The sequence below is a fragment of the Pelophylax lessonae genome (genome assembly GCF_965119305.1).
Source record: "Pelophylax lessonae genome assembly, chromosome: 4".
NCBI classification, from domain to species: domain Eukaryota; kingdom Metazoa; phylum Chordata; class Amphibia; order Anura; family Ranidae; genus Pelophylax; species Pelophylax lessonae.
In genome coordinates, this window is record NC_138771.1 from 316,377,729 (window position 1) to 316,666,086 (window position 288,358).

The 288,358-nt window shown below is 43.9% G+C and overlaps 1 protein-coding gene across 3 annotated transcripts; it reads left to right on the top strand.

The window, feature by feature from the left end:
- Positions 1-14,965: 14,965 nt before the first annotated feature.
- On the top strand, positions 14,966-196,787 carry DBN1 (drebrin 1). 3 transcript variants are annotated; one of them, XM_082254789.1, is made up of 13 exons: positions 14,966-15,149; positions 137,060-137,115; positions 139,024-139,136; positions 143,523-143,597; positions 145,374-145,514; positions 145,598-145,675; positions 149,380-149,531; positions 153,788-153,851; positions 153,927-154,010; positions 181,596-181,719; positions 183,964-184,601; positions 194,348-194,450; positions 195,757-196,787. In XM_082254789.1, the coding sequence occupies exons 1-13, from the start codon at positions 15,064-15,066 to the stop codon at positions 195,840-195,842; spliced, it is 1,800 nt and encodes a 599-aa protein (XP_082110915.1). In that variant the 5' UTR covers positions 14,966-15,063; the 3' UTR covers positions 195,843-196,787. The 3 variants fall into 3 exon arrangements, with proteins under 3 accessions (XP_082110915.1, XP_082110916.1, XP_082110917.1); XM_082254790.1 differs by having other exon boundaries at positions 14,967-15,149; positions 181,611-181,719; XM_082254791.1 differs by having other exon boundaries at positions 14,967-15,149; positions 153,951-154,010; positions 181,611-181,719.
- Positions 196,788-288,358: the final 91,571 nt, after the last annotated feature.

The window sequence follows — 288,358 nt, forward strand, 5'->3', positions numbered from 1 at the left end:
GATTCCCAAACCTCAAAGAATTTTTACTTTTACTTTACATAAGGGGACTCCACCCATTCCATCCAGAAAACATAGGATAACTTGTCTACAAACAAAGAAGTGGTAGAGGGTTCTTGATAAATCCACTTGTGAAGATTGGCTTTCTGTGCTACAAGAGATTTAACAATAAAAAGTTGTTTACAGCCTCTTGAAATGGTGATAGCTGAGATATTGGTTAGGTTATTGCCCATTCAGGGTTTAGAGGTAGATAGTTTACTAAGTGTGTGGTGGCATAGCACACTACTGAGTTTCAAAAGCGTTTAAACTTGGGACATGGCCAGAAAGCATGGAACAAGTCCACATCTAGATGGCCACATTTCTGGCAGCAGGAGGACAAGCTTAGGCCTATAAGATAGGAGTAATGTGGATATACGTTAGAAGCCGAAGCATCATTTTGCGGTACATTGTGGCTTTGATTGTGCCCCAACATAAATGTAGTTATTGTAGAAAAGCGTAAAATGGAAGGTGGGGAAAATTTGTGGGTCATTTGTTAAAGTGATACTAAACATGCACTTTCATTTACATTGACCCTTCTATTTCTGAATGTGGATGATGGCACTGTAATTATTAAAAAAAACAAACATCTAAGCACCTTTTTCCTAATCGATATACAGCCGTCACTTGACCCAATACTTTCCCAGCCTGTCTGCAGGTAAACATTAACAGGGGGAGCTCCTAGGCCTCTGCTGCAGGTCATATGTCAAACAAAAAAAAAAAAAAACAGCCTTTGGAATACAGAGTCAAATTAAAAAAATAAATAAATAAAATCAATAAACTGTTTTATTTTGGCATACAATATATATATTTGAAATCAAATATTTCTTATTTTGTGGAAATAACATGGCGTGGGTGGATTTCTGCTAGTCACAGGCTCTGTCACACCCCACCAGCCTGTTTCTTAGAATAAGAGGGAGGTGACGCCTCCATTAATCTACATGTAACATTTCACCCCATTGTGTTTAGGTGGTTAATGGGTATGGAGGAGGAGGGAGGAGTGGGCTGTCATTTACTACTGTGTATACACCCACATGTGTGACTCTATAGTCGCATGGGCTGCTCAGATGTGATAGGGAGGAAATGCTCAGCATAGGATCACACTTAAAACTGAGCATGTGCAGAGTTGCCACTACAGCTGCAATATCCCTAGCTGAATTGGAGATGTGAACAGAAGGTGGAGATAGAGAGCAGCAGAATCAACCAAGTTTTCTGCAGAATACAGGAAATGAATTTCACAGTGACTATGAACAGCATGTAATACAACATTTATTCATAGTGTTTTATGATGTAGGTTTAGTGAGACTTTAAGACAGGCAAGTCCAACCTGCGGCCCGAAACCGCAGGCAATGCGGCCCACTGCCCCCTGAAAACTTTTTTTTTTGCTGGGGAGGAAGGAAGTCGGGTCGGGGGCACGGCCACAGCAGCTTCCAACTAACGATAGGCAGAGGCTGCCTCAGAGGGGAGGGGAGCATGTGCAGTGTTTCTGACTCCTACCACTTCAAACCACTGAAGTGGTCGTGGTGGTTAGAGTGTTCCTTTATTATCTCTCAAAAGAAGTAAAGCTCCGTATACTGATTCCATTTCATTTGATCATCCTCTAGTTGTGTTAAATTAGTGCAGGGGGCGCGGTGGCGCGGGAAGGGCACGGCGGCAATTTATTACTTATACACCTTAACTATAGTATATATTTTATATGCGGCCCGAGAAAATTTCTTTACAATCAATGTGGCCCAGAGAAGCCAAAAGGTTGGACACCCATGCTTTAAGACAAGTCATTGGAGAGGTGTAATTTTGAGGCTGCTAAAAAAGTGATATAGGGTAGTAATTGCTTTTATACTCGTGCTAGGATATCTTAAAAGTGTGTCCAATGAGTTTCCCCCTCCTGTCAAGTATCTGACTATGGAGCCAAAGATGAAGAGGGTGGCCTCTTGCAAAATTCAGCAGAATGAATTAAGGTGGCATAGCATGAGACCGAGTGAGTTGTGGTGGAAGGTGGCATAGTGTAAGACAGAGTGAGTTGTGGTGGAAGGTGACATAGTGTGAGACAGAGTGAGCTGTGGAGGAAGGTGACAGTGTGAAGCAGAATAAGTTGTGGTGGAAGGTTACATTTTATGAGACAAAGTGAGTTGTGGTGTAAGGTGGCCTCAACCCAAGATGACAATGTGGGAGTAATTGATATGGTAAATCATAACACCAATTTGTCCAGTATGGACGGGGTACCTCCACAACTGAGAAATGGGTAAGCAAATAAAACAGAGGGGAACTGGCAGGTCGCCCTAAGAAAGAAGTTGTATATGGAGAACCAAAACCAGTATATTTATCAAAAAATAGCTTTATTGAAAAATGCCCAATCAAAAACAGTGTAGATCTAAAACCCCCAGAAACCTCAAAAACAATCAAGCAAACAACGTTGTCACACTTTACACAGCAATTACAGGCCCCACATACACACATGCATCACAAGCACACAGCCAAAACAGCCCATGTAAGGACAAGGCAGTCTAGCCTGGGAGCATTAAGTTGGGGGTTCCGAGTCAGGACAATCTCCCTGACACAGTATAATGGATTATCCCCGGCTTAACAGGACTGCTCGCAGTAGCCCAGTATCTTAATTCAATGAGCTAAAGCTGAATGACTTAATATTGCTGCCAGGATGCCAGGAAACACGACCGCACGGGAATGCAGGTAAAATGAAGCAGTTTATTGGAGCAAACCACAATAAATGCACAGCAAGAGTGGGAAGCAAGATGAGGAACAAGCCAAGGTCAAGTCCAGAAGTGAGTAGTAATCCAAGGCGGGGTTGAGTCCAGAAGCAGGTAGTCTACCAATTCGGGGTCGTCTGCCGATGTGGGGTCGTCTGCCGACGCGTGGTCGAGGGCCAGCAGAGTCTCCAGCCAAGCCAGGTCATACACGGAGGAACACGGAGAACAGAGACTGCTAGCAGAGATGCACCTTGGAGCACAAACGCAAAGGCGAGGATTGCAACCCATCAGGTGATTGATATAATTAGTTGTGCAGCATCATCACTGTGCAACACCCAGGGAGCAGGCAAGTGATGATGCAATCAGAGTTTATTTGAAGCAGCAGTCTGCACATGTCCAAGATGGCTGCCAACAGGAAAGCAAGGTAAGACCTTGACAGTACCCTCCCGTCAATGGCCCCTCCTCTGCAGAGCAAAAAATGGTTTCTGAGGAAAGCGAGCATGGAAAGCGCGGAGAAGGGCAGAAGCATGAACATCAATGGAGGGAACCCTGGAGCACTCCTCAGGACCATAACCCTTCCAATGCACCAGGTATTGAACCTGACCTCGGAACAGATGAGAATCCACAATGCTGCTAACCTTATACTCCTCATGATTGCCCACAGGAATGGGACGAGGATGAGGAAGTGAAGAAGTATAACAATTGCAAACCAGTGACTTCAAAAGTGACACGTGAAAGGCATTGGAGATTCGCATGCCAGGGGAACAACCAAGGGCATAGGCCACCCTGTACACCTTATGCAAAAAGGCCCAACTGGGGTGCCAGTTTTGGAGTGGGCACCCTGAGGTTGAGATTACGGGTCAACAACCACACCCTCTTCCCGACCTGGTACTGTCAGGGTAATGGCCGTGGAAGAACTGGCATTGCTGCCAATACTAGAGAAGGGTGCATCAGGCACACTCCCGTACGCATGCATAGTGGCAGAAGAAAGGTGAATTGGCGCACACAGGGGCACGGCGGCACAAATCAGCGAATGTGTGTGGGCAATGGCGCACACACAACGTGACAGATAAGGCCATTTGCTGCCTTTATAAGACCGCAGCTGATTCCATCAAATTGCTGGATTGTCGTCAGCCTTCCTGTGTTCCTGAGCCTCTGTGTACTTACTTTAGATTTCCTGCTGTGACCCGGCTTGTTCCTGACCTGTCTGATCTCTTCTCCTGGCGTTGACCATCTGGCTTGCTCTACCAACCTTGCTCCTGTTTGTTCACCTGTGTATGATCTCGGCTTGCTTTATGGACTTTGCTATAACTACCTGCCTGCCTTCCTGTTGTGACCTTGGCCAAGTTCCTGTTTCTGCTACCTGCCTTTGCCCCCAGACGGATTACCTGTGTTTTGACCCTCAGCCTGGCTTCCACTACTGTTTCCTGTGTGCACAGGTCTGCCAAGTACAGTGGGTACGGAAAGTATTCAGACCCCCTTACATTTTTCACTCTTTGTTATATTGCAGCCATTTGCTAAAATCATTTAGGTTCATTCTTCTTCCTCATGAATGTACACATAGCACCCCATACTGACAGAAAAACACAGAATTGTTGACATTGTTGCAGATTTATTAAAAAAGAAAAACTGAAATATCACATGGTCCTAAGTATTCAGACCCTTTGCTGTGACACTCATATATTTAACTCAGGTGCTTTCCATTTCTTCTGATCATCCTTGAGATGGTTCTACACCTTCATTTGAGTCCAGCTGTGTTTGATTATACTGATTTGACTTGATTAGGAAAGCCACACACCTGTCTATATAAGACCTTCCAGATCACAATGAATGTCAGAGCAAATGAGAATCATGAGGTCAAAGGAACTGCCTGAAGAGCTCAGAGACAGAATTGTGGCAAGACACAGATCTGGCCAAGGTTACAAAAAGATTTCTGCTGCACTTAAGGTTCCTAAGAGCACAGTGGCCTCCATAATCCTCAAATGGAAGACGTTTGGGACGACCAGAACCCTTCCTAGAGCTGGCCGTCCGGCCAAACTGAGCTATCGGGGGAGAAGAGCCTTGGTGAGAGAGGTAAAGAAGAACCCAAAGATCACGGTGGCTGAGCTCCAGAGATGCAGTCAGGAGATGGGAGAAAGTTGTAGAAAGTCAACCATCACTGCAGCCCTCCACCAGTCGGGGCTTTATGGCAGAGGAAGCCTCTCCTCAGTGTAAGACACATGAAAGCCCGCATGGAGTTTGCTAAAAAAACACCTGAAGGACTCCAAGATGGTGAGAAATAAGATTCTCTGGTCTGATGAGACCAAAATATAACTTTTTGGCCTTAATTCTAAGCGGTCTGTGTGGAGAAAACCAGGCACTGCTCATCACCTGTCCAATACAGTCCCAACAGTGAAGCATGGTGGTGGCAGTATCATGCTGTGGGGTGTTTTTCAGCTGCAGGGACTGGACGACTGGTTGCAATCGAGGGAAAGATGAATGCGGCCAAGTACAGGGATATCCTGGACAAAAACCTTCTCCAGAGTGCTCTGGACCTCAGATTGGGCCGAAGGTTTACCTTCCAACAAGACAATGACCCTAAGCACACAGCTAAAATAACGAAGGAGTGGCTTCACAACAACTCCGTGACTGTTCTTGAATGGCCCAGCCAGAGCCCTGACTTAAACCCAATTGAGCATCTCTGGAGAGACCTAAAAATGGCTGTCCACCAACGTTTACCATCCAACCTGACAGAACTGGAGAGGATCTGCAAGGAGGAATGGCAGAGGATCCCCAAATCCAGGTGTGAAAGACTTGTTGCATCTTTCCCAAAAAGACTCCTGGCTGTATTAGCTCAAAAGGGGGCTTCTACTAAATACTGAGCAAAGGGTCTAAATACTTAGGACCATGTAATATTTCAGTTTTTCTTTTTTAATAAATCTGCAACAATGTCAACAATTCTGTCTTTTTCTGTCAATATGGGGAGCTATGTGTACATTCACGAGGAAGAAGAATGAACCTAAATGATTTTAGCAACTGGCTGCAATATAACAAAGAGTGAAAAATTTAAGGGGGTCTGAATACTTTCCGTACCCACTGTACATCTGGAGTTTCCAGAGAGACTTCTTTCTTGCTGTGCATCCGGTCATCTCCAGCATCCACCAGGTGATTATAGGCCCAGCACTTCAGCAGGGTTTGGTCATGTAACATAAACAAAGTAATAAGTTATAGTTACTAGTTACTTCTCCCAAAAAGTAACTGAGTTAGTGACTGAGTTACATCAGTAAAAAGGTAAACTAATTACCAGGGAAAGTAACTATTGCGTTACTTTAAAAAAATAATCAAATATGTCAAATAACTTATATGCCCCTTGTATGCGTGGTATTTGGTTAGTGGTACCTGTGTGGTAATTGCTGAGTAGTACCTGAGTGGTATTTGCTGAGAGTGGCACTGTGGTACCTGCGTGGTACACTGCCGGTGTATAGGGTGGGTAGGTGTATTTGGGGGTCAGTGGGTGTATAGGATGGGTGGGTAGGTGTATATAGGGGTCAGTGGGTGTATAGGGTGGGTGGGTAGGTGTATATAGGGGTCAGTGGGTGTATAGGGTGGGTAGGTGGTGGTGGTGGCTGGTGGTGGTGTGGCGCACTGTGGGGGTCTGAGTCCTCCTGTCTTGACTGTCTGTGACTGTTTGTTTTTTTGTTTTTTTTTGTTTTTGTTTTTTGGTACCTGTTGTGCTGCTGCAGTGCTGCCTGGCTGCTGGTGGTGGTGGCTGGCTTGGCTGCTGGTGGTGGTGGTGGCTGGCTGGTGGTGGTGGTGTGTGGCCTGCCCAGGCACACTGGGGTCCTCCAGGCCTGTGCTGCTGCCTCTCTCATCGACTGAGGCCAGTGCTGCGGACAGCGCCGGCCTCGGTCATAGAGGAGAGGAGGAGTTACACTACTGCCATCTAGTGGCGGTAGATGTAATTGCGGTAACACGGCCGAAGTAATTTAAATGGCATTACCTTGAGGGGACGAGTAATCAGTTAGATTACTCGTTACCCTCTAAAGCAGGGATCCTCAAACTACAGCCCTCCAGCTGTTGCGGAACTACACATCCCATGAAGCATTTTAAAACTGACATTCACAGGCATGACTAGGCATGATGGGAATTGTAGTTCCTAAACAACTGGAGGGCCATAGTTTGAAGACCCCTGTTCTAAAGTAACTGCGTTAAGTAACGCCGTTTACTTAAACGCAGTTACTTCCATCACTGCTCTTCAGTACCCTGTTGGCAACCTGTGCTTCTTTGGATGCTACACCTCCTGTACCACCTTCCGGGGTGTACCTCACTTAGCCCCAAGAGGAGCCCTCTCAGCACCTTAATCTCGGATCAAATACGGGACAGGTAAGAAGGAGCAGGTAAGCATCTCCGGCCAGCCTGGAGCCTCTGTCACTGTGCAGAGACCCATAAAGACTCGTGAATCTGCACCAAGAGGAATGGAGGGCACAAAAGATGATCCTCCAAAGCCGGGATGTCCTGTGGCAAAATTAACTTGGGCAACACAGCGGGTTGGAACCCATAATTGGCCATGAATGGAGACATTCCGGAAGATGAGTTGATGGCAGTGTTCCTGGCAAACTCCACCCAGGATAGCAGATCAACCCAATTGTCCTGATGGCCAGATATATAGCAGTGGAGAAATTGCTCCATAGCTTGGTTGGAACACTCAGTGACACCATTGGACTGCGTATGGTATGCCAAGGAGAAGAAGAGTCGAATACCCAACTGGGAGCAAAAGATACGCCAGAGCCCAGAGACAAACTGGCTCCCACGGTCCGAGACAATCTCCTTAGGCAACTTGGGTAAACGTAAGATATCCCTGGCAAACACAGAGGCAAGCTCCTGAGCGTTAGGCAGCCTCTTAACCACTTTACCCCCGCTCACTTTGCTGCTACTGCAGCAAAGTGGCTCGTTCCCGTCCAGCAACGTAGACCTACGTGGGGGGCGCGCGCGCGCCGCCGGAGGCTCGCTCCCGCTGTTTTCAGTCACAGCGGGAATCAGGCCAGGGGAGGAGCAGCGGCGATCGCCGCTGCTCTTACCCGATCGTCGGGGATCGAGTCTGGAGATCCGCCCGCTGTGTGTAAACACAGCGGGCGGATCTCTGAAGTGACAGGCAGGGTCAGATTGACGGGTTCAGCATAGCTGAACCCTGGATCTGTCCTTGTGTCACTCTGTCACCTCCCCCCCCACACGTCAGTAAGCACCAGGCATACATTAACCCCTGCCTCTCCAATAAAATCAACCCCTTCCCTGCCAGTGTCATTTTTACAGTAACAGTGCATATATATAGCACTTATTACTGCAGTAACGTCACTGGTAACCCCAAAAGTGTCAAAAATGTCAGTCAAGGGTCCGATCTGTCCGCCGCAATGTCGCAGTCCCGCAAAAAAATCGCAGATCGCCGCCATTACGCGTTAAAAAAAAAACACCACAAATGACAGAAATCTTTCCCTTTGTTAGTAAACACAATAACTTTTGCGCAAACCAATAAAAATACGCTTATTGTGATTTTTTTTACCAAAAATATGTAGCAAAAAACAAATTGGCCAAAAATTAAAAAAAGTTTGATTTTTACATTTTTTTTGGGGGGGAATTTCATATAAAAAAATGTGAAAAATATTGTTATTTTTTCAAAATAAACGCTCTTTTTTTGTTTATAGCGCAACAAGTAAAAATCGCACAGGTGATCAAATACCACCAAAAGAAAGCTCTGTTTGTGGGAAAAAAAGGACGTAAATTTTGTTTGGGTACAGCGTCGCACGACCACGCAATTGTCAGTTAAATTCGCACAGCGCCGAATCGCAAAAAGTGGCCTGGACGGAAGACAGCAAAATCCTCCGGTGGTAAAGTGGTTAAACGGAACACAATGGCACATTTTGGAGAACCGGTCGACAACCATGAGGATAACTGTGTAACCATGAGACGCAGGAAGTTTAACAATAAAATCCATGGCCAGGTGAGACCAGGGCCACTCCCCATTGGGAATGGGATGCAGTAGGTCCAAGGGAAGGTGCCGAGATTTGTTCTGGGGACAGACCGAACAAGCAGCCACATATGCAGCATCATCAGTGCAGAGAGATGGCCACCAGAACTGAGGGGAAATAGCCCAGGATATCTGGTTCTTACCGGAATGACTGGCAGTGTTGAAATTGCGGTACGTGCGCAACAGTCTGATGTGCAACCCCTCAGGTACAAAACATTTGCCAGTGGGTCTCTCTGTGGGAACATCAGGTTGGGCAGCCAAAATCTGTTCCCCAAGAGGAGAGGTTAAGTTGGTGCGGATGTCAGTCAGCATATGATCTGAAGGTATGACCCGTGTCTGGCCTGACAGGGTGTGAGCCTCTTGGCCTCCGAGAGATACGTCAGATTCTTATAATCGGTGTGAATGAGAACTGGAACCACAGAACCTTCGAACAAGTGTCTCCAGTCCTTGAGGGCCAAGATAATGGCCAATAGCTCTCTGTCTCCAATCTCATAATTGCATTCAGCTGGAGACAGCTTCTTGGAGTAGAACCCACAAGGAAGTAAGGGTCCATCAGGTGTCCAACGCTGAAATAGGAGGGCGCCTATTCCCGCCTCAGAGGCATCCACCTCTAGGACAAAGGGCAAACCAGGATTGGAATGAGACAGAATGGGAGCAGAAGCGAAAGCAGACTTGAGGGCCTTGAAAGCTTGGATGGCAGCAGGCGTCCAATTGTGGGAAACGCTGCCCTTCTTGGTCAGATCTAAGATAGGTTTGGCCAAAGAGGAAAATCTTCTGATAAATTTCCAATAGAAGTTGGCAAACCCAAGGAAACGCTGAATGGAATGGAGACCACTGGGGCGAGGCTACTGTAGAACAGCCAAAACCTTCTGAGGGTCCATGGAGAACCCTTCAGCAGAAATTATGTAGCCCAAGAAGGCAACCTGAGACAGGTGGAATTCACATTTCTCAAGCTTACAGAAAAGCCCATTCTCACGTAACTGTTGCAACACCAGTCTGACATCCAGGTAGTGTGATTCAATGGAGTCCAAGGAAATCAAGATATCGTCCAAATAGACTACCAGCATTGCTGCAACATATCACGAAAGACATCATTGATGAACTCCTGGAAGATAGCGGGCGCATTGCACAGGGTTGAAGACAGACTGTGCAGTCACAGTTAAACAGAAATGTAGGTAATAAATCATATGCATGGGAAATGGAATTACGAAGGTGCCTGGTGGCTCTCACCACTCCGTTCTACCAGATGATATGGACGTCCTTCTCCTCCCTAGATATCCATGGATTGTGCAGATAGCTGCTTTTTCTGGTCAGGCCTTGCTTGTGTTGGTCACAGAGCCGGGGTTGCATGCTCTCACTGTCCGTAACCTCATTACTGTTCACTTCAAGCGGATAGCAGAACTGGCGCCATTCAACTGGTAAAGAGCATGTTGAACCACAGAGCCCTCTGTGCAGCTTACGTCAACGCATTTCGCATATGTCAAGTATGCTCCCTCCTGACGAAGCATACGTGATGTATGCGAAACGCAGAGGGCTCTGCTATTCAAAATGCACTTCACCAGTTGTATGACACCAGTTCTGCTACTCGCTTGGAGTGGACGGTAACGGAGTTACAGACAGTGAGAGCATGCTACCACGGCTCAGTGCCCAACACGAGTAACGCCTGACCAGAAAAAGCATTTAGCCGCAATATCAGCTATCTGCACATTCCATGGATATCTAGGGAGGAGAAGGAGGTCCATATCATTTGGTGTAATGGAGTGGTGAGAGCCTCTGGCCCACCTTCGTAACTCCATTCCCAATGCATATGACTTATTGGCTGCTTTTCGGTTTAACTGTGACTGCACAGCGGGTCAGGTGCCTGTGTTCAACCCTGCTGATCCCATAAGAACTTGGACTGCATACTCTAACAGGCTGGTTAGCCTTTATATTATCAGGAGGTCTTCCTTGATTTACCAATGTTTTACATATGGGCTGCCTATTTATCATCCTAGTACAGTTGTGTGGGTCATAGCACTAGCTCATGGGCACCAAGAGACTTACACCTCCATTGGAGGCTAGGTGCTCTCATGCCATTTTAGATCTGGACTTCCGTTGCCGTTGCCGTTTCCGCAGCTACATATGATGCACGGCGCATCCCCTCACTAGGAATAAATGCTGCATACACTTGGAGACAGGAGCAGGAGGCGGTGATTGGAAGACCAGGCTATTGTGATCCTTTCAGAGTGTGCTTTGACTCTTAGGATTCTCTCCTTGAGGTGAGCTGCTAGTCTGTCACTAGTCACTTGGAGCACTTGGAGTGGAGCATGCAGCACCTTTAGGCCTCTTTCACACGGTCCGCCTCCGTAGGCGGATCCGTGTTGCTCAGCGGGGATCGATCCGCGATCCCCGCTGAGCCGGCGGATGACAGCTCCGTCTCCGCTTGCAGAGCGGAGAGGGAGGTGTCTCAGCCCCCGCTGCCCTCTATGGGGGATCGGATGAGAGCGGACCGCCTGTCCGCTCTCATCCGATCCGATTACTGAACGGATGGAAAAATAGGGTTTCCATCCGTCCAGATTTCACGGACAGGATCGGATACGGATGGCAGCGGGTGTCAGCGGAGGTGTCTCCGCTGACATCCGCTGCCCCATAGAGCTGCATGGAGTATCCGATCAGATCCGCCTAAAAAAACTGACAGGCGGATCTGATCGGACCGCCCGTGTGAAAGAGCCCTTAATCACGTTTATGGATGAAGATTTAGTCACGATTTTTGACACGATTTCTCATTTGTGATTTGGGACAATTTATTTATAGTGATTCTTATATCACCTGATTGGAACAATTTATATTGATTTTATATCACTTGATTATTTTAACTTGATATTTAATTTTCACTTGATATTTCAACACCGAATTATTTTATCTTTATTGATTGATGTTCACTTGACGCAGCAATATTATTATTTTCATTGTATGAGGCATGTGTTGTGGTGGAAGGAGGTAACATTGTATGAAGCAGAGTGTGTTGTGGTGGAAGGAGGTAACATTGTATGAGGCATGTGTTGTTGTGGAAGGAGGTAACATTGTATGAAGCAGAGTGTGTTGTGGTGGAATGAGGTAACATTGTATGAAGGCAGGCATGTGTTGTGTTGGAAGGAGGTAACATTGTATGAGGCAGAGTGTGTTGTGGTGGAAGGAGGTAAGATTGTATGAGGCAGGCATGTGTTGTGGTGGAAGGAGGTAACATTGTATGAGGCAGGCATGTGTTGTGGTGGAAGGAGGTAAGATTGTATGAGGCATGTGTTGGAAGGAGGTAACATTGTATGAGGCATGTGTTGTGTTGGAAGGAGGTAACATTGCATGAGGCATGTGTTGTTGTGGAAGGAGGTAACATTGTATGAGGTATGTGTTGTGGTGGAAGGAGGTAACATTGTATGAGGCATGTGTTGTGGTGGAAGGAGGTAACATTGTATGAGGCATGTGTTGTGTTGGAAGGAGGTAACATTGTATGAAGCAGAGTGTGTTGTGGTGGAAGGAGGTAACATTGTATGAGGCAGGCATGTGTTGTGGTGGAAGGAGGTAACATTGTATGAGGCTTGTGTTGTGGTGGAAGGAGGTAACATTGTATGAGGCAGGCATGTGTTGTGGTGGAAGGAGGTAACATTGTATGAGGCAGGCATGTGTTGTGGTGGAAGGAGGTAACATTGTATGAGGCATGTGTTGTGGTGGAAGGAGGTAACATTGTATGAGGCTTGTGTTGTGGTGGAAGGAGGTAACATTGTATGAGGCTTGTGTTGTGGTGGAAGGAGGTAACATTGTATGAGGCATGTGTTGTGGTAGAAGGAGGTAACATTGTATGAGGCATGTGTTGTGGTGGAAGGAGGTAACATTGTATGAGGCATGTGTTGTGGTGGAAGGAGGTAACATTGTATGAGGCTTGTGTTGTGGTGGAAGGAGGTAACATTGTATGAGGCAGGCATGTGTTGTGGTAGAAGGTAACATTGTATGAGGCATGTGTTGTGGTGGAAGGAGGTAACATTGTATGAGGCATGTGTTGTGGTGGAAGGAGGTAACATTGTATGAGGCTTGTGTTGTGGTGGAAGGAGGTAACATTGTATGAGGCAGGCATGTGTTGTGGTAGAAGGTAACATTGTATGAGGCATGTGTTGTGGTGGAAGGAGGTAACATTGTATGAGGCAGGCATGTGTTGTGGTGGAAGGAGGTAACATTGTATGAGGCAGGCATGTGTTGTGGTGGAAGGAGGTAACATTGTATGAGGCAGGCATGTGTTGTTGTGGAAGGAGGTAACATTGTATGAGGCATGTGTTGTGGTGGAAGGAGGTAACATTGTATGAGGCATGTGTTGTTGTGGAAGGAGGTAACATTGTATGAAGCAGAGTGTGTTGTGGTAGAAGGAGGTAACATTGTATGAGGCAGGCATATGTTGTGGTGGAAGGAGGTAACATTGTATGAGGCAGGCATGTGTTGTGGTGGAAGGAGGTAACATTGTATGAGGCATGTGTTGTGGTGGAAGGAGGTAACATTGTATGAGGCATGTGTTGTGGTAGAAGGAGGTAACATTGTATGAGGCAGGCATGTGTTGTGGTGGAAGGAGGTAACATTGTATGAAGCAGAGTGTGTTGTGGTGGAAGGAGGTAACATTGTATGAGGCAGGCATGTGTTGTGGTGGAAGGAGGTAACATTGTATGAGGCATGTGTTGTGGTAGAAGGAGGTAACATTGTATGAGGCAGGCATGTGTTGTGGTGGAAGGAGGTAACATTGTTTGACGCAGATGTGTTGTGGTGGAAGGAGGTAACATTGTATGAAGCAGAGTGTGTTGTGGTGGAAGGAGGTAACATTGTATGAGGCAGGCATGTGTTGTGGTGGAAGGAGGTAACATTGTATGAGGCATGTGTTGTGGTGGAAGGAGGTAACATTGTATGAGGCATGTGTTGTGGTGGAAGGAGGTAACATTGTATGAGGCATGTGTTGTGGTAGAAGGAGGTAACATTGTATGAGGTATGTGTTGTGGTGGAAGGAGGTAACATTGTATGAGGCATGTGTTGTTGTGGAAGGAGGTAACATTGTATTAGGCAGGCATATGTTGTGGTGGAAGGAGGTAACATTGTATTAGGCAGGCATGTGTTGTGGTGGAAGGAGGTAACATTGTATTAGGCAGGCATGTGTTGTGGTGGAAGGAGGTAACATTGTATGAGGCAGGCATATGTTGTGGTGGAAGGAGGTAACATTGTATGAGGCATGTGTTGTGGTAGAAGGAGGTAACATTGTATGAGGTATGTGTTGTGGTGGAAGGAGGTAACATTGTATGAGGCATGTGTTGTTGTGGAAGGAGGTAACATTGTATTAGGCAGGCATATGTTGTGGTGGAAGGAGGTAACATTGTATTAGGCAGGCATGTGTTGTGGTGGAAGGAGGTAACATTGTATTAGGCAGGCATGTGTTGTGGTGGAAGGAGGTAACATTGTATGAGGCAGGCATATGTTGTGGTGGAAGGAGGTAACATTGTATGAGGCATGTGTTGTGGTGGAAGGAGGTAACATTGTATGAGGCATGTGTTGTGGTAGAAGGAGGTAACATTGTATGAGGCAGGCATGTGTTGTGGTGGAAGGAGGTAACATTGTATGAGGCATGTGTTGTGGTGGAAGGAGGTAACATTGTATGAGGCATGTGTTGTGGTAGAAGGAGGTAACATTGTATGAGGCAGGCATGTGTTGTGGTGGAAGGAGGTAACATTGTATTAGGCAGGCATGTGTTGTGGTGGAAGGAGGTAACATTGTATGAGGCAGGCATATGTTGTGGTGGAAGGAGGTAACATTGTATGAGGCATGTGTTGTGGTGGAAGGAGGTAACATTGTATGAGGCATGTGTTGTGGTAGAAGGAGGTAACATTGTATGAGGCAGGCATGTGTTGTGGTGGAAGGAGGTAACATTGTATGAGGCATGTGTTGTGGTGGAAGGAGGTAACATTGTATGAGGCATGTGTTGTGGTAGAAGGAGGTAACATTGTATGAGGCAGGCATGTGTTGTGGTGGAAGGAGGTAACATTGTATGAGGCATGTGTTGTTGTGGAAGGAGGTAACATTGTATGAGGCAGGCATGTGTTGTGGTGGAAGGAGGTAACATTGTATGAGGCATGTGTTAGAAGGAGGTTAGAAGGCAGAGTGATGTGATTTGTGGTGAAGGGTGTGCACTAGGACCCCGCATCTCTGACACTCCCCGCCCCTCCCCAGCTGCAGTCCCAGCCCCCTCCATCTCTCTCCTTCTCATCCCAGTCCGCTGCCTTGTCTCTCCATCCCCCGGCACACAGTCAGCCTGCAGCCGGTATGTCTACCGTTAGCTTCAAATCCCACCGTCTGGAGCTGCTGGCTGCCTATCAGGATGTCATCCAAGATCAGAACTCCATAGACTGGTGAGTAGGAGGCTGGCACAGAGTGCAGGTCCATGTCAGTGTACTGGGGGGTGCACGTGTGTGGACGCTGCATTATGGTGCAGAATTGGGGTGTAGGACACATGTGCTGGAGGGCGGATGGGCAGAGCAGAGGGGGGATCACCTTGCAGTAAAGCCTTCATTACAATGCATTGTGTGGGGTTATTAGGAGGAATAGGATGCTGGTGAATGGGGGTGCATATGATTAGATGGTGCATTAGATCAGGTAATGTGGAGGAGCAGGGCAGAGTTGTGGTAGGAGGGGCCAGAAGCAGAGCAGTGCAGGGATTGGGGTGTATGGAATATAGGGCACCGCTTGGTGACAGTGCAGTGCAGGGGTGTGTTATCATAATGGAGGGGATGCACAGAATCCAGAACATGACTGCTGATTGCATGGCTGACCCCACAATACTGGACAACATATGCACTAAACATGACAGTTATCTGGGCCATTGTTCTTTTCCATCAATCAGCCAGGCTCTGTGCTGCAGTAGGCAAGATGGGGTCTGATAATAGACCAGCACATCCTAAACCAACCCATCACACATTTTAGTGGCAGTGCGGGCATTTCTCCATCTATTATTCTCATTGTCCTTTTTCATTCCTGTATGGCAGACGTCAATAAGATCAGGAGGGTGTTGCATTGACAGGCGCATGGGATGATGCACAATGCCCAGACTGGCAGGGATGCTGAGCTGTGCAGAGGGGCCGAATGGGGGCTGCTGGGTTAGATCAGATCCTTTGTGTCTGATGAGCTGCAAAAAAGGGGAATTGGAGGACATTACTGGCTTACAAGGGAGGGTGGGTCACAGGATAGGAGAGAGCCCAGTCTTTTTTTTTTTTTTTTTTTTGTGTTATCTGAGATGATTTAGGGGGGATTGGTGTGGGAGGAGACCTTGGGGAGACATTGAGAACTTCCATTTGGGTGGGTCTGTCCAGGATCTAGGAGGTTGGTGGGGGTGAGATCAGACAAGGCGATTACAGCATGAGAAAAAAATGGTTGAGATCAGCCTTTTGGGTTTGCTTGAACTTCCTATGGAATGTTAGGACTCGTGGGCTTCATTCACCTTTTTTGGAGGTGAGCTGGGAATGGGGGAGCGAGACATGAAATAGATGAGTTCTCTGGAAGAAATCAGTGGGTGTTAGCTGATGGGATGATGCAGCTCTGGTTACCAAAGCATACGACCAGCTCTGTCCGGGTGAATTGTGCTCTTGGCTCACATTCCTCACTCAGACTGTGTATTACCTCATTCCCCCCCCCCCCTTTTTTTTGTAGCAACCCCTTTCTTTACTTGTTCTTTGTTTCTGGTCCACTGTACAGCATTTCTCCTGCTCCTCCCACTTTATCCATCTCCTTCCACCTTTATTAGAAATCCTCAGCTATTCTGTAACCCTGTCCAGTGTCAAAGAACGTCCCAGAGGATGTAACCCTAATGACGTACCGTCGCCTTGTGCAACTCTACGTTTTTCTGAAACTGTAGCTGATTAATCATAGAAACTGGACCAGGAGGATCATAATTCTAACGTTTATGTGCTTCAGGTTCTTGTATACATATTATTGTTCGTCTCCACACTGCTCCACGTGCTGTTGCCTTTGTCTGGTGCTATGTGAACACTATTTACAGTATCATATTTTTGTCTTCTCCCTTAGCCAGTTACCCTCTGCTCTTGGAAATGGTTTTTGGAGCCTGGAGCAACCAGTTTATCTGTCCTACTGTAGGTTTGAAAATTAATGGAGCAGTCATCATACTATGGGAAACAAGGACGCCTCCTGACTTTACCAGATAGCAGGCACTTGTTGGAAGGTTCCCCCAGCTGTGCCTCAGAGTGATATGGCAAAATGAACACCTTTACCAATCACAGTGTCTTGGTATAGCGGTCCTATTGTTTGTTACAGCAGAATACCCATCTTTGCCAACCACAGTGTCTTGGTACAGAGGTCCTATTGTGTGTTATGGTGGCATGACCTTCTTTGCTAACCACAATGTCATGGTACATAGGTCCCATTGTGTGTTATGGTGAAATGATCACCTTTGCCAATCAGTGTCTTGGTACAAAGGTCCCAATGTTTGTTATGGGGGAACGACCACCTTTGCCAACCACAGTGTGTTGGTACAGAGGTTCTATTGTGTGTTATGGCAGAATGATCACCTTTGCCAATCAGTGTCTTGGTACAGAGGTCCCATTATTTATGGCAGAATGGTCACCTTTGTCAACCACAGTGTCTTGGTACAGAGGTCCCATTATGTGTTATGGCAGAATGATCACCTTTGCCAATCAGTGTCTTGGTACAGAGGTCCCATTATTTGTTATGGCAAAATGGCCACCTTTGCCAACCACAGTGTCTTGGTACAGATGTCCTATTGTGTGTTATGGCAGAATGATCACCTTTGCCAATCACAGTGTCTTGGTACAGAGGTTCCATTATTTGTTATTGCAGAATGAACACCTTTGCCAATCACAGTGTCTTGGTACAGAGGTCCCATTATGTGTTATGGCAGAATGATCACCTTTGCCAACCACAGTGTCTTGGTACAGAGGTCCCATTGTGTGTTATGGCAGAATGATCACCTTTGCCAATCAGTGTCTTGGTACAGAGGCCCCATTATTTGTTATGGCAGAATGATCACCTTTGCCAATCACAGTGTCTTGGTACAGAGGTTCCATTATTTGTTATTGCAGAATGAACACCTTTGCCAATCACAGTGTCTTGGTACAGAGGTCCCATTGTGTGTTATGGCAGAATGATCACCTTTGCCAATCAGTGTCTTGGTACAGAGGTCCCATTATTTGTTATGGCAGAATGGCCACCTTTGCCAACCACAGTGTCTTGGTACAGAGGTCCCATTGTGTGCTATGACAGAATGACCTTCTTTGCCAATCAGTGTCCTGGTACACAGGTCCTATTGCCAATAAGAGACTGGTATATGCCTAAAATGTCACCAGCTCTGGTGACTTTTCTGGTCTGCATTGTGATGGTTCTCCTCTACAAATGTCCTTGTGTGGCTTAGAGTAGAATAATCAATTTACAGAATTAAAAGCACATTTAACCTAAAAGCAAACATATGCTCTATTGCAGGTTACAAATTCTTAGATACATTTTCTTTTCCTTTTTTCTCACCTTGTGATCTGGCCAGTAAGTCTGTTTTTTCACAAGATAAAACACAGCGTAAAGACCTTGAGAGTATATATGGTGTCCTACTAAACAGCCCAGATGATGGTGCTGATGTGTTTATAAACTATTTGGCTGCGAGAGCCAATTGTGGATTAATTCCAGTGCCACACCTAATGCTCAACTACATGTCCAAGCAGTAAACACTCTTGCGGTGGTGTTGAATTAATGTGCCAATCTCCTAAAGTCAAAGAGGTTTAAACCAAAGTCCACAGTGAATGGCATGCACATAAAAGCAGCAAACGTAAATGGTGCTTACACTAGATTCCGCGGCAGTAGATGAAAAGTATAACTAAACCACGGTAGGACTGTTGTCTGGGGTGCACCCCTACAAACTACCTGACCAGCGGGTATAATGTGGCAAGATCCGTGCTTCCTAGAAGGTGAGATTGGAGGAAGCTGCAGCATTCAAGGCAGTGGGGATCCTAGAGCTGCTCTGTCAGGCTGGAAGTGCATCACTGCTGATAGGAAGTCCTCAGGCAGCCATATTTCCGGAGTCTGTAGTGCCAGTAAGCATTCAGGGTCTCCAAGATGACCTGTTTCCAGGTCTTGCCTCTTTGTCAAAATCTCTCGTTTTTCACGAGAACAAGCTTTCTTCCAGATATCAGTTTACAAGAATGAGACAAACCATTCATGTATATCCTGTATCCCAAAAGGGGAAAAAAAACACAGTTTTGGCTTTCATTTGTTAGTCTATTAATATCTGAAATTTGCTAGTCCATTTAACACTACCCCCTCCAGACTGGCAATGCTTCTATCTGCTGTGCCTCCCATTCTCCTTTATCCAGAGTGGTGCCTCTCTAATACAGGAGGTGTGTTACTGGCCTAATTACCAGGTAAACATTTGGAGAAAAAAAAAAACGAATACAGCCATCACATATAAGGATAGGTAAACTGCAATATACAGAATTACTTTTATGGTTTTGGGTTTAATACCTCAAGTGAAAAAAGTCTATTCAAGTATGTATTCTTAGCCCTGGTGGCTATGTTTGTCCTCCATAGTCCCACTTTATGTTGGAACATAGTCACCCCTTCTTGCTGACACCTGAGATGGACTAGGGCCCAATGGGAGTTGTAGTGTGCATAGAGCAGTGCACATGACCGCAACTAATAGGCACTGCTCATTCCAAACAAACAGAAGTATGGGGGGGGGGGGAGATGCTTGAGAGCTCATGGAGAATGTTATGAGTAGGCTGAAAGACACAATGAGAAATAGTTTTATTGAAAATAGATTACAGTGTAGTGAATGTGTACGGATTATTGTTGGATTATGAGCATATAGTTTACTTAGAGGTGCACTGAATAGAAATTTTAGTACCGAAAATCCAGGATGCACTTGGCCGAAAATGAGTTTTTTTAAAAAAAATCTATATATTTTTATATATAATTGTATTCTATTCAACTTTTTAATTAATATGAATATGAATTTGTCAGCCATTATTGGCACCTTTTTAGCTCAAGAAAAGCTCAAGAAAAAAAATCCCTTTTTATATTTAATGTATGTCTTCAGGATGGTTTGTTGCGCTTCCATTGTGGTGTTAAAAATCCTGCTTGCTGCATTTTTTGTTCAGTTAAAAAAAAATAAAACGCACCAAAAACGCACCTCCCCATTGAAATGCATTTAAAACGCAGCAAGGACGCATCAAAACACACCCTGTTATGTTTTTGATGTGGTTTTTGAATCACGTGACCTGTGAAAAACACAACATAAGCACAGAAAAATCACGGCAAAATCGCACTCGTTTTTGGCACCATTATTGGCATCGCCAAATGCTAACACCATTTTTGGCTGATATGTTTCGGTGCATCTCTTACTGTCACTTTAACCACTTGCCGACCGCCGCACGACTATATACTGCGGCGGTCAGCCCCTCACAGGCAGAGTGACGTACCGGTACGTCACTAGCCTGGGAGGGTCTGGGGAGCGAGCGCGCGCCGCCGGGGGCGTGCTCCCGCTCCCCCCCCCGCGCGTGTGACCGGCGGACCCGATGTCCGCCGCTCACTCTGCGATCGGCGGGGGAGAGGGAGAAAGGCAGGCAGCTTGTGTAAACAAGCTGCCTGTCAGTTCTCCCTGTGTAGAGACACTGATCATACAGATCTACTATGTAGATCTGTTGATCAGTATAACTACACCTCAAGCCACAGCCAATCACAGTTAGAATCACGCCCCTAGGGACACACACAGCCCCTCCCTCTCAAATAAAGTTAACTCCTTCACTGCCAGTGTATTTTTACAGTAACAGTGCATATATATAGCACTGATTACTGTAGAAATGTCACTGGTAACCCCAAAAGTGTCAAAAATGTCAGTCAAGGGTCCGATCTGTCCGCCGCAATGTCGCAGTCCCGCAAAAGAAATCGCAGATCGCCGCCATTACGCGTTAAAAAAAAAACAACAAAAATGACAAAAATCTTTCCCTTTGTTAGTAAACGCGATAACTTTTGGAGCAAACCAATCAAAATACGCTTTTTGCAATTTTTTTTTTTACCAAACATAGGTAGCATAAAACAAATTGGCCGAAAATGTTAAAAAATTTAGATTTTTTACTTTTTTTTTTTTTTTTTGGGGAATTTCATATAAAAAATGTGAAAAATATTATTTTTGCAAAATTGACGCACTTTTTTTGTTTATAGCCCATGATCAAAAAATCGCACAGGTGATCAAATACCACCAAAAGAAAGTTCTGTTTGGTGGAAAAAAAGGACGTCAAATTGGTTTAGGTACAACGTCGCACGACCGCACAATTGTCCGTTAAATTCACGCAGTGCTGAATCGCAAAATACCCCCTGGTCAGGAAGGGGGTAAAATATTCCGGGGCTTAAGTGGTTAACATGACATTAGTGTAGTATTGCATTCTGGGAATTGCCCTGTGTTAGGATTATCTGTGTTTTTTTTTTTGCTTGATACTCTTCTTTGGGGTGTGACCTATAATCACTTACTGTAATTTGTGTCCACCTAATATTGGTTCATTCCTGCAGATCCCAGATCTCTGCCACACCCTTTTTTCTTCTTTGCACTTTGCCATGTAGTCTTTGTGCTCCACATCTTTACTCCTCTTTAGGCCTCTATATAAAATCTGTACTGAGAGAAATATGTAGGCATTTTGCTGAATTCTCTTTTGAAGCAACTTTCCTTGCTCAGGTTATTATGCTGATCCACAGGCCTTAATGCTTCGAATCACTGGTCCAAGACTAGATCAAGAGTTCTCACTTTGCTCTTACCTTTTTTGCCTGCAGGGGTTCCAGGTCAGTTACCTGGACCAAGTAGCTTAATGTGATTGTAAAGGTTCGTTGCTGTTTTTTTTTTTTTTTTTTCTTTCTTTCTTGTGTTATTTTAAAATAACAAACACGTTCTGCTTACCTGCTCTGTGCAGCCCCAATCCTCCTATTCTGGGGTGCCCTTGTGTCGCTTCTGGCTCCTCCTCTTCATCGGGTGTCCCCAAGGAGTACCACTTTCCACGGGGGCACCCGTGCGGGCGCTCTCACGAGTCCTGCTGCTGCATCCATTGACACAGACAGCAGGACCCGGACCCCCTCCCCCGCTCTCGTGTCACTGGATTTGATTTACAGCTGCGGGAGCCAATTGCTACTGCTGCTTTCAGTCTATCCAATGAGGTCCAGAGACACCGGCTGTAGCTGCTGGGCTTGTGCTCGTCACTGGAACGTTTGGATTTAGGTAAGAATAATGGGGGATCTGGGGGGCAGCTGGAATCAAGAAGGTTTTTCACCTTCATGCATAGAATGCATTAGTGTGAAAAACCTTAAGACTTTACTACTCCTTTTTAAGGTTTTGATAAGGAGAGGTCAGCAGTGGCTGCCTTTGTACACGAATGGTAAAATGACATTGCCCCAAGCCCATTAAGGGCTCATTCAAACATGCAATAGCCTTTGTCATCCCTCTGAAAAGCAGCCCTTGTCTATCACTTTTCAGAAGGTGGTTGAAAGGCAACTTGGAAGGAATATGTTGCCTCCTCACTGCTTGTTTTAACCCTTAAATGGACAAACAACCATAATGCAACAGCAGGGCTCCTCTAATATGAACAGGTCAGGTTCAGCAGTGGTAGCAATATTAGCGAATGAGCCCTAACAGCCCCACACACGGATGCCAGTTACCGACCCCACCAACTAGATTATTTTTGTCTTCCTGCAGCAACAACAACAATGTGGCAAATCCCCATACAGCTTTATCAGGTGTAGATTAAACCATTTGCTTGTAAAATTATCTCCAAAGGCAGCCTCAGTCCCTATCTCTTACATAGACCTCCCCTATGCGTTTGTCACTCTTATGGTGCCCATACACTAGACAAAAAAATAATTTGATCAGATTCTGTCATTTGTACCATTCGTCTGTTTTTCGTACAATGAATGGGGCACAAATTGAAAATACAGTTTAGTGTTTGACTTTTCAGAGCTAAAAAAATCGAAGGAACAGATTGGAAAATGTCTGCCAAATGAAGAGTGACTTGAAAGGTTAATGTGTTTCTCGCCTGTTAAAAATTGAAGTGTTCTTAATGCCCATGTGACAATGGACGAAAGACTGATTCATTTATGTCCATTGTACAATTTATCATTCAAAATTTGGCCATTTCATGATGACGCTATCGTTTTTTCTCTCACGACCAAGTTTTTGTTATTCACAACTGAGTTTGAATTATTTTTCATATAGTGTATGGCTAGCGTTCCCTTCTGCAAGAAAGAGTTCCCTAGTTTTTTTTTTTTTTTTAATTTTCCTTCTTTCAGTCTACCACTTCTTCTAGACATCAGGCCTTGTATTGATCTTTCCACTTTATTAATGTGTTACTATAGCCAAACCTTTTGTCATTATATTTGAGTAGGGTATGATGGTTAGTAGGAGTCTACAGTGAAGGGAAGTCCTCTTTTTTTAAACTGTCCATTCATGCAGAGATTTATTTTGTTCAGCCTGCATGTTAAACAAAAGCAACACATCAGATTCCTCCATTCACGATAAACCACATGGATGAACGAATCTCCCCTGCCAACTGTTGTATTCTGACAGCCAGCACTTGCACCTGCCAGAATACCTGAACAGTGATTGGCTGCAGTTACTCTTCAGCCAGGACTTTTCAACCTGGCTCCTTTAATCTTCGGATGAAAGTTTGTCGGACTAGGAAGGGTTGACAGGGTCACCCACAGGATGGATTTCCACCTATTCAGCAGGAAATGTCCAAAATTTGATCGGTCTATGGCCATCTTTAGATAGTTGTCTTAAGGCCCGTACACACGTGCAGATTGTCGGCCGAAAAGATTCGGCCGACGACCGATCGGCCGATTTTCGGCTTGTTAGTATGATGCTTCCGACAGCCGACAGCGCACTTTCGGCCGAAAAGAATCTGTCGTGCAAGCATTAAAATTTTTGTATGCCGACACCAGAGCGGCCGATTGTTAGCCAGTCAATACAGAAATGGGGCCGACCGACAGCAGATTTGCAAGACTGGGCATGCTCAGAAAAGAAAAAACACAGGGAAAGTTAGCCATCACATGACATCACTTCTGCAGTCGGCGGACAAAATTCTTGTGCAGTCTTTTGCACTTTTCAACAGACACGACAGCCCGGAAACAAAAGACGGCCGATCGTTCGGCCAACGATCTGCACGTGTGTACGGGGCATAAATTTAAGGATATCCTCTTAACACTTGTGACCTCTATAAAATGTTGGATTCCCCAGCACTTTGTCATTGTGACAATGGCTTGTATATACTTGCAGCCACCATTGCCACCCCTCTGTAAAGCAATTAGTGGTAGATCACTTTTCAGAGGCATTCAACAGGCGGCTTGGAGATATTTCGCCTCCTGAATGCCTGTTTTAAGTCTTGAAAGTCGGAAACACCACATGGCAACCACATGCATTAAACACGACTGCAGGGCGACCTCAATCACTTAAATGGTTGGCATCTGGTGGCGGTTCATCCGGCTGAATGAGACGGGTAGTAAGATAACCGGTAGTGGCTCAACCACTTATTTTTACCAACACACACATGCACACACACACACACACCTGTTCTTGTAAATCTATAAATCCTGTTTAATAATATTAAGAACATAGAACAGTGAATCTCCCGAGCGGAGACACAGACAGTAATAAAAACTTGACCTGCCCTTCTAATCTTTTCCCTTAGCAATCCAAATAAAACATTTTAGGCTGCATTCACACCTGGGCATTTTGAATTCGAATTTCAGATGCCAATCATTTTAATGGCACCTGAAAACAGTGCGGGTGGGCCGTGATTGTCACGCTAAGCTTGTTGCCCAAAAAAGGATCGGGAGCTTCTTTTGAATGTGGGTTTTCCGTGATTGCTGCGTGATTTATTCCGCCAGAACTGTACCACATTTTTAGGTGCCATCAAAATGAATGGCATCTGAATTGCAATGGCATCTGAACGATTTGTAATTTTAGCAGAACGTTTAAAAATTTACAGACAGAATCGTTGAAAATCTGCCCACAATTCAAAAACGCCAAGGTGTGAATACAGTCTAACGCCTGGGTCACACGCATGCAGGTTGCTGTTGATGCGTTTTTTCCAGTGTGTTTCCGATGCATTTTTAATGCATTTGTTTTTTGTAGGTGTCTGTTGTCATTGCAGGAGAAATCATCAAAAGCACAGCAGAAACTAATAAACACAAGCCCTGCATTTGTGACTAGATTCCGCTGTGTTTTTATTGAACTCTATTGTGTTGTGGGGAAAAAAGTCCTTGACCCTTTCCAAAAGACGCACCGGTGGAAAACACGGAGATGTGAATGTGACCCATAGGAAGATCATGTTAAATGGACTGTGGTGCGCTTCTGCAAAACTGATACGCACTGAAAAACGCATGGGTATGAAGAAGGCCTTAGTGATGCACTTTAGAAGAATCTTTGTTATCCCAAGTGTCTTCGCTTTGACCGCTACCTTGCATTTTTCTGGTATCATTTCTTTTTTACCCCCATTTCCACTTTTTCATTCTCTAATCTAGAGGTCGAAATTGTGTGGGATGAGTGACCTTAAGCGTGATCCCAGAGTGTTTGATTATCCTCAGACATGTAATACATCTAGGCAGACACTTTTGGGTTTGACATATTTTGTCCTGGAAATAAGACCCTTGGGATCCCGACTATGAAAGGTTGAATACCACTGAATAGCAATTTTCTTCCTTACTTTCAATCACAAGTTCCATTTCTTAGCATGCTTTAGCTACGGTGTTTTTATTTTTTAAACCCCCCTTCATTGGGCTATTGTTACTTTCTATTTTCTTTATGTACTTGTTACATGTTTGCCATCTCAACGTGTTAGTGTTATAAAGCCATTAGTACAGAAATCCATTAGCTGGCATTGTTTCTTTTTGTTCTGCTTCACTTCTGAAATATGAGCACTCTCCAGTTGGTGCTGAGATTGGCTCGGAGTGTCATTCCACTGCATTACACATTCTGCTTATACCAAGGGGGGTGTACAGCTGTGTCCTGTACCTCTGCATTGTCTATATACCTGATCAGTGGCAGCAACAGCTGGTGTCTACTCATGAATGCTGCATGGTATATTGCCTCAGCATTAAAGCCTTGAATTTATCTTTTTTTTTTTTTTTTTTTTTTGCCTGTTTGAGAAAATTACATTTATTTTGCTCAGAGGTACTTAAATATCAGATCTAAGCAGCATAGCCTGAGGTAGAGGTACAAAGTGCCGCATTAATAAGGCAAGTGCTGTAAATAAAAATATTTCAGTAATTTTTTATTGTAAAATCCTCAGGTCATTGGAAAGATAGTATCCTAATTGTACTGGACAAGGGCTGGATATTCATAGGCCTGGGATATAGGCTGTTGCCTTCAGTTAATTGAACACTTGCAATGCTTTTTTGCATACCCCTGTAACTAGCATTGCACCAATACCGATACTGGTATCCCTGCCGATACTAAGCATTCGCACGAGTACTTGTACTCATGCAAATGCTCCGATACCTTCAGCTTTGGTTCATAAATGTTCGGGCTGGATTGCAGTGCGATTTCAAAGCTCGGTTCTGTGCGATTATTTCATTCAGTGGTTCAAGTGCGATTCCAATACGAATTGTAGTGTATGAGATTAGCAATCGCACCTGATTTTTTTCAAATCGCACTGCGGCTGGCCTGCACGGATGTGAACCAGCTGTAAAAACTCACTGAAACGCACATGAAAACTGATGTCTGTGCAAGTGAAATCTGTGCAGTTTTCATGCCTGAATGGTGTGAACGAGCTCTAAAAAAAAAAACTGACACATGACACGGAGTTCCACCCATTTTTATTGGTTGGATTACATAGATGTATGTAATCCCCTTTAAAACGGCTTTTACCAATGGAAACTTTATTATTTTTTTTTTTGCTAGTAAATACCTTAATTTCTGCTTTTTCTCCTCTCCTCACTTCCGGGTCCGATCGGCGATGAGGTCATTTGGCGATTCGCAGTGTGTGCTGGGATTTATTCCATGCCAGAAATCTCGCAGGAGCTGAGCTGTACTGAGCCGTGCCTGCCCCGCCTCCGCCCCGCCTCCGCCCCGCCTCTTCTCAGTGAGTTGTAGTGTATGCATTGTATTCAGGCCGTTCTCTGCCCCGCCTCCTCTCAGTGAGTTGTACTGTATGCATTGTATTCAGGCCGTTTTCTGCCCCGCCTCCGCCCCGCCTCCTCTCAGTGAGCGAGGACTGAAAGCATTATATCCTTACTGAGCTCACTGAGAGGAGGCGGGGCGGAGGCGGGGCAGAGCACGTTCTGAATACAATGCATATAGTACAACTCACTGAGAGGAGGCAGGGCGGAGGCGGGGCGGAGGCGGGGCAGGCACGGCTCAGTACAGCTCAGCTCCTGCGAGATTTCTGGCATGGAATACATCCCAGCACACACTGCGAATCGCTGAATGACATCATCGCCGATCGGACCCGGAAGTGAGGAGAGGAGGAATAAAGCAGAAATTTAAGGTATTTACTAGCAAAAAAAAAAGTTTCCATTGGTAAAAGTCGTTTTAAAGGAGATTACATAGATCTAAAGTTACGAAAATGGGTGGAACTCCACTTTAAAGGAGATGTAGAGCTGAGGCTCATTTGGCTTTACATCTCCTATTGATCACCTGCAGTGCAGTTCGTTCTGCACTCCTGAGACCTGGTTTCATCTTGAAGTCCGCTCTCTGCTGACGTCACAGATGTTGGCCCAGGCACCCGCGTCATCACGACCATGGAGTTGGGATCCACCAGGTGCCTAGACCGACACTCGGCTCAGCCTCTCAGCAAGCCACTAAGAGCCTGAGGTGGCTGTTCCCCACCCCTCCACAGCCCAGCGCTCCAAATGAGCAAGGAGAGGGCAGAGCTGAGAGCTGCTGATTGACAGCCAGCAGCTCTCTGCTCAGGGAGCTGTCAGAACCGACCAATCGGCGGTATTTGATCGCTCCGTTCTCAGTGTAGAGGTGCTGGGGGACAGATGCAGCATCGGACCAATGCTGCATCTACCTAGGTAAGTATAAATAGGGGAGGGAGGGGGGAAGGAATCCTATACTTCACTTTTAAAATAGGGAGTACTTGGAAAAAAATATCAGTACTTGATCCTAAAAAACTGGCATTGGTGCATCCCTACCTGTACCTTACGCCACTCTAAGACCTTTGTTTTTTGCTAGCGTCCTTGGGTGGTGGACCTGTTCTCCCTTGTGGAAAAGTTTTCTATTCATAAATCATTCCAATTTACTTTGAATTCTGCAATCAACTCTTTACTGTCTCCTACTGTAAAATTAGAAGCAGTGTATCCTGATCAGTGCAACCCCGGTTATGCTGTGTGAGCTATGCTCAGACCCCATGCCAAGATTTCAGGCATTGAAACAGCTTGGCCACTCCAGTGCAATGCATGTAGTTAGCAGGGTGCTATTACAAGTCAAGGGCTTTGGGCCATTCCTAGTTTCAAGACACTGAAGCCCCCACAAGTGGTAAGACCACTATGATGAGTGAATCCTGGACCCATACAGGGACCAGCGACATAGAAAGGGAAGACACATTCATCCTGTTATGATAGCTGATTACTTTGGCCTTATGGCAAATATAAGACTTAATATCTCCACTACTTGCAGTATAATTATTAGTGTCTCCTGAAAAGTAATCTATATTTCATTTATTTTTAAATATTTAACTAATTTTATATTATTTGATTAAAGGATCAGTCCACAAAAACATATTTTTTTAGTTATGGGAAAACCTGCTGGGCTAGGTCATCCCCTGCCTTCTTAAATGGTATTTCAACACAAGATCTCCCTCCTGTGACCAAGACCCTGATAAGTGGGGCGAAACCCGTCAGGGCGCGGCCCTAGTAGCACTGGCTGGCTGAGGCCACAAAATGTAGCATTTACTATGGGCACTGGGTTCGGTCTCTCTCTCTTGGAATAGTAAATGGATGCCTGTTATAATCCTGGATACTGATAGTGAAACATTACAGCCCCTACTTGGAGTTTCAAGCTCAAGCTTTTCATATCATGAGATCTCCCTGTCATAATTCACACCTCTGTGTCTGTCTACCTTGGAGATTCGGAAGTTCCCAACCAACTTTGCCGGTTCCAGAACCTCCAGTTGTGTTCCCCAGAATAATAAATGAATAACAAATCCAGCAGAGGAAGAGTATGACCCTCATAAAGCAAGTGTGCAGACGTAGGAGTACAAGTGCATATATCTCACCAATAGGGTCTCCCAAGATATAGAAATGTCAGGTGGTGAAATTTTATCATGAAAAAATATTTACCAAAAACGGAAATCAGTTTTGGGCAGACTGACCATTCGCCCCTCGTTCACATTGAATGCGGCTTTGAAATCGCGCCATTTCAAAGTTGCATGTCACGTTGACTTCAGGTGCAACTTTGAAGACATTTATGAACAAATGTCTATTCAAGTCCCACTCCAAATTGCCATAAGTAGTGCAGGAGCTACATTTTAAATCAATGTAGCACCCCAAAGTTGGCATCGCACCGATTTGAACATGGCCATTGCTGTTGATAGGGTGTGTGTGATTTGTCATACTTTTTGACAAATCGCTCCAATGTGAATGAAGGTTGAAAAAGGTCAAATTAGTGGACTTTAGTGCACTGTTACCTTGACTTTTGTCTGAACTAATGAGCAGAGCATAAATATGTTCCAAGTATAAAAGGACTAATGGTTTTTATATTTTTTTTATTTTGTTTTTACTTTTATTCAAAGCTTGGAATTCTGCGATGTGCCAGAAGGTCTGCAGTGAACCCTTGCATTCTCTTAAATATTTGGGGTTGTACAGACAGCTGGGTACTTGGTGACTTTCCCCAAGTCATGAGTAAACCGACACAGCACTTTCACTTGATAAGAAACGGGACATTTGTTTAAAAAAAAAAATTATATATACATACATACATTTTAAAGGCAAGAGTGCAATTGGGAGCCAGCTAGTCTGGTTTAAGACTAGCAATGGAGGGTTGCAACTAATCATATAACGTGTGATTGGCTGCTGGCCTTGGCTGCTTTCATGGTACACAGATTGCTTCCTATTTGCAGAAAAAAATGAACTAATGGGATTCATCAACAAGAGCTTATTCTTGTAGAGCTAAATTAGGGCAGACTTGCAGCACTAGGGTTGTTGGTCCTCCCTGTGCTTGTGTGAGTATCCTCTGGGCACTTCATTTTCTTCCCACAAGCCATAGACATGCTGGTTAGTTAATTGGCTTCTGACTAAATTGGCATTAGTATGTATGAATTCCTTAGACTATAAAGGCAGGGACTGAAGTGAGGGCTCATTCGCACCAGAACGTGGTATGGAAAACCTGCGTTCTGTGTGCATTTTCTGCACTTTGTTCAAAACCCTGGGTGTGCGATCTTCTGCAGGTATTAGTATTTTCCTAAAGACACCCCAAACGCAGTGCATTTGCATGCACCAGCATGGTTTCCCCGGTACCATGTGTTTTGGTGCAGTGTGTTTTGAAAAGTGGCGCATGCACTACTTTATGTGCAATTTTTAAACCCGCTCAAATAAATGGGCTGAGAATTGCACAGGATGGAGTCGCAAAGGAATCGCACAGAAATGCCCCCTGTGTGTGAAGCTGCCCTGAATGTGCAGTATATGTAAATTGCTGCATAAAAATATGAACCCTGTATAACAAAGGTTTTAATACTTACTGTCCATACCACTGATTGAATAACTGCACTAATGTTAAAGCAGTCTGTAATCCTTGTGCCTTTCGCTAAATAAAGAATTAAAAAACAAAAAAGCCGAAGGAAAAAAAAAAAAGTCTTGAAGAGCAAATTGCATAAAAATTCCGCACTATGATAAACGTAATAGGCTGCAGCCTACCTCATACATTTATCCCAAAATAGGGATATATAATTGTAAGTAGAAAAAGGAGGATGAGTGGCGCTGCCTGATACCATGAGAGTTATGAGGCCATGGGAGAAATTGAGTCTGACAAGTGTCGGTCATCCAAAAAATTACGTTGAATAGTGCTATAGTGCAACAAAAGCTATGTATACAAAAACAACAATGCCAATGGCAGTATAATGGCTAAAAAAAATGGATAAATAAACTAAATACCCCCCCCCCCCCAAAAAAAAAAAAAAAGGGGGGGGGGGAAACATCAATAAAGTGATAAGTGCAAAAAGTCCAAAAAAAGTAAGTCCATAGAAAATTGGTATAATTAATCGATCTTCAGTGCCGGGTCACACTTGGGCGATGCGGGAAGGCTGCGAATTTGCAGCCTGTTCCCGCATCGCAAATGCACATCTGGCAGTTCACACTGCCATATACGATACGCAGGGGGTGTCAATTAAATGTTAACGACACCCCCAGTTTGATTGCATATCGCAGTGCGATCTGACAGTTTGCACAGGATCGGATCGCACAAGTGTGAACCACTGTGTGATCCGATCCTGATGCGGCTGAAAAAAATGGTCATGTGCGAGTTTTGTGCGGGTGCAGTGCGAATTTAGTCATACAAAGTGTATGGCTGAATTCGCACTGCACATCCGATCGCATGTAATGAAGGAGCAGTGCGCTCCGATATTACATTTATCGCCGCACACGCTATAGTGTGAACCGGCACTCAATGGTGATTCGTGACTGTGAAGGCACACTTGCTCCCCCTCTCTCCCAGGACCGCCCTCACCAGAGAGACAAACCCCTACAGGGGTAACTAACATCAATTGCAGTTAGAATGGCTGTTGTATATATGCTCAGTATTGGAGACCTTTAAAGTACAGACCACGAATGCCAGTATACTTGAAAGTCCGTCTTAGTGACCACAGCTATGTAGAAATGAAAAACTTCATAGTGGGATTCCGTAAACATGAATGGTTTATTTAAATGGTAAATGTATACTCCCAAACGAGCTGTAAAAACGAGCTGTAAACAGACAATGTTTCCGAACGCTGTGCGTTCCACGGACCAGAAGTGTGCAGAGCGGAAGTGACGTAATGACACTACGCGTTTCAGTGGCTGGTGGGAGAATGTTGATGATTCCTCAGCAAACTTGGCTTTTCAATAGAGTAAAGATTGGCAGCAAGACAGGTACACTTTTTTTCTGTAAGAATGCACTTTAAATTAAAAAAAAAAAAAATTTTTCTTTTTTAGCACTTTTCAATTGCCATTTATTAGTAGAAAAGGCTCCCCGATTTAATCTCGAGCAGTAATGTTCTTTTAAACAAGCACTGGCTGTCTGGCTAATTGGATTTATCTTTGTTAAGGCCTCAGGGTGGGTTGCGTGTATGTGCTGAAACATTGTTAATGAAATATAAGGTATATGTTTTTTTGAAGTTGGAATATGCTCATTATGCCTTTTTTTTCAGAATGTTACTGTAGGGAAGTCAAATCTCCATGCCTGATCTATAACCCTAAAGAAAAGAGAACATCTTGAAATGATAACTTATTTATTTTTTCGGTTCTACTAGAAGTCTGTTCAGCCCATCCTGGCCTTGTGTCCTATTAGGTGTGGACATTTTCTCACACAACGCTGATAAAATATTATGGGAAATTCAACCGATTCTAAGGAGTGGCCGCCTTTGTAAGAATTGCTATTTATTCTGCCTAGAATTCTTTATTTGTAATGGTCCATTAGTTATTAGGAATGTGCTGTGGGAGATTTGTATTAACTATTGAAAACCCAAGCAGTTTTATGTTTTCTTATATAGTTAATCTGGTTGAAAAAAGACTCAAGTCCATCCAGTTTTTAACCAATAGAAAGCAGAAACCCTGTAGAATAAAATAATGGCGAGGTGGGGGTGATTCAGAGTGGAGTAAAAGTGTTCGGGGAAGCTCTACAGTTGGTTGTGGTCTGGAAAAAAAAAATAATACCAAGTTTATTGTAACCGCTTGCTCGCCTTTTTTTCTGGCACAGTTGTACAGGCTCCTCTCCTGTACTGAAATTGCCTACTTGGATTTCACTTCACACTGAGAGATTCTCACAATGTGCATTAGAAACTGCAGAGCCTGCCTCATTTTCTGGCTGGTGGACTTCAGCATAATCTGGTCCTTTTCTCGCCAGCCCTTCATAGAGGCTTAGCGTCACATATATTGGCACTTTTCCACTGCAAGTACCGGCTCGGCTCTACTCGGCCCTGCTTGGCCCGGTTTTGCTTTTCCACTGCTGGTACCGCATGATACAGTGTTGGAACGGTTCGGTACGGTACGGTATGGTTTGCTTTTCCACTAAAGTAGTACTAAAGTTAAGTGGGTGGGATAACAATGGGGTGGGTGGGATTATCTGACCAATCAGTGGCTAGTAGTGACTGTATGCAAAGGATTGTGGGATATGGTACCGGGTATGGTACCTCTTGGAACCACAATCGAGTAGGGGTACTGTTTTTGAGAGCTGTACCGTTCGGTTCTATGCAGTGGAAAAGCGCCGCCGTACCGAACCGTTCCTACACCATACCATGCAGTACCAGCAGTGGAAAAGCACAAAAGCGAGCCGAACCGTTCGGTTCCATGCAGTGGAAAAGCGCCATATGTGTTATGTAGGGTAGTCTGCATGGAAATGCAGCCTACCTATGAATTGTAGGGAAACGAAGCCTGCCTAGGAATTGCAACACCTTCAGACTGATAACCACCTCCTCCCAAGAACCATCCCACTGCCCTTGAGAGGATTACTGAGGCAGGGTGCTGTGATGTTTTCAGGAAGCTATACAGAGCACCTTGTCAGCCCTCCCACCATCAATGATCTAACTGCATTGCATGGAGATAGACAGAGACCCCAGTGATAAAGGTATTAAAAACACTTCTAAAAATGTATAAAAAAAAGCAAGCATTCAGTTGTCTCCGCTCACCACTACAATGCATTATGTGCCATGATTGGGCTTCCTCAGTAGGTCCCATTTTGTGGTGTGGATTATTGGATGGAACTTTTTTTTTTTTTTGAGATATGTGATAGATATTTAATCACACGAACTGTCTGTCTGAGTCACCATTTGTGTTGTCATAAGTATTTGGGAAGTTTTATTTATTTTTATTTTTTTGCATTTATTATGATATAAGTTCAGCTGCACTTATTTCATGCGTTATGACCCCGTTCACACTGGAGCGACCTGGTCGCCTGACAGGTCGCCTGCCCATAGATTAGCACAGGACCCGTTCTAATAGGAGCGACTTGTGTCGCCAATAAAAAAATCAAAGTTTTTTTTTTTTTTTTTTCATCAATTTAGGCCAATATGTATTCTGCTACATATTTTTGTTAAGAAAAAATCCCAATAAGTGTATATTGATTGGTTTGCCAAAAGTTATTGTGTCTACAAACTAGGGGAAACCTTTTGTCATGTTTATGTATTCATTTTTTTACTAGTAATGGTGGCGATCAGCGATTTTTAGCGGGACTGCGACATTGCGGCGGACAGATCGGACACCTAACTGGCAATTTTGAGGGGACCAATGACACTAATACAGTAATTTGTGCTAAACATATGCACTGTTACTGTACTAATGACACTGGCTGGGAAGGGGTTGACACCAGGGGTGATCAAAGGGTTAAATGTGTGCCTAGGGGATGCTTTTTAACTGTGTGGGGGATGGACTTACTGGGTGAACCTGTGTTCCTGATTAGGAGGAACACCGGATCCCTGTGTTCAGCAGTGTGCCATGTTTACTTCAGCAGACCACTGCTCTGTCTCCATGGGGAGCAATCGTGGGTGCCCGGCAGACACCCTGTCCACTGCACCCGCTGATTGGCTCTAGCTAATTGGCACGTCCCCACTAACTGCTACACGAAATACGCAAAACGGCGTACCTGTTTGTGAACAGAGCCGACCTGCCGCAGTATAACTACGGCAGCTGGTCGGCAAGTGGTTAAACTGTCCATACGTATGTAGCGTTCTCTCATTCAGCATTGGATGCAGACTTCCAGTCTCATACCCGGAACACAGTAGAGTCTTCATAGCGGCATTCAAAGAAAGTGATGTATTCTATCAATGAATAGAAAGCTACCTTTTGATTGGCTGAGTCAGAGAGGCAGAATGATGACGTCACAACCTCTGACTCAGCCAATGAGAGGAAGCTTTGTATTTATGGATAGAATACATCCCTTACTCTGAATGGCTGAATGCCCCTGTGATAGACTGTACTATGTTTTGGGTATGAGACTGGAGGTCTTGGCTCGAAACCGGAACACAGTGCGATATGCTGTATGTAGCCGGGGCTATGTACAGTTTATACCGCACATCCAGTGGCCTCACATGTTAGTGAGGGACATAGTTTGTTTGGGCCAAGCTGGCCCAAACGAACTATGTAAAGTGTATTAAAAGATGGGAGTTCAGCTTTAAACTGCAATAATGCATCAAGGAGGCTGAAGGCAAGGTAAGTATTCTGCTATTGTTAGGGGAAATTTAAGACGAAAGGTAAATCTTTCAGTACTGCTTTGGCAAAATGTATGTTTTTGGTGATATTACCTATAAAGCCTGGTACACACTAACAGTTTTTTTTTTTTTTTCTTGCACCAAAAAAAAAAAAAAACTGTCAACTCTGGTCTGAGCCGCTGTACTAACCATCTGACTTTAGTACAGCGACCTCCCCTGTTGAGCTCTTCTGACAGGGGGATGGCCGATCAGCCTTCTCTGCCATTGGCTAAGAGCACTGATCGGGACTGGGTCAGCTGCTTTTTTTCCAGTATGCTTGTCTTGACAGAAGCCAGGTAAACTGACATATACAGTGGGTACGGAAAGTATTCAGACCCCCTTAAATTTTTCACTCTGTTATATTGCAGCCATTTGCTAAAATCATTTAGGTTCATTCTTCTTCCTCATGAATGTACACATAGCACCCCATACTGACAGAAAAACACAGAATTGTTGACATTGTTGCAGATTTATTAAAAAAGAAAAACTGAAATATCACATGGTCCTAAGTATTCAGACCCTTTGCTCAGTATTTAGTAGAAGCCCCCTTTTGATCGAATACAGCCAGGAGTCTTTTTGGGAAAGATGCAACAAGTCTTTCACACCTGGATTTGGGGATCCTCTGCCATTCCTCCTTGCAGATCCTCTCCAGTTCTGTCAGGTTGGATGGTAAACGTTGGTGGACAGCCATTTTTAGGTCTCTCCAGAGATGCTCAATTGGGTTTAAGTCAGGGCTCTGGCTGGGCCATTCAAGAACAGTCACGGAGTTGTGAAGCCACTCCTTCGTTATTTTAGCTGTGTGCTTAGGGTCATTGTCTTGTTGGAAGGTAAACCTTCGGCCCAGTCTGATGTCCAGAGCACTCTGGAGAAGGTTTTTGTCCAGGATATTCCTGTACTTGGCCGCATTCATCTTTCCCTCGATTGCAACCAGTCGTCCTATCCCTGCAGCTGAAAAACGCCCCCACAGCATGATGCTGCCACCACCATGCTTCACTGTTGGGACTGTATTGGACAGGTGATGAGCAGTGCCTGGTTTTCTCCACACATACCGCTTAGAATTAAGGCCAAAAAGTTCTATTTTGGTCTCATCAGACCAGAGAATCTTATTTCTCACCATCTTGGAGTCCTTCAGGTGTTTTTTTAGCAAACTCCATGCAGGCTTTCATGTGTCTTACACTGAGGAGAGGCTTCCGTCGGGCCACTCTGCCATAAAGCCCCGACTGGTGGAGGGCTGCAGTGATGGTTGACTTTCTACAACTTTCTCCCATCTCCTGACTGCATCTCTGGAGCTCAGCCACAGTGATCTTTGGGTTCTTCTTTACCTCTCTCACCAAGGCTCTTCTCCCCCGATAGCTCAGTTTGGCCGGACGGCCAGCTCTAGGAAGGGTTCTGGTCGTCCCAAACGTCTTCCATTTGAGGATTATGGAGGCCACTGTGCTCTTAGGAACCTTAAGTGCAGCAGAAATATTTTTGTAACCTTGGCCAGATCTGTGCCTTGCACACAATTCTGTCTCTGAGCTCTTCAGGCAGTTCCTTTGACCTCATGATTCTCATTTGCTCTGACATGCATTGTGATCTGGAAGGTCTTATATAGACAGGTGTGTGGCTTTCCTAATCAAGTCCAATCAGTATAATCAAACACAGCTGGACTCAAATGAAGGTGTAGAACCATCTCAAGGATGATCAGAAGAAATGGAAAGCACCTGAGTTAAATATATGAGTGTCACAGCAAAGGGTCTGAATACTTAGGACCATGTGATATTTCAGTTTTTCTTTTTTTAATAAATCTGCAACAATGTCAACAATTCTGTGTTTTTCTGTCAGTCTGGGGTGCTATGTGTACATTCATGAGGAAGAAGAATGAACCTAAATGATTTTAGCAAATGGCTGCAATATAACAAAGAGTGAAAAATTTAAGGGGGTCTGAATATTTTCCATACCCACTGTACACAGGCTGAATGTTGGCCAGGTTTTTTTTTTTTTGAACTGGCAAATGTCTCCTGACATTTGGCCCATGTTTACCCAACAATTTAGTTTTTGAATTCAGGTCCACCTTTAAAGCTTGTAAAAGATTTTAGTGATTTGGGTTTATATATAAATTTAAGGTTTTCTTTTGGCTCATTTACACTAGAAGTTGGAAGGCGGTAAAACCACACAGCTGAGTCATGCATTTACTGGCCCTCAACTACTCCCCTTTTAGCTACATAGGCAGCAGCCAGTGTTCAAGTGAATGGTGCTGTGCTGCAGTTGTGTGCAATGTTTGCGGTTGCACACCGTAGTGCAACATTTAGGGGGTTAAAACAGGCAGTGAGGATGTGACATATCGCCTCCTCTGTGAATTCTAAACTAAGTGTGGATGGCTTTTCAGAAGAGTGGCATTTCATACTAGTGTATATGAGCCCTTTATCATTTTCATCCATTAATGGATCATGGGTACAATGCACAGGCTTCTTGCAGGCTATTCCTGCTTTAATGTTGACCTTCACTTATGGGGCTGGAGGAAATATCAATGGACTAGTCCAGAGTGATGTCACCTCACTTGTGCTGTATTAAGTACTAGCAGTCCCTCTGCTGCAGTGGCAGATGGGACTTATAGTTTTTTTTCATTCACAAATTCAATAATGACAGGATGCTGCATGAAGAACCTTCACCAGCTAACCATATAAGGTTCAGGGTGACTTTACAAAAAACGTTTGAATTTAGATTGTAGAGTTGAAATATAAAGTGTATGGTGAGCGTTATGAATAACTGATCAATACTACTTTGGCTGTTTACATTTTATTACATTTACAGTATATGCAACGCTGGATTGATTTCGACCTTGGTGTTTTAATACTCATTTAAACATGTTCACATCTGACAAATTTTGCGTTTCATTTTTCACTCTTGAAGAGAAACATGATTGCAAGGCTGAAAAGCACTGATCATGTTCCAATACTTCTTTTGATATCTCCTAACATCTGTTTAGCCATTGACTTCAGGCTGTGGGGTAGTTTTTAGTTGAAAGAACAGGAGGATGTACATTTCCTTTTACAGTCCGTTGTCCTTTTACGCCATCTGTTTAATTAAAATCAATTGATGGGTCCCCTCTACATCCTTAAAGAAAACAAAGCAACTCCCAAAGGGTGCATTGTAGAGGACTCGGCCAAATTGGGAATACAAAAAAAAAAGGGAACTGCCTTTTGTTTTTCCTTTTCAGAGCCTGAATATTGTTCAGTCTGTCAGAGGCCTGATTTTCTCACTGGTGCAAAAGATCTTTACATACAATGTTGACAGTTCAGTTCATGGATAATATACAGAATCCAGAAGTAGTATTATAATCAGTTGTCTTTCTCTTTTTTTATTTATTTTTTTATTTTTTATAGTACGGGTAGATTTGAAAGCAGATCTGTGGTAGTTAATAAGAACATCCGTGGCAATCCATTGACTCCAGTTTTTGTAAATGAGTTGTAACTGTCATATAAGGTTAAAGGAAGTGTAATAACTCAAATCATACACAATACTTTCCCTTTTTAAAGGGTCCATGTCATTAAGCCCCCATTCACACTTGAGCGTTTTTCAGCTCCAAGCTCAACAAGCAAAATCCCATTCAGTTCAATGGGCCCTGTTCACATTTGAGCATTTTTTTCACCTGTAGCAAAATGCCTGTCACTTTAAAAAATGCACGAGCTACATTTCAGGCAGATTTGAGCAATTTTGTCCAAATAGACTTCAATGGAAAACACCTGAACATCGAGAATTTTTTTTTTCAGGTGATTTCAGCTTAAACAGCCGCTCCCCCCTCCCCTCCCCTTTTCTAGCATCACTCCACACCTTACACGGGTTTCTATTGGCCACAGCAAAAAATGCCTAAATTAAAAATGCTTAAAAAACCGTCTATAATATTTGCAAATCTGCTCAAAGAAAAATGCTCAAACGCCTGAAAAAAATGCCTAAAAATGTTCAGCTCAGAGAAGATGTAGTGTTAGGCCCCTTTCAAACTTGTGCGACTTGTCCTGCAACTTGGGACTGCAAAGTCGCATGACAAGTCATACTCCATGATTTCCAATGAGTACCCTTCATACCTCGACTTCAAGTCGCAACAACTTCAAAGTAGTCCCTGCGCTACTTTGGTCTGACTTTGATAAGTTTTGAGGTTCATAGACCTCGATTACACAGGCATTGCTTTAAGTCCGGTCAAAATCGAGCGACTTTTAGGTCGCACAAATGTGAAAGGGGCCTTTAAAGAAATATGTTGGCTGCCATTGCTGACCTCTTTCTAAAATATTGCCAGACTGGTATGCTTGACAGTTTTGGCTTCACCACCTTCCGAGGGACAGTTCCAGAACAAATATGTCACCACCACGAAGGACTCCTTTTTTCTGCTCTACTTTATTGACCCCTCAGCAGGACTAGAAGCCCATTCACACTATTGCACTACATTAACACACATGCGTTTTAACACAAGTTGCATTAGGGTGCGCACTAAAAGGTGCATGTTGTGTTGCCTGTGGCGCAACATATTGCATTGCCATGGGTTGTTCCGCAATGCAATTGCCGGCAAGGTGCATTGGAATGCAGAAACCCAAGACTTTTTTCCAAACCATTCTGGATTACTTTTTTTTTTACATTAGCAGGTGAATATTCAAGCAGCAGTACAATTTATAAAATGAATGTGACTGCAATGATGTGGGTGATATTTAATTGCTTATTGTATTAATTTGCATTTCTTGTTCTCTGAAGAAGAATGAATGTAAGATATATGATCTTGGATTCACTGGTAGATTTATACTTTGCAACAAATTAGTAAGAATGTAACTATACCAATAAATAATGTTACAGAGTTTCAGAGGCTCATTCAGTGAGGCAACTGCTGTGATGATATGCAGAATGCAGTAATTCAATATAAGCAATCAGGACCCATCTCATTACCGTTAATCAGCACGTGTGCATAAAACTCCTGGTGAGAGTCTAAGTCCCGGTCAGGGCTGTCTTTAAGGCAGGGCAAAAGGGGCAGCTGCCCTGGGCCCAGTCATTATTGTGGGGCCCAAAGTTAGCTGTGCCTTGAGCCCACACTGCCTGCAAATAGTTGATAAGTGGATTTGGGAGGGCCCAAGAACATGTTTGCCCAGGGTCAAATCGATATTAAAGATGGCCCTGGTTCAGTGTAGGTATGTATGTGCCATACCTAGCTGGTCCCCAATAAAGCTGGAAATCACTGTAGTAGACACTGCTTCTACCCTGATCGTTGCTAGCATCCAGGTCTGTGCTGAGCAGCTGCCCTGCTGCATAGTGAACACCATCCAGAGAACTTTGCGTTTTTTCAATGCATTCAAAGCAGGTAATTTATTAAAACTAGAGCAGACAGATTCTGGAACGGCTGTGCATAGCAACCAAGTCCGCTTCAGCTTGAAAAATGGTTTGTTGCCAGGTCCAACTGCTCCAGATTTTGTAAATTCCCCACAGAGTGGATTGGACAAGGTAGAGATTGTGGCATCACTGCCTAGCCACTCCACCTTGTCCAATCAGTTAAAGCTTTGCATTCATAGAAAAAAAAAATGCCAAGTCTACTCTGAATGGAGCCCATGCCGAGTGATCAACTTCCTGTGAGCACAGCATGGAACCTGGAAGCTAGTGGCGATCACTGTAGTAGTGGCGTTTAGTACAGTGATTTCCTGCTTCTACGGGGATCAGCCAGACATGGAACATCCTTACATTGATCCAAGTTAGACCAATGTAACTATGCAAAAATATCCATCATAAACTTCAGCTTTAGTCTAGGTTTACACATATGCGGAGCGGGAAAGGCAGCGATCCTTGCATGTGTCCCGCACTGCATGTGTTGTGATCTGCTGTGGATGTCCATACAAAGTAAACGATACCCCAAACACATTGCAAACGCAATGTGGTGCCTGCACTGGATCGCAAGGTACAAAATGAATGGGCTCAAATCGCACTGTACTGAATCATAGGTACATAGTTAGGTTGTAAAAAGACCATCTAGTTCAACCATTAAAACAAAATCATACAATCCCACATACACAATCCTATACCCACAGTTTATTCCAGAGGAAGGCGAAAAACACCAGCAAAGCATGATCCAATTTGCTACAGCAGAGAGGAAATTGGATATTCCCTGGATCAGCTTTACCTATAAATGTTAGTACCCAGTTATATTATGTAATGTAATGCAGTGCAATTTCTGTGCGATTCACATGTGGGTTATAGTTTGAATCTGGCCGTAATGAATACAAAGATGCAATCACATCCATTTTTTTTTTTTTTATACCTGCCTGCAGTTTACCTTTGAAGCAATTAAATGGTTTGTTACCCTAAAAAATAAATAAAATTAAAATAAAGATCCTGTTCCTTTTTTAAAGCATGAATAACAACTCCCAAGCACAATAAGTGCTTGGGCTGTGTAATTTGGCCCTTTCTCCCACCTGAAATACTTGGCTGATCCTGCCTGGTTCTTGCCCCCTGTAAACTGACCAGGGTTTATCATGGCTGCTGAGCCCTAAAACCATAGTCAGTTTATGTGCCTCCTTCATCTGCTCTCTCCTCTGTCGTCCTCTTCCCCCTCCCTCCCTGCCTGCAGGGCCATCTTACTGAATGGGCACGCTGGGCAGTTGCCTGGGGGGCCCCACCTGCCCAGCGAACCAGCCCCAGCCAAGCATTAGTCCCGATTCCCGTGTGCATCCCGCCACTGAACTTAGCAGGTGGCAAGTGCCTGTCGGCCCTGCGCTGCAGGAATGCCTGTCCACCTCCACGGGAACAGGCGCAAACAGGACAGTCGACTGACTCCCGTCCGTGTGTGTGTGCACGGGACCCAGCTGCCGAACTTAGAAACTGTCATTAGCCTGGCACTGATGTACCAATAAATGTCGCCTTATCGATAATTTGCATTTTTATTCTCGTGGGTGATTGTGTGGGCAGGGCCCCAGGGCACTGAATTGCCCAGGGCCCTTTAATGCTCTTAAGATGGCACTGCCTGCCTGTCATCTCGTCTCAGGGCCCACCACTTCTCTTCACTGCTAAAATGACTATTTTGTCAGGCAATCCTGTGTTTCCTAGTAAGTGCCCCTGTGCGTTCTCTACATAAAAAAAAATGCTGTCTATACTTTAATTTCAGAGCATCGCGTAGTGCTCATGTGACTGGCCGCCTCTCTCCTCCCCTCCTCCTGACTGAAATCGGTGGGGATTCTGGGCCCCTCCCGCTGTACCTGTCAGATTGAGAGAGGGGAGAGGCGGCCAGTCACGTGAGCACCGAATGGCGCTCTGAAATAAGGTATAGATGGCATTTTTTTTTTAAAAGTGTGCACACATGACATGTCAAATCGGACCATTGTGAACGTGGGCTTAGGGCTAAATGTCCCCCCATGTGACTGTGCTTGTATTGGGTACCTGGGCACAGAGCACGAAGTCTAATTAAGTGGTAGGTGTGTGTGTGTGGTAATCAGGTGAAGTTGTGCTCACTTTAATTAACCAATCATGCCCTAGCAAAAACCCAGGTCTCCCCCCATACAGGTTCACATTTAGGATATTTCGCTTTGCCAACTAAATAGCCCCTATTCGTATAGTAAATGAACCCTGATGAGTGTAGAATATGAAGGAGTTGAAACACCTGTTGCTTTGATTAAATAATGGGAAATCTGGACTTTCTCAGACAGCAGGTCACATGGATCAGTGGGGAAACTGATGTTTGGGCAGAGCTGGCTAATCTGCTGCTCTGGCTAAACAATCTGTCATTCCTCCAATGCCCTCCTCACTAGCAGAGGCTACACAACCAATTCAATAGTAAGCGCTCTTTCACATATGGAGTCCGTCGGACAGACTAAGTTTTTCTCTGCAGAGGATCGATCTGCCGATCCCCTGCTGAGCAGGCTGCAGAGACACAGCTGTCGGGTCCCCATGCATCTCGAAGGATGGGAACGGACCGTCTGTCCGTTTTCATCCCATCCGATCCGCTGGATGGATGGAAAATAGGATATGCCTATAAAGGTGCATAAAGAAACAAAACGCTCACAAATATGCACACACATGTGTACAAATACAATACTCAACATCAGAGGCATTATTTTTTTTTTTTTCTGACAGAATTGCAGCAAAAAATGAATGCCGTGTGCATGAGGCAAATTTTTCAGCACAGTACCACTTATAAGAGCAACATTCAACAAGATGAAATCCTGAAACCCCTAACAGCCTGTCAGAGCCCTCTTTTCATTTTCCGGTTCTTAAATGGGAGGAAAAAAAGGGAGAGTCAGGTTGCTGTGGGTGACGGGAACGTTCTGCACTGCTAAAAAAAAATTAAAGGAATACTTTTTAATCAGAGCATAGCATTAAGTCAATTAAACTCCTGGGATATTGATCTTCTCAGTTAAGTAGCAGAGGGGTTTGTTGTTCAGTTTCAGGTGCTTTTGTAATAATGAAATGAACAAAAGGGGCACTAGATGGGCAACAATGAGACGACTTTCAAAACGGGAATGGTTTTGCAGCTTGAGGACACTAAACTTTTTTTCCCTACTCCTCTTTTCTGACTGTTTTTTCACCAGTTTTCCATTTGGCTAGGGTCAGTGTCACTACTGGTAGCATGAGGCGATACCTGGACCCTATAGAGCAGGGATATGCAAATTGTGACCCTCCAGCTGTTGCAGAACTAAAAGTCTCATGAGGCATAGCAAGACTCTGACAGCCACAAGCATCACACCCAGAGGCAGAGGCATGATGGGACTTGTAGTTTTGCAACAGCTGGAGGGCCACAGTTTGCAATTTAATGTCCCTACTATAGAGGTTGCAAAGGTAGTACAACTCTTCCAGGATGACACATCAATACGTGCTATTGCCAGAAGGTTTGCTGTGTCTCCCAGCACATTCTCAAGAGCATGGAGGAGATTCCAGAAGACCGGCAGTTACTCAAGGAGAGCTGGACAGGGCTGTAGAAGGTCCTTAACCCATCAGCAGGACTGGTATCTGCTCCTTTTGTGCAAGGAGGAACAGGATGAGCACTGCCAGAGCCCTACAAAATGACCTCCAGCAGGCTGCTGGTGTGAATGTCTCTGACCAAACAATCATAAACAGTCTTCATGATTGTGGCCTGAGGGCCCGACATCATCTAGTGGGCCCTGTGCTCACTGCCTGGCACCATGGAGCTTGATTGACATTTGCCATTAAACACCAGAATTTGCAGGTCCGCCACTGGCATCCTGTGATTTTCACAGATGAGAGCAGGTTCACCCGGAACACACACACGTGACAGACCTGAAAGGGTCCGGAGAAGCCATGGGGAATGCTATGCTGCCTATGACATCATTCAACATGACCGGTTTGGTGGTGGGTCAGTGATGGTCTGGGGAGGCATCTCCATGGAGGAAAGCAGAGGCCTCTAGGCTAGACCATATCACCCGACTGCCATTAAGTATCAGGAGGACATCTTTGGACCCACTGTCAGACCTTATGCTGGTGCAGTGGGTCCTGGGTTTTTTCCTGGTGCACAAAATCCCCGGCCTTGTATGGTGAGAGTATGCAGTCAGTTCCTTGAAGATGAAGGAATTGATACCATTGAATGGCCCCCAAGCTTGCCTGACCTAAATCCTAAATAGAACACCTCTAGGACATTGTTTTGGTCCATTCTACGCCGCCAGGTTGGGCCTCAGTCTGTTCAGGAGCTCAGTTAATACCCCAGGACACCATCTGTGGTCTCAGGAGCATGCCCCAATGTTGTCAGGCATGCATACAAGCACATCGGGGACATACAAAATACTGAGTACTATTTTGAGTTGCTGCAATGAAGTTTCAGCAAAATGGACTAGCCTGCTGCATCATTTTTTTACTTTGCTTTCGGGGTGTCTTTGAATTCATTCCTCTGTAGGTTGATCATTGTTATTTCCATCAAACGATGTCTCATCCTTTCATTCCTAGCACATTACCCAGTCCATACCAGTATAGATATCCAGCATGATAATTTTCCCCATTGAGATCTGATGTGTTTTTAAAGTGTTCCTTTAATTTTTTTGAGCAGTGTGTTAGATGCTGAAGACCATTTATAATTGACTGAAATTATAAACTTTATTGCCCTTCAGCAACCAGTTAGCTACTGTGATTTTACCAGTTCACGCTTTAAAATGGAATAGAGAAGCTGTTCAAAGCTTCTTTAACCATCTGTGAACCAGCTGGTAATACCTCTAAAATGAAAGGCCATTTTCTGTTTCAGTGCTGCGATACTTTAATAATTACTTGCTCATGCAACACTGCATGTCCTATTCCTTGAGATAGAGCTTTCTTTTTGGGGATAGTTTATTAATCCCCAGGATTTTTTTTTTTTTTTTTAATAAGGAAAAAAAGACCAAAATTTTTGAAAAAAAACCAAAAAAAAAAAACCGGTTTCCTTGTCTATTCTAAAACATTTAAAAAAAAATGCCAAAGAGGATCCACAATTGTTTGTAAATGATGAAACATGCTAATATTGAAATGGTTAAAATCTGGAGTTTGGTACAGTAGATACAATGCATCGGAAATGTAAAGGTCATATACAGAGGAAGGCGGTGGTGAAGGTGTTAATGTACTTGTCACATACAGTGGGAGGATGTTGATGCGGGGGTTGGTGTTCAGAATAAAGGAGGTGAAGGATTAAAATACAGGTCTAATATGGGATAGGATGGAGATAAGTAGTAAAGGGTATAAGGGATCTAACATCCTCTACCTTAAATTGTTGCTACTAATTTGGAACTAACAAATGATCTTTAATTCAATAGTTCATCCTTCCTTCATTGTAAGAGGAGGGAGAGGACTCAGATGTAAACACTACAGTATTTACATTTATGATTGTAGTGATCGGTCACAGCAATCATGAGGTACAGTGCTGCTTGGCTTGGCTCTGTACATGGTGTAGATAAAATCCACATAAAGTGCAAATATCAGAAATCACTCTAGCAGCCCTTAACCTAATCTGGAAGTTTAAAAGCGCCACCATCTGCCAGTGACAGAAGTGCATATTATACAGCTAAAACGCAATCAACTTTCATTCGGCACTGGTAAGTCCAAAAATATTGTCGTAGTCCAGTTTAAGTAAACAACAAGAAATATTTTTATGTACTTTTTATCAGTGCTAGGGTGATTTCTGATATTTGCTCTATATTTGGATTTTATGTTTTGAATTAAGTAGAAGCTGCCCATGATAATGCTGATTTGAACTTCACCGCTTCCCGGGAGTGCAAAGAATTGTGCATAACACTGCGTAGGTGGTCAAAGAAATGCCACTCCTATTTCTTTGAGTCCCGATTGGTTAAAATTGATGTGGGGTATACTTCTGTTGAAAATATTAACCATGTCAAGTCCTGTTCTTTTTCTTGAGGCTCCATTCACACCTGAGCGAATCGTTTGCAGGCATTTTTTCGGGCTTTTTTTTTTTTTCTTTCTTTTGGGGCTTTTTTCATGCATTTTTTTGCAGGTGTTTGGAGGCAGGCATTCACATCTAACAAAATGCTTGTAATCTGCCAAAAAAAGGAAGCTCATGTACTTTTTTGAGCTCCAGGAATTTTGCTTTAGGTGTTAAAACACTGAGATGTGAACAGTGGCTATTGAAATGAATGGGATTTTGTGGGTGTTTTGAGACTTCAGGGTTAAGCATTTTACGAGCTGCAGTACCCTCAGGTGTGAACAGTGCCTTTAAAGACCTTCATGGATCACGCATTGATATTTTGGGGGTCTTTAGGGAATGAGGCTTTTGCTCAGATGATAGATGGAGTTTCCTATAGAAGTGCTAATGCTCCCTTTTTAATTGACTTTTGGACATCTGCTAATCTCCAAACATCTGTCATCACATCCCCGATGCTGGCAGTAAACACCTGTAGGTAGACTTTTTTTTCCTGTAAGGGCTCTTTCACACGGAGCGGACCGCATTGCGATCCGCTCCGGCACTTTTTTTTTTTTTTTTCCGCTCCGTATGTCCGCATTTCATCCCATCCGTTTACGGAGGATATACGGACATAATGTATGTCTATGGGCATTGCAGATGTCAGCGGACATCCGATTTTGCATCTGTTCCGTTTTTTAAAGAATAGGGTTCTGTTCCGTTCCAAAAAAACGGAACAGAACTAAAAGGAGGATGAAAATCGGATGTCATCAGGTGGTCATCTGCTGACATCCGCAATGCCATTGACATACATTATGTCCGTATATCATCCGAAAAAAAATGATGATTTGCGGACACACGGAACGCCCGTGTGAAAGGGCCCTAAGGATGTTTTCTTTGAAATCACCTATTTTATAGACCTTATTTATGTTGTGTTGTACAAGTGATTGTTTGTTTTGTTTGTCCTCATTATTATTTCTTTCTGATGCTGCAAAAACTGATGTAGAAGAAATTCTCTTATTTTCCTGCCAGTTTCAGCTCCCCAGCCACTCATTATAATGACTTGTATACAAACCCCAAGGTTGTTCTATGCAGCAACTGCTGAGCAATTTTGCCTGATTATCTGGAGGAGTAGGGGAATCGTAAATGGAATCCTCACTTATTAAGTCTATACATTAAAAGCAACCTGTTTTACAACCCCCTGCAGTCCTATAACCTAAACCAACGAAAGCCATGTGATACTTGCCGATTGGTACCTCTAAACACTCTGGCTGATGGCACCCAGGCACAACTCCTGCAAAGGATTGTATACGTGCTGACAAAGGCTGACATTCAGATGGAACCAGCCAGTCAGTGGCATTGCCGGAATGCAGATACCACCGTTTGATAGGCAAGGTGTATTATGTTCGACCTTGTTCCCCCAGCAGTAGTATTTGGGTGCTCGCAGGTGGTTGGAATCTATATATGCTAATAGATAAACATTAGGCAGCTTTTACTAACCATTTAGGTTGAAGGACATAGCTTGGGTTTCTCAAAACCTTTGGTCTGTATAAACATGTAGCTTAGCAAATTGCATAAATGTTTACTATTATGTTTGTGTTAACACTCAACTTTTGCAAAATGTGCATTTGATGTTCAGGCACTAAGGCATACTGTGCCATTTGAGGTAAGAAACACTTATGTTGCTGTGTATATTTGTAAATGTTTTAAAATCATCTTTATTATATTCATTAAGGCACACTCCAATCAAAATGGAAAATTAAGTGCTGCAGTGCATACAGAAAACTCCAGTTTAGGGTTGTGTGGGCAGTGCGGTATGTGCGGTATGTGAGGTTCTATCACTGAGATCTCAGTGCTCTTTCACCTGGATGCTAGGCACTGACTGGTGGCAGTTAGGATACTGACTGGTGGCAGTTAGGATACTGACTGGTGGCAGTTAGAAACTTTATATTGCTTGCACTTTTATACAGTGTATCAAGCTTTCTGTATGTAATAGACAGGGTTGCCAACTTTCAGTAAATTTACCAACGGTTTGTAAAATTCCTAAATCTTGCATCTGTCTGTTAGTCAATTACGGACTTTCAGACTGATTTTACAAACTGTTTGTAAATTTACTGGAAGTTGGCAACACTGTCTATTACATACAGAAAGCTTGATTCACTTTATAAAAGTGCAAGCGATCTAAAGTTTCCAACTGCCACCAGTCAGAATCGGGCTTGTCATGGAATTTTATGTGATTGGTACTACGTATAAGGGACTCTCCGAAATCTTCAGTATAGAGAACTCCGCTTAAAGCGGAACTTTATCTTTTAACAACGTGATAAAAAAAAAAAATGTTCTTTAGCAAGGAACATACATTCTATATTAATAGTTATGCTACCAAATATAGTATGTAAATTGCCTCCAGCATTTCTCCTCTGTCTGGGACTTGCCATTTTACTGAGGCCCAGAGTCCCTGCACAGCAGTAAATCATAAAGCAGGACTAAGCCCATCGATGTAACGGTTCAAAAAAAAGTTACATTTGTCTAATTCAGAGACTAAAGCCTCGTACACACGCAACGATTGTTGGCCGTGAATTTTCGGCCAACGTCCGATCAGCCGATTGTCGGCTTGTTAGTATGATGCTTCCGACAACTGACAGCGACTTTTCGGCCGAACAAAATCTGGTGTGCATGCTATAAAATTTTTTTTGGCCGTCAACAGAACGGCTGATTGTTTTTCAGTCAGTACAGATTTCGGCAGACAAAAATGTGATGAGCAAGACTGGGCATGCTCAGAGAAGAAAAAACACACGGAAAGTAAACCAGCACATGACATCACTTCTGAAATTGGTTTTTGTTGGCCGATAAAATTTGTGTGCAGTCTAGAGTACATTTCAACCAACACAACAACACTGGACAAAAGACGGCCGATCGGTCGGCCGATAATCGTTGCGTGTGTACGAGGCTTTACTCACATTTGCTTGTGTCCTCGGCCAAACTGTCAAACCATCAAATGGCTGGTGTCATAACTGATCACGTGTGCAGCACCATGGCATTTGCAAATAAAAAAGAAGCAGCTTCATTGGCTGTAAAGGATAGGAGGGTTTAATTCCGCTTTAAGGCTGCCAGCAGATTTGCCTCTACAAATTCTTCAGTGTCTAAAAATGGAGAGCAACTGAGCATGTGCAGAGCAGGATGAAACAGTGTATTACTGGATTTTAAACCGTAAAGGCACATATTTTTAATGATTTACATAGCTATACCTGCAAAAGAGGACAGCCTGAAGTGATCAAGCCGTTCATAATCTTCTGACTAAAGTTCCACTTTAAATACACTTTAAGCTGAACTAAACCCATGCTTTAACAGTCTCAAAAAAACAGTTACATGTCAGGAATGTTGTGCTCTCACCCAAACTGTCAGACCATGAAATGGCTGGTGTAATAACTGATCACATGTGCAGCATCATGGCAGATGAAGATCAAACCTAGGCCAAGATGGCAGCTTCCTTGGCTGAAAACCATAGGTGGTTTTAGTTCCGCTTCATTATTTAAGCACCAGCAAGAGTGCCTATAACAGTGACTGTCCAGCTGGGAGTCACAGGAGGAAATGGGCAAGCTCAGAACTTAAGCAGAAAGTGCTGACATTTTTCATAAGGTGCCTGCTCTTCCATCTAACGCACCACCTATGTCCCCACTCCACAGCTGTACTGGCATGATTATCCCTGTGCAAAAACTGATTATTAGGAAGAAAAGCCAGGGAACAAGCGTTCTCAAAAGGGTCAGCAATTGTAGCCTATATGATTCCTTTGGGCATGAGCACTTAGGGCAGGGTGTTTTTCAACCCTAGTAGACTTCAATGGGAATGCCATAACACCACACATGGTATGGAATTGTAGGCCACACTCCCGCATAATCTAACTTAACTAACTAAAGTAATGACAATGACTCAGTTCTTTGGCAAAGAAAAGGCCACGGCACTCTTTATTGGTTTAATATAAATGAAATCATGAACATTAAGGCTCCGTTCACATCTAGGCGTTTTGGGGCGTTTTTGGGGCGTTTTTCTGCTCTAGGATCAGCTCTCAAAACGCCCAACAAGACAAATCCTATTCATTTCAATGGCCCCTGTTCACATCTGAGCATTTTGACGCTGTATACAAAACGCCCAACGCTCAAAAAAGTACATGAGCTTCTTTTTGGGCAGATTACAGGCGTTTTCCATTGATCTCTATTCAATCTAAAAACGCCTGCACAAAAATCGTGGTAAAAAACGCCGCAAAAATCGCGGTAAAAACGCGCGAAAAACGCTACGCTCAGGTGTGAATGTAGCCTTAATTGCTTGTATAAAACCACTCAAATACCAAAATAACTTGTAATTGCTCAGTTTAACAACTCGAGCAACAATAAACATAAATTACCATATAAAATACAACGTCCCCGCTAGGATACCAGGGTGACCCAACCACACAAAGGTGCTTGCGACAAAGGGAAGGGGGTGGGGAACTTTTCTTTGTGCTCTTCGGTGCAAAGAGAAGAACTCCAGACCGAACCAGTCTTTTATATAACCTCTGCTACAGCTACTAGAATGTTCCTTGACACCTGATTGGCTGATACCTGTTACCTATGCCCAGGTAAAATTAACCTCTTAATGGCCTAATGCTGACACCTCAGAGACCCTTTGACTCCTCTTAAACAGGACTGCTAAAAATGGGTGGCCACAATCCCACACAAGTGGCCACATACTGTGCCCCCTTTTTTATTTTTAATGCAATTTTGCACCAAACAACTATCTATTCCTCCTAATGAATAGATTCCCATTGGTTAGGTTAAGTGTTTTTTTTTATTTGCATGTTTACAACTCTTAATATTTATGTAGCACCTAACTTGTTCTAAGTAGGCTGCTAAGTAAACTTTTAGTGTGGCTTCTCTGTAAATGGCAGAGCAGAGGTTGATTGCTTAGGACATTTCAGTGTTTTGCAGGCTGCTGTTCTGCTACTTCCCCCTGTCTTCTAGAGACTTCTAGAAGTATAGTGGGAGGGAGAGCAGGACAGGCAGCCTGAATATTTATGACATTCTAACCAATCCCTGGGAGGGTGTGCCTGGAAGTTGGAGGGAGAGCTCATAAATATTCAGGGGCCTTGCAGCCAGTGTGCAGAGTGCCTCAATCAGATCTTTCAGAAGAAGACGACCCCTGGGGGAGAGAGAGAGTGTGGAAGCTAGAGGAGCCTTTATCCACTTAAGCCCCGGAAGGTTTTACCCCCTTCCTGACCAGGGTTTTTTTTTTTTTTTTTTATTTTTTTTATTTATTTATTTTTTTTACTGTGTGACTTTAACAGACAATTGCGCGGTCATGCGACGCTGTAACTAAACGAATTTCACGTCCTTTTTTTCCCACAAACAGAGCTTTCTTTTGGTGGTATTTGATCACCTGTGCGATTTTTTTTTTTTTTTTTTTGTTTTTTTTTTTTTTTTTTTTTTGATCATGCGCTATAAACAAAAAAAGAGCGTAAATTTTGCAAAAATAACAATATTTTTCACTTTTTTTTTTTTTATATGAAATTCCCCCCAAAAAAATTTAAAAATCAAAATTTTTTAACATTTTCGGCCAAATTGTTTTCTGCTACATATGTTTGGTAAAAAAAAATCGCACAAAGCGTATTTTGATTGGTTTACGCAAAAGTTATCGCGTTTACTAACAAAGGGAAAGATTTTTTGTCATTTTTGGTGTGTTTTTTTTTTTTTTGATCATGCGCTATAAACAAAAAAAGAGCGTAAGGCCCCTTTCACACACGCTGTCAGTTTGTCAGTTTTTCATCCATCCGTTGACGGATGAAAAACGGACATCAATGCATCTCTATGTAAAAACGGATGACAACGGATGAAAGACGGATAACAACTGACGAAAAATGGATGACAACTGACGTAGTGTGAAAGGGGCCTTAATTTTGCAAAAATAACAATATTTTTCACTTTTTTTTTTTATATGAAATTCCCCCCAAAAAAATTTAAAAATCAAAATTTTTTAACATTTTTGGCCAAATTGTTTTCTGCTACATATGTTTGGTAAAAAAAAATCGCACAAAGCGTATTTTGATTGGTTTACGCAAAAGTTATCGCGTTTACTAACAAAGGGAAAGATTTTTTGTCATTTTTGGTGTGTTTTTTTTTTTTTTTTTTTTAACGCGTAATGGCGGCGATCTGCAATTTTTTTTTTTTTTGCGGTACTGCGACATTGCGGCGGACAGATCGGACCCTTGACTGACATTTTTGACACTTTTGGGGGTACCAGTGACATTACTGCAGTAATCAGTGCTATATATATGCACTGTTACTGCAAAAATGACACTGGTAGGGAAGGGGTTAACTGTATTGGAGAGGGAGGGGTTAAGTGTGTTCTAGGGGCGTGATTCTAACTGTAGTGGGACAGGTCTCCTAGTGTAAAAACAGAGATCAACGGTTCTACATATATATACATAGTAGAACTGTCTAATCTGCATTTTTACACAGGGGAGAATGACAGGCAGCTTGTTTACATAAGCCGCCCGCCTTTCTCCCGCTCTACTGACGATCGTAGTGTGACCGGCGGACACCAGGTCCGCCGGTCACACGCCCGCACTCCTCTGTGAACAAGCCGAGGCGGGCGCGCGCTCGCCCGCTATTGGCTCCAATTCCAGTGACAGGCGAGCGACGTAAATCTACGTCACTCTGCCTGGCCGGGGCTGACTGCCGCAGTAAATATACTGTGCGCAGTCGGCAACCGGTTAAAGATGTTGAGGTCCCAGATAGGCTTAGCTGGGGGGCCTACTGAAGAGAGCTTTGTCTAGAGACTGAGCAGAGCCAGAAGGGAGCTGGTGGGAGGAAGCCCATCCATTCTGGGACCGAGTGAGTAATTTATCCTGATATACAAAAGAGAAGTGACTGTGGGATGGTTTATTCTTCCAAGCAAGTGCAGTGCAGCCAGGAGTTTTGCAAAACAGGCAAGCGTGTGCAACACTTCTAAAAGTTTGCCCAGTACAGCCAGGTGTGGAAGAAGACACCCAGAAGAGTGCAGTGCAGCCAGAGGCTGTGCAATACAGCCTGTATTTTTTGCACAGAGCAGCCAGAAGCCTAGCATTTCTCAAGTTGTGTATTTCTATATTTCTGAAGCGTTCCGTGCTCCCCATTCCTATCCGAATTACTGTCCCAAAAAAACTCCCAAAAACAAACCCCTAGACTGATCTTTGAGCCAAAGGAAGATTGCTGAAAATGTTGTGTACCTGGCTGTGTATGCTGTGAGTGGGGGAAATAGGCCCAAATTACCAGCAGCCCCTTTGGGGGGTAGCACTAAATTTACATGCAACATTTTTCCATTACCTGACTGCTAGGGGCTCGTATGACAAGTCTCCAATTGAGCAACCTGTTTACGTGACTTTTCCATTTGGGAGAGTCACTCATTTTCTATGCTGAACAGTTGGAAAATCTTGTAAAGTATTTTGCCTGTGTATATACATTATTAGAGATTGATTGCCAAATGCGTCATAGTATACAGTGCATAGAAATGAAATTTCTAATATATACACTCCTTAAGGTTGATTAGACACAGAACACAGAGGTGAAATGTTCAGAAGAAACTGTGTGTTGTACAGCTGTCAAAGGAAATGTATAACTGCTGATGAGCAAGGTACTGTTTACTTCATGGGCTCATGTACATGGCTGTACAGCATGCATTACTTTCCAGGCACCTGCAACCTCTGCAGACAGCCAGCTGCCCATTGAGATGCACTGGACGATGTGGCTATAAGCGATTGTGCAAAGTACCTGCACGTTGCACAGACATACAGTACAGCATACATCCGTGATGGTGCTTTACGCAGCCTGTACAGCCATGTGCTTGAACCCTGTTGACAGTATACACAATTAGTGTTTTCTTTCACACTCCTACTTTGCAGGAATTCACTAATTGAGTGGAACTGATATTCATGGTTGAGATTGTCTCTGTCTGTCTGTCTGTCTGTCTGTCTGTCTGTCTGTCTGTCTGTCTGTCTGTCTGTCTGTCTGTCTGTCTGTCTGTCTGGGAGCAGGTAGTTATGGATGGTGTAATATGTTCCTGCTTCACTAGACATTTTTTTCCCAGAAACTCCAGAAGCTCTTTCAGCAGGGACCCATAAAAACAAGTTTACATGGCTGGCTATAAATGTAACTTGTTTTATGTCTTGTCATTTCATGGATTTTCATGCCATGTAGTTATTATGAAGTGTCTAAGGGAAAACTTTCTTCCTGTCCAATCAAATACACTCAAAATGCCAGCTGTCATTTTTGCTTCTACAATTCTATTCCTGATATGTCCCTGTTGAACAATGTACAGTACTTGTGTTTAAAAAGTTTCCTGTTCTCTTTGTATGGCTTCCTTTGCGTGAAATTCCTTATGATCCTGCTCTCCCATTTCAAACTGACCATGCTAGACATAGAAGCACATCCTTCCCAGCATAGTTCCTTTTCTGGTTGCGCTGGGAGAACAAGCCTGCCTGTCCTCCAGTGATCAGACTTGTGCTGACACAATTGTCAGCCAAACAGCAGCTGCATCCAATCTGGAAGCAGACAGTGTTGGCTGTAGGAAAACAATAGCTAGCACTGCAGATTTATCCATTTGCACTGTATAGTGTGGATGGTGGAGTCTGTTTTTTTTTTTTCCCTGCAGGTTGAACAAATAAAATTCAGTAAATATAAAAACAAAAATAATTCTTCCCCAGCACAGATTTTAACATCTAAAAGCAGCCTATACCATATTTGTGTATAAAGAAATCAAATAGTGTGGAGCTAAATTAATGCAACATTACAGAAAATATACCGTACTTAATGTGTAGAAAACGCTAATATAAATACATGATAAAAAAAAATGTAAATTTAGAATGTGCAAAAATGTGAAATAAATGCAAATTTACATTTCATAAAAAAAATCCCCAACACAATAAATTTAGTATCCAAGTCCTATAAACAAATAAGCCTCAATTCATGAATTAAAAAAAATATAAAAAATGAATAATTTATGTGCAACATCCAAAAAAAATAAGGTGTATAGTCCCATATCCAAGTGCAAGTGAATGCTGCTCTTATCCAATAAATAAATATAAGCAATCCAAGAAATGGATGTTTATAGTATAGTGGTTACATCTAATGCAAACCACTACAGTATTATCACCCGTGATATACAGTGCCTTGCAAAAGTATTCGGCCCCCTCGAACTTTGCGACCTTTTGCCACATTTCAGGCTTCAAACATAAAGATATAAAACTGTAATTTTTTGTGAAGAATCAACAACAAGTGGGACACAATCATGAAGTGGAACGAAATTTATTGGATATTTCAAAATTTAACAAATAAAAAACTGAAAAATTGGGCGTGCAAAATTATTCAGCCCCTTTACTTTCAGTGCAGCAAACTCTCTCCAGAAGTTCAGTGAGGATCTCTGAATGATCCAGTGTTGACCTAAATGACTAATGATGATAAATAGAATCCACCTGTGTGTAATCAAGTCTCCGTATAAATGCACCTGCACTGTGATAGTCTCAGAGGTTTAAAGCAGAGAGAGCATCATGAAGAACAAGTTACACACCAGGCAGGTCCGAGATACTGTTGTGGAGAAGTTTAAAGCCGGATTTGGATACAAAAAGATTTCCCAAGCTTTAAACATCCCAAGGAGCACTGTGCAAGCGATAATATTGAAATGGAAGGAGTATCAGACCACTGCAAATCTACGAAGACCTGGCAGTCCCTCTAAACTTTCAGCTCATACAAGGAGAAGACTTATCAGAGATGCAGCCAAGTGGCCCATGATCACTCTGGATGAAATGCAGAGATCTACAGCTGAGGTGGGAGACTCTGTCCATAGGACAACAATCAGTCGTATACTGCACAAATCTGACCTTTATGGAAGAGTGGCAAGAAGAAAGCCATTTCTTAAAGATATCCATAAAAAGTGTTGTTTTAAAGTTTGCCACAAGCCACCTGGGAGACACCCCAAACATGTGGAAGAAGGTGCTCTGGTCAGATGAAACCAAAATCAAACTTTTTGGCAACAATGCAAAACGTTATGTTTGACGTAAAAGCAACACAGCTCATCACCCTGAACACACCATCCCCATTGTCAAACATGGTGGTGGCAGCATCATGGTTTGGGCCTGCTTTTCTTCAGCAGGGACAGGGAAGATGGTTAAAATTGATGGGAAAATGGATGGAGCCAAATACAGGACCATTCTGGAAGAAAACCTGATGGAGTCTGCAAAAGACCTCAGACTGGGACGGAGATTTGTCTTCCAACAAGACAATGATCCAAAACATAAAGCAAAATCTACAATGGAATGGTTCACAAATAAACATATCCAGGTGTTAGAATGGCCAAGTCAAAGTCCAGACCTGAATCCAATCGAGAATCTGTGGAAAGAACTGAAAACTGCTGTTCACAAACGCTCTCCATCCAACCTCACTGAGCTTGAGCTGTTCAAGGGGGCCGAATACTTTCGCAAGGCACTGTAAGATGAGGTTGACTCCTTACCAGATAGTGTGGACCGTATTAAATTGTCAGCAGTGCAATTAAGTGCCGGTTCACATATATGCCATGAGGGAACCCTGCGTATCAGCTACAGATTCCCGCATCACATTCAACTTGCAGGCAGTTCACGCTGCCATATGCGAATTGCTGGGGGTGTCAATACAAAGTTAACGACACCCCCAGTTAGGTTCGCATATTGCAGTGTGAACTGTCAGTTCGGACATGAATCAGATTGCATAGGAGTGGACACCCATGCGATCTGATTCTGGTGTGGACCCAAAAAAGGTTCTGTGCGAGTTGTCTGAATGCGATGCAAATTCAGCCATACGATCTGTATGGCTGAATTTGCATCGCGCAGGCATTGCATGTGATTTGCAGAGCTGTGCGCTTTGAATCACCTGCGATGTCTGACATTGCATATATGTGAACCAGGAGTAAAATAACCAGGATGTTTTCCTGTCACTCCTTATCCCCTTGCTACAAACCCTCCCAGCAATGTAATTCAAAGCAAGAAAATGACCTCTTATAGCACAGTAAGTATAAAAAAAAATCTGTATCTTTAATAATGGAAGTGCACGTACATATTTTCCACAGTAAAATCGCATTAAAAGAGGCTCAGAGCGGTTTCCCGTGCAGGCAATCGCCAAACACCGGTGTTCCAGCAGTCAGATAGCGTAAAGGCGCCATGTTTAGGCCCTGCCTGATGCACGTTTTATTTTACATTTTTGCACTTCAGTGTATGGTCAGCTTTAGGTTCTGTTCATAGTTCCATAGAAGCTAGAAGTACAAGTCCTGCCTAATAGAAAACCTCAGTTTGCTTTAACTTTTGTAGCTGGGAAACTTTCCTAAAATATGCCTGCAAGAAATTAGTTTCTTTTTGTGGTTGTGGTCTGACTTTTTAGCTAAGCTTTATTCCGTGACATCCCTCAGTCCAATCTTGGCGACCAATTAGAATGGTATAAGGTGGGCATGGCAGTTGGTGGGCCTTGGTTTTTAAAATAAGAGATATCAAGCCCCTAATAACAAGGGGATAGTTTCAAAGAGGGGTGTTTTTTTAGCTAAAAGCAGGCATTACTTGTGGGGGGGGGGGGGGACTAATCCTATACAAAAGAGGAAACCGTGTGAAACAGTCTGGTTAAACTATATTTCACAGTGTTGTTTATCACTGCAAACTTGTGGACAGGAGCAGAGAGCAGAGTAGGCAAAGTGATGGCTTTTTCAGTGTGCTGATGCTCCATCCATGCTCAGATTTCAGGTCAACAGCCTGGGTGCTTGGTTTGCAACTCTGCATTCTATTTTAACTGTAGTGATCATGCTGCCTGGTAGGGTTGGCTGAATTATAGAACAGGCTGAATTAAGTTAGAAATGTTTTTTGGCAGGTAAGACGGCACTAGGGAAGTATGTGCTTTAGCTTTGTATTTAATTATCTGATGTTCAGATTTAAATATCCTGATAACAAAAATACATTACGTAGGCAACAGAGCAGCAGAAACACCTGACTGTATGAGTACAACAAATAGTAAATGCTTTGCCTAATATTTGTTAATAAATAACTTATTATGTTGCTTTAGCTTTGGAAAATACAATTGGTGGTGTAATGGCTAACAATTAATATCAGCTGGTACAGCAGAGGACTTGCAGAGGTTACAATGTTAACTCCTTGTATATTCACATAGTAAATGGAGACTTGGGCAAAAAAAAAACTTTTTTTTAAATAAAAAAAAATAACATATATATATATTGGTTGCACTTTTTTTATAATTTGGAAGTCAAGTGTAATGCCCCCCACCAGAGTGGCACAGGTAGAGTACTCACAAATACTTGCAGTCACCTTGATAGCATTGATTTATCCCAGGGTCCCAGAGCTGCCAAATTGCTATCTACGCCACCACTTTGGTTTTGAAATAAGAAATTTAAATCTATGAAATGTATCGTTACTACTGTATACCATTTAGGTCCATTCAGATTTGTACATTTGCTTAGGATAGTTGTGGGCAGGGCTTACTGCGCCCAATCGGAGACCCTCACTAGTGCCCCTAAAGGCAGGCTGAAGCTGCCGAGCAACACTAGGCAGGTGTTTAAGGCAGGACTCCCAACTTAAAAAGTAATGCTCCTCCACAAGTATACATATTTGACTCCTTGTAATCCATGGCCCAACCTCTGAACTGTTTACATTTGTTTATTCCAAATATCGGTTCCTTATTACACTCTTTGCACTCCAGATAACAGTTCTTTAATATTTTATTAAGGAAAAGCACATGAAGAGCATCCGGAAAGTATTCACAGCGCTTAACTTTTTTTTTTTTTTTTTACATTTTGTTATTTTGCAGCCTTATTCCAAAATGGATTATAATCTTAATTTTCCTACAAATTCTACAAACAATGCCCCATAATGACAACGTGAAAAAAGTTTGAAATCTTTGCAAATGTATTAAAGAAAAGGAAAACAATCATATAAAATGTGGGCAAAAATGAAGCACTGTAAATACTTTCAGATGCACTGTACAAAGAATAAAGTAAAGACCCAGGATAATTATCCCCATAAAGAGAGGGGGGGGGATGCACAATAATGCATCAAAATGACAGGGTCGCAGCCCAAAAGTGCATATAGATAACAGTGGTGTTAAACATTTGACAACTTTTAATATAATATTGTATAGAATATTGGGAGCTATCATTAGTGCCCATCGAGATCTTATTGCAAACCCTCTTAGCAGCCGACCGAGTTGTTGGTACCATATAATACAGGTCATGAGGTGTAAAAGTTATCCTATAACATGGGAAAGGGACACTAAACATATTTGTTAATGCAGAAGAGAGAAGGTAGATAAACTCCATTCCAAGTGTTGGGTCCTGAGATAGCAGGGTTCTTAATTGCTCTTCATAACTCCTCTCACTTTAGTTGTGCAGATAACAGATCTTTAATATACTTCATAACCGCTTAGTGTTTGAGCCGGTTCTGGTAAGCATGTACCGGATTCCACCAGCCCAGTAACCAGTCACCTTACTCCCAGTGACATATATTTGTATGTTTCTCATGAATGCTAGGAAGCTGAACTCTTGTACTGTACCCATGCTTCTTCTTCTGAGGCCTTATGCTGGCCATACACGCACAGAATTTTAGCCAAAAATGGTAGTTTTAGGAAAGATCGTTCGAAAATCGAGCCATTAGTGAACACAAGTTTACCGACTATTTTGATCGTGTGCCCGGGTAATGTCGTTGGATCCATAGCGAAAACTTTTATCGTTTCAACGAACGTTTATATATGTATGGTAAAATCGAAACAAAAATAATATTCTGACTCGTATCGCGCATGTCTTTGGAATATCAGTTATGATCATGAAAACGATTATGTAATAGAGTTTATTCTGTCCGTTAGTGGCCAATTCGCTTTTGACCGACAAATAATAGTTCAGTCTGCAAACGGCCGAAATGGCCAGCATTATCCATCTCCTGTGCCTTCCAAGCTGGGTCCCTAGAACGCGTGTGCCGCAATGTCAGGTCCAGTAATGGTGTTCTGATCACTAGTAAAGAAGCCTAAGATCCTTCGCTACCAGGGCCTTCTGTCACCTTTGCCAAGTCACTGCTTTCTGACTGGCTGGGTGGTTATGCACATAGACACAAGTACGGTAGTCATTAGCAATGGCATTATAGCCTTCTCCGAATAGCTTCACTGCACATTAGACCTTTGTACTTCTTTCTTATTTGGACTCTTAGCATTGTAGATATACTCATGTTGGAATATTCAGTTACACAAAGAAACAAGAAAAATAAGCAACCAAAACTACAATAATTAAACATATGCAATAAACACGCAATACCGAAAAATCGCTTGGAAAGGGATTACATATGGGCACCCGATGCTTTGAAAGGGGTTTTAAATAAAAAAGAAAGTTTAAGATCCCTTAAATAGGAGTCCATGCAGATTTTATTGCATGTACTCCTAGCAGCATTTGTAAAATTGGCTAAATATTGCAGGGTTAATGTTTAGCGGTTGTATGGTAAATCTGCTTTAAATGCACACCGGAAAAAACAAAAGTGCAAGTTTATCTGGGGATCTGCATAAGTAAGGCCTCATGGACGTCTAAAGGCTGCAAAGGCAAAATCCCCAGCACTTTCCAATGCCCAAAGAGCCGAAGGTGGTGTGTACAACCACCCATACAAGTGAATGGTATGCATCCATTCTGTAATTCGATAACTGGTAAATATTTGCGTTTTATTTACACAGTCAAGCCACAATTACATGTTACAGACTCCAACATATATAATTAAAATAGGGCAGCATCCAGGAGAAGCGGTAGGCCCCGGTCACACCTGAGCGATTTTCTACTTGAAACATGTACCTCTAAAATGCTGAACAAGCAAAATCCTATTCATTTCAATGGCCCCTGTTTTACATCTGAGCATTCTGTAGCCTGAAGAAAAGCGCCTGTCACTCAGAAAAGTACATGGGCTTCTTTTTGGCAGATTAGATTCCAATAGAAACGTCTGACTTGAGCAAAAAAATGCTTGTAAAACGCTTTTACAAGCGCTTTGTCGCTCACTCTCTGTTCAAACAGTAGCTCTCCGCCCTTGATTTCCTCTCCCTCTCCCTCTCCTCCTATTTGCTAAACAAAAACGCCTGAAGCTGTAAACGCTTGTAGTATGCTTCTAAAACGCTTAAACAGTTTTCAAAACACTTAAGAAAAAACGCCAGTAAATCGCTACGCACAGGTGTGAATAGAGCTTTAGTTCTGTCAACATGCCAATCTTGAATCTGTCCTCACCCAATGTAAACAGAAGCCTAGGTTTCCAGTTGAGATTTGTTCTTCTCAAAGGTAGGTAACCTCTGGAAAGCTACTGCAGTGTATTAGTGTAGAGACCCATCTATTCAGTGTTTCCTAGTGGAAGCCATGTTAATTAGCAACTCCTTGTTCTTTCTATTGCTTCTTTGTCTGTACAGTGAATGTGTTTAATTTGTCAGCCTTTAACATAAAAAGTAATCAGCGCATCCAAATAAAGAACATCATAATTATCTTGAAGTGTCTCAGATGTGAACTGGTCACAAGAGCATTTTTTTTTTTCTATGTCCTTTTTATTGAGGTTTTTTTTAGACCCGTTAAAAGGAACCAAAAATCCCTTCACTAAGCCAACGTGAAGCACAGCAGAGTCTTCCTGAAACCATTATCTGTATATCTCGCATCTATCACAAAGAGTGGGTTTCCTGATGCAAGTGAGACTACCAATGAGCTATCTTGTATTTTTGGGAAGGTGCTGCTATTCTTTGCATTGATATTTTACAAAATATACAGTCAGCTTGGTGAAGATATCAGTCTCATGTCTGCAGGGAAACACCCTCCCGGATTAAAGGTTTTTGTAATTATGTATGTTAGGCCCCGACCTTTCATGTTTATATATCATCCGTTGGACTAAAGATGGGAGAATTGTCTTAAAATGTAAGACATGTTGGTATCTCTCCATTAGGATGGCTCTGATGTTAAGAACGTGTCCCGCTCCACCCTCTGCTCACTCTTTGGATGTGCTAATTGCATGGGTGGCTGATGACAGGGAGGTGGGGGGGGGGGGGGCAGCATGTGCTACTGTACTGATTCATCACACAGAGCCCTGAATGCTTGCCCGCCAATTGTTTTCTGTGGCTCTCAATAGCTTGTAACAATGAAGTCCACAGATAGGCTTCATTTAGCTGTAGGTACAGTTTAGAAATGTTATTCATTTTCTGCGTTAGTATTGTAATTTAGCATTTATGCCATCCATGAAGAATGTATAGGGAGAGCTGAGTAAGCCTCCCACCTTTCCTTTGGCAGTGTTTTGATGCTGACAGTCTGTCCGATTTATCAAGGTTTGTGCCAAGCGCACTGGTGATAATAGGATTGCTGGCAATGCAGAATTTCTCTGTAGAGAGCCAATGTGGGCTGTCACAGCCAGGATCACATGCAAGGTAAAGGAACGAAATGGTGGCAGCAATTTTTCCTTGTGTAAAGCAACAATCTAACCCACCTCCATAGAATAATTATTCCCTATATTAACACTTGTCTATAAAGCACTCAAGCAGATTCTTTGTGACAAATATAGCCTAGCTCTTTTTTTTCTACTGTATAAATACTGCACCCCCATCAGAAAATAACTCAACTGCAAAATGGAATGTTTAATATTAACATTTTCTTTGTATAATAATGTGTAGCTTTCTTTAATTGTCCATTTTATCCAGTAGCCCACTTTTATCAGTCATATGAGGGCTTGATTTTCCTGTGCAGGTTGGTTCTTTCCAGGTGATGGATTTTATTTTTATGCTCCTGATGTGTTTATTTATGATCATGAAAACTGAGCTTTTTAAGTGTGATTTTTAGGTCCTCATATCTACCTAAAAATGTATTCTGCAGGAAAAAGGCAGCTCAATTGATGCAGTTGGAGAGTTTCCTGCTCTGCTCCAGCATTAGCATAGTAGTCAGCCATATTTATATATATATATATATTTATAAAATGTATGTGGGAGTGTGCACAGACACATTTTATAAGTTTCAAATCCTGCACTACATTTTAAATGCACCCCCATTGCGAGGCATGTTAGTAAAATGTATATAGTTTGAAATGTGGTCACTTTTTAAACATGTTACCATTTTATCAAGTTTAGCTTGACTGCAGAAGATCAGATTTACATATCTGAAAGGAATTGCCTTACATGCCTTAAATGTGGCCGCTACGGTGTCTTTTTAGGAAGTCAGACTCGCTATTTGTGCTCGCAGATGGGCATTGGAAAGGGTTGTCCTCTTCCTCTGCGACCATTTCCAGATGGATCAGATGGTTATTCCAGGCTATTCCATCAGGGGCCAGGTTCCTCCTTTCCCAGTCAAGACGCACTCTACTCAGGCGCTTAGTGCCTCCTGGGCCTTCCGTCATCAGGGGTCAGTGACGCAGGTTTGCAAGGGAATTTGGTTTGCTGTTCCCACCCCTCATGTTACTGCTTTGGGACGTCCCAATGGTTATGAAGATCAGGAGCTGTCCGTCAATAAACAAAATAGAAAATGGGATTTTTTTACCGTAAAATCCATTTCTCTGATCACTAATGGACACAGCACCCACCCCTCTGTGGAGTTGTAATTCTTCTGACACTGCTTGTAACTAAACTGAGTACCTATAGCAGAGAGAGGGAATATATACCCCCTGGGACTGCACATAGGCTTAGCCCGATTATTTTTCTGCTTGGTGTCCTACTCCTGTAGGGGGCAGTATAACCAAATGGTTATGAAGATCAGGAGCTGTGTTCGTCAATGAACATCAGAGAAATGGATTTTATGGTAAGTCAAAAATCCCATTTCTCTTACGTCCTCCGACAGTCGCCGCCTCTTCATATTCGTCACATATGGGGTATTAGACTTTGCTCCGAAGGAGTAGCTAGGCAACAGAATATGTTAATAAAGCTTTTAACATATCCCACCCTCAAGGGGTGGTCCCCTCAGTCAATACCCTCCTACTTCCTGCAACCATATCTCAGTTTTAATGTCTAGCTTGTCAGGAGTGGCTGGCTCTCTCTGTGCTGGGACTTTCTGTCCCAGACTCTTTCTTCTTTTTAATATTTTGTTTGAGTTTTTTCTCTCTACCTTTATTTAGCTGTTATTTTGTCAGCGTTAGTTAGTTCTTCGGATGAAGAGGATCATGCGGACTGGGTCTCGGGCTGATCCCCCTGGTCGCAGGTCGTGGGTCAGTGGCTTCCCAGTCTGCCATCGAGCGTTCAACCAGGTAACGCTCCTGGCATAGTGAACGACCCATCCCTGTTCGGTGCAGGGATGATTGGTGAGGTGGCTACCTCACTGGACGCTGTGCGGTTTCTTAACCCCCATTTTGTGCGTCTTGAATTGCGACTCTCCCTGCCTCATGTGCAGCGGCTTGTTCGCCTGTGCGGGTCCCCCACGCCATGTGAGGTAAGTGTATTTATGTGGGGACCTGTCTGTCTGGGGGGGTGTCAGTCTGGGACTGTGTAACCTGCCTCTATTCACACTGCTTGTCTCCCTATCTCTCGGCTGCATGCTGTGGGCTGCAAGGGGGGGGGGGGGGGGTAGCTGTATGACACTGTGTGTGTCAGACTGGTCAGTGTGAGAAGCTGTGTGCTGTGGGGCATGTTTTTTTGGCATGTTTGGGCATATACAGCGATCGCTGCGGCGATCTGACATGTATTCTGATATTGGAATGTAATGTGTGTTTTAACCACTTGCCGACCGCCGCACGACTATCTACGTCGGCGGTCAGCCCCTCACAGGCAAAGTGACGTAGGGCTACGTCGCTCGCCTGTGAGGGTTTAGGGAGCGAGCGAGCGCGCGCCGCCGGAGGCGCGCTCCCGCGTGGTCACGGACCCCCCCCCCCCGCGCGTGTGACCGGCGGACCCGATCGCCGCCGGCCACTCTGCGATCGGCGGGGGAGAGGGAGAAAGTCAGGCAGCTTGTGTAAACAAGCTGCCTGTCATTCTCCTCTCTGTATGAGAGATGATCACATGGATCTACTATGTAGATCCATTGATCACTCTGCATACAGTTGAAGCCCCAGCCAATCACAGTTAGAATCACGCCCCTAGGGACACACACAGCCCCTCCCTCTCAAATAAAGTTAACCCCTTCACTACCAGTGTATTTTTACAGTAACAGTGCATATATATAGCACTGATTACTGTAGAAATGTCACTGGTAACCCCAAAAGTGTCAAAAATGTCAGTCAAGGGTCCGATCTGTCCGCCGCATTGTCGCAGTACCGCAAAAAAAATCGCAGATCGCCGCCATTACGCGTTAAAAAAAAAACAACAAAAATGACAAAAATCTTTCCCTTTGTTAGTAAACGCAATAACTTTTGCGCAAACCAATCAAAATACGCTTTTTGCGATTTTTTTTTTTACCAAACATAGGTAGCATAAAACAAATTGGCCGAAAATATTAAAAAATTTTGATTTTTACATTTATTTTTGGGGGAATTTCATATAAAAAAAAGGGAAAAATATTGCTATTTTTGCAAAATTTACGCTCTTTTTTTGTTTATAGCGCGTGATCAAAAAATCGCACAGGTGATCAAATACCGCCAAAAGAAAGCTCTGTTTGTGGGAAAAAAAGGACGCCAAATTCGTTTAGGTACAGCGTCGCACGACCGCGCAATTGTCCGTTAAAGTCACGCAGTGCCGAATCGCAAAATACCCCCTGGTCAGGAAGGGGGTAAAATCTTCCGGGGCTTAAGTGGTTAATGCACTGTGGAGCGGCGGTTTCGGCGCCAAACGACGCCATTTTGCCTACACCCGCTCCGGCCGCATGGTTTACATGCATGGCAGCCATTTTCTTGTAGCCTCCATAGGCTTACATAGAGCGCCCTGGCAGCATCACTTCCTCTTTCCAGGAACACCGATCGAGGCAGCAGCAGCGGCGAGGGTCTCCTCAGGTTTTATCCTTCTGTTCTTGCTATCCATTGCCTGTGTTCAGTTTGCATATTCCCTGTGGGGGTCTCATTGTGCTTGAGTGTGGTGCGGTGGGCTGCGCTTGCCGCGCTTGCTTAAAAGGGGCAGTTAACCCTTGGTTGTCTGGCATTACAGGGGCAATGGATTCTCAGGAGGGCAAATTTCCTACAGTATTGGTGGAAAGCCAGGGGACCGCTGTTTCCCCCCCAGGGGGGGATTTAGCCACTATTGTGGCTGGCCTTGCTGCTCAGGTGCAAATGCTGGTGGCTGCTCAATCTACTAAAAGGCCCAGAGTTGCTCTTTCCTCTGATTCTGAGGGTGAAGGTGATGGGGCTGTTCTGGCGGGGGCCTCCTTATCGGTGTCCCGCTCCTCTCTTGATCTAGTGGGGTCTGAGGTGGAGGCTGAAGTTGAGGGGGTTGATAATTCTCCCCCTGGCTCGCCTGAAGAGCTTGCAATCATGGATGAGTTGATTGCTTCCATTAAGCAAACGCTGCGTTTGCAGGACGAAGTGTGTCCCCCCGCTGCCTTGGCGGCTTATGGGACGCAGAGGAAACGCAGGACGCCGCAGGTTTTTCCCTGCAATGCTGATTTTCAGCGCGCTGTTAAGGATCAATGGCGCGATCTGCGCAAACCTTTTGCGGTGCCAAGTAAATTCAAGCTGCGTTATCCTTTTTCGCCTGCCACTGATGAAAGGTGGTGTGTGCCTCCACCAGTGGATCATGCAATTGCGGTTTTGAACAAAGCCACTGCGATTCCTGCAGAGGGTTCCCCTGTTTTCCGTGGTGCCACGGATAGGAGACTGGAGTCTCTTGCCCGTCATACTTATTCTGTTACGGGTTCTATGCTTCAGGCTCTGTTTGCTTCTCTCATGGCGGCCCAGGCGATCGCAAGTTGGACGCAGATGCTTAGGCGCGTCCTAGTGGCCGACTCGGCCTCGCCGGCGACCCTGGATATGGTGGATCAGATCCACCAGGGTGTCATGTATCTGTGTGATGCGGACCTGGACCTGATTCCGTTGGCTGCACGTGTGCACAGCGTGGCGGTGTTGTCTCGCCGCCTGGTTTGGTTAAAATGTTGGTCGGTGGACCAATCTTCACGTAAGACCTTAGCCAATCTGCCTTATGATGGGTCTCGCCTTTTTGGGGAGTCCCTGGATGTGTTGATTAAGGGGATCACCGGGGGTAAGAGCACTCTCTTGCCCCATTTCCCCAAGGCTAAGGGGGCTTCTGGGAAGAAGCATGCTAATTTTCGGCCCCCTCAGGGGTCCTTTCGTGCCTTTCGGCCGCACTACAAGGGCAAACCGTTCAAAGGTCAAGGCTCTCAGAAGAAGCCCTGGTCTGGTAAACAGAAGTCCGGCCAATCCGGACCTGCAGCCCATAACAGTTCGGCCTGAAGGGGCGCCCTCACCCAGTTTTGGGGTGGGGGGACGCTTGCTCGGTTTTCTTCAGCCCTGGTTGGCCCGTGTGCGGGACAGATGGGTTCTGGAAATCGTTCGATCTGGTTACAAGATCGAGTTTCTCTCTCGGCCGGAGAGCAGATTTTTTCCCTCAAATCTTCAACTGTCTCCAGAGCGCTTGCGGGACCTGCACCTGGCGGTGCGGGACCTGAGGGCTCAGGGAGTGGTGGTTCCGGTGCCTCATCGGGACAGGTTTCGGGGGTTTTATTCCAATCTGTTCACCGTGCCCAGAAAGGAGGGCAAGGTTCGTCCGATTCTGGACTTGAAGGCTCTGAACCGCTCTGTGCGGGTTCGCAAGTTCCGCATGGAATCCCTGCGGTCGGTGGTGGCTGCCCTGGTTCCGGGGGAATTCATGGCCTCCATCGATTTGAAGGATGCGTACCTTCACATCCCCATATTCGAGGGTCATCAGAGGTACCTTCGATTTGCCATTGCGGAGGATCACTACCAGTTCGTGGCGTTGCCCTTTGGTCTCGCCTCGGCTCCGCGGGTCTTCACCAAGGTGCTTGCACCGGTTCTGGCATTATTGAGGGCCCAGGGCGTTTCTGTCCTGGGGTATCTGGACGACATTCTGGTTCGGTCTGCGACCAGCCAGGGTCTGGAGGAGGACCTGTCTGTCACGATGCAAACTCTGCAGGAGTTTGGTTGGACGATAAATTTTCCAAAGTCGACACTGAGTCCGTCGGTTCGTCTCCCCTATCTGGGAATGATACTGGACTCGGTGCAGGCGAAGGTCTTCCTGCCGGAAGACAAACTCAGGACTCTCCGGGAGGAAGTCAGGTCCCTCAGGGACGTTCCGAACTCGTCTCTGCGGACGTGTATGAGATGTCTGGGATTGATGGTCTCGGCCTTCGAGGCGATTCCTTTCGCACAGTTTCACACGCGGGGTCTCCAAGCGGAGATCCTGTCCAGGTGGGACGGGCGACCTCAATCCCTGGATCTTCAAATCTCGTTGAGTCTTCGCACCAGGGAAAACCTTCTGTGGTGGCTCCAGTCCCTGTTGGTGTCCGGGGGCAAGTCGTTTCGTCCGATCTCGTGGACGGTAATCACCACGGATGCCAGCCTGTCGGGCTGGGGTGGAGTTCTGGGCGTTCTGTCCGCTCAGGGGACTTGGTCGGAGGGGGAGTCTTCCCTTCCGATCAACATTCTGGTTTGCGTGCGATAAGTCTCTGTCTTCATCGCTGGACGGACCGGCTGCAGGGTTGCCCGGTTCGGGTGCAGACGGACAACGCCACGGCGGTGGCCTACATCAACCACCAAGGGTGCACCAGGAGTGCCCGAGCGGCTCGAGAAGTGGCCGACATTCTGTCTTGGGCCGAGACTCATGTCCCGGCGATAACGGCGGTTCACATTCCGGGAGTGGAGAACTGGCAGGCGGACTATCTGAGTCGCCAGACCCTGGATCAGGGGGAATGGTCTCTCCATCCGGCTGTCTTCCAGATGTTGTGCGCGAAGTGGGGTCTTCCAGATGTGGACCTGTTCGCGTCTCGCCTCAACAACAAGGTGAAGAGGTTCGTGGCAAGGACGCGCGACCCTCGGGCAGACGCGTCGGACGCGTTAGTGGCCCCGTGGCATCAGTACAGGCTGATGTACGCGTTTCCACCGATTCAGTTGCTGTCCAGGTTCCTTCGCAGGTTACACTCGGAATGCAACACGGTGATTCTTGTGGCACCGGACTGGCCTCGCCGGTCCTGGTACGCAGACCTCGTGAATCTGGCGGTCGACGCCCCGTGGCGTCTGCCTCTTCGAGACGATCTACTGTCTCAAGGACCGATATACCATCCTGCTTTACAGTCGCTGGCTTTGACGGCCTGGCTGTTGAGACCGAGGTCCTGAAGGAGAGGGGTCTCTCTCCGGAGGTCGTTCATACTTTAATCAACGCGAGGAAGTCTTCCTCGGGGAAGGTTTATTACCGTACTTGGAAGGCCTATTTTGCCTGGTGTGAGTCCAGGGGGTTTTCACCCCGCACGTACTCGGTGTGCTGTCTTTCCTTCAAACGGGTGTTGATCAGCGTTTGGCGCTGGCTACGATATAGGGTCAGGTGTCTGCTCTGGCCGTTCTGTTTCAACGTCCCGTGGCTTCCAACCCATTGGTTGGCACCTTTGTTCAGGGTGTGCGGCATCTGGTTCCCCCGAGGCGGGATCCTCTGCCCCCTTGGGACTTGAATCTCGTTCTATCTGTGTTACAACGTGCTCCTTTTGAACAGATCAGGGAGATCTCGTTGTCTATGTTGTCCAAAAAGGTCGCCTTTTTGGTGGCGATCACTTCGGCTCGCAGAGTGTCGGAGCTGGCGGCTTTGTCCTGCAAGTCTCCGTACCTGGTTTTTCATTTGGATAAGGTGGTCTTGCGACCTAATCCTTCTTTTCTTCCGAAACGAGTTTCGGAATTCCATCTTAATGAGGATATTGTCTTGCCTTCGTTGTGCACGAAGCCTAAACATCCAAAGGAGGTGAGATTGCACTCTCTGGATGTTGTTCGGGCGATAAGGGTTTACCTTAAATCGACTGAGTCTTTTCGAAAGACGGACTCCTTGTTTGTTCTTCCAGAGGGTCCTCGGAAGGGCATGGCGGCTTCGGCCTCGACCATCGCCAAATGGATCAGGCAGACCATTGAACAGGCCTATGCTTTGCAGGGGAAGGTTCCCCCTGTGCCTGTGAAGGCGCACTCTACTAGATCTCTGAGTACGTCTTGGGCCTGTCGTCATGGGGCTTCTGTAGCCCAGGTGTGTAAGGCGGCGACTTGGTCGACCGTGCACACTTTCACAAAATTCTACAAAGTAGATGTTCAGGCATCGGCGGATGCTTCCTTTGGCCGCAAGGTTCTTAGTGCGGCTGTTCCCTAGGGTCCCTTGTTGGGGACTCCTGGCTGTTGGGATAAGTTTTGTATCCCCTGGTTTTTTGTCTTTTCCTGGGTTGTTGCTCCTGTTGAGCACTTGTTTTTTGCTGTTGCCCAGCTGGTTTCCTTCCTTTGGTAAGGTTCCTTCTTTGATGCGGAGACTGCGTTGCCTTTCGGCGCGGATGCGTTTCCCACCCCTCATGTTTGCACTGCTTTGGGACGTCCCCATATGTGACGAATATGAAGAGGCGGCGACTGTCGGAGGACGTAAGAGAAAACGGAATTTTTGTAAAATCTTACCTGTAAAATTCCTTTCTCTGAGTCCTCCGACAGTCGCCGCCCCCGCCCCTCTTTTGGGGTTTGATTGTATACTCTACTGCTATTCCACTAAAACTGAGATATGGTTGCAGGAAGTAGGAGGGTATTGACTGAGGGGACCACCCCTTGAGGGTGGGATATGTTAAAAGCTTTATTGTTAACATATTCTGTTGCCTAGCTACTCCTTCGGAGCAAAGTCTAATACCCCATATGTGACGAATATGAAGAGGCGGCGACTGTCGGAGGACTCGGAGAAAGGAATTTTACAGGTAAGATTTTACAAAAATTCCGTTTTTTTTTTTTGTTTTTTTTACCCCAGATCTCACATTAAAGAAGACCTGTCCTGCTTATTTCTAATACAAGGGATGTTTACATTCCTTGTAATGGGAATAAAAGTGATAAAAAAAAAATACTTTTTTTAAAGGGACACTGTAAAAATAAAAGGTACAATAAATAAGAAAAAAAAAATATTTAAAGCGCCCCGTCCCTCCGAGCTCATGCCCAGAAGCGAAAGCATACGCAAGATATGCGCCCACATAGGTAAATGGTGTTCAAACCACACGTGAGGCATCACCATGATTGTTAGTGTGAAAGCAATAATTCTAGCCCTAGACCTCCTCTGTAACTCTAAACTGGTAACCTGAAGACATTTTTAAAGCATCGCCTATGGAGATTTTTAAGTACCAATGTTTGTCGCCATTCCACGAGCGAGCACAATTTTGAAGCATGATATGTTGGGTATCTATTTACTCAGCGTAACATCTTTCACATTATAGAAAAAATTGGGCTAACTTTGTTTTCCTATTTTTACATTTTAAAAAAATGTCTTCTTTCCAAAAAATTGCATTTGTAAGACCACTGCGCAAATATGGTGTGACCTAAAGTATTGCAAGGATCTCCATTTTATTCTCTAGTGTCTCTGCTAAAATAAAAATATTTAATGTTTGGAGGTTCAAAGTAATTTTCTAGCAAAAAATACTGATTTTAATTCGTAAAAAACAAGTGTCAGAATTAGGCCTGATCCTTAACCACTTGCCGACCGCCGCAAGTAAATATACTGCGGCGGTCAGCCCCTCACAGGCAAAGTGACGTATATATACGTCACTAGCCTGGGAGGGTCTGGGGAGCGAGCACGCGCCGCGCGGTTACGGACCCCCCCCCCCCGCGCGTGTGACCGGCGGACCCGATGTCCGCCGGTCACTCTGCGATCGTCGGGGGAGAGGGAGAAAGGCAGGCAGCTTGTGTAAACAAGCTGTCTGTCAGTTCTCCCTGTGTAGAGACACTGATCATACGGTTCTACTATGTAGGACCGTTGATCAGTGTCCCTACACCTCAAGCCACAGCCAATCACAGTTAGAATCACACCCCTAGGGACACACAGCCCCTCCCTCTCAAATAAAGTTAACCCCTTCACTGCCAGTGTAATTTTACAGTAACAGTGCATATATATAGCACTGATTACTGTAGAAATGTCACTGGTAACCCCAAAAATGTCAGTCAGGGGTCCGATCGTTTCGCCGCAATGTCGCAGCACCGCAAAAAAAATCGCAGATCGCCGCCATTACGCGTTAAAAAAAAAAAACAACAAAAATGACAAAACTCTTTCCCTTTGTTAGTAAATGTGATAACTTTTGCGCAAACCAATCAAAATACGCTTTTTGCGATTTTTTTTTTTTCCAAACATATGTAGCATAAAACAAATTGGCCGAAAATGTTAAAAAATTTAGATTTTTTTTTTTTTTTTTTTGGGAATTTCATATAAAAAAAATGTGAAAAATATTGTTATTTTTGCAAAATTGACGCTCTTTTTTTTGTTTATAGCGCGTGATCAAAAAATCGCACAGGTGATCAAATACCACCAAAAGAAAGTTCTGTTTGTGGGAAAAAAAGGACGTCAAATTCGTTTAGGTACAGCGTCGCACGACCGCGCAATTGTCTGTTAAAGTCACGCAGTGCCGAATCGCAAAATACCCCCTGGTCTTTTAGCAGCCAAATCCTCCGGGGCTTAAGTGGTTACTTCATCCTGTGCATTAAAGTAGAACTATAAGCAAAACATTTTTTTTCTTTTTGGATCGAGTAATGGAGGAAGAATAGAAGCTCTGGTCAGCAGTGTTAATTTCGTTGACTAAATTACCACTATTTTAGTCTACTAAAATAGGACTAAAACAATTCAGATGACTAAAATACAAGTAAAACAAAAATGGCATTTTAGTCATAAGACTAAAATATGACTGAAATTACATTTTAGTAAAAAGACTATAACTAAAACTAAGTTGAAAATCGACATCAAAATGAACACTACTCTGCTAGCCATTTATAAATCGGCAACACAATTCTATCCAGAGCCTGTAATAATAGCACATAAAGTTTAAACATGTATTGCACTACTGCATAAGTAAGGGGCATCTACTAAGCTGCTGGAAAAAAAAATAAGAAAAAGGCTTTCCTTATATTTTTTCTTAATACTTAATGTTGGTAATATGTGCAATGACAATTCTAGCCAATAAAGTTTACAATTGTTTGTCAAAAAGCAATAGCTTTTGTTTATGCAACTTTTATTTAATTTCTAAAGACATTATTTATCACAATGGCTAAATCTGTGTCTGTAGTGCGTGTTCAAACCTTAATACCATAAATAATATATTATTAGATATTTTTTGCTCCAGGAGTATATAATTCCTCTGGAAATTTTAGAGAAATGTTTAAATAATGCATTTCAATTTACCTAAACCCATTCAATTTGTAGTTTACTAAAATGTATGAGATTTTAGTAGACTAAAATAACTAAAACTAAAACAATACAGATGATTTAAATATGACTAAAATGGCATTTTAGTCAAAGGTCTATGAGTAAAACTAAATCAAAATTTGCTGCCAAAATTAACACTGCCTGTCAGTTTAATTTTTGCCATCTGCTTCCCATTGGGGAGTTTTAACTTCACTTCCTGTCTCATAGCCAGAACAGGACGTTAGCTAAAATCCCTGCAAATTAAGGGATTTCCTTGGGGACCCCAAGGTCACCAGAACTAGTGTCCCCATTGGAAAATTTCCAGTCTATTACTTTTCTGGGGAAAACCCAAAATTAAGGTTTTCTTTACTTTTGATGATACTGGTAAACAGGGCAAATAGAGAGGATGAATCCCCTAACTGAGACAGAGGTAGCAGTAAGAAAAAAATAGGTGTTCTAATCCCTCTCCACTTTATCCAAAACAAAAGAAAAGTTTTTAGCATTTAGTTATACTTTTACAGTAAAAAACTTCTACGTCCAGCAGCCCCTCTGTCCCCTCTAATACTCACCTGAGCCCCATCGCTATCAATCGATGTTATTGCCTCAGCCGTACAGGACTCTTTCTCATGATTGGCTGAGGCACAAAAGCGGCGCCATTGGCTCCCGCTGCTGTCAATCAAACTCAGCCAATGAGAAGAGAGAGGGGGTGGGGCTGAATGGCGGTTGTGTGTCGGAATGGACACCTAGAGCTGTGGCTCAGCTCGGGTGCCCCCATAGCGAGCTGCTTGCTGTGGGGGCACTCGGCAGGAGGGAGGGGACAGGAACTCAAGTCAGGGACCCGAGAAGAGGAGGATCCAGGTCCAAAACCATCGCACAGGGCAGATAAGTATTAACATGTTTGGTTTTTTTAAATGGGGGGAAAAAAACTAAGACTTTAGAATCACCATATTCATATCTGTATTGTTTATTTTCTTGGCTGTGTCAACTAAGTTGTCTCACACAGATCACGGCTTGTTGCCTTTGACCCAGTGAGCTGTCAGGACATTACAGTATCAAACAATCCCATTGCGTGATCAGGAAGAAAAGGGTTCATCCTGTGTGCAGTATACAGATGAGGTCATACTTTCAAGGTACACTCACTCTTAAATGTGAGTGTAAAACAATAAAATGTTATCATTAGTTTAAAGCAAATGGGATATAACGCAATGATGGCTTTTGTTTAATTACATGAGTGCATGAGAGGGGAGCCAATTGACCCAAATAAGAAACCAGTGGATAGACCTGGGATCGCTATATAGGTCCCTCTCAAAAAATGTGCATATTATGATAAAGTTCATTATTTTCTGTAATGTACTGATAAACATTAGACTTTCATATATTTTAGATTCATTACACACAACTGAAGTAGTGCAAGCCTTTTATTGTTTTAATATTGATGATTTTGGTATACAGCTCATGAAAAACCAAAATTCCTATCTCAAAAAATTAGCATAATTCATCCGACCAATAAAAAAAAAAAAAGTGGTTTTTAATACAAAAAAAGTCAACCTTCAAATAATTATGTTCAGTTATGCACTCAATACTTGGTCGGGAATCCTTTTGCATAAATGACTGCTTCAATGCGGCGTGGCATGGAGGCAATCAGCCTGTGGCACTGCTGAGGTGTTATGGAGGCCCAGGATGCTTCGATAGCGGCCTTGAGCTCATCCAGAGTGTTGGGTCTTGCGTCTCTCAACTTTCTCTTCACAACATCCCACAGATGCTCTATGGGGTTCAGGTCAGGAGAGTTGGCAGGCCAATTGAGCACAGTAATACCATGGTCAGTAAACCATTTACCAGTGGTTTTGGCACTCTGAGCAGGTGCCAGGTCGTGCTGAAAAATGAAATCTTCATCTCCATAAAGCTTTTCAGCAGATGGAAGCATGAAGTGCTCCAAAATCTCCTGATAGCTAGCTGCATTGACCCTGCCCTTGATAAAACACCAGCACCAGCAGCTGACATGGCACCCCAGACCATCACTGACTGGGGGTACTTGACACTGGACTTCAGGCATTTTGACACTGGACTTCAGGCAACTTTATCACAATATGCTCATTTTCTGAGAGGGACCTGTATAACACCGGAATTGTGTCAGTGGAATGTCGTGGCATATATCTGGGAGATGTTTATATTGATCAGGCACATATTGTACTGCCATCTGGTGAGTGTGAAGTTTGGAAGGTGGTGGATAATGGCACACACACCGGATGGGTGTATCACCGTATGAGCAACTTTACACATTTGGTACAGAATGGATTAATGGACATTTTTTGTATTTTTATTTTTTGATGTTTATTTTAATAGACACACATTTTTTTTTCATCACAATTTGGTGGGTAACAGTGTTGGAACACGTATGTTGTATAATTTTTACTTGTGGATGTTGACTTTAATAAATATTCACAGATTGGTTAGCGCAGCTACTATGCAATTCTGTTCATTTGTACACACTCTTTTTTAAGGAGTCATTTTAGTTGCAGAAAACCACATATTGGCTATCAACTATAGGTTTAGCCTGCGCCGATGACACACATACACAATATACTTTCAAGGTACTCTTGTCCAGGTTGAAGAGGCTCTTCACCCTAGGAACGGAAAATTTTAAAAATCAGCGGGTACAAATCTTGTAGCTTCTGACATTTAATAAACAGACACTTCACTTTCCAAGGATCCAGCTCCATGCTAACCTGAACTAGCTCTTCACTAGTTTTTAGGGGACCGGCATCTTTAGAGTGGGAAGCCGGGTGTGACTCCTTGCAGCTTTCTTCTGTATATCCATGAGCCACGCTGCACTTTGTGAATGGTCCTGCAGCCTTCTGCGACCTGTGATGGGCTGGGGGTTTGATGGGCTGCTGCACTTCGGAAGTATGAGCGGCGGGTACTTATCAAAACCAGGAACTTCCTTTTTTTGGGGAAAGTTCTGCTTTAAACAAAGTATTTTGCCTGGAACTTGATTACTTTAGTAATAGATGTAGATGGTGCTGTTTTTTTTTTTTTTTTTATATTGAGGTTTTGCATTCTGATTCATTTAGCCCTGGTTCACACTAATGCAATGCGTAAAAGCACAAGTCGCTGAGTTTCCACACATTGCACTTCAAAGCAATCGCACAGTGCTCATGTGATCTGCTGCAGATGTCAATGTTATTTTAACGACACCCCAAGACAGATCAAACCAATGCGATACGATTCTGGCAATTGCACTGCGTTTTGCGAACACCCATGTAATGCATTTCAGGTCCAGGAGAGTGGGAGAAAGGGTCCTACATCATTTTTGTGTGGATGCAATGCGATTGTATGGCTGAAATTGCACCCCACAGGCATTGCATGTGATGTGCACAGGAATGCGGGGCGATTTCTGTGCGAATCACATAGGCTTAGGGAGATTTTATTTTTACATACTTGTAAAAATAACCTGTTTAATTTTAGGCACCCTCCGCTCCAGACTGGGAGTGCCTCATACTGATTTTCTTTAGAGTGTTGCCTGTAGCTTTAAAAATTTAAGCAGGCTTCCGCATGCCTTTAGCAAGCTTTAGGCCTGTTTATCACCAACAAATGCCCATGTGTTTAGTGCTTTAAAGTCAACCTAAGCATATGATGAAAAAGTACTAAAGTTAATGTTTAGTGATAACCATTTGTCAGAATCATTGTTGCTAGAAAAAGGCTACCTTCGAGCAATCTTTTTCACTATTCCCCACACTGCTAGTGTTTAACAACCATAACAACTGCATACAGAGTCCTTTTTTTTTCAGGGGGGGGGGGGGGCAATATAGTCTATAGGAGCACAGGGTCAATGTCTGGGCTGATTTATAATGTAGAACTCCCAGCTTGGAGGCAAATGTATGTTGCATGTTGCTTGCACCCGTACCTCCATATGTTGTGGCTTTGAAATAGTTCCTGTGGTAGCCATGGGGCAAAGCTGAAGGAGGACTATGAAGGACTGTTCAGAGGAACCCAAACTTGCAGGTTCTTGGTTCATGTACATTCCTGTCCTCCTCCTGTGGTTGTTGGTTATGAAAATGCAGCAGAAAAGATGGTGTTTGCAAATGGCAGACATAACCACCTGCTGTATGCTATTAGCCCCCTGTGTTTTGTGAGGACAGGAACAGCAAATTTGAATGCCTTGAATCCTACCACTGTATTCTATCTATCTTCCCTGCAATCGCATACAGCGCATGAACATTCAGTACTAGCTGCCAGTTCCCAGCTGTGTGTTCACGTCTTGTTGCCAAGTATCCTTTCTTTTCCCCTAAAGCATTGCTTCCCCCCTCTGTCTGCTACCAGATTCTGCTAGCTTGTGAAGTGCAGCTTTCTTGCCTCCTCCTTTTTGTGAAAGTGAAAGGATTGTATGGATGTAAGCACTTCCCTCAATGATAACTGTGCAACTTGTCCTCAAAGAAAATTCCCAGACTACATGAATTAGAACTACAAAGAATGGGTATGCTTTTAAGAGAGTAAATGAGTGGCATCCCATAGGAGAAAAAAATGATGCCCATCCCATTGAGATAATACCTACTGACAGATTCTGGTGAGATTCGTATGATTTTTTTTGTTTAGGACTAAAATATACAATGTGTATCATCCACGATTGATAGTAGCAGTTTTAAGTTTATATCACCTAAACAATATATGCATTGTGCAAGCTATTCAATGGCACTTGGCAATGGTGCTCTCCGTTACCGTTAACTGTAATCCTCACTTCTTATCATTTGTCTAAAGCAGTGATGGCAAACCTTGGCACCCCAGATGTTTTGGAACTACATTTCCCATGATGCTTCTGCACTTTGTGGTGCAGCTGAGCATCATGGGAAATGTAGTTCCAAAACATCTGGGCTGCCAAGGTTCGCCATCACTGGTCTAAAGCCTATTACACACCATTCGTTTTTCTTGGGGTGAATGAAAAAACAACTGACAGCTCTGCTCGGAGCCGTTGTACTAACAATCCGATGTTAGTATAGCGATCTCCCCTGCTGAGCTATTGTGTTCTGACAGGGAGACTGCCTTCTTGCGTGAATACATCGGTAAGGGCTCTCAGACATTGGTTGAGAGTGCTGATCAGGAGATGGTTGGGTGCTGGTTCCAGCATGCACATCTGACAGAAGCCAGCTGAACCGGCTGCCATACACTCGGGCCGAATGTCGGCCTGTTTTTATTGAACCGGACGATGTTGCCGGACATTTAGCCCGTGTATACTAGGCTTAAATGTATTCTAGCATGTACTGTATAGTGGATATGCTCCTGTTATGCCCTTTTGGATATTAGTGTTGAATGCCTCTCCATCTCCTCCCTTCTATTTACGCAATTGTGATACCTATTTTATAAAATATGTTTTAAATGATTGTCTAATTAAATTGATTTTTTTGAAAAATTACTGCCATGTGTCTCATGTTGTGCTCATAAAGTCCACACAGAAACAGAGGTTTCATGTGAACACCTGTCCATTGTTTTTTCTTGACTAAATAGGATGTTCAGGAAAGCTCCCCTCCTTCTTTTCTTATATTTATAATGTGTGTATTTTATTTTTATTTTTTTATACAGTATCTATACAAAAATGTTTTGCATTTCATTTCTCTATTTTAACCGGTTGCTCACCGCCGCAAGTACATATACTGCGGCGGCCAGCCCCGGCCAGGCAAAGTGACGTATATATACGTCACTTGCCTGTCACTTGCTTGTGAGCCAATAGCGGGCGAGCGCGCGCCCGCGGAGGTGCGCGCCCGCCCCGGCTCGTTCCCTAGGAAGTCCGTGCGTGTGACCGGCGGACCCGATGTCCGCCGGTCACTCGGCGATCGTCGGTGGAGAGGGAGAAAGGCAGGCGGCTGATGTAAACAAGCCGCCTGTCATTCTCCCCTGTGTAGGAATGGTGATCATACGGTTCTACTATGTAGGACCGTTGATCATTGTTCATACACCAGTAGCCATGTCCAATCACAGTTAGAAGCACGCCCCTAGGGACACACTTAACCCCTCCTTCCCCAATAAAGTTAACCCCTTCCCTGCCAGTGTCATTTTGCAGTAACAGTGCATATGTATAGCACTGATTACTGCAGTAATGTCACTTTTAACCCCAAAAGTGTCAAAAATGTCAGTCAAGGGTCCGATCCGTCCACCGCAATGTCGCAGTACAGCAAAAAAAATTGCAGATCACCGCCATTACGCGTTAAAAAAAAAAACACCAAAAATTACAAAAATCTTTCCCTTAGTTAGTAAACGCAATAACTTTTGCGCAAACCAATCAAAATACGCTTTTTGCGTTTTTTTTTTTACCAAACATATGTAGCATAAAACAAATTGGCCTAAAATGTTAAAAAATGTTTGATTTTTACATTTTATTTGGGGGGAATTTCATATAAAAAAAATGTGAAAAATATTATTTTTGCAAAATTGAGGCTTTTTGTTTATAGCGCAAAAAGTTAAAATCGTACAGGTGATCAAATACCACCAAAAGAAAGCTCAGTTTGTGGTAAAAAAAAGGACGTCAAATTCGTTTAGGTACAGCGTCGCACGACCGCGCAATTGTCCGTTAAAGTCACGCAGTGCCGAATCGCAAAAAAAACCCTGGTCGGAATGGGGGTAAAATCTTCCGGGGCTTAAGTGGTTAAACTGAATGGGTTGTTTTACAAGGTGATCGTTTACAATCGCTTTAACCAGTTTACAATTCCCTTGATTATTTATTGCCAGTTATATACCAAAGCTCACATTGGTCATGCTAACAAAATGACCAGCATAAGAAGGTCTAAATGGTTCTTCTTTACCAGGTAGTAAAGATATTTTGAAGACATTCTTAGCTTATTTCTGCCTCTGCTTGAATTGGAAGCTCTTTGTTCTTTTTAGCAATCAAGGTCGCATTTCACTATATTCCCAAGTCAGGAAATGACCTCATTGGTCCATCACTCATTTCATGTCTGCTCCCCCCTTCCTGAGCATTGCCTTGCTTGTCCCAATCCAACATCAATTGTCATATCTGCTTCCCTTCTGAGTGTCTGATGACACATTAGGGCTGCTGCAGGAGATAGATGTATTTCACATCAGACTCTGTTCAGACAATAGACTGCTCCCTCCTCCTATCCCCAGCTGCTCTGGGTAGTCTGTAATTATTGGGGGGAGGAAAGGGTGTCTTCAAGGCTTGAATTTCTTGCAAGGAGAATGATGGGTCGAGGCGTTTTGTTCCTTCCATACTAAAATCTGTCAGCTGCCCAGCTTAGCAGCCGCAGTATCGCCATGGTAACAGGGGGATGCCGCTTGCCTCAGTATGCTGCAATTTATACATTTTACAAAAACACATTTGAGTACCTAGCTAGAAGACTAGTGCCTGTAACACTGGTGCTAATACTGTATGCAAGGTTGCAAGGGGGCAATCCCCAGTTGTACAAAGGAAATTTTGGCTGGGATGTTAAGGATGCAAATTCATCTGCTGATGTTTTTGTTATATTAGTTGTCACAAGCCTGGGCAAATAAAAGAAAGCACATGATGGAGATAATGTATAAACAAAGAATACTTGCAGGAAGAAAGCTAGTATCAAAATAAGATCTAGATATTAATATTCAAATCTTGACTTCATTGAGCTTGGCCCCTTATTTGTCCATATCCTGAGATTGCCCAAAAAAATTAAGCTGGGAATCTGGAAACCAGGAGTGGGACCAAGCTTGGGTTTTGCAGGAAAGATGGAAATTTGTGTATACATTTTAGCTATCCAAATTGCTGGATTGACAGTAATCTCTGTTTTATGTAATTTTCATCATATGCTCCATTTGCATTGCCCAGGTTTTTGAGAGGTTTACTTAAATGAATCCCAGCTTTTTTTCAGAAAGGGTTTATGAAACCAGCACCAATTTTGGCGTACTATATTCCCACCTGTGCGCCATTTTTTTAACACATTTTTTTGGCGTGTCTTTAGTGCAACAGCATAGGCCAGCCCATTCAAGTACATGCGACAAACAGGCCAAAGTAGCCCTTGTACCTTTTTTGGCAGTGAGCTAAGAGCAGTTTGTGATGTGCGTTTTTTTTTTTTTTTTTGCGTGACGCACATTTGGCATGTCATTAAGAAATAATGGCACCATGCGCGTGATGCTGTGTTTTCCCACGTGGTTCTGTAAATGCAAGCAGAAATGTGCGGTTCTACCCAGTTTTCCATTTTTAGGTGTCAATGTCTGATCACTCCTTGATATACAAAGACTATTGAGCACACACATTACTTGCAAGAACAGCAGATCCCATATGGTAATACCAACAACAAAGAGTTGCAAGAAATCTGTGTGTGAGGTGCAGCATATAGACCATTTTAGTAGTCTATTCACGCTTCTAAAATTGCTAGTAATTAGTAATGTGAGCAGACACACAGATGGAACAACTAGCTTCCGATGATGTGAGCTACACAAGTAGCATCTAGCAGTGATTAATCACCCTACTACATACTAGTTAAACCTCTGTGTGGATTTGGTAGACTAAAATGTTTGCTGCTGCTGCTGCATTAACCTTTTCTGCTCCAATTTAACCCCTATATGACCAGAACATTTTTTGCTATTCGGCACTGCTCTACTTTAGCTGGCAATTGCGTGGTCATGCAATGATGTACCCAAACAAAATTTATATTATTTTTTTTTTTTTTTTCACAGAAATCAAGCCTTTTTTTGGTGGTACTTGATTACTATTGGGTTTTTTATTTATTGCAATCTAAACCAAAAAAGCTTGACAATTTTGAAAAAAAAAAAAAAAACTATTTTTATTTTCTGCTATAAAACATATATCAAATAAAAAAATGAAACTTATTTCTACATAAATCCGTTTTGCGTCTGTTCCGTTTTTTTAAATGGAAGAAAAATAGGGTTCTCTTCCGTTCGAAAAAACGGAACTGATCGGAAAGGACGCAAATCGGATGTCAGCAGATGGTCATCTGCTGACATCCGCAATCCCATTGACATGCATTATGTCCGTTTTTCATCCACAAAAAAATGGGATGAAAAACGGACATACAGATCACCCGTGTGAAAGGACCCTAATGCCTCGTACACATGTAACGATTATCGGCCCACCGATCGGCCGTCTTTTGTCCAAGTTGTGTTTTGTTGGTTGGAATGTGCCTAGACTGCACACAAATTTTCTCGGCCAACAAAAATCTACTTCAGAAGTGATGTCATGTGCTGGTTTACTTTCCGTGTGTTTTTTTCTTCTCTGAGCATGCCCAGTCTTGCTCATCAGATTTTTGTCTCCCGAAATCTGTACTGACTGACCGAAAATCGGCCGTTGTGTTGACGGCCAACAAAAATTTTATAGCCTGCACACCAGATTTTATTCGGCCGAAAAGTCGGAGTCGTTTGTCGAAAGCATCATACTAACAAGCCGAAAATCGGCCGATCGGACGTTGGCCGAAAATTCACGGCCAATAATCGATGCGTGTGTACGAGGCATTAGTTTCCCATCCCTGCTCGTACAGAATTTCAACACACAGCCCTGGGCTATGAATGTACACAGCCAATCAGCATGTCCCAGTCGTGAATCAATGGGCTCTCCCAAACCTGGAAGTAGGCAGCGACATACAGGAACGTCGCTTTGCCTATAGTGGCCACTCATCCCACAGTACATTAAATCCCCAAGTGGTTAAAGGAGAAGTTTGTGGTTAAAAAAATAAAAACAACAAATCTACTTGTCAAACATCAAGGCTCCGTTCACATCTTGGCGTATTTGAGTGATTTTCTGCTCTAAGCCTCAGCTCTACAAAAAAAAGGCCCCCAAAAAAAAATCCCATTCATTTTAATGGCCCCTGTTCACATTTGAGCGTTTTGTCGCCTTAAGCAAAACACCCGTCACTCAAAAGTACATGAGCTTCTTTTTTGGCAGATTACATGCATTTTACTTTTTTTCAATGATCACTTGTCAACCTAAAAATACCTGCACAAAACCACTAAAAAAACGCCTGTAAAAATAGCACCGCCTAGATGTGAACGTAGCCTTAGTGTGCTACACGTTACATGTTGCCGCATGGATTGAGCGCAATAATTCTAGGCCCATTATTTACGGTTTACTCTCTAAACAAGCCTTTCTCAACCTTTTCAACACAGAGGAACCCTTGAAATAAATTTCTGGTCTTGCGGAACCCCTGCTAAAAATTAAAAATCTACAACTCATGACACATTAGTGTGACAGTCAGTGGGAAGAATGCTCCTTACTCTTGTCATCATTGGGAAGAATTACCCCCTTACAGATAGCTAAAAGGAACAATGGTGTCATTGGGAACTTATCTGAGAGGCAGAAATTACCTATTGCTCAAGGAACCCCTAGCAAACTCAGGAGGAACGCTAGTTGAGAATCCCTGCTCTAAACTGATGACTGTAGGGGCTTTTAAAGCCTCACCTTTGGAAGATTTTTGGGTACTGAAGTTTATCACGGTTTCACGGGCGCACACACTTTTAAGGCTTGAAATTAGGGGTTCACCGATTTGACTTTTCTTGTCCCGATACCGATATCTGGCATTGTGTATCTGCCGATACCGATCCGGAACTACACACAATATGCATGCGGCTGCAGTACAGAGCAAAGCCGCTGCATCATGTGTATGGCTCCTCCATTCACAGGCGGAGTGCATCTGATATCACTCCGCCTGTGAGCCGGACTTATACAGGAAGTAGCGGCTCCCATCCCATACTACTACACCAAGTAAGGGACTGCTGAGCCGGGACTCGGCAAAACCGTATCGGCCCGTGGATCGGCGGCTCCGTGCAAGTAAGGGACCGCGGAGCCTGGACTCAGCAAAACCGGATCGGCCCGTGGATCGGTTAATTTTACAGATCCCCCGATCCAGCTATTGTGGCAGTATCGGCGCCGATATCCGATCCTAATATCGGATCGGTGCATCCCTACTTGAAATGTTGGGTATCTATATATACTCGGCGCAACCTCATCTTTTATATTTTATGTATTGTGTTTATGCGCCCTAAAATTAACATTAGTGTATTTTTACTGAAATGTTGTATTTTGTAGACTGTGGCGCTGTTATAGTGTCACAAAAATTGTCACTCCCGCTATTTTATTCCGTAGGGGGAAGTTTTTTTTTTTTTTTCCGGTCAAGGCACCCTTTAGAACTGCGCACAATCCTGGCGATCATCAGTCTGGGGGCTTGTGCATGCATGTTGCGTTTTTTATTAGGTTGCTCTATGCGTGTGAAACACGCAAAAAGGTGCTGGCATGATTTTTATATTGAGCCCCACCAAAATGCATTGCACTGCGGTACCCTGCGTTTTAGATGCAAACATATATGCAATTGGTGCCTGTGGGTGGGGCTGCCTTTAGGAATTAATGGCCTCCACACACATTTGCAAAAGGCAGCGCATTTTTGTGTGGTGCGGGAAAATGCATAATTTCACACACCTAATCGCACTGCACCTGGTGTGAAAAAGCCCTTAAAACATAGTTTGCAAGGCAGATTTAGGTGGTCTTTGGGTTCTAAATTCCCCAAACCCCCCCTGCTAGCACAAAGCACTACCTCAAATCCCCCCCTTCAATCCTAAAGTGCCCCTCTCTTCCCTTGCCACAGCTAAATTACACACAGCCCGGTACTGACTGATCGTTATAAATTTCCACTGTTGACTTTTGTGTACAAAGGAGCAGGAGAGATTGGAGGATGTCAGATGTGATCTCTCCCGCTCCTTTTTACACAGAGGTGGAAATCTATAATCAGTCAGTACCGGGCTGTGTGTAATTTTGCAGCAGCACCCCAGTTGAAAAACCCTGCTCTACGGAGTCTGCCTTCAGGAAATACATATATATATATTAGGTTTGGGAATTTGTCATCTTGCATTTTTTTGCACACGTTTATTTTAGACCTAAAGAATAACTCTGGCAATGAAACTGGAGAAAACGCAGTTGCCCCTAGAGAAAATTTAAGTTACTCTTGCAGTGTGGCTCCCCCTGCATTGGGAACACACAAACATTTTGACATATCCCTCGCTTCTACGGGCTTCCTTACAGCTGTACGACTGGTTCCCTAAAGCCTCTTCCTATCGCCTCTTCATTGGTTGCAGGTTGGTTTATCATCGCATTCAAATTCAAACATTCAATGCAGGACCAGCAGTCTTGCATTGAAAGTGAGGACACAGGGCGCCTGTTTACAAATTAGAGATTTTTTTGTGAGGAGTCCCCCCCCTACATTTCTTTGGAGTTCAACTTTAAAATCGGGTATTAAATCTCCAGGTCATTGAGGTTTGGCAGATCTGGTAGCTGGAAGTCAAAATGCATACCATGTATGACTAGTATCAATTAGTGGGTCTCAGATGTTTTCATGGAATACATTACCTGCTAAATGTAATGCAGCAGGAATCTTCTTTATAGGAATCTGCTAAAGGATGCATCACAATCAAAACACTCTAATTCTTAGTACAGCCAAAGAAATAAAGCAAAATATGACCTTTTTTTTTTTTTACTTTATTTCCTGTATTGTCACCAGTCAGTTTAGTTTTCCTTTTATTTAAAGTATATGTTGCCCCAACAGTTCATATTCCTTCTATGTGCCTGTTGTAGCATGTACCTGTGTTTAAAAAGTATCCTGTTCTCTTTGTATTGCTTCTTTTGTATGAACTTCCTGGTGATCCTGCCAGTTGGCCTGCTTTCCTGTTTCAGACTGGCCACACTAGGAATGAGAGCACATCCATCCTAGTGTGGTCAGTCTTCTGGCTGTGCTGGGATAACAGCATGACTGTCCTCCAATAGTCAGACTTGTGCTGACTGGGCCCCTGCACAGCCATTCATAGGGAAGATCAGTGTAATGCTGTGTCTACACCCCCAGCTCTCCAAGTCCCTTATGCTGTTGAAAACAGAGGGAATGTGATCACAAAAAGTGGGAAGAAAAGGGATTTATATCTTTTTATATCTATACACAAATGTTTTGCTGTGCATTTTTAGTTTAAACTGAATAAGTTGTTTTACAAGTTGAGGGTTCACATATACTTTAACCACCCGGCCGCACTATAGCCAAATGATGGCTACAGTGGGGCTGGCTAGTTCTGGGAGGCGCACTCTGTGATCAGTGTGCGAATAACACTGCTGATCACAGATTGAGGTAAAGAGCCAATCAGCAGCTCTTTACCACGTGATCAGCTGTGTACAATCACAGCTGATCACTGATGTAAATTGAAGCCAGCTTCTCTAAAAGGGACATGTACACTGATAATCAGGGCACTGATTACCAGTGTCCTTATTATCCGTGCAGTCCCAACAGTGCTGCCAATAAGTGCCCATCAGTGCTGCCAATAAGTGCCCATCAGTTCAGCCTCATCAGTGCATATTAGTGAAGCAGAAAAATTTCTTATTTGCAAAATTTTAATAATTTTATAATTTTCAGCATTTTATTCCTTTTTAGCAAAAAAAAAACAGTAGTTAGTAAATAGTACCAAAAGAAAGCACTATTGGTGTAAAAAAAAAAAAAAATGATAAAAATTTCATTTAAAGCGGAGTTCCAGCCATTTCACTCACCTGTCCAACGGTCCAGCGATGCGGCCGCCCGAAGCCTCGATCCTCTCCCTCTGGTCTCGGCGGCGCCGGCATCACTGCTGTGGGCACCTGGCTGTGACAGTCTGCGGCTTCACAGCCGGGTACCCACTGCGCATGCGCGAGTCGCGCTGCGCATCTTGATTGGCCGGCAATCTTCTGGGACCTCTGACATGTCCCAGAAGATTGCAGGGAGGGGGAGAAGAGAACTTCCGTTCAGGGCGCCGCGGCGCTCCGAGCGGAAGTAGGAGCGGGTACCTCTCAAAACTAGGTACCCGCTCCCCCCCCCCCCCCCCCCCCAAAAAAATGACATGCCAAAATAGGCATGTCAGGGGGTTAAATTACCTAAAGCGGAAGTTCCACTTTTGGGTGGAACTCCACTTTAAGTACAGCGTTGCATGACCATGCAATTGTCCTTCAAAGTGCGACGGCGCTGAAAGCTGAAGATTGGCCTGGGCAGGAAGGGGGTAATAGTGCCAAAGTAGGCAAGTGGTTAATCCAGTACACCATTTTCCAAATAGCTTTCTAGGCACTCTGTGTAAGAAATTGTATCCTAAGATATTGAAGTATACCTATTAGATGTGTTTTTCAATTGTTTCAGGTTCTGTGCACACTTTGTGGCGCTCCACCCTAGGCATTTGCTGTAGATGGCTGATCATTGTATTGTTCCTAGCATGGAAGGCTTTAAATTAACTAAATAAGAGGTGAAATATAACATTTCATTTTTATCACAAAGAATACTGTGGTGAAAAGCTTGAAAAATGTTTATAATTTACATTCATAAATAATTTGATCACTACTCTGCCGTGACACAGTTGCTATGTGAACAGTGGTCTATGGACCTGTAGATGGTTTGAAATAACTGCTTTTCATCAGTAGTTTTTTGTTCTGTTATTCAAATACATATTTAATACTGTATCCCTGTAAAATTTATTTTACAGACATTCTCTGGTAATTGAATGCATCTATAATATGCATCCTTTTCCTTTTGTTTACTTCTCCTTAAATGACTTGTTATACAGACATATGGAATGAATTATTGTACTCTCTGCATATTTGAGTTGTTGGTGACCAGACACGTGAGTCCTAAAACAAATGTTATTATTAATTTAAAGCGGTATTAAATCCCACCAAAAATGTAATAAACTGCAGTTTGCAAATCCTTAAAGTGATACTAAAGCCTTGTGTTTTTTTTTTTTGTTTAAAAATACTAAACATGTTATACTTACCTGCTATGTGCAGTGGTTTTGCACAGTGCAGCCCAGATCCTCCTCTTCATGGGTCACTCGCCTGCGCTCCTGGCCCGTGCGCCCACAGCAAGTAGCTTCCTACGGGGCACCCGAGCCAGGCTGCTTCTGTTTGTCCGTTCAGACAGGAAGCCATTGCTCGGCCCCGCCCCCTCTCTCCTAATTGGCTTTCACCGCAGCGGGAGCCAATGCCATGTCTCAACCAATCAGGAGGGAGAGTCCCAGATAGCCGAGTCTCTCGTGCAACATCGCTGGATCAAGATGGGACTCAGGTAAATATTGGGGGGGGGGGGGGGGCTGTTGAACACAGAAGTTTTTTTGTCTTAGTACATAGAATGCATTAAGATTTTTTTTTTTTAAAAAAACCTTCTTTATTTAAAACCACTTTAAATGTAGTCATTGTTTTAATTTTTTTTTATTTTCACCTGGTGATCCAGCCAGTAAGACACTTCTTGTCTTTGGGTGGATCCACCCTGGATGGTGGAGCAATGAAGCCACCCCTAAACAGCATTGTCAATCTGGGTTAGAGCAGCAGATTTACACAGACTTGGCTAACAAATTAGACCTTAGTTGTGCTTTTTGGTCTCATGCACACTTGATGTTTTTAACATGACTGTACATGGGACGTTTTAAAAAGTCCTTTGAACGCTGGAATTTAACAGCTCTGTAAAGGACGTTTAAAACGTCCGTTGTGTCGCGTTTGCAGCCGCATTCAGCGACATTTAGCGGGCGTTTGTGCTCAGATCCGTTTTTAGAGGTCAAAAAATCATTCCCCTTTAAACAGGAAAAACGCAAACACTGAACGCGGGTGATCGCGTTCGGTCGCGTTTTGCGTGTGAAATGCCGGTAAACACACGTTCTGAACATCCTAAACGCAAATAATTGCTTTCCAAAAAACGACACTGAACTCGACTGCCTCTAAATGACTGTAAACGACTCGGTGTACATGGACAGATAAGATAACATAGAGGAGGGTTCGGGGGCTTCTGAAAAAAACACATAACTGCTCCTAAACGTCCGTTTACAAGTAGCAGTGTACATAGGGTGCTGGGGGCGTTTGGCATTTTTTTTTTCTTTCTGCCTCAAAATGCCCCTGCATGTTAGCCTATGTGTCCATGCCAGACTTGTATAAAGTACTCGAATTTTCTACTTGAGTAAAAGTACAAGTGCTCGATCAAAAAGTACTAAAGTATTCAACATTTTTTTTACTTAAGTATTGCAAGTAGTTTTTTCAAAAAATTTGCTACTTAAGTACTAAAAGTAAAAAGTACCAGTAGTTTTGAAAAAAAATTTCTACTCAAGTACTGAAAGTAGAAGTACAAGTACTGTGTTATGTAGTTATTAAAGAAAGAAGTCAAAAGTTTGAACATCATATTGGTTTTTATTATTTCAAATGATTTATTCAAATGATTAACCTGTGTTTGTTAGTAGTTTCTTGATGCACTTTAAGCGCTGTAGCACCATTTATTTGTTTGTTTCATATTTTCTTTTTATTGGAAAGATTTGGTATAGCAGCTTTTATTATACACAGCCTTTATTTTCGTATGCGCTGATTTACAAATGACATTATACACATTTTTTTGAGCTTTATGCAACCTGCCATCTACTGTTCTGGCAGTGGTAATTTTTTTAAAAGTAACGAGTAACTATGCAGCACAAAAAAAAAATACTTGAGTAGAAGTATCGAAATCATCGAAAAAATGTAGTGAAGTAAAAGTAGAAGTAGGAGAAAAAAATTCTTCTCTAGGAAAGTACAGATACCGCATTTCGGTACTTAAGTACAGTACTTAAGTAGTTCTACTTCGTTACTATACATCTCTGGTCCATGCACACATGGCCATTTAGAGGCAGAAAAAACCCACAGCCAGTGTGTTCAGGAACAGCAGCATTTTGGCAGAAAGAAAAACCTTGATGCGTGTAAATGTGCGTTAACGTTGGGCGCGTTTAGCGCTTAAACGTTAATTAATTTCCATGGCCAGAAAAAAAATTATTCTGGCCAATACAGTGATTGAATGCCCAAGCCCAAAACGTTGCTGCCTGGAGGAAACATGTCCAGAAGCGGTAGCAAAACATCCAGTGTCCATGAGGCCTAAAGCGGAACTCCACTGCATCTGAGCATCACAAACTAAAAATGCTGTTTATTTAATTTTTTTTTTTTTTTTTATTCAAAGCAAACTCACCTATCCATCTGTCCATCCATGCCATCGTGCTTTATTATGCTGAGAAACCTTTGAAAAATATCCCCCTAGCATTTCTAGTCCTGGGCTATCTTGAGTAAGGGAAGATGATTCATGTAGCAGATGGAATCCATCTGTCCTTAGCTCAGGCATGCAGGCAGGAGGGTGTGCTTGGCAAAGAAATCTCCACCCTCCCCTTCTCCAGATGAGAGGAAAAAAAAGACCCATGGAGACTTTCTGGGATGTACAACATCATTTGGCCTAGGCCAGAAACTGGGAAGCTACTGAAAAAAAATATAAAGGAACAAAAAAAAAAAAATGATAAAACCAGAAAATATATCATTATTTATTTCCTAAGGCTAGCAGCAAAAGGATTAAAAATATTGCTATTGCTGGTATTGCTGATTGAGAGAGTTTAGTTCCGTTTTAAGGATTGGTGTGCTGCAATATATTAAATATTTGTTTTGGGTTTATTACTGCTTCTAAAAAGAGCAAAACTATCTCACAAATGAACCTGCCCTTGGTCGCTTTACTTGCTTTCAATTGCTCCAAAATAAACAACGTTCAGTTTATCTCCATAGAATATGTCTGCACACAGTAGACCTTGGATGAGGTTTCTGATGAGATTCACTCAGCACTAAACCGTACAGAGCCTGTGATTTATCTCTGATGGTCTACTCTAGAGAAAACAAAGGGGTATTGACTGCAAAGCTCCTTTTGACCCCTAGCTTCCCAAGGTTAGGTTATTTTTGAAATGGTGTTCCTGTAAATGCTGGCCTCTTACAGTTCAGTGTAGCGTAGGGCTTGCTGTATGACTTGTTGGGCCTCCTCCGATTACCAGCACACAGTCACTTAGGGAAAAGTTCACACATCCCTCCTTACTCCTGATGGCTCGTCACACAATAAACAGTCCAGAGTTATTGGTTTTTTAGTGTTTATTTTGAAACTTGGATGGGAGAAGGGAAAAGTGGGATACTCCAACTGTAACTGTTCACAATGGACAAGGACAACTCTCACTTGGCCTCACCAGGTTGCACGTGGAAGCAGCTGTACTACCTAATCCATACTGCCACATGTATAGAAAGGATTAAGCCTCCTTGCTCTTTTCTCTCCAGCAATAGACTTGGTGAATTTACATTACCTTCGGGACACTCACTAGCACCCCCGTCCACTGACTCTTCTAGCTGCAGGGGTGGCCCCCCTCAGGTCAGGCCCCTTGACACAGATCTGTACCCGCTGTACTGCAGAATCAGATCCTCCAGTGTCTCCCCTTTCAGTCAGCTTCACTGGACCTCTGGGTTCCGTTCCTCACTAGCACTCTCCAGGCCCTCAGATCGACTACCCTCCAGGGACTCCGCTATCCAGCCGAAAGACCCCCAGAACATTTGCTGCTAGCTTTTATACAGTATCACAGCATGCACCAAGGCACTTTACCTCTGCCAAATCACCAAGGCTGTATCAAACGCTTGTGCACTCATTTGTCAGGTTTTCTCCCACTGTCCAGTACGCCTCCCTATTGGACCAGTGTGAAACAGTCTGCAGACAGAAGGCGTTGCACCTGAGCACAATGAGCAGACCTCACTAACAGATCCTGCTCTCTGGTAAGCAGAGAACAATCTAGATTTACCTGCAGTCCTGCTGGTAAGTAGACAGAGCTCCAAACTATACTTTCTCACTAGCACCTACCAAGGATGCTGCTACAACAGTAAAAAGGAATGTGTTTTTAATTGTGGAAATATGAAAAATTGCTTATGATATTTTTGTATTCTCATTTTTATAGCTCTGTTTGCATTATTGATGGTATATATTCCTGGAATGGCATCATTACTATAGTTTTAGATAAAATCTTTTTTTTTGGGTCAGTGCTAATATATCCAGCAGGGTGGAAGAGTTGAAGCGGCTATGCATTGAGTGACCTACTCCAGATATCACAAAGTAGTAATAAAGGTTCTGTTTATTTCTGTAATAATTTGGTATCAAAGCCGAACTCTAGGTGAATAAAAATTGTCTAGAGCAGTGGTCGCCAAACTGCGGCCCTTTGCTTGCTTTTATCTGGCCCTTAGGGGCAATATTTCATCCACTTACACCAACAGTGGGGCACAGTTCCGCCAAATGACACCAACAATGGGGCCCAATAACATCAAGGATGGGCATTAATTACTCGTACTGATTCTGGGATTTCTACTCCCAATGGCCACAGTCTTGCCTCCCTACAGTCTGAAGGACAGTAAACTGGCCCTTTGTTTAGAAAGTTTGGTGACCCCTGGTCTATAGGAACAATAAGAGTAGATATACAGTGGGTGTAAAAAGTCTACACACCCCTGTTTTAAAATGTCAGGTTTCTGTGATGTAAAAAAATGAGACAAAGATAAATAATTTCAGAACTTTTTCCATTTTTAATGTGAGCTAAAAAACTGTACAACCCAATTGTAAAACAAACTGAAATCTTCGGGGGGGGGGGGGGGAATAAAAAACTATAATAATGTGGTTGCATAAGTGTGAATATCCTCTTATAACTGGGGATGTAGCGGTGTACAAAATTAAGCAATCACATTCAAACTCATGTTAAATAGGAGTCAGTACACACCTGCCATCATTTAAAGTGCCTGTGATTTACCCCATATAAAGGTCAGGAAAAACCTACTGGAACAGCTGAAATTTTCTTAGTCGAATTCTACAGCAAAAGCCATGGTCCTCAGAGAGCTTCTAAAGCATCAGAGGGATCTCATTGTTAAAAGGTATCAGTCAGGAGAATGGTACAAAAGAATTTCCAAGGCATTGGATATACCATGGAACACAGAGAAGACAGTCATCATCAAGTGGAGAAAATATGGCACAACAGTGACATTACCAAGAACTGGACGTCCCTCCAAAATTGATGAAAAGACGAGAAGAGAACTGGTCAGGGAGGCTGCCAAATGGCCTACAGCAACATTAAAGGAACTGCAGGAATATCTGGCAAGTACTGGCTGAGTGGTACATGTGACAACAAACTCCTGTATTCTTCATATGTCTGGGCTATGGGGTAGAGTGGCAAGACGGAAGCCTTTTTGTTATGAAGAAAAACATCCAAGCCTGGCTAAATTTTGCAAAAACATCTGAAGTCTCCCAAAAGCATGTGGGAAAATGTGTTCTGGTCTGATGAAAACAAGGTTGAACTTTTTTGCCATAATTCCAAAAGATATGTTTGGCGCAAAAACAACACTGCACATCACCAAAAGAACACCATACCCACAGTGAAGCATGGTGGTGGCAGCGTCATGCTTTGGGGCTGTTTTTCTTCAGCTGGAACGGGCCTTGGCCAAGGTAGAGGGAATTATGAACAGTTTCAAATACCAGTCAATATTTGCACAAAACCTTCAGGCTTCTGCTAGAAAGCTGAACATAAAGAGGAACTTCATCTTTCAGCATGACAACAACCCAAAGCATACATCCAAATCAACAAAGGAATGGCTTCACCAGAAGAATAAAAATTTAGAATGGCCAAGCCAGAGCCCAGACCTGAATCCAAATGAAAATCTGTGGGGTGATCTGAAGAGGGCTGTGCACACTTATGCAGCCATATTATTTTGTTTATTTTTACTTCCCTCCACCTAAAAGATTTCAGTTAGTTGTTCAACTGGATTGCACAGTTTATAAGTCACATTAAAGGTGGAAAAACTTCTGAAATGATTTATCTTTGTGTCTTTTTTTTTTTTTTTACATCACAGAAACCTGACATTTTAACAGGGGTGTGTAGACTTTTTTTCTATCCACTGTACTGTACAAATCAAAAACTAAAACTAAAATCATAATAAAAAAAAAAAAAAATGTAAAGTGTCCCCGCGTGCTCACTTGCGGAAGCGAACGCATGCATTCATCGCGGCCACATATGTAAATGGCGTTCAATCCATACGTGTGCGATATTGCCGCGAACGTTGGCACAAGAACAGAAATTCTAGCCCAAGACCTCCACTGTAACTCTAAACTGGTAACCTGTGAAATATTTTAAAGCATTGCCTATAGAGATTTTTAAGTACGAAATTTTGGCGTCATTCCAAGAGTGTGCGCAATTTTAAAGCGTGACTTGTTTGGTATCTATTTAATCGGCGTAACATTATCTTTCATATTCTACAAAAAAAATTAGGCTAACAGTTTTTTTTTTTTTTAAACGGGTTTGAAAAATTTCTGTACAAATACCATGTGACATAAAGTTGCAATGACCGCCATTTTATTCCCTAGGGTCTCTGCTAAAAAAATATATATTGTTTGGTGGTTCCGAGTAATTTTCTGGCAAAAAAAAAAATGATGATTTTTACATGTAGGAGCGGAGTGCCAGAAATTGCGCGGTATGGAATTGGTTAAAAACATCCTGGAACACTTACTATTACTTGGATATCCCATCTGCAGCCTTGGTTCCTTTGTGCAGCTTCCCTGAACGTCCTGTCAGGGGCTGCGCTCCTATTACTTCTTTACAACACTCTGATCCCCCCCAAATCCCATAATTCATAGTGCCATCGCACATATGTGGTGTGCACAAGCTGCTTTACATAGGTTGCCTGGACTTGTCTTTGGGTCGCCCTGTAGTTTCTCTTGGGAGTGCAAACCAAGTGGTTCCATAGGACCCTTCAAATAAAGAAGCCACCCTTACATAGTAAAGTGGGGCCAGCGCAGTGGGCACCACGTGACTCAGTTAAAGAAGGACTTCACATTGAGAAGTAGCCCAGAAGGTAAGTGTTCGCATCAGCTGTAGAAATGGCAAAAAAATAAATAAATAAAATGTAGACCATATTATCGCTTTAATGCTATTTGTAAATCATGTGCACTGTATTTGGCATTCTCAGTGTCATACTAGCTCAGTAAACATCAGCAGTATTTGACATGTTTATTAACAGGTAGCTTTCTGTTAATCACCGAGCTTCACAAATTTGTTCCATCACTAGGTTCCTCCGTCTGCTTCCATGGCAACATCCTTGAGCCCCCTGTTTATATCTGCAAGCTGTGGGGTCTGCTTTTGTCTGTGTGCTGTATGAGAGAGTAGGAGATGCAAGGCATTCTGGGCACTGCCCCAAAATCTCCTGCACCTCCTTTCTCTATGTATTTATTTCTCACACAGCATTGCTTCCAGCCTCCCATCCCCCAGCCTTCTAACTGCTATGTATGTAGCAGAAGGATTACGGATCTTTGAGGGAAGGTGGCTGTGAATGTTCCTGTGTTCACCATAGAAATAACACTGGGGGCTACATATCCTCTGCGTACTACTACGTATCTATCACTCTGGTATGACTCATTAACGGAAGCAGATTGTATAAAATAAAATGTAAATTTTCCACCCTATATAGATTCAGTACGTCTTTCCCTTAGATGTGAAGCCTTCTGAGCATGCTTAGACCAGTATGTTGAGCGGAGGTTTGCATATGTAGGGGGGTTGCGAATAACGCACCAGACTCTACACTGTGTGTAGCATAAAGAGGATCACTATCCTCCATAATCTGCACTGTACATTGTGTACTGGGCCTGCACAATCTGATCGTTGTGCTGTACATTGCATATACTCCACAGGCTGCACTGTTTATTTCAAGCTCACTCTGTTATAGTTCAGTGATGCAAAAATATCCACGCTCGGACTGGATGAATGATGTGGAAAGCTGCTATCACATTTGAAAATGCAGCGCTTTTCCTTAATAAACAAAAGTGTACTTAAGGTCCTTTTTCCTTTTGTAGAAAAGACACTCATCCCTTAAAGCGGAGTTCCAGTCCCCCCAAGTCAAAGGTTTTTTATTTTTTATAATACTCCGCTGTAATTTGTTCCACTTTATCTGCAACATTTAGAAAGTGTCTATAGTGTATTCCTTTTAATATATGTTTAAATAAAGAAAAACTACCCTGATCTCTGAAGCTGGCAGGGTCCATGTCTACTGTGGGCATCTGAAGCCCTCTGGTATCTATTCATGGAATTAGGTGTAGCTGGCTACGCCTGCAGAATGGAGCCACTGAGCGTCTTTTTCTCTTCCCAAAAGGTTGCAATGGCTGCGCCGACGGAAGTTCCCGCCTCATTGCTGTAGCAACCTGTCAATCATGACATCCTGGTCCTCCATTTGTGGTCTGGAAAGGGCGTGAGATTTCGTCACTAGGCAATTGCAAGAACTCCTGGGATACATGACGTTAACTATCCCTTGTAAATTGCCTAGTGGCGTAATCACCTAGGCAGCCGCAGCCGGAAGTGCTGTCGACAAATGAAGAAAAAAGGTATTTAATTACCATTAAAAAAAATAGCCATTGTTAAAAGCGCTCACAATGCTTTTAACAGACATTACAAGAAGAACAAATGGGTGGAACTCCGCTTTTGACCAGGTGAACAGGAACAGAAATCCTGAGTAGAAACCGCCACCTCCACCCCCACCATCAACACACTGTCTCCTACCAGAAGCAGTTGATCACCCTTTTACAGAGGGTCAAGCACAGTAGTAGTCTCCAAGTGGCTCCAACCACGATCCCCTTCCTCAGCTAGCCCATCAAGTATAATTCCTTCCATATTCAGATAATCATGGAGAGAAGTCTCAACGCTCAGTCCCGTCCCGATCCTCCAAAGTATAGATCTCAAAAAACCAGATACAGCCTCTTCATAGCATAAGTTACTTAAACAGCTTTGAGAATTTTCATAGGAAAGTTTCCAACCCGAAAAAAAGATGGCCGCAGATGGCCTTTGTTATACACCAAGAACTGCACTGTGGTACGTGTTTAAGATCACCATAATCTATGCTGTGTTATATGTTGCATATGTTACCTACACTGGACAGCTATTCCATATGGTGTGCTGCAGAAGGACATACTCTGGTCCCCAATTCTTCATATGCCCTGCTGCATTAACTTTGAACCGCAATGTTCCATACATTGCACTGTACACGGCATGCTGTGGACCGCTGCCCTGTACATTGCCACAATATGTTATATACTCTATACCCCTCCTTTCTGTATCTTATCTACCATACCACTTTACTCTTTTTACCCTAAGCTGTGCGTAACATTCTTCATACCAAAAAAATCATCATATAGTTATTCTGTAAATACAGATAATTTTTTGGGGACTTCCGCTCAGGCACACTTTTGCTAGTCATGGTGTAAAAATTGGATTTTTGTCAGAACTTACCGTAAAATCCTTTTCTCTGAGTCCTCTGACAGACGCAGCTTTCAGTGCTTCTTCACTAATGGGTTATGCGCCATCTACAGGAGTAGACTAGGCAGTGAAAAGTTTTCACTCGACACACCTATAGGGGCTGTCCTTTACACATAACCCCAGACACACTGTGCTCTAAAATCAGTTTCATAGCAAGCAGTGAAAGACACAACCAACCCCAAAAATAGAGAGGCGGGAGCTGCGTCTGTCAGAGGACTCAGATAAAAGGATTTTATGGTAAGTTCTTACAAAAATCCAATTTTCTCTTTCGTCCTCTGATAGACGCAGCTCTCAATGTTTCTTCACAAATTGGACATCCCAAAGCAGTGTAGGCATGAGGGGTGGAAAAACACAACCAAAAACTGTTAACGCATTTCCAAGGCTAAAAACGTAGCCAACAGGGCAACGAAAAGCTCACCAAGAGGAGCTTACCCCAAAGCAAAAATTCACCCCCAAAAGAGAAAACCACGTCTCTTCGTCAAACAGCAGTCTGCAAAACTTTGCAGCCAAAGGAAGCATCTAAGGATGCCATCAAATCAATCTTTTAAAAATAAAAACTGAGACCGAAGTCCCAGCAGGGAACCTAGGTCCTACTCCTAAACTAGGCAGCAAGAAACTGATTTTAGAGCACAGTGTGTCTGGGGTAATGACGTGAGGGACAGCCCCTATAGACGTGTTGAGTTAAAACTTTTCGCTGCTTAGTCTACTCCTGTAAATGGCGCGTAACCAATTAGTGAAGAAGCATTGAGAGCTGCGTCTGTCAGAGGACGTAAGAGAAAGCAGGGATTCGTAACTGGGAGTATCCTTTTGTGGATATGAACCAAATAAAGGTGAATAGAGCTGGATCTCTGAATATGTTTTTTAAAAATGTTAGAATGTAACAATTTATTCTTATTATTTATATACCACTAAAATTTTTTCACAGTGATTTACAAAATAAAGGGAAACAGCACAGTTACAATACAATGCAAGACGAGAGGGTTAGGAAAGCCTTGTTTGTGAGAATTTACAATCTGATTAGTATTTTCTATGATTAACTTGATGTGTCAGATGACATGCAAGTAACAATGTTTGTACCTGCACAAAACCATGAAATAACTAAACCAACATAAACATTTTGCTAGTTCTAGCTAACCTGTGGATTTGTGATTTGCTGTTTTTATATACTGTAAATAAATATAATGCAATTCCTTTGATTTTCTTTCAGCTGTTCTGTTTCTAGTTATCCATCAAGTTATTGACATCTTTTGAATGAATACTGGTACTCCATAGGACTGCTTATGATGAGGATTTGTGCAGTTTAATGAAGAGGGTATTGAGGACAAATTGGGCTAATCATTTGGGACTCAGGGAGCTGTAATTGTGAAAAGATTAAAATGTTTGCTCACCTTTTTAATTTTTTTCTGTAAAGGTGAGCTAACAGCATACACTGTCCCTGCTGTACTTACCTGCAGGTTTTGTGGAGCTGTCAGCATCCCACAACCGCTCCAGTGCTCTGGGGATTTGAAATCCTTGCATTTCTACCTCTTCTGTCAGCGCTTCCAGGACAAACCAGATTGATTCTGATTGGTCGGACTCGGCGCTGTCAAGGTGACAGCACTGACCAATTGAAATTCATCTTGTCTGTCCTCAAAGCGCTGATGGAGGAGAGCTGTGGGAATGCTGACAGTGAAAAATATATGGACCTGTGTAACAATCCGGTGGGTCCTCTCAAACACCCCATAACCCATTGGCAGCACATGTCTCCATGTAATGTTCTAATAGGAGGTTGAGATCTACTTGGACAACATTAAGGAAAGCAAAGATCCCTGGGGGGAATAAGGGTATTAGGCGGCGCCCTTAAAAAAAAATATATACAAAAACGATCAAGGTCCAAAAAAGAACAGGTAGATGTAGTGTTCTTCACCCCCCAACGCTGAGTCCTCTACCCCCTTTACTTCGACCCCCTCCACTACTGTAGTGTCCTATGCGCAACCCCCCTCCCCCCACTGCCGTGTCCTCTGCCCCCTTTGCATCACCCCCCTTTCCCACAGTCGTGTACTCACCCAATGCAGTGTCCTCTGCCCCATTTACATCACTCCCCCACTTTAGTGTCCTCTGCCCCCCCAACAGTATTGTACCCCCCTAAAACAGTGTCCACTGCCCCCATTAACATAACCACACACACACTCACTTTGTAGTGTCCTCTACACCCCCATAGCAGTGTCCTCTGTCAATTTTCTCATCACAATCCTTGCAAATCCTCATAATAAAAAAGTGTTTTCAAAACAGTTCACAAGTTTCCCATGCGCCACAGTACATAAATAAACTGTTCCAAAAACAATGCTTTTAATGTCAATATGTTGCCAATCTTCTATATCCAACCGCTGTGCACACCTCCAATGTGGCCACCACTGTGTTCACTCTAAGAACTCACCAGAGGAATTCTAACATCAGCCTTTAATCTCTCATCATTAGATCCAATCTACTCCAACCTCCAATAGATCTCTTCCTCTTCAAAGAAATCCCTCAATAATTAATCAATGCCCCAGTGGAAAACCCAAATGAAGAAGCGGAAAGAAAAAATGTAAAAGCCTCCACTTTATTGTTAAAAACATAAAAAATTGCACTTGCATATCAATGTGTCACAACCAACCCTAAAAAGCAGGCTAGTTTGTATGTCACTTTAAACCGAGCTGGCTCCAACCGCAATACTCTGGCTGAGAACTCGGACACGAGCGTGTGTGATGACGTCACGTCCAATGGACCCTGCCCAACACATTTAGTCTAATTGATGTCTTCAGGGGACAGATTGGACTCTGCATATTTCTTCCTACTTATAAACTCACTAAAATCTAAACCAGCATATTAAAACAACTTTAATAGCAGCATTAATGGCAGAAATAACATCCTAAAACGCAAAAAAATATACTTTACAAATCTTGATCTTTTAAAAAGTGATGTACACCAACTTAAGGCGGCACTCCTCACCACTTTTAAAAGCATCTTCCACCACATTGGTATCATATCCAACACTAACCTATTCATAAAGACCTTCAAAGCTGTACACTAAAAGTATAAACCAGAAAAAATTGAGTTTCATAAAAGATTTTTTTTTTTTTTTTTAATTCCTCAGAAAACAGTTTAAATCTGTCTCTATATTCATTAAAGTCAGAAACTGGTCAGACGTAAGAGTTCTTCCTTAGGGAGTGACATTGTGGCTCATTCAAGAGAAAAAGAAAGAGCGATTGGGCTAAGGCTGGGTTCACATTGGTGTGATGCAGGAAAACCCTGCGAATCCTGTGCGGGTTCCTGGATTGCAGACAGTTCACACTGACATCTGCAAACCACTATAGGTGTCAATGCAAAGTTAATGACCTCCCCAGATCTGATCGCAGTGCGAACTGTGAAATGGTACAGGAATCGGATTGCATGGGTGTGAAAAACCAAGCAATCCGATGACAGTGCAGACCACAAAAATGGGTCCTGTACCATTTTGGTTAAAATGCGATGCAAATTCAGCCATACAAACTGTATGGCTAAATTTGCATTACACAGACATCGCATGTGATCTGCACAGCAATGCAATGTGAATCACATGCAACGTCTGGGTTCGCACCAATGTGAACCCAGCCTTATAGAGGAGCAAGTAAAAGTAGAATCCTCATTAAATAACTTTCATATGAATTCTTAGGAAACATGTTCACATTACAAAAAAAAAAAAAGTTAATGGCTGAAAAAAACACCGCTTTCATAACTTGGCAAAGCTGACTTGGTCCCCTGCTAACTATGCATTGTGGGTGTTTGACATTATTAGAGACTGTAGAGAGTCAGATGTTTTCAGTCAGGCCTTATTATTGATCAGAGGATCAGGATGATGCAGAACCGGTTTATGTAATGAAAATACATGATTACTACCATGTAAATGTATATAATTATAAACTCCCTTTATCACTTTCATTTCTAAAAATTTGTGTCCCCTTTGACAAGTACATTTATACACACGCTGCGTTGACAGCCCATTCATTTTAGCAACACAGAGGTTTGTGAGAGATGAGAGCAGTTTAAAGGTTTAGAAACCTATGCTGCAAGTGACATTTGAAAACCGGAATGACGCACAACATTGAAGTACGTCCTCTAGTTCTTTTGTGTAAACAATTGACTGTATTCTTGGGGTTTTTGAATTCTCTTCTGGAACATAGCCCCATGTAAGGCTTCATTCACATTGGCAACATAGTGCATATAAATACATGTAATAATTTTTTATTGCTATAATTCATACTGCACATTTTTAGGTGCATTCAGTTAGCGGCATTTAGAGAAAGTAGAAATATGTGCGTCCAGGGGCAAATGAAGTACCCTGAATGTATCCTAACCCATGTAAATGCAAGCTCTCTGTAGAAGAACTGGATCTTGGAACATAAAGTAAGTTTACATTTCCCATACAATTTCTCTGCATTTTAAAAAACAAAAAAAAAAGCCCAACCCACAAGTCTAGTGTGAATGTAGCCTAATGCTATCCATACTTGCATTGATTAAATCGAATATCTGCCAGCTATTGTATTTAAACAGCCACTGCACCCACAGATTTCTGGATACCTGAACAGTAACTGCATCTGATTAGGATGAAATGGTTACATAAATTGGAGTGCCGCATGTGGAGGTGCACTGAAGCTGGTGTGTTCATTTGAACAATTCGTTCCAAGGGCTGGTTCATACCAGCTACGTAGCGGCTGGTGTGGAATGCAGTCTGGCTGAGATCTGCGCAGTGATGATGCACGGAGCTCATCAGATCGCAATTTCCTTTTTTTTTTTTTCAAACAAATTTTATTGAGATATCACACAGACATCTTATAAAGTCCAATTGTCTGTTGCGCGGTGAGAGGCAGTGGACTGCCTCTAAGCCCTCGTTCACGTTGAACGTGGCTTTGAAATCGTGCAACTTCTTCTGAACTTGCATGATTTCAAAGCCGCATTTCAGGCTGAATTCTGGGACAGCTTGAAAGAACTCTGTGTGGGTGTGTGCCCCCAAAAGTAGCGCACTAACTACTTTTGGAAATCAGTGTAGCGCCGCAAAGTCAGTGCCGCAGTGATTGGTGCAGTGCCATTGCTGGCAATAGACTGCGATATTACATGCGATTTGACCTGTCAAATGGCGCCAATGTGAACTGGAGGTGCATTGCACTTTGCTGAAAAAAGTATTGCATGCAGTACTCGTTTTCAGCCCATCGTGCCCACACACCACTGCGATGTAGTGGTGTGAACCAGGCACATGGGAGACGAGACATTTTGCATTGTCCATATAGTGGGACTGCGCTAGAATAGCCACCCAAAGCAGTCCCACTGCATCTCTGTGCAGCTGAGCTCCCTCCCCGCCGCTGCAGGTCTCACACAGACAGCACAATGACCAAGAAGTTTTGTACCTTGATGAGCAGACCCTGATGGGTACTTAGAGACACTAGTTCCCCATCAGGTCTGATCCTTGTGTGATTATTAGCAGGGGGTGGGCAGATTTATAGCCAATAGAAAGCCTGTCATTAGTTATAGAACCCACACACTGCCTGCTTTCAGTTACAAAGAGCGAATGAACCGGATAGGAAACTAGTCCCCCCAGCTTCCACATCATGCTGCAGCCACTGGCAGCGTCACTGCTAGGAGTGTGTCAGCTGTGAAGCCGACAGTTGCCTTTTACAATCAGTTTCAGTCAGGGTGGAGGTAGCAGCAGCAAACATGTCATTCTACTGTACAGAGACAGGCTCTCTGCCTGTTTCTGTAAGCCATAGTTAAAGTGATACTAAAGCATAATATAAATATATTTTTTAAATAAAGAACAGGTTATACTTACCTGCTCTGTGCAATGGTTTGCATACAGAAGATCCAAAACTCTTCTTTTCGGGCCCCCCGCCGGAGGTCCTGGCTCCTCCACCTCGAGCAGTGCCCTGGGTGCACCGTTGTGTGCTCGCTTCTGAGCCGCTGCACTATGCGTACATAAGACACACAGAGCCACGGATCGGCCACGTCCCCCGCTCTCTCCTCATTGGCTCACTGGCTGTGATTGACAGCAGTGGGAGCCAATGGGCTCCTGCTATGGTTTGTCAATGAGGAGGGAGAGTCTCGGGACAGCCAAGGCTATCGTGAACCTTACTGGATGAGAGGGAGCTCAAGTAAGGATTGGGGGGGGGGGGGCTGTTGCATGCATAAGGTTTTTAACCTTCATGCATAAAAAATATTTGATCCATTCAATTATTCTATCACCTTACAGGATATCCCGTGTACTGGTTTTGTGATAATTTCCTTGCACTGATTCCTTATCCTGTATTCTCTTTGCAATAAGTCAATAAAAATAAAATAAAAATATTTAGCCTTTACAACCACTTTAAGACTGCCCATACATGGAGTGAATTTCTTTCCTGCAATAGACGGTGTTGATGCAGGAATCTCTCCTGCTGGGCCATTGTCTTCTCCCAGCAGGGTGAGGTAAGGGGAAGTTGTCCCCGCCGAGAGAAGACAGTGAATATTGCTAGCGGCTATAGCAGCCGCTAGCAATAATCACAGATAAAACCTGGCATTCTGATTGTACCCAAGTTGATCGATCAATCATTCAACTTGGTATGTTCAGCGTGCCCATACATGGTTCGAATTTTGGCCGGTTCCTGCTGAACCAGCTGAGACTCGAACCATCTATTATGGCCTGCCTAAGTTGGTCCTAATTAACTCCAGTTTCCTTATCTACAAACTGGACATAATTTCTTTTGAATTCAGTTTAGACATCTCACCACGTTGTAAAAGTTATCCAAATCTGCTGCACCTGTCAGTAAGGCTACCAAACTGGCGTCAGGGAATTTTAAATCTGGCACAGAGCCATACCACTAAAAAAGTGTCATAAGAACTTTATTGAATTTCCCCCACAGTTTCTAAATGAGCACTGTTTTTTATTTTTTTTGCAGAGAAATGTATGTCAGAAATGGCATAGCTGCTGTCTTTTGGCATAGTGGATTTAGCTTGTAGTCCTTCAAACACTGATAGGCTTTGCAAAAATGAAAAGCATGCCTGCATTTACTGGTATGATAAACAGAACCTTGTAGGAATGAATGATGTTTTTCTCTGCTGAAATAATCTACTGCTGTGAGTTTCTTTGTATCTTCATTTGCAGCGTGTTGCTGGGAGGTCGTGCTCTCATTCCAGTACAGCTGATGTGATGCATTGACAGCAAACTTATGTCCCGCATGCTGGCTGGTGCTGCTAATGCCCTTGGGCATCTGTGATGGTAAAGCGATCTGCTAGTCCAGTGCTGCGTGTTAAGTGGCTGCGCTGCTGCAGAGAGAGCTTTGTGTCAACAAATGTACTTGTGTGTCTGGCATTGGATTATAGTTCATAGCTAGAGGGTCTGCCAGAATAATTGCACAGGAAGGCTGCTGAGCTCCGTTACCATAGTTGTGTAGCAAATGGAAAATAAAATTAAATAATTATTAGCAATCAAATAACATAGCATGGAATTGTGTGATGTGTTTTGCAGGAATTAGAGTAATATTTAGCTTGCTTAAAAAAAAAAAACCTGGTAAACCTAAGGCTCCGTTCACATGTAGGCGTTTTGGGGAGTTTTTCTGCTCTAGGATCAGCTCTCAAAACGCCCAACAAGACAAATCCTATTCATTTCAATGGCCCCTGGTCACATCTGAGCGTTTTGACGCTGTGAGCAAAACGCCCAACGCTCAAAAAAGTACATGAGCTTCTTTTTGGGCAGATTACAGGCGTTTTCCATTGGTCTCTATTCAATCTAAAAACGCCTGCACAAAAAACACCTGTAAAAACGCCTGTTAATTAGCGGTAAAATCTTGGTAAAAAAACGCTACGCTCAGGTGTGAATGTAGCCTTAATTGATCAGATAACAATCTTACTCTAGCTTTAAGAGTGCTGGCAATCTTTCTGTATGTACTTGTCAATATATACTTCCCTATTGACATGAATGGGACTGCCTGCACGTGTACGCACGGAACACCAGTACATCCCATGAGGGCAAACATGGCCCTTATGCAGATGTATGTTTAAGTATGCCCATGTGAATGAGGCCTTTCACTCCAAGCCTGTGGTGATTGTTTTTTTTTAAATGCAGCAATGCATTGTACGGAAGCTTCCATTGGGCAGGATCAGGGCCACTGATGAGGCAGTACAGCCTGCCTTCCTGTACTAGGCCCAGGCCCCATCGATTCAAAAGGGGGGGGCAAAACACCTATTGAGCAGGGAGGCTGACTGTACTGTCTTATTGCAGACAATGATTTTCTCCTGTCTCTCACTGCAGCACTGCCAGCTTCTCCTCCCCTCCCTCCCTCCTGCTACACTGCAAGGGGATTTCTTCTAGCACATGCTGCTGTCTGAGCCCCCATATGTGCCCCTTTCCTCCACAGTGCCAACAGATTCCATCCTCTCCTATCAGCAGCTGCTGCGTGTACACAGGGATGTCCGTTACTGGCCCCTTCTTTTACTGACTGAACATAGTGAGCGATCGGTACCAAACACTGTGTCCATTCATCAATAAAGCATAGTAAACTGTGAATAAGCAGCAAACTCAGAGTGCTTCCTATTCATATATCTTTACAGCTGAGGCTGGAGAGAAAGGGACTGATAAATCTATGTCCTCAGTCACTTTCGGCCAGGAGGGGCCCTGTAAGGTAGGCTGTATGGGGCCCCATGATTTCTAGCAGAAGCCCTGGGCTGGATTGTGCATACCATATTAGATAGATAGACTTTTATTATGGGAGTGCCTGCAAAACTAGCATAACAAGCATTTTAGCATCTTTTCTCAGATGCTCCTTTTTAAATCCATAATACTGTCTGGAAAAAAAGCTCCGGTATTCTTGTGAAAATGCACTATTCAAAACCATGGGATTTGAAAGTTTTATCGCGTTAGCCTTAGTCCCGGTTCACATTGCCGCGACTTCGGAGCCGAATCCCGGCGCGACTTCGGAGCCGGATCCCGGCGCTACAGCACACAGTTAACCTGCTCACTTTGTTGGGGGGTAAAAAGTGAAAGGATGTTAAAAATTTCATTTTTATATGTTGACCACCTATTTAACCACTTGCCGAATGCCCATAGCAGTTGTACTGCAAGCAGATGGCAGCTCCAGGCTCTACCTGTATGTCACAGCCTTTCTTCTGGGTTTTGATTGAATAAAGCACAAGATTGGCTGCTGACTTTAGCCAAAATTATTGGCTGAAGTCAGCAGCCAAAGTCAGCTGATCGGCTGTAGTCAATCACACACAGTGTTTTGTGTTTGCAAAAACACGGAACTCTTTGTACAGGGAACAGTGATCTGTGTGTTTTAAAAAACACAGATAGTAAAGTAATTGCAGCACACATTACACATTGTTAGGCACACAGTTAACCCTTTGATTGCCCCTAGATTTGAATCCCTTCCTAGTCAGTGTCATTAGTACAATGACAGTGTACAGTATTTGCACTGGACACTATATTAGTGTCATGGTTGATGTCAGTTGCTGTACCTCTAACTTCAGTGCAGCCAGCCTGCCCATAGATGGATTGAAAATAATCTGGTTCCTGCTGAACTGGCTGAATGTCAATCCCTCTATGGCAGGCCTTAATCCTTTACCCTAATTGGAGTGCTACTCGGAAGTTAAAGTGTACATTTTGTTTAGGTTTGCTGCTATTTGCTATTACGAGCAACCACTATTCTTCTTCAGCATGTTAACAAAAGGGTTCTAAAGCCAGCCATACATAGATCGAAATTCAGCCGGTTCAGCAGTGTGGGTACCCTGATTTGTACACAGGTCGATCCATAAATTGAATTGTGTATGTAGCACCCTACAAATAGGTGCAAGGTAAAACTATAGTGGGCCTTGTCTGCCTAACAGCAGGGCTGTGATTTATCTAGTCAGGGTGTCAAGGCTTCCAGATGTGCCTGCTGAGGGGAGAAGTATCCCCACTGGCTCCTGTGAGAGGCGTCTCATAGGGCAGTGTGGGAAGCCCAATCAGGGGACACATCCCAGCTTGTAACTACCCCAGAAGGCAGATTATGCTGCAAGAGATTCTGAGAGTGGGTATACGTTTGGGGGGAAGTGCGTGGCACGGTGTCTTTGGCGGGAGCAGAGTCCCAGGAAGGAGAGTGTGGCTGTCTCTCCTCCTGTCTGAGGAAGGTGGATCTCTCGGGGTGTTGTCTGAGTGTCCAGAGAGTGCTGAGTTGAGCTGAGGGGATCCGGTGTGCCCAGAGCCTGCGTAGAGAAAGAGGGGTCCAGTCCCAGGAAAGCCTACACAGGGGTCTGCCTAGTGTCAGAGGGGACCACTCCAGGAGAGGTTCTGGGATCCAGTGTCAGCTAGCTGTAAAGGGGGTATCTAGGTTGAGGACCCTGAAGTTGAAAAGGGGGTACATAGTCAGTGGACCCTGAAGAGTTCAAGTAGTAAAGGGGGCACCTGCAGTCTGGGCCCTGAAATGTATTGCGTGTGCCAGTTACAGTGTTAGGCTATTTGGAGTTCTACAAAATACTACCTCAAGCTGTGCCAGGTGGGGAAGAGTATTCAGAGACTTACACAGTGAAACAGTGTCAGGAGTACTACAGTTCTCAGTCTTGGATCTACTGGACTACAGGTCGGAGATTCAACACTTCATCTGTTATTCAGAGTGGTCTCAGAGTCAGTGAGTGTTGGCTGGCGCCGGCTGGCGTCAAGGAAGCGCCAACGGGAATTTCAGGATCGAAGTCCCAATTGTAATTAGTTCAAGCCGAAAGGAGTATCCCACTCATTCCCTTCTCCCATCCTCTTAATTTATAATAAAACCACAAACAAAGATGCTGGAGTTCTCACTGCTTCAGTTGTCACACCTGGGGACTCAGCTCACAGAGGCTGGAGAGGATTCCGGTACTAATGGCAGACCCACATCAGGCCATAGGCCTAGAAACCTTTCTACATGTACAACCGGCCTGTCGGGTTTTTCCCGAACGGTTAGTGCCACCTATATAAGCCGGCAACACTAATTGTGTTCTGCGGCAGGGAAGGCTCCCCGACGTCAGAACACAATAGCACTGTGGGACGGATTCCTCCATCAACACTGACTGTGGTGATGGAGAAATTGAGCAATTTTCTTTCCTTCCCACACAGGTTGCATAATGTATGGCTTGCTTTTGCTAGGAAAAAAAGGTTCTGCTCCCAAGATGCACTGGGAGCTTTCCGTGGTCTGTTCTAGCACAAGCTACAACCACATAAGATCTCACAACTACCTTTTCTGATTGACATTTAGTTATGAATTGTGTAACCGCATGAAAGAACCGTCTTGTTGAGATGTCGTAAGTCAGCAGGACCTTGAAAATAGGATGGTACAGACAAACTCATTATGAGGCTACGGGGCACTAGGGAGCTGTTGTTATATTAGTTCCTCTAATAATCAAAGTAAGATAAGTAGCTTAAAGTGCTACTTGGTAGTATTGATTGATTTTAACTGCTTCTCGTTTTTAAATGATATTACACTTTTTATTAGCTCAGGTTTAGATCCGTGACTGCCTAAAGTGCTTTTCTGCTAAATGGAGTACATTTCACCTGTTATTTCACCATAATGAAACAATCATTTTTGCCTTATATTACAAACACTAGTTCATGTGTACCATAAGAGAAAAAGAAAAATCTCTTAGAGAAAAAAAAAAATCTGAGCTGAGAATCCAATAGTCTTTCCTGTAATAACACCATCTGTCACGGCAATTGCTCTTGTGCCCAAACTATGAAAGGATCAGATTGTTTATATTGCTCCTTTTATTTTGCTACTCTTGGAAGTGCCCTCATTTGCAACCTTGCAACTGATGTTTGTGTGCAAGCGAGGCCATGTGAGCATGGAGAAGATGGCCTCTGCTGTTTCTGGGGAAAATGGCCAGTACTTATGTTTTATTTAAACTAGTGATGCATCAGGAGATCTAGGTACTTAACTCAGTGGCAGCTCGTTCATATTTCTGTGCATAACATTCTGTAGTTCAGGACCAAAGCTGAATGTTTAAATTACACAGGGATAGAAAGAAGTGCTAACTTGGACACACAAAAACTGTACAGTCATTCTCCATTTGCATCCAACACAATTGCTGAGTCCATATAGCTTGCGGACTAGGATAATTTGTTTCCCTATATGGAGAGATTTATTGTTGTTTGGTCTATTAGGTGGCCATACATGTATTGGCATATTTCAAAGGATCATGCAATGTGACAAAAATGACCAAAGTAATCAATTGCAAACAAAATAACTTATTTTTAATTGATTTAGGGAGCTCTTCAAGCGTAACTCCACTTTTGTTGAGAGAAAAACATTCCCCTCTGAGTGATCTATGTACATTACAAGGATTTTAACAAACTGTTGCAGGTTCCCACCTTTTGTTATTCTGAAGGATTCATTGTTTGTATCTCTGTGCTGAGTGGGTCAAATGGGAGTGGTTGCATAATTATCTTATCCGATGTGGCAGCTGCAGAGCACTGAGGAAATCTGCTGGACCTGCATCCCTTTAGATGTGTTCCTATTGGGAGTACCTTACCAAAAATGATATTTCTCTATCGCTCATTGACAGACGTAGTCCTCGGTGATACAGCACCTTCGGGTTATGTTGCCTCCACAGGAGTAGGACTAGACAGGAAATAAAATGCTCTGGCCACACCCTAGGGGCAGTCCCAGAGGGTATATCCTCTCTCTCTCTCTGCCTCAGCAAATCAGTTTTTTTCTGTCTAGTCAGGAGTAAGGACCTAGATACCTTGCTGGGATCTTCGGTCCTGGCAGGATTTTTTTCTTAGAAAAGAATTTTTTAAGACCGCTTTTTTTCCTCCAGTGTTCCTGTGAGATCTTCAAGCAAGAAAGCTGAACTGGGCGACGGGCGGGATGTTGAGATCCAGTGGTCACCCCAGTTCAGCCTACGAGCGCGTGCAGGCCATAGCTCCGCGCTGGGTCGGCCGCGACATAGTCCCACTGGACGGGGACTGACCCTGCGAGTTAAACGTCTCGCTGAAACGCCAAAGACCATGAGTCACGGCACCCGTATTGGTCGACAGCCCTCCTACCTCGGTGGAGAGGGGTACTGTCAGGAGTTGGCACCCGCCTGGTTCCGGTATGGTGAGTAGTATGTTCCCTCTTTCCCCCTGACGGGTCTTGTGGTGAACGCGGGCCCCTCTCTGTAATGGTAAGGATGGGTCTCCCCTCTATCCTACAACATGTCACAGATCCCCCTAAGAAGCCAGGAGGCTTGGTTTGGGAGCTGACAATCTAATTGTAAAAATGTGAAAATGATTGTAGTCAGTGGCAGTACTAGAACTTTACTGTGATAGTATAAGGTATCCTACCTGTCAGTAGCCACAGGGCGATGTCTATACATGTATACTGCATTCCAGATCATTCCTCCAGCTAAGCAGATGCCTCCCGACGGCCACGGACCGCATACGGCCCGCTAGGGTCCGGTACCTCCGACCACGCTGACCACCATGAGGGTGAAGGGTTGTGAGGCTGAGATCCTTCTGCAGACATGCCGCTATTCTGTGCAGGCCGCCGCCATTGTCTGGTAGATCGCACGAGGCCGCCATTTTGGTGTAGCCTCGTGTCTCCAGCATGGGGGCGGCCATGTTTGAGGTGACTCAAACACCTCATGGAGCCAGGGGGAGGAGCCGACAGGCGTGTTAAGGGGCGGACCCGCCTCTTTTACCCAGGAAATAGGGCCAAAGACTTCCTGTCTGTAACAAGACAAGCACTGAGCAAGCTGATGAAAACTTCTGTGCATCAGGGATGAGCCTTGGGGTCTGTCTCTCTCTCTGTGGGGTCCAAAAAGGCAGGTAACACTGAGGGGCGCTGTTGCGACTGGGGGACACAAAAAAAAAAAAAGTTTTTTTTTTTTTACTTTGTCATTTTTTGTCGCTGGCAAGTGTCTTGTATAATCATTGACCCTGCCGCATAGGTATCCCCACCTGATCCCCTCAAGGTGGCCGCAGGACCCTCCAGTACCCCACTTGTTTTTAATTCATTATCGGCAGTTTTGGAGTCTTTGGTATCCCGGGTGGAGGTGGCCTGTCAGGGACGGGGGTCAAGTAGCGACCCCCGCCTACCCCTATTGTTTATCAGATACTTCAGATACGGATTCGGAGCTGGTCAATGCAGTTGCAGGTCCCTCTTAGGGGCTGTTGTCTCAGGTAATATCTCCTCAGCAGTGAGGAGCACGTTTCTGCCTCCGCCATAGCACAAGAGTGGTGGATGCACTAGTTGTGTCCGTCTGGGAAACCTTTAGTCTTGAGGTTACACCGGCAGAGGTAGCTGAGACTGAGATTCCTTTTTGGTACTTGTTAGCCTACCAAAAGGGCGAAGGTTTTTCCTTTACCCAAATGGGGTCGTTTTGAAACGAACCCCTGTTATTTCCAAACGCATGGCTAGGTGCTATCCGTTTAAGGAATTCCTCTTTATAGGATAGACGGTACCACCTGCTGTCTTGCCACAGACTGTTAGGATAAAAAGACCTCGTAACTAACGAGGACCTTCCTTTTCTGCTCATATAGAGTTGTTCGTTCCGCGAGGGCGGGCGATAAGGCGAAACCCTCCAAAGCCCCTTTAGAGGGGTTTCAAAGGGCGCTGGTCGGGTAAACAAAGAGTCCGGCTCAGCCAAGCCTGAAGAATATAGCCTGATGCACCCCTACCCATCTCTGGGGTGGGGGGGGGGGATGTTTTCACCGGTTTCTGGAGGACACAGGATCGAGTTTCGATCACTTCCACCGGTGCGATTCTTCCCTTCTAACATTGAACGGTTTCAGGGGTTCTATTCAAACCTATTCACAATGCCCAGGAAAGAGGGCAAGGTGTGTCCAAATCTGGACTTGGGAAGAAATAGAGTCCATCCGTACAGTGGTGGCCTCCCTGCATCAAAGAGATTTCCTGGTGTCCATAGACATATAGGATGCCTATCTTTATATCCCCATCATCGCAGGACATCAGCGTTTTTTCGCTTTCCCAAAGATCATCCCTGGTTCCCACCAGGAGACTGAACTATCTGGGCCTAAGGTTGGATACATCCTGGGCAAGATAGTTTCTCCTTGCTGGGAAACTCCAGAAGGTTCAGTCAACGATTCGGATGTTGCTGTCCGTCAATTGGCTGGGACTGATGGTGGCCTTCTTAGAGGCAGTACCGTATACCCAGTCTCATACCCGAATTCTCCTGAAGGAGATTCTTTTTTAATGGAATCAGAATTCCGATTCCCTGGACAATCGGATCCGGTTGAGCGAGCGGACCAGGAAGTCTCCGATGCTCAACCAGGGGAAGTCATTTCTTCCGATAGTATCCAGATTACCAATAAGGGTATCGGAACCGAGAGCGATCAGATTTTGTCTGATTTATTGGATCGAGCAGCTCTAGAGCAGCCCGATTCGGATCCAATCGCATATGGCCTCTTCATCCAGAGGTTTTTCCCTAGCTGTCCCTTCATTGGGACATCCCGGATGTGGATCTGTTGGCACCTTGGCCTAACAGGAAGGTGCGGAGGTTTGTAGCTCGCGCCACGATCCTCTAGCGGACGCAGCAGAAACGCTGATCGCCCCGTGGGGGCAGTATCAGCTACGGCATGCCTTCCATCCTCTCAAGTTGCTGCGGGAACTTCTTCGCAGGATAGAGGTGGAGGGAATTCCAGTTATTCTGGAAATTCCGGATTGACCTCGTCGAGCCTGGTACGCCAACTTGGCAAGGCTAGTCGCGGACGCTCCTTGGAGACTTCCTCTCAGGGAGGATTTGCGGTCTCAGGGACCGATCTTCCATCTTGCTTTACAGTCGCTGGCTTAATGGCCTGGCCATTGAGACCCAGGTACTGAAGGACAAGGGAGTGTCAGCTTCAGTTATTCCTACCTCCAGTTAAAGCAAGGAAAGCGACTTCCAGCACATGGAAGTCTTATATTGCATGGTGTGAATCTATTGGGTTTCCCCCACATACCTATTCGGTGACCCGAATTTTGGTCTGGCTGCAACAAGGGGTTGAGCAGAAACTATCCTTGAGCACGATCAAGGGTCAGGTTTTCGGCGTTAGCAATCTTCTTTCAAGAAACCTTTGGCTAATCATTCCTTGGTGCGGAATTTCATCCAGGGGGTGCCACATCTGGCTCCACCAGTGCGCGCACCCTTACCGCCTGGTATCTTAATTTAGTGTGGTCGGTTCTTCAGAAACTTCTCTTTGAAGATATTAGGGAGATTCCCTTGCTTACATTCCCAGAAGGTGGCCTTCTTGATGGCCATTACTTCTGTACGCAGGGTGTCAGAACTGGCCGCATTATCCTGTCGTTCCCCAGATCTGGTGGTTCATAGGGATAAGGTGGTTCTTCTTCCGAATCCATCCTTCCTTCCTAAAGTGGTTTTCGTAAGACGGACTCACTTTTTGTGATCACGGATAGCCCTTGAAGGGGGTTGCCTGTGTCTGCCGCGACCATATCTACATGGATCAGTCAGACGGTGGTACAGGCTTATTCTATTAAGGGTCGGAATCCTCCGTTTCCTGTTAGGGCGCACTTCACTCGAGCGCTCAGTACTTCCTGGGCCTATCGCCATCAGGCGTCAGTGGTCCAGGTATGTAAGGCGGCCACCTGGTCGTCGGTACATACCTTTACAAAATTTTATAAAATTGATGTGATGGCATCGGCGGATGCCTCATTTGGCCGCAAGGTTTTGCAGGCCGCAATTTGAGGAGACCGGTGGTCTACCTCGAGGGTTTTTTTCTGTTTGAAAATTTTTTTGTTGAGTCTCATCATTAAGGATGAGCATTGTAAACTTCTAGTTTCTAGTTGGCACCGGTTGGGCCTTCTAGATTTGGATTTGATTTCCATTTTCCCACCCCTCATTTGTGATACTGCTCTGGGACTTCCCGAAGGTACTGTATCACCGAGGACTACGTCTGTCAATGAGCGATAGAGAAAAATGGATTTTTGTAAAATCTTACCGTAAAATCCTTTTCTCTTAGCTCATTGACAGACGTAGTACCCGCCCCTCTGTTTTTTTGAGTTGGGTTGGGTTAAATTCTCTAAAGACTGCTTTTATGACATAACTGATTTGCTGAGGCAGAGAGAGAGAGGATATACCCTCTGGGACTGCCCCTAGGGTGTGGCCAGAGCATTTTATTTCCTGTCTAGTCCTACTCCTGTGGAGGCAACATAACCCGAAGGTGCTGTATCACCGAGGACTACGTCTGTCAATGAGCTAAGAGAAAAGGATTTTACGGTAAGATTTTACAAAAATCCATTTTTTTGTTGCAGGGGATGCCAGAAATCTGACTTGTATCTTAGGCAGACTTTTGGGAAAATTGGTGAGCCAATCACACAAGCAGGAAATGATGTTTCTCTGTCGCTCATTGACAGACGTAATCCTCCTTGATTAATATCAACTCGGGTTATACTGCCCTCTACAGGAGTAGGACTAGACAGGAAAGAAAACGTTCTGGCCACACCCTAGGGGCAGTCCCAGAGGGTATATCCTCTCACTTCCTGCTACAGCAAATCAGTTTTTTTCTGTCTAGTTAGGAGTAAGGACCTAGATTCCTTGCTAGGATCTTCGGTCCTGGCAGGATTTTTTTTTTTTTTAGAAATACTTTTTTAGACAGCTTTTTTTTTCTCCAGTGTTCCTGTGAGATCTTCAAGCAAGTACGCTGAAACTGGGCGACGGGCTGGATGTTGAGATCCAGTGGTCACCCCAGTTCAGCCTACGAGCGCGTGCAGGCCATAGCTCCGCGCTGGGTCGGCCGCGACATAGTCCCACTGGACGGGGACCGACCCTGCGAGTTAAACGTCTCGCCTGGACGCCAATGACCAGCAGAGTCACGGCGTCCGTATTGGTCGACAGCCCCCCCACCCCGGTGGAGAGGGGTTCTGTCAGGAGTTGGCGCCCGCCTGGTTCCGGTATGGTGAGTAGAATGTTCCCCCTCTCCTCCCGGTTTGTTGGTGGACGCGGGCCCCTCTCTGGGATGGTCGGACACTCAGTTTCTGGGTCTCCCCTCTATCCTATAACAGGTCGCAGATCCCCCAATTTTGAGTGTGATTTTGTGAACAGAAACCAGGAGGCTTGGTTTGGGAGCTGACTATCTAAAGTCACTATATGACTGTAAGGGTGACTGAAGTCAGTGGCAGACTATTAAAAGGCTTTACCATGAGGATAGAGGTATCCTACCTGTCATAGTGTGTACACAGGCCGATGCCTATGCCTGAGTTACTGCAGCCACAGATCGCTATCCCTCCAGAAAGCCGGTCACTTCCACAGGCTGCACAGCCTCCCGCAGGCCGAGGACACCTCCCGCAGGCCGAGGCATTCCCGTAGGCCGCACAGGCCGAATGCACACCTCCCGCAGGCCGCTGCTAGCTTGCAAGCCGCCGCTATCCTATACAGACCGCCGCCATTTTTTCTTGCAGATCGCACAAGGCCGCCATATTTGCGTAGCCTCGTGTCTCCAGCATGGGGGCGGCCATGTTTGAGGTGACCAAACACCTCGTGGAGTAATTGGGAGGCGCCGGAAGGCGTGTAAAGGGGCGGAGCCGCCTCCTTGGCCCAGGGAAAGCAAGCCAAAGACTTCCTGTCTGTAACAGACAGTGCTGGAAGCAAGTGGATAAGAAACTTCTGTGCATCAGGTGAACCTTGGGGTCTCTCTCTCTCTCTCTCTCTCTCTCTCTCTCTCTCTCTCTGAGGGGTCCAAGCAGGTAGACTGAGGGGCGCTATTGCGCTGGGGGACTAAGTTAAAAAAAAAAACATTTTTTTTTTTTTTTTTCCTTACAATATTTTTGTGTTTGCTGGCAAGTGTCTTGTTACATGAACCCTGCCACACATGTATCCCCACCTGATCCCCTCGGGGTGGCCGCAGGACCCTCCAGTACCCCATTTGTGATGATGCATTATCAGCAGTTTTGGAGTCTTTGGTATCCCGAGTGGAGGTAGCCTGTCAAGGGCGGGGGTCAAGAAGAGCGACCCCCGCCTACCCCTATGTCATCTGATACTTCAGATACGGATTCTGAGCTGGTCATTGCAGCCCCTTTTCTGGGGTTGTTGTCTCAGGTACGGTCTCCTCAGACAGTGAGGAGGACTCTTCTGCCTCCGCCATAGCACAAGAAGCGTTGTTGGACGCACTAGTTGTGTCTGTCCGGGAAACCTTAAATCTTGAGGTTACACCGGCAGAGGTAGCGGAGACTCGTATTCCTTTTTTGGGACTAGCAAGCCTACCAAAATGATGAAGGGTTTCCCTTGCTCAAATGGGGTCGTCCATAAACGAGCCCCTGCTATTTCCAAACGCATTGCTAGGCGCTATCATTTTGAGGAATCCCTCATTACAAAGATGGACGGTACCACCAATAGTGGACTCACCGATTTCCAGACTAAATAAAGCCACTGTTATCCCGTTGGATTGACAGAATGGGCCCCACCCATCTCTAGGGTGGGGGGACGTCTTCACTGGTTCCCGGATCCAGGGCTTTCCAGAATCCCGGATAAAGGGGTTCGCAAGGTCATATGGTCGGGATACAAGATCGAGTTTCGATCACTTCCACCGGTGCGATTCTTCCCTTCCAATATTCGACATCTCCGGGTCGCTTAAAAAGCTTTGCGGGGGACAGCTTGATGCAACAAGCAGTGGTAGTTCTTATTCCTTGGAGGAGTTCTAGTCGAACCTGTTCACAATGCCCAGGAAAAAGGGCTAGGTGCATCCAATTCTGGTCTTGGAAGAGATGGAGTCCATCCATACAGTGGTGGCCTCCCTGCATCAGGGGGATTTCCTGGCGTCCATAGACATTTAGGATGCCTATCTTCATATCCCCATCTTCGCAGGACATCAGCGTTTTCATTGCTTTTCCCAAAGATCATCCCTGGTTCCCACCAGGAGACTGAACTATCTGGGCCTAATTTTGGATACATCCTTGGCAAGAGTGTTTCTCCATGCGGAGAAACTCCAGAAGATTTAGTCAATGATTCGGATGTTGCTGTCCGTCAACTGGCTGGGATTGATGGTCGCCTTTAGAGGCAGTACCGTTTGCCCAGTCTCATACCCGAATTCTCCAAAGAGGAGATTCTTCTCATATGGAATCGGAATCCTGATTCCCTGGACAATCGGATCCGATTGAGCGAGCGGACCAGGGAGGCTCTGGTCTGGTGGCTTCGGTCTCCAATGCTCAGCCAGGGGAAGTAATTTCTTCTGCTAAATTTCCAGGTTACCGATAAATGTGTTGGAACTGAGAGCGATCAGACTTTGTCTGATTTACTGGACCGAGCAGCTCCAGGGCAGCCCGGTTCGGATCCAATCGGACTATGCCTCGGTCATGACTTATGTCGATCACCAAGGGGCACCAAGAGTGCCCTGGCGGCCATAGAAGTGGCCAACGTTCCTATTAGGGGAACAGTTGTTCCAGTTCTCTCTGCGATATTTATCACGGGGGTGGACAGGCAGATTATTTCAGCCGTCAAATTCTGGATCAAGAGGAATAGTCTCTTCATCCAGAGGTATTTCACCAGCTGTCCCTTCATTGGGGCACCCCGGAGATGGATCTGTTGGCAGGTTGGCTCAACAGGGCTCGCGCCCGCGATCCTCTAGCGGACACAGCAGATGCGCTGAGCGCCCCGTAGGGGAAGTATCAGCTACTGTATGTCTTCCCCCTTCTCAAGTTACTGCTGAGATTTCTCCGCAGGATAGAGGTGGAGGGAACTCCAGTTATCCCGGTAATTCCGGGCTAGCCTCGTCAAGCCGGGTACGCCGACTTGGGCAAGACTAGTCGCGGACGCTCCTTGGAGACTTCTTCTCAGGGAGGATCTGCGGTCTCAAGGACCGATCTTCCATCTTGCTTTACAGTCGCTGGCTTTAATGGCCTGGCCATTGAGACCCAGGTACTGAAGGACAAGGAATTGTCAGCTTCAGTTATTCCTACTCTAATTAAAGCAAGAAAAGCGACTTCCAACAAAGTCTATTATCGCACATGGAAGGCTTATATTGCATGGTGTGAATCGTAGGAGATTTCCCCCACGTACCTATTCGGTGACCCGAATCTTGTTTTTTTTTCTGCAAAAGGGGGTTGAGCAGAAACTATCCTTGAGCACTATCAAGGGTCAGGTTTCAGCATTAGCAATCTTCTTCCAGAAGCCTCTGGCTACTCATTCCTTGGTGCGGAATTTCATCCAGGAGGTGCAGCACTTGGCTTCGCCAGTGCGCGCGCCCTTACCACCCTGGGATCTTAATTTGGTGTTGTCGGTTCTTCAGAAACCTCCCTTTGAAAATATCAGGGAGATCCCCTTGCTTACATTATCCCAGAAGGTGGCCTTCTTGGTGGCTATCACTTCTGCACGCAGGGTGTCAGAACTGGCTGCATTATTGTGTCATTCCCCATATCTGGGGATTCATAGGGATAAGGTAGTTCTTCATCCGAAGCCATCCTTTCTTCCTAAGGTGGTTTCAGACTTTCATCTGAATGAAGATATTGTGCTACCTTCCTTGTGTCCTAAGCCCAGTCATCCTCGGGAATGTGCGTTGCATTCCTTGGATGTGGTGCGGGCAATCAGGGAATACCTGAAGACTACGGAATCGTTCCGTAAGACGGATTCACTTTTTGTGATCACGGATGGCCCCAGAAAGGGGTTGCCTGCATCTGCCGCGACTATCTCCAGATGGATTAGACAGACGGTGGTACAGGCTTATTCTATTAAGGGTCGGAATCCACCGTTCCCTGTTAAGGCGCACTCCACTCGAGCGCTCAGTACTTCCTGGGCCTACCGCCATCAGGCGTCAGTGGTCCAGGTGTGTAGTCGGTGCATACCTTTACAAAATTTTATAACGTTAATGTGATGGCATCGGTGGATGCCTCATTTGGCCGCAAGGTTTTGAAGACCGCAATTTGAGGAGACCAGTGGTCTACCTCAAGGGTTTTTTTCCGTTGGAATTTCTGTTGAGTCTCATCTTTTGATTGATGAGCCTTTTAAGCTTCTAGTTGGCACCGGTTGGGCCTTCTAGATTGGATTTTGATTTCCATTTTCCCACCCCTCATTTGTGGCACTGCTTTGGGACATCCCAGGTTGATATTAATCAAGGAGGACTACGTCTGTCAATGAGCGACAGAGAAAAATTGATTTTTGTAAAATCTTACCGTAAAATCCTTTTCTCTTAAGCTCATTGACAGATGTAGTACCCGCCCCTCTGTTTTTGAGTTGGGTTGGGTTAAATTCTCTAAACACTGCTTTGTGACATAACTGATTTGCTGTAGCAGGACGTGAGAGGATATACCCTCTGGGACTGCCCCTAGGGTGTGGCCAGAACGTTTTCTTTCCTGTCTAGTCCTACTCCTGTAGAGGGCAGTATAACCAGAGTTGATATTAATCAAGGAGGACTACGTCTGTCAATGAGCTTAAGAGAAAAGGATTTTACGGTAAGATTTTACAAAAATCCATTTTTCTAGGGTGTGGTCAGTACACATTCTGTGCACAGAACAGCTCCAGGTAGCCATATTGCATTACAATTTTTAATAACATTCAATTACAATATTTATTTGTGTCGCAATTGTATACGCCATATTGTTTTTTCTTTATTTGCTATTTCCCCCCCCCCCCCCACCCCCCACAAAAGTGGAGTTACCCTTTTAAATTAACTTTGATTGCCAAGTCAATCAGGCATGCCATATATCAAGCAGTTTTCTTCCCTTCAACCAGCGGTTGAAGGAAAGAAATGTGCTAAATTCCCCATTCCATCCCCGTGGAACTATTGTACTCTGACAGTGGGAGGTTTCCTGGCTGCCAGAATACAAGGATCTCTAAATGCAGCTATAGCCGCTGGCGGTGATCGAATGTAAAACAAAAATGAACAGGTTGGTTGTACTGAAGTTGATTGATAGTATTATTGCCTCATCGCTGGTGTTAGTGGCAGGAATAGCGCCCCATCGTCGGTGTCCATGGGAGGAATAGCGCCCCCATCGTCGGTGTCCATGGCAGGAATAGCGCCCCATCGTTGGTGTCCATGGGAGGAAAAGCGCCCCATCGTCGGTGTCCATGGGAGGAAAAGCGCCCCATCGTCGGTGTCCATGGGAGGAAAAGCGCCCCATCGTCGGTGTCCATGGGAGGAAAAGCGCCCCATCGTCGGTGTCCATGGAAGGAAAAGCGCCCCATCGTCGGTGTCCATGGGAGGAAAAGCGCCCCATCGTCGGTGTCCATGGGAGGAAAAGCGCCCCATCGTCGGTGTCCTTGGGAGGAATAGCGCCCCATCGTTGATATCCATGGGAGGAATAGTACCCCATTGTTTTCAGTGGAAGGAAGAGTGATCTGTTGTTGGTGTCAGTGGAAGAGTGATCCATTGTTGGGGTCAGTGGGAGGAAGAACGATCCGTTGTTGGCGTCAGTAAGCAGAATAGTACCTCAAGGGCTGGGTAAAGGCATACTCTCTTATTTGAGCTCTGATGGAGTTCATCCTGGAAACCGGTCAGAGATGATGCATGCTAGAGAAAGCAGCTGCATGCTCTCTAACAGGATCTACTACAAGGGTTTCTCCTGTGCCGTGAGTGTTGAGCATGTCTCTTCTTGGATATTATTTTGTACAGCAAAGCAAGTTTTTAAAAAACGTTCCATTTTTTTATTATTTTCAATAAAGACTTTATGAAAGTGTCACTTGATACTTGTGCATTTTGTTTGTTCTATACATTACGGGAAAGGAAACTCCTAATGTTTATTGCGGTCTGTGCCTTCCTGTCCAGTAATAACCACTCCCCACAATTCTTGTACAGGTGTCAGGAAGTGAAGAAAAATCACCCCAAATGGGTGACAGATAAAAATCCCACATAAATTTAAATTTTTTTTTGCTCTACCCAAAATTATATTAAAAAAGAAAAACACTTAGCTGTAATTGACCTTTTTAATGTATGTCATTGATTATTTGCGAATTATATTTAACTGATAAGTGTGCTAATTCATTTCAAGCAATTCTCTTTTATCTACTGCAATTTGCAGATTTGTTTATTTTTCTTCACTTGGGAGTTCGTTAATTTCTCGTATAAGGCAGATCATATTTTGTATTAGTCCTTTTATTAAAGTATGCTGGACGCAATTTCACTAACATTGGTAAAATCTTCTAATGAGATGAACCAACGTGCTATATAATAGAAATATATTCTGTTTCCTTTACACTGCTACAGTGTGTACTGTTTACAATATGAATAGAGCAGTAAACCAGGTCTTTCAAAAGGTATCATTTATAAATAATGCATAACCTTATCAGAATGGATATGAATTGTGCAAAGCCCTTCTTTTATGTCAGGCCGCTCTTAATTTGATGCAAATGAATGTTGAAATGGTTTGTATATTGTTGGCAAAGTACAAAAGTTGTTGGGCTTTGGATGTGACCGCTGTGCAGATCGTATACATGTGAAGTATTGTTATATAATATTTTTCTTGTTAATGTTCAGTTTTAAGACCATCATAAATGCCTTGTAGGTGTTGTTTCTCTTTGTCTTGGCACATGTGCCTAGCCTTAGCTAACTTGCATATTAAGTACTTGCTGTTCTAGTTACATTGAAATTTTAAATAATGGGAGTCCTTTTGTTGGTTAGAAGTAGACTTTTTATGAACAAATGTTTTTTGGCTGTGCAGTAAATCTTCTGGAGACATTTTACCTCTTATACAGTTTGGGGGTGACTCAACAAATAACCATGTAGAAAGTATATTTCAGATTTCTTACTGGTGGAAGGGGACATAAAAAGAAGATTGTGGTCAAGAAGGTTGGTGCTGGATGTGGAAATGAAAAGCAGACTCTACAGCCACCCTTAAGCCCCGTACACACGTACCGATTGTCGGCCGTAAATATTCGGCAGACGACCGATCGGCCGATTGTAGGCTTGTTAGTATGATGCTTCCGACAGCCGACAGCGCATTTTCAGCCGAACAGAATTTCGGCCGACAGACAGCAGATTTGCAAGACTGGGCATGCTGGGATAAGAAAAAAAGACAAGGAAAGTTAACCATCACATGACATCACTTCTGCAGTCGGCTGTTGCTGGCCGACAAAATTCGTGTGCAGTCTTTTGCAGTTTTCAACAGACACGACAGCCCTGGACAAAAGACGGCCGATCGTTCGGCCGACAATCAGTACGTGTGTACGGGGCTTTACCTAGTGTTGTCTTCATACAGTCAATGATATTAGCAATGCCTGAGATTAGAACACTAGGGCTACTTTGATGGATGATCGTGCAACGTTCAAACAGAAAACATTAAGAAGCATGGATCTCTGTGTAAGATAAACTAAAACGGAGATGCAGATCATGCTTATTTGTGCCTGGACTTCAGATTAAAGATGTTACCCTGTTAGTAGAAGAGTAAAGATTATGCAAAGTACAAAAAGCCCTACAAACCAATCAGATAGTGGGATGGATGGTCCCATTTATTTTATTTCAGGTACTTATGGAGAGCCAACATTGTACACAGTGCTTTACATGCAAGGTTGTATCAAAAAGCTTTGATTCTAGTTTTGTAACACGCCAACAGATGGCTGCACACAGTCACTGGGAGCACCAACCTTCATAAGTCAGTGTGCCAAAATACATCGTCCTGTGTACATCAGGAGCTGTGCAGCTGGTGCTATTCTGACCACATGCATTACCATGTCTGCTATTTCACCATAGATGGCAAGTTAGAACAAAAAGCAAATGTAAAATTCTGTAGGAAACTTGGCAAATCTGCCACAGAGATGTTTGACTTTATTCGGCAAGTTCACGGTGATGCTGCAGTGAGTCATTTGAGGTGTTTTCAGTGGCAAGTTTACGATGTTGTTACAATGGGTTGTTCGAGGTGTTTTGAGTGGCATGCGCGACTGTTCGACGATCATCATGCACAGGTTGATGAATGGTTTCAGAATTTTCAGGGGTTGCGCTCATTGAAGATCTTCCTAATCTCTTGTCATCTTCCAGTGATGATCTTCCACTCTTGGAGCATGCATGCCACTCAAAACACCTCGAATGACTCCTTGCAGCATTGTTATTAACTTTCCGAATCATGTCAAACATCTCTGTGGAAGATCTGCCCAGAATTTCACGTTTGCTCTTTGTTCTAACTTGCTGTCCATGATGAAATAGAAGACGTGGTAACCCACGTGGTCGGAATAACACCAGTTGCACAGCTCCTGAAGTACACAGGATGATGTCTTTTGGCATACTGACTTATGAAGGTCGGCGCTCCCTGTGACTGTGCGTGCTGCCTTGTGCTGCCATTTGTTGGCGTGTTACAAAACTAGTCTTGAAAACTTTTTGATACCACCTCGTATATATTGTACATTCACATCAGTCCCTTCCCTCAAGGAGCTTATAATCTATGGTCCCTAACTCACATTCATACATGCATATACTGGGGCCAATTTAGACAGGAGCTAAAAAACTTGCCAGCAAGTCTTTGGTGTGTGGGATGAAACCAGAGGACCCGGAGGAAACCCACACAGGCACAGGTAGAACATGCAAACTCCAGACAGGTTGTGCCGTGGTTGGGATTTGAACTGTCGACTGTAGTTTTGCTAGACAGAAGCGCTAACTACTTGGCGACTGTGCTGCCCATTGAAATGCTTTGTGCGTCACATGTGAAGTGTGAAGTTTTATGCTTTAATCACCTTTTCAATGTTAGACGTCAATTTATACTTTTTCACAGGCTTTGGCATTTTTTTTTTAAATTTGCCCAGAATTCTTTAGAGTTTGGCTATCCTAATACATATTTTGAGTACACTCCCCCATTATTTGACACTGGGCTAAAACTTCTTGAAAAGGTAACTTCTCCAAGTATTCGTTTTTTCTAAAAATTTTAAGGATCGTGCCGATAGGCAGTAAAAATTGATACTTGGCAGAAATCTTTTCTGGTGTCTACAGTTATTCTACAAAAGTATTAGAACGGTAACGTAACCACTTCCAGACTGCCTGCCGCAGTTTTACGTCGGTACTTTGACGTTCAATACCGGTGTTATGGCAGCAGATAGCTGCCATAACCCAGTTATTTTCTTACAGGGCCGGCGGTCCTCTTTCACATAGAAATGATCCTAGTGGGGGATTCGCAGCAGGATCACTTTTTATGGGTGGCGGGAGAGGTGCCCCTACCGTCCTTTTCCCTGCTTACCAGAGCCGTTGATAGCGGGGAAAACAATTCGGTCCTTCTGTGTCCCAGGCAGGGGAAGTCGAGTGAAGGCAAGATGGCCCCCGCTCGACTCTATGGCCTTGGATGACTGGAACAACGTCATACGTCGCTTCCGCCCAACGACCTTAAATGGCCCATTTTTTTTTTTTCTTGATAAAAAAAAAAATACATTTTTTTTTTTTCTGCTTTTTATTGTAGATGTGAGATCTGAGGTCTTTTTAACCCCAGATCTCACATTAAAGAGGACCGGTCCTGCTTTTTTCTATTACAAGGGATGTTTACAATTTTTTTTTTTTTTTTAAAGAGACAGTGTAAAAGTAAAAGGTAAAATAGGAAAAAATAAATTTAAAGTGCCCCGTCCCTTTGAGTTTGCGAACACTTACGCAAGTTGCGCCCACATATGTAAACGGTGTTCAAACCACACATGTGATGTATCTCCACGATCATTAGCGCGAGAGCAATAATTGTAGCCCTAGACACCCTCTGTAACTCTTAACTGGTAACCTGTAGTAATTTTTAAAGCGACGCCTATGGAGATTAAGTACCCATGTTTGTCACCATTCCACAAGCATGCGCAATTTTGAAGCATGATGGATATCTATTTACTCGGCACAATATTCTTTCACAATCTAGAAAAAAATTGGGCTACTTTTACCGTTTTCTCCTATTAAAATTTCTCTATCGCTCATTGACAGACGTAGTCCTCGGTGATACAGCACCTTCGGGTTATGTTGCCTCCACAGGAGCAGGACTAGACAGGAAATTAAAATGCTCTGGCCACACCCTAGGGGCAGTCCCAGAGGGTATATCCTCTCTCTCTCTGCCTCAGCAAATCAGTTATTTTCTGTCTAGTTAGGAGTAAGGACCTAGATACCTTGCTGGGATCTTCGGTCCTGGCAAGATTTTTTTCTTAAAAAGATTTTTTTTAGACAGCTTTTTTCTCCAGTGTTCCTGTGAGATCTTCAAGCAAGAAAGCTGAACTGGGCGACGGGCTGGATGTTGAGATCCGGTGGTCACCCCAGTTCAGCCTACGAGCGCGTGCAGGCCATAGCTCCGCGCTGGGTCGGCCGCGACAAAGTCCCATTAAGGGACTGACCCCGCGAGTTAAACGTCTCGCTGAAACGCCAAAGACCATGAGTCACGGCGTCCGTATTGGTCGACAGCCCTCCCGCCCCGGTGGAGAGGGGTACTGTCAGGAGTTGGTGCTTGCCTGGTTCCGGTATGGTGAGTAGTATGTTCCCCCTTTTCCCCCTGACGGGTCTTGTGGTGAACGCGGGCCCCTCTCTGTATGGTAAGATAGAGCCCCCCTCTATCCTATAACATGGCACAGATCCCCCTACTTTGAGTGTGATTTTATGTGCAAAAAGCCAGGAGGCTTGGTTTGGGAGCTAACAATCTAATTGTATACATGTTTAAAAGATTGTAATCAGTGGCAGTCTGGGAATCTTACTGTGATAAGAATAAGGTACCTACCAGTCAGAAGCCACGGACATGTAGACTGCCTTCCTAGTCAAATCTCCAGCTATAGCAGGGCTTCCGAACGGCCATGAGGTCCGCCAGGGCCGGTACCGCCAACCACGCCAAAGATCCCCATGCAGAGATAGTGTTGTGTGCCCTGCAGCACACCGCTATTCGGTACAGGCCGTCGCCATTTTTTTTGCTGGATTGCACGAGCCGCCATTTTGGCATAGCCTCGTGTCTCCAGCATGGGGGCGGCCATGTTTGAGGTGATCCAAACACCTCGTGAAGCTAGGGGAGGCGCCGGAAGGCGTGCAGAGGGGCGGAGCCGCCTCCTTTCTTCCTGGGCAGCCAGCCAAAAGACTTCCTGTTTGTCAAGACAGCGCTGTAACCTGTTGCAGTTAAACTCTGAGCATCAAGTAGTGAGCCTGGGGGTCTATCTCTCTCTCTCTCTCTCGATCGATAGGGATCCCTAGCAGGTAACACTAAGGGGCTTTTGTGGCGCTGGGGGTCTGTGAAAAAAAAAAAAAAAAGTTTTTTATTTTTGAATTATATTATCCGGGAAGTTACTGGAATAATCATGGACCCTGCCACACAAATTCCCCCACCTGTTTCCCTCGAGGGGGCCACGGGACCCGCCGGTGCACAGAGTGTAGAGGCATTTACAGCAATTTTGGAGTCTATGGTGGCTCGGGTGGAGGCGGCCTGTCAGGGACGAGGGTCAAGGAAGCGACCCCCGCCTACCCCTATATTATCTGACACCTCTGACTCCGATTCAGAGATGGTCACTGCAGTTGCAGGTCCCTCTGCAAGGGCTGTTACCTCAGGTAAAGCTCCCTCAGACAGTGAGGAGGACGTTTCTTCTCCCGCTATAATTCAGGAAGAAGCATTGGTGGACGCACTAGTTGTGGCAGTGCAGGAAACCTTAAAACTTGAGGTTTTACCGGCAGAAGCAACTGATACAGAGATTCCTTTTGGTACTAACAAGCCCATCAAAACGGTGAAGGTTTTTCCTGTACCCAAGTGTTTTGGTAATAAGATTAAAGGAGAATGGGAGCATTCTAAACGTACCTTTACTATTTCCAAGCGTATTGCTAGACGCTATCCGTTTGAGGAATCCATCATTAAGAAATGGACGGTACCACCAGTGGTGGATCCACCTATTTCCAGGCTGAATAAAGCCACGGTTATCCCAGTGGAGGACACTTCGTCCTTTAAGGATCCGGTGGATCGAAAGATGGAAGCAGAGTCCCGCACCATCTTCTCTCTGATAGGGTCAGCATTTAGACCAGTAATTGTTATTGGTCTAGTTTCCCAGACACTTACGGAATGGGCGAGATTGGTACGCCAAGACCTTAGGGGAAAAGATATTCCCCAGGAAACATCTGATTTGATGGAACAGATTATACAAGGGCTACAGTTTATCTGTGACGCAGCCTTGGACACTACTCCCCTATTAGGGCATGCATCTATGTCAGCGGTAATCCTCAGACGTGTGCTGTGGTTAAAATGCTGGTCAGCTGACCTAGGTTCCAAAAAGACCTTGACGAATCTCCCCTTTCAGGGGAATCGTCTATTTGGGGCCACCCTAGATGAAATCATTAAGGATGCCACTGGGGGCAAGAGCACTTTTTTGCCACAGGCTGCTAAAGCTAAGGGACCTCGCAACAAGCGAGGACCTTTCTTTACCGCCCATAAAGGGTTCGCACGCCCGGCTGGAACAAGCGGGAAAGGCAAGACTCCTCCAGGAGGGTTCAAGAAAGGCTGGTCGGACAAACAGAGGACCAACTCAGCCAAACCCGAAGCAAAGGAGTACACAGCCTGAAGGTGCGCCCCCACCCGGTTTGAGGGTGGGGGGACGTTTTCACCGGTATTCAGGACATTAGATCGAGCATCAACTACTACTACCGGTGCGATTCTTCCCTTCCAACATTTAAGTACTACAGGGAGCGGTAGTCACCGTTCCCTGAATAGATCTTTTCCTTTACCTTTTCCTAAGATTAGTCTCTATTCCCCACAGGAATCGGATCTGGTTGACCAGACAGGCCAAGAAGCCTCTAGCCGGGTGACTTCGGTCCCTGAGGTTCAACCAGAAAAGATCACCCTTCCTGATAGCAATCAGGTATCTGATAAATGTGTGGGAACAGAAAACAACCAGACTTTCTCGGATGGTCGGGGCCAGATAGCTCTAGGGACGCCTGGTTCAGATCCAGTCAGCACCAGTGGTCCTAGAAATTCTAGGCTGGCCTCGTCAAGCCGGCCTGGCCGACTTGGACAGGCTAGTCGCAGACGTTCCGTGGGAACTTCGTCTCAGGGAGTGTCTGTGGTCTCAAGGACCAATTTACCATCGTGCTTTACAGTCGCTGGTTTTAATGGCCTGGCCATTGAGACCCAAGTACTGAAGGACAGAGGTTTGTCAGCTTCAGTCATTCCTACCCTTATTAAAGCAAGGAAAGCGACTTCCAGCAAGGTCTATTATCACACATGGAAGACTTATATTGCGTGGTGCGAATCTTTAGGATTTCCTCCACGTACCTATTCGGTGACTCGAATATTGGCTTTTTTGCAACAAGGGGTTGAGCAGAAGCTAGCCTTGAGCACCATCAAGGGTCAAGTTTCAGCATTAGCAATCTTCTTTCAGAAACCTTTAGCTACCAAGTCCTTGGTGCGGAATTTCATCCAGGGGGTGCGGCACCTGGCTCCACCAGTCCGCGCGCCCTTACCGCCCTGGGATCTTAATTTAGTTTTGTCGGTTCTACAGAAACCTCCCTTTGAAAACATCAGGGAGATTCCCTTGTTTACTTTATCCCAGAAGGTGGCCTTCTTGGTGGCTATCACTTCTGCTCGCAGGGTGTCAGAACTGGCTGCATTATCATGCCAGTCCCCATACCTAGTGATTCATAGGGATAAGGTAGTACTTCATCCTAAGCCATCCTTTCTTCCTAAGGTGGTTTCAGATTTTCATCTGAATGAAGATATTGTACTACCTTCCTTGTGTCCTCAGCCCAATCATCATCGGGAACATGTGTTGCATTCCTTGGATGTGGTTCGGGCAATCAGGGTATACCTGAAGGCTACGGAATCATTCCGTAAGACGGATTCGCTTTTTGTGATCACGGATGGCCCCAGAAAGGGTTTGCCTGCATCTGCCGCGACCATTGCCAAATGGATTAGACAGACGGTGGTACAGGCTTATTCTATTAAGGGTCAGAGTCCTCCGTTCCCTGTTAGGGCGCACTCCACTCGAACGCTCAGTACTTCCTGGGCCTTTCACCATCAGGCGTCAGTGGTCCAGGTATGTAAGGCGGCCACCTGGTCGTCGGTACATACCTTTACAAAATTCTATAAAATTGATGTGACGGCATCGGCGGATGCCTCATTTGGCCGCAAGGTTTTGCAGGCCGCAATTTGAGGAGACCGGTGGTCTACCTCGAGAGTTTTTTTCTGTTTGAAAAATTTCTTTTTTGTTGAGTCTCATCGTTAAGGATGAGCATTGTAAACTTCTAGTTGGCACCGGTTGGGCCTTCTAGATTGGGATTTGATTTCCATTTTCCCACCCCTCATTTGTGATACTGCTCTGGGACGTCCCGAAGGTGCTGTATCACCGAGGACTACGTCTGTCAATGAGCGATAGAGAAAAATGGATTTTTGTAAAATCTTACCGTAAAATCCTTTTCTCTTAGCTCATTGACAGACGTAGTCCCCGCCCCTCTGTTTTGGAGTTGGGTTGGGTTAAAATCTCTAAAGACTGCTTTTTGACATAACTGATTTGCTGAGGCAGAGAGAGAGAGGATATACCCTCTGGGACTGCCCCTAGGGTGTGGCCAGAGCATTTTAATTTCCTGTCTAGTCCTGCTCCTGTGGAGGCAACATAACCCGAAGGTGCTGTATCACCGAGGACTACGTCTGTCAATGAGCTAAGAGAAAAGGATTTTACGGTAAGATTTTACAAAAATCAATTTTTTTTTCCCAAGAAATTGCATTTGTGAGACTGCTGCGCAAATACGGTCTGACATAAAGTATTGCACTAATCTCCATTCTATTCTCTAGAGTCTCTGCTAAAAAAATATGTAATATTTGGGGGATCCAAGTAGTTTTCTAGCAAAAAATAATGACTTTACCTTGTAAACAACAAGTGTCAGAAATAGGTCCTTTAACCGCTTGCCGACCGCCACACGACTATTTACTGCGGCGGTCAGCCCCCCACAGGCAAAGGCACTAGGGAGCGAGTGCGCCCCGCCGGAGGCGCTCTCCCGCGCGGTCACGGACCCCCCCCCCCCCCCCCCGCAAAAAAAATCACAGATCTCCGCCATTACTCGTTAAAACATGGGTAGCATAAAACAAATTGGCCTAAAATGTTAAATTTTGATTTTTACATTTTTTTTGATGGGGAATTTCATATAAAAAAAATTTGAAAAATATTGTTATTTTTGCAAAATTTACGCTCTTTTTTTTGTTTATAGCGCATGATCAAAAAACCGCACAGGTGATCAAATACCACCAAAAGAAAGCTCTGTTTGTGGGAAAAAAAAAGGGCGTCAAATTCGTTTAGGTACAGCGTCGCACGACCGCGCAATTGTCCGTTAAATGTCACGCAGTGCCGAATCGCAAAATAGGCCCTGGTCAGGAAGGGGGTAAAATCTTCCGGGGCTTAAGTGGTTAAAGGGGTTCCGAAAAACCTACATTTGTAATTTTGTTATAGACAGCATACCCTCTTTTCCTGCTCTGTTTGTAGGCTACCTCCCATTTTATGCTACAAACATGTTGTAGAGCTGAGCAAGAAGCCTCTGAAAACAGAAAATTAGTATTGTATGTGTATTCTATAGATAAACATGTTGTGCCTTCCTAGGTAGGTGCTAGAGTGAATGTATATAGTTTTTGGTTTCTCTGCTTAACAGGGAGTCAGCTAGGCACATTTAGGCTTCATGTACACGGGACGTTTTAAAAAGTCCCTTGAATGCTGGAATTTAAAGGACGTTTAACAACGTCCGTTCTGTCGCGTTTGCAGCCGCGTTTAGCGGGCGTTTGCGTTTAGAACCGTTTCTAGAGGTCAAAAAATCATTCCCCTCTAAAATGGAAAAACGCGAGCGCTAAACGCGGGTCATCGCGTTCGGTCGCGTTTTTGCGTTTTTGAAACGCCAGGAAACACACGTTCGAACGCAAATTATTGCTTTCCAAAAACTGCACTGAACTCAACCGCCTGCAAATAACTGTAAACGACCCTGTGTACATGGACAGATAAGATAACATGGAGGTGGGTTCAGGGGCTTCTGAAAAAAACGCCCAACTGCTCCTAAATGGCCGTTTACAAGTTGCAGTGTACATGGACCCTTAGAGCTGTCATTGATTGGTTGGTAGAGTCTGCTCAGTGTGTTCTGGTGGTGTTCATGCTGTCTTAAAGGTTTTACACTGGTCTGATGGCTATTGGATATACTGGACAGTAGGTGGAAACCTAGCAGATAAGAGCATGGGATATCTATACAGCCCTAGCTAATTAGAAGGGGAGGTGCCCCTAAGCATGTTGGGTGACTATTTTATATCTGAAGAGCACATTGGCTCTGGGTCTTCCTCTACAGAGAGTGGTCCAGAAAACGAGGGGGTTGCGGCCTCTCCTCAGGCACAGGCTGCCATGCGGCCTCGGGTGTGTGACCTGAGGGCCTAAAACATTGAAGCTGAGACCCATGGTTCTCTTGCAAGTTGACTGAGGAAGGATGTCGACGGATCCTGTCTGGTATCATTGAGGAAGTTGACCTGCGGCCAGGGCCTTGTGAGACTGTTGCTAAAATCCCCCCTCTTTGTGCCAGAAGTCTGCATACTGGGTGTAAGCTAAAGGGGACACTGGCTAGTGTTTCGAAGAAGCAAGAACCACTAAAATTTCTTCTACTACAAAGGGACTTGCTTAACTCTGTACAGCCTGCTACACAATTCTATTGAAGAAGTGGTCCTCACTTGTGAATCGTTAATTTGGGGTATCCTGCTAATTCCCTTCTCCTATCCAAGTTCTCCAAATATAACCTAAAAACACATCCCCCAGACTGGTGATTGTAGACAACAAGCGGAAGAGTGTGTGCACCTGACTATAAAAATACTGGCTGTGGATTAATCAGTGGGAGACCCGGGCACAATTATTCGAGCGGCTCCTGCGGGGATAGCGATACAAACATAATATGGCAAAATCCTTCTACCTCTACTCCATCCCAAGACATTGAGGGTTAAGAAAATTATGAGCACAAGTCATTAAACTCCTCAACAAACCTGCAGCCTACCCTTGGAGATAACTTTATCTTTCCTATTAATTTGTGATTATCTGATAAATCAATGAATAGACTTTTTGCAAGTGTTAATTCATTCATCTGTATGGTGATCATTTGTTGAAATGTGCTTGTGCTGGGAAAATGGAAGAAGAGAACAATAATTGGTATCTTTAGCTGCTTATCTTTTACTCAAGTGGGAAAGTGTTCTAGTATATCACTAAAAAATCAAACCTGGTATGATACATAATGAACAATCATTTCCCTGTGTGTGGATGTGTTTATTAAAAAGCTTTTACTCATAACAATTTAGTTGTGTCTATAGCAAGTCTGTATCACCATAGAAAGTCAATATTTTGTCTGATATGGCTAAGCTGTTATTTTTTAAAGTTGGATAATCGAGGTAATAGATTTGCAACTTTAGAAGGGTTTAAAACCATTCCTCAAACTCAAAAGAATGGCCCCATATTTTTTTTTGTTTTTAAGTTGGATATTTTAAAATCATTGGATTTTTGTATGGTCATTAGAAGAAAATGTAAATTTCCCTTTTGACACGTAGCATATATGACCAGATGTGACCCTAAGCTAAAGAGGAAGTAAACTCCTTTTTTTTTTCCCTGCAAAGTAAATGCATAATGTGCTAGTATGCATACTATCACATTATGTGACACCTCCAAACAAAGCCCTCGTCGTCCCCGCTAGAGGGCGCATCCATCTTCAGCCGTCTTCCTTCCTGGTCTGCCGACTCCGGCTATGCTGCTTGCCGGGAGCTGCGTGCACGGGAGCCGCCGGTTTCGGCACAGGGCTCTGAAGAAATGGCACGTTGTTCAGGTGCTCAAGGAAAGGAAGCGCGCCGGGTACATCGACCCCGCGCATGCTCAGAAACGCGTCGTGCCTGCCGTTCCTTTGCTGTTTGTACTCACCACCCCTGGTGACGGGAGAGCGTCCATCCATCCACGGAAACTTGCAGCCGTCGGTCACCTCCATCTGACCGCTCATCGTACACTGAGGCGGGAGGCTGCCGGCTTTCTTTCCTCCCATTAAACATCAACTCAGCCACGGACGGCGCTTTGGAGTGGACATCACCACCTCCCTCCCCCCAGAGGATGTTTAAAGATCTGATGATGTTACACAGCCTGACTTTCACTTATGTCTTGTGAGTTACTACACACATTGCTTCTTATGTATTAATAAACTGTCTACACTTAGAGCGCTTCTCCTTTTTGTTTTTTTGTTTTTTTTATCGTGTGCTAGGCATTAGGTTCTCTTAAAGCAATGAAAACAAACTGTAGGGGAGTCTCTGGTAGTATAAGTCTAAATAAGATAGGAGTTGATTTACTAAAACTGGAGAGTGCAAAATCTGGTGCAGCACTGCATGGTAGCCAATCGGCTTCTAACTTCAGCTTGTTCAATTAGGCTTTGACAAAAAGGAAAAAAAAATGGAAGCCCATTGGTTTCTATGCAGAGCTGCACCAGAGTTTGCACTCTTCAAATTTAGTAACTAAACCTCATTATATTTGCTTTTTTTTTTTAAGCTAAAAGGTCTCCTCTAACATAGTGTGAGCTCTGATCATTCTAAGCTGGGCTAATGGGACTCCACAATGTTCTTAGCCAGTAGGTGCGTGCTGTTTAGATGTGTAATGTCATGTTCTACTTTTATGAATAAAATGTAACAATTGGCAACATTTTGTAAAACTGTGTTCGATGACCACTTCTTATGCTTGAAAGCACTTGCAATCCCTAAAAGAACTCTCATCTGGGCCAGCTGTTTCATTTGATCTCTAAATCTGTCATAGCACTTGCAAAGGTGGGGTTCTGTATGCAGTGCTGGATTTAGACATTGGGGGGCCTGGGGCACTTCACATTTGGAGGCCCAGAGCCCTTTGTGTTTGGGGGCCCCTCAACATAGAAATTAAATGATATGACAAATAAAAAAGTAAACTGAAATTAATGATAAACTGCATTAGTGTTGGGTTCCAAAGAAGACACTTGTCTGATTTTTATTTATTTATTTTCCCAATTTTATTGATTGTAAGGCCTCATGCACACTGGATGTTTTTGGGGCTGCTGTTAGCAGCGTCAGATGTTTTTCTTTGCAGCTGCAGAACGCCCATCTATGTTATTCTATGGCCTCATGCACACATAGAGCTTTCAGGAGCTCCAAGTGGCATAGGCATTTTACAGCTCCAAAAAAAACCCAGGAACTGTGCATTCTGTAGCTGCAGCGTCAAGCTGTAAAAACGTCTGAGGCTGCTAAAGGCTGAATAACGTTGCTGAACGTGCGTTAAGCCACGTTATACATTTTTTTTCTTCCATTCAAAATCAATGGTTCCCTATGGGAGCCTATTGATTTGAATAGAAGGCGCACCGCAAGTCGGATCAGGATGATCCGACTTTCGCTGTGAGAATCTTGAGGGGGAACTCCACGCCAAAATGAGGAAAAACATGGTTCCCCCCAGGTTCCAAACCAGGCCCTTCGGGTCTGGTATGGAATTTGAGGGTAGCCCCACACCGAAAAATAATGGCGTGGGGTTCCCCCCAAAATCCATACCAGACCCTTATCCGAGCATGCAGGCCAGGAAAGGGGAGGGGACGAGCAAGCGGCCCCACCCCCCTGGACCATACCAGGCCACACGCCCTCAACATGGGGGGGGGGTGTGGGTGCTTTGGGGCACCCACATTTACATACTGTAGTGCCTGAACAACCTTTTCTCCGGAACAACTAGCGACTATCATGCTCAAATAAATATATTCTAAGAGCTACAATAACACCTGGAAAGGTATCAGCAACCCCTTCATCATGTAATAAAACTGCCTGTTGAGATGGAGTGAGACATGACCGGAGCTTGGCAAAGGCTGCAAATTGGATAATTCCTCACTGAATACACTACTGAAGTCTTGACTGAAAATAAAGTTCATTTTTTTTTTTTTTTTTTTATAAAGGAAGTCTGGAGCCCCTCTGGCAGGGGGGCCCAGGGCAATATACCCCTTTTGCACCCACTATAAATCCTGCACCAATTTTTGGTTTCGAGATGAGTGTGGCAACGTTTACAACATAATGCATTTTAATAAATGACCCACAAAGACCTTAGGAAATAAGATGCCCCTTCTGTATTGGTGTTTGTCTCTGGAAAGAGCAGAGTTGACACTTTTACAGTTTGTCATCATTTCAGTAACACTACTTTGCTACAAATCATTTTAGCGTTGTCATTCTTGACACATACTACCTTACAGAGAGCAGAAACACATGACATTCACAAGAAGACCTGACGTTTTAACATGGGGGTGGTGACTGAAAGCCAAGTTTTACCTTTTCTTCTGGCACCAAAGGGGAAAGAGAGGACGCAGCTGACAGATTGGAGAACTTTTTGTTTCCAGAGTTGTTTATAAGCCGAATAGTTTGCATTTTGATGCTATTTCCCTAAACATTGATAGGAGAAAGCTGTAAATGATTCGGGGTTTTAGTACAGCTCTGTATATATGAAGGAGATCCAGTTTAGTGCCATTGCCTGGTTTTTGAATTCTTAGGACTGTAAATACAGTGCCACAACACAAATTATATAACTACAATGAAACAAGTATTTGGTTTCCAATAAATGTTTCTTTTGACTGCATCAATGTTTGGTGGGGCTGTGCTGAAATGTTGACTGTGTCCTACTTTGAGTTTGCTGAGTCTCTCATTCTATCTCTGTTGATGTCATTTCTGTTTATTCAACCTAGTCACTGCCTTAGCTCTCTAGTCTAGATAAATCATTTGTTGTCCTCCAGAGTTTTAGTGCTTGTTGTCAAACCAGAGAAAACTGGGTGCATAAACATGCCAAGATATTTCCTCTTCCTAGCGTCTTTAAAGTTCACTGTTGTGAAAGGTATTGCATTCTGGTGGCTGAATGTTTTCAGATAATGTAATAATAACTATATATTCAATTTTTTTCTGTTTTACATGGCATTGTTTATTTTCTCTACATTTGCATGCAGATCTAACTGTTTAGTAGAAATAACAGCTACAAGGGATAGGACAAACTACTTGAGGGGTTTCAAGACGGTTTAAACCGTATGAATAAAAGACCTGTTTTGAAAAGGTGAAAAACATCATAAAGCATGACATAAAAAAAAAAAAAAAATTGATATACTGAATATGTTTAATACAGGTATTAATTGGCATACAGTTATTATGAGGGAATACTATTGGTGCTGTTGGCGTTTGAAAGGGTGGCATAATGTAAATGAAACCTAAACCACTATATATATATATATATATATATATATATATATATATATATATATATATATATATGGTACAATTAAAAATGTTAAATAATTTGGGTGTTCCACGTTCTCCTATTCAGAACAGTATCCTGATTTTATATTGTTTCCAAGTTTATGCAAGTGCTGCTTTAGTCATTGTTTTGTCTTCTTACAGGGCTCTCTACACATATGAGGATGGCACAGATAATCTCACGTTGGCAACAACAGGGGGTAAGTGGTGAACTCTCATTGTTTCAATACAAAATGCACAGTTTATGTTCAATTTCGTTGAGTGTTCTTCTTTATACTGATTGTTTCCTATTGATTGCTGGAGGGTTCTGAGTCTTATAGATGTAAGGATTGCATTCAGTTTTGATCAGCCAATCTGCTATAACACATTCACTATCAGACTTATTCAGTAAACTACAAGCAAAATGTAAAGACTGACTTTTCTTAAAGTGGTTGTAAATTTCGGACATGAACTATGAACAAAGCATATCCCTCTATAGTATGTACTTGTCTCAATTAGGATAGCCATTTGTCACGTTTGTTTGCTGCTTTGTTTCTCTGCTATCGGCATGAAGTTTTCCTCACACCAAGACAAAAAAGGTGAAAAGGGAGGAACCTCCCAGCTAATTGACAGCCTCAGCTCTGTTCCTGTGTGCTGTGTGGAAAGGGTGTGTGTCCCTGCCCTCCAATCCGCTCTCCTCACTGCAGAGTGTAGCTTCAGCTCTCCACCCCTTTTTTTCTTAATTCTCAGACAAGCGTTAAAATTCAGCATTTTGACTGATTGTAGAGAAGGCAGGGCTGCAGATACAAGTACAACTTATGTGGGCGGATTTGTTTTATCTCTGTGTATCGTGTATCACCTGAGGCCACTCCACTGGTTAAATGTAAGGGTTTAGAACCACTTCATCTCAGAAAAGAACACAATAAGTTTTGTTTCCAGGTAAACTTTTCTGTTTTTTTTTTTTTTATCCATTGGAGTGTGTTTTTTGTCTCAACATATTTCTGGCAAGAGCAATTTCCTACAAATAAATTCCCAGTCTCTTCAGCATTCAGCACTTTCTGAAATGTCAAATGCCTATGTCCATCCTCTGAACTTGCATCACTACAGGACTCAGGAGTCACCTAATAGTTGGAGATGTAACCATAGTACGTGACAGGGGAAAGAAAACACTCCAGGAAGTTTTGAATGCTTTTGGACTGGTACTTGGATGGAAGTGCAAAATTTGCCAGCCACCAGTTCACTTTGGCACCGCTCCGAATGCTATGGGCGTATTTGCTGGCTGTCCAACAGAGATTAGTACGCATGGTATTGAAAGTGACCACATATGTATATACTTCCCAGAAGACCAAGGGTGTAAGGGTCACGAACGCACAGCGCAAAGCACGCTGGTAAACAAGGCCAGTAACAACACAGAGCTAATTGAGAACTCAAGGCTGTTGTCACTGGTAGCTGACCATCTAATCCTGGGTAACACTGTCTCGCCACTGGCCACCTCACATTCAGAACTGGGTACTGGCATGGAACTCTACAGAGACCTCAAAAGATTAATTAACCCCAGTCGACCTTCCATATTCCGTTGACCATCTTTTAACCCCCATGCATTCACTGACCCTCTTTTGACCCCTAGCCATCTTCTCTACACCTTTGATGGTTCATATTACTTTGGGGAACCCTGATGTTAAATATCTATGCTTCCAACCTGGAACAATATATTAAGCAATGAATAAACTAAAAGCAGGCTTACTTTTTAAAAGTCCCATCCTCTTTTTTTTTTTTTTTTTTTTTTTTGCTTTGTTGGTAATTTGTGGGAACACCTTTGTTTATACCCTAGGGGGCTTATGCAATGGAAGCATGTTAATGGATCCACTATTAAATTGTATTGGAATTTCAAGTAACTGTAAGGCAACAAACACAGTGAACATATTACTAGAACATTGAAAGGTAAACTGCAGTAGCGGAAAATAAAACAAGTACAGTGGGTTCCTGAGGTCTGCTACTGCCAGTTCGAAAGGTTGTTCTGGGTTTGAGATAATGGTCCCACTACTTAGATTCATGAAACAAGTGTTTTGTCTGTGTTCTTAGATCATCTTGGTCAATGTGGTATGTTTTTCTGTTATGTTTTTTTTCAGGTGGAGGTTTGCCTGACCTTTCTAGCCACTTTGAGAACCAGAAAGTGATGTATGGATTCTGCAGTGTAAAAGAGCCCCATGCCATGCTTGCTCGATATGTCCTTATAAACTGGGTAGGACATTAGTGTTGTGTCATGCAGTGTCCCCTTTCTTTTGCAGATGTATATATACTCACAAAAGTGAGTACACCCCTCACATTTTTGTAAATATTTTATTATGTTTTCATGTGACAACACCAAAGAAATTACACTTTGCTACGTTATAAAGTAGTGAGTGTTCAGCTTGTATAACAGTGTACATTTGCTGTCCCCTCAAAATAACTGAACACACAGCCATTATTGTCTAAACCGCTGGCAACAAAAGTGAGTCTAAGGGACAATTTCCAAATTGGGCCCAAAGTGTCAATATTTTGTGTGGCCACCATTATTTCCCAGCACTGCCTTAACCCTCTTGGGCATTGAGTTCACCAGAGCTTCACAGGTTGCCACTAGAGTCCTCTTCCACTCCTCCATGATGACATCAGAGTTGGTGGATATTAGAGACCTTGTGCTCCTCCACCTTCTGTTTTGAGGATGCCCCACAGATGCTCAATAGGACTTAAGTCTGGAGACCCGCAGCCCAGTCTCCGAAGGAAGGGGATCATGCTCTGCTTCAGTATGTCACAGTATATTTTTACATTCATGGTTCCCTCAATGAACTGTGCTGGCAGCACTCATGCAGCCCCACAGCATGACACTCCCACCACCGTGCCTGACTGTAGGCAAGACACACTTGTTTTTGTACTCCGCACCTGGTTGCCGCCACACACGCTTGACAGCATTTGAACCAAATATATTTATCTTGGTCTCATCAGACCACAGGACATGGTTTCAGTAATCAATGTCCTTAGTCTGCTTGTCTTCAGCAAACTAATGCAGGCTTTCTTGTGCATCATCTTTAGAAGAGGCTTCCTTCTGGAACGACAGCCATGCAGACCAATTTGATACAGTGTGCGGCGTATGGTCTGAGCACTGACCCCCCCCCCCCCCTCACCCCTTCAACCTCTGCAGCAATGCTGGCAGCACTCATACGTCTGTTTTCCAAAGACAACCGCTGGATATGACGCTGAGCATGTGCACTCAACTCCTGTAATCGACCATGGGGAGGCCTGTTCTGAGTTGAACCTGTCCTGTTAAATCTCTGTATGATCTTGGCCACCTTCCTGCAGCTTTGTTTCAGGGTCTTTGCAATCTTCTTATAGCCTAGGCCATCTTTATGTAGCGCAACAATTCTTTTTTCAAATCCTCAGAGAGCTCTTTGCCATGAGGTGCCATGTTGAACTTCCAGTATGAGAGATTGAGCGTGATAACACCAAATTTAACACACCTGTCCAAGTTGGGCCCAAAGTGTCAATATTTTGTGTGGCCACCATTATTTTCTAGCACTGCCTTTACCCTCTTAGGAATGGAGTTCACCAGAGTTACACAGGTTGCCACTGGAGTCCTCTTCTACTCCTACATGATGACATCATGGAGCTGGTGGATGTTAGAGACCTTGTGCTCCTCTACCTTCTGTTTTGAGCATGCCCCACAGAGGCTCAATAGGGTTAAGGTCTGGAGACCTGCTTGGCCACTCCATCACTAAAGAGTCACATGACACCGGGGAGGCAAGAATGGCTAATTGGGTCCAATTTGGACATTTTTACTTAGGGATGTACTCACTTTTATTGCCAGCAGTTTAGACCTTAGATGTGTGTTGAGTTATTTTGAGGAAACCGTAAATTTACACTGTTATACAAGCTGTACACTCACTACTTTTACATAGTAGCAAAGTGTCATTTCTTCAGTGTTGTCACACGAAAAGATATAATAAAATATTTACAAAAATGTGAGAGGTGTACTCACTTTTGTGAGATACTGTGTGTATATGTGTGTACATATATGTGTATGTATATATAATAATCATTTTTGCTTACTGGGACAGGCCCATCTGTTATGCTTTTCTCTAATGTAACAATTCTGCTTATTCCTAAAGTGCATGCAGGCTGTACTGACTTAACACTGACTAAGGGAGGAACTACCTTTTGAATCAAAGTTCTTTGTGTGCAATGGCTAGTTATAATCAGTGATAGGCATCCTTTTCTGCTTTAGGTTCAAAACCAGGCTGTGTAGCAGCAAGACAATGACTAAAGAAAGTATAGATTACATTGTATATAATGCAGCATTTCTTTGATTTTCTGGGCCTATTCACACTATTGCGATGCAGTAACGCAAGTTACATGCATTTGTGTGATGCTATGCCATTCACTTTGAGGTATGTTTCCAAAAACGGTGCATGCACCTTTTTTGGTGCATTAGGTAGCTTATTTAAATCAGTGGGATGCCTTCTCACCAGACAACTATTGGAGGGTGCAGCTCAGGGCTACAGCCCCATCCTCTCCTGTAGTACACTGCTGGGAGTGCAGCTTCAATGATACAAGCGACTAAAAAGGACAAATGTGCCACATATCACCGCAAGACCCTGAGGATGTGTTAAATGACAGCCTCAGCCCGGGCTCCAGCCAAGCCACACCCCAATGGGTTTCACTCCGCCCCTGAAGCTTCTGGGCGGAGTGAACCATGTTGGGGGCCTGACTTGGCTGGAGCCTGGCCTGAGGCTGTCTTTTCACATATCCACAGGGTCTTGCAGTGATGTTCTGCTCATAGGACCTTTATTTCTCTCATGCCTTATCACCACACATACATTAACCTGTTAACTCGCCACAATGATGTGAATGGGCCCTAAGTGCTTATACACAGACTTTTAGGTTATCGAATACTTCCTAATAGTATTGCAAAGATTGGAAATAATTCTGTTAGAATAGAGACATGGATTTTGAGGGTTTCCTATTGTAAAAGAAGGCAAGTATGAATGATCAGCCATTCGAACAGTCCCAATGATTGCAGGTCAGGTGAGCACTCCTGAGAGGGTATCCATGGAGCTGGCTTACCTCTACCAGCAGGGAACAGAGGAATAGGCTTAACATTTTTCAGCTTGTCTAACTAATATCCTGTGCAGTGGTTTCTTGACCATACAAAGTTAGGTTGTGAGTGACAGCTACTCTATACGTCTGTCTTTAGAGTGACCGTTTACCTTTCTATCTTATACAATTAAATTCATTTCTCTCCTAGTATGTGTTTTGATACCTTATCTCTTCACAAATGTTTGGACTATAATGCCTAATTTGATTTTTGCTTTATTTGACAATTTTTACATTGAATGGCTGTCTTGCCACATCTGACATTTCTTGTAAAAAAAAAATAAAAAATTGGGGATTATACAGGCTTGCACATTTGAGTTTGTGGTAGCAACGTTTCCCCCTAGTGGCAACAGCTTTTAGAAATCTGATGTCGTTGCTGCTTGAAATATGTTTATCACAGGTCCCTTGGCCCTTTTAAAGAATCTGTCTGTTCAATTAAAAAATTTAATAAATACATTCACATTTCCCGTCTATTTCATACCTTTAAAATGCTGCATGTACAGAAATCCAGTGTGCTCTTAAATTCCTGTTTTGGGCTGGCAACCCAGTGCTGTTGCTACACTGAAATCCGAAGCAGCATTTTTAGAAATTCTTGCTGGACTACAGAATTCCACCTGTCTCTGTCCCACCTTGCATGCATTTATCGATTACAGACACACACAGAAGCTGCTTCTACTACATCTACATCCTGCTGGATGTAGAGCCTAAGCACCTGAAAATCAAGCACTCCGTTTCCTTAACCATATTTGCAGACTGCTCTCTCTCTCACTCGCAGAGCGCTGAGCTCAACCAGCTGCTGCGGATATGTGGTTTGGCAAGCTGAGTTTCTGTAGTGGAATGCCTGTTTGTGGGGTGTTGGGGATGCACATCCAATGGTCAGTCTGTCCTGCTATCTAGGCTGGACAAAGAGTAGTAGTAGTAGTAATTATAATATTAATAAACTTTATATTATGTAGCACCTTTTTTATGAGGAGCTTCTCAAGAGAGTAAAGTGTAGAACCCATGGTAGAAGCAGCATCAAAAGTAGGGATCATGATTTAGGAGGACAGCATTTTATCGAATAGTCAAAGCTGTAATGCAATCAACAGTGGTTTTCACAAAAAAAAAAGTAAAACAAGGCACTGCAGGCTATTGTCGTCAAATTGCCTTTTTATGCAGGTCTTCAAGAAACAAATAGAGAATACTTATGTCTTTTCATATAGATTAGATTTATTTATATTAGGTAGGATTATAGAGCTGTGTGTTCTCAAAAGATTCAGGGTCCTATGGATACTTGCATTGCCACATAACTGATTTTCGGTGTTGCTGAAATAAAAACCTAGATGATCCAGCCATATAAGGTTGTGCCTGAGGGTGCTGTACTGTAGGTTTTAGAACATTAAGGAGAATATACTAACATCATACAAGACCTTCTTGTAGCTAAATACTTCTTTACGTACATTTTGACAATGATCAACTTACACCATTAGTTGAAGTTTAATATATATTCTTCATTTCTTAGGTTGGTGAAGACGTTCCAGATGCCAGAAAATGTGCTTGTGCCAGTCATGTTGCACAAGTTGCAGACTTTTTCCAGGTGAGAATTATTATTTGTATACTTAATGAACTGAAGAACTGCTCATAGTCAATATAACTTACATGTAACATCCAGAGGACCAGAGAGACTGTTTAACAAGCTTTATTGAGATTATATTTGTCAAAGTGTATGCTAAATGGCCTACCAAGATGTATTTAGTGCCAGCTCCATGAGCTTAGTGTATATAGTCTCACTGATCCATCCCATTAAACTTACAGATCAGTTTATGAAATAACACCATGTATTTTTAAAAGAGAAGTATGACCAAAGTTTTTTTTTTTTGTCATATTTCTTTTTTGGATAGCAGGTGTGCACTTACCTTTGCTCCCCTGTGACCCAGAATTAGCTGTCTGGGAGCTAAAGTCCATTGCCAGCTGACATCACAGAGTTGTTCTAGTTTCTAGGCTCTGGAAGGATCCCAACCATATTGTTGGGATCCACCCAGCTGCCTGATTTGACAGCTGGTTCCCTCCCTCAGCGTGCAGCTGATAGCTGGAGCCAGCTGCGCCTGCCCCCTCTCCAACCTGACATTGCAGTGAGTGCCAGGAGGAGCAAAGAGGAGACCGGCAACTGACAGTCACTACTCTCCACTCCGAGCAGCATGAGAGCTGAGCAGTCAGCAGTCAAGTGAAATCAGTTCTCTGGCTTAGCTTGAGCTGATGTGGTGTAGCTGAAGCCACATACCGATGCTTAGGCATAGAGGAGAGTATGTATAATTTTTCTTCTGTACCCTATACATCTTTTAATTTAGCTATTGATTACTCTCTAGTGAATGTTCGTTTGGGGAATGTAACATTTACTGATTTATAAATCTGCTCCGTAGACCTTTTTACTCAATCTTTGTCATGTCAAGAAGCCCCTCTGATTCTGCCACTCTTAAGTCACAAATGTCAAAAGTGCAAATTATTTCCAGCTAAAATGTAATGTCTTGGGATGTGCAGTTCCATAGTTTTTTTTTTTTTTCATATTTTTAGGGTTTTTTTTTCTATCTGCTAAATTGATACCCAATTGGTATACCTTAAAATTATGTTTGGCTATATAGCTGCAACTTCTGACCCCAAGAGTTAATTTTTCTTTGCTCATGCCATTTTTTGCAGGGACTCTGACTTCCTGTTACAAGGTGACAACTTTGAACCACCAGCTCCCAATGCTGATGTGGTGTTGTCAGCCTTCTGTGCTTACCCCACCATTGTAAACACAGGCAGCGCTGCTGATGTACAGTGTGCCTGTTAGTTCCAGGGTTCACACCAGTCCTTGCCTGTTAAAATGCCCAACAGTGCTTAAATATAAGGGGGCCTTTAAGTTAAAGTCCTGGAGCCTGCAGTAATATCACATGAGATGTCAATGGGATGCATTTTCCCCTCTCTACACCCCATGTAATATAATGGAATAGTGATCATGTGACTGCTAAATAAATAGGCAGAATAAAGGTAAATTTGGCTATTTTTTATAGCACGCAGAATCCTGGAGCATCTGTGCGTGGCAACCAATTGGCTTGTAGCTTTCATTTTCAAAGCTAAACTGGACAAGCTGGGGCTAAAAGCTGATTGGGTAATATAAACAGTTCCAGATTTTGTCTTCTCCAGTAGGTAAATTCATCCCATTGTACTTTGTTTTTGCCTGCACTACCACCTGCTTTATTATTGTGAGCAGGGTTTAAATTGTATCTGCTCTACAGTCTTTATATGTGTTCTCTTTGTGATATTTTTTTTTTTTTTTCAAATCGAGCACCTTGATTGTTAGTACATTTAACCTACTATTTCTTTAATTGTGCAGGGGGTTGATGTCATTGTGAATGCAAGCAGCGTGGAGGATATAGATCCTATGGCTATAGGCCAGCGTCTATCCAATGGTTCTGGGCGTCTTGCTAGCCCAGTTCTGCAGCGACTGCAGCTCCGGGAAGATTCTGATTCTGTGGTGAGTAGAGGGCTTCATGCAAAATGTGGACTTTTATGTGGGTGTATCACAACTAGAAATGTCACATTTTATCTCCTCAACAGGGAACCAATTACCAGAAGACAGATGCTGCAGTGGAAATGAAACGGCTCAACAGGGAACAGTTCTGGGAGCAAGCAAAAGTAAACCACAGTTTTATTACTCCTATTTACCTTGTCATTTATGAATGAAAATTTTGACCCTTGGATCATTTAGTAGAAGAGCTACAACTATCCTTTTGAAATGTTACTGTATTTAAAGTTCTATTAAAGACTTTTCTTTTTTAATTAACATAAATGTCATACTCGTCTGCTCCATGCAGTGGTTTTGCACAGAGCAGCCTCAATCCTCCACTTCTTGGGTCCCTTTCTGGTGCTCTTGGCCGCTAACTCTGTGTGCCTCCAGAGCAAGAGGCTTGCCCTGGGGCACCCAATCAGGCTCATTCCGGAGCTGCGGCTTTGCGTGTTTATTCAGACACAGAGCCTCTACTCCCCCCCCCCCCCCCCTCTCCTTGTTGGCTCACTGGCTGTGATTGACAGCCGCGGGACCCAATGGCTCAGCCAATGAGAAGGGAGAGTCTCATGCACATTGCTTGATCACGATGGGGCTCAGGTAGGTATTAGGTAGGGCTGGGAGGACTGCTGCACAGAGAAGGTTTTTTTTTTACCTTCATGCATAGAATGCATGAAGGTAAAAAACCTTGAGCCTTTTTAACCACTTTAATATGTAATCTAGTGGAAATAGAGAGTTCACATAAATGGCGTACATGTTAAAGATGATCTGTGGTCACTGCATACAATTTCATTTTAGAACATCAGCATTGTAAATAGAGAAACAAACCAAAATTATTTTTGACCACCCAGTATAAGCTTACTTTAAAAATATTATTAATTTATTTCTTCATAATTCTACAGAAGGGGGCATAGGCAAAGCCCATGGCAAGAGACCTTGGGTTATAAGCATAGACCTTCAGGTGATTTGACACTGGCAAAGCTTTTAAGGACATGCCCCAAGAGCACCTGTCCTATAATCCCATACCATTCCATAAGTCTTCAGTTTTGTGCTTGTGCCTTACGCTGATTGATCTCTTCCACCTCATGGAGAAATCACTCGTAGCTTACCTTTTTTTCAGTTTATTATTTTATCTTCAATCAACTTCTCACTATCTGCTAATACCACAAATGGAGGCAGTGTATCTATATTGGTGTAATCTGGGTAAACCTTGTGAGCCATACCCAGACCCCACACTGTAAGGATGGCTGGTAATGTTACTCCAGGAACTGAATCCTGCATGAGCACTCACCTTGGCCCTTAGTGCAATGCATGTAGTTAGCTGCAGGGGGCTACGGACCCCAGTCCCTTAAGACCCCTTCAAGGGTATGTCCACCAAAATTGGCAAAGCCTGGACTTTATAAACAGTCCAGTGTTGTGGACAGGTATGACAAGCTCACCCTTTGTCTGACCATTACTGTAAAACACTGTGCTGATATTTTAATTAATATTCGCTGCAGTGTAAACTTTTTTCAAATTTGGTGTTAAAAAAAAAACTGTCTCCAGTGGATGACCAGGTGTTACAGACACACATCTTACCACCACACCCACCTAAAGCCCTTATATGATACTCGTGCTTTTTCCCCACTCTTTCATCTCGGGATTCACTACAGGTCAGTTTACACCTGAGTTGTTACATTCTCAGACACCGGAGTGAATGATGAGGACTTTTAGGCAGCATTGGAGGAAGCTGCGGAAGTTTTTGTCTCCTAAACTGGCGCATTGTTGAACAGGGAGCCTAACACAGTGTGCTTGCTAATGTGAAAAAACTCACTACTGCCATCCAGAAAAGCCTTGGCATTATGCAATTTGATTCTCTTCTGTCTCATCATGCCCCTATGGGTACAAAGAGACCTGTAAGAAATTACCTGTTCATAAACAGATAGAATGTGCAATCTATGACCATTGGATCACTCCAGAAAGAATTTTCAATATTTGCCAAACTCTATCCAGCGGAAAAAGTGTTCATAAAGAATTTGTCTATTTCTGTAGTTGATCCTGCTGTTTGTCTTGAACAAACCTCTCCACTGAACCTGTTGAAGATGTTTCTTCTTTCAAAGGTTCGGCAGATGTGCTTAACGTCTTTCTTTACAGGCACAACCCTGCAACCAGCTCTCACTGCACTTTTAGTATGTCTAACTGCAGCTAACTGGAACAGGGCAATGAGCAACAAACATGACCCTGTTTTCCAGGATTGTGTTACCAGAGCAATTATTTTCTGCTCTGCTTTTTTTTGTGCGAATGCCCTGGAACATGTCATGAGACAAATTTCCAGAATGGCCTTAATCTCTATTGACATGCAGAATGTTGTGGCTAAAAACCTGGACAACTGAAGCCACCAGCAAAAAGCACCCCACATGTATGCCTTTCCAAGGAAAATGTCTGGGGATGCCAGCTCATAAAAGATGCCGCAGGAGGGAAGTTTTTACCTCCACAACGAAAGATCCCAAACCAAAACCAATGTACTGTTATAGTATCTTCTATAATAGTGGTCAGAGAATATAGTTTAGTGTAGCATCACCTATAGCAGCCCCAGTTTCTATAAGCCAAGCAACCCTAGCCTTCTGGTGCGTGGAAGTTCTCTGATCAACTCTATGGTCTATGAAACCGGAAGCGACAAGCATTTTGTCACTGTCAGTTTGTTGTTTACAAGGAGTTACCAGTTGTGAAAGCATTTGATTGAATCAATCATCAATCAGATGCTTTTGAGAGCAAAGGGGACACGTAGACCCCAGATTTCAATAAAGAGGACCGGTCATGCTTATTGCTATGACAAGGGAAGTTCATCCATTGTGATAGCAATAAAGCTGATTTAAAAAAAAAAAAAGAGACCGTGTAAATAAATTTAAATATAATAATAATAATAAAAAAAAAAAACCCCTTGTGCTCATGTGTGAACTCGTACGCTGGTTCCACAGGCATATGTAAACAGCGATCGCAGCACACATGTGGGGTATTGCCGTGAACGTCTGAGCAAGAGCAATAATTATAGCACCAGACCACCTGTGCAACTCTAAACTGATAATCTGTAAATGCTTTTAAAGCATTGCCTATGGAGAATTGTAAGTACCTTGCATGTCACCTTTCTACGGGCACGTGCAATTTCAAAGCGTAAACCTGTTAGGTATTGATTTACTTGGCATAACATCATCATTTTTCGAAAAGGGGGGTTTGAAAAATATCGTGTGACATAAATTGCAACAACCAACATTTTTTTTCCCCTGGGCCTTTGATTTCAGAAAATATACAATGTTTTGGGTTCGAAGTAATTATATTGTAAAAAAAAAATGTTTTATACATGTTTATAAGAGGTGTCAGAATAGGCTTTTGGAGGCAAGTGGTTAACTGGTGTAGCAGTCATCGGGGCAATATGACTGGTGTGGCGGTAATCGGGGGCCAATATGACTGACGTGGCGGTAATCAAGGACAGTATGACTGGTGTGGCAGTGATCAGTGACATTTTGAATGGTGTAGCAGTGATTATCGAAACTGTTTGTGGGTGGCAATGAGTGGCGTGGCGGTGATCAGGGACGCCGTATCCGGCGTGGCGGTGATCAGGGACATCGTAACCGTCGTGGCGGTGATTAGGGACATTACGTTTTTCATTTTTGTATTTTACATTTTTTTTTTTTTACATACCATCTTGTGGGGGGGGGGGGGGGGGTGGTCAGGATTTGGGCCAAGCATGTTGTACGTTTTATAGCCATTCCCACTGCTTGCTCTCCATTTTATTTGTACTTTCATTTCCATGTTTTTTCCTGGTCACTAACCACTGTTACTGTCCCCTGCCTGTCAGAGAGAGGAAGAGGAAAGGAAGGAGGAAGAGAGGCAGAAAGCCGTAGAGGAGAGACTTCGCTTTGAACAAGAGCGTATGGAACAGGAGCGTAAAGAGCAAGAAGAGCGAGAGAAACGTTACCAAGAAAGAGAGCAGCAAATAGAGGAACACAGGTAATTGGCATTTGCTTATTTAGTCCGAGCATGTAGATGAATGCTGTAATTGCACCATTACAGGGCTAATGTAGGCAAAATTTGATACATTAACTTTTTATGCCACTGATGTATGTCATACATTGGCGTCCGTTCGCCAATCTTCCCTTCCTACTAAGAACCCAGAAGTGACATGTAAAATTATGCTTCTGGGTCCGGCTGCAACTTGTGATGTGCATTCCGTTAGCTGTGTTTGAAGGCAGGTAAGACATTGAGGCTCTAATAAACCCCTGATGTGCTATTAAGGAGAGCCTGTCACCTAAAAAAAGAATCATATGGGGGTTTTTATGTCCTCATGTGAAAAAAAAAAAAAGTTTTTGTTAAAAAAAAAAAAAAAAAAAGTGGTTAAAATAGATAGTCACACCAAAACTAATGACTTGTAGGGGGTTTAAAGCGCTGCCTATGGAGAATTTTGAGTACCGAAGTTTGTTGTTTGAAGGATGCGCACAGTTTTAACCACTTCTATACAGAGCAGTTACACCCCCTTCCTGCCCAGACCAATTTTAAGCTTTCAGCGCTCTCTCACACTTTGAATGATAATTACTCAGTCATACAACGCTGTGCCCAATCAAATTTTTTAGGTACTCGGGTACTCCAATGACAGGTACTCAGAGTACCCAAGTACCTGTCATCAGAGAACCCGAGTACCTGTCATCAGAGTACCCGAGCACCTGTCATCAGAGTACCCGATAGGTTGGTGACAGGTACTCGGGTACTCTGATGGGCTTGTGACAGGTACTTTGATGGGCTAGTGACAGGTCCTCTTTATTGGGGGTGGGGGGGCAATCAGTGTGTTTTGGGGTGCACTGTAATTGGTAACTAGCTGTTACCACAATCTTCTCCTCACTCAAGATCAGTGTGTGAGGAGGAGAACACGGTAACAGCTAGTTACCATGTTCTCTGTTGACATTCTGTAACCGGCTGTGATTGGCAGCCGGTCACATGTTAAAAAGCCTATTTCATTGGCTCTTTACCTAGATCGGGGATGGGCTCTGTCAGAGGGATGAGCCTCGTCCCCGATCCCCCCCGGGGGCGTGCATTGCGGTGAGAACAAGCGGCTCGCACTGGAGCCGCTCATGTGATTGGACACAGCCGATCACGTGGTAAACAGCCAATTTCATTGGCTGTTTACCTTGATCAGGGATGGGCTCTGTGAGGGACGAGCCTCATCCCTGATCGCCGCGCTTCGTGCCCCCGGGGGCGCGCAGTAGCGATGAGAGCAGGCGGACGTCATATGACAGCCGCCCGGATCGAGGAGCCCTTCCTGCTTGCGTCATTTTACTATGCCCCGGTATGGAAGTGGTTAAAGCTTCACATGTTGGGTATCCATTTACTCATATTTGGGGAATATTTTGCAATTGTATGCTCTAAAATGTAATCTTAGTGTCTTTTTCTTTTTTTTTTTTATGAAATTGTGTGGTTGATAAACCATTGCGCTAAATATTGCGTGACATAAAAAAAAGTGGCATTACAACGGTTTTATTCTGTAGGATGTCTGCTTTTGGAAATTATATGATGTTTTGCCTTTAAAGTATGACTAAAGGCAAAACTTTTTTTTTTAGTTTTGGGTAGAGTGGAGAGAGATTAAAACACCTGTCAGATTTTATTTCGGTCTGTGTCCCCATTAGGGAGATTCACCCTCTCTATTGGTCCTGTTTACTTTCATCCCAAATTTTGGGTTGTCCCCAAAAAAGTGATAGTGTGGAAATCTTCCAATGGGTACACTAGTTCTGGTTGTCTGAGGGTCCCCAACAGTGGCGGCTGGTGTGTTGAGGGCGCAGGAGTTCAATGGGATTTTTTTTTTTTCATCACCTGATTAGAGCCAGAGGCTCTAATAGGGCGATGCAAAGGGTGGAGCCGGGGCGCAGAGCAGTGCATCCCGACTCCACACATTGTGTGACAATAGCGAATGAAAATTCGCTATTGTCACACCGATTCTCCTCCTGGCCAATCAGGAAGCGCGTCCGATACGCGCTTCCTGATTGGCCGCAAGGCAAACCCATTGCCATTGGCCGAGGAGGAGGCGGGAGCGAAAGAAGACGCGCTGCCGTTCACCTCAGAAGAAGCCACCCGCTGCGGGAGCAGAAGAAGCCACTGGAACTGAAGCCGAGAGCCGCCGCTGGTCCTGAGTATCCCTAGTCCAGCCGTCAGCAGCAGAGTCAGTCCGGTCATCGTGAGGAGGTAAGTGATTCAAGTAGCCGCTGCCTCAGACACAGTGCCTCCCTCCTCTCTCTCCTGTCACTGTGCGGGACTGCGGACTCGAGTCCGGCGGTGGTGGGGAGGCACGCTGTGGTCACTCTACATTGATGGGGGCACGCTGTGGTCACTCTACATTGAAGGGGGCACGCCGTGGTCACTCTACTTTGAAGGGGGCACACCGTGGTCACTCTACATTGAAGGGGGCACACCGTGGTCATTCTACATTGAAGGGGGAACACCGTGGTCACTCTACATTGAAGGGGGCACACCGTGGTCACTCTACATTGAAGGGGGCACACCGTGGTCACTCTACATTGAAGGGGGCACACCGTGGTCACTCTACATTGAAGGGGGCACACCGTGGTCACTCTACATTGAAGGGGGCACACCGTGGTCACTCTACTTTGAAGGGGGCACACCGTGGTCACTCTACTTTGAAGGGGGCACACCGTGGTCACTCTGATTGAAGGGGGCACACCGTGGTCACTCTACATTGAAGAGGGCATGCTGTGGTCACTCTACATTGATGGGGGCACGCTGTGGGCCCTCTACATTGATGGGGGCATGCTGTGGTCACTCTACATTGATGGGGGCACACCGTGGTCATTCTACATTGATGGGGGCACACCGTGGTCATTCTACATTGATGGGGGCACACCGTGGTCACTCTACATTGAAGGGGCATGCTGTGGTCACTCTACATTGAAGGAGGCACACCGTGGTCACTCTACATTGAAGGGGGCATGCTGTGGTCACTTTACATTGATGGGGGCACGCTGTGGTCACTCTACATTGATGGGGGCACGCTGTGTTCACTATACATTGAAGGGGGCACACCGTGGTCACTCTACATTGATGGGGGCACTGCTCACTGGTCACTCTGCATTGATGGGGGCACACTGTACCTTGATTACTGAAGGCACCTTTCACACTTGTGTGACCTCAAAGTCACGCTATTTTTTACCGCGTTTTTTGCAGCGAAGCAATGCCTATTACATTTTTCTGTTTGCGCCCCCCAAAAATTTTGAGCACCAGCCGCCACTGTTCCCCAACCAATTTCCTTCATCTGCAAGGATTTCCACTCATTTCCTGTTTGGCTGTGGGACAGGAAGTGAAGCAAAAAGCAAAATCTCTGCAACGGGACACAGATGGCAAAAACATATCTGACGGCTTCTAAACCCCCCCCCCCCCCAAAACAACTGTCAGTGAAAGGGTTAATTTCACCATTACATTTTTAGCCTCCCAAGTGCTTTACTTGCCTTCACTGTTGCGACTCTTGGAGAAATCTGAATGTACCGGTAGTTACTTTGTTAGGCAAGTCCCTTAGTCCCCATGTAACAGTGACCCAGCCTGGCTATTGATCGTTTCGTCGCTGACCATTTCTTTATGGCTGAGTTTGGGATAGTGAGGACATGTAGGCAGAAGTGCTGGGATTTTAACCAGAGCTGCAGTGCCTTCCTATCAAAGAAGGGAAGGGAAAGGTTCTTTCTGCATTTAGTATTTGGCTGTCTCAGGGTACATTACTTTGAGACCATAATCTGAGAACCAGGGCCTGCATGAGCTGGAAGCACGCTGCACAGAGCACTCCCAACAGAGACCAGGCTCTCGCCAATGATCTGGGACTTCGGTTCCAGGATCGCCTGATTGCGGTCATAACCTCTGATTGGCCACAACAGTGATCAGTCAGTCAGCCTGCCCATGCATTTTTTTCCTCCTGAATGGAGAGCGAGATACATTGAATATTTCTCTACTTGCCAGGGTAGAAAGATGTAAACAAGCAAAAATGTTTAAAAATAAAAATAGGAAAAACCTTGCTAGATCACAGCCTGATCTAGGACAGTGTCTGGGTTAGGGTCAAGGTAAGGGTCAGTATATTTTGGGTGGGATTTTTTTTTTTAAAGGCATTATTTAAATTCATACTCCTGTTGGTGTGTTTCTATATTAAAAACTGGTCACTTAGAACTTATTTTAGAAGATAATTGTATAAGAGTATATTGTGTTGTCTGTTTTACTGACAGAAAGAAACTTCAAGATGAAGAGGCAGAGGAGGCAAAAAAGCGTTTACAGAGCAACTCCATATTTGTGAGTCAGTCTTTTGAGTGTCCCACCTTTTTCATTCCTTGTATATGGCCAGCAGTGCTTTATTATTGTTAATAGAACTGTCTGTTTATACCCTGCCAGATGGACCAGAGAGACGAGGAAGAGGCAGTCGAGCAGAAGAGGACAGAAAGTGAAGTGGAGGTAAATCCTTTACCAGCTAGTATAACAGTTTGAAGAGTGCCTATGACATGATAAGTGCAGTAATCCGTAGCATCCAATCAGATTTTAGTTTACATAGGCCTTTGATTAGCTAGCTTTTGTCTGCCCTACTGACCGTGTCCACATATTGTCTACTGCTCCACTGACTGACACTGTCCACTTGTAGGGTAGTGTAAGTTTAGATTTTTTACAGTGACATTTGTTTTATTATATTTTTCTAGGTTTTCTTCAATATTTAGTTAGGCCTTGCTATAGTTAGAGCTGAACCCTGGGGATCTTTGATCTCTCATGTTGTTCAGGTAGATCTCCACCTCTCAAAGGTTGCCTATCTCTGCACTAAAGCAACTAAGAACTGAAAGTAAAATGCAATGTGATAAATGTAATACTATAAATTTTATTTTAGTATTTCTTAGTTGCGATACTGTATGTATTGCTATACTGAATAAATTAATATTCTGGCCAATGAAATATATGAATGCCAAAACACCTGACGCGTCTAAACGCATTTGAAAAACAGTTTTTGGCATGTTTTTAACACTGCTTTCTCCTGCCAGGAGAAAGGCGATTAGAAGAGCTGCAGTGTGCATGAGGCCTAATTGTTCGTCAGATAACTTTTGCATATATTGTAGTAGAAAATAGTCTGTATTTTTACTTTGTAATGACGTTTTTTTTTGTTTGTTTTTTAAGAAGTTAAAAGAATATACTTTCTGAACTAAATAACTAACATGAATAAGCTTCACCTGAATTAGATGTAGAACAGATTTGCCCTTTTTTCACTTATTCATACTGAAACCTCCTTTGCCAAATAACTACCCGGTCACCCACGGTATATAGGTCAGATAGGACCTATGGAGATATCTTTTAAAGATTGTTTTCCATTTCAATGAAAAAAATTTGTGATAATGTGTAAAATTCCATAATTTATGCAGCCAACCAGATTTCAGTTACTGTTGTCTAGTCAGGCAACACTAAAGATGTTTTGCTTTAAATTACTGTGCCGTTGGTTCTTTAAACCTATAAGTCCTTTGGTATTGCCTTGTCTTACCTCATGTTAAGGATTTTTTTAAAGGATTAATTCACCTTTTATAAAAAATAATAAATGCGCATCTTTTTGCAGGTAAAAAAAATGTGCATTTATTATATTTTTACACTGCAGCCTGTAAGGCTTTGCATCTGCGACCAGCAGATCGCAGGTTAAATGTCAGGCTCCTGCAGACCTCCCATACGGGCAAGCAGTTACTGAACTCCAGGAAGAATCAATGAACTAGAAGAGTGCTCACCAGTGCTCTTGTAGTACACATTGAGAACTATAAACTGCTCCAGCGACGATAGTACTTGTAGTTTATCCACCCACAGAACTCTGTGAATGAATGATGCGGTCATGTGAGCGGAGCCTCGCGTGGCCGCACTGTTTTTAACTAGTAACAGTGTAGAACAGGATAACAGGGCAGAAGATCCTCCATCCTGCTGTCACTGGGGGATTGGGGAATTTGGGCAGGTGCTGTATTGTTACATGTAACACCCTAAATAAAGGGGCATCATGGTATAAAGGTAAACGTATCCTTTAAATCAAGAAAACCATTATTTCTCTTGCGTCCTCCGACAGTCGCCGCCCCTTCCCAAGTCTTCACCAATGGGTATTGACCTTTACTCCGCAGGAGTAGCTAGGCACAAGATTTGTTAATAACAAAAGCTTTTAGCATAGACACACCCCTAGGGGCTGTCCCCTTAGTCAATACCTCCCTGCACCAGCATTCCCAACTCAGTTTGATCTTGCCTAGCTTAGGAGTAGCAGGCTTTCCTGTGCTGGGGCTTCAGTCTCAGCCTTCTACCCTTTTTTGATTTTATTTCAAGTACTTTTTCTTTCTTTACTAGCTGTTATTTTGTCAGCTTTAGTTTAGGGATCTTTGGATGAAGATGATCATGCGGAGCTGGGTCTCGGACTGGCCGCCCTGGATCCCAGGGCTGAGGGCCAGATGGATCCCCAGCCTGCCATCGAGCGTTCAGCTATGGTTCGCCCTGGCGCCATGAACGACCCATCCCTGTTCGCTGCAGGGATGCTGCCTGTGAGGTGGCTACCTCACTGGACGCCATTCTGCGGTCTCGTGCTGCAGTCCACTGCATCCTGGCTGCGGCACTCCCTGTCATCCTGATAGCGGTTTGTCGCTTGAGACGGCTCCCCACGCCATCCAGTACGGTAAGCACGTTCTGTGTGGGGACCATCTGTGTGGGTTTTCAGTCTGTGGCTGTGTGTACCCCCATGTCTGGGTAAAAATTGCAGGCTCCCTGTCAGTCTCCCTGTATGGTTTTGCAAGCCTTGTGGGCCGCGAGGGGGGGGGGGGCCCTCCTGCTCTGCTGTGAGTTCTATCTGGGGCAGATTGGGTGCAGACATGCTTGTGAGGCGGCCGCTGTTGCGGTCCATTTTTTTGCAGAAATGCTATGCACGGCCCTGTCCCTGTACAGCGCTGTGTTTTGGCGCCAATCGCCGCCATTTTGGCGGGCCGCGCTCATCGAGCACATGTCGGCGCCATTTTCTTGTAGCCTCGATCCCTCAGCCGAGCGGCCATTTTTGCGGAGCCTTCATAGGCTATATAAGTCAGCCGATTATTGCATCACTTCCTCTTTCTCTGGGACAGCGATCGGTGGCAGCAGCCTGTTTGTGCTCTCTCCAGGTTTTTCCTTCATTGTCCTGTCATTCCTTGCTCAGTGTTCTCTATCCCTGTGGGATCGGTGCATACAGTAGTGTGCGGTGGGCTGCGCTCGCCGTGGTGTTAAAGGGACAGTACCCTTTTCTCTTACGTCCTCCGACAGTCGCCGCCTCTCCATATTCGTCACAATGGGGTAATTGACCTTTTCTCCGTAGGAGTAGCTAGGCAACAGAATATGTCAATATTAAAGCTTTTAGCATATCCCACCCCCAGGGGGTGGTCCCTTCAGTCAATACCCTCCTGCTTCCTGTATCCATACCTCAGTTTCATTGTCTAGCTATCAGGAGTAGCAGGCTGTTTCTGTGCTGGGGCTTTTTGTCTCAGCCTCTATCTTCTTTTTGATTTTATTTGAGTGTTTTTTTCTCTATCTTTACTTAGCTGTTTATTTCTTCAGCTTAGTTAGTTCTTCTGAAGAAGAGGATCGTGCGGGCTGGGTCTCGGGCTGGCCCCCCTGGTCGCAGGTTGTGGGTCAGTGGCTTCCCAGCCTGCCATCGAGCGTTCAGTCAGGTTTTTTTCCTGGTATGTGTGAACGACCCATCCCTGTTCGCTGCAGGGATGCTGCGGTGAGGTGGCTACCTCACTGGACGCCATGCGGTTTCGCACCGCAGTTCTGCTGCGTCCTGGCTGCGACTCTCCCTGTCCTCTGTACAGTGGCTTGATCGCTTGGGCGGGCTCCCCACGCCATTCAGAAGGTAAGTGTATCTGTGTGGGGACCTGTCTGTTTAGTGGGTGTCAGTCTGGGACTGTGTAACCCTGTTTTTTTCTGTACACACTATTGGGCTCCCTGTCTGTTTTTGCTGCCTTCTGTGGGCTACAAGGAGGGGGGCCATCCTGCACTGTTCTGTGTTTCAGACTGTGTGCTTTTTTCTGTGTGACAGGCTGTATGCTGTGGGGCCTGATGTGACCATGTTTGTGCATACATGCGGCGGCCGCTGCTGCGGTCCGTCATTGTTTTATTGTACTGCAGGCGTGTGATGGCGATTACTATGTACAGGGAGCGGCGTTTTTGGCGCCAAGCGCCGCCATTTTGGCGGCGATCGCTCCGGCCTCATGTCAGCGCTGCATGATCTCTGCCTTTACATCCTCCGGCGGCCATTTTTTGTAGCCTTCCATAGGCTTTATAGGAGCGGTCGTTATTGCATCACTTCCTTTTCCCTGGGCACAGCGATCGATGCAGCAGCCTAAGTGGTCTCTCCAGGTTTACCTTCTCTTATTCCTGTATTCATTGCCTAAAGTTTGTACTTCTCCCTGTGGGGGTCGGTGTGTGCTGTGTGTGTGCGGTGGGCTGCGCTCGCCGCGATTTTAAAGGGGCAGTTACCCTTTTTTTCCTGCAAACTTTTGAGGGCATGGATTCTCAGGAAAGCAAATTTCCTCCCACTTTAATGGGAGGCCAAGGGGCTGCTGCTGCTCCCCCTGAGGGGGGCGATTTGGCTACCATTGTGGCTAACCTGGCTGCTCAGGTACAGATGCTTGTGGCTGCTCAATCCACAAAACGGCCCAGAGTTTCAGAGGGCGATGGTGATGGGGCTGCTATGGCTGGGGTCCCCTTATCGGGGTCCCGTTCGTCCCTGGACTTTGCAGGGTCGGAAGGGGAGGCAGAGGTTGAAGGGGTTGATGATTCCCCCCCTGGCTCGTCTGAAGAGCTTGCAATCCTGGATGAATTGGTTGCTTCTATCAAACAAACGCTGCATTTGCAGGATGAACCGTGTCCTCCTGCCGTCCTGGCCTCTTATGGGACGCAGCGGAGACGCAAAACATCACAGGTTTTCCCTTGCACTGAGGATTTTCAGCGCGCTGTTAGTGAACAATGGCGCAATATAAAGAAGCCTTTTGCTGTGCCAAGTAGGTTCAAGCTGCGTTATCCCTTCACGCCCGCCACTGATGAACGCTGGTGTGTGCCGCCTCCGGTGGATCACGCGGTGGCGGTTTTGAATAAATCTACTGCGATTCCGGTGGAAGATACCCCGGTGTTCCGGGACCCCACGGACAGGAGACTGGAGTCTCTTGCCCGCCATACTTACTCGGTTACCGTTTCCATGCTAGAAGCTATTTTTGCTTCCCTTATGGCAGCTCAGGCTGTCGCGGATTGGACGCAGGTGCTCAGGCGCGTCCTGGTGGCTGATTCTGCCCCGCCGACTACGTAGGCTATGGTGGATCAAATTCATCAGGGTGTCATGTATTTGTGTGATGCGGAATTAGATGTAATCCCTTTGGCTGCACGTGTGCACAGCGTGGCTGTGTTGACACGCCGCTTGATTTGGCTGAAATGTTGGTCTGTGGACCAATCTTCTCGCAAAACTTTAGCTAATCTGCCCTATACGGGATCTCGTCTTTTTGGCGACTCCCGGGATACGCTGATAAAGGGAATCTCTGGGGGTAAGAGCACGCTCTTGCCCCAGTCTCACAAGGCTAAGGGTGCTCAAGGTAAGAAGCATGCTTCGTTTAGGCCCTCTCAAGGGTCCTTTCGTGCCTTTCGGTCGCACTATAAGGGCAAACCCTTCAAAGGTCAAGGCTCCCAAAAGAAGCCGTGGACAGGTAAGCAGAAGTCCGGCCAGTCCGGGTCCGCTGCCCATAACAATGCGGCCTGAAGGGACGCCCTCACCCAGTTCTGGGGTGGGGGGACGTTTGCTCGGTTTTCTTCAACCCTGGCTGGCCCGCGTTCGGGACAGGTGGGTTCAGGAGATCGTTCGGTCCGGTTACAAGATAGAGTTCCTCTCTCGGCCGGCGAGCAGATTTTTTCCCTCAAACCTTCAACTGTCTCCGGAGCGTTTGCGGGATCTGCACCTGGCAGTGCGGGACCTGCGGGCTCAGGGAGTGGTGGTTCCGGTGCCTCATCGGGACAGATTTCGGGGGTTTTATTCCAATCTGTTCACTGTGCCCAGAAAGGAGGGCAAGGTACGTCCAATTCTGGACTTAAAAGCTCTGAACCGCTTTGTGCGTGTTCGCAAGTTCCGCATGGAATCCCTGCGCTCGGTGGTGGCTGCTCTAGTTCCGGGAGAATTCATGGCCTCCATCGACTTGAAGGATGCATACCTTCACATCCCCATTTTCGAGGGTCACCAGAGGTACCTTCGATTCGCCATTGCGGAGGATCATTACCAATTCGTGGCGCTGCCTTTTGGTCTCGCTTCAGCTCCGCGGGTGTTCACCAAGGTGCTTGCACCGGTTCTGGCCTTATTGAGAGCCCAGGGCATCTCGGTCCTGGGGTATCTGGACGACATTCTGGTTCGGTCTGCGACCAGTCAGGGTCTGGTAAGAGACCTGTCAGTCACTATGCAAACTCTACAGGAGTTTGGTTGGACGATAAACTTTCCAAAATCGACGCTGTGTCCGTTGGTTCGTCTTCCTTACCTGGGAATGATTCTGGACTCTGTTCAGGCGAAGGTCTTCCTGCCGGAAGACAAGCTCAGGACACTTCAGGAAGAAGTCAGATCCCTCAGGGACGTTCCGTGTTCGTCCCTCCGGACATGTATGAGGTGTCTGGGATTGATGGTCTCGGCCTTCGAGGCGATTCCCTTCGCCCAGTTTCACAAGAGGGGTCTCCAAGCGGAGGTCCTGTCCAGGTGGGACGGGCAACCGCAATCTCTGGATCTTCAGATCTCATTGAGTCCTCGCACCAGAAGGGATCTTCTGTGGTGGCTACAGTCCCCGGCGGTGTCGGGGGGCAAGTCTTTTCGTCCTCTTTCGTGGACGGTGATCACCACGGATGCCAGCCTGTCGGGCTGTGGTGGTGTTCTGGGCGTTCTGTCCGCCCAGGGTACTTGGTCGGAGGGGGAATCCTCCCTTCCGATCAACATTCTGGAATTGCGGGCGATAAATCTCTGCCTTCGACGTTGGACGGACAGACTTCAGGGCCGTCCGGTTCGGGTGCAGACGGACAATGCCACAGCGGTGGCCTACATCAACCACCAAGGGGGCACCAGGAGTGCCCGGGCGGCTCGGGAGGTGGCCGACATTCTGTCTTGGGCCGAGACGCACGTCCCGGCGATAACAGCGGTTCACATTCCGGGGGTGGAGAACTGGCAGGCGGATTATCTGAGTCGCCAGTCCCTGGACCAGGGAGAATGGTCACTCCACCCGGATGTCTTCCAGATGTTGTGCGCGAAGTGGGGTCTCCCAGATGTGGACCTGTTCGCGTCTCATCTAAACAACAAGGTGGAAAGGTTCTTGGCAAGGACGCGCGATCCTCAGGCGGACGCCTCAGACGCGTTAGTGGCGCCCTGGCATCAGTATCGTCTGATGTATGCCTTTACACCGATTCAACTGCTGTCCAGGCTCCTTCGCTGGTTGGCCTCGGAACCACACACGGTGATTCTGGTGGCACCGGACTGGCCTCGCCGGTCTTGGTACGCAGACCTCGTGAATCTGGCGGTCGACGCTCCATGGCGTCTGCCTCTTCGAGAAGATCTTCTGTCTCAAGGACCGATATTCCATCCTGCTTTACAGTCGCTGGCTTTGACGGCCTGGCTGTTGAAACCGAGGTCCTGAAGGATAGGGGTCTCTCCCAGGAGGTCATTCATACTTTGTTCAACGCTAGAAAGGCCTCTTCGGGGAAGATTTACTACCGTACTTGGAAGGCCTATTTTGCCTGGTGTGAGTCCAGGGGGTTTTCCCCTCGCTCATACTCGGTGTCTAGGGTGTTGTCTTTCCTTCAGACGGGTGTGGACCAGCGTTTAGCGTTGGCCACGATTAAGGGTCAGATTTCTGCACTGGCCGTTCTTTTTCAATGCCCTGTGGCGTCAAACTCGTTGATCCACACCTTTGTTCAAGGGGTGCGCCATTTGGCCCCTCCACGGAGGGAGCCTTTGCCTCCATGGGACTTGAACCTGGTTCCGTCCGCATTGCAACATGCTCCCTTTGAAAAGATCAGGGAGATCGCGTTGTCCAAAAAGGTGGCCTTTTTGGTGGCGATCACGTCGGCTCGCAGGGTGTCGGAGCTGGCGGCTTTGTCCTGCAGCTCTCCCTACTTGGTGATCCACAAGGATAAGGTGGTCTTGCGACCTAACCCGTCCTTTCTGCCGAAAGTGATCTTGGATTTTCACCTTAATGAGGAAATTGTCTTGCCTTCGCTCTGCGCGAAGCCGAAGCATCCTAAGGAGGTTGCCTTGCATTCCTTGGATGTTGTCCGGGCGATCAGGGTTTACCTGTCGTCCACTAAGCCTTTTCGCAAGTCGCATTCCCTCTTTGTCCTTTCTGAGGGACCTCGGAAGGGCATGGCGGCGTCGGCCGCGACTATCGCCAAATGGATTAGACAAACCATTGTACAGGCCTATGCCTTAAAGGAGAGGGTTCCTCCCTTTCCTGTAAAAGCGCACTCTACCAGGTCTTGGAGTACGTCTTGGGCTTTCCGGCATCAGGCTTCTGTGGCCCAGGTGTGTAAGGCGGCGACTTGGTCGTCCGTTCACACCTTATCAACGTTCTATAAGGTGGATGTTCAGGCATCGGCCGATGCCTCCTTTGGCCGTAAAGTTCTCAGTGCGGCAGTGCCTTAGGGACCCTTGTTTTTGGGTCCTTGGCTGTTGGGGTGTTTTACCCCTGGGTTACTTGTTTTTTCCTGGGTTGTTGCTCCTGTTGAGCGCGTTTTTCCTGTTGCCCGGTTGGTTCTCTTACTGTGTGTAAGGTTCCTTTCTCTGATGTGGGTACTGCGTTGCTTTTTCTGCGGCTGCGTCTCCCACCCCTCAGGTCTACACTGCTTTGGGACATCCCATTGGTGAAGACTTGGGAAGGGGCGGCGACTGTCGGAGGACGTAAGAGAAAACGGAATTTTTGTAAAATCTTACTGTAAAATTCCTTTCTCGGAGTCCTCCGACAGTCGCCGCCCCTCTTTTGGGGTTTTTGTGTACTCTTACTGCTATGCTACCAAACTGAGTTGGGAATGCTGGTGCAGGGAGGTATTGACTAAGGGGACAGCCCCTAGGGGTGTGTCTATGCTAAAAGCTTTTGTTATTAACAAATCTTGTGCCTAGCTACTCCTGCGGAGCAAAGGTCAATACCCATTGGTGAAGACTTGGGAAGGGGCGGCGACTGTCGGGGGACTCAGGAATTTTACGGTAAGATTTTACAAAAATTCAGTTTTCTCTTTGGTTCATCGACGGACACATCGCTCCATAAATCATCACTACTGGGTTAGATTGCCTCCTCCAGGAGTAGGACAAGGCTGAACAAAAAACACCTGGCTACGCCCATGGGCTGTCCTCAGCTGGTATATAACCCCTCTCTCCGCTCTAGAAAAATCAGTTTTAATCTGTTTAGTCAGAAGTAAGGACTCAGGCTCCCGCCTGGGATCTCTGGTCCTAGCAATTTTTTTCTCCTTCCTTACATCTTTTTTGTTTTTTTTCTCTTGGGAGATCTACAATCAACTGCCCAGCTGGGCGATGGGCTGGATAATCTAAATCAGTGGTCCCCCCAGCCCAGCCAGTGAGCGCGTGCTGCCCGCAGCTAGGCTGTAGGTCGGCCGTGACATAGCCTCAAGGACAGAGGCTGGCCCGTGAGTTAAACGTCCCGCAGGGTCACATACGACCGGGCTTGGGTCTGAGTCGCAGGGGTCCCTTTGCCGACAGCTCCTCCACTCTGGTGGCGAGGATTCTGTCTGGATCATTACCCTCACCATGGAAGGGTACGTACAGTTCCCCCCCCCTTTGGTGTTTTTATTTTTGGGTGGACGCGGGTAACCTCCAGGGACACACTCCTCCCATCCTTAAAATCCCTCGGTGACCTGGGCTTCCCCCACTCCCTTTCCCCCGTCTGGACCTGGAGTCTGGTGGGAGTCCCAGGGTAAAGGATGCAGCGGAGACCGCTGGGGTCTCCCCCGCTATCCCCACTCTGTAAGGGTCCTGGGATAGTGTGTCCTGCCCTGGTAGTCTGGAGGGCTCCCAATGTAGGAGACCCCTAGGTGCATGCCCTACCGTTTGCAGTTTGGGTATAGTCCAGGGGGGTCCCAGTGCAGAGACTGGTGCACAGCGGAGTCTCCCCTAACATGTGTCCTACCTTCGGGGGGGGGGGGGCACTTGCAGAGGGTGCAGCATTGTAGAGCGCGAAGGAAAGATCCTGGCAGCATGCTTCAACATCTGTAGCTGATGGTGGCCATTTTTCCTTAGTCTGGCTGGTCTCTAGCTGGCGGCCATGTTTGTGTAGCCCGATGATGTCACGGGGGCCATTTTCCCTTAGTCCGGGAGACGCTGTAGACCAAAGCTCCGCCTCTTCCTCTTCAGTTTCCTCTTCCTGTGCCCAGTACATATGAACAGGGATGGCATCCATGGTGATGCTTGGTCCAAATTCTCAGGGCCCCTCTGATCGGTAGGGTGAGTCCTTGGAGTCCCTGTTATCTCTCTCTGCCGATAGGTACCCTGAGCCTTGGGGGGGATCCTTTAGTGGTGCCAAAAGATCGTTTTTGTACTGCAAGGTCTTCCATTCCTTTTTATGGAGACTCCAGATCACATCTCCCCCACTGACCACCTCATGGAGGTTGCAGGTCCCTCGGAACCCCAGCTTCCCATGGTTGTACTTACGGTGGTCCTGCAGTCCTTAGTGTCCCAGGTGGAAGTGGCGTGTGGGCAAAGGCCCAGGAGGAAGCGTCCCCGCCTTTCCCTGCTCAGTCTGTCTCATCTGATTCTGAGCCTAATGCCGCCATGGATGCAGCCCGTCCAGGTGGGCCTAATATCACACCCCCAGATCCATCCGATAGTGAGGAGGATTCCTCCATGGTCGCAGCAGCAAAATAAAAAGCGCTGGTAGATGCACTTATCACTGCAGTACGTGAGACTTTAAAAAAGGAGGATGCGGCTGATGTAGCCATGGACATGGCATGGACATGGACGTGTCGTTTGGTACGCATACATCACCTCGCACTCCAAAGGTGTTTCCTTATGTGCCTTATTTTGACAGGTTTTCCTGTAAGGAATAGGAACAACCAAAATTACCCTTTGTGGTCCCCAAACGTTTTGCTGTACTTACGCTTTTGAGGAGTCCCTTTTAAAAAAGTGGACTAGTCCACCAGTGGTGGACCCTCCTGTTTCCAGGTTGAAGAAAGCTACCATGACCCCAGTAGGGAATCCCCATCCTTTTAAGGACCTGGCTGACAGGAAAGCAGAGGCTGTGGCATGCAGCATGTTTACTATGGCTGGTTTGACATTGCGGCTAGTCTTTGCCCCAGCCCTGGTATCTTAGACCCTAACTGAATGGGCCAAGCTTTTGCGCCAGGGCCTGTGGGTGGAGCAAGTCCCCACTCCTTATGTTGAGTTAACGGACCAGCTGGTCCGTGGGCTGCAGTTTATTTGTGATGCAGCTTTGGATACAGCTCCTGTGCTGTCCAAGCTTTCTGTTTCAGCGGTGGTGATTAGGCGCATGCTGTGGCTTAGGAATTGGTCCGCAGACCAAGCCTCTAAGAAAGCTCTCATTGATCTGCCCTTTCAAGGCGATTGCCTGTTTGGGGCTACCCTGGATGACATTGTTAGGGTATCGGGGGGGGGGGGGTTGAGTACCTTTCTGTCACAGTCAAGGGGAAAGGGAAGGAGCCTACTCAGATGGGGGCCCCCCTCCTCCGCCCATAGAAAATGTTGTGTTTCTGGGATGGAGAATAAAGGAAATAGATCTTTTAAATCTTCCCTGGCAGGGTCCAAGCAACTTGGTCTGGTAAGCCTAGAGCTAGCTTCTCTGGACCCGCAGACAAGACCCCTTCACCACGAAGGTCTGCCCTCACCCATTATTGGGGTGGGGAGACATCTTTGCTGGTTTCCTGCCCCGTGGACTTTTTGTGTGCTTCAAGGAGATCCGCAAAATGTTTGTTTTTGGGGGTACCCAGAAAAGGAGGCAAAGTTTGCTCTTTTCAGATTTTTTAGGTCCTGAGTCGTCTTGTGCGAATGTAATTCCTGCAAAGGTTGAGGTAATGTCTGAACTACCTAAGGTCCCCCCTATCCCTGTCCAGGGAATTTTAATTCTGACCAGGGTGGTCCTTCAGGTAGACAAATTTCAGGAACCACGAGCCGTGATTCATCGGTTGCTGTCACACAGATAGTTCTCTCTCCCAATTTGCATACATGTTCTGAGTCTGGTAGTACCTACCTTCAAGACAGTTCTGTTTGCACAGTCCTACATGCAGGTTCGGCTCCACAGGAGGATACCGAAATTCGTGCCAAAATCACGGGTTCCACTGGCAGATGCCGCAGGCGTCCAAGGGCCACAATAATGCCAGTATCATCCTCAACTCAGGCTTCTTCCACAGTTTCTTCAAGGAATTCAAGAGCGAGGATCTTCCAATCATCCTGATAGCCGTAAATGTCCCTTGGGGGCTTCCTCTCAGAGAAGACCAGTTGTCCAAAGGGCTTTAAAGTCGCTGGTTTTAATGGCTTACCTAATGAAAGCAAGGTACTGAGGGATAGAGGTCTGGATCAGTGATCCCTACTATGTTGAAGGCGAGAAAGTCGTCTTCCAACAAGATATACCATCGTATGTGGAAAACATACATTTCTCTAGCGCTCATCGACAGACGTAGTCCTCGGTGATACACCACCTTCGGGTTATGTTACCTCCGCAGGAGCAGGACTAGACAGGAAATTAAAAAGCTCTGGCCACACCCTAGGGGCAGTCCCAGAGGGTATATCCTCTCTCTCTCTGCCTCAGCAAATCAGTTATTTTCTGTCTAGTTAGGAGTAAGGACCTAGATACCTTGCTGGGATCTTAGGTCCTGGCAAGAAATTTTTTTCTAAAAGGATTTTTGGACAGCTTTTTTTTTCTCCAGTGTTCCTGTGAGATCTTCAAGCAAGAAAGCTGAACTGGGCGACGGGCTGGATGTTGAGATCCGGTGGTCACCCCAGTTCAGCCTACGAGCGCGTGCAGGCCATAGCTCCACGCTGAGTCGGCCGCGACAAAGTCCCATTAAAGGACTGAACCCGCGAGTTAAACGTCTCGCTGAAACGCCAAAGACCATGAGTCACGGCGTCTGTATCGGTCGACAGCCCTCCCGCCCCGGTGGAGAGGGGTACTGTCAGGAGTTGGTGCCCGCCTGGTTCCGGTATGGTGAGTAGTATGTTCCCCCTGTTTTCCCTGACGGGTTTTGTGGTGAACGCGGGCCCCCTCTCTGTATGGTAAGAAAGAGTTTCTTTCTATCCTATAACATGTCACAAATCCTCCTACTTTGAGTGTGATTTTATGTGTGCAAAAGCCAGGAGGCTTGGTTTGGAAGCTAACAATCTATTGTATACATGTTTTAAAGATGTAATCTGTGGCATTCTGGGAATCTTATGGGTTAAGTATAAGCTACCTACCAGTCAGAAGCCATGGACATGTAGACTGCCTTCCAAGTCAGATCTCCAGCTAATAGCAGGCCTCCCGAACGGCCATGCGGTCCGCCAGGGCCGGTACCGCCAAACACGCCATATCCCCATGCAGAGAGAGTGTTGTGTGCCTGCAGCACACCGCTAGTCAGCACAGGCCGCCGCCATTTTTTTTGCTGGATCGCACGAGCCGCCATTTTGGCGTAGCCTCGTGTCTCCAGCATGGGGGCGGCCATGTTTTAGGTGATTCTACACCTCGTGGAGCTTGGGGGAGGCGCCGGAAGGCGTACAGAGGGGCGGAGCCGCCTCCTTTCTTCCTGGGCAGCCAGCCAAAAGACTTCCTGTTTGTCTAAGACAGCGCTGTAAGCTGTTGCAGTTCAACTCTGAACATCAAGTGGTGAGCCTGGGGGTCTATCTCTCTCTCTCTCTCGATCGATAGGGATCCCTAGCAGGTAACACTAAGGGGTTTTTTGTGGCGCTGAGGGTCAAAAAAAAAAAAAAAAAAAAGTTTTTTCTTTACTTTGAATTATATCATCCAGGAAGTAACTGGAGTTATTATGGACCCTGCCACACAGATTCCCCCACCTGTTTCCCTCGAGGGGGCCTCGGGACCCGCCGGTGTACAGAGTATAGAGTCATTTACAGCAATTTTGGAGTCTATGGTGGCTCGGGTGGAGGCGGCCTGTCAGGGACGGGGGTCAAGGAAGCGACCCCCGCCTACCCCTATACTATCTGACACCTCTGACTCTGATTCAGAGATGGTCACTGCAGTTGCAGGTTCCTCTGCAGGGGCTGCTATCCCAGGTAAAGCCCCCTCAGACAGTGAGGAGGACGCTTCTTCTCCTGCTATAATTCAGGAAGAAGCATTGGTGGACGCACTAGTTGTGGCAGTGCAAGAAACCTTAAAACTTGAGGCTTTACCGGCAGAGGCAACTGAAACAGAGAGGCCTTTTGGGACTAATAAGCCCATCAAGACGGCGAAGGCTTTTCCTGTACCTAAATGTTTTGGAAATCAGATTAAAGGAGAATGGGAACATTCTAAACGTACCTTTACTATTTCCAAGCGTATTGCTAGACGCTATCCGTTTGAGGAATCCATCATTAAGAAATGGACGGTACCACCAGTCGTGGATCCGCCTATTTCCAGGCTGAATAAAGCCACGGTTATTCCAGTGGAGGACACTTCGTCCTTTAAGGATCCGGTGGATCGAAAGATAGAAGCGGAGTCCCGCACTATCTTTTCTCTGATAGGGTCAGCATTTAGACCAGTAATTGTTATTGGTCTAGTTTCCCAGACACTTACAGAATGGGCGAAAATGGTACGCCAAGATCTTAGGGGAAAAGATATTCCCCAGGAGACATCTGATTTGATAGAACAGATCATACAAGGGCTACGGTTTATCTGTGACGCAGCCTTGGACACTACTCCCTTGTTAGGGCATGCATCTAAGTTAGCAGTGATCCTCAGACGTGTGCTGTGGTTAAAATGCTGGTCAGCTGACCTAGGTTCCAAAAAGACTTTGACCAATCTCCCTTTCCAGGGGAATCGTCTATTTGGAGCCAACCTAGATGAAATCATTAAGGATGCCACCGGGGGCAAGAGTACTTTTTTGCCACAGGCTGCAAAAGCTAAGGAACCTCGCAACAAGCGAGGACCTTTCTTTACCGCCCATAAAGGACGCCCGGCTGGTACTTCCGGGAAAGGCAAGACTCCTCCAGGAGGGTTCAAGAAGGGCTGGTCGGACAAGCAGAGGACCAACCCAGCCAAACCCGAAGTAAAGGAGTACACAGCCTGAAGGTGCGCCCCCACCCAATTTCAGGGTGGGGGGACGTTTTCACCGGTATTCAGGACATTAGATCGAGCATCAACCACTACTACCGGTGCGATTCTTCCCTTCCAACATTTAAGTACAGGAAGCGGTAGTTACCGTTCCCTGTATAGATCTTTTCCTTTACCTTTTCCCAAGATTAGTCCCGATACCTCACAGGAATCGGATCTGATTGACCAGATAGGCCAAGTAGCCTCTAGTCGGGTGACTTCGGTCCCTGAGGTTCAACCAGAAAAGATCACCTTGCCTGATAACTATCAGGTATCTGATAAATGTGTGGGAACAGAAAACGACCAGACTTTCTCGGATGGTCGGGGCCAGATACCTCTAGGGACGCCTGGTTCAGATCCAATCAGCGCCAGTGGTCCTAGAAATTCTAGGCTGGCCTCTTCAAGCCGGCCTGGCCGACTTGGACAGGTTAGTCGCAGACGTTCCGTGGGAACTTCGTCTCAGGGAGTGTCTGTAGTCTCAAGGACCTATTTACCTTCGTGCTTTACAGTCGCTGGTTTTAATGGCCTGGCCATTGAGACCCAAGTACTGAAGGACAGAGGTTTGTCTACTTCTGTCATTCCTACCCTTATTAAAGCAAGGAAAGCGACTTCCAGCAAAGTCTATTATCACACATGGAAGACTTATATTGCGTGGTGCGAATCTTTAGGATTTCCTCCACGTACCTATTCGGTGTCTCGAATATTGGCCTTTTTGCAACAAGGGGTTGAGCAGAAGCTAGCCTTGAGCACCATCAAGGGTCAAGTTTCAGCATTAGCAATCTTCTTTCAGAAACCTTTAGCTACCAAATCCTTGGTGCGGAATTTCATCCAGGGGGTGCGGCACCTGGCTCCTCCAGTCCGCGCGCCCTTACCGCCCTGGGATCTTAATTTGGTTTTGTCGGTTCTACAGAAACCTCCCTTTGAAAACATCAGGGAGATTCCCTTGCTTACTTTATCCCAGAAGGTGGTCTTCTTGGTGGCTATTACTTCTGCTCGCAGGGTGTCAGAACTGGCTGCATTATCATGCCAGTCCCCATACCTAGTGATTCATAGGGATAAGGTAGTACTCCATCCTAAGCCATCTTTTCTTCCTAAGGTGGTTTCAGATTTTCATCTGAATGAAGATATTGTACTACCTTCCTTGTGTCCTCAGCCCAAGCATCATCGGGAACATGCGTTGCATTCCTTGGATGTGGTTCGGGCAATCAGGGTATACCTGAAAGCTACGGAATCATTCCGTAAGACGGATTCACTTTTTGTGATCACGGATGGCCCCAGAAAGGGTTTGCCTGCATCTGCCGCGACCATTGCCAAATGGATTAGACATACGGTGGTACAGGCTTATTCTATTAAGGGTCAGAGTCCTCCGTTCCCTGTTAGGGCGCACTCCACTCGAGCGCTCAGTACTTCCTGGGCCTTTCGCCATCAGGCGTCAGTGGTCCAGGTATGTAAGGCGGCCACTTGGTCGTCGGTACATACCTTTACTAAATTCTATAAAATTGATGTGACGGCATCGGCGGATGCCTCATTTGGCCGCAAGGTTTTGCAGGCCGCAATTTGAGGAGACCGGTGGTCTACCTCGAGGGTTTTTTTCTGTTTGAAAAATTTTTTTTGTTGAGTCTCATCATTAAGGATGAGCATTGTAAACTTCTAGTTGGCACCGGTTGGGCCTTCTAGATTGGGATTTGATTTCCATTTTCCCACCCCTCAGTTGTGATACTGCTCTGGGACGTCCCGAAGGTGGTGTATCACCGAGGACTACGTCTGTCGATGAGCGCTAGAGAAAAATGGATTTTTGTAAAATCTTACCGTAAAATCCTTTTCTCTTAGCTCATCGACAGACGTAGTCCCCGCCCCTCTGTTTTGGAGTTGGGTTGGGTTAAATTCTCTAAGCACTGCTTTTTCACATAACTGATTTGCTGAGGCAGAGAGAGAGAGGATATACCCTCTGGGACTGCCCCTAGGGTGTGGCCAGAGCTTTTTAATTTCCTGTCTAGTCCTGCTCCTGCGGAGGTAACATAACCCGAAGGTGGTGTATCACCGAGGACTACGTCTGTCGATGAGCTAAGAGAAAAGGATTTTACGGTAAGATTTTACAAAAATCCATTTTTCTTGTTTTGAATCGATTGGCGCTCATCCTCAATCCTTTTCTGTGGCTCGGATCTTAACTTTTCTTCAACAGGGCGTTGATCAGAAGTTGGTCTTGAGTACCATCAAGGGCCAGGTGTCTGCCTTGGCAATCTTCTTTCAGCGACCCCTAGCCAAGCACTCTTTAGTTCATACCTTCATTCAGGGGGTTCGACATGTGGCTCCACTTGTACGGTCTCTTTTGCCACCATGGGATTTAAATTTAGTGCTTTTGGTTCTCCAGAAACCTCCATTTGAGAAGATTTGGGATATTCCCTTGTCTACGTTATCCCAGAAGGGGACATTATTCGAGGGTATTACCTTGCCCGCAGTATATGGGAATTGGCTGCATTATCCTGTCACAGTCCCTATTTAGTGGTCCATAGGGATAAAGGGGTTTTTCGTCCCTGTCCATCATTCCTGCCCAAAGTTGTCTGACTTCCATTTGAATGAGGACATTGTGCTGCCTTCCTTATGTCCCAAGCCGGCTTATCCCAGGGAATTTGCTGTGCATACCTTGGATGTGGTTTGTGTGATTCGTGTGTATCTGGCAGGTACTGAGTCTTTTCATAGGTCAGACTCGGTTCTTGTGGTTACAGACAGACCAAGGAAAGGGCTGGCCGCTTCTTCGGCTACCATCTCCAGATGGATCAGGCAGACGGTGACTCAGGCCTATTCCATTAAAGGTAAGGTTCCACCTTTCCCTGTCACAAGACATTCTACCCAGGCGCTGAGTACTTCTTGGGCCTTCCGTCATCAGACACAAATATTGCAAGTTTGCAAGGCTTTCACTTGGTCGTCGGTGCATACCTTCACAAATTTCTATAAGGTAGATACTTTGGCATCTGCGGATGCTTCTTTTGGCCGCAAAGTTTTGCAGGCTGCTGTTGAAGAGGGGCTGTTCCCTCTTGAGGGGTGTTTTTCTTAACTTTTATTTTCTCTTTTGCTCATTGACGAACACTTTTTTATATCTTCTTTGACAGATGGGTTATGCTGCTCTTCCTAGAAGTAGGACACTAGGCAGAAAAGGGTTAACAAAAGTTAACAAAGCTTAACTATGCTTATGGGGTAATCCCAGGTGGTATACTCCCACTTCCTAATCTAGGATCTCAGGATCTTTGGTCCTAGCATTTTATCCTTTTTGAGCCACGGTTCACACTTATGCGAGTGCGGGAAGGCTGCGAATCCGCAGCCTGTTCCCGCATCGCACACGCACCCCCGGCAGTTCACACTGCCATATGCGATACGCTGGGGGTGTCAATGTAATCTTAACGACACCCCCAGTTTGATCGCATATCGCAGTGCGATCGTGCAGTTCGCACAGGATCGGATCGCACAAGTGTGAACCGCTGTGCGATCCGATCCTGATGCGGCTTCCAAAAAGGGTCCCTGTGCGTGTTTGCTGCGGTGCGAATTTAGCCATACAAAATGTATGGCTAAACTCGCACCGCACAGCCGATCGCATGTAATGAAGGAGCAGTGCGCTCGGACATTACATGCAAACCCGGCACTCGCACAAGTGTGAACCGGGGCTGAAAGGGGCCCACGGTTCCTTCAAATGTATTCCCCTTTTCCAGCCTACTGTGACAAAATTTTCGCGAATCACAGTGGACTTGTTTTAAACTCAATCTGACGGTGCCTGAGCATTTTGATTGACGGTATCCCTTGAGCAGTCTCTGTTGAGTATGTGGGCAGTCCCACCTGTGGGGGACTCTCAGGTTTCCAGGCTGAATAAATTCACCATAATTCCAGTGGAGGAGTCTCCAGTTTTTTAAAAAAAAAAAGATCCTTTTGTCAGGAGAGCCAAGATTTTGGTCTGCCACATGTTTTACTGTGGCTGCTTCGGTCCTTGGGCCGATGTTCACCATAGCATTGGTGTCACTGACTTTCCCAAATGGGTACAGCTTTTGCACTGGGATCTGGAAGGAGGGAACAGCCTCCACCTGCCCTTGCAGAGCTGGCAGGCTTCCTGGTCCAGGGGTTGCAGTTCCTCTGTGATGCCTGTCTGGATGCGGCTCCCTTAGTCTCCAGGCTGTCCGTGACAGCAATATCCTTCGGCGCATGATATGGCGAATATACTGGTCTGTGGACCAGGCTGCCTAGAGGGCCTTTTGTGATCTTTCCTTTGGGGGAATCGCCGATTCAGAGTCTCCCTGGAAGGACCTCCTCCGGTGGTTCCTTGCAGATCCGATCTGGTATGCCAAGAGCAGGTTCTTCCAGACCTGCCTACAAGGTCTCTTCTGCCTGAAGGGCACCATCACCCGTGTTTGGGGTGGGGGAGGATGTCTTTGCTTCCTCTGGGACCGGTGGACCTCCCTGATCAGACGGGTGGGTCCATGATTTGATCGGCCCAGCTACAAGGTCACATTTTTGATCTTCTACTCTAGTGCGGTTCTCTCCTTCCAACCTGCATTTATTCCCACAACGCCTGTGAGGTCTCTTCTCTGCTGCTACAAGGGGTGATTGTTCCAGTCTCAGAATCTGAACATTTGTTTCACGGCTTTTGTTTAAAGCATGTTCACAGGTCCTAGGAAGGAAAATGTGGTACTGCCAATCTTGGACCTATAGTTCTTAACCACTTTGTGCGGGTACAGATGTTTTGAATACGGTAGTGACATCCTTACCTCATGGGGATCTTCTGGCCTCTATCGATTATTAAAGAGGAAGTAAACCCTCCTCGGGAAGTTGTACCTATAGGTAAGCCTATGATAAGGCTTACCTATAGGTACTGTAAATATCTCCTAAACATGTACCGTTTAGGAGATATTTACCTTTATTGCAGCCAGTGACGTCACTGGCGCATGCGCTCTGAAGGAACGGCTAATCGTGCCGTTCCTTGAGAGCCCCGTGCCGTGACCGTCGGCTCCCGTGCGCGTGCGCGGGAGTGACGTCACCGCGGCTCCGGCCAATCAGATGGCCGGATGCCGCGATCCCGGAAGACGGGCGACTGAACATGTCGCTCGTCATACAGGTGAGTGAGCGGCACGGCGGGGGCTCGTTCTAAGGTAAGTATTTCATAATGAGCTAGTATGCGATGCATACTAGCTCATTATGTGTTTCTCTTGCAGGTTGTAAAAAAAAAAAAAAAATTTTTAAACGAGTTTACAACCTCTTTAAGGCGGCTTACCGTCCTATTCTGTTATGTCGGTCATCTGCACTTCCACCGCTTGCTGTGGGCAAGGAGCATTGTCAAGAGGTATCACCTCAAACCCTCAGGTTTTCACGAGTGTTGGCCCCGATGTGGGCATTGTTGCGTCAGCGGGGGATTGCGGTACTGGATTACCTGGATGATCTTCTATGCGCAGACTGGAGACTGTTCTGACGGACAACCGGGAGACTTTTGTGCTGACTTTGTAGGAGATTAGTTGGAAATTTAATTTCCAGTTATTGGCCCTGGTTCCATCCATCTCGTTGGACTATCTGGGTCTGTTCTGGACTCTGCCTTAGTCAGGTTGTTCCTCCCATGGGACAAGTTCCAATATCTGTTCACACGAGACCTCTGCAAGAGAGTTTCTTGCTGTGTGGTGCGAGAATCTACAGTCTCTAGATAATCTGATCTTGTTGAGTCAGGATACGAGAAGGTATCTGCTTCAGTGGCTTCGCTCTCCGGTGCTTCGACAGGGTGACTCTTCCTTCCCCTGTCCTGGACAGTGGTCACCGTGGATGCCAGCCTGTCTGGGTGGGGTGGCGTGTTTTTGACACGGGATTGTGTTCAGGGAGCCTGGCCTCTGGAAAAATCAAGACTACCGATCGGTATAATGGACATCTCCTTGGAGGTGTTTCCCCAGTGGGGTCTCTGGGGAATTTCCGAGTTGGTCCTGTTGACCTCTCGTCTCCACAGAAAGGTGTTTGGGTTTGTAGCACGGTCTTGGGATCCTCTGGCCGTCGCAATGGAAGCACTGGTGGCTTCTTTGGGGCCGGTGTCGTCTGAAATATGGCTTTCCTCTTCTGGAACTTCTGCCAAGGCTCCTGCGTAGGCTCGAGGCAAAAGGGATTACGACCATCCCTTGTGGCTCCAGACTGGCTTCGCCGGTCTTGGTACGCAGCTCAGGTTGCGGTTGGTCGTCGATGTTCCTTGGTAACTTCCCTTTAGAGGAGTTCTGTAGGGCCAGTCTTCCATCTTTTTTTATAGTAAATCTACTTTCTCTATCGTTTGACGGACGCATTCTTCTTGTTCTCAATAGCAGTAGGGTTATGCTGCCCCCTACAGGAGTAGGACACTAGGCAGAAAAACGTTCTGACTATGCCTATGTGCAGTCCCAGGGGGTATATCCTCTCTCCCTGCTATAGGATGTCAGTTTTAATCTGCCTAGTCAGGAGTAAGGACCTAGTTCCTTGCTGGGATCTCTGGTCCTGGCAAGAGTTTTTTTTTTTTTTCTAGTTAGGTTTTTTTCACTGGATTTTTTTCCTGTGAGATCTGCAAGCAACTGGGCGACGGGCTGGATATATAGACCCTAGCCGGCCAGCGAGCACGCACAGACGGGGACTTGCCCTGCGAGTTAAACGTCTCAACAGGTCGCATACGACCGGGTCTAGGTCTGAGTCGCAGTGTTCCTACTGGCTGACAGCCCCCCCACTTCAGCGACGAGGGGTTCTGTCGGTAGATGGCGCCCGCCTGTTCCTGGTATAGTAAATTAACTGTTACCCCCCAACCCCCCCTCTTCCCCCTGGCGCGTTTTGGGTTGGACACGGGCCACTCCTTGGGATGGTCGGACCCTCACGTTCCCGGGTTTCCCCCTGTCCTGTCACACACCCCTCCCTTCCCCACTCGCTATGGGGCGATTGGAGCTACTCCTGGGTGCTGGGACCGGGCATAGGCCAATGGTGGGGGCAGGGGGGTGCGCCGCCGGTGACCGGATGATCGATCGTGGAGGGGGGTTTACCTGTTTCTCCCAGGGACCCCTTCCTGTTGATCCCCTCCAGGAGGCTGGGGGTGGAGCCCCTCCCTATACCCTAGTGCTGACACTCAGGTTTTTCTATGAGAATAGAGATCGCTGAAGAAACGTGCTGTGCAGACCAGACGTTCTGGGCCTTCCTGGTGGATCTTTGGTGGGGTAGTGAGTCAGGGGGGTCTCTCTCTCTCTCTGCTGGGGGTCTCTGTGCATTCTGCCTGACCTCTTGGGGGCGCTGTAATGCGGTGGGACGTTTTAAAAAAAAAAACAAAACGTTTTTTTCAACTTTTTGCTTTGGGGTTCCCCTGGTGCAACAGGAACATTTTTCCCCATCTGGCCCCCGCAAGGAGGCTGCAGGGCCCTCCGGATCCCAGCTATCCATAGATGCACTGTCGGCAGTCTTGAAATCCTTTGTGTCCCAGATGGAGGTGGCCTGTAAAGGGCGGGGTGCCAAAAAAAAAGCCCCCTCTCCTACCCCCTGCCTCATCTGATGTGTCAGATTCTGAATCTGATTCAGCCACCGCAGACGTGGGTCTCCCTGCCTGGTCTACTACCTCGAGCCCTGTCTCCTCTGATAGTGAGGATGACACCTCTCCCTCCGGCACTGTGCAAGAAAAGGCGCTAGTGGACGCACTGGTCGTATCTGTGCGCAAGACCCTGAAAATGGAGGACGCAGCTGCGACTGAGGCGCAGGTTACTTTTGGCACTCATAAGCCATCCAGAGCGGTTAATGTTTTCCCCCTTCCCGCGTATTTTGACAATATGGTCAAAAAAAGAGTGGGACAGCCCAAAGCATTCCCCTGGGGTGCCTAAGCCGATTGCTAGGCGCTACCCCTTTAAAGAGTCCGTTGTTAAGAAGTGGACTGTGCCACCTACGGTGGACCCTCCGGGTCTCCAGACTGAATAAAGCTACCGTGATTCCAGTGGAGGATTCCCCAACCTTTAAGGATCCGGCAAGTAGAAAGGTGGAGTCTGTGGCCCGCAATATGTACTCCCTGGCGGGGTCTGCACTCAGACTGGTGTTTACTATTGCCCTTGTGTCACAAACTTTGACTGAATGGGCTAAGTTACTACGCCGTGACCTGGAGGGAGTACAACTTCCCCCTGCCTTTCAGGAGCTGATGGGCAAGTTAATCCAGGGGCTGCATTTTGTTTGCGATGCCTCGCTGGATGCGGCTCCAATATTGGCGCGACTGTCGGTGTTGGCAGTGGTCCTCCGGCATATATTGTGGCTAAAATGCTGGTCAGCGGATCAGACTTCTAAGAAGGTTTTGACTGATCTACCCTTTCAGGGTGATCGCCTGTTTGGGGCTACTCTTGATGACATTATTAAAGGTCTTACAGGGGGTAAGAGTACCTTTCTCCCACAGGCTAACAAGGGTAAGGACCCTGGTTCGCAGACAGGGTCCCTCTTTTTCAGCACATAAATTGATCCTTTATCACTCGTCCCTGAGGGATGAAAAATCAAAGTCTTTCAAGGCCTCCTCCAGTGGCTCCAAGCCACCCTGGTCTGGAAAACAGAAATCCGGTTTCTCCAGACCTGCAGATAAGGTCCCTTCAGCCTGAAGGTGCGCCCTCACCCGTATCTGGGGTGGGGGGAGGTCTTTGCCGGTTTCCGGATCTGTGGCTATCCCGGATGCAAGACAAGTGGGTGCATGAGGTCATACGGTCCGGCTACAAGATCGAGTTTTGATCTGTTCCTCCGGAAAGGCTTTTCCCTTCCAATGTGCGACTGTCCCCTGGTCGCTTACAGGCTCTCTTTGGGGCGGTACAGGACCTGGTACAACAAGGAGTAATCATTCTGGTTGCGTTCTCTGAACGTTTTCAGGGCTTTTACTCCAACCGGTTTATGGTCCCCAGGAAGGAGGGCAAGGTGCATCCGATTCTGGACTTGAAGGCTCTAAATTGCTTTGTGCGAGTTCAAAAATTCAAGATGGAATCCATTTGCATGGTGGTGGCCTCCCTACAACAGGGGGATTTCCTGGCCTCCATAGACATCAAAGATGCCTACCTTCACATCCCAATATGTGCAAGACATCAACGGTTTCTGTGTTTTGCTGTGGGAGAGGATCACTATGACTTTGTGGCGTTACCCTTTGGTCTCGCCTCTGCTCCTCAGGTCTTCATAAAGGTGTTGGCTCCGGTCCTGGCTTTATTACGCCAGTGGGGGATATCGGTCCTGTGTTACCTGGATGATCTGCTTCTCCTTGCGGAGCCTCCCACGGCGCTGGTGACAAACTTGGAGATCACCATGAGAACTCTGGAGGAGTTTGGGTGGCTTGTGAATCTCCATAAATCATCTCTGGTTCCTTCCATGAGGCTAGACTGTCTGGGCCTGACTTTGGACTCATCCTCAGCCAGGGTGTTTCTTCTTCCGGACAAACTTCAAAAACTCCAGCCTGTGATTCAGCTATTGCTGTCCAGCAAATGGTCGTCCCTTCGGACTTGTATGGGACTGATGGTATCATCCTTCGAGGCGGTACCTTATGCGCAATTTCACACAAGAATACTCCAGACAGAAATTCTTCTCAAATGGAACAAAGATCCAAGTTCTCTGGGTAATCAGATTCAGTTGAGCCAGGTGACCAGGGGGTCCCTTTTGTGGTGGCTTCGGTCCCCGATGCTCAAACAAGGAAAATCCTTACTCCCCATACATTGGACCGTGATCAACTCGGATGCCAGTATGTCCGGGTGGGGAGGTGTTCTTGACAACTTTCTGCTCAAGTAGTATGGTCTCTGGAGGAATCCAGGTTACCGATCAATGTTCTGGAACTGACAGCGATCAGACTTTGCTTAATCCACTGGACGGAACACCTTCGGGGCTGTCCAGTGTGCATTCAATCAGACAATGCCTTGGCTGTGGCTTAAGTTAATCACCAAGGGGGCACCAGAAGTGTTCTTGTAGCCTGGGAGGTGGCAGGCATCCTTCGGTGGGCGGAACCCTTTGTTCGGGGTCTCTCCATCCGGAGGTGTTCCAGCAGCTGTGCCTTCGTTGGGGCACTCCAGAAGTGGATCTGTTGGCGTCTCGCATCAACAGGAAAGTGCATAGGTTTGTGGCCCGCTCTCGGGACCCTCTGGCAGACGCCACAGACGCGCTGGCGGCTCAGTGGGGTCATTATCGGCTGATGTATGCTTTTCCTCCGCTCAAGTTGCTTACGAAACTTCTTCGCAGAATCGAGGTGGAAGGGATTCCAGTCATTCTTGTGGCTCCAAAATGGCCTTGCCGGGCTATGTACGCCGACCTTGTCAGGCTTGTCACAGACGTTCCTTGAAGACTTCCTCTCAGGGAGGATCTACTGTCTCAAGGACCAATCTTCCATCCTGCTTTACGGTCGCTGGCTTTCACGGCTTGGATGTTGAAAGCCAGGTGCTGAAGGACAGGGGATTGTCTGCTTCTGTGATTCCCACTCTGCTTAAAGCGAGAAAAGCAACTTCTAGAAAGATCTATCAGTGCACTTGGAAGTCATATATTGCATGGTGTGAGTCTCTTGGGGTTCCCTCTCGCTCTTACTCGGTGGCTCGGAACTTGGCTTTCCTTCAATGGGGGGGTTGATCAAAATTTGGCCTTGAGTACTATCAAGGGTCAGGTTTAGGCCTTGTCAATTTTTTCCAAAGGCCATCGGCCACCCATTTCCTGGTACATAGTTTTATCCAGGTGGTGCGATATTTGGCTCCTCCGGTGCAAACTCCGTTGCCACCTTGGGATCTTAATTTGGGGCTGTCGGTTCTCCAGAAACCTTTTGAAAATAGTCGGGAGATTCCCCTGCTTACTTTATCTCAGGAGGTGGCCTTCTTGGTGGCTATTACTTCTGCGCGCAGGGTGTCAGAACTGGCAGCTTCGTTCTGTCATTCTCCCTATCTGGTGGTTCACAGGAAAAAAGTGGTACTTCGTCCGGATCCGTCTTTCCTTCCGAAGGTGGTTTCCAGTTTTCACTAAAATGAGGACATAGTGTTACCCTCCTTTGTGTCCTAAGCCTAAACATCCTAAGGAAATTGCACTACATACCTTGGATGTGGTTCAGGTAATTAGGGTGTACTTGGCGACTACTGAGTCTTTTTGAAAGTCAGATTCGCTCTTTGTCCTCATGGATGGACCAAAGAAAGGGCTGCCTGCATCTGCTGCGACTGTTTCCAGATGGATCAGACATACGGTTGTGCAGGCTTATTCAATTAAGGGTCAGGTTCCACCTTTCCCTGTTAAGGCGCACTCTACTCAGGCGCTTAGTGCTTCCTGGGCTTTTCACCGTCATGCATTTGTGGTTCAGGTTTGCAAGGCGGCCATCTGGTTGTCCGTACACACTTTCACAAAATTTTATAGGGTATGTTGGCATCTGTTGAGGCTGTCTTTGGCTGCAAGGTTTTGCAGGCTGCTGTTGGAGAGGATTAGTCTCTTTGAAGGTGTAAATTTCTGCCACGTGAGCTCAAGTTATTTCCTTGTTGAGCTCCTGTTTTACCTGGTTGGCTATGTTTAACCTTTGGGAAGTAGGTTTGTTACTGTGTTCTTCCCACCCCTCATATTAACACTGCTTTGGGACGTCCCATTTGTCAAAGAAGATATAAAGCTGTGTCTGTCAATGAACAGAAGAGAAAACTTGATTTTTGTCTTACCGTAAAATCCTTTTCTCTGATGTTCATTGATGGACACAGCACCCACCCCCCTGTGGAGTTGGGTTATGTATTCTTTTGACACTGCTTGTTACAAAACTGAGATCCTAGAGCTGGAAGTGGTAGTATACCACCTGGGACTGCCACATATGGGTAGTTGAGCTTTGTTAACTTTTGTTAACCCTTTTCCGCCTAGTATCCTACTCCTAGGAAGAGCAGCATAACCCATCTGTCAAAGAAGTTATAAAGCTGTGCCTGTCATTTTCCTTTTGGCACTGCTTTTGGACGTCCCAGTAGTTATGATTTATGTAGCGCTGTGTCAGTCAATGAACGAAAGAGAAAATGGGATTTTGGTACTTACCGTAAAATCTATTTCTTGTAGTTCGACGGACACAACACCCACCCCTCTAGTAGCAAACAGTATTAGAAGTATCAGAACTCCATAAACTGATTACCTAGAGCAGAGAGAGGGGTTATATACCAAGCTCAGGACAGCCCATGGGCATAGCCAGGTGTTTTTTTTTTTCTGCCTAGTCCTACTCCTGGAGGAGGTAATAAAACCCCCCCAAAAAAAAAAAAATAAATAAATAAATAATATATATATATATATATATATATATATATATATATATATATATATATATATAACCCAGTAGCTATGATTTATAGAGCGCTGTGTCCGCTGATGAACCCAGAGAAATGGATTTTACAGTAAGCACATAAATCCCATTTTTGTCTGCTAAGGTGAAAGGGGCCATTTATGAGTTGCTATTGCAAAAGTCTGGAAGCAGATAATGTCTAATTGGTTTGGTTTGGTTTTCCATGTGCCCTGGAATGGAAAATGAATAAATAAAAGAATCTTACATATAACTGGCCAAATGTTTTAGAACCATTTGTGTAGCAGGTGTGGTAGCCCAAGATGTTCCTGGTCACATGTTTGTGCACCCTGTCCTCTGAGATAAACTGGCACTGTCAACACTGCCCTTTCTGTAATCACTTTTAAGTAGCATGCCTAGTTAGAGTATGTTGCAAAGGTTCTATTCATTCCATTATACTTGCAGAAGCATAGATAGACTAACAACTAACGATATGCAGCCATATTTATATATCTGTATATTACTACATTATTTAACAATGCTGAAAAGATTTCTTCTCAACAGGAGGCGGCTGCCATCATTGCACAGCGTACGGAGAACCCACGGGAATTCTTCAAACAGCAGGAGAAAGCCTCATCAGATGTAAATGTCTCATTGCTGACTCCTCGGACAGGTATGTGTGTGCACTTATTTTGCATTATGCAGTTTCATGGGCTACTAAGGACCTATAGGTATTTACGTTTTGTTTCTTCTGGGGACACACACAAATGTGAAGTCATAAATACTTTCCTTAGAATTAAGTAAACCTTGGATCATACCTAAGAGCCCATTCAGACTAGCGCGACACGACTTAGGGGTGCGACCTGTGAAGTCGTGTGCAACGCGACTTTGGCGCGATTTGCAGACACTTCACATAATGGAAGTCTATGCACGTTGCTCCGAGGTCGCCCCAAAGTAGTACAGGACCCTTTTTCTAAGTCGGAGCGACTTGTGTCGCTCCTATTAGAACGGGTCCTGTGCTAATCAACAGACCGCGACATACCGCGGCTTGTCAGGCTGACAAGTCACCTGACAAGTCGCGCTAATGTGAATGGGCTCTTAAAGTGATTGTAAAGTCTTGTTTTTTTAAGTTTTGTAAAAATAACAAACATGTTATACTTATCTGTAAAGTGGTTTTGCACAGAGCAGCCTGGATCCTCCCCTTCAAGGGTCTCTTTTCAGTGCTCCTGGCCCCTCTTTCCTGTTGAGTGCCCCCACAGCAAGCAGCTTGCTATGGGGGCACCCGAGTCGGGGCACAGCTCCCTGTGTCCATTCAGACACGGAGCTGTGGCCAGCCCCCTTTCTCTCCTGATTGGCTGAGTGACTGACAGCAGAGGGAACCAGTGGCACCGCACTGCTGTCTCAGCCAATGAGGAGGGGAGTCCTGGACAGCGGAGACACTCCTAAAACATTGCTGGATGTAGATGGGGCTCAGGTAAGTAGTAGGGGCAATGCTGCACACTAAAGGCTTTTTATCTTCATGCAAAGGATGCATTAAGATAATAAAAACCTTCTGACTTTACAAACGTTTTAATTATTGTACATGAGTGAGAGCACAGTAGATATATGATGTCCGTGTCATCCAGATATCTTCCTTAATGAGGATTTTTAGTTTGTAGACCAAAACATTTTTAAAGTGTAGGACTTTAGAGAAGTTTTTTTTCTTTGTTGCCTGTTGGGGAGATTCCCTTACAAAGCTGAAAACCAGGGGAAGAACACTTGACAATAAAATGGAGAAGTGAGTTCATATCACAGATATTTCATTCATTGGTTAACAGTTTTTGACAAATTTCCAAATTTTGAGCTTGAAAAGGTTGCTCAGGCCTGGGCATTGGGGGAACCAATAGCCTCATGCTAACGAACCTGTGCCCGGGTCCTGTAGGCTTGTGGTCATGGATAAGGGAAAACCAACCAGTCTTGAACGAATCTTGCTGGCTACAAAACCCAGCATAGGGCGAAAAGGGCTGTAAATACTTAGACTGCGAACTGTCTACAAACAATTGTCATTTTGCTAAAGATCTTAAGCATTATGTTTCTCTAATAGAATCTAAAATATTAATCACAAACAGATAAACATTACTTCTGATAGCATATCTTTCTTTGTGCTAATATGGCTAGCCCTGGTTGTACAGAACCCTTAGGGACCAATAAAATGGCTATATGGGGCCTGCTCACACCTGCCATGTGATTTGTTGGTTTGTTGTAATTGAGCTCATGCACTGATGTCGGTAATCTTAACCCTGACCCAGCTATCAGTACTGGCTGGTCCATATAAACTAAGACCAGAACCTTAACCCCCAGCTGCTGATTTAACACCTTCAAAGATGATTGGCCAAACTTCAGCCCACATCCATGCTTAAACTGATCAGCATAAAAAATGAACGATGAGAATGAGTAACATGAGAATCAGTAATTCATATAGAGCCTGCTCTGAACAAGGCTGATTGGTGGATTTTTCTTGACATGCTCCCACCAGTAGGAAAAACCATACTGTCCAAAATGAGTTTTTTTTTTTCTCCTCGCCTTTATTTTCATAGCAAGTAGTTCAAATATTAGTATGTGATTTTACCAAATGTTTTTTTTTTTAAGTTTGCCTTTGTACAATTTTTCATGCACTGCCCACCTAGTGTTATAAATAATTCATTTAATACTTACCCTTTGTGTACTAAGCTAAGAATTCATACCCCTAACAAAATTGGTGCAATATCTAACCAGTGTCTGCATACAGTAGGTCTGTTCTGTATGAAATTGTGTTGTGTCTGTGGATTGCATGCAGATTAGATTTTAAGCCATTAGCTGTTACATTAATAGTTGTAATAATATAAATTTTAGTTTTATGGTTGAGTTGCTTATAATTCCTTCATACTTATTTTTGCAGCAGTGAGAAGCTCTTCGGAAGCAGGTCCTCCTCGTACTCCTGAAAAAGAACGTCGTAGCAGTCTAGGTGAAGATTGGAACAAGTCCTTAAATTTAGACCAACCTGTCCAAGATGGTACATGGGCACAACAGGGGCTCACAGAAGATGTTTTTATGGAGGTACGTGATGAGGATGCAGGCTTCCCTGATGCTCCTCAGTTGACTGGGTGTGAAGATGAAGCAGTTATGGAAATTGGGGAGGCCAACGTGATGACAGATGCACACCCAGAGCCACCACAGGAAGCTTCAGACCTGCTAGATCTATGGCAAAACAGCGGGCCCCAAGAAACTACCTGGACAGATGGAAACTTGATGACTTCACATGAGGACATCCAAACAGAGAAAAAGCCCTCAGAAACAGAGGCCTGCCATCATGTCCCTGAAGACAACCTCCTAAACTTTGAGGAGCTACCGCAACCACCACCCACATTCTGTGACATGGAGGCAGAGGAGGATCCCCAAAGCATCATTCACATTGAGGGTCCTCATCAGATGACTCTGAGCTATCAACATGCACTACAAGAAGCCTCTTGTCACCAGCCAGAGCTAACAGACTCTCTTCTGACAAATGGTGAAACTTCACAGAGAGAAGGAACTCAGGTGTGCCAATAATCTGTTAATTATTTTAAATAAGGGATCAGAACTAATATTTACCTTTTGATTGGATGTCGGTGTATACCAATTTCCTGGATCATCTACTAACTTTTTTTCTTGCTACGTTACATAGTCAGGCTGAGAATGACTAGTGCCTATCAAATTTAACCCCTTTAAAGTTGCTAGACAACTAGAAGGAGCAGTGTAAGGCCAGTGTAGCATATTTGATCCAGTTGTTGGTGCCATACTGTCAAAATGACACAGGGGCTTTGAAGAGGATTCAAAGGAAGGTAGTTAAATGAATAAAAGTGATTGAAACCCTAACGCACCAAGGTTTAAAAGAAATTGGTATGTTCAATGTAAAAATACAAGGTAGATATATATTTAAGCTGAATTCCAGACTGAAGACAAACTTTCCTAAGCAGTGATTTACCTTCCACACTGTTGGGATTCTCCAGGGATGGGGGCAGGCCCTCGGTGTCCTCATGTACAATGTTGCTGCCTAACCGGTCACAGCACTTCTGCATTGTATAGGATGGCGCTGAAGTGCAGGGACCTGTCAGGCAGCAATGAGTAGTGCTTTTTGCCCCCTAGAGAAAATGAGTAAGCAGTGGAGCCTTTTCTCCAGCCTAAACTTCAGCTTTAAAACTCTTATCTAATCTAAACAAATAATGCCAGAATATGGAAAGCCTGCCAATAATATTCAAATCTTGGTATCCTTTGTGTGCAATAATCCAGCATTAAAAATATCTGTAGTTTGCCTCTGTGCAATAATAATGTGCTGTAATAAAGCATGGATATGGCTGCTCTCTCTTCTGTGCAGGATGATGGATCTTTTATCTCCATCCTGTAGTTTTTTTTAGGCACCCTGTTGGGTCCCACCCATAGCTTTGCTCTCTGCACAGGCTATGTAAAGGACTGTGATGATGTCACAACTGTTTTACAATATATCATCTGGCTGTGGAGAAGCAGTGACATTACGTGCTGAAAACCAGTCACAGGAGTGCAAAACGAACTGCACTTCTGTGATCCATAGGAGAAGTACAGCCAAACGAGCTTTGGCTGTACTTTTCCTTTTAAAGGATAAGTTCACCTTTTGGAACATGTAACATGTTCCAGCAGCTGCAGCCTCTCCTGCATCTCCCCAGTAAATGCGAGCTGCATCTTCTCTGGGCACCACTGTCACTGTTTGAACATAACGTGTCCATGGGGGGCTCCACCGACCTGGCCACGTCATTCATTCCCAGCCCTCTGTGAATGGAAAACTACAAGTACCAACAGCCTTTGCGGCTGTCGGCTTGTAGTTTCAATTGACTACCATGGCACTGTTGAGTGTTTTGGTAATTCATGCTCTCTTCTTGTCAGTGTGTATCTGCCTGCCTGTATGAGGTATGAGCAGACAGATCCACAGACAAGTCTGCAGGAGTCCTGCTTGGTAAATTTTAAAGGAAAATTGTATAATGTATAGCCAGCCTTACTTTTGCTAGCAGATAAATAAGGAGACTGCAGAAAGAATATGATTATCTTGATTGGCTTTGCAGCAGCCACAGTGGTGGGGAATGTTGAAATCTTACCTCTGAAGTTTGAAAAATTAATGAAGTATATTATTGCAGAACAACTGCCAATTGTGGGTGTTTTTTCTTTAAACCAGGGATTTAAATTATTTTCTTGAACCTTGACAACTGTGATTTGGTATATCTTCCCACAAGAACACTGAGCAGTTTTAAGTAGTAGCTGGCTTTAGTGTGTATAAACCCAAAAGCAAAAATTGAATATAGTTTGGCGTATGGCTGTTTCACACGGGCTTCAGCTTGTGTAATGGCTCATTGTGTGTGTCAATACCTTGTGTGTATGTGGCAATTATTCCAAATTTTCTTTAAAGCCTCTTATAACCGCTCTTTAATGCCTGCCATGAAAATTACAATGGGCACCACACAGTGCTGTTCGCACAGGAGTGGTAGCATAGTGTTGTGTTGAAAATGAAAGAGCATTATTGCCAGGGGCAAAGCTTTTTGTTTCAGAAACGTTGAGGAGGACTAAGCCCAGTGTTCTAGAAATCAAAGTATACAAATCCATATTTCACAGAATTCACAAAAATGTCTGCCATCACGCCACAACCTAAACATCCCTCAAAGTAGATCATTTCCTCTACATCGCTTCTCCTTTAGGCACTTCCCACTAGAAAAGCAATACTTCCATGGCCATTCATCAATAGTCTTAAAGAGATTTCAGCGCTTCATAAACTTACCAAAAACATGTCATAAATGTTCTAGGCACATTACTGAGCATTGCTTTGTTTTTCATAATCAACACATGCGTGAACGCACCCAAAGAGCAGTGTGAACAGCAAGCTTTTATGAAACTTTCAGCAAGCTTTTGCAAGACTTTTGGCAAACTTGTTCCAGCTTTCTCTAAAGGAAGACTTCTTCAGTAGGCTTTCAACAAACTTCAAGTAGTCCTGAAACCTGCTAGCAGCTTGTTTAAAGGGTCAATCAACACTTTTTTTAGGATCTGTGTTTAACATTTACAAACTAGAGCTGAATAGTTCTTTAAAAGCTTCAACAAAGCTTGTTGAAATCTTTGCAAATGCTTTTTCAGACCCTGCTGTTCACACTGCTCCTATACAAGCTGAAGCCCATGTGAAACAAGCCTACCAGTCCATAAAAGAAGTGATTACATTAGTTTTCCCTTTATTTTTAGCTGGTGATCTTGCATATAACACTTTTTTTCCCTGCCCTAGGGTGACCACGCTCCCTCTATGCACTGTATTTATAGAGTAGTGTTGTTACCTATAAGCTGCACTATATTATATTTTAGTACTTTGGTTTCGATATACTTTAAAATCATTTATAAAATGTATACTGTTAGGCCGCGGACCTATCGGGTCCACCTGTCAGTTTTTAGGCAGACCCTCCATTGCCCCCCAACATCCAATCCCATCCTGTCCAATAAAAACAGATGAATGGGGATTTGTTTTCCATCTGTCTGGTGGATCGGGTCAGATGGAAACACAAGCAGTCTGTTTCCATCTGACCGCCGAATAGAGAACAGTGGGCTTTGTCCGTGTCCACTCTGCATAGGCGGAGCAGACACGGACCTATCATCCGCCCACTTGGTGGATAACTGCAAGCAGATTCCCCACTGAGCAGGTGGATCCACTGCCAGAGTCTGTCCTGTGTTAGAGAAGGTCACATCTTTAGGTGAACTTTTAGTTACTATTGGCTTGACTTTGGCTACTAACATCATCACAGCTTTAGTCTGGACTAATTGTATTTCCTATGTGCAGAAAAAAATTCTTCATTGTCAGTCTTGTAATCAGATCCCAGCTATATAGGCACTCAAGCTTTGTCAGGTAATGTAACTTTCTTATATGAATTTCTCTGTTGCTACCTGTCTTGATGTGACATGATTGTGCACAGGGCCGGTGCTAAACTGTTTTACGCCCTAGGCAAGATCAGCTACTTGTGCCCCCCCCCCAAAAAAATAAATAAATAAAAAGGGAAGGGGGTTAAAAACTGCTCTATGTCATATCCAGTGACCCTGATCTGATGGTTCCTCCATGTAATGCTGTCATACCCAGTGATCCCAATGTTCCTCTGTCACATCAGGGGTCCCTGATGTTCCTCCATGTCATACCCGGAGAGCCTTATGTTTTTCCATGTCACACCTGGGGACCCTGATGTTCCTCCATGTCACACCTGGGGACCTCAATCCCTCATGGCACACCTGGTGACCCCAAACCCCTGTTACACTTGTGACCCCTCTCCCCCATGTCACACCTAATGACTCAGATTCCCCATGGCTTACCTGGTGATCACAATTCTCTTTCAGACCAGGGATACTCCATGTCACACCCAAGGACCCTGATTCCCTGTTCTGGGGACACGTACTGGGCAGTATGAAGAGAGTGGCCTGCACTCTGCCCTCCTTCACCATGATCCTGCTTATTCCTTCTCCCAGGACACTCCTCTCCTGGACCACAGTGCTCATCACAACTCCAACCAGCTCCTGGTGGAGGGAGAAGCTGCAGTCAGAGAGCTCCGCACCTCCTTCATCACCAACATCCTCAGACCATTCCGTTGCCTCGTCGCTTCGTCTCCAGTAAAGGTGCCGCCCTCCAGTGCAGAGCCATGGCTCAGGTTCAGCTCTCCTCCACTCCCTGCTTAATACAGACCCAGGGAAATGAACGGCTGCCCACCTGCTCAGATTAGAGAGTCACTTCCTGCCCAGGGATTAGGCCAGTTCCAGACGAAGAGGATCATTATGCAGCTAGCACTCCGGTGGGCTCCTTTCCTGCCCCTTGGGGCTCCCCCAACAATGGTGGAAAGCCAGGGCCTGGTAGTTCTGCCACTGCCCCAGACACCAGGCATCTTCCTCTGTCCCTTCTTCCTCCCCCACTGCCGCCCCTTTCCTCAGCTCACAAGGATCATTCATGATGGAGCGTGAGTGCTGACTTTTGGCAATGCGCCCCTAGGTGGCAATGCGCCCTAGGCGGCTGCCTAGTTTGCCTAGTGGAAGCACCGGCCCTGATTGTGCATTGCAATCAGTGGGGCCAGCACCTAATTCAGACAGATGCAGCAGTGCTGGGAATTGTGTAGATCAGTCTGAATAGCATAGTATGGCTGCAACAAAATTAACTGTTTTAAGGCAAAAGGAACGGTGGCTCTAACAAGGATTTTATACACCAACTGCATATGACTAGATTGTTTAAAATCCCAATGACAGGGTTGCAACTGTAAGTGACCACACACCTAACAATCATTGTACAATCTTCTTGTACCTTACCAAAACAATGTAATATGAGGGCAAACATGAACTATCCATTCAGTTTGAATTCAGTGTGCAGCCCTTATGTTACATAGTTGCTGTTAGATCTAAAGGATATTTTACAATAAAATTGTATAGTGTATGGTCAGCTCTTATGTAGTTTGGAGCGAATATATTGTCTATATTTACTGCAATCATGAACATCCTATGACCTGATTTTCTGTTCCATCCATCCATCCAATACTCAATTGTATATCAGTCAGATGTTAGCACACATGTTAGTTCTGAATATTTTTTTTTTTTTTTTTTTTTAACAGTGCAGATGAGCAAAATGCGCTGATAATAAACCATTTAATGAATGTAGACATTTGTTTGCTCTCCTATTCATTGCACAATTAAAAGAATAATTGTTAGCTGTGGGTTGCAGTAGCAATGCACATTTCCATTAGGTCTGCTGTCTGTCTGATGTAATTAGTGTAACTAAAGGGAAATTTTTTTTTTTTTTGGTAGAGTTGAGAGAGGGATTAGAACACCTGTCAGTTTTTATTGCTGTCTCTACCCCTGTTAGGGAGATTCTTTATCTCTCTATTTGTCCTGTGTACTGTTCTCATCAAAAGTGAATGTAAAAGAAAATCCCACATTTTGGGTTGACTTCAGAACAGTAATGGAGGGTAAATGTAAAGGGGACAATAATTCTGGTGACATCCAGAGGCTTCCTCACTTTGAAAGGATTTTCTCTTGCATCCTGTTTTGGCAATAGGACAGGAAGTGAAGGGAAGTCTCCCCAATGGATCCCAGATGGCAATAAAAAAAAAATGGTGACAGGGCTCCTAACCCTCCCTTACTCTATCCAATATTGAAAAAAAAAAAAAAGTTTTGCCTTTTTAGTTCCTTTTTAAATTCTTGTTTTTCCTGATTTCCAGAATAGGCCCACATTTAAAGATTATAGTTCAGAGAGAGTTAGTGATTGTAAACCCTTACATATACTCAATGAAGTGTCTGGCATCAGGTGATACACAGAGATTAAACAAATCCTCCTACATAAGTTGTACCTGTCTATCTGCAGTCTTCTCTTTTCTACATCTATTCAAAATCCAGAATCTATAAAGTTTGTCTGAGCTGTCATAAAACAGGGGTGGGGAGCTGAAATTATACACAGCAGAGCTGGGGCTGTCAGTCTCAGGCTGTGTGCTGGAGATCCCTCCCCTGTCACCTTTTTTCTCTTGGCGTCAGGTAAATTACTCATGCTGTTAGAGGAACAAGTGAACAGCTGACGGAAATGACACTGAGGGCCAGTTTACTTCATAGAAACGCAGTCCAGATTCACTCCGGGTGCTTTTCTGCATGCGTTTTTTTGATGCCTTCCAGTGTGTTTTTGTTGCAATTTTGATGCGGTCCAGTGCCTTTTTTCCTTCTTTTTTCTTAACTTTAAATGAGGACGTGTTCCAGTGCATTGTCAGTGTGTTCCGGTGCATTTTTTATACATTTTATCGCGTCTCAGTACAGCCTAGTGCAGAAAAAATGCAGCATATTCTACTTTTTTTTGTTTTTTACTGACCACACTGGTGTGAACTATGCCGTTGAAAACCATATAACCTACTATTCATGTGTTTTTGATGCAGAAAAAAAAAAAACGCACTAGACCACATGTGGCCTTCAGTATTCTGGATTGAGACAAATCTACACTATAGATGAATATGCTTTGCTCATATTTCATGTCAGAGGTTGGCCGCTTCACGAGGTACCAGATACATTTAGATCAGTGTGCAGCCATACCCGCTCGTCAAATGTTACCAACTTTTGTTGAAGGGACATGTTGGAAATTTAAAAAAAAAAAAACTGAGTTCATAAACTACCGTTTATTACCATCATTACAGTAGTTTCATGATAGTTGTCCTTCAGGCAGCTGTGACATTCACACGTTTGTCATTTCATGTGGCATTTTCAGCTGCCCTGCAGTCTAAAAATAGCACTTGTATTGTTAGAGGGAAGGTGTCAGGTGTTCCTAAAATAAAAATTGTCACCTGGAAGTGTCCGATGTTTTCCCTATTTGTCAGAGTGAAAAAACAGATTTACCTGTTAACATCATACTGCTTCTTCAGTCAGGTCACTTGTGTCATCTGTAACAGTGCTGAACATTTAATGAAAAACTACGTTTTTGTTTTTTTTTGTTTAGATATTTTTTAGATATTTTTTTTTCATGATTTTCAAAGTTCATGATAAAAATAATTTAAAAATTGCTCATATTTAAATGGTACAATCAGATATACATATGTGCAGGCATACATATTTGATTTTAGTAATTGCGGCTTAGTTGTGCTATAGTCTGGGTTCATAAAAAAAAGGGCCCCCAGTAAGTTTCTTGCAAACAACAGGGCTAATTCAGTGTACTCCAGTAGTGTACTAATGGCCAAGTACTCCTCTAACCAGCTAGAGTGGGGCAATGACCATGCGGGACAACTGCCAGTATGTTATTTGCAGCAGTTATGCTAGTGCCATGTTCTCAATAAATTTTTCTTCAGGAGTGTGGTTAGAATTCTGGCAAAATGCCTCACCTACAACCCATATGGATCTAGTCTGTTTTCTTCACTCTAAACAAAAGTTTACAAATCATGGGAGAATGAGTAAAAACAATGTCTCGATTATGGCTGATGTCTGGCTGGCTAGGCAGTGCCAACAGTTGCACTTTAAAGAGTACATGCACCCGGTATACCTATACGTTTTGCTTATCCCCCACAGGCTTTTACTTGGGCTAGGTTCACACTGCTGTAACATGATTTTATCAGAGTTTTTGTGTGAATATGTAGTGCATGGGTGTCCAACCTTTTGACTTCTCTGGGCCACATTGAGTGTAGAGAAATTTTCTCAAGCCGCATATAAAATAAAATATATACTATAGTTAAGGTATATAAGTAATAAAATGCCGCTGCGCCCTTCCGCGCCACCACGCCCCCCGCACTAATTTAACACAACTAGAGGATGATCAAATGAAATGGAAACCGTATACAGAGGTTTACTTCTTCTGAGCGATAATAAAGGAACACTCTAACCACCATGACCACTTCAGTGATCTGAAGTGGTCATGATGGTAGGAGTCAGAAACACTGCACATGCTCCCCTCCCCCCCTTCCCTTATGAGGCAGCCTCTGCCGTTAGTTGGCAGCTGCTGTGGCCCTGCCCCCGACCTGACTTCCTTCCTCCCCAGCAAAAAAAAAAATTGTCAGGGGGCAGTGGGCCGCATTGCCTGAGGTTGTGGGCCGCAGGTTGGACGTGCTTGATGTAGTACTATTTGGATGCTATTTGCATGTTACTTGGATGTGGTTTGCATATTCTATGGGCCAAAATATAGCTGGAATCACACCATAGTACAGGGACCTTTTCCAAAATTGCTCTGTGCTGAGTCACATTGATGTGAATGAGCACAATTAAAAACAATGTGATTTCCATTGTGATCCAATGGCAAAACTAAGTGTAAGGGTGCCGCTCAAGGCTCCAACAGGTTCTCTTCTATTTTCAGCTGCTGGGAGTGCAGGCGGGGACGGAGCTTCGTACAGATATGAAGAAAGAAGCATTCCATAAGCTGCACATCACAACAAAACCCTGTATATAGACAGTGAAACAGCCTCAGCCTTGGCTCCATCCAGGCCACACCCCCAGCCCCAAAATGCATTTCACCACATGGGCAGAGTGAAATGCATTTTGTGGCCTGGATGGAGCCTGGGCCACACACTTTTTACATACAGAGTCTTTCACTTTCTACATACAGTGTTTTGTTGTGGTGTGCAGCTTATAGGACGCCTTTTTTGTAATGTGATTTCCATTTTCATGCGATTTTGTGCAACTCAAGTTGCATCTGAAGTAGCTCTAGTGTGAACCAGGCCTAAATCGCCCTTTTCCACCCCAGCTCCATGCATACTGGGTTCAGGGCAGCTATGGCCCAGTGAAAATTTTGCAACTACCAGTCTAGGCTCTCTTTCCCCTGCCCTTGTTTTATCAGTAGATCCCTATGAATTCCTATGGGACCATCGTTAGAGGTAGCAGATTTCTCTATAGAAATCTATGCTTTGAGAACCTTGTTAGTGTGCAGCTAGGTTGTTAGCACATAGGATATAAGTATACTTTCTGTGGACATGAACTTTTTTAAAGGGTAAATATACTTCCATAATTTGCTAACAAGGCCCTCACCTCCATCTATGCAGCAGCTTTTTGCATGTAATACTATAAAAATGTTTAGTAAGGAGCAGTTTTTTAAATTCAAAATGTCCTTAAAAAAATGGCCATTCCCCTAACTTTGAAAACTACAGACACAACTTATGTTTTTAGCTTCTACCACATCACAAAGCAGGTAGTGTAAAAGTAGATCTTTTGTGCATCTGAGATATGTGCTTGTATTTAGTAGGGTGGAGGTGGATAGGAGGGTGGATTTGCAAAATGCACTTAAAGGTCTGCTCGGTAAACAATACAGTAATAACCCAAAAATGTGTTTGCTGAAAGTAGGCTATTGAGTAATTTACCATTATTAAAGAGTATTTTTGTGTTTGAATACTTCTTATTTTGCTTTTCACATTACTCCAAGAAGCCGCACGCTATAAATAAAGGGCCAATGAGTCTGCTGCCCCCATTTATTTTCCAGCCTACATCACAGTCAGTATCAGACTGGTGTTTCATGAGGGAGTGTCAAAAATGCAGGCACTAAGTGAGAACCCACACAAACATGGGGGCCGAATAAAATTCATAGAGGTAGTGTCTAATCTGATGACTTCATATTTCATGAATATTTCAGTTTAAAAGTGTTTTAAACTCACTATTCTTACCTTGTTTGGCCTAGTTAAAGTTTACAAGTTCTCAGTGTTCGGTTAACAGTTACATTAAGGTGAAACTTAAATTTTACAGCTTGACATCAGGAAGAATTTGATTTGGATAATATACGAAGAATACTTCTGTATTAAATGTGTATATATATTTTTTTGTTCCTTACTTTTTAGGCAAGTGAAGGATATTTCAGCCAATCTCAAGATGAAGACTTTGCTCAAACAGATGATGTGTCCGCAAAAGCTACTGCACCAGTGTTTTACAACAAGCCACCAGGTAATATACAGTATAAGAATTGGGTGGAGAGTAGTTATCTATCAGAAAAATAGCAGCACAATCCCCTAAAACTTGAATACAAAAAGTAAACCAAGTCTAACAGGGAAAAACCTTGTAGGCGAGGAAAAAATTGGGATTTTAATATGGCATAAGAACATTGGATGGAAAAAACTAATTATAAAAACTTTAGTGTAAATTTTATTAAAGACCTAACGATAAAAAATTCAAATGCAATGCAACATCTAAAAGGTATATCATATAAAATAAAGCATCCTGTAATGTGATGGATCAACACGTTTCACCCACACTTTGGGCTTCCTCAGAGTCCTGATATGTAGCACACTTATATATTGATATAGACGCTATGCATATTAAGATATGTATGTATTGATTATATTATTCTATTTATTATAAGGTGTATATATTATCTCTGGAAAAGTGTGCTACATATCCAGATCCTGAGGAAGCCCAAAGTGTGGGCGAAACACGTCGATCCATCACATTACAGGATGCGTTACTTTATATGATATATCTTTTTAGATGTTAAAGGGATTAAAATCCTAATTTTTTCCTCGCCTACAGGGTTTTTACCTGTTAGACTTGGTTTACTTTTTGCATTGAGGTAATATACAGTATCAATGAAAAACGGTGGTAAGTTTTTCTAATAATCACTTTTAGATGGTATGCACATTGGGAGAATGTGCACTTTTAAAAGAAGATCACTTTTTTATATATTTGAGTTCAAATCACTCAAGGTATTTCTATGTATGAAGTTGGAAATGGTAAGAGCACCAGGACGACAGCAGATTTAGTCTTTTATATCAAATTATTTTTTTTGGGACGTTTAGGTAAATTTGCATCTGGGTTTAGGTAAATTGGTGATGACTACTGATCATTTCATGAGTAACCTTACCACCCTTCTATGCCCCAGATGCAAATTTACCTAAACCTGAATGCCATGGCCTAGTGTTTAAATATAACAGGAGGACCCACAAAACAGGCAGCAGCAATAAAATTTCAGCTGAAAACCTGTGGGAGGGATGAAGTTGTGGATTCTGATAATTATGCATCTGAAGCAAAGTTGCATCAAAGTTGCACTCCAAAGTCGGCGCAATTTTGGAGTCGTACAAATGTGAATGGAACTTTAGGGTGACCTCTCTGGAAGAATTTTCATGTGGGAATGTTTAGGAGGCCAGTTTGTCATGCTTTCAGTGCTGTCAGTTTGATGAATCAAGGCCTTGACAACTCTTGTGAATCGTTAACCGTTTGCAGCTGTAGTCATGTGCCTGCATTTCATGTTTTTCAGAAATTGATATTACATGTTGGGACTCTGACCCTGTGATGGAAGAAGAAGATGATGAAGAAGGAGGTGGTTTCGGTGAAAGTGCTTAGTAAATTTTTGTCTTTGCTCACACGTGCCCAGAACACGTGATCAAGAAAAAAATATGTGACACAGCCGTGTAACAGCGAAGTATTGTAGTAATGGCTGAGGCTTCTGCCCCTGCTGGAGCCATGCTAATAAGACCCTGCCTGTTTCCCCCCACACTTTACCGCCATTTGAGAATTTTGAGGGTGGGAGACAGGCTGTCACTCCCCCACCTTTCAGTTATTCTTTTTCTATATATTCTAATAAACCAGCATTGCTGGCATCTCTCTGCTTTGTTTGACAAGTACATGGGGAGTGCAATTACCCCGTAGATTGAACAGAACTCATGCATCAGAGCCAGGAGCCACAGCCTAATGCCTGGCTCCATCAGTGTTACTGGATGGATTTTTTAAAAGTATATATATAAATATAACTTTTTTTTTTTTTTGACCAGCCTGTGCCGACTGCCTTTTGCGTTCGGATTGGAGGATGCAGAGAGGATTTCTTGTTGTAGTTATATCTTTGTAACTTGTTCCTGCAGCTTTTTTTTTTTTTTTTTTTTATTTTTTTTTTTTGAGGAAACAAAAATAGAAACTTATGGCAATAATTAACCCTAAGTACCCCTGCGCAACCCCACAGGGCAGGCGGGCATATTTTCCTCTGTAGCACTCTCTTCCCCTCCATATTATTAAGTTGCTCTGTGCTCCTATTTATTCCCTGGATGTGGGGGTGACATGCCTTGTTCTTGGATCATAAGCTCCTGCTGGTAGGTTGATGGGGTTAGAGGGAAGGTTGTGCACACAGATTACTTTTTTATTCTGTTGCTCACCTCTTTGACTCCTTGTGCCCATCTTTTCATTACCTGCCACAAAGCTTTCTTTTCTTTTTTTCATGTTTAGTACTGTTCTGAAAGCACAACACTGTACAGACTGTGCTCGTGTGTTAATAAAGGAGTCTGGATCCAACCATTTAATATTGTTGGTTTTGTGTTATTTATTCAATATGGGAAAACCTCATTTTGCATATGTATTTGATGTCAACTACATTGAACTCAGTTGTGCATCTGGATGCATATTCAAAACCTAATTTGCCTTGAGTCAACAAGCTGTTAATAATGAGGGGGTCTCTGATGAAGGGGGGCTCTGAGGAGAGGGCTGTGGGGAAGAGGGACACTGAGGAGAGGGCTCTGAGGAAGAGGGACACTGATGAGAGGGCTCTTAGGAAGAGGGACACTGATGAGAGGGCTCTGAGGAAGAGGGACACTGATGAGAGGGCTCTGAGGAAGAGGGACACTGATGAGAGGGCTCTGAGGAAGAGGGACACTGATGAGGAGGGCGCTCTAATGAATGAAAACATTGATGAGGTGGGTTTGATGAGGACCTTTAATATAAAGGAAGGCTCTGCAGTAACACTGGCAGTAAACAATCCAAACTGTCATATTCTCTCCCCATAAATGGGAAGAGGAAGGGATGACACAGGATTCGGTGTGAATCTGTGCATATAAAAAAAATGCGTATGAAAATAAAACTTTATCAATGTGCATAAAAACTTGTGTAAGCGTTTGTCTCTGCTAGTTAAATCTGCATGTTTTTTTCATCAGTATTTCTGCACAAATGGTGTGAATCAGGCCTGAATTAGATTTTTAGCTGAAAAGAAGAACCTGCTCACACTAGGTGCAGCTACGAGCGTTTTCCATGCAAAAAATTGTAGTAATTGCGGTGATGCACGGAAAACAATAGTTCAGTCCAGAAGGCAGTGTTACACTGCATTCCAAAGCAGTGTGATATTATGCAACAAGTTTGCATAATATTGCACTGCACAGAAGTGAGAAAAAAAGCAGCCAAGTCTCACAATAAAAGGCACATCAAACTGCCTCCTTCCAAACTGCTCTGCAGCCAAAAAGCTATGCGGGCAACAGCGCTTTGGGCTACAGATTAGTGTAAAAGGGCTCTAAAAGGCCATTTCACTTCCTGTTTTCTTCTCTTACAATAACTAGGAATGTACCAGGAAAATACACCTGCAATAATGTTTGGTGAATGTCATATTTACTGCTTTATTAATATACCTAAAGTGTTTATCTTGAAGGTCCGCTTCTTCTACCTTTTATCTGCGATTTAAGCAGTGCATCAGACAACCTAAGCACTTGGACAGAATCTGCAGTCACAACAGATTAAAAGCTCTACAGTCATGAAGGAGTTTTTAACATGAAATAGAAAAATGAACACATTTTTTTTAAATAAATATTATGAAGCTTTTTGAACATCATCTGATTGACATAAGCTGGCCATACATATTGCAATATTCTTTAGCTTTATCAGCAGCTGCAAGTATAAGGGCATACTCGATGTAAATTAAATTGGTTGTTTAGGCCAGTGCATTAATAGTTGTTGGTAAATCTCTAGGGGATTATACAATGTACAACGGTCACATTCCATTAATTCTGGAAACAATGTTGGACAAATATTTAAAGCAAGATAACTATTTTGTAACCTAGCAAGGGCTGAGTTCACTAAAATGACCCATGCAGACAAGGGGCCCCAGTATATTACAATTCACAATGTCTTTTTGCAGAACAGTGTAATGCACTTGGTATAACTGTAGGTCTATGCTGGCACCACCAAAGCTTGTCCGATATACTCATTCCCGACATCATGGCACGTCTCTTCGAAGGTACACTGAGCACACGCCTATTTTTGAATAGGTGGCGTGTGCTGCCGTGACACTAATAAGGAACATCCATGCTCTGCTGTATCCCGGAAGCTATTTGGGACAAGTAAAGGTAAATATGGGGGCACATCGGGCAGGCTTCAGGGGTGCCAATGGAGGCCTGTGGAGCCTACACAAATACAACATAACTAACCAAGTTAATTTTAAATCAAAAAGATAAAACTGTATTGAGTTAATAAATAAAGCTCTATGTGTGAGGTCTTGAGGGTCATTCACATGGGCGCTGTGGCCTGTACAGTGTGAATCAGCATTTTTTTTTTTTTTTTTACTGACTGGAACTGTGTGCAAGCAGCCCATGTTATGGGGATGCAGCAACTGTACAAACGGCCACAGGTCTTAATGTGACAGGCGTGTGGATGCAGATGTGTGGCCCCCGAACAGACAGTGTGCATTCAGGGCCACTTACCCTGCACCTGCACACCTGTCAAATAAGGGCCTGCAGCTGTGTTCCCATAATGTAACACAGTGGTTCTCAACTTCAGTCCTCAAGTATTTCATATAGCATGTCATTGATACTGATTTAAAGCAGCTGTCCAAAGTAAAGGAAAACCTTCAAACATGGCCCATTTGGGGTACTTGTGGACTGAGGTTTAGATCCACTGGTGCAACAGACGGCTCATTCACACTGTATGGCCCAGGGAACCTTAACTGCGTGTTTTTCATTTTATTTTTTACCAGCTCTGTTTTGGGGTGGGGGGCTTTGAAATATCAGACATCACCCCTGATGTTTAACTTTTGAGACAGAGATGTATGACCTATTTACCAGCCCCTGCCCCTCCGCTCTCTATCCTGAAATAATCCACCGCCGCAGCCGGTGGGAGGGAGAGGAAGCCGATCGCTCTGAGGGACAAGGTCCAGGAAGGGCAACCTGGACAGGAGGGGGCTGCATTTACTAGTACAGATTTCTTGTTGTCTCCACCTGCAGAAGCTGAAAAGGCCAGGAGGAAGAGGAGGAGTAGCTAGCTTTTATCTGCTGCGGGGCGGAACTACAGGGTATTGGTTTTAGTCAGTGCCGCCCCTCCTGTCCCAGTTTCCCTTCCTTTTGCTTGTTGGCTGCCTGGGTGTCTTCTGTTCAAGTGATGGGACCTGGGCCCCATACAGGGGGACCAGTGGTACACCCTTACCTGAAGTCCTGCTACCAACCATCATACCCCCAGCACTCCTCCATATGTCATTCTCTTCACACTTCTCTCTGCACATACTGCTCGCTGTCATTGCTTCACAAGCCTCTCCTAAACCTAGTGCTCCATGTCATATCCTTCACACACTTCTGAACACAGTGCACCATGTCATACTCTGCCTGTGCACTCCTCTTTTGTACACTTTGTCAACTGTCATAACCTTCGCACTCAGTTTCTGCACACTATCTGCTGTCATACCTTTTGCACTCCTCTACTAAATACACTGCCCACTCTGCACTCCTGTCCTGCATGTACTGTGTGTCATCAAATCCTCTGCAAAATTTTCCTGCATGTACAGCTGCCACTGTACCCTCTGCACTCCTCTTCTGCATAAACTAGCCACCATCATACACCCCCCCCCCCCTCACCCCGCACTCACATTTCTCTTCTGTATATAGTCTTATTCACCTACTCTTCTGAACTTATTTTGTAAAGGCATACGCTCAACAGTTCTCTCCTGCACATACTTCGCTCCCCACATTATACCCTTCACACATTATACCCTCCACATGTGGGTGGGGCTTATTGCCCCATACGGGGATAACTCGAGAACGTGCTTGCTAATGCCCTGGGAGCACAGGGCCGCGGTCATGCGGAGATCAGAATTAAGGCGGCACCCCAACATAGAAGAAAGTCCTTCACCTTGCACAGTTCCACTTGTTAGACTTAAACACGAAATTAAGCATTTTTCTCTTTTGTTCATCGACGGACACATCGCTCCATAAATCATAACCACCGGGTTATATTGCCTCCTCCAGGAGTAAGACTGGCCAGAACAAAAAACACTGGGCTACACCGATGGGCCATACTCAGCTGGTATATACCCCCCCCCCGGTGTTGCAACCAGTCTTGGCCTCGGCCCTGGTGTCTCAGAGCCTAACTGAATGGGCCAAGCTTTTGCACCAGGGCCTGGGGGGTGAGCAGGTTCCTGCTGCTTATGTTGATTTAGCGGACCAGTTGGTCCAGGGGCTTCAGTTTAGTTGTGATGCAGCTCCTGTGCTTTAGCAACCTTTCTGTTTCAGCGGTGGTGATTGGGCACATGCTGTGACCAAGCCTCAAGCTCTCATTGATCTGCCCTTCCAAGGTGGTCGCCTGTATGGGGCTACTCTGAATGACATCATTAAGGGTCTTATGGGGGGAGAGTACCTTCCTGCCACAATCCAGGAAAGGGATGGAGCCTTGTCGCAGACTAGGGCCTTCCTCAGCCCATAGAGAATGATTTTGTGCTTCCAGGACTTAGAGTAAGGGAAATAGATCCTTCGAGTCTTCCTGGGGAGGTTCCAAGCAACCTTGGTCTGGTAAGCCTAGAGCTGGCTTCGCCAGACCTGCAGACAGGACCCCTTCAGCATGAAGGTCTGCACTCACCCATTACTGGGATGGGGGGAAATCTTCGCTGGGTTCTGGCCCTGTGGACCTCCTTCATGAGCATCAAGGAAATCCACAAAATTATTTTTTGGAGGTACCCAGAAAAGGGGGGGGGGCACACATGCTCCAACAAGCCTACATGATGTAGCAATTATTCCTATAAAATCCTATGTGCAAGACCTGAGCTCTGAGCCTTCCCCTGGTATTTATGAAGCTTACAGCAGGGGGCAAGACTCAGAAAGCCCAGAAAAGAGTCTAGACACAGTTAACCCATTCCCATCCTGGGCAGCCTGCTAACTAAAGCATGATACACACTACATTTGAATAACATGAGCATGCATATAAACACAGATCTCTACCACAAAGGTTTACAAAATTAAAAAACACTTATATTTTGTATATAACACAAAAACTATATGGTGCTAAGATAGCTAGGGCGGTGGAGTGTGGATAAAGCCACATTGCAAAAGGGATAACACACAAGGTGTGTTTAGAGTAGTAAAAATGTGCCCAGAAGTCTCAAAAGGAATGTGTCCTCTTGAAATGGCTACAGCTCCTCTGTATGAGTTTAGGATATTAACTCTTGCACTGTCAAAACAAAAGAAACAGTGGACACCACTAAGTGTATGTTTATTTGAAACAATAAAAAGTTAAAATTGCACTCACACTGTATGAAACAATAAAAGCATTACAGGTCCTCTGGTATCTGCAGAACTCAGCAGGGCAGGTAGAGCAGAGTGACGCCTGTAAGTAGCTGGGCTGTATATGCAGAACACGTGGCTGGAGATTGTAGAGCAGGAGCAGGAAGTGGTGATATCCAGGACCTTTGGCCAGTGTGGTGTGCACAGTCTGCTTTGAACCAAGGATAGAGCCAGAGTTGTACAAGTATGACAGAATGGGAAGGGGGTGTGGTTATGCAATTCGGGGACATGCCCCTTTGTCAAACCTGGATAAGGGATTGGATGGGATGCTAATGAAGGATGTAAAGGGGTTTGGGCAGGCTGTATGCAAATCACTGACCAATAAGGAGAGGGGAGACCAGTATGCATGGCACCTAGGTCTCCTACTACTGTACACCTTCTCTAGAAACAAATAACAGCATGGAAATAAAAACGAAATTTGACATTTAAATTGTGTTTTACCATCCTTCTCTTCAGCATCTTTTCTGGACATTTTTTTTTTTTTTTTCTCTTTAAAACTGTCCATCTGTACATTTAGCTAATAAACTTTACACTTGATACACATCTGTCTCAATGATACTTTTTCTTCATGGTTTGTGCAGTAATATTTCAAAATTCACTTCCATTCATGTTTTATTATTTTTATACATCTATTTGTTGGATAAAGATATTTGTAATAGTTCTTTGATCTGGTCCATTAGGTTATTCATACTTTTTTTTATTTTAATAGTTGTATTTTTGAGAATCCAGGTTTTTTTGGCTTGCTTTGTCTATCTTTATTCCCTTTAGGAGATTTACTGTCTGCACTCTGACGCCTTAAGAGTTTCCTTCACTGGAACTAAAGCCCCGTACACGCGTACCGAATGTCGGCTGAACGATCGGCCGTCTTTTGTCCGGTGCTGTCCTGTCGGCTGAAAAGTGCTAAAGACTGCACACGAATTTTGTCGGCCAACAACAGCCGACTGCAGAAGTGATGTCATGTGATGGTTAATTTTCCGTGTGTTTTTTTTTCTTTTCTGAGCATGCCCAGTCTTGCTAATCTGCTGTTTGTCGGCGGAATTCTGTACTGACTGGCGAACAATCGGCTGTTCTGGTGACGGCCAACAAATATTTTAAAGTCTGCACGACAGATTCTGTTCGGCCGAAAATGCGCTGTCGGAAGCATCATACTAACAAGCCTACAATCGGCCGATCGGTCAGGGGCCAAATATTTACGGCCGACAATCGGTACGTGTGTACGGGGCTTAATGGCCTGTACAGAGTCCTGACCTCAACCCGATAGAATATATTTGGGATTAATTTGAGTGGAGACTGCAAGCCAGGCCTTCTGGCTCACAACAGTACCTGACCTTGCAAATGCGCTTCCCAGAAGAGCCAGGCCTTCTCATCCAACATTGGTGCCTGACCTCACAAATGCGCTTCTGGAAGAATGGTCAAACCTTCCCATAGACCCACTCCTAAACCTTGTAGACAGCCTTGCCAGAAGAGTTGAAGCTGTTATAGCTGCAAAGGGTGGGCCAACTCAATATTGAACCCTACGGATTAAGACTGGGATGCCATTAAAGTTCAAGGCAGGCATCCCAATACTTTTTTTTACAATATAGTGTATATGTGGGGAGAAGTGTAAAGGGTATGACAGTGGGCACTTGCTGTCATATCTGCACTCCTTATGCACATACTAGCCCATTTCGAATTCTCATTATACCTCTCATGCTAACACTACCCACTTTCATATCTTGTGCACTCCTCTCTTTCATATGCTGATGTAGCACCCTACAAGGTAGGTGCTAGGTAAAGTATAGTGGGCCTTGTCTGCTTAACAGCAGGGCCATGATTTTCAGCTTGGCAGTCATGTCTCCTGGGTGTGGCTGTTGGACTGGGGAGTCTCCCCACTGTACTTAATGGGAGGGTTCTCATTGGGCAGCGAAGGAAACCCAGCCAATGGTTCACTCAGGCCTGTATCTACCCCAGCAAGGCAGATTCTGCTGCACCGCATTCTGGGAGTGGGTATTAATTTGAGGGGAGCACATGACGCAGCGTCTTTGGCGGGAAGCAGAGTCCCAGGAGGCAGAGTACGGCTGTCTCTCCTCCTGTCAGAGGAATCGGGTGTCCCAGGCGGCTTATCTGAGGGGACAGAAGGCTGAGCTGAGCTGCAGAGAGGATCCGGTGCAGAGTTTCAGGAAAGCATTTCCAGTTCGTGAGTACTGCAAACTGCCCCTGGGGCTCTGCCAAGTGAGAGGGGACCACTCCGGTGAAGGTCAGAGGGATCTGGGAGCTAGCTAGCCGGTACAGCAAGCAAGTGTACAAGGGGGTGCCAGTGTTGACCCTGAAGTGTAACGGGGGTGCCAGAGTTTGGGCCCTGAAGTGTACAAGTGGGTGCTAGTGTGTGGACCCTGAAGAGTAAAGGGGGTGCCAGTGTGAGGATCCTGAAGTGTAGAGGGCGTGCCAGCAGTTGGGCCCTGAAGTGTGCAGTGTACAGTGTTGAGAGTTGCAGAAGCAGTATACAGAAGCTACGTCAGTCAGGGAGGACTGGAGGGACTAGGGATGGCCTTGCGGTTCGCTCGGCGGTCGGTTCTCGGCAAATTTTGCTTGTTCGCTACCCGCCAATTTTGCGAACACATGTTGTTTGCGGCGGCCATATTCGTTTACATTGGGGAGAACTTTGACCCATGACACAGCCGTCAGGTGGGACGAAACAGCCAATTGAAACATTTCAGCACATAGACATGCCCCCCTACCTTATAAATAGACCAGAGCTGGCAGCCATTTCACATTCTGCTTTTTGTCAGCATAGGGAGAGGTTGGCTATGCGCATCAGGGACAGATTGCCACACAAAAAGCTCTGTTAAGATCCACAAAAGTCCTTTTAAGGGCTGGTATTTGGTGTAGGTCTACTACACTTTCTTTTTAGTTTAGGGACAGGTATGCTGTGTTCATCAGGGACAGATCGAGATCGGCAGTGACACAAATCGCTCTGTTAATGTCCACAAAAGTCATGTTAAGGGCTGCTATATATTTGGTATAGATGTGCAGTTTTTCAGTTTAGGGACAGGTATCCAGTGTGCTCCAGGGATAGAGATCAGCAGTGACACAAGTCGCTCTGTTAATGTCCACAAAAGTCATTTCAAGGGCTGCTATTTATTTGGTATAGGTGTGCAGTGCACTATATAGGGGTGTAATCCATGGTATAATATACTTTGTAATATAGAAAGCATATTATAGTGGATTTGTATTGTGTACTCTGCAGCATTGTGACTGGTGTGGTGACTGAGCATTGCTGCAGCAATACTACAAACAGTGACAAAAGCACTTTTATTGTATTATAACTGGTGTGATAAACCAGTGGCTCCCCAATACCACATATTGAAGTGGGGTGTTATCTGAGTATACTTTACAATTGTATTTGTGTCCTGCAACAATATTGCCTCTTTTGCTGCGTTCACTCTGATACACACAGTGCCAAACTCCCTGGCCAATTTTTTGAACAACTGGTGTGATATACCAGTGGCCCTCAATACCACATATTGAAGCGGGGTGTTATCTGAGTATACTTTTATAAGTGTATTTGTGTCATGCAACATTATTGCCTCTTTTGCTGCGTTAACTCTGATACACACAGTGCCAAACTCACTGGCCAATTTTTTGAACAACTGGTGTAATAAACCAGTGGCCCCCCAATACCACATATTGAAGTGGGGTGTTATTTAACAGTATATTTTTCTAAGATTGTATTTTAGTCCTGCAGAAATGTAGCCTCTTTTGCTGTGTTAACTGTGCTACACACAATGACAACAGTTACTGGCCAATTATTTGTAGAACTGGTGTGATACACCTGTGGCCCCCCAATACCACAGATTAAAGCGGGGTGTTATATACCTTTTTCCAGATATACTGCGATTCTCTAGAGACTTTTGTCACAGGGTAATTTAAAAACATGACAGGCAGAGGAAGAGGCAGACACTTACACAGGGGTGGTAGGGATAGGGCAGGAGCAGTAGGTCGGAGCCTACTGCGTCAAAGGACGCACCAGACTTGGTTGAGTAGCTCACTCAGCCTTCCTCTTCTGCACCCTCCTCATCCTCTCTATCTGCACCCTCTTCAGTCTATGCTGTGTGCACCCCCAAAGACACCACAAACGCCACCACCACCACATACCCTCCGCTTGAGTCACTGGAATTATTTTCTGATCCATCACAAGACATTTGCAATGCGCAGCCATTCTTGGCATTGGATCAGGAAGAGGAGGTAGCAACAGCCGCCACTCAGCAGTCTGACGACAGTACCCAGATCAACCCAAGGAGGTTGGTCCCCGCTGTTGCTGCCTACTCCGAGATCTCGAATGTTAGTGGTGGGGAAGGTGACGTGGATGATGACGTGTCTATGGACGTTACGTGGGTGGCCACAAGAGAGGAAGAGGAGGGGAGTTCAGAGGGAGAGACGGACCGGCAGATAGGGAGGAGAGGCAGGCAGAACTTGAATTGCACAAGAGGTACAAAGCAGACTGCAAATGTATCAAGAGTGAGCCATCAACCATGTACAGTCACATCTGGCGCTCCCAGGACGCCGGCACATGGCTCCACAGTGTGGGCTTTTTTCAATGTGACCGTTGCTGACAACAGTGTTGCCATCTGCAGCCTTTGCAGTCAACGCATAAGTCGCAGTAAGCCCAACACTCACCTAGGGACAACCGCCTTAAGAAGTCACATGAACTCCCATCACTGAGCCCAGTGGGAGCAACACCGTCAGAACCCACAAAGCCACACTCCAGGCTCTCACCGTCCAGCCTCTTCTCCTTCTCCTCACAATTGTCCTCCACTCCACCTTCCATCATGCCGTCATCATGTTGTTCTGGAAAAAGGTAGGCTTCTGTGGCCCAAATGTTGGAGCGGAAAAAATGATGACTTCTGGCTTGTCGGAACTGACAGCCCGCCAACTACTGCCATGGACTCGGAGGCCTTTCATAAATTTGTGGCCATCTGAACACCACAATGGAAGGGCCCAGGCAGAAAATATTTCTTGCAGAAGCTGTAACGGCAAGTGAATATATCTCTGGCACACAGTGTCGGTGCCAAGATACATCTGGTCACAGACACATGGTCTAGCAAACACGGGCAGGGAAGGTATATCACTTTTACTGCCCACTGGGTGAACCTTCTGAGGGCCGTCAAGCATGAAACCCGTGGCACCCATGTAGATTTGGTTTTACTGCCACAGATTGCATGCAGGCTTGCCTCTTCTTCTCCTCCATCCTCCCTCTCCTCCCCGGTTGACTCCTCCTTTTCCGCTGCTACCGTCTCTTCCGCTGTGCCGCCCAAGATCCCCAGAACCTATTCCACATGCCAGGTGAGACGTTGCCATGCTGTGCTGCGTCTGTTGAGTCCTTAAGCCAAGAGCCACACTGGTCCTGCACTCCTTTCAGCTTTATGTTCACAGGCAGATCAGTGGCTGACACCGCTCAATTTGACAGCTGGTAAAGTGGTGTGCGACAATGGTGCCAATCTGCTGAGCGGGCTGAAAAGGAGAAAAAAACACACGTGCCATGCATGGCACACGTCCTGAATTTGGTCGTGCATCGATTCGTTGCCAAATACCCTGGGGTCTAGAACGTCTTGCGGCAGGCCAGGAAAATCTCGGGCCATTTCAGAAGATCTTACACAGCCATGGCTCACCTTGCTGACGTTTAGCGGCGACACAACCTGCCCGTCAGGCGTATTATTTGTGACTGTCCGATGCTATGGAACCCAACGTTGCATATGCTTGATAGGCTGCTCCAACAGAAATGTGCAGTTAACGACTACCTGTACGAACTCTGCGGCAGGACAGGTTCTGGGGAGCTTAGTTTTTTTCACCTCATCTGTGGCTGCTCTGCAGCCATTCAATGAGATCACCAAACTGGTCAGTCACGGCCAGGGCGCCATCAGTGACATCGTACCTTACGCCTTCTTTCTGGAGCCTGCATTGCATCGTGTCATTGATCAAGCCGTCGAGGAGCAGGAGCAGGAAGATGAGAAAGTCGCAATGTTGGATGAATTCCCAGTGGGTGCTACTCCATCTGAGACAAGTCAACAACAGGAGTCTGAAGAGGAGTCAGAGGAGGATGGTGCGAGGGGGGATGAGGAGGAGCAAGAAGAGCATGCTTTAAACCTTTCTGGGATCCCTGGTGTTATCCCTGGATGGGGGGAGGAGAACGAGGACGACATTATCCTGGATGATGAGCTGGAAGCAGGCCACTACACCGCTTCCAGTTTAGTGCGAATGGGGGCCTTAATGCTCCAGTGTTTTAAGGGGGACCCCCGTATAAAAAGCATGAAGGCCAAGTACCAGTACTGGGTGGCAACGTACTTAGACCCCCAGTACAAACAAAAAATGGCAGAAATGTTACCACAATCACAGAGGGCGGTCAGAATGCAGCACTTCCAGGCCTTGCTGCGGGAAATGCTGCATTCTGCTTTAGCGTGCGTTGGCAGAAAAATTTCCAGTCACAGAGAGACAGTTTGGGTCGCAATCCAACGGCACCTGCAAGAAGAGGGCGGTTTGAAGATGTCTTGGTCACTTCAGATATGAGATCCTTCTTTCACCCGAACCATCGACAGCTGTACTCTGGATCCAGCATCAGGGAACGCCTAGACCGACAGATTTACGACTACACCGGGTTAACGGCCGGTGTGGACGCTCTGAGGAGTGATGAACCCCTGGACTACTGGGTGGGCAGGCTTGACCTCTGGCCAGAGCTTGCACAATTTGCAATGAAACTGTTGGCTTGCCCCCCATCCAGTGTCCTGCCCGAAAGGACGTTCAGCGCAGCAGGAGGGATCGTGACCAATAAGCGCACTCGCCTAGCTGATGACAGTGTAGACTACCTCACATATAAAAATGAATGAGGCTGGATCTCATGTGACCAGTAGACCATGTTTCATTAAAATTCCTCATGACAGGCCACAAATATCCGCCAGACCACCATCCACCCACAACAAATTTCTGGTCCTTGTCTTCGCTAAATACAGCAGCATAAAAGGCATTTCATGTCCATGGAATGCCAAATTTTTGGGGCCTTTCATGGCCGACAATAATTTTTTCTGTGAATGCCTAATGTACCTCCAGCCACCAAATACTACGTTCTTAGCTGTCAGGTAAACCCATGTGGGCTAATTTTTGGGGCGTATACTGGCCGACACTTACTTTTGTATCCTGTGAATGCCTAATGTACCTCCAGCCAGCAAATACTACATTCTTTGCTGTCAGGTAAACCCATGTGGGCTAATTTTTGGGGCCTATACTGGCCGACACTTACTTCTTTATCCTGTGAATGACTAATGTACCTCCAGCCACCAAATACTACGTTCTTTGCTGTCAGGTAAACCCATGTGGTCTAATTTTTGGGGCCTATACTGGCCAACACTTCTGTATCCTGTGAATGCCAAACGTACCTCCAGCCACCAAATACTACATTCTTAGCTGTCAGGTAAGCCCATGTGGGCTAATTTTTGGGGCCTATACTGGCCGACACTTACTTCTGTATCCTTTGAATGTCTAATGTACCTCCAGCCACCAAATAATACGTTCTTTGCTGTCAGGTAAACCCATGTGGTCTAATTTTTGGGGCCTATATTGGCCGACACTTACTTCTGTATCCTGTGAATGCCTAATGTACCTCCAGCCACCAAATACTATGTTCTTTGCTGTCAGGTAAACCCATGTGGTCTAATTTTTGGGGCCTATACTGGCCGACACTTACTTCTGTATCCTGTGAATGCCTAATGTACCTCCAGCCACCAAATAATACGTTCTTAGCTGTCAGGTAAACCCATGTGGTCTAATTTTTGGGGCCTATACTGGCTGACACTTACTTCTGTATCCTGTGAATGCCTAATGTACCTCCAGCCACCAAATACTACGTTCTTAGCTGTCAGGTAAACCCATGTGGGCTATATTTTGGGGCCTATTCTGGCCGACACTTACGTCTGTATCCTGCGAATGTCTAATGTACCTCCAGCCACCAAATACTACGTTCTTTGCTGTCAGGAAAACCCATGTGGTCTAATTTTTTGGGGCCTGGAATAGGCGACACTTACTTCTGCATCCTGTGAATGCCTAATGTACCTCCAGCCATCAAATACTACGTTCTTAGCTGTCAGGTAAACGCACGTGGGCTAATTTTTGGGGCCTTTTATGGTCGACACTTACTTCTTTATCCTGTGAATGCCTAGTTTTTCAGACTGGAATTGAAAATCAATGGGTCTGTAAATGTTCTGCCAAATTGTGGAATGGATGCAGACCCATTTTACAGATGTGTGAATGGACCCTATATGTATTTGACATGTATTTACCGGCTGCTGTCAGTTCTGGCTGATTTATGAAAAAAAAAAAAAGTTTGCCTCCCATTAAAGTCAATGGGGCCCGCCACGAACTCGCGGTTCGCGGACTTTTGAGAAAATTCGCGGCTGACGTTCACGAACCGCCCAGGTCGATGTTCGTCCATCACTATTCAGGACTTTTTCAGAGGTCAAGTTTCAAGTACAGTACAGCAAGTCAGTGTTTTTGAAGCATCAGCAAGCGTTGGTCGGCCCCCAGCCGGTGTCAAGACAGCGCTGAAAGGCATTTTTGTTCAAGTGTCCCATTTGAACCTAGTTGAGCCAGAGGAGTATCCCACTCATTCCCTTCTCCCATCCCTAATATAAAATAAACAAAACAAACCAAAGATGCCGGACTGATATTTGACTCAAAACTCACACTTGGGTATTCAGCTTAAATGAGCTGAAGGTGTTACCGGTGACCATGGCAGACCTACATCAGGCCCAATGCCTGGAAAATCTGCTACACTAGCTTCATTCATATCCTTCTCATTCCTCTTCTACACAGTCCCAAGTGTCATAACACTCCCCACACCTGTCCTGCATTGTCATACCCTCTGAACACTTCTCCTGCATATGCTGCCATATACTTGGCACTTCTCTCCAGCTCTTACTACCTGCTGTCATACCCTCCACACGCCTCTCCTTTATCTACTGCCTGCTGTCATACCCTCCGCAATCCTTTCCTTCATATACTGCCTGCCATCATACCCTCCACACTCCTTTCCTTCATATACTTCATGCCATCATACCCTCTGCACTCCTCTCCTTTATATACTGCCTGCCATCATACCCTCCGTACTCCTTTCCTTCATATACTGCCTGCCATCATACCCTCCACACTCCTTTCCTTCATATACTGGCTGCCATCATACCCTCCGCACTCCTTTGCTACATATACTTCCTGCCATCATACCCTCCGCACTCCTCTCCTTTATATACTGCCTGCCATCATACCCTCCACACTCCTTTCCTTCATATAATTCCTGCCATCATACCCTCCACACTCTTCTCCTTTATATACTGCCTGCCATCATACCCTCCACACTCCTTTCCTTCATATAATTCCTGCCATCATACCCTCCACACTCTTCTCCTTTATATACTGCCTGCCATCATACCCTCCACACTCCTTTACTTCATATACCTCCTGCCATCATACCCTCCACACTCCTCTCCTTTATATACTGCCTGCCATCATACTCTTCACACTTCTTTCCTTCATATACTTCCTGCCATCATACCCTCCACACTCCTCTCCTTTATATACTGCCTGTCACCATACCCTCCTCACTCCTTTCCTTCATACACTGCCTGCCATCATACCCTCCGCACTGCTTTCCTTCATACACTTCCTGACATCATACCCTCCACACTCCTCTCCTTTATATACTGCCTGCCACCATACCCTCCTCACTCCTTTCCTTCATACACTGCCTGCCATCATACCCTCCGCACTGCTTTCCTTCATACACTGCCTGACATCATACCCTCCGCACTCCTTTCCTTCATATACCTCCTGCCATCATACCCTCCACACTCCTCTCCTTTATATACTGCCTGCCATCATACTCTTCGCACTTCTTTCCTTCATATACTTCCTGCCATCATACCCTCCACACTCCTCTCCTTTATATACTGCCTGCCACCATACCCTCCTCACTCCTTTCCTTCATACACTGCCTGCCATCATACCCTCCGCACTGCTTTCCTTCATACACTGCCTGACATCATACCCTCGGCACTCCTTTCCTTCATATACTGCCTGCCATCATACCCTCCGCACTCCTTTCCTTCATATACTGCCTGCCACCATACCCTCCGCACTCCTTTCCTTCATATACTGCCTGACATCATACCCTCCGCATTTCTCTCTTGTAAATATTGTCTTTTTTCATACCCTTTCCATGCATCTTTTGCAGATGCTGTGTACTCTAATGCCCTGCAAGACACCTGGGCATTTGAAATCGTGAGAATAATCGCCATGATTCTGCCCACAATACCAAACTCTTCAAAACAGACAAATTGCACCACGCTTGTTTAGGTGTCATTCATTTTCAATGGCACTTAAACACGGGTGTGGCTCTGCCGCGATTGTTGCAGGATAAATAGCACTTCAATGGTGGCAAACCGCATTGCGTGAACCTTGTCACTCAGTAAAAGAGCAGCAGCTTCTTTTAGGCAACAAGCTTCGCTCAAAGCGGTTTACTGCAATTTATCACACAAGAACCCTAACCGCGTTTAGGTGCCATTGAAAATGAATGGCACCTGAACAAGCTTGTTGCGATTTGTCAGTTTTGCATAGTGTTTTGGGATTGCGGGCAGAATCCCAGCGATACTGCCCACCATCGTTAACGCCCCGGTGTGAAGGGGGCACCTAAAACACTGTGCGGTTTTGCCACACGATAAACGGTGGCAAAACTGCACCACTCTTTAGGTTGCATTGAAATAAATGGCACCTGAGCCTGTGTTTTGCAATTTTAGTGCATTTTGAGATTGCAGGCAGGATTGCAGTGATTCTACCACAATCCCAAAATGCCCAGGTGTGAATGGGGCCTAATTCCCTTCCCACCCCTACGCTGTATACTTTTACGTTTTCAATAATAATGATGCAAACTTTTGCCTGTGGAAAGAGTTGCATCATAATCTTTATACACTTAAAAAGATTTTATTAGGGCTTTGTATTGTGAAGGGAAGGCCCAGGTCAGGGAGGGATTTTCTTTTTGTGTAAGGTTTTAAAGCATCTTTGCTTTCTTCTGGTGTGACATCCACTTTAAGGCTAAAGTTACCCATATATGATAACCTTTTCATATTCCTTTTTATCATCTTTTAGTAAAGAGCTAATTACATTTGTAAAACAATTATGGGAGATCAAACCAGGAAATTAGCTGATTCATCCCATTATGATTATTCTAAATAATTTGAATTTGAATGTGTATGTGTCTGACTGGAGGAAAATCGATCAATTTAGAAACCCAGGCAATCGTGGTTAACCACTTCTGGACCGGAAGATTTCCCCCCTTAATGACCAGGCCATATTTTGCGATTGGGCACTGTGTTACTTTAACGGACAATTGCGCAGTCGTGGGACACTGTACCTAAATAAAATTGATGCCCTTTTTTCTCCACAAATAGAGCTTTCTTTTGGTGGTATTTAATCAGCTGTGCGATTTTTATTTTTTTGCGCTATAAACAAAAAAAGAGCGACAATTCTGAGAAAAAAAAGCAATATTTTTCACATTCTGCTATATATCATTCCCAAAAAAAAATTTAAAAATCAAAATTTTTTAACCTTTTAGGCCAATTTGTTTTCTGCTACAAATTTTTTGGTAAAAAAAAATCCCAATAAGTGTATTCTGATTGGTTTGTGCAAAAGTTATCGCGTCTACTAACTACAGGATTTTTTTTTTTTTTTTTTTACTAGTAATGGCAGCGATCTGCGATTTTTAGCGAGACTGCAACATTGCGGCGGACAGATTGGACCCCTAACTGACATTTTTTGACACTTTTGGGGGGGACCAGTGACATTACTATAGTAATCAGTATTCATAATTTAGCTGAAACACATTATTTCACCCTGTTGTTACTTAAAGTGGAACTAAAATGTCTGAAAGCTCCATTGCCTTCAGTGACAACTTTGTTCAGTAGTCTTCTCAGTCTTCTTCGGAAATCTTAACTGAAGATGTATTTCTGCACATGAGCACAGGAAAAAAATTATTCTGGCCCCAGGGCATGCTGAGAATGTACACTGAGCTGCACATGCACGACTCAGTGTACATTCAGAGGAAGCATTGCTGGCACGCGGATAAGAAGTATTTACAGCAGAAGAGTCATACGAAGTATCTTCTACAATAAAAACCTACCTGCATCCAATGTTTCATACTAAGGCTATAGTTCCACTTTAAGGCCTCTTGGACACTGGGCATAAAAAATTCTACTTATACAGACATTTGGCATTTTCTCTTTCAGCTTGTAGAGGTAACTTGGTTAGCCTGTGTCCATGCATATTTAAGCATTTACAGGCGTATTTGTAGAGCAGCTTTTATAGGCTGATAAAAACCCATCACAAATGCATTTTTGAGAATAACTTTCAGGGAGAAAAAATGCTTGATGTGCCTAAACGTGGTGTTTAGGTTGTCAAGCATTTTTAAGTGTACATTTTTTTAGTGTTTTGGGGAAAATCAACGTAAACATAAACGTAAACGCGTGTACAGTATGCCCCATTGGAGAATTTCGTTATGTTGCTTTTTTCTGCCAGCAGTTCTGATGTTATTTCTGCTCCCTAGTGTGCATGGATCCTAAAGCTGATTGTTTCATCTGTATAAGTGTATATGTGAGAGTGGTGCGCTATTCAATGAAAGTAAATGTTGTGTATGTGACCATGATAAATTGTCATAAAATCATGTTTTAAAAATACCAAAATGCAATATCCATGAAAAGGTGCCTAATAGGCACCTTTAAAAAAATCAAAACAATAAGGGAAAAAGTGAAATCATAAAAATTTAGTGAATATCTAAAATAAAATGTGTGAATCTTTAAACACATGCAGTGCTTCTTCATTCAAGATGATTGTGCTAAATGTGCCAAATCCATCCACCTGCTAAACACCTCTGTGTGCAATGCGCGCTCACCTGCAGCACAAAGGGATTGTGCAGTGTAAAAGATTTATAGGACCACCTGGGGACTCCTCAGACTTTTCTATATTCCTCCTTTGATATAAGTGGAGCAGCTACATGATTATGTAAATGAAAGAAGTGTACTGGGGAATGTGGAATATTTAGGTAACCATGGTCCCAGAGTAGGGGAAGAAGGAGTTGGAGAGGTAGAAAAAGTGTGAAGCCAAGGTGCAGTAACCTCGTGAGGAACTTGGAGTCAGTGCCAAAGTATACAAGCAAAATAGAGTAAAGTAAAAATCGTCAATAGTGTACCTCCTCATGCGTGATGGGGCCATAATCCCGGTAATGGTACAAAATTTCCCAGAGGGGTGAGAAGCAAAGACAAGGAAATTGTATGGTGTCCTCCTAGAATTGGTTTTGTACCCTCGAATTGGCCATGGGTGACTCCCAGCGTCACGCCCACGTTCACAAAGAGGGGGGCATCACACCCTGGGCGGCACTAAACGTCCAGATGCGTGATGCCAAACACTCCATCGTGTGATGAACGCCGATGACGAACACACGCGGCGGCGTAGTGCCGCCAAGTGTATTGATGCCATGTGTTCAGTGAGGAAGGCATGGCGCCTATGCGCAATGGGAAGACTCGCCCAGACACCCGCATTGCCCAGGCAAGGAGGAAGGGGAGGGCTTTCGGAGCGCATCTCAGCTCCCGGAAGCAAATAACAACCCAGCATCCTGTATGCCCACATAAGTCAGCCCCTCCTTGGCAAAGTGACGTTGCGGTACGTCGCTCGCCTACGAGCCTCTAGGGGACGAGCGCGCGCCGACGGAGACGCGCTCCCGCCCCCACTCGTTCACTAACATCCCTGCGCGAGTGACTGGCGGCTGCTATGTCCACCGGCCACTCGTAATCTCCTGCCGGAGAGGGAGAAAGGCAGACGGCTAATGTAAACAAAGCCGTCTGTCATTCTCCCTGGTGTAACTGCAGAGACTATACGATCCTGCTATGTAGGATCGTATGTCTCTGTGGTTACATCACAAGCCAAGCCCCCCCACAGTTAGAATCACACCCCTAGGGATACATTTAACCCACTGTTTACCAATAAAGTTAACCCCTTCCCTGCCAGTGTCATTTTTACAGTAACAGTGCATATGTATAGCACTGATTACTGTAGAAATGTCACTGGTACCCCCAAAAATGTCAAAAATGTCAGTCAAGGGTCCGATCTGTCCGCGCAATGTCGCAGTCCCACAAAAAAAATCGCAGATCGCCACCATTACTAGTTAAAAAAAAAAAACAATAAAAATGACATAAATCTTTCCCGTAGTTAGTAAACGCAATAACTTTTGCGCAAACCAATCATTTTTTGGGGGGGAATTTCATATTAAAAAATGTGAAAAATATTGTTATTTTTTCAAAATTGTCGCTCTTTTTTTGTTTATAGCGCAAAAAGTAAAAATTGCACAGGTGATCAAATACCACCAAAAGAAAGCTCTGTTTGTGGGAAAAAAAGGACGTCAATTTCATTTGAGTACAGCGTCATATGACCGCGCAATTGTCCGTTAAAGTCACGCAGTGCCAAATCGCAAAATAGGCCCTGGTCTTTGAGCAGCCAAATCCTCCGGAGCTTAAGTGGTTAAAAAGAACCACAAACTTCAGATGATAAAAAAAAAGGAAAAAAATCACTCAAAGATATGGTCTAAAAAACAATATAAGCAAGACATGGATAAACTTTTAGGACATCAAAACACATACTATATGAGATCTTAAGTATCATCCCCACTAAACAATACATAAAAAGAGTTGGAGAAATTATTAAATACAGAGCAAGGAAGGGATTCTAAATAAAAAAAGAAGAAAAATACTTAATCCTGTCAACATGCAAAATACATTACCTGTAATATATTGTGTACCTAAAATTCATAAAAACAATAAACACCCGCCAGGGTGCCCCATTGTAAATTATATAGATTTCTTAACAGCAAGGCTAGGTGAGTACATAGAATATTTTTTATAGCCACTAGTGCAAAGTACAAAAGCGTACTTAAAAGACACCAAGCATATTTTAAAACTCCTACAACAGCTGATGTCTCATCATTATACACCAACATTAAGGCAGCAAAATGGACACTCAACAAGACAGGAATTTTGTTTAAAACATAGTTATTTTTGGTATCAAGGAACATATTATTTACAAAAAGTAGGTGTTGCCATGGGTGCAAACTTTGCACCCAGCATAGCAAATTTGTACATTGCAAAATGGGAAGAGGAATGCATCCTATCCAGTAAACCAATTGAATGAACCCTTTAGAGGTTCAAATATTTTATAATAATAATATGGAGAGGGGATCAAGAGGACCTTCAGGAGTTTTGGATAACATTAATAGGAATAATAGAAACATTAAATTAACTTGGGAGAGCAGAATGGATAAAATACATGTTTTAGATTGAGAAATGATCAAGAAAGATGCAACTATATACACTAAAACATTTTTTAACTACTTCCGATCCGCGCTATAGCCGAAGTACGGCTACAGCACGGACTCGAATTTCCGGGAGGCCGTCTTTAAACGGCCTCCCAGAAACAGGCTCCCCGCGCGCTCCCGCGAGCGCGCATTGGGAAAAATCTGTGTTGGCCGTGTCCCTTGGACACAGCCAATCACAGATCGTGGTAAATGGCCAATCACAGCGGCCATTTACCACGTCATCGGGCCGTGCAATGAGAGATGATCTCATATGTAAACATATTAGATCATCTCTCATCGCCAGCTCTATTCCTCACACGGAGACTGCAGTGTGAGGAAGAGGAGAGCCCGAACAGCAGTAAGGGAACACACAGGAATGTAATCAGGGCACTGATCACCAGTGCCCTGATTACAGAAGAGGGGAAAAAATGCCACAACTGCCCACAGTGCCCGCCATCAGTGCCCACAGTCAGTGCCCATCAGTGCCTGCTCATCTAGGCACTGACTGGCAGCACTATGGGCACTGAGTGTGGACACTGATGGTGCTGCCCATCAGTGCTGATCAGTGCCACCCGTCAGTATCCATCAGTGCCACCCATCAGTGCCGCCTCTCAGTGCCCATCAGTGCAGTCTCTCAGTGCCCATCACTGCCGCCCGTCAGTGCCGCCTCTCAGTGCCCAGCAGTGCCACCTTTCAGTGCCCAGCAGTGCCACCTCTCAGTGCCCAGCAGTGCCACCTATCAGTGCTCATCAGTGCCGCCTATCAGTGCGCATCAGTGCTCATCAGTGCAGCATATTAGTACCTCCTCATCAGTGCCACCTCATCAGTGCCCTTAAGTGCCACCTCATCAGTGCCCATCAGTGCAGCCTATCAGTGCCCATCAGCGCACATCAGTGAAGGAGAAAAATGTATTTATTTTCAAAATTTACTCACAGAAAATAAGAAAAACTTTTTTTTTTTTCAAAATTTTCTGTCTTTTTTCTTTTTTTTTTTGTAGGAAATAAAAAAGCCAGAGGTGATTAAATACCACCAAAAGAAAGCTCTATTTGTGTGAAAAAAAAAGATAAAAAAGTCATATGGGTACAGTGTAGCATGACCGCGCAATTTTCATTCAAAGCGTGACAGCGCTGAAAGCTGAAAATTGGCCTGGATAGGAAGGGGGTATAAGTGCCCAGTAGGCAAGTGGTTAAAAACACTGATTATAATTCCTACATACCCAGTAGCAGTTGTCACTCTAAACCCTGGTTGGTTAATGTGCCTAGGGGCCAATGTATGCACATCAATAGAATTTTTGTTGTGTGTTCGGGCTTACGCATGTAATTTTACTTGCTTTGTTTACATCTACATTGTAAGCGCAACCTATTCCTAATTCCTAACAAAATTTAGGAATTTATACTATGTGGAACTTTTTATATTTTGGGTAACATCTGTGACACTGCTGAGGACAGTGGTGAGTTGAGATGGAAGACCTTTTTGATGTTCTAAATGCTCTGGCTGGGTATGGAGCCACCAGTGTTTATAACCTTTTGTAATGAGAGGTCCATAAACTCGGTTACAGAGTTTTTCAGCTATTTGGTGTTTTTTAATTGAATTTTTAATAAGGAATTATTAATAAGGGATATAAACTGATGATAATTATGTATGAAGCTTCAGCATTAAAACTGATATTATGGTGGAAGGCAAATTAGTATGAGCCTGGGTGACAAAGGATGAGGAGGACACGGACAGCTTAATTATCCACTCCACCAACTCTTCTGCATGTTGTGGCTCAATAACACGGCCAGCACTGGAAAAAAAGGACAAGCTTGCCCACGCCTGCAGAGGATGCACAATGTTCAAGACCACCACTTTCCACTGTGGACAAAGAGGCTGCTTGCCCTCTTTTAGTGGCCTGTAAGCGTCTGCCTCTCCTTGTTGGCCTTTCGAACATGATGGGATTTGTGAGTGGGGGGGGGGGGGGGTTATAACTTTTTATTATAGAATGCGAGATGGAAATATGATGCTTGGGTGCAATACTTTTGTGCTTGGTGCACTATAAACCGTTTTATTATAATTTTTTTTTTAATAAAGAAAAACGTAATAAAGCCATTTTTTTTGTTGGGGGGGGGGGGGGGTTGTAACTTTTTACTATAGAATGTGGGAAGGGAACATGGTGCTTGGGTGCAGTACTTTTGTACTCAGTGCACTATAAACCGTTTTATTATATATTTTTTAAGAAAAACTTAATAAAGCCAAAAAAAAAAGAAAACCCCTGCTGGTGCAGAAGGAATAGCACCTATGACGCAAAAGGGGGGACAGCAATTATGCCCTAAATAACATTAGTGCTGCTACGCCACAAAAAAACCCCCACTGCTGACGCAGAAGGAATAGCACCTGCGACACAAAAGGAGGGAACAGCAATTAGGCCCTAAATAAAATTAGTGCTGCTACGCCACAAAAAAACCCCACTGCTGACGCAGAAGGAATAGCACCTGCGACACACAAGGGGGGACAGCAATTATGCCCTAAATAAATTTGGTGCTGCTGCACCACAAAAAAAAACCCTGCTCACGCAGAAGGAATAGCACCTGCGACACAAAAGGAGGGAACAGCAATTATGCCCTAAATAAAATTAGTGCTGCTGCGCCACAAAAAACCCCCACTGCTGACACAGAAGGAATAGCACCTGCGACACAAAAGGGGGGACATCAATTATGCCCTAAATAAAATTAGTGCTGCTACACCACAAAAAAACCCCACTGCTGACGCAGAAGGAATAGCACATGCGACACAAAAGGGAGGACAGCAATTATGCCCTAAATAAAATTAGTTCTGTTGCACCACAACACACGGCTACCATGTAAGCAGCCTTATATAGTGTGGGACGTGGACTTGATTGGCTAAAGGCACCCTGCTTTTGGCCAATTATGGCTCTGACAGAACATTGTGCTGTGATTGGCCGAAGCATACAGGTCAGGTGCATGCTTTGGCCAATCACAAGCACTTAATGCACTGCAATAGTGGTGTGCATTATGGGGCACTCATCGGCAGGTGAACTTCCCGCTGAGCGCCACATTTGTTTGTGTGTTCAGCGAACACATGAACACACGATGTTCGACTCAAATGTTCAGCCCATCACTACTTCGTATGGGTATTGCGAGTGTGTACAGTGTTTATACTGTTTAGAGAAAGTTTAACACTTCCTGTGCTATGTCAAAACCTTAGCTCACCCTCTTATTGATGCAACTGTTATCCCTACACAGGCAGATCCCACAGGTGTAAACCATCAATCAGATAGTGGCTAGTCTCCAACCATGTTTCAATAAAACCACAAAATCCCATGTAAACACAAACCCCAACTGACTTGATATACAATGTAACAAATAATAACTACATAATCAAGAAAAAATCCACAAAACTAAAACAAAACGTTACAAAAAGCCACAATTGTCCCATGTTTTTTCTCAATATTATGAATGTGGTCATTGAGGCAATCTCACAGCCTGCTTGTGGCCCTTCCTATGTACTGGATGGAACAACCTTTGTAGGGAATTAAATATACTACATTTTGAGTGTTGCAATTTAGTCCCGGTTCATACTAGGCTGACCAGTCGCCTGACAAGTCGCGGTTCATTCCGTGCTACGGGAACCATTCTAATAGGAGCGACTCAAGTCGCTCCGACTTAGAAAATAGTTCCTGTACTACTTCGCGGCGACATCGCAGCAACTTGCATTGACTTCCATTATGTGAAGTCCGTGCAAGTCGCACCGAAGTCGCGGTGTACGCGACTTCACAGGTCGCCCCCGAAGTCGGATCGCCATAGTGTGAACCGACACTTATAAAAGGCCTAATTTTAAACTCTTGTCTGTTTTCTGTTGACGTAAATGTGTCCACTTTATAGAAACAAGAGCTACAGTGGCAATTATATGCCCCCACATTTGTAGTTTCCTACAAACTCCAACCATGTTTTACTAAAAGCTAGATGACAAGTGACTGCCTAAGGAGGTAACTATACCGGGAGACCGTTTTTTATGCTCTTGGAAAGGATTTGTGCATAAATTTCATATTCATATAATATTGGGATATATCGCTCGACTATTCTTTTCACCTTCCTATACTCCAAACCATATGCTGGGGTAAACACTAGCATGTTATTTTGCTCCCTACCGTGGGTAAAATGCTGCAATTAGTGGTCACTCTTTCCTGCTTTGGCTATTTAAACCACTTTATATTCTCAGAATGCCTCTCCTCACAGGAAATTCTGCGTAGTCTAAGGAAATCATGTGGAAGCGTCAAAGGAAGTTAGGTGTTTGCCTGGTGCTACTGTTAGGAGATATGAAAGAAGCATTTTAATAACTGTCAAAAAAGCTAGTGAAGAGTGCAATGTTGATGTTGTGCACCTTGGCAAAAATGATTTGTCCCAGAATGATGTGCGTTCTTTATAGAAGGATTTTCAGAATTTGATCCAGGATCTTTACCAGTTAGGGTGTACTGTTACATTTTCAACGGTCTTACCTGTGCATAATGGACAACAAGAGAAAGTACTTTGTATAGCAGACATAGGTGTGCGCAGCCTATTGCATTAGGGTGTGCACCCCAAAGTTTAAATACACATGCATGTGTTTGCCTACATGTATATGGCCCCGGTACATTACTCTCCCTGCTGGCAAAGTGAAATAGAAGTGTGTGGCACTTCTCTTATGGCAGAGCAGGTCCGAGGGAGATCTTTCCCATCTCCTCACTGGCAAACAGAGCGATAATGCTAATGTGCCCTAGGTGATTAGGGTGTGCGCAGGCACACCTGGCACACCCTGTGCGCACGCCTATGATAGCAGAGTTCACTGTTTGGCTGGCCATACACTATACAATTTTCTTATTCAATTTCCTTTAGATTTACCTTAAACTATGTAGTGCAAGGGCCTGCCTGACTGCGTACAAATTGAAAGTGTTTAGGTTTGACCCTATATTACATGGTTTTGGTAAATCTAAAGGAAAGTTGAACAAGAAAATTGTATAGTGTATGGCCAGCCTTTGATTAAATGATTGGGCATGATGCTCTCCGGTGGTCTGACGTTGAGCTGTACAAGAGAGATGTTCATCCCTTATACAAGGGCACTGAGCTTCTTAGTATGGAATTTAAAAGTTTTTTGCACATGCATTAAAACTGAGGAATGGGGCAGAGATGTAACTGATGATGAGCATTTCTGCCCCCAGCAGTTTGAAACAAATGTGAGGGTTTGTGTTGTTAAAGATTGGGCTGATGGGGTGGTCACTTCAGTTAAAGTTTCTGGTGGTAGTAGATAGCAGTGTTTGGAAAAAACAGAGGGGATTGTGGGACTTTGAGTGAGTGCAGCTAGATATGTTATATGTATATGATTGTATTAGATGTCATGGAGATAAAATCCCAAATAGGGGACCTATAATGACCTAGCACCAAATATGACACTCACAATCAATGCAGTAACATGAATCAAGGATAGATCATATATATAATTAATCTAGGCAAGAATAAATGCAAAAATAATAAATACAAAATCATTGTTAATAAATAATAGATTTATTGTGACAGCTTAGTCTCTGTAGGTACACAATCTTTTAATATACATAAATCACTTACTAAGACCCAAAAAATGGGGACCCACAGAGAGCTGACACATGGTTCACATATTAGATTCAAAATTCATAGCCTATAATATCACATCTAATGATATCAATAACAAGTCATGTTTTTTTAAAAAATTTGCATAAACAAAAACACATTAGTAACATTACAAAACTGATTATTCATTAGAGACAGATAAAATACGGGAATATATTCTTTGTAAATACATGATTTTTCATTTTGACAGACTTATACATGATGGCTGAGTAATTGTAGGCTCGACGCGTTTCGTGGACCTCCGTCCACTCATCAGGAGCATAAGAACTAAATTGTATGTCTGAAAATATAAGTTTGGATATATATCAGAATAATGATATGAACACAGGGAGAAATAGGGATGTATATCAAAGAATATATGGAGTTGACAACTACCTTGAGCAGTGTCAGGTCTACAAAAAATCCAATCCCAGAGAGGAGGTACAGGGCTGGGCCGAGATACGCCTGACCCGGGGCTGAGGCGTGGGTAACATCCAAAAAATGGGGATGAGCATTGAAAGAAAAAATGCCATATGGAAATGAAGGAATCAAATAGGAAACCAGGCAAATAGTCAAAGAATGAAATCGTAAATAATTCGATATCAGTAGAATCTGAAAATATATAATAAGATAGACTTGGTTTAGTTTTGATTCTCCTAATAAAATGAAAATATATTTTGTAAAGAAGAAAAAGAATGTGTCTGGATATAAAAAGAATTAAGAGTTCTGAGTGATCGATGGGAGTCAGGAAGCCACCAGAGAAAGTGCCAACACTAAGGAGATAGCAGAAAAAGATCTCAAAAAGGAGGTGTCAGATATAGTAGTGAACAGGTGAGAATATTACGTGAATAAAGGGGGCAGATGAAAGTGAAAAGGTTTCTTGTGACAGCAGGTGATATTAAAAGTGATTCCAAGATGAAAAAGCAAAATCAGGAGAGAAGTGGAACCAGAACCGTGGTGAGAAGGAGGACTCCAAAGAAGCTTATAGCCATTCCAAATAGCAAGTAAATTGTGCATAAACAAGAAGAACGGAGGCATGCAATAAATAGGCAGGATAGTGTTGCATATAGAAAGCCAGACTAACACGAGTTTGATGTGCAGGGACTCACCAATGTACACTGAAAAGATAAAAGGCTGAAGTTGTGACCAGGTTGCATTTCCCCAGATCCGGATGTAGTCCACGCCAATGCCATGTCGGCGTCGGATATATATGTACGGACAACAGACCCACCCACATCCGGTCAGAAGACCGGATGCTGGTCGGAGAGGACCGCCTCCGATGCAGATGGATACCAGTCACCATAGCGACGCGGCGTCGAAGGGACGCCACGCCGCTGGTCTACTGTGCATGGCGCAGATGGTAGTAGCCCAGCCACGCCCCCAGCCTGGATGTAATAAACAGAGACAGGCGAAGGGAGCGGCAGCTAAATACCATCGCAGCCCCGGTGCAGGGAACCCGGACACAGGAACCTGACCTTCCCTAATCTGTCTGGGACTGGATGATAAACTAAGAAAGGGATTATTTGTGCTCAAAAATAAACAGGGGGGGGGGGGTTGAATAAACATACAAAATATAAAGGCTAAAGATGAAGGATTGATTGGTAATTATATATTTTGTTTATAAGGAATGGGGGGAAACATTTCCTATGCGTATAAAGGGGTATAAAAAATGTGGCAGACCTAAAAAGCGGGTGTCTTCCACCCAAAATGTACTAGGGCAAGCAACGAGAAATAGATCTGCCACATAGGTAAAGTATCTAGCTGTCTCCATCCCTAATGAAATATGGAAAAAACAGAGGGGATTGTGGGACTTTGAGTGAGTGCAGCTAGATATGTTATATGTATATGATTGTATTAGATGTCATGGAGATAGGATAAAATCCCAAATAGGGGACCTATAATGACCTAGCACCAAATATGACACTCACAATCAATGCAGTAACATGAATCAAGGATAGATCATATATTTTGTGTAGACCTGACACTGCTCAAGGTAGTTGTCAACTCCATATATTCTTTGATATACATCCCTATTTCTCCCTGTGTTCATATCATTATTCTGATATATATCCAAACTTATATTTTCAGACATACAATTTAGTTCTTATGCTCCTGATGAGCGGACGGAGGTCCACGAAACGCGTCGAGCCTACAATTACTCAGCCATTATGTATAAGTCTGTCAAAATGAAAAATCATGTATTTACAAAGAATATATTCCCGTATTTTATCTGTCTCTTATGAATAATCATTTTTCTAATGTTACTAATGTGTTTTTGTTTATGCGAATTTTTTTTAAAAAACATGACTTGTTATTGATATCATTAGATGTGATATTATAGGCTATGAATTTTGAATCTAATATGTGAACCATGTGTCAGCTCTCTGTGGGTCCCCATTTTTTGGGTCTTAGTAAGTGATTTATGTATATTAAAAGATTGTGTATCTACAGAGACTAAGCTGTCACAATAAATCTGTTATTTATTAACAATGATTTTGTATTTATTATTTTTGCATTTATTCTTGCCTAGATTAATTATATATATGATCTATCCTTGATTCATGTTACTGCATTGATTGTGAGTGTCATATTTGGTGCTAGGTCATTATAGGTCCCCTATTTGGGATTTTATCCTATCTCCATGACATCTAATACAATCATATACATATAACATATCTAGCTGCACTCACTCAAAGTCCCACAATCCCCTCTGTTTTTTCCATATTTCATTAGGGATGGAGACAGCTAGATACTTTACCTATGTGGCAGATCTATTTCTCGTTGCTTGTCTTAGATAGCAGTGTTTGTCATGTCATGTACACCAATACTCGTAGTTTAGGCAACAAGCTTTGTGAGCTAACAGCTATTATGTTTAGGAACTAGACATATGTGGTTCGTTTTGTTCCAAACTCGAATTTAAATAGTTTTTTTAATTAAATTTGAATAGTTTTTGAATCAAATTTAAATAGTATTCGAATCAATTTCAAATATGAATAGTTTTTTAATAAAATTCGAATTTCTGAAGAGAATAAAATAGAATAGAAAATAAAGGGATAGAATAGAAAATAAAAGAATTGAGTAAACCAGAACAAAATAAAATAGAAAATAAAAGAACAGAATAAAAAAAAATGGAAAATTATATTATTCTATTTATATTTTATAGTCTATTCTATTAGACTAAAGAAATAAAGAAAAAGAATAGACTATAAAATAGAAAAATAATAAAATATAAAGAACATAATTATCATCTGAATTTTGAATTTCAAATGGAATACATTTGAATTTGAATACAATAGAAAATAATAGAATTTAAAAAAGAATACAATAGAATAGAAAAGAATAGAATATAAAAAGACTAGAATAGAATAGAAAAGAAAGAATATAACCATTTTCTGACATTTGAATTTCAAAAAGAATTAATTCGAATTTGAATACAATAGAAAAGAACAGATTAGAAAATAAAATGATAGAATAGAATTAAAACAATAGAATAGTATATACTTGAATATAACCGTTTTCCAAAATTCAAACAGAGTAGAAAAGAATAGATTAGAATAGAATAGAAAATAAAGGAATAGAATTTACTAGAATATAAAAGAATAGAATAGAATGGAATAGAACAGAATAGAAAAGAACAATAGAATAGAATATAAAGAATATAACCTTCTTCCAAAATTCAAATTTCAAATAGAATATAAATTTGTATAGAAAAGAAAAGAATAGAATAGTATAAAAAGCATAGAATAGAAAATAAAATAATAGAAAAGATTATAATAGAAAAAAAAAGAAAAGAATAGAATAGAAAGAATTTAACAATATAATCACAAAATTCAAATTTCGACTAGAATATATTTGAATTTGAATAGAAAAGAATATAATAAAATAGAAAATAAAATAATAGAATAGATAAAAAAAAACAATAGAATAGAATGGAATAGAAAGAATATAACTATCTTTCAAAATTCTAATTTTGAAAAAAATAAATAAATTAGCATTCGAATGGGAGTAGATTACAATGCAATTTAAAAGCAATTCGGATGGAATTCAAATCCATTTGAATTTGAATAAATTTAATGAATTCCGAAAATTATTTAAAATAATTGAATTTAACTAATTTATGCAAATAACAAATCAAAACAATTTTTTTTTGTTCTACACATGTCTACTAGTGACAACTTGGACCTTGTTGCAATTACAGAGACATGGTTCAAGGATTTAAATGATTGGGGAAAACAATACCAGGGTATACACTACACAAGAACAACAGAGTAGGGAAGAGGGTAGGTAGAGTTTTCCATATATGTTGAAAATAGCATAACTATAACATGCTATGCATTTTCAAATGCATTTGAAAAAGAGGGCGGAGTCCCTTAAAACACGTTATGCTGGCCCCCTCCCGACATCTCCATTGGATCCTATAGATGATCCTGCCCAGATCTTACGGAAGCTGCAGAGGTGAACCACATTCCATCCATCCATCCGCCCTTCATCCATCCATCCGCTCTTTATCCGCCTTCCTACCATTCATCTACTACTGCTATAATTGCTGCCATACCACAGACTCTCAATGTGTTAATCCATAGACTAATTGTTTACATAATATAGAGGAGTGCTGGATGTTTTGTGTCATTTTTACATGTTTCTCTTGTTCTTATAAAGCCTTTGATCATCTTTTGTGGGACTTTCTTTTATGTGTTTTGGAATCTTTTGGTTTTTGGTTCCTTCTTTCTGATGACTTTGCAAGCCCTTTACAAGGTTCTGACAGCCCAGGTGTCTTTTAAGTGTTACAAAACCCAGGACCCTGCATTCACTATATCTGGTCTCCTACAGTACACAGAACAGAGAAATGCAACAGTTTTAGTAAATCTAAACTGCGAACTACCTTTTCTCATCAGCAGTTAGAGCAGTCTTGTGACTTGTATCATTGTCTGCTTTAAGCTTGTAGGAGGAGTTTTTTTTTTCATTTTCCCCTGACCCTCTGTCTGGACACTGCTGATTGGCCCTGTGCTGATCACATGCACTCTCCCAAGAAAAAAAAAACTTTCTAGCAATACACAATTAGTAAAAAGTCTTGCGGTGATCATATTTAATACCTAGTACTGACAAATGGGGATCAACTGTCTAATATTAAGGTGGGAGAAAATTTGGGTTCTAGCGATCAGCAATATCTTTGGTTTGATATTAAAACAAAAACTGAAAAATCATATACAAAAACAAAAGTTTTAGATTTTAAAAGGACAAATTTTGCTGAAATGGGGAATATTCAAAAAAAATGAATTGGAAGATTGGAGTAAAACAACAGGAGAGAGTAATCAGTGGGCACTGTCAATGTTTACCATCCTGGAGGCAACTAGATTATATGTCAGGCAAGTTAGTAAGAATAAATGGAATAAGGTTCACTAAAAGGGTAAGTAGTCTAGTAAAGGAAAAAATTTAGGTATATAGAAGATTCAGGCTGTGTAGCTGACAGGGAAGAGTATAGAGTAAAGGAGGCCAAACACATTATCAGTGCTGCCAAAGCAAAGAAAAAGGAGGACATTTCTATATCTATTAAGAAAGGAGATAAAACTTTTTTTTTAAGGTACATTAGTGATAGAAAGAAAAAAATACAGTGGGAGCACTAAAATAAAAACACGGCAAAACACATATGTTGAGGAAGACTTGGAGGAAGCAAACTAATTAAACAAGTTTGGGAATCATATTGGTTCTGGTAATGAGGGTTCATTTTTAGGATTTTTGGAGACAGAGGTAGCTGAGGAACTGGCTTGTTTAAAGCTTAATAAAGCAATGGGCCCTAAAGGCATTTATCCCAGAATTCTAAGAGAACTTTGTGGTATAGTTGTTGAACACATCTTTTTAATCAATCTCTTCTAACAGGAGAAGTTCCCCATGACTGGTGGACAGCTAATATTGTACCTATCCACAAGAAGGGCAGCAAGGTAGAAGCTGGCAATTACAGGCCAGCGAGTTTAACATTAGTTGTAGTCAAGTTAATGGAATCATTCCTGAAAAGAAGACCCATTGATCACTTAAAAAAACACAACTTGCTGGACCCAAAGCAGCATGGCTTTACTGAGGGTTGATCATGTCAGACTAATCTGATTGAATTTTTTTACTATAATACCAATGTTTTTGACCAGGGTGGTGCTGTGTATATAGTATATCTTGTTTTCAGCAAGACAATTGATACAGTTCCACATAATGATCTAATACAAAAGTTGTACAAGCTAGGACTTAAACCTTGGGTGGTTCAGGAGATATGCAGTTGACTAAAGGATAGATATCAGAGTGTGGTTGTAAATAGAGTTCCCTCGGAACAGAGATCAGTCACGAGTGGTGTACCACAAAGCTCTGTGCAAAGACCATGTTCTATTTATTCTATATGTAAGTTATATAACTAAAGGTTTTTTGGACAAGGTACAGGGCCTTGTAAAAGTATTCATACCCCTTGACTTTATCCACATTTTGTCATGTTACAACCAAAAACGTAAATTCATTTTATTAGAATTGTATGTGATAGACCAAGTGGCACATAATTGTGAAGTTGAAGGAAAATGATAAAGGATTTTCAAAATTTTTTACAAATAAATATGTAAAAAGTTTGGCGTGAATTTGTATTCAGCCCCCCCATAGTCAATACTTTGTAGAACCACTCTTTGCTGCAATTACAGCTTCAAGCCTTCAGATGGTATGTCTCTACCAGATTTGCACATCTAGAGAGTGACATTTTTGCCCATTCTTCTTTGCAAATTAGCTCAAGCTCTGTCAGATTGGATGGAGAGCATCTGTGAACAGCAATTTTCAGGTCTTGTCACATATTCTCAATTGAATTTAGGTCTGGACTTTGACTGGGCCATTCTAACACATAAATATGCTTTGATCTAAATTATCCTATTGTAGCTCTGGCTGTATGTTTGGGGTCGTTGTCCTGCTGGAAGGTGAACCTCTGCCCCAGTCTCAAGTCTTTTGCAGACTCTAACAGGTTTTCTTCTAAGATTGCCCTGTATTTGGCTCCATCCATCTTCCCATCAACTCTGGGCAGCTTCCCTGTCCCTGCTGAAGAAAGGCATGCCCATAACATGATGCTGCCACCACCATGTTTCACAGTGGGGCTGGTGTGTTCAGGGTGATGTGCAGTGTTAGTTTTCCACCACAGAGTGTTTTGCTTTTAGGCCAAAAAGTTCAATTTTGGTCTTATCTGACCAGAGCACCTTCTTCCACATGTTTGCTGTGCTACCCACATGGCTTCTCACAAACTGCAAAGGGGACTTCTTATGACTTTCTTTCAACAATGGCTTTCTTCTTGCCACTCTTCCATAAAGGTCAGATTTGTGGAGTGCACAAATAAAAGTTGTCCTGTGGACAGATTCTCCTACCTAAGCTGTGGATCTCTGTAGCTCCTCTATAGTTACCATGGACCTCTTGGCTGCTTCTCTGATTAATGCTCTCTTCGCCCAGCCTGTCAGTTTAGGTGGATGACCATGTCTTGGTAGGTTTGCAGTTGTGCCATACTCTTTTCATTTTCAGATGATGGATTGAACAGTGCTGCGTGAGATGTTCAAAGCTTGGGATATTTTTTTTATAACCCAACCCTGCTTTAAACTTCTCCACAACTTTATCCCTGACTTGTCTGGTGTGTGCATTGGCCTTCATGCTGCTGTTTGTTCACTAAGGTTCTCTAACAAACCTCTGAGGGCTTTACTGAACAGCTGTATTTATATTGAGATTAAATTACACACAGGTGGACTATATTTACTAATTAGGTGACTTGTGAAGGCAATTGGTTCCACTAGATTTTAGTTAGGGGTATCAGAGTAAAGGGGGCTGAATACAAATGAACGTTACACTTTTCAGATATTTACTTGTAAAATATTTTGAAAACCATTTATGATTTTCCTTCCACTTCACAATTATGTGCCACTTTGTTTTGGTAGTAAAAAATAATTTACATTTCTAATTGTAACATGACAAAATGTGGAAAATTTCAAGGGGTATGAATACTTTTACAAGGCACTGTATGTCTTTTTGCTGATGATATATCGATGTGTAATAGGGTTGATATCCCTGGAGGTGTCTGTAACATGGAAAATTCTTTGGCATTGCTGGATGATTGGTCAAAGCAGTGTAGACTGCAGTTCAATGTTTCAAGAGTGCATCACTAGAAGGATCACCAGCAGGAGGTTCTGAATCCCCTATCTTTAGTGAGACTTCATTTTGAATATATCATATATCATCAATATATTTATCAAGATATTGATAAGATAGAACGAGTTCAGAGATGGGTAACAAAAAGGGGGTGAAAGGTCTGGGGGGGGAAAATATCTAGAGTGACTTCAGGAACTTAATATGTAGTTTCTTAGTTTATAAGGTTGAATAAAGACACTGGTCCATCCAGTCCAACCTGTGGGGGTGTGTGTGTGTGTTCATGTCGATAACCATTTACCATATCCCTGTATATTGTGTTCTGAATAGCCTGAATTATTTCATACCTCCAAAGATACGGACCCTCTCCCACCAACCTATATATAAGTTGGCGTGAGAGATGGAAAAACAGGTGCCCATGGCTGCTCCACACCACTGGTGGTAGAAATCTCCATTAAAGGAGAAAAAGTTGTGCAATAATAGATAATCAAGGCACTGCAAAATGAACTCTCTATGGATTAAGATGTAATCATCAGATAAAAAGTCCAGATAAAAAGTTAAAACAGTTAACCTCAAGCTATGGTGAATTGAAGAATATAAACTGGACACATCACAGTCAATCCATACATTCCCCTGCTCCCAATTAAGCACTTGACAAATGTTCAAGAGCTGTTTTGTGTCCCTTAAATATCTGGGGAGTTCTCTTACTAATGGTTGTAGTTGCTAATTTACCCACAAACCCATGTGTTCATTTAATGAACCTGTTCCAGCTATGATGGGCCTATCAATAAGGGGATGTAAACCCTTGTGAGTCTTAGGAAGGTGATAAAATACAGGAGGGATTGGTGCTCATGGGATTAAAGCTTCCCCCTCTTGTTTAGTTAGGACCCCCATATTTACTCCCTTTTGCACAGAGATAGTTAGAACACTCTAATTTTGCGGTGGGATTCCCCTTTCATTTTATATATGTTTGTTCTTCAGACAATTGTCTGAGAGGCTCGTCTTTATAACTACCACAATCCTGAACTACCACCACACTACCTTTGTCAGTGTTTTGATGACTATAGACGGGTCACTACTGAGGGTCCTCAAAGCCTGACTTTCACTTTCTGTGAGGTTATCAATCTGATTAACTCCTTCTCTACCATCTTTTAGAATTGGTCTAATACCTTCTCTGATGGACCCCCTGGCACCCCGCTAGGGTACCGCCACCAATATATAGCTTCCTACACTCTGAAACCACGAACCAGGTATTATAGCTGTAGAAGAAGAAATAGCCGCACATCCAGGAATTCCAGTTGCCTTTAGATTTCTTTTAATTCCAAAATGTTACAAGTGATGACAACAAAGACACCAACATGAAGTCACGTAGACGCGTTTCACACATACATCTTGTGCTTAATCATTATAGCTGAGTTTTACACCCAAGAACTAGATCACACTAGTTTAGGTGCAAACTGGAACTGTCTTTATTGTAAATTCACACAGAAAATACTGTATACCACACAAAATCAGGTAAGAGCTTGATTACAGTACCCTAAGCAATGCAAACTGTAAACAGTATAATAAGTACAGCTAACATTAACAAAAAACGTTGATCCTAATTAAACAGTAAGGTAATTAAAAAAATAGTCACCTAGACAAGCCTAAATGTCTAGGTGACCTAGTAGTCACCTAGACAAGCCTAAAAGTGCCCACCCAGACAGTTTGACACTAGTTCCCCAGAAAAAAGACCAAGGGCTGTCAAAATCTCATTAACCAGCTTTCACTTGTGTAATTTCTCCACTACACAAATCATCATAAGACAAAACTCATACAATGATCCAGCAGTCTGAAAAAGTGGAATTATTTATCTTCATAAATTTCTTGAGAGAGATTGTTGATAAAGTCCCTAGTGGAGGAGCTTCTTTGCCTTCGTCTGCTGGTGAGCCACCATATTTCCTTTGACTATTAACCTGTACAAGATTAATATTACACCTCTCCATCTGCTCCAGAAGGGAAGCTTTATTGTCTTTATTCAGAGATTTAATCCAAGTCTCGCTCTCTGTGTTCATCACGTTGTTGTCCATCATTAGAGAATTATCTACCCTCTCCATGGGATCAGGGGCTGAACTAAGCTCTTTTATATGCTCTGACCGGGAGAAGCTGAAAAAACCCCCGGGCTCCTCTCTAGGCCATAATCAATGGGTAGAAGGCAGGCCTCTAATCCCCTCCAAAAGCCCCTGTCCCGGTTTAGTCTGTTACACCTTCCCTCTGGAATTTCCTGGATAGAATTCCGACCTGAACAGAGAGGGAAGTACCCAATCCATACTGCACTCAATACTACACTTATTCGAAGCCTAGGCTACATTATACCTGTCATGTACCTGGTCAGTGGCCAAAGTGATGAGTGGGCTCCCCTTGTGGCTAAGTGCAGAGCTCTCCTGGAAGTGGTGACGGGTGATGCTGCACCTAAAGAAGCACAGGTTACCAGCCGTGTAGTTGCCTGATGGTCCGTGGTAATGAGGCACCTTATGAAGGCAGAGCCAGACAGGGATGACAGCAGTCCAGGTGACACACTGGATGTGCAGATGGATATGAGCAGCAGGACTAGAGCAGAAGACATTGTCAGGAGTCAGTGCCAGGGTCATACACAGAGAATCAGTGAGGAACAAGAGCAGGAGCGTGGTCAGGAACAAGCCGGGTCAAAAACAAGGAGCAAACAGAAACAGAGTCTGTGAGAACAAGCCAAGATCAGAGCCAGGAGAGAAACTGAAGACAGGTCCAGGAACAGTAATGGGAAATCCAAGAATACTGAATGCACAGTAACATAGGATACAGGAAGTTGATGATCAACCAGCAACTTCTGATCAAGAGTGCTGTCCTTATAAAGGCTAGCGCAGATTATCGCGCCCGTGTTGGAGATTGGCACATATGCCAGGTCTTTGCTCATTCCTCTTTGGGTTACCGTATATACTCGAGTATAAGCCGACCCGAGTATAAGCCGAGGCTCCTACTTTTACCACAAAAAGATGGGAAAAATCATTGACTCGAGTATAAGCCTAGGGTGAGAATGCAGGGCGGCGGGCATGGTACAGGAGAACGCAGGGTACTGGCATGGTACAGGAGAATGCAGGGTGACTGGCATGGTGCAGGAGAATGCAGGGTACTGGCATGGTACAGGAGAATGCAGGGTGACTGGCATGGTGCAGGAGAATGCAGGGTACTGGCATGGTACAGGAGAATGCAGGGTACTGGCATGGTACAGGAGAATGCAGGGTGACTGGCATGGTACAGGAGAATGCAGGTGACTGGCATGGTGCAGGAGAATGCAGGGTACTGGCATGGTGCAGGAGAATGCAGGGTACTGGCATGGTACAGGAGAATGCAGGGTACTGGCATGGTGCAGGAGAATGCAGGGTACTGGCATGGTGCAGGAGAATGCAGGGTACTGGCATAGTACAGGAGAATGCAGGGTACTGGCATGGTGCAGGAGAATGCAGGGTACTGGCATGGTACAGGAGAATGCAGGGTACTGGCATGGTACAGGAGAATGCAGGGTACTGGCATGGTACAGGAGAATGCAGGGTACTGGCATGATGGATGCAAGAGGATCCGGGGTTGTGGGCATACTACAGGAGATGAAGGGGCTGTGGGCATGGTACAGGTGGACCATGCCCGCAGCACTGCATCCCTTGTAGTATGCCCGCAGCCCTGCATAATGGCAGGTAGTGCAGCTGTTTCACTTACCTGTTCCAGAGGCGCCTTCCTTTTAAAAATGACGCCGCCCGGCGCCGACACATCATTGCGCATGCGCCGCCGCCGCTCGTATACTTTCGGCTATTCCCGGCCTCTCCCGAGCGGCGGCGGGTGCGCGGTGACATGTATGCGCCATGCAGCGCCATTTTTAAAGCTTAAGCACGTCGGAGCGGCCAGGGACTTTTTTTTTTTTTTCTTGACTCGAGTATAAGCCGAGGGGGACGTTTTCAGCACAAAAAAATGTGCTGAAAAACTCGGCTTATACTCGAGTATATACGGTAGTACCCTGACAATACCGCACCTTTACTGCATCTGCATCACATATACCTTGCACCTGTACAGAGACTATACTGTACCTATACTACATGCAGGTTTACTGTGACTGTTGTTAAGTGCACCAATGCTCTTGCCTTGTTACCAACCATATTTGGTGACAATATATTAGGTTTTCCTTTACTACCTGGTTTGGTGCCTGTTCTGTTTGATATTGCACTACTATTGGGTACTAAGTATTACATTTTGGTGAATTCCTGTGATATTGTAAGTTTGTACAGTCAACCAGCTGTGTCAGAGGGGTTGTGGTTCCCCTCAAGGAACAGAGAACCCGCCCTCTCCAGCGGGTCCTATGGGGGGCAGCATTACACCTATAATAAAAATAGGCACTATGCTTACCTTATCATTGGGCTGTGTCTTGAAGTGCTACTGTGATGCTGCACTTAAGCCGCTACAGGTATTCCATATTTCCAGGGGTGTGAATGCCTGGCCATCAGAAAGGTAAGTATAATGACACTTGTTTTTACAAGTGTGTCTATTTTATATTTTGACATTGTAGTGACACGTTCATCTCCAGAGATAAAAGTAGTTTTCATAAATCAGGAGCATTTCTAGGGACAACCAAAAAACATGGCCTGAACCTCCAAAAAACAGTCAATATCTCTTGAATTGAGTGGCAGATGACAGCTCTGAATGCAACAGTCAACTCTTCTTCAAGATTCAAGTCAGCTCCAGATTTTTCTGACAGTAAATGTCATAGAAAAAATGCAGTTCTGTACATATCAAGCAAAGCTTAATCTACACATTTCTACATTTTTGTTTTTTTGCTACCTGGGACCTACTCCAACATTATTTCTGGCACTGTAAACCATATAAAATACTGCCACCTCCACACACACACACGCTTTTTTTTTTTTTGTTTTACATTAATCATTTCCGTTGGACATTCTAGAAAGAACAAGTGATTAGCTGCCACCCGGGCTGCATTCAGGTGGGCCTGTTTCTATGAAATGACATAATAAGTGTAATCATGACGATTACCTTTTAAAATCAGACAACTATAAATATTTATAAATTTAGTAGGGCTCAGAAATTGTACTGTTTCTATGGCAACCATAAAATTGAGGAGGCGGTTCGCTTTCTTTGTATTATGTGCCCTCACTCGTCTCCTCTGTTTCTCTCTTTTTGAGAAAGGGGCACAGGGCTTTGTGTTTAAAATCATATATTGTTAACATACTGTATTTTAAGGAAAAAAAAAAAAAAAGGTTCCCTAAGTGCTTGCTACAGTGTGGTGGCGTGTGTGTGAGGGAAGGGTAAACATACACCTAATAAAAATAGAATGATCATGGCTAAATTATTAATGTAGATTAAATAAAGAGATATGTTTGACATAATTTACTTTTGTACAGCCTGGCACACAGACTTTTTCAGTTAGAGATTTTGCTGTTAATCAAAATTCCCCTAGCTGATCATCTGCAAAATTTTAACTGTTCATAGATTTATTGCGCAATTTTATATGTGAAAGGTGAATAGAAACATTGGCGCCCATTAACGTCAACAACACGCAGTAAAGTACTACCATAGGTTGCTGTACATTGCGCTTACCAAGTGCATGTCTAATTTGTGGTCCACTGTGGTGCAATTGCAGCCCATTCACATTATTGGGCAGCCTTAAAGTGATATTAAAGTCTCATTTTTTTTTGTTAAAAATAACAAACATGCTATACTTACCTGCTCTGTAAAGTGGTTTTGCCCAGAACAGCCGCGATCCCCCTCTTCTCGGGTCCCTCTTCCATGCTCCTGGCTCCTCCCTCTTGTTGAGTGCCCCCCACAACAAGCAGCTTGCTACGGGGGCACTGAGCCGAGCCACAACTCCCTGTGTTCATTCAGACAGGGAGTCGCAGTCCCCCCACCCCTGGCCCTGCCCCCTTTCTCTCTTCATTGGCTGACTGACTTTGATTGAAAGCAGCAGGAGCCAATGGTGCCGTGCTACTGTCTCAGCCAATGAGGAGGGGAGTTCTGGGTAGCGGAGACACTCCTGCAACACCACTGGATCTAGATAGACCACAGGTAAGTAATAGAGGGGCTGGGGGATCTGCTGCACACAGAAGGCTATGTATCTTATTGCATGGAATGCATTATGATAAAAACCTTCTGCCTTTACAACCACTTTAATGAAACGTAGAAGATCCCCCTAGGTGAACGGGTTCTAATTGAGGCTGATTGATAAGAAAAAATTAAACAAAAATGCTACTTTAGCCCTTGTCTGGTTGCAATGAAAATTTGTCAGACATAAAACTGTGACCAGTATAATATTAATGTAGACATTCCTAGTTGTACATGATGAGTACTTTTGATACACAGATGCGGACCTGGCTGAGTGTCAATCTTACATTCTTACAGCAGAGCACTACAATTGACACCTAGTACAATCTGTGCAGACAACTGGGTCCCACTCTGTATCTTTGGAGCACTTCAAGTCTCAGCTGTCTGTTTGACAGCAGGTCTACTCTATATTTCAGGATTTAATGTCAGTGTTCCTGAGCCCTGATACAACAGAAGAGGACTCAATTGTCAACTTGTTGCAATTTGGAGCTTACACAGGGTTTCCTATTTTTGCAGCCAGTGGACCTGCAGAGCAAAAGAAAGGTCAATAGGTCTAGATGGGGAGGGTGACAGTTAAAGTGGAGAAACTCCGCTTGTTTGCCTGCCCCCTCTCCCCCGGCTGCCACATTTGGCACCTTTTGGGGAGGAGCAATTACCTGTCAAAACCAGGTACCCACTCCCACTTCCGGGTAAGTAATTTCCAGCCCCTTCCCCCCACTGCCTTCTGGGAGACATACAGGTCCCAGAACACAGCAGGACCATTCAGAAAGCACAGCGCGAATCGGGCATACACAGTAAGAAACCGACTGTGAAGCCGTTAGGCTTCACTTCCTGTTTCCATTAGTGAGGATGCCGGCGCCTGCACCTGGAGCTGATGGACGCATTGGCTTCGGGTGCCGACATCGCAGGATCCCTGAACTGGTAAGTGTCCTGATATTAAAAGTCAGCAGCTACAGTATTTGTAGCTGCTGACTTTTAATTTTTTTCCCCTAGGTTGAAACTCTTCTTAAGTTAACCACTTAAGCCCCGGAAGATTTTACCCCCTTCCTGACCAAGGCCTATTTTGCGATTTGGCACTGCGTGAATTTAACGGACAATTGCGCGGTCGTGCAATGCTGTACCCAAATGAAATTGATGTCCTTTTTTTCCCACAAACAGAGCTTTCTTTTGGTGGTATTTGATCACCTGTGCGATTTTTTGATCATGCGCTATAAACAAAAAAATAGCGACAATTTTGCAAAAATAACAATATTTCTCAAATTTTTTTATATGTAATTCCCCAAAAAAAATGTAAAAATCAAAATTTTTTAACATTTTAGGCCAATTTGTTTTCTGCTACATATGTTTGATAAAAAAAATTGCAAAAAGCATATTTTGATTGGTTTGCGCAAAAGTTATTGCGTTTACTAACTAAGGGAAAGATTTTTGTCCTTTTTATTGTTTTTTTTTTTTTAATGAGTAATGGCAGCGATCTGCGATTTTTTTGGGGGGACTGCGATCGGACCCTTGACTAACATTTTTGACACTTTTGGGGGTACCAGTGACATTACTACAGTAATCAGTGCTATACATATGCACTGTTACTGTAAAAAAGACACTGGGAGGGAAGGGGTTAACTTTATTGGAGAGGGAGGGGTTAAGTGTGTCCCTAGGGGCGTGCTTCTAACTGTGATTGGATGTGGCTGTGTGTGTAATAGCAGAGATCAACTGTCCTACATAGCAGGACCGTAAAAATAAGGGGGTTTTTTTGGTGTCTCAAGCCAACGTGGTGGGACTTTGTGGGCAAGTAATGATATAGATCAGAAAAGTAAAAAAGATTTGGATTTATTCCATTAATCATATATTGTACATATATACATACATATTTATAGTGTGAAGATTGGTGCTTGGGTAGAGGCCCAATGTGATAAAGGTTTATGAAAGAGATTCAAGCAAATCTGTGACATATGTGATAACTTGTGACAAAGATATGGATATTGTCTCTGTGTTTCCTGTGAAGGTTCCAGGAAATAGTGGTTCACAGAGTTCATCCAAATTCTGACGCGTTTCGGCTGTTTATAGCCTTTTTCAAAGATTTTGTCACCCAGCTGTAATGTATAAACAATAACATTTCAGTTATTGAAAATATATGCAGTTTGAGTTACAAGAAATAATAATGAAAATATTTGTACATACATAGTTTGTCTTTGTTTCTGCAAACCTTTTTTCTCTATGTCCCTAAGAATCTGCAGCAAGGAACCGTGGTGTACCTTACCTTGGTCTGGAAGAATATATATTGTATATAGGTTTAGTAGCATATATATAGACGTTGTATCATGTGATTTTTTAGGATATTTTCATTTACTCACAATTAAATTGGATATAAGGGTTCATGTATGGGTAGCCAGGTAAGTTGCAGCACTGTCCTGAAATGATCCATTCTAGAGAGCTCATATAGGTGTTGCTTTAAATGCTTATACATCAGATGGTGAAACCAGTAATATTTATTAGTGACTCTTCAGGTGTTTAAATGGATCTCAAGGTCCATTATAACTTACTTTTTGCCAAGTTTTGTTGAGTAAAGGAGGGGGGGGGAGAAGATGGTTCTTCCAGCTACTGCAGGTCCGGTCCGTCTTGTTCCCTCTCCTTGAGGGAAGTGAGGAGAGACGCCCCTGTCATAGGAAAACAACAAGGGCTTACCGTGCCGGGTGCAGAATTTGGGGGACAGAGATGTTTCCAATTCGGAACAAAGAATACATTTATATTTTTATACAGGCAGTAATATATTTATTCATCATTTGTAATTCGTACTAATAAGGTAAAGTAAAATAGAAAAGCATATTTTAGTTTTAACAGCAGTGACAGGGGCTGCTAAATGAGATCTGAAAGGGTTACAAGATGCTTCCCCATCTGACTGCGGTCAGATGACTTCAAGTCTCCTATCCCGTGTCGGCGGCCGAAGTCGGACTGACTCGTACTGCGCGCGCATCACCCAGGCGCATGCGCAGTACGGAGATGCCACGTCATCGACAATGAAGCAGAGGACGTGCAGCGCAGTCTGCGCATGCGCGAACAGCTTCAAAAGGCCGGGGAGCCGGTGTCTCTCCTCACTTCCCTCAAGGAGAGGGAACAGGACGGACACGGACCTGCAGTAGCTGGAAGAACCACTTTCTCCCCCCCTCGTTTACTCAACAAAACTTGGCAAAAAGTAAGTTATAATGGACCTTGAGATCCATTTAAACACCTGAAGAGTCACTAATAAATATTACTGGTTTCACCATCTGATGTATAAGCATTTAAACCAACACCTATATGATCTCCCTAGAACGGATCATTTCAGGACAGTACTGCAACTTACCTGGCTACCCATACATGAACCCTTATATCCAATTTAATTGTGAGTAAATGAAAATATCCTAACAAATCACATGATACAACGTCTATATATATGCTACTAAACCTATATACAATATACATTCTTCCAGACCAAGGTACACCACGGTTCCTTGCTGCAGATTCTTAGGGACACAGAGAAAAAAGGTTTGCAGAAACAAAGACAAACTATGTATGTACAAATATTTTCATTATTACTTCTTGTAACTCAAACTGCATATATTTTCAATAACTGAAATGTTATTGTTTATACATTACAGCTGGGTGACAAAATCTTTGAAAAAGGCTATAAACAGCCGAAACGCGTCCGAATTTGGATGAACTCTGTGAACCACTATTTCCTGGAACCTTCACAGGAAACACAGAAACAATATCCATATCTTTGTCACAAGTTATCACAGATTCGCTTGAATCTCTTTCATAAACCTTTATCACATTGGGCCTCTACCCAAGCACCAATCTTCACACTATAAATATGTATGTATATATGTACAATATATGATTAATGGAATAAATCCAAATCTTTTTTACTTTTCTGATCTATATCATTACTTGCCCACAAAGTCCCACCACGTTGGCTTGAGACACCAAAAAAACACCCTTTTTTCTAAATATAAGGGACGGAGGCAAAAACCTACTCATACTACCTCGAGATCAAAAACCCCCACCCCCACATAGCAGGACCGTATCATCTGTGCTGTTACACAGGGAAGAATGACAGGCGGCTTTGTTTACATTAGCCGCCTGCCTTTCTCCCGCTGTATCCGGCGATCGCGAGTGACCGGCGGACATCGGGTCCGCCGGTCATGCGCGGGCTGCTTAGGGAATGGGCGGGGGCGGGAGCGCGTCTCCAGCGGCGCGCGCTCACCCCCTATTGGCTCACAGGCTAGTGACGTACCGGTACGTCACTTTGCCTGTGAGGGGCTTACCGCCGCCGTATATAGTCGTGCGGCGGTCGGCAAGTGGTTAATTTGTTAATCTGCCCTGCATGGGCAAAGTATAGGCTAACATTAAGGTAGGCAAGGTTGACTTGTGAATCATGATTACGATGGGTCCTACAATTTGCTTGGGAGCTCCAATATTATCAATTATAACATAACTAACATTTTATCTAAGATGTAGAATAGGCCTTATTATAGGTTAAAAGAGCTGAGTTGCCAACATAAAACTATTTATGTTCTGGAAGTGCCAAGGAACAAAGAGTAGTATAGGTAGTAGCAGTGGCGGCTGGTGCTCGAAATTTTTGGGGGGGCGCAAAAAGAAAAATGTAATAGGTATTGCTTTGCATCAAAAAACGCGGTAAAAAATTGCGTGACTTTGAGGTCATGGTGCAGGCATGGCACAGGTGATGGTATAGGCATGGCCCAGGTCATGGTACAGGCATGGCACAGGTCATGGTACAGGCATGGCACAGGTTATGGTAAGGGCATGGCACAGGTCATGGTACAGGAGATAGTATATGCCCCCTTTCAATGCAGAGACCATCGTACATGCCCCCTTTCAATGCAGTGACCAGCGTACATGCCCCCTTTCAATGCAGAGACCAGCGTACATGCCCCCTTTCAATGCAGAGACCAGCGTACATGCCCCCTTCAATGTAGTGACCAGCGTACATGCCCCCTCAATGTAGTGACCAGCGTGCATGCCCCCTTCAATGCAGAGATCAGCGTGCGTGCCCCCTTCAATGCAATGAACACTATGCCGTGCCCTCTTCAATGCAATGAACACTGTGCCATGCCCCCTTCAATGCAGAGTTCAGCGTGCGTACCCCCTTCAATGCCATTAACACTGTGCTGTGCCCCCTTCAATGCAATGAACACTGTGCTGTGCCCCCTTCAATGCAATAAACACTGTGCTGTGCCCCCTTCAATGCATTGAACACTGTGCTGTGCCCCCACAATGCAGAGTTCAGCGTGCGTGCCCCCTTCAATGCAACTGTGCTTTGCCCCCTTCAATGCAGTGAACATTGTGCCGTACCATGCCCCCATCAATGCAGAGTTCAGCGTGCGTGCCCCTTTCAATGCAAAGCGCCACAGCATTGTCCCCAATCATTGCAGAGCACCACAGCATTGTCCCCAATTATTGCAGAGTGCCACAGCATTGTCCCCAATCATTGCAGAGCGCCACAGCATTGTCCCCAATCATTGCAGAGCACCACAGCATTGTCCCCAACCAATGCAGAGCGCCACAGCATTGTCCCCAATCAATGCAGAGCGCCACAGCATTGTCCCCAATCAATGCAGAGCACCACAGCATTGTCCCCAATCATTGCAGAGCGCCACAGCGTTGTCCCCAATCATTGCAGAGCGCCACAGCATTGTCCCCAATCATTGCAGAGCGCCACAGCATTGTCCCCAAACAATGCAGAGCGCCACAGCATTGTCCCCAATCAATGCAGAGCACCACAGCATTGTCCCCAATCAATGCAGAGCGCCACAGCGTGCGTGCCCCTTTCAATGCAATGTGCCACCCCCACCCCCGAGACCAGTGCACTCACCTGGAGCAGGTCCCGGACTCCTGGTGGGCGGCTTCTTCTCACTCCGGCTTCCGGCTTCGGCGGACGGCTTCCGGCGGCACATCTTCTCGAGTCCTCCTCCCGCTCCCGCCTCCTCCTCGGCTCAGCCAATGGCATTGAGTTTGCCATGCGGCCAATCAGGAAGCCGGTATCAGACCGGCTTCCTGATTGGAGGAGGAGGAAGAGTAGGAGGATCGGTGTGACAATAGCGAATTTTCATTCGCTATTGTCACACAATGGGTGGGCTCGGGACGCACTGCTCTGCGCCCCGGGACCACCCTTTCCATCGCCCTATTAGAACCTCTGGCTCTAATCAGGTGATTGAAAAAAAAAAACAACATTGCACTCCATGCATCTGGCGCCCTGCATGCAGATTAGGGGGCCAGACGCATGGATGGGGGGGGGGGGCGCGGCACCCCTGCGCCCTCAACACACCAGCCACCACTGGGTAGTAGTGTTGGGCGAACGGTTCGTACCACTGGTCAGGTGCAAGGCTTTGCTAATTATGGCACAGAGCACTTTCAAAGCCCTGATTGGACAAAATTATGATTACTTTGTCCAATCAAGGCTCAGTGCTCATAGTCCCTCCCTGCACTATAAAAGGTTCCTTCCCATAGGAAGCTTTTGCAGTGTGTTGTTGTGGTGGCTATAGAAAAAGCAGGGCTCAGTTTTCTACCAGCCAGTTAGTGTGTTCACTTATTGCGACTCTGTAGTATAGAGTGTTAGTATAGTGTTAGTTTAGTGTGTCAGTATAGTTTAGTGTGTTAGTGTAGTGCAGTGTTTAACACAGCATTACATAACATTTACTGTTGTATACAGTGTTGTATACCCTATTTTTTTTTTTGCTTGCTTTTTGGGGGGGTGGGGAGTTGCCTGCCCCCTTTTTTTAAATTGTAAGCCACGCTATTCTCTTTTTTACAGTTTTTACATTTCTGTCAACGTCAGTCCTCAAGTTATGGTTTACCAAACACCACTTTTTATTCAATAAAGTGGCATCCAATCACAAATTTCCCAGCTTCTTTTAAAATGTGGGTAATAAGCCCCCCCCATCATGTCTGGGAGACCAACAAGGAGAGGCAGATGTTCCAATGCCACTATGAGGGGGGTCAGCAGCATCTGTTTCCACAGCCATAGATGTCCTCAAGGCAGGGTACATTTGTCTCTGTTTAGTGATGTTGCCTGTGCTACCCAGCCACAACATGCAGAGGTGGTGGACTGGCTTACTAAACCATCCTCATCTTCCTTATCCTCTATGACCAAAGCTGACACTAGTGTGCAGTCCACCACTGCATCAAAAAAAAAAAATACACTCACTGACACCCACATGCCCAGTGTGTAACTTCCAGCTTGCCCAAATTGCTGGCTTTACAACTCCTGCCTTTCTGTCTGGTGGATTATGCCCCCCTTTCGTGAATTTGCAGAATGTGCTGTACCACAATAGCAGATTCCAGTCGCTATTTCTTTGCACGTAAGGCCATTCCAACTCTGTACCATCACGTGGTAAGCAATGTTTTGTGACAGATAAAATAGCACGTTTGTCCACAGACTCCATTGACCAGCTGGCGTTTGTCAAAATGAATCAGTCCTGGATTAGCAGTAGCTATCAAGCTCCTGATGCCAATGTTGCTGATTAAGTGTTTTTGGGATCTTGAATCTCTGCAAGACTGTCTAGGCTGTCTAGCTTTGTGGGTGTTGATTTTTTCTTGAAGTAGTTTTTGGTATAGGTTTTATGGGCACAATTTAGACACAAGCGCCGATTTACAAAATTACAAATTAACAAAATAACAAAGGACCGATTTACAAATTAAGATCAGCCTATAATTTAGGAGTGTTTATGTGTTTGTTTCCACATGGATTAGAGCAATTAAAGACCTGAAGGGGTCCATTTGTAGCTGGGTTCAGATGTTCACCTTGGTGTTCTATGAGGAGAAGTGCCATGGTTGTAAATGATCAATATTTGAGCTTGTATTGACCACTCTGAATAAGGGGGTCATTGTGGTCTGGTAAGCTGTTGGCCCTTTGTGAGAATATCGAAGAATTTATACTATTCACCTGTAAAAGGGATTTTCTCCGGTTTTGGGCCTTTTTTTTTAAATCTATTTCTGCATGGACCCTTTTGTTTAAGATATTTGTACTATAAATAAGTTTTTCTATGTACAAGTTTTAAGAAAAATTAATGCTTTCTTTTTTGCACTTTAGCACAACACATGTATTTTACATACTGACACTAGAAGGGGTATCTTTTTATTGTGGTTGCAGTTTTTGCACTATTTGCTGGGATGCCTTTATTGCTTCTGGTGGATTTCCTTATTAAAGTCTTTTGTGGCCTGGTTTCTCTTTTACAGCATTTAGATTGTCTGTGTTAATTTCTATTTCTGTGTCACTTTGTTGCTTATCTTCATGTGACACTGATGTGGAATTTCCCTCAGTTCGAAGTGTTTGTGTTCATGAAATTTTGAACACACTGAAGTTTCATCTACAATTACACTTCTACTGATGGTTAATTTGTTTGTCTTGGTGTAGAATTCTGTATCCTTGTCATAATTCGCCTATGTGGATTCCTCAGAGGTGGTCTCAACAAATAGACTCCCAGTCCGGAGACCTTTTTTAGAAAAAGCAACAGCCTAGAATCAAACTTCCTCGTTGCCCAAACTCAACAACTGGCTGGCTGAGGACATACAGGTAGTAAGGATTCCACAGTTAGTCTCATTAATATCTCTGACCCTGCTATGCCTGCAATCTCTCACATAGAGTTGGCTTTGCCTGCTCCCCCACCCTCAGAGTCATCACCCACCGTGGTTCTTCTGCCTGAGGTCTAGAGTGTCTAGAGGTCTAGAGTGTCTTAAAAACTTCTCTGGAGCTGACAGATTTGTTTCAAATTTACTTCCTTGTAGAATAATCCAAAATACCCTGAATTGCGTGATCACAAAAATCCCAATATCGCAATATAATTGCATAAAGAAAAAAAAATCCTTATAAATGTAACATGTATATGCAATTTAACCACTTAAGCCCTGGAAGATTTTACCCCCTTCCTGACCAGGGGGTATTTTGCGATTCGGCACTGCATGACTTTAACGGACAATTGCGCGGTCGTGCGACGCTGTACCTAAACTAATTTGACGTCATTTTTTTCCCACAAACAGAGCTTTCTTTTGGTGGTATTTGATCACCTGTGCGATTTTTTGATCACGCGCTATAAACAAAAAAAGAGCGTAAATTTTGCAAAAATAACAATATTTTTCACTTTTTTTATATGAAATTCCCCCCAAAAAAAATGTAAAAATTAAAATATTTTAACATTTTCGGCCAATTTGTTTTACGCTACCTATGTTTGGTAAAAAAAAATTGAAAAAAGCGTATTTTGATTGGTTTGCGCAAAAGTTATCGCGTTTACTAACAAAGGGAAAGATTTTTGTCATTTTTGGTGTTTTTTTTTTTTAACGAGTAATGGCGGCGATCTGCGATTTTTTTTGCGGTACTGCGACATTGCGGCGGACAGATCGGACCCTTGACTAACATTTTTGACACTTTTGGGGTTACCAGTGACATTTCTACAGTAATCAGTGCTATATATATGGACTGTTACTGTAAAAATACACTGGCAGTGAAGGGGTTAACTTTATTTGAGAGGGAGGGGCTGTGTGTGTTCCTAGGGGCGTGATTCTAACTGTGATTGGCTGTCTGTTGAGCTGTAGTTACACTGATCAACGGTCCTACATAGTAGAACCGTATGATCGGTGTCTCTACACAGGGGAGAATGACAGGCAGCTTGTTTACACAAGCTGCCTGACTTTCTCCCTCTCCCCCGCCGATTGCAGAGTGAGCGGCGGACATCGGGTCCGCCGGTCACACGTGCGGGGGAGCCCGTGACCGCGCGGGATCGGGAGCGCGCCGGCGGCGGCGCGCGCTCGCTCCCCAGAGCCTCACAGGCTAGTGACGTATATTTACGTCACTTTGCCTGTGAGGGGCTGACCGCCGCAGTAAATCTACTTGTGGCGGTCGGCAAGTGGTTAAAGTGAATCCACATTATTACCAAAAACAAGTGCAACCGAAGTCTGAAACCTTCCTCCTTAGTGTCCTTTATAAATAATATTGGTGAATACACAAATATAAATTGATATCATAAATTCAAACCCTGGTTCCTAGGTGTGCTGCAAAACAGGGCAAATAAATGTGAAACACAATGTGTAATGTGAAAAAAAAAATGCAAAATCACATTATCGCAGTATAATTGCATGAATTGAAAAAGTCCTTAAAAGTGCAACGTGTACAATACAATTGATAAGTGAGTCCATAATAATCCGTAATCAGAAAAGTGCTGGTGCTTCTGTGATCCCCACTACCTCTCAACTAATGTGCTTATTTCTATGTTTGACCTCTCTTACTAGGTCAAATTTTGCCTTCCCCTATATGCTGGGGTGTGCACGGTGGGCTCCTCTTGCGTCCTCCTCCTCCTCGTTTGTTCCACTGTATGTCCAAATACCCTTTTTTTAGGGGGGTGTATGGCCCTTTTCCTCCATAAAGATTCATGCAAAAAAAAGGGGTCCTCATGGTGTAGTAATTTCAAAGTAGGTATTTATTTAAAAGTAGTAATTTACATTAAAGTTACGCCATTCAGTTGTGATTATATATATACAGTGCATTGCAAAAGTATTCGGCCCCCTTGAACTTTGCGACCTTTTGCCACATTTCAGGCTTCAAACATAAAGATATAAAACTGTCATTTTTTGTGAAGAATCAACAACAAGTGGGACACAATCATGAAGTGGAACGAAATTTATTGGATATTTCAAACTTTTTTAACAAACAAAAAACTGAAAATTTGGGCGTGCAAAATTATTCAGCCCCTTTACTTTCAGTGCAGCAAACTCTCTCCAGAAGTTCAGTGAGGATCTCTGAATGATCCAATGTTGACCTAAATGACTAATGATGATAAATAGAATCCACCTGTGTGTGATCAAGTCTCCGTATAAATGCACCTGCACTGTGATAGTCTCGGAGGTCTGTTTAAAGCATCATGAAGAGCAAGGAACACACCAGGCAGGTCCGAGATACTGTTGTGGAGAAGTTTAAAGCCAGATTTGGATACAAAAAGATTTCCCAAGCTTTAAACATCCCAAGGAGCACTGTGCAAGCGATAATATTGAAATGGAAGGAGTATCAGACCACTGCAAATCTACGAAGACCTGGCCGTCCCTCTAAACTTTCAGCTCATACAAGGAGAAGACTGGTCAGAGATGCAGCCAAGAGGCCCATGATCACTCTGGATGAACTGCAGAGGTTTACAGCTGAGGTGGGAGACTCAGTCCAGAGGACAACAATCAGTCGTATACTGCACAATTCTGGCTTTTATGGAAGAGTGGCAAGCAGAAAGCCATTTCTTAAAGATACCCATAAAAAGTGTCATTTAAAGTTTTCCACAAGCCACCTGGGAGACACACCAAACATGTGGAAGAAGGTGCTCTGATCAGATGAAACCAAAATCAAACTTTTTGGCAACAATGCAAAACATTATGTTTGGGGTAAAAGCAACACAGCTCATCACCCTGAACACACCATTTCCCACTGTCAAACATGGTGGTGGCAGCATCATGGTTTGGGCCTGCTTTTCTTCAGCAGGGACAGGGAAGATGGTTAAAATTGATGGGAAGATGGATGGAGCCAAATACAGGACCATTCTGGAAGAAAACCTGATGGAGTCTGCAAAAAACCTGAGACTGGGACGGAGATTTGTCTTCCAACAAGACAATGATCCAAAACATAAAGCAAAATCTACAATGAAATGGTTTACAAATAAACATATCCAGGTGTTAGAATGGCCAAGTCAAAGTCCAGACCTGAATCCAATGGAGAATCTGTGGAAAGAACTGAAAATTGCTGTTCACAAACACTCTCCACCCAACCTCACTGAGCTCAAGCTGTTTTGCAAGGAGGAATGGGCAAAAATGTCAGTCTCTCGATGTGCAAAACTGATAGAGACATACCCCAAGCGACTTACAGCTGTAATCGCAGCAAAAGGTGGCGCTACAAAGTATTAACTTAAGGGGGCTGAATAATTTTGCACGCCCAATTTTTAAGTTTTTTATTTGTTAAAAAAGTTTGAAATATCCAATAAATTTTGTTCCACTTCATGATTGTGTCCCACTTGTTGATTCTTCACAAAAAATTACAGTTTTATATCTTTATGTTTGAAGCCTGAAATGTGGCAAAAGGTCGAAAAGTTCAAGGCGGCCGAATACTTTCGCAAGGCACTGTATATATATATTTTTTTTTAGTACATATTTGTGTTTCACATTTATAATCACTGTATTAGAGTTTACCTAGGAACCAGTGTTCCTAGGTTTTATGATATCCAGAGATGTATAGTAACTAAGTAGAACTACTTCACTACTGTACTTACGTACCGAAAGGCGGTATCTGTACTTTCCTGGAGTCAAATTTTTTTCTCCTACTTCCACTTTTACTTCACTACATTTTTTCGATGATTTCAATACTTCTACTCCGATATTTTTTTTTTGTGCTGCATAGTTATTTGTTACAATTATAAAAATTACCACTGCCAGAACAGTAGATGGCAGGTTTCATGAAGTTCAAAAAAATGTGTATAATGTCATGTGTAAATCAGCGCATACGAAAATAAATGCTACTGTATGTATAAATAAAATGGTCTACCTGTCTGCTGTTAAGGGGAAAGAGAACCTCCCCCAACCAAGGAGAGTCACAAGCGTACATAGATCTTTTTTTCTGGTAAGAGGCTGATTTTGCTTTTTTCACTGGAAGTTGAGAGCACAGGTTTTGCAGTTTTGTTTCACTGGAAGAGTCTATTTGGATATTATTTTGCACTTTCCTTCATCTGCCGGATAAGGGGGAAATCCACAAGGTGGTGGGAGTCTGCACCTATTATTTGGAATAGCACCTGTTTGATTCCTGCACCTTTGAAAATATATTCATCTTGTTTTGTCACATATATATGGTATTATGGCATTATGGCATTATATATATGGACTTTTTATTGACTTTGATTTCATACACTCTTCCTTTATTTCATTATTGGAATATATTGTTGTATATCACATTGGTTTATATATGATTTTGTGCACCAATAAACTGTGGAGAAAATAAAAACATGCGGGGAAGAGAAGGAGGGATGCTTTAAAGAGAAAGGGAGGGACATACGTTATCTGTTTTTGTTTACAAAAAGTTACAGCCAAAGGAATTGTGATTGTCCTTTAGGTTATTCATTTGAAATAATAAAAAACAATATGATGTTCAAACTTTTGACTTCTTTCTTTAATAACTACATAACACAGTACTTGTACTTTTACTTTCAGTACTTGAGTAGCAAATTTTTTTTAAAAACTACTGGTACTTTTACTTTCAGTACTTGAGTAGCAAAATGTAAAAAAAAAAAAACTACTTGCAATACTTAAGTACAAAAAATGTTGAATACTTTAGTATTTCTACTCAAGTCACTTTTTGATAGAGCACTTCCACTTCTACTCAAGTCACTTTTTGATCGAGCACTTGTACTTTTATTCAAGTATGGGTTTCGAGTACTTTATACAAGTGTGATGATATCGAAGGAGGAAGATATTAGACTTTGTTTGCACTCTACAACACAATTATTTTCTGACACTACTAAGGGCATTAGGCACAACAACACACACTCTCATTATTTGATTCACATTGTATGAACATAATTTGGTTGTATGCAGCCACCCATCACAAGACAAGCCATATATTATTACCTATAAGTTAGCGCGGGGTATCCCACACTTTTTGTAATACCCTGAATTGGCTAAATTAGAGGGCTTCCATGAATGGAGACGTAGGGGCTTACTTTATATACACAAAACATTTTCAGGTAGCATGCTTAAATCCTATGATCAGATACGCTCTGAATTTCTGTTATTCCATAGGCACTTCTACCAATATTTGCAGCTAAGACATGCAATCCAAGTCCAACAACGTTTTGGAGCACTACACAAATCAGAATCACTGCTGATCGGGGTTTCGGCATCAGAACGGAGAAGGTTAATCTCTCGTATATACCAATGGCTGCTTGCCAGCATACAGTACCCTACAGCTCTCAGGAGTAGGACAGCGTGGGTGGAAGATTTTGGAGAGATTGACGGTAAGCACTGGGATTTGGCATTAGAATCAATACCCCCTATATCTCTGTCCTCATCTCATAAGCTCTCTTAGCTCTTTATACTGCACTGAGCATATAGAACTCCAGCTCAGCTATTACACTGTGCTATGCTATGGAGGTGTTCAAAACTGAAGAGATATTGGAGGCAAGTGGTACAAACTGTTTCTCTAGTTTCTTAAATTCTAATAACTACTGATCCCCTAGTATGTCTATTGGATATTCTAGGCCATGATCTGTACCAACCAGGAGTATACCTAATGATTATAAACCTCCTATATTTAGCTAGAAAGCTCATAGCAAGGTACTGGATGGCCCCCGCCATCCCGACAATTAAACAATGGATTGAATATGTTAATTCTTTCCTGCTGAAAGAGCAGCTTGCCTTTCGCAAGTTTAAGTTGGTTTGGCAGTGGTGGCTAGACTCACGCACCCCCCCCCCCCCCAGCACCTAGTAAAGGATAGGTTGCTGCAGCTCTAAGCATGGATGACATTGTTTTCCATAATCTTTGATATTCCCACCTTATGGACATTGTTTAGTTCTGTAATGTTTTATAATGTATGTAAAGGAAATTTTTACATCCTGTACATTATTGTATTTTACTTTGTATGTATTGCACACTGCACTCATTGTGCACACGGCACTAATAAGGTTTTCATTACATGTTTGCATTCTTTCGAGTCCTTATTAGAATTAGCCTGCCTATGTTACGCCCCTTGTTTCCATAAAAGTACAATTGTAATATTAATGTGATACCTACGTAATCATGTGTATAAAAGCCTTCAATTGCATAAAAAAAAACAGTTATTTTGGAAAGATGCGGCGTGTATCTTTTTGTGTCTGTTCCCTACTGCAGTAGTTAATAATTTGGAACCACTAATGAATATGAGGATTGGAGTTGCCTATCTATAAAATGTCCAGAACAGTTGGCGAGCCTTGCCTAGGAGAGAATTTACAGGTGATCCTGAGAATCCAAAATGAGGAGCTTGAGACGGTTCAGGAGTTTCTGATAATCAGCCAGTTGAAGTAAGCCTTTTGCTTACATTTGGGTTATCAGACTTCCTTGATCGGTAAGGCATAAGTCATATTTTAATCTCCTTAATAAAACTGTATTGATTGGTGGTTATATGTTGTGTCCTCACTGTCCACTGTTCATCAGAGTGTTATAGATAAGAAAGGGAAGAATAGTGCTGTTAACAGGTTATATGAAGCACACATCTGCTGTAATAGTAGTTTAGAGGCAAGAGGGTATAGGCACATGTAGAGAATAGAAAAAGACTGGTCAGCCATTATGGGCATTCAATTAAGTAAGGGAATGAAGGGTAAGAGACCCTCAAAAATGCCCAGCACAAGAGGAGTGCTAGAAAATATATAAACCAAACGTGTGGTTCTGCCTATACTAAGCCCTAGATAAAAGGTTAAAGTAAACAGGGATCCACAATGGGTAATAGGGTTACCAAAAAGTCCACAGAGATTAAGCATCATGCAGATTAAACAGATAAAGGAACAGCAATCTATTTGAGCGGGATGGATGAAGGGTGACAGACAAATAACAACAGACATAAAGGGAAAATTTGATGCTAAGTTGTGTGATGAATTTAGGGTCAGGCACTACAACTAGTAAATTCTAAAACATGGGAAAAAGCCAAGAACAGACAAATGAGAGTCGAACTGTATAAGAATAACATCATTGTTAGCCCTGGCTCAAAACAAAATACTTTATATGTTGTCAGAGTGTGAAGATGGGATGCGTATTATCTGATCATAGTCAGTGTTGGTAGTAACTGCGTTTAAGTAAACGGCGTTACTTAACGCAATTACTTTTGAGGGTAACGAGTAATCTATCTGATTACTCGTCCTCTCCCTGTAACGCCGTTGCCGCTACTTTCGGCTGCGTTACCGCAATTACATCTACCGCCACTAGATGGCAGTAGATGTAATTGTATTCCCCCAGGGGTCGGCAAGGTGTCTGCACACGGACACTGGTGTCCGTGAGCGGTCCTTGCAGTGTCCGCCGCGCCGCAACTCTGAGTCTCACTCTGCCCGTCTGCTGAAAAGAATATCGGGATGCGATCGCTCGGGGGCGGAGCCTCAGGCCTCCCTCGGGTTGTCCGCTCCCGCCTCCTGTTCGGCTCTAGCTCTTGGCACCGCCTACAAAGTGGAGTGGTGGTGGAGACTGGAGAGAGACCTGCGTGTGCGGCTGCGCAGTGATCTCTCTGTGACTGACTCTGGGCCCTGGGCTGGCTGGGGGAGGGACTGTCTGACTGTCCAGCGCGGGAGAAGAAAAGGAGGACTGTAACAGTAGGTTGTGTGGACTCACTGGACTGGAGGTCTGGGAACCCTGCTTGGCCTGCTTTAAGGGGGAATGTCACCCTGACCTGCTGTAAGGGGGATCTAGGGGGGACCTGGGATGGCTGACCTGTCTGCTCTTGCCTGCTCTAACAAAGGGGTATTTATAAATATGGGGGACCCTCACCCTGGCCTAGGCCTGCTCTAATTGGGGATCTAGGGGGTTGCCTGCTCTAAAGGGGTATTTATAAATATGGGGGACCCTCACCCTGGCCTAGGCCTGCTATAATTGGGGATCTAGGGGGTTGCCTGCTCTAAAGGGGTATTTATAAATATGGGGGACCCTCACCCTGGCCTAGGCCTGCTCTAATTGGGGATCTAGGGGGTTGCCTGCTCTAAAGGGGTATTTATAAATATGGGGGACCCTCACCCTGGCCTAGGCCTGCTCTAAAGGGGGATCTAGGGGGGACCTGGGATGGCTGACCTGTCTGCTCTTGCCTGCTCTAACAAAGGGGTATTTATAAATATGGGGGACCCTCACCCTGGCCTAGGCCTGCTCTAATTGGGGATCTAGTGGGTTGCCTGCTCTAAAGGGGTATTTATAAATATGGGGGACCCTCACCCTGGCCTAGGCCTGCTCTAAAGGGGGATCTAGGGGGTCCCCCCTAGATCCCCCTTTAGAGCAGGCCTAGGCCAGGGTGAGGGTCCCCAATATTTATAAATACCCCTTTAGAGCCCCCTAAATCCCCCTTTAGAGAAGGCCTAGGCCAGGGTGAGGGTCCCCCATATTTATAAATACCCCTTTAGAGTAGGCAATGGCAGGCAGGTCAGCCATCCCAGGTCCCCCCTAGATCCCCCTTTAGAGCAGGCCTAGGCCAGGGTGAGGGTCCCCCATATTTAAAAATCCTCCTTTAGAGCAGGCAGGTCAGCCATCCCAGGTTCCCCAAAGATCCCCCTTTAGAGCAGGCCAGGGTGAGGGTCCCCCATATTTATACATTCCCCTTTAGAGCAGGCAAGGGAGTCCTATGGGGGACCTGCCTGCACTAAAGGGGGATCTATGGGGGATGGTTGACCTGCCTGCCCTTGTCTGTTCTAAAAGGGGATCTATGGGGGACCTGCCTCCCTTGCCTGCTCTAAAGGGGGATGTATAAATATGGGGGACCCTCACCCTGGTCAGGCCTGCTCTAAAGGGGGATCTATGGGGGACCTACCTGCATTACAGCGGGATCTATGGGGACCTGCCTGCTCTAAAGGGGGATCTACGGGAGACCTGCCCTGGCTGCACTAAAGGGGGATCTATGGGGGACCTGCCTGCGCTAAAGTGGGGATTTATGGGGGGACCTGCCCTGGCCTGCACTAAAGGGGGATCTATGGGGGACCTGCCCTGGCCTGCACTAAAGGGGATCTACGGGAGACCTGCCCTGGCTTGCACTGAAGGGGGATCTATGGGGGACCTTACTTTTGCCAGACTGGCAAAATATATATAAAACAACCAGTGGCAGTTACTTACAAAACGATATAGTCCAGGAAACTCCACCACCACCACAGGGCACTGGGCAGCAGGAAGTCCACCACCACCAGTCCACCAATGGTCCAACGCACACAGCCAGCCCAGAAGAGGAGAGAGGCACAGACAGGCAGGCCTGAGGCCTGCAGGAGGACGGAGCCAGAGGGACCCGGACAACAGTGTGCCTGCCAGGCCAGAAGCCACACCACCACCAGCAAGCCCAGCACAGCAGGTACCAAAAAAAAAAAAACTCACAGTCAGGAGTCAGGTCTCAGACCCCCACCAGCCACCAGCCACCACACCACCACCAGTGTGCCACACCACCACCAGCAGCGTGCCACACCGCCACCACCAGTGTTCCACACCGCCACCACCAGTGTGCCACACCACCACCACCAGTGTGCCACACCACCACCACCAGTGTTCCACACCACCACCACCAGTGTGCCACACCACCAGTGTGCCACACCACCAACAGTGTGCCACACCGCCACCACCACTGTGCCACACCGCCACCACCAGTGTGCCACATCGCCACCACCACCAGTGTGCCACACCGCCATCACCACCAGTGTGCCACACCGCCATCACCACCAGTGTGCAACACTGCCACCACTCGTGTGCCACACCACCAACAGCCAGCCACTCCAGGCAGCAGGTACCAAAAAACAAAACAAAATACAGTTACTCACAGTCAGGAGGACTCAGGACTCAGACCCCCACAGTGTGCCACACCGCCACCACTATTAAAGATCTCATAGAACGTAATTGCATTATAGAATAGTAAAAAAAGTCACAGTTACTTTGCTGAGTAACAAATTACTTTTTCAATGTGGTAACTGAGTCAGTAACTCAATTACTTTTTGGGAAAAGTAATTTGTAACTGTAACTAATTACTTTTTTAAAGTAAAATGACCAACACTGATCATAGTAGCTAGAATAAGTTAAGTACAGGATAGGGGGACAAATTGCAAGTCGAACGAAGATACAGTATGCGACTGTACAAAATTATGAGGTTTGTATACCAATGCTAGAAGCCAACAAGATGGGAGAGCTGGAGTTGCTAATGTATGAGGAGGATTTAGATTTTGTGGTAATTTCAGAGACTTGGTTCGACAGTTCCCATGACTGGCTGGCGACCATTCAGGGGTATTCCCTATATCGCAGGGATAGAGAAAGTAGAAAAGGGGGAGGGGTATGTCTGTATATTGAGAACAGTGTCCAGGTAAATATGAGGGACGACATCACAAATGGAGCTAAGGAGGATGTAGACTCCCTATGGGTAGAACTTCAAAAGGAAGGCGCTATGGGGAAAGTAATATTGGGTGTATGCTAGAGGCCCTAGAACCAGAGGGAGGAGGCTAAGGCAGACCTCCTATCACAGCTTGGAATGGCAGCAAGGATGAGAAATGTCATTACAATGGGGGACTTTAATTATCCAGATATAGACTGGGCAGAAGGAACCGCACATTCGTTTAAGGCTCAGCAGTTCCTAAATGTTTTGCAGGAAGATTTCATAGGTCAGATGGTGAACGCACCGACAAGAAACAATGTGGTACTAGACCTACTGATTACTGACCTGATCACGGATATAGAAATACAGGGCAACTTGGGAAACAGTGACCATAGGTCAATCAGTTTCAGTATAAATCATAGACGTAGGAAACACAAGGGTAATATAAGGACACTAAATTTCAAATAAGCTAACTTCTCTAAACTGCACTCTTTGCTAGACAATATTAAATGGGATAGAACCCTGGAAACAAAGAACACAGAGGAAATTTGGGAGTGCTTCAAGAACATACTAAATAAAAGGGATCGGCCAGTGTATCCCAAAAATAAACCCTGGGTGGCTAAACCCCAACATAAAAATACATATTAAAACTAAAGAAAAGGCCTTCAAAAAATACAAGGCTGAGGGGTCATTGGCAGCATTCCAACATTACAAAGAGTGCAATAAGAAATGCAAAGGCGAAATCAAGGAGGCTAAAATAGAACACCAGAGACATATAGCGGAAGAGAGTAAAACAAACCCCAAGAAATTCTATAAGTATATAAATTGTAAGAAAGCGAGACTAGAACACATCGGCCCCATAAAAGACGATGAAGGGAATCTGGCCACAGAGGACAGAAAGAAGGCGAAAGTGCTAAATAAATTCTTCTCTTCAGTTCTCATGAAAGAATTGGGGGCTACACTAACCCAGCTGGAAATGTTAAAATAAATAATTGTCAGAATTAATAATAAATTAATAATATCTCGCTGTGCCTCCAATATGTCAGAATGTTTATACTGCTCTGAATATAACAGTGTCTATTTATGGTTAATAATAAGCAAAGATCTATGAGGAAGGAGAATCTTCACTTATGTCCATAAATCAATATGTAGCGAATTCTTTTTATTGATTAATTTCTTTTTAAAAGCATATACCAATCTTAGTGAAAACAGTCTACAGTATGGAATATATATAAGAATATTTATTCACCAGACGTGTTATCACGATAAATGATCAGACTTGAGATGACACAAAAAAAATAACTTCACAAAAATACAAACTTCAAACAATTAATGCAATGTGATGTGTAGCTCAATAATGAAAGTAAAAATAAAGCAAGATTACATTTTCTCCAGGTAAAGTAGAAACCATATATAAATGTTCTATATAATCAGACCACAATTGTCTGCGCAATGCACAATCTGATAGTCACTCCACTGCAGATGAAGTGAGAATAGGCTATGCAAAACGTGAGATAATACGCCAATATGCGCTAAATCTGATATTAATAAAAATGTTATAAAAACAAAAATCATCTCTTTAGAGAAAAATCTACATATGGTTTATACGGCTGGGATTGTACTCTCGTTACCCTTGAATATGCAATGTAAAACATTTAAGGAAGTACATAAACAATATTGAATAATAATCAAATAATTAGCAAGGCATATTTACCATATTTAAAATGGCCGCTAGCTTAGAATGGTAGTTACCAGAGTCTTTAAGATGGCTGCTTTTCCAAGATGGTGGCCAATTAGGGAGGAGTTTTGTTTGGCGTCCCTCAAAATTTCAGATACATGATGGAGCGAAATGGAGTCTGTGTAGATGAGTTTATGCATAGCTGTAGTAGCGTGTATGTTGTATGTGTGATGTATTTTGGGCAAGATGTGTGTCTCTCTCTCATCTAGGATTGCCTTTTTATATGGTATAGAACAATTACCATAAGTTAAACCCAGAGAGAGTAACATGATCCCCATTGGTTGGAACATCTTATTCATTAACTGGTGATATCATAGGGTGACACCTCTTGGTCAACCAGTATATTAAAATTAAATAAAGATTTCTCCATTTAAGACTATTATAAAACAACATAAAATGTAACCATGCTCTCATCTATTACATGTTCATTTAATATCCACCAGGTATCTGAATAAAGATTAAATCTGCTAACACCATCTTAATATTTAATATATCTTATTTAATATATATATATATATATTGGAAATGACTTTTTAACCTAAGACTTCAACTACCATAGTAGCATTCAGTGACCAGTGATGGCAGTATTGCATTGCTCTTAGGTTCAGTATGTAGCAGTATATAGCAGCATTATTTATAAAAAATAAACTTTGCACCTTATATTGACAGAGAGCTTACAATTCAGACCTCCTAGACGAGACTTCAGGCAAGGCCAAAAACAGTTTTATGATGCTTTACTACTTACAAGAGCTTATTTACTGAAGCCTTACTAAACATGCAGTGATGAGTAATCAAAATCAGTAAAGTTAGAATTGAGCAAAATATGAAACAATTATAATATATAACAGTTTTCTACATATCTATGTATGCTAGTTATATATATATATATTTCATTGTTAATATTCTGTTACATATAAAATTATAATATATCTGTAAATCTTATTTTAAATGGGTTTAAGCATAGAAAATACTGACTAAGGTTTTTTAGAAAATACTGACTAAGGTTTATGGCCCCACACATAGATAAGATTACCTTGGAATAGCGTCTTAGACTTATCTTAAAGAAAGTCAACAAACTATTTATTTATTATCTTAGGTCAACACAGCCTGTCTGGGTTAAACCTGTTGAATAGACACCTTTCTGTTAAAGGATATTTAACCTTTCAGTAACCTGACAAAAATGGAGGTCATTGCTTCATATACAGAACAAAATATGACATTTCATTTCTTCTTATTAAATTTAACCTCCCCAAATAACCCTGACATAATACACCTCAGAAAGCACCCCCCATGGTTAACAGAAGATAGACTTAGAACTAAACTTGAAAAACTTAACATAAATAAATCACCGGATCCGGATGGCTTGCACCCGAGGGTTCCAAAAGAACTCAGCCAGGTGATAGCCAGACCATTGTTCTTGATCGTTATGGATAGTCTACAGATGGGTATGGGGCCAGCTGATTGGAAAAAGCCAATGTGGTACCAATATTTAAAAAAGGGCCGAGATATAACCCGGGGAATTATAGGCCGATTAGCCTAACATCAGTAGTCTGCAAAACTTTGGAGGGGATGTTAAGGGATTATATACAAGACTATAGTAATAAAAAAGGTATTATTAGTAGTAATCAGCATGGATTCATGAAAAATCATTCTTGCCAGACCAATCTATTAACCTTCTATGATGAAGTGAATTGCCATCTAGATAAAGGAAGGAATGTGGATGTGGTGTATCTGGACTTTGCAAACGCATTTGACACAGCTCCCCACAAGCGCTTACTGTACAAACTAGGGTACGTAGGTATGGACCATAGGGTGAGTATCTGGATAGAGAACTGACTCTAGGGGCTAGTCTAGAGGGTGGTGATAAATGGGGAGTACTCAGATTGGGCTGATGTGGAAAGTGGGGTCCCCCAAGGATCTGTCCTGGGACCAATCCTGTTTAATTTATTCATAAACGACCTCGAGGATGGGATATCCAGCACAATCTTGGTATTTGCGGACGATACTAAGCTAAGCAGGACAATATCTTCTATGCAGGATATGGTAACCTTACAAGCAGACCTGAACAAAATAATGGGGTGGGCAACTACATGGCAGATGAGGTTTAATGTTGAAAAATGAAAGGTAATGCACATGGGTGTCAGAAATATGAACGCAAGTTACTAGCTAGAACTTTGGGCGTTCGTGTGTTTGCTGAACACACTAACAAATGGGGCCATTCACGGGAAATTTGCCACGCCGACACCCAAAAAATAGGAAAAAAAAAAAAAAACACTCCTGCTTTTCCAGATGCCTCTGACATAATGAGCTGCTGGAGCTGTGACACTTTTAAAGGAAAGGGGAGGGGACAGCACCCGGTGGCACCGCTCCTTCTGACGTGACGTCAGTAATTTAGTCACTGCACCGGAGCAGTGCATTATAGGGCGCTCGTGATGTCAGATTCCTATAAAAGAGCTGTCAAACTCAAACAGCTCATTACACGGGAAGCGTCTGAAGAGGCAAGAGCTTCTTTTTTTTTCTCCTCTATTTTCTGGGTGCGGCTGACTACGTGACTGACGATGGATTTACATCAGGGGACACTATTTTTTAATTTTTTTAATAAAGGACTTGTCAAAAACTGGCTTTTGGCTTTATTTTTTTTGTACACTTTTTTGGTGAATGTGTAGGGGTAAGATGTAACCGATATCCATTCACATGGGGGGGGGCGGGATCTGAGGGCCCCCCTGTTAAAGACCCCCCACAACCACAGCCCAGGGTTGTCAGGAAGTGACCCTTGTCCCCATCAACATGGGGACAAGGTGCTTTAGGGAGCACCCCCAAGCACCCTCCCCATGTTGAGGTCAGGTGGCCTGGTATGGTTCAGGAGGGCTGCTTGCTCAGATAAGGGTCTGGTATGGATTTTGGGGGGGACCCCACGCCATTTTTTTTCAATTTTGGCGTGGGCTGGAGGGGGGAACCCCATGCCGTTTTTTTCATGTTTTTTATCTGTATTGCCGGGAGCTGATAATATATTACAGCTGCAAGCAAGTTTAAATTACATTTTTTCCTTTAGAAATGTCAGTATTGCTGCAGCAGACTACATACATCGTACAAATACGCCACTTTACAGGCACAATAAGTTGACCCCCCAGGCACGATATTTAAAGAAATGTTTCATTTTTATTGTTTCACTTTAAGCAAAATAACTGCTCCTGTAAAAACGATCATTTTAAAAAAAAAATGCCTTGGTCCATGTCCCCAGGGCAGTACCCAGACCCCTATACACTTTTTCTGGGCAATAACTTGCATTTAAGCCTTTAAAATGAGGACTTTTTATTTTTCATGTTCGAGTCCCATAGACTTTAATAGAGTTCGCATGTTCTAAAAAACTTTTACCCTGTTCGTGGAGTTCTGGTGCGAACCGAACCGGGGGTGTTCGGCTCATCACTACTCGCTAGGGGGGGAACCTCTGGGTGAATATAGGATGGAAAAGGACCTGGGGGTTCCTAGTGAACAACAGGCTTGGCAGTGGCATGCAATGCCAAGCTGCTGCAAGCAAAGCCGACAGAACACGGGCATGTATAAAAAAGGGGATTCACTCGAGAAATAAAGAGATTATTCTCCCACTTTGCAAGACTCTGGTGTGGCCACATCTTGAATATGCCATCCAGTTCTGGGCACCGGTCCTCAGAAAGGATGTGCTAGAACTGGAGAGAGTACAGAGAAGGGCAACAAAGATAATTAGGGAAATGGAGGAAATCGGCTAGGAGGAAAGACTACAAGCATTGAACTTATTCTCTCTGGAGAAGAGACACTTGAGAGGGGATATGATGTCAATGTACAAATACTGTACTGGTGACCATAGCATAAGGAACAAACTTTTCAGAGTGAGTGAATTTAATAAGACCAGGGGCCACTCACTAAAACTAGAAGGAAAACGGTTTAACCTTAAACTACGTAAGGAGTTCTTTACTGTCAGAGCGATAAGGATGTAGAATTCACTTCCACAAGCAGTGGTACTTTATCAGCAGGGAGCATCGATAGTTTCAAAAAACTATTAGATGGGCACCTTAAAGACCACAACATAAAGAGGTATACAATGTACGGCTAGCAGCAAACACGCACACACACATCATAGGTTGAACTAGATGGACTGGTGTCTTTTTTCAACCCCACTAACTATGTAAGAAATACTGTACATTGGATGAAAGGGATAACAGAACAAAATAAGGAAAGCAGATTTTAGGGAGGTAAAACTAACTTAAGCAGGGAAATAAGTTAGAAAAAAGTGAGAGAACGATATTACTAAAATCTGGAAAAATGTAAGCGATTTTAGAGAGAATTGTTTATGTGTGTGAATGCTGGAACTCTTAGTTCTACATCTTGTGGGTGTCATGTTAGCTGTGTGCAGACGTGATCCTCTCCCTTGCCCCCTCCCTCTTTTCTTTCTCATAAAAGGAATGTATTAGGATGAGACATTAGTGATATCTGGCAAGGTCACCCATGATATGACTACATGTATATCATAACAATATGTGCGGGGTTAATTAATCTAATGATAAACAATGTGATCACAGTTATTTTAAATCTGTTTCCCAAACAGAATGATAAAATGAGGGCTAAATTGAGAAAAGTGCACAAAGTATAGAAAACACATATTAAATAACCTTTGATAATGGAAACAGTGCATCAGAAAAAAAAAGGGAAATTAGATTAAACGTCCTCCTTTTAAGGAGATATATTGGAATAAGGGCGTGATATGGAGATTATCACTTGAGTATTCATTTCTGATGTTAGACTAGAAAAGGAAATTCCCCTTGGGTGTGGGACTTTGTAGGTAATAACCAAACCTTGAGTAGTAAGTATAATTTAATACATTTATTAATGTAGTACAAAAAAGTATATAAAAATTAAACCAAAAGGACTTGTATGGCTTTCTGCAACACTTGTCCTATTTTGGGTATTGGACATGTGGGTTTGGATCTTCTAAGCGGTTAGTCATTCCCTCTTTATGTTTGCTTAATATTTATATAATTGCCATTCCTATGTTTGTCATCTCTAGACTACTGCTACTTTGTAAACAAAGTGTTTACTGTTCGGTGCTTATGTCCTATCAGCTGGATTGGCTTCTCTCTGTTTCTATTTGTTCCCCCCAACGCACAAAGGGGCGGTTCCGCCCTCTCTCGGCTCTCGGGCCGTGGAATTGGACACGCTCCGATTGCCGTGACGATGTGCGTCGGCGTGCCCGGAACGCACGTCGCGACGCACGTCTGTGATGTGGGCAACGCCGTGCGCTCTGGAAACGGGGGACCCCGATTGGTCCACAGCATGCCCAGGGGCAGACAGATGCAGCTTTCTGCGCATGCGTCGGCGTCCTTTTATGGCGGACGCACTCTCTCTGAGTGCGCGCCGCCATTGAACACACTCCAGCAGACATCCAGGTAAAGGGAGCAGGCGGACACGATTTCTCTTCGCCCATATTCCTGCTGTATGGTACTTTGCTCTCTCGCTTTGATTGTCCTCTCCTTTTGGTATGTCAGTACTACTGGGCACTCTCCATACTAAGGCTCTTATACTCAGCACCACTTGGGTTCCCTCTCCTTTTGTCATCTCCTTTTCTTTTTCCTTTCTCTTGCCCTCCCCTCCCTTCCCCACCCCCCTCTCTTTTTGTTTCTTCTCTCTTAACTTTCTTACCCTGTGGTGGCTGGGGTTAGCCTTTGGGGTGTTTTTGTGATATGCACCTTGATATCCATCATCTATATCTATCACCTCTTTGGGGGTCTGTTAGATCATCAGTTCCCCTACCTACTATTTTTCTTTTTTTGTTTAGTGCATATCTAAGTTACCTGGTATCATTTACCTGCCATGGATTTTCTTCCGCAGTGATTTTTTCAACACCGTTACTCCTATATGACTTCAAGTTATACTTTCCTGGACTATAACAGGTGTATACATACAACACAGCACGTATTTTGAACTTTATAGCAATTCACTGCAGGGACATTCTGCTTTTATACTCATTATATCATTTCCTTGCATTGTTACATACTTTTCTTCTTCATTTAGACGTCCCTTTTTTGGATTGATCACTGGGATCCTTGTGGGAATTTTTGGTTGGGCGTGGCCATTCCTGCTGTGCAACGACATTGTGCTGTTCCTACAGCCCCCTTTGTTTTTCTCATCCTGCTGCAGTACTTTATACTTCTTTTTTCGGCAGAGAGATATCTGACTTTGTCAGCATCACAACAGTCGTTTTGGATGCAGGTTCATACCTGCTTGTTTTTTAATATTAATGGCCTTACTCGTCACGGACTACCCTATGGGGTACGTATTCAGATATATATTTTTCTTATTGTGAACAAATATGCTAAGGTTATAAGCCATGTTACAGTAAACACTTTGTATCTTCTGTCATACATGTTGAAGACAAATTTCTATGTATGTGTTGCTGATATTAATTTTTGTCATTGATTGTTACTTTTCTTACCCCTAGTCTGAGATTTATTTCCACTTGACCGTTGAAAAAGGCGATTGTCCGAAGCGCGTCTGGTCGTCTTTGGAACTTTCAGCCACCTTCAGTCCAAGTGACGTAATACATGGCCACATGCTCTTTTAAAGTGTTGTTTGTATTTCCTTTTGGTTTAATTTTTACATACTTTTTGTACTATATTAATACATTTATTAAATTATACTTACTACTCAAGGTTTGGTTATTGCCTACAAAGTCCCACACCCAAGGGGAATTTCCTTTTCTAGTCTCGCAACCCAGGGATGTTGGCAATACCCACTCTAACCACTGGACCCGAATGTATTTTGTCATTTCTGATGTTATGTTAACAATTTTATTAACCACTTGCCGACCGCCGCACGACTATATACTGCGGCGGTCAGCCCCTCCTGGGCAAAGTGACGTACCCGCCCCCACTCATTCCCTGATATCCCCGCGCGAGTGACCGGTGGCTCCGGTGTCCGCCGGCCACTCGCGATCTCCCGCTGGAGAGGGAGAAAGGCAGACCGCTGATGTAAACACAGCCGTCTGTCATTCTCCCTGATGTAACTGCAGAGACTATACGATCCTGCCATCTAGGATCGTATGTCTCTGTGCTTACATCACAAGCCATGCCCTCCCACAGTTAGAATCACGCCCCTAGGGATACATTTAACCCACTGATCACCAATAAAGTTAACTCCTTCCCTGCCAGTGTAATTTTTACAGTAACTGTAGTAATGTCACTGTAGTAATGTCACTGGTACCCCCAAAAGTATCAAAAATGTCAGTCAAGGGTCCGATCTGTCCGCCACAATGTCGCAGTCCCGCAAAAAAAAAAATCGCAGATCGCCGCCATTACTAGTTAAAAAAAAACAAAAATAATGACATAAATCTTTCCCGTATTTAGTAAACGCAATAACTTTTGCGCAAACCAATCAAAATACCCTTATTGCGATTTTTTTTACCAAAAATATGCAGCATAAAACAAATTGGCCTAAAATGTTAAAAACATTTTGATTTTTACATTTTTTGGGGGAATTTCATATAAGAAATTTGAAAAATATTGTTATTTTTTTAAAATTGTCGCTATTTTTTGTTTATAGTGCAAAAAGTAAAAATCGCACAGGTAATCAAATACCACCAAAAGAAAGCTCTGTTTATGAGAAAAAAAGGACGTCAATTTCATTTGGGTACAGCATCGCACGACCGCGCAATTTTCCGTTAAAGTCACGCAGTGCCAAATCGCAAAATAGGCCCTGGTCTTTGAGCAGCCAAATCCTCCGGGACTTAAGTGGTTAATGATATAAATATATTTTAATTGATTTAGACAACCTTTGGTTATAAATAAAATACAGGTTATTGGGAAAACGTAAGATAGTTACATAGTTACATAGTTTGTGAGGTTGAAAAAAGACATCAGTCCATCCAGTTCAACCTATGATGTGTGTGTGTTTGCTGTTAACCTACATTGTATACCCCTGTATGTTGTGGTCTTTAGGGTGCCCATCTAATCGTTTTTTGAAACTATCATTGCTCCCTGCTGATACTACTGCTTGTGGAAGAGAATTCGACATCCTTAGTGCTCTGACACTAAAGAACCCCTTACGTATTTTAAGGTTAAACCTTTTTTCCTCTAGTTTTAGTGAGTGGCCACGTGTCTTATTGTATTCCCTTTCTCAGGGAAAACAATAAGACACGTGGCCACTTACTAAACTGTAGTTATTTTCAATTAAGATGAGGTTGATAATTATAATACAGCTGCCATAATACTGAACAAAGCCAAGATGGATGGCATACATTGGAATTTTCTACAAAAGATGAAATCTAAAGGTCTTATAATAACTTGCTGTGCAGTCCTTGATGTGAGAGTAATAAATAACATTTAAAATATTACAGACTCATCACATCAAGTCCACACACCCTGTTGGAAGAGATGCCACCTGCAGCCAAGCTGTTTTATAGTTTTTGATCTGGCTGATGATACTTTTTGGTTTTATTTATTTTTGAATTCCAAAGCAGAATGTGTGGATTGTGAAATGATGTGTTCCTTTTCCGTGTAAGAGCAGTGGTAAACTGCCGCATTGCTGCACAATATAATTATCATTTATTATGTTATATAATATATTATATTGTCAGATGGAAACTAAGGACTTGTGTTACCTTGTCAAAACTAACAACAGCCTAGTGCATTATCCTCTAAAAAGGTTTATTCAAATAAAAGGTATAAAGAGGCTTAGCCTCTTCCTCAGAGCCCTTGGTTAAGCCTCAAAACGCGTAAGCCATTCCAGCTTCAGGGGACGGTTCAGCCTTTGTTCTTGATGCTGATGACAACATACCTATTTTATATGCTTTTACCAAGAACGAATTTGTGAGTATTTTTATACCTTTTATTGAATAAACCTTTTTAGAGGATAATGCACTAGGCCGGTGCGCCCTTGTGTTTGTTTTTTCATTTTTTAGTGGTCTTAGACTACCCTGGTCTTGTAAGGGGCTGCAAGGCTGAAGTTATCCAGTGATGCCAGGACGAAAGTTCTCAGCAGCTGCATGACTGTGGCAAAGGTGGATTGAGGATCACACCACCCTTAGCGCAGGAGATAGGTGCTTTGCACCGAATTTTTGGTTTGTTATTATATTTAAAACAAACAACAGCACAAGCAATGAAAAATTAGAATATTCCAAGGAAAAGGTTGTCTTTTTGAAACATGTAACTGGAGTTTTTACACAAACGACGTGATAGAAAAAACAAGCCATTGTAATATATCTCATGCAAGCTGGACCCAATAAGGAAGGGTTCACCCAGCTAAATCAGAGTAGTAGTAGCAAGGTGCTACTGGACAAAATTACAGACATTAATTTGGTCAATTATTTAACTTTTATGGTCCCACATTTTGTGCAGCAAATATTGTAAACAGCCAAACTAAACATTTGTTTAATGAAAGGTTTCCAAAATATTAATTTGTATTGTTGTTTTTGTGCAAATCTAGCAATGAAAAGTGCGTTCATTTAAATCCAGCCGCCTTATTGCCTGTGTTGGAGGAGGCTGGAAACAAAGAAAAATTACATGTTTGAAACTAATGACGTAGGAATCAGCTGCTGTGAGTCCAGTGCAGAACACACTCCCTGAAGACCCAGATATTTGATTTCTATGTAGATTTGATCCCGGTTTTATACAGAGGATAGCAATACCCATACTGAGTATGCAATTATCACCCAGAAGGGCGCTCTGTTTTCAGAGTCATTGGATCTTTCTTCCCCAGCTCAAGAAGCTCCATGCTTTAGCAATGCCTGTGAGTTATCAAAAGAGTATACATTTATATAGATATTTGAGATTTAGAAAGCTTTTGGTTCCATTTGAAGGGCCAGAAGTTTGCTTTTACTTCAACAGGTAAACCGATCAAACATGCTAAATTAATGGATTAGCTGTCTTCAGCCTTCAGCCTTCCAGCTTCTTGCTGAGGTAGCCATACTAACATAAAAACTCACACATGGAAGCAGACCAGGCGACTAAGGATGCTGCATTACAGCCCTGGACACTTGCTGGGTCTGTGCAACTCACAGATTCCACCCTAGTTCTGGTCCGGTAGAGCTGGGAATAATATTTAAACTTTAAGGACCCCAGAACAAGAAGAACAAGTGATCCACAGGGGGCATGCTCTTATGAACAAGACTTTGGAAAAATGTAAACTTTTATGTCTGCCAGCCACTCCCTTCCCCCCAGCTTGACACAAGGACAGTGTCATAAGTCAAATACAGTTATGGCTATCTTAGTAAATGAGTGTAGGATAGTGGCAGGGTTCACCACAGTTGTTTTTATATTAACCGTTTCTTGTTTTACCTGTTACCAAAAGCTGAACATCCTTCCAGAGATTACAAAAAGTTATATCCTGATGCCTAAGTTAGGATCTTATTAGTATGCATTTTATCTGTATGGACATGTTTTCTGGATGGCCAGAAGTTTGGCCAGTTGCTAATGCTATTGCAAAGGCCACAGCAAAAGGTGTTATCAGATGTAGTTTGTACGTACAGAGTCCCAGAAGCTAGAGAGAGTAACAGAGGAACTATTTTTATGGGAGAGTCCTTACAAAAAGTTTTGAGGTTTTATTTTACACTCCTTACTATCTACAATGTAGTGGAAAAAGTAGAGTATGAAACTAAAAAAATTTAGCCTGACTGTCTTCATATATATTTTATTAAGCCTGTAAGGGGATATTGGACTATCTCCCTATGAGATGTGGTTAGGGAGTGTGTTGCTCACTTGCTTCTATTTTTCTCAGCAGCTGAAGGCCTCCACTCTCACAGACAATGTTGCTGATCTTTTAAGATTTTGACAAACTCATTTATGTGGTTTTTCCTCAATTTCAGATCCTAAAAGTTTGGAAAGAATCTCATAAATCTAAAGCCAGGTGATTTGTGGATTGTTAAGAGACATTTATATACAAGGAAATGTTTGGAGACACAACTATTTCTTGTACAGTTTACAAAACTTGAAGAAAAAGCCACCTGGATCCAGACCAGACACTGCAAAAACGACTAAATTAAAGTATCTCTATGCTTGATTTACTTTCCCCTTGGAATTACAGTTTGGGGTACTGTTTATTCAAATGCTATAAAGGGATATAAATATATATTTAATGTGATTTGAAAAGTAGTTCAGTCATGTTGAAGTCATATTGCCTTCTATGCATCTTCCATTTTATAAAAAAGGAAAACCCCAAAGTAATTGGGATTTATTATAGCGCTTGCTAGTACTAGCCAGGGATGGACAATTGCTTGTCAATAACCTGGGTAGAGATATTGGGCAAAATAAAGTGGTAAAATGATAAATTAATGAACTCAATGTATAAACAGGTACAGTGCCTTGTGAAAGTATTCGGCCCCCTTGAACTTTTTGACCTTTTGCCACATTTCAGGCTTCAAACATTAAGATATAAAACTGTAATTTTTTGTGAAGAATCAACAACAAGTGGGACACAATTATGAAGTGGAACTAAATTTATTGGATATTTCAAACTTTTTTAACAAATAGAAAACTGAAAAATTGGGCGTGCAAAATTATTCAGCCCCTTTAAGTTAATACTTTGTAGCGCCACCTTTTGCTACGATTACAGCTGTAAGTTGCTTGGGGTATGTCTCTATCAGTTTTGCACATCGAGAGACTGACATTTTTGCCCATTCCTTCTTGCAAAACAGCTCGAGCTCAGTGAGGTTGGATGGAGAGCGTTTGTGAACAGCAGTTTTCAGTTCTTTCCACAGATTCTCCATTGGATTCAGGTCTGGACTTTGACTTGGCCATTCTAACACCTGGATATGTTTATTTGTGAACCATTCCATTGTAGATTTTGCTTTATGTTTTGGATCATTGTCTTGTTGGAAGACAAATCTCCGTCCCAGTCTCAGGTCTTTTGCAGACTCCATCAGGTTTTCTTCCAGAATGGTCCTGTATTTGGCTCCATCCATCTTCCCATCAATTTTAACCATCTTCCCTGTCCCTGCTGAAGAAAAGCAGGCCCAAACCATGATGCTGCCACCACCATGTTTGACAGTGGGGATGGTGTGTTCAGGGTGTTGAGCTGTGTTGCTTTTACGCCAAACATAACGTTTTGCATTGTTGCCAAAAAATTTGATTTTGGTTTCATCTGACCAGAGCACCTTCTTCCACATGTTTGGTGTGTCTCCCAGGTGGCTTGTGGCAAAATTTAAACAACACTTTTTATGGATATCTTTAAGAAATGGCTTTCGTCTTACCACTCTTCCATAAAGGCCAGATTTGTGCAGTATACGACTGATTGTTGTCCTATGGACAGAGTCTCCCACCTCAGCTGTAGATCTCTGCAGTTCATCCAGAGTGATCATGGGCCTCTTGGCTGCATCTCTGATCAGTCTTCTCCTTGTATGAGCTGAAAGTTTAGAGGGACAGCCAGGTCTTCGTAGATTTGCAGTGGTCTGATACTCCTTCCATTTCAATATTATCGCTTGCACAGTGCTCCTTGGGATGTTTAAAGCTTGGGAAATCTTTTTGTATCCAAATCCGGCTTTAAACTTCTCCACAACAGTATCTCGGACCTGCCTGGTGTGTTCCTTGTTCTTCATGATGCTCTCTGCGCTTTAAACGGACCTCTGAGACTATCACAGTGCAGGTGCATTTATACGGAGACTTGATTACACACAGGTGGATTCTATTTATCATCATTAGTCATTTAGGTCAACATTGGATCATTCAGAGATCCTCACTGAACTTCTGGAGAGAGTTTGCTGCACTGAAAGTAAGGGGGCTGAATAATTTTGCACGCCCAATTTTCAGTTTTTTATTTGTTAAAAAAGCTTGAAATATCCAATAAATTTCGTTTCACTTCATGTCCCACTTGTTGTTGATTCTTCACAAAAAATTACAGTTTTATATCTTTATGTTTGAAGCCTGAAATGTGGCAAAAGGTTGAAAAGTTCAAGGGGGCCGAATACTTTTGCAAGGCACTGTATGTGCGTGTAACATGTGAATAGATAATAATAAATCATAATATTAATCACAATATAAAAATTGCAATGTGAAAATTAATAAATACGTCACAATAAAATGATGTCACAATAAAAATCACATATGTGCCATAAAGTGCAAAATAGTGCCTAAAAAGTTCATAAGTGACTTTGGTGCATGAATAAAAACTTCAGTGCCAGGTTAGGGAAAGTGCAGGTGCTTTGTGCTGGGTCCTCTAGTAGTCCAACTGCTGGTATTTGTGGTATTGGCCTTGTGGAATAATGGGGGGTATGCACTCACCAGAAGTTGTGGGTCTTAAATACCGTACGGTAGAAAGACCTTTAGAACCTTATGGCCTCCTAGGTCAGGAAGGTGACTGCTGGGCTTTGTAGTCCCCTATGATCCGGGGTCCCTCTCCTGGATAATCTGGATCCTCATGGTCCTTTTCCACCAACTCTCTGGATGAACGTCTCCCAACAAACTACTCTCTTAACATGAGTTCTGCAGGATAGGGACCCCGGATCGTAGGGGACTACAAAGCCCAGCAGTCACCTTCCCGGCCTAGGAGGCCATAAGGCTCTAAAGGTATTTCTACCGTACAGTATTTAAGACCCACAACTTCTGGTGAGTGCATACCCCCCATTATTCCACAAGGCCAATACCACAAGTACCAGCAGTTGGACTACTGGAGGACCCAGCACAAAGCACCTGCACTTTCCCTAACCTGGCACTGAAGTTTTTATTCATGCACTTATGAACTTTTTATTTGGACTTTTTTGGCACTATTTTGCACTTCATGGCACATATATGATTTTTATTGTGACATAATTTTATTGTGACATATTTATTAATTTTCACATTGCAATTTTTATATTGTGATTAATATTGTGATTTATTATTATCTAGTCACATGTTACACGCACATACCTGTTTATACATTGAGCTCATTCATTTATAATTTTACCACTTTATTTTGTCCAATATCTCTACCCAGGTTATTGACAAGCAATTGTCCATCCCTGGCTAGTACTAGCAAGCGCTATAATAAATCCCAATTACTTTGGGGTTTTCCTTTTTCATTTACTACTTATCCTATAGTAGCTGCTATCACTACCCCCTCCCCCATTATTGTTCATACACTTCCCCCCCCTCCCTCCAATAGGACATCCATAGGCTCGAGGGATATACACCATTTGGAGTATATGTCTTCACCGCTGTCTTCCATTTTATGTAGAATTATCTGTGTTTTCCTATGTTTATAAGTCCACAGTTAAGCTAAAAGGCCATTCTGGCCACAGGAGTGTACAGCCATTTACTCTGTAAATATTTTTTATCAATAATTTTTTAGAATGAAAAGTAATTTTGTAATGAAAAAGCTGCTCTCAGCTATTATTCTTCACAATGGAGTTTGCCTCTTCAGCCGGGACTACCTCCAAAGCGTGTGGAGGTTCCAGGTCAAAAGCTATAGCAGGTATGGTTAGTGATCAAAACATTGATCAAAAAAGAGGAGATTGTAAAGGAAATTTGTGCAACCTGTATATTAATGTATTTTATTTTGTATGTATTGCACACTGCCCTCATTGTGCACACAGCACTAATAATGTTTTCATTAAATGTTTGCATTCTTTTGAGTCCTGATTAGAATTAGCCTGCCTATGTAACACCCCTTGTTAGCATAAAAGTACAATTGTAATAATAATGTGATACCTATGTAATCATGTGTAAAAGCCTTCAATTGCATAAAATAGAAACAGAAAAGTTATTTTGGAAATATGCGGAGTGTATCTTTTTGTGTCTGTTCCCTACTGCAGTAGTTATTAATTTGGAACCACTAATCAATATGAGGATAGGAGTTGCCTATCTATAAAATGTCCGGAACATGTATTACCTGTATCCTTGGCATTTATGTTCAGATTGTCTGTTGATTTCATTCTGCAGTCCAGAGGATTCTTCTGGAGTTTTAGCTCTTGATTTACAGCTATTGATATATTGCATATATTTCTCTCTTTTCTCTCTCTTTTCCTTTGTATCTGTGTTTGTCTGATTATCCTGTACAAGCTGATATGTGATGTTAATATATTTTTGTGACTAACTTTTAATGCCATTAAAAGAGTTTGGATTTAAAAAGAAAAAAAAAAAAAGAATTCTGTATCCCTTTTGAGATTCACTGTAGCCCATAAGTATACCATTCTTTGCGCAAGCATCCCATTTTGTACGTTTTTCTTTTGGAATGTGCACATAGGCTTTGCTTCCGAAAATATTTAGATGATTCAATTCGGGGTTTTTTCTTTTCACAGTTTAAATGAAGTTCTCCCAGTTGATTTTCCTGGTAGTCGATTTTAGAGATAGCATGCGGTCATAATTGCCTAATTGCAGCATGGTTCTTCTACTCTCACATAGAGTACAGTTCATTCTTTCTGCAACCCCATTGTGCTCTGGGTTGCATGGTACAGTCGTTTTAAATATTATGCCATGCTTTCTGAGAATTGCCTGTGTGTTATCACCTGTATATTCAGTTCCATTTTCTGTGTGCAATACACTTTTTTTTTTTACATTTTGCTGCCTACTTGGGCCAAATAATTTTCAAGTTTCTCTGATATTTCACTTTTATTGTGTAACAGATATAGTGTAGTATACCCAGAGTAATCATCTACAAAAGTGAGAAAATACCTCTTCTTTCCTGGGGTCAATGTTTCCTTTGGACCTCAAAGATCTGAATGAAATAAGTCCAGAGGTTTCTTAGCTTTGCTGTCACTTTGCTTTGGAAAGGCTTTTATTGTCATTTTTTCTTTTATACAGCTGGTGAATTTCATTTTTGATCACATGTCAAGCGGCAGCTGCCAAGGCTAGCAGAATATTAGCATGGATAAAGAAAGGGATGTATTCCAGAGATAAGACTATAATCCTTCCACTTTATAAAACTCTGGTCCGACCTCATCTGGAGTATTCTGTCCAGTTCTGGTCACCAGTCCTTAGAAGGGATGTGTTGGAGCTGGAGAGGGTCCAGAGAAGGGCAACTAAACTAATTAGGGGATTGGAGGACCTTGATTATGAGGAGCATCTGCAATCGCTTGATTTATTCTCCCTGGAGAAGAGACGCCTGAGGGGGGACATGATAGCAATTTTTAAATATCTCAATGGGGATCTAAGCTTAGAAAAAAAGCTGTTCAGTCGAAGGGATTGCATGAGGACTCGGGGGCATACAATGCGATTAGAGGAGAAGCGTTTTAACCTCAGGCAACGTGGGGGGTTCTTTACTGTTAGGGCTACAAGATTGTGGAATTCTCTACCACAAGAGGTGGTTTCTGCAGGTAGTATGGTGGCTTTCAAAAGACTACTAGACGTACATCTCAAGGATCAGAACATTCAGGGGTATGCGAGATGATTACAGCCACACACACCTACACAGGTTGAACTGGATGGACTATAGTCTTTATTCAACCTCACCTACTATGTAACTATGTAACTATGTAACATGGACTGGTTTTTATTCCACTTGCATATTCATTCTCAGTTAATTTCTTTATTATGTCAGGACTTCTGTGCCCAAGCCGTCTGTGCCATATGTGAATGAAGTTTGAATGCTTATCCTCCTTGGCAGTATTAACCACCTCACTGCAGTTCCGGTGATATAGTTCTTTATCTGTAATTTTAGCCTTTGCAAGTAAGATATCTCCTTTTGTGATGGCACAACTGTCATCTTAGAAGGTCGCTACATTGCCTTGTTTAGTGAGCTTCTTCACTGACAAATAATTAGATTGAAGAGCAGGGACATAGAGGACTTTTTTAAAAGGTATCTTTCTGGTGACATTCTGGGAAAGAGGACAGTAAAGAAAACCATCTCCTATTCCTTCTGATTTCAATATTTGCCCATTAGCTGTGGTGATTATTTCTGTTTTACTCTGGTCAAGTTGAATAAAGAAATTTCTATCATTTGTCACGTGACTCGTATCTCCTGAATCAACACACCATGCCTGCAAAGATGAGGTGCAACTTTTAGGTTGAAAAACATATTTAATATTTGAAGCAAAATCAATTTCTTCCTTTACACTTTTGGCCATTTGCAGTTTAGTTTGTTTTTGGATTCTAGCCTTCCAGATTCTGCAATCTGTTTTTAAATAATCTTGTTTCTTGCACACAAACATTCACGTGTTCCTTGCTACACGTTACAGTTTTTATTCCTTTTTTGTCTTTTAAGCAGACTCTGTATTAGAAGCACAGTTACTATTAATGCCTTCTGTTTTACGCTTATATAGATCTACAAGCTTGCCATTAACATATTCCAATTTCAGTCCCCTTGTCAAGTGGTGGAACGCTAGCAGGGCTTGAAATGCTGCCCGTAGCTCCAGAACATTGGACACCATCCCCCGAGAGGAGAAGTTCCACCTGCCCTGGGCCACCTCCGTGAGGCAGTGAGCACCCCATCCTTTGCTGCTGGCATCTGAGGTCACAACCACCCACGAGGTTGGCACAAGAGAATGTCAGTTCAGCAGATGTTCTCAATGCAGCCACCACGGAAGACTCGCTCTCATGGCCGGAGTCAGGAATATGGGCTGATCTAGATGTCATGTGTCCCACTGCTGCAGGAATCCTTTCTGGAAAGGTCTCAATCTCTATAATGCCCATTTCACCATGGGAACCACTGCGACCATGGTCCCAATAATCTTCAAGCACTGACAAGCTTGAAGATAAGTGGTTGAGAGGGTGTGAAGAATTCTGTCCCGGACCACTGCAACTTTCTCTTCTGGAAGAGACAGTGTTGCTCTTGCTGTATCGAACAAGGCCCCGAGATAGACGAGGGACTGGGTCGGAATTAAATGGCTTTTCTGTACATTCAGCAGCCATCCGAATGTCTGGAGGGTAGAAACAACATGATCTAGATGTTACAGCAATTGATTCTTGTCTTGAGACAGAAGGAGGAGGTCGTCCAGATAATGATGGAGCCGAATGCCTCTTGTCCTCAGCAGAGCTACCACAGCCAACAAGACTTTTGAAAAGGTCAGTGGAGATGTGGAAAGCCCGAAGGGGAGACAAGTAAACTGGAGGTGCGAGTGACCTATGGCAAACCGGAGATACCTCTGAAACTCCTCTGCAACAGGGACATGAAAATAGGTGTCCTTTAAATCTATGGATACTATCCAGTCGGTTAGCTGGACCGCTTGTTGGATTGAAAGAAGTGTCTCCATCTTGAACCTTTCCTTCTTGATGAACCGGTTTAGAAAAGTCAGGTCAATAACTGGTCTCCATGAGCCGTTTTTCTTCTGGACCAGAAAAAAGAGGGGAGTAAATTCCCTGGACTCGCTCGGGCTCTGGCACGCAAATGACAGCCCCTTGAGACACTAGAGACTCTATGTAGGAAAGCAGTACCTGGCGTTTCTCTCCTGAAGATGGTAGAGCTGTAGGCAGGAATCTTGACCTGGGTGTTTCGTCGAAGACCCACTTGTGTCTGGATGAGACTGTCCTGACAGTCCAGGGGTCCCAGATTGAGGCCGCCCAGACATGCCGGAAGTGTAGCAACCGAGTCCCCACCCAACATGCCTGAGCGGGCCCAATCTCAAAAGGACTTCGTAGGTTCACGGTTACCAGACTGGACATTCTTTGAAGTCTTCCTAGAGGAGGATTGTCTTGACCTCCAATTGCGGTCGAACTCTCTCCCAGGCCTGTAGGTGCGTGCATCTCTGGTGCGATCTGGGACATATTTCCTGTTCGGTTGCCCCTTCTTCGTGTTAAGAAGGCGTCGATCCTGGGGAAGAAAACCAGACTTACCGCCTGTAGCTCGGGTTATGGCCTCGTCCAGCTTATTCCCAAAGAGGGAGTAGCCCTCAAAGGGAATCTGACACCAGACCTGCTTGGATGCTGGGTCTGTGACCCAGGGGTGGAGCCAAAAACCCGCTTTGCTGTCACTGAGGACAACATAACCCTAGCCAACAGACGGATCAGATCTATAGAAGCCTCCCCCAGAAAAGACGAGGCCATCCTTAGTTCCTGAATAGGGGAACTTCTGTCCACCTCCTCCGACACGCTTCTAAAGGATTCATCCACAGAATCAGCCCACAGCTCCATAGACTTGGACAAGGCTGCTAAGGCTGAGGCCAGTTTACAGGCCATACCTGCCATTAAATAGATCCTCTTCAAATTCAAATCCATCCTTCTGTCTAGAGGATCTTTGAAAGAGACCGTGTCTTCTAGCAGAAGGGTCACATGTTTGACCAGCCTCATTACCGCTGCGTCCACCAAGGGAGGAGATTCTAGGTTTTTCACATCCTCTTCCTTGAAAGGGTACAACCTGGACATCTTGGAGAGCATGGAGTTCTTCCTCTCCACCTTACTCCATTCGTCTGAAATAATCTCCCCCAACTCATCCAGAAAAGGGAAGTTAAGACGCTCCTTGCTAAGTTGTTTAAAGAACTTTTTCTGCTTAGGAGGAGAGACAGTGGGTCTTCCCAATTTAAGGTCTCTATGACCGCCTTAACGAGGGAAGGCACGAGGGGAACTCAAAGCCCAAACAAGGATCCTCTACCTCAGAGTCACTGTCCGAGAGGAAAGCTGACGGGTGACTGGGATGAGAGGATTCAAAATCTTCCTGAGGCTGTACTCTCGCAGGAGGAGAACTTGGAGGAAAAACTTCAGAGCCTTGGGTCTGACTGACACCCAATTCAGCTAAGGAGTCTTTGACGACTCTCTTCACAAGGGCTTCCAAATGTTGGTCAGAGCTGTCCCTCTCTCCCGCAGCCTAGGAGAAGCATTTGTCACACATGGACTTGCCTTCAGGGACACGGGCGCCACAACCCCAACAACCCACTCTGTCTGGGTGTCGTGAGGGGCCGGCTGATGCAGACGCCTTCTTATGATGCTGGGAGCCTGACGGGGACCTTAGAGCTGATTTTGAAGAAGAATGCCGGTGATGCGAACTTGACCGATGCTCATTCCTGTGTGAGGAGTGTCGAGCATTCCGACCAGGAAGGGCTGTAAAACAAAAAGAAACAAAGCGGACACAGACAGGGAGCCAGGAACATAAATAATGCTCCAATCCCCCCCTTAAGAAACCCCAGACCCCCAAAGCCCTGGAGTACCTGTTAAGCGCGGGCTGACCACAGGAGGTCGGAGAAGTTTCCATTCTGGTGCTGACCTGCAGGGATGAGCCGGACAACGGGATCAGAGAAGGAAGAGGGAGGGGGGATTCCCATAACCCTGGGGTCAGTGTACTCACCGAGAACAGAGAGTCTTGAATGCAGAGCAGCAGCAGCAAAAGATCCGAATACAGCAGCAGCAAAAAACTATCCTCCTGCAGCAGAATGTGTATAAACGCACTCTGCTGACATTTGGAGGGTTTTTAAATATGACGCCCGCTGATGTCATCCAGCGGCGCCGCAAATAGCTACTGCGCATGCGCCGAGCCACTACTGCGCATGCACGGAAACCAAGCCTCGTTCCGAGGCGCTCGCGCATGCGCAGTAGGCCAAAAAACCGGCGGCCGGTCAGGAAGTGAATGCTGACTGGCCCTGGACCACTAGCCACCAGGGAGAGCAGGAGAAACCAGGTAACATGAAAAAAAACACTGCCCTGAAATAAACAAATTGGCTGCCATGGAGAAAGTAAACACAGTACTCACTGCGGACCACTAGCCACCAGGGATTGATTAGCCACCAGGGATGGATGGATATGTACACACCGGACTTTCATATGGGGACAGGCCACCCGCGGCAGCTGGGTTCACTGGCCAAGGCTGCATATAGAAGTTCTAGCCCCACTCCATACCCCGCAGCAGCTGGGGCTTATTGGAGACACTCAATGAACAGGTGCTAATATTTATGGGAGTGGATGTCCTATAGGGTAGGTTTGGAGGCGGGACTAAACCCGATACGTATGCTGCCATGGAGTCTGTCAGGAAATAGCATTTGCCTATATTTCAGTATTAGTGTGACTTGTGACCATTATTTTAGGCTTAGGATACCTGCCACCCCCCCCCAATAAAGATTTAACCCCCTGATCCCCCCAGTTAACCCCTTCATTGCCCTGTCACAGTGTCACTTTTATAGTGTACAGTTTTTTTTCTGATCACTATTATTAGTGTCACAGGTGACATTAGTTAGCATTAGCGTCAGTCTAGGACAGTGCAGATCCCCGGCGCATAGTTAGAAATATTAGTTAACCCCTTAATTACCACATACACACACATACACCTTCATTACTAGTATAGTGTTTTAACAGATCAATATATGGTCTGATCAGAACTATACTAGCGTTCCCAATAGTTTAGTGTTCCCAAAATGTGGTGTTTGCATGATCAGCACTGATTCCTGCCAGCACCTGCGTTAAACCCCTCCGCCCAGCCCAGCCCACCCCACCCCACCCAGGCAAGTGCAGTAATCAATAGATTACTGTCACCTCCAAAAAACACAAAACACACAAAACCCCTGTGTTAGCAGAGTCAGGCCTGATCCCTGCTAGCATTAGCAGTTTTTGGTAGCGGTTGAAATAGTCCTTGACAACCAGGTGCTTTTTTACCTGTGAGTCACACTACTTTACCTGTAAATTTAGTTGCTAAAATGTCCAAATGGGGGTACAGTAGTGCAGAGGCCTATAGAATACTGACCATGTCAGATGAGAGCGATGGGGGGAGCCTCACTGGCAGAATCAGGGTCAGTATATGAACCTTTAGAGAACAGTGGCTCCCTGAAAGATAGCTCAGACGATGGATGGGTCCCTGTTAAGATCAGGCATACCTGACCCCATTCTGGAGTTGCTGAGGTGCAAAAATTGCAGGGTGCTCGTATGGAGTGTCGGTACTAGTGCCGCTCACGCTTCTGGTGAACTAGCAAGCACCAGCGGCCTAGTACACCCTGGACCTAGAACAACCAGCACTGCAATATCATTTGGTGACGTGGCGAGTCCCATAAGTGCAGTTGAAGCTGGTGCGGTGGCTAGCACAAGTAGTGGCCCGCAGTCACCGCATATTCTAAGACAGGCCCGTAGAGCCCATAGTGCCCTCCCTGATGCGTTGGCATATCCTAATTGGCAGCCCACTGATACTACAGCGCCTGTACTTCCCCCATTCACTGCCCAACGTGGAATCCATGTGGAAAAAGCCAATTTTACTCCCCTGAATTTTTAGGAGCTGTTTTTCACGGAAGATCTTTTCAGATCTATTGTGGACCAAAGCAATTTATACGCTGGTCAATACATCGCCGCCAACCCAAATTCGTCCCTTGCCAGACAATTCGGCCAGAAACCTATAATGGTTTCCGAGTTTAAAACCTTTCTGGGCCTTTCCCCTAACATGGGCATAACCAAAAGGAGTGAGTTGCGGTTATATTGGTCCACTAACCCAATTCACCATATGCACGTGTACTCTGCTTCCATGTCCAGGGCGAGATACAAGCAAATTCTGAGGTTCATGCACTTCAACGACAATGAAATCTGTCATCCTTGGGGAGACACTGAATATGACTGGCTCCACAAAATTCGGCACCTCGTAAACCAATTCAATCAGCGATTTGCAGCCTTGTTTACCCACCAACAAGTTGTCTGCGTTGATGAGTCCCTGATTAAGTTTACTGACCGCCTTGCTATGAAGCAGTATCTCCCCAGCAAGCGTGCCAAATACGGGGTCAAGCTGTATAAGCTTTGTGACAGGGCCACAGGCTATACAGTTCGTTTCCGGGTTTACGAGGGAAAAGATAGCACTGTGGAGCCCCCCAACTGCCCAGACTACATAGGGAGCAGCGGCAAGATAGTTTGGGACTTGGTGTCACCCTTATTCGAAAAGGGGTACCATTTGTACGTGGACAATTTTTATACAAGCATGCCACTTTTTAGTCACTTGCTTGAATTACAAATTGGCGCATGTGGCACCATGCGACCTAATCGCCGGGGGCTTCCCCCAATGGCTTGTAAATTCCCGTCTTAGTCGGGGGGAGAGAGCCTGCTTGAAAATGGACAAATTGCTTGCAGAGAAGTGGAGGGATACACGGAATGTTTTCGTTCTGTCCTCCCTTCATACAGACACGACTGTCCAAATTCCTACGGCAACTGGCATTTTGGAGAAACCCCTCTGTGTCCACGAATATAATCTTAATATGGGAGGGGTGGACCTCAATGACCAGCTTTTGGCACCGTACTTAGTTGCCCGTAAAGCCAGACGCTGGTACAAAAAAGTGTCTGTTTATTTATTCCAATTGGCTATGCTGAACGCCTTTGTGCTATACAAATAATCAGGACGAGCTGGATCCTTCCTAGAATTCCAGGAAGAGATCATTGGAGCCTACCTGTATCCAGGAGGTGCTCCTGCCCCACTTCCTCTAATAGATACAGTGAGCCGGCTGCATGAGAGGCATTTTCCACATGTCCTCCCGCATACCCCTACCCAAAGAAACCCCCAAAGAAGATGCCGTGTCTGTAGCAGGCGCGGATTTAGGTGTGACACCCGTTTTTATTGTCCCTTCTGTCCTGACCAACCTGGTCTCTGCATCGGGGACTGTTTCCAATGCTACCACACACTAGTGGAGTAATAGCATAGGGTACAGCACAACACAGTGTAGGGCACACTAACACAGGGTCTCGAAAGATGTTCGATGGCTATCAACATTTTGAGAGACCCTAACCTGGAAAGTTGCAGTTGAAAAAAAAAAGTGTAAAAAAAAAAAATACAAAAAAAATTACAAAAAGTTACAAATAGAATTACAAAAAAAATCTAAAATAAAAAAGCAACAAATAGTTGTTGTTTGAGTTATTTTTCTGTTCTTCTACTCTTCCTACTGTACTTTTACTGTTCTTTGTTATTGTTTTTCATTTTATTGTTACCCAGTTTGCCTTGCAGGTACACTCATCGGCTGCCACACTGATTTACATATTCTGACACAAACAGCGTCTGCGCTCTGCATACATGGAAATATCTGATGGCAGTGCTGTAGGAGGTGATTTCACCACCGCAGTTAAAAAACCATTATGTATACATGGAATTTTGTCATGTATACCCATCATTAGAAAGTGGGTTTGGATGTTTTGGGCGGCTAATGGTGGGTATACTACACAATTTTCTTTCAGAGATTTCTGTTAGGTTCTCTTTTTTTTCGTTCAGCCCACAGGCTGCATGAAAAAAAAAAAAGCAAGACAGGTACATATAAACAACGTTCGACCTGCGCCAGTGAAAGAGTCAAGTACATTCGATCTTATGAAAAAAGTTTAAACTGTGGCTGTAGTCTTTTTAGGAGGTATGCAGGATAGTTCAATCCCTGGGGTTAGTGAAGATGGATGGTGGAGGTGGCTGCAGACTTCATACAGAGCTAGAGGGATTCTGCAACAGACAAAAAGGGGTAGGAGAAGAAAAGCAGCGCCACCTCAGTGTAGATTAAAAGGTTATTTATTACATAAAAACAAGGTAGTAACTCACACAGAGGAAATAGTTGATCAGCAAATGGTGATGGTTCATCTGCAACACTGCAGGGATGTTAGGGAAGTACACTGTGGCGGCCGTGGTCCTGGCTGTGCCGGTGGAGTCCGACACTTCCTGTGTTTCTGGCAGCGTTCAGTATCCAGGCTTACATCCAATAGTGGCAGGGGGGTGCTCGCGTTCGGAGCATGCATGCTCCTTCCTTAGGCGATGCTGATTTGTGTGTAAGACTGGGAGTTTTATAGCTGAGGGACTCAGGGGACGGGGACTTGTTGCTGTGGAGATGCGATATATACAATGAGTCATCAGGTCAGAACAGGAAGTCACATGACAGAAAATCTCCGGGGGGTTGGGGCCTGTTGCTGTGGAGATGCGGTATATACAATGAGTAATCTGGCCAAAGCAGGAATTCATATGACAGAGAGTCTCCGGGGTGGGGGCCTGTTGCTGTGGAGATGCGGTGTATACAATCAGTTGTAAAAAAATAAAAAATAAAAAGTTTGAAATAAATAAAAAAAATAATAAATAAATTAAAAAATAAAAATTAAATAAAAAAACAATAATAAAAATGAAAATAAAAATAGAAATAATAAAAATAAAAATAAAATTAGAGGTAAAGAAAAAAATAATAAAGAAATAAATTATGAAAAAATTGATAATATTTAACCTTGAAAAAATAAGAGATAATGTATATATACTCTTTATGTATAGGCACGTAAAGATAGGAATGAGATAAGTCCATTATGGAGAGGGGCTTCTCATAGTTAATTGAGATGAGGGTGGTAGTATTTAGAGGTAGAGGAAAAAGAAGAATATGAAGTATTCTGGAGAAATAATGTAGGATATGAAGTATTGCTATATTTAGGATAATCGGTAGTAGTTTTAAAGTAGTGGGTTCACCTCAATTTCTTCGTTTAAGCCCCCCCGGTGTCAGGGAGTCCAGGCGATATATCCAATAGGATTCTCGAGCACATAGGCGTTTAAACCTTTCTGCTGGAGGAAGATTTTTCGGTATGGATTCGATAATCCACACTTTTAGGTCCGCTAAAGATTGGTGGTGGTGCTGCAGGAAATGTTTTGGGCAAGATGCTTGCTATAGAACTATTTTTTGGACACTCGTTTACCAGGGAACAAGATGGAGAGAGGATCTCATGGTGCAGTATGTTCAACAAGTCGTTTATTAAGCAAGTCCTGCTGCATAAGCAATACAGGCGGTAAAAACGACTTGTTGAACATACTGCACCATGAGATCCTCTCTCCATCTTGTTCCCTGGTAAACGAGTGTCCAAAAAATAGTTCTATAGCAAGCATCTTTACCTGAGACCAACATAGAAGATCTGGACCCTGATCTACATATCAGATCCATACCTTGAAGATCCTTTCCTAGGAAACATCCCCTTAAAGGTCTACAGGTTGACATGAGATACCTGAAACGCTCATATGAGTGTTAATGGAGGTGAGCAGCCATTACACCTACTTTGTGGAACCCTAGCTCACTAAAATTCGCACTGGGATCACCGGATATCGTTTTTGATCTTCACTTGATACGAACTTGATTTTTTAGTCTATATATAGCATTAATTGGACTTGATTTCTCTCTTTGTGATATTTGTCACTTTTCACATTTTTTTGGGATGCCAATTTTCATTTGTTTCTCACATTTTGAAGAGCCGATAGTGGTTTGCCCTTCATAGGGCATTGTTTTTTTCTTCTTTTTTATCTACAACATTTTTTTTCCACGTCTTTCTTATCCACATTCACTTGTATGGATATCACTGTGATTTTCATTAGATAAGTTTATTGATTCACCACACTCTGAAGAGCAACAGTGGTTTGCCTTTCATAGGGCAAAATTAATTAATTTTTTTTATAAGATTTTTTCTTGTCTCCTTTTTTACATTAATTGCTTCAGTTGGAGCCTTTGATCAGTTCTCTATCCATAGAACTTGTGCAATTGCTCTTTTCTGCACATTTTTTCAACATTTCTTCTTTTCAGCACGGGTCACTCACTTTAAATACTCACCCAGCTATTTCTGATCACTTTATAGATCACTTGAACACTTTATCACTTCTTATTGCATTTTGGCATATGTCACTTTACCTTCAATTTTGAAGAATTTTATTGATTGATTATTCAGTTAGCTGTACTATTCTTATTATTATACACTTTCATTGTTTTAGTCAAGTCCTTGAGACTATTTATATTTATTTATATATTTATATATTTATGCACATTTAGCACTTCTGTGAAGATTGATATTGAGTATCTGGTTTATGGTTCACCAATTTTTAAGGGGTTTTGCGCTGGTTTTATTTCTATATATACATGGAACTTTGTCGTGTATACCCATCATTAGAAAGTGGGTTTGGATGTTTTGGGCGGCTAATGGTGGGTATACTACACAATTTTCTTGCAGAGATTTCTGTTAGGTTCTCTTTTTTTTCGTTCAGCCCACAGGCTGCATGAAAAAAAAAAAAAAAAACCTACACTATATGCCAAAAAAGGACCAGCAATGCACTGGTACATTGCTGGACTTTGAGTGGTTATACCAGAATGATGCCTGCAGATTTAGGCATCTTCTTGGTATAGTTTTTTACAGCCAGAGGTTGGCTTACATGTAAAAGCAATCCTAGCGGATAATTGGCCGCTAGACTTCTTTTACAAGCAGTGGGAGGGGACACCCCCCCCCCCTCTGCCACCTTCCGCGGTTTTTCTCGGGCTCTCCTGTCCCACCTGTTAACCCGAGAGTGCAGCCGGTGGTTCAATTATCTAACCATAGAGCTGATTGGAGACAAAAATGGCTCCAATCATCTCTATGACCTAAGATACCGGAAGCTATGAACATTTCATGACTTCTGTTTCGGCAGAATCAAACAGCGGCATTGGGAAATTGGGAAAGCATCTGATCACACCAATCTTGGTGTGGTCAGATGCGTTAAGGCCAGAGGAGAGATCTAGAGTCTAAAAGACCCCAATTTAAAAAAAAAAGAGTACCTGTCACAACAGATTGCTATCAAAGGGGATATTTAAATTCACTGTGATAACAATAAAAATTATTTAGAAAAAAATGAAAGGAAAGGTGTCACAATAACATAAAAAAGCAAAATAAAAAAAAAAATCAAGCCCCCCCCCGTCCCTCTGTGCTTGCACGCAAAGGCACACGCAAGCGTTGGTCTAGTGTCATATGTAAACAGCAATTGCAGCATGCATGTGAGGTATCGCCACGAACGCAAGGTCGAGGGCAGTAATTCTTGCAGTAGACCTCCTCTGTAAGTCTAAAGGGGTAACGTGTAAAGACTTTTAAAGGCTTTTAAAAATGTGCGTAGTTTGTTGCCGCTGCACAGGCGTGCGCAATTTTTAAAGCATGTCATGTTATGTATCTATGTACTAAGCATAAGATCATCTTTTATATGTTACCAAACAATTTGGAATTATATAGTGTATTTGTGCAATAAATTTAAAAAAAATGTATTTTTTTCGCAGAAATTGTGTTTGGAAAATCTGTGCGCAAATACTGTGTTACAAAAAAAAAATTTGCAACATCCACTATTTTGTTCTGTAGGGCCCCTGCTTTAACCACTTAAGCCCCGGAAGATTTTACCCCCATTCCGACCAGGGGGTATTTTGCGATTCGGCACTGCGTGAATTTAACGCACAATTGCGCGGTCGTGCGACGCTGTACCTAAACGAATTTGACGTCCTTTTTTTCCCACAAACAGAGCTTTCTTTTGGTGGTATTTGATCACCTGTGCGATTTTTTGATCACGCGCTATAAACAAAAAAAGAGCGTCAATTTTGCAAAAATAGCAATATTTTTCACATTTTTTTATATGAAATTCCCCCAAAAAAAAATGTAAAAATCAAAATTTTTAAAAATTTTCGGCCAATTTATTTTATGCTACCTATGTTTGGTAAAAAAAATCGCAAAAAGCGTATTTTGATTGGTTTGCGCAAAAGTTATCGCGTTTACTAACAAAGGGAAAGATTTTTGTCATTTTTGTTGTTTTTTTTTTTAACGCGTAATGGCGGCGATCTGCGATTTTTTTTGCGGTACTGCGACATTGCGGCGGACAGATCGGACCCTTGACTGACATTTTTGACACTTTTGGGGTTACCAGTGACATTTCTACAGTAATCAGTGCTATATATATGCACTGTTACTGTAAAAATACACTGGTAGTGAAGGGGTTAACTTTATTTGGAAGGGAGGGGCTGTGTGTGTCCCTAGGGGCGTGGTTTCTACTGTGATTGGCTGTGGCTCTAGCTGTAAAGACACTGATCAACGGATCTACATACCAGATCCGTTTTATCAGTGTCTTTGCAGCGAAGAGAATGACAGGCAGTTTGTTTACACAAGCTGCCTGACATTCTCCCTCTCCCCCGCCGATCGCCGAGTGACCGGCGGACATCGGGTCCGCTGGTCACACGCGCGGGGGGGTCCGTGACCACGCGGGAGCGCGCCCCGGGGGGCGCGCGCTCGCTCCCTAGACCCTCACAAGCAAGCAACGTAGCCCTACGTTAGTTTGCCTGTGAGGGGCTGACCGCCGACGTAGATAGTCGTGCGGCGGTCGGCAAGTGGTTAAAAAAATATATAATGTTTTGTTGGTTCAAAGTAATTTTCTAGTAAAAAAAAAAATATTTTTTCAAGTAAACAAAAAGTCACAGAAAAGGCTTGGTTTTCAAGTGGTTAGAAGAGTGGGTGATGTGTGGCTAAGATTAAGCATAAAATGCCAGGACAGTGTAAACACCCCCCAAATTACCCCTTTTTGGAAAGTAGACACCCAAAGCTATTATCTGAGAGGCATATTGAGTTCATGGAGTATTTTATATTTTGCCCTAAGTTTCGGGAAGGTGACAATTTGTTTTTTTTTGTTTACACAAAGTTGTTACTAAATGATATATTGCTCACGTATGCCATGGATATATGTGAAATGACACCCCAAAATACATTCTGCTGCTTCTCCTGAGTACAGAGAAATGTCAGGGCCTCTGAAACTGTGACAGGTAGTGCAGAAGTAAAATACACAATTTTTCAAACACCTATGACAAAAAAATTAAATATTCAATGAGCTCAACATGCCTCTCAGGACATTCCTTAGGATATCTACTTTCCAAAAAGTGGTAATTTGGGAGGGGTCTTGTACTGCCCTGCCATTTTAGCACTTCATGAAATGAGATAGGCAGTCAGAAAGTAAAAGCTGCATAAATTCCAGTATTTACATCATAGTTTGTAGACGCTACAACTTTTGCGCAAAGCAATAAAAATACGCTCATTGAGATTTTTTTTGTCAAAGACATGTAGCTAAATAAATTTTGGCCAAAATATATGACATAAATTGAGTATATTGGATTTTTTTTAAAAGACAAAGTTGAAAATGTAATTTTTTATCAATATTTTTGCTCTTTTTTAATTAATATCGCAAAAAATAAAAAGTGCAGAGGTGACCAAATACCACCAAAAAAAAGCTCTGTTTGTGGGGAAAAAGGACGTAAATTTTGTTTGGGTACAGCATTGCATGACTGTGCAATTGTCAGTTGAAGCCACGCAGTGCCAAGTTGAAAAAAGGGGCCTGGTCTTTGAGCAGCCAAATCCTCCGGTCTGAAAGTGGTTAAACTGATTTGCTTACTCAAGACATTTGAAGTAGTTCAATAGAACGACACATCTCACACTGTCACAATTCAATCTGGTAGCAGAAACTATAATCTCCTTTTCTCCATAGAGTGGAAATGAAGTGGAAAAATAATTGCTAAATGTGTTCTAAATGGAGATTCTTGCATGATTTTTCCCATGAAAGTATGTCCATTACAGATGAATGTAATGGAACTCCCTGAAAAAACAAACACACCTGTGTAGCCCTAGTCTGGGAAGTAAAGCTTACAGTTTGTACTAGGTTTAGCTTTACATTTACTGTTCAGCTATTATTCTCATCTTAATCTTGTATTTGATGGTCATATGTAGAGTTGGGCGAATGGTTCAGCCTGAGCATGAGTTCAGGCCAAACATTGGCTGTCCGCCCGTTCGACGAACACCCAAATTATCAGGGCGTTCAACTGTGTTTTCAGCCCACCGGACAACCACAACGCACTGCGCCGCCACCCAGTGCATTGAAAGCCCTGATTGGCAGAAGCAATGAAAG

Coding starts and splice junctions, on each gene's coding strand:
- DBN1 (XM_082254789.1), top strand. CDS start 15,064: ATGTCTACCGTTAGCTTCAAATCCCACCGTCTGGAGCTGCTGGCTGCC. Junction 145,515..145,597: donor GGGAAGATTCTGATTCTGTG/GTGAGTAGAGGG, acceptor TCTCCTCAACAG/GGAACCAATTACCAGAAGAC. Junction 184,602..194,347: donor CACAGAGAGAAGGAACTCAG/GTGTGCCAATAA, acceptor CTTACTTTTTAG/GCAAGTGAAGGATATTTCAG.